The 249,535-nt window shown below is 32.5% G+C and overlaps 4 protein-coding genes across 9 annotated transcripts in view; 2 read left to right on the plus strand and 2 right to left on the minus strand.

Annotated features, from left to right (window-relative positions):
* Positions 1-4,177, plus strand: part of LOC114330673 (uncharacterized) — a 10,414-nt gene extending 6,237 nt beyond the window's left edge. The window contains exon 3 of the mRNA XM_028280080.2: positions 1,521-4,177. Within this exon, the coding sequence (XP_028135881.2) occupies positions 1,521-1,723 (203 nt within the window). The 3' untranslated portion in view covers positions 1,724-4,177. The remainder of the gene's footprint in view (positions 1-1,520) is intronic.
* A 10,822-nt stretch (positions 4,178-14,999) lies between these two features.
* On the minus strand, positions 15,000-44,581 carry LOC114330674 (structural maintenance of chromosomes protein 6). Of its 4 annotated transcripts, XM_050661676.1 has the most exons (5): positions 43,814-43,978; positions 28,298-29,856; positions 22,468-23,006; positions 17,832-18,703; positions 15,000-16,959 (listed from the first exon to the last, which is right to left on the minus strand). In XM_050661676.1, exons 1-5 carry the CDS (start codon positions 43,858-43,860, stop codon positions 16,707-16,709), a joined length of 3,270 nt encoding a protein of 1,089 aa, XP_050517633.1. In that variant the 5' UTR covers positions 43,861-43,978; the 3' UTR covers positions 15,000-16,706. The 4 variants fall into 4 exon arrangements, with proteins under 4 accessions (XP_050517633.1, XP_028135883.2, XP_028135884.2 ...); XM_028280082.2 differs by lacking the exons at positions 15,000-16,959; positions 43,814-43,978 and adding an exon at positions 44,377-44,581 and having other exon boundaries at positions 17,460-18,703; XM_028280083.2 differs by lacking the exons at positions 15,000-16,959; positions 43,814-43,978 and adding an exon at positions 44,050-44,192 and having other exon boundaries at positions 17,460-18,703.
* A 41,637-nt stretch (positions 44,582-86,218) lies between these two features.
* On the plus strand, positions 86,219-226,532 carry LOC114330675 (uncharacterized). 3 transcript variants are annotated; one of them, XM_028280085.2, is made up of 5 exons: positions 86,219-86,395; positions 191,716-191,854; positions 196,891-197,427; positions 201,722-202,074; positions 213,110-226,532. In XM_028280085.2, the coding sequence occupies exons 2-4, from the start codon at positions 191,733-191,735 to the stop codon at positions 202,023-202,025; spliced, it is 963 nt and encodes a 320-aa protein (XP_028135886.1). In that variant the 5' UTR covers positions 86,219-86,395; positions 191,716-191,732; the 3' UTR covers positions 202,026-202,074; positions 213,110-226,532. The 3 variants fall into 3 exon arrangements, with proteins under 3 accessions (XP_028135886.1, XP_050517635.1, XP_028135885.1); XM_050661678.1 differs by lacking the exon at positions 86,219-86,395 and adding an exon at positions 101,587-101,650; XM_028280084.2 differs by lacking the exon at positions 86,219-86,395 and adding an exon at positions 175,581-175,789.
* LOC126892195 (uncharacterized) lies at positions 96,288-99,626 on the minus strand. The gene is made up of 2 exons (XM_050661677.1): positions 99,385-99,626; positions 96,288-99,036 (listed from the first exon to the last, which is right to left on the minus strand). The coding sequence occupies exon 2, from the start codon at positions 99,028-99,030 to the stop codon at positions 96,358-96,360; it is 2,673 nt and encodes an 890-aa protein (XP_050517634.1). The 5' UTR covers positions 99,031-99,036; positions 99,385-99,626; the 3' UTR covers positions 96,288-96,357.
* Positions 226,533-249,535: the final 23,003 nt, after the last annotated feature.

Genomic DNA, 249,535 nt, shown 5'->3' on the forward strand with positions numbered 1-249,535 from the left:
CCGATCGAAGACAATTGTTTGGAGGAGGAGCGGGGCGACGACTCCAATTATTGTCTGAGATCGGTTACCCTTAACGTTCGACATGCTTATAACATTTTTTGCACGATTGATACCATTATAAATTATAAAATTAAACATTTTCGTCATATTGACTAGTTTCATTCATTTTATCAAGATAGATACTTTGGTTGTTAGGTAGTAACTAGAGTGCATAACAACAATGGAGAATTGAGTTTTTATTTAGTTTAGTACAATTTTGATTATTATAAATTAAAATATGAGCGAAAGTGAATTTGAAGAAATTGAACGGGCTTGGGAAGAAGGGTGTTCCGCAATTATTCCCGAAAAATCCAAAATCCGTTATCAAAATACCTACCAAAGTTTTAAAAAATGGTGCGAAGGCAAGAATTTAAGAATCGAAGAAAAGACTTTATTGGCATATTTCGTTCAAAGACATATGCAGTTGAAAGCTCCTGGAAGCCTCTGGGCAGAATATTCAATGATTAAATCCACCGTTTTTCTTTATGATGGCATTGATATTTCCAAGTTTTCAACAAACTTTGATCGCGTATTTGAAGAGAAAAATTAACAAATTGTACCATAAGTTTCAATATTAATAAATAATTCGTTAGTTTTCTTTATTCTTTCAAAAAATAAATTAAAATTAAGAGATTTTTTAACTCGACGGTAAGTGAATTACTTATCGTCGAGTTGGATTACTTACCGTCGAGTTGCTAGTAAATGTCACCTACTGACGTAAAATCTGTCACGGTAAACAGTCAAAAATGATCAATCGTGCAAAAATAAATTTTTAGCAATGTAAATATTCAAAACCGATAGAATTTGACTTGAACTTTCAAATGCGGTAAGCAGAATTGCTATTTTATTTTTTAATCAAAAGTTATTCGGGTTCAAAAATTGCAATTTTTCGATTTTTTGAAAGTTCAACCGCGTTTATCTCGTGAACTATGCTTCCTACGAAAAAAGTTGTAGGGACGCTTTTTGGTTAGAATGGCCCAACAAATACAAAAAAATGTTTTGTTTTGCGAGAAATCGCTGTTATGTAATTCCTCAACTTCTTTGTTTATAACAATCTTATCGACATCCGGATCAACTGTTACCCAAAAAATTCGTGTTCTACGGTCCAAGATACATAAAAAAAACTTGGGTAAGTCCATCTGAATAAAGGAGGCCGTTGTACCCCCCTGGCGACAGGACTAATATACGTCCGGCCATTTATGAAACTCTCCGAAAACAAAAATGTGTCATGAGCATGAATCACACTTGTTTCATTGGTAGGCGGACTTTGAGATTTGTTGTAGCAGTGTTTTATTGTCATGAAACATGTTTCATATTTCATGTTTCATGTTTTTCGTTTCATGTTTCTTTGGTGTGCGGCTTGCCTTATTGTTTCTCATCGTCAAGTTTTATCTCCGTTTCCTCGATTTCTATACATTAACACTATTTATTGAATAAAAACTTTAAACAAACAACCTTTGATCATTTACATTCTCTTTTAGGTAGAAGTTGTTCCGCCGGTGGCTATGATTCCTTTGCCAGAATGCCAGAGGTTCCCAAAACTTCAGAGAAGACCCTTTCTCCAAGTTCTGGAGCCGTACCCAAGAGGAAAATCAAACGAAGGTCGCGATCGAAGAGTAAATCGAAAAAAGGAGGAAAATCCAAGTCCCCCAAGAAGGGCGGCTCGAAATCGAAAAAGAAATAGTATGGTTCACGAGGAAAAATCCGAAAGAAAATGTTCCGAAGATTTGATTTAAGATAGTTGAAGAAAGCGAAATAATTATAGTATTTTTAATAGTCAAAACTTCAGATAACAGTATCAATAATGTAGAAAAATGCAAATCTCGACGATTTCTATATAATTATCTGGTACTATAATCTCTTCGCCGCTATCCTTTGGGCATACCCAATAAACTGCGTACATTTTACTACCATTTTTATCCCGTATTTTGATCTTCACTTCACACGAGGTGTTGGGTCCTATCTCTTTTTATCTTATTTTACGAGTTAGGGCCTAATAAAAATAATACTAAATAAACAAAAATGTTGTTGCTTAGTAAAAAATTCTTCTAATAATTTATTTAATCTGACTCATTTATATCGGCAATTCAGACACGTATTATACATTTTAAAGTAGACGACTTTAAAATGATATTGCCAATATTGATGAGTTTCGTTCCTAGGACGACTTTACTAAAAGATAGTTCATTCGATTACATGAAATCAATCCCAACTCACGAATATTCGCCACAAAAAATCATAGCATGTGATCTGTCTTTAAAAAGACAACCAAATGCAACGGTGGCAATGAAATTCTCGCGTTAGAGATTTTATTTATTTATTTTATTCCTTTTATCTTCTTGATTTTTATTCTTTGATTTGTTGAAATTTCGTGATAGAAGCAACTAATCAAAGACCTCTCTATTGTACCATACCTAATGATCTAAATTTCGAAGAATTCATTTTAGAAAACCGATACACAATCACAAAAAGGTCGAAGGCGCCGTTGCTCAGTCTGGATAGATTATGGACAGGGACTTTCTAGAGGTGACCAACAAAAAAAGGAAATAAGAAAGAAAACAACAACAAAAAACATAAATGGGATATTCACAAATCAAAGAGAAAAAATGAAAATATTATTAAATTAAAAGCTGGTGAAATTCCGAAAATTACAGATATTAGTTATTAACTGATGTATTTGTATTAATAATTGTTTACTCTTGATATTTTTCACCTTGTGTTCAGGGCCGCCGAGAGGGCGGTACAGCCGGTACATTTTACCGGGGCCCGGCAATAATGTAAGGGGCCCGGCGTCGACCAGACCAAAGACGTCATTTTTCCCGTTTTTTTTTGCTCTTCACTTTATGCCCATAATGTGTTTAATTAATACTCGGCTATATGACCTTTAATCGATTTTGTTTAAAATTTTCACAGCAATAAATCACAGGAGTCAAATACTAAAGTGCAGTCAGATAAAACTATGGTATGGATATGGAGATTAAAAATATATCAGGGCTCCTAGAAGATTTACAAAAAATCAGAAGAATCTAAATTAGTTACCAGCAATTATGGAATAAATCCAGAATTTACATGACTCTGACTCTATGTTAAGCTTCGTCCATAAAATTATATAATTTTCAGTGACAATAAAGCATATTTCTATTCTATTCTATTCTACATCAAATAAAGAAAAACGGCTCAAAGAGCTTGTGAGATTTTTGATGATTTTCCTGGGCCTAGTAGTGATGCGACTGATAATTTTGAGCCCGGCGCAATATTTCGCTGGGAAATATTTAATATTGTTATATAATAAGCAATTTAACCAGAAGATTTAATGAGGAAAATAAAATTCATTCGCTATTTAACATTTTATGGATATTCCGAGATGAAGATGACGACAATATTAAGAAAAGATTGATATATGTATGTATTGCGCAAGTTTTATAAAGAAGACATCAGTGAAGAATTGATAAATGAAATTTTTCATTTGAGAGCGATATACAAGGATAAGTAATATTGGTGATTCTCAACTTTCTCCAAAATATTTGCTTAATAAAATTAAAATATCTCAAATTTGAATCGTTATTGCGTTAAGAATATTTTGCACATTACCGGTGACAGTCACAGAGAAGCAGAAAGATCATTTAGTTTTCTTTTCCGCATAAAAAATTCTGTGAGGTAATGATCTACAATGAAACAGGATCGGTTAGCTGCCTATCAACTTTGTGAATTGAGAATGATTTGGCAAAAACATGCGATTTTTCAAAAATTAGAGACATTTTATTTTTGCCAATCAGAAAACTCAAAAAGCACCTTTAGTATAAATATTTTCACTATTATAAACAATAGATATAATAAAAATTTAATCAAATTTATATTTGAAATGTTTCTTATTATTTATTATTACTAATTTGATTTCTATAAAAATTAAACAATTTTTTTCGCTCTTTACTTTTTGCAAGGGGCCCGCCCTTCACTTTTTACCGGGGCCCGGTCATCCCTCTCGGTGGCCCTGCTTGTGTTAGGTAATGATACGTTTTATATTTTCAAAGTTTCTTTTGTATGCTATATGATATCATAAAACGACATTAAAAATACTATAGTTGATTAAAGACATATGATACATATTTGATACCTTTAATAAAAAAATAAACAAGTATTCTTGTTTTTTTTATTTACCAGTCCTCTTGTATGTGTTGTACCTAACTAGAAGCTTTTTTGTATGTGAGAGTGGAAATCTAAAAACCATGCTAGGTGAATCGTACCTGACGTGAGTTGAATTCAGAGTAGATGGAGTACTTCTTCTTTGAGTAACGTGTTCAAATTTTACGCGTGGATTTCGTTTTCGATCTTGCGCGGCATGTAACAATTCATCTACTGATAAGGGGTCCATTGACGAAGGTTTAGAGTCATATGAATATTTCATCCTACTATACTGTATGTTAACGAGTATTAACTGCAGTATAATCTACTACTTCTCATTATATATCCTAGATATTCAAGTTTTCTCTTTTTTACCATCTTCGTCAAGTCACCTTCGCGTTGACCTACGCTGTTTAAGACTTCTATGTTTGAAACAATATTTAGAGTGTCACCAATGTCAAAAGGGAAATCATCATCCAGCCTTAAAAGTCCACTGCTGAACATAATCCTCCGCCCCTCGTTTCCAACCCCATCTATCATGCGCCGCTCTCATCTAGTTTTTATTTAGCTTTCTTAAGTCGTTAGGCCATCTTGTAGACGGTCGACCGACGCTTCTCTTGTCTTCCATTCTAATAACCTCTTTGTCCATTGCCTATCTGTCATTCTGGCTATGTCTCCTGCCCATCTCCACTTCAACCTGGCTATACTTTCGTTGACGTCAGTGACCTTTGTTCTTCTCCTGATTTCTTCGTTTTTGATTTTGTCTCGCAGAGTTATTCCTAACATTGACCGCTCCATGCTTCTCTGCGTGACTCTTAGTTTGGTAGTCGAGGCTTTAGTTAAGGTAAGTGTTTCTGATCCGTACTTCAAGACTGGGAGGATGCACTGATCAAATACCTTTCTCTTTAGGCATGTGGGCAACTCACTTTTAAAAGTTCCTCTCAGTTTTCCAAATGCTGCCCACCCAAGACCGATTCTTCTCTTCAGTTCATGAGTCTGGTTATCCCTGCCAATCGTAGTTTCATGTCCCAGGTATTTATATCTACCTATCTACGAGTTCTATTTCTTTCCCACCAATACTGATGTTCTGATTGGGTGCCAAATTTGTCATTATTTTTGATTTCGAGATGTTTATATTTAAACTTACATTTTCTGTAGCCACTAGTTACTGCGTACCATCTCTCTTGCCATACCTAGATCCTCAGCTACTATATCAACGGCGAAACGTAAGTTGTTTAGGTATTCTCCATCTATTTTTATTCCCTTTGTCATCCAATCCAAACTCTTGAAAGCATGTTCTAAGACTGTATTAAAAAGTTTAGGTGACATTGGGTCTCTTTGTCTAACACCCCCGTTCCATTTTTATGCGATTACTGTTATTATATAATGTGACAGTGGTTGTTGTATGTAAGTATATTTTGTATAATAATTTTGTATACCTATAATCTAACCTGCATTCTTGAAGCGCCTGTACAATTTTGCTAAGCTCAACTGTGTCAAAGGCTTTGTGAAAAGCGATAAAAACCAGAACTAGAGGTTTATTGTATTCCACTACTTTCTCTATTAGGGTTTTTATACTTTGTAGATGGTCATTTGTTCCGTAACTTTTTCGGAATCCTGCCTGTTCTCTTGGTTGATAAGTCTCTAACTTTCTTTCCATTCTCTTAACTATTATTCGCGTAAATAACTTATACAGGGTGTAACAAAAATACAGGTCATAAATTAAATTACATATTCTGGGACCAAAAATAGTTCGAATGAATATAAATGGCTGAGGAGGCTAATCGGTCTGTAATTCTCTAAATTGGCTTTGTCTTCTGCTTTGTGTAAAAGAATCATAGTAGCGTTGTTCCAGTCTGTTGGAATATTGGCGTTGTGAAGGCAGATATTGAAAAGTACATAGTTTCATTTTTTCAATTACATAAACTTACGTGCATAGAAATCGGCCCACTTAAAAATTTGGTCATTTCTGAGGTCTCCTATTTCCTCTCATATAACCTTTTGGCCGATTTAAGTGATTTTTTTAACATGTTATAGCCTGATTCTTTAGCAATACCACTGCAATAATATTGTTGCTAAACAGGTAAATTTTCATTGTATACCGGGTGTCCCAATCAAACTGTGTTTTTTTCTCAAAGTTTGCATCACTCTCTGGAATATTCTAGCATTTATAAAATACTAAAATTAAAACCAACTATAGCATCAGGTTTTCTTAACATTCTGCTTTTTGATTCATTCGTTTATGTTGGATAATAAAAAAGTTAGATACTTCAACAACTAGACATCGCACCTCCGCTAAAAAAGAGTCACAACTCAAAAATCGCCATTATTGAGATGAACATGCTACAAGTATTAAAATAAGTCATACTTTCTTCCATAAAAGCGTCACTCTTATATTTGAACTATTTACCGCGAGATGGCGATGTGACACTTTTGTTTTTTACAGGTTAGCTCAGCATGCATTCCTGTACAGTGTCACCTTTGACTTTATAACAGTTGACACGTAGTGCTTAATCCTGAAAAGAGTCACATTTAGAATTGTGACAGTTTTTTTGTGAATTATTAGTTATATCTGATTATTGCAATAAGTAAAATACTGTTCTTTTCGAAGTTATAAACGAGGAAAGTACTTTTGGGTAGTGCGGAGTAGTGTTACATTTTGAGTTTAGCCAGTTTTTTTTTGAATATGTAAGTATATTTTTTGGAATATACTTATATTTAACTACTAATTTATACTACTATTTATAATAGTTAATTATATTAACTATTTTTTTATTTTTGGAATATTATTTGGATTTTTAAGATGATAATATCTTGTTCTAAAAAAGTGTCACAATATCGGCATGTTTCTATTTTTTCACTAAGAACTGCAAAAATTTAATTTTCTGAGAAAAATAATGCACCAATAACACTGAGCTAATATATTCCCATTTACAATAAAATAATATATGAGCTTGCATTTAGTCATGGAACTGACAAATAGATGTTCAACTGAACTAAAATCTTAAACATCGATTTTCTCAAAACAACGTTTTTTGAGTTGTAACTCTTTTTTAGCGGAGGTGCGACATGTTCTTCATCAATACACGGTGTTTTTAAATAAGTGCGACAAACTTAAGGGGTAATGCTGCATGAAAAAATAATGAGAGTTGGCTTTATAAACGTATGTCCGCAAATGTTTCGTTTCCGAGATGTTGAATTTTTTCTTACAAACTAACGATTTATTTATTGTTTTAAAACCATTCAACCAATTGAAATTTTGCTGGAAAATGTTGTTTGGTTTTAAGAGTTATTGCGGATTTTTGACATAAAATTAAGAATTTTATATTCACCATTAGCTTGCATACGGGTAATATGATCGGTCATATTACACACACGTATGCGCGCTAATGGTGAATATTAAATTCTTAATGGTATGTCAAAAGATGTGCAATAACTATGTCTTAAAACAAACCAAATAGCATTGGCATATCTTAACCGGTTTTAAAGCAATAAAATAAATCGTCAGTTTGTAAGAAAAAATTCAACATCCCGTATCTTGGAAACGAAACATTTGCGGACATACGTTTATAAAGCCAACTGTCATTATTTTTTCATACAGAATTATTCCTTAAAGTTTGTCGCACTTATTTAGAAACACCGTGTATTGATGAAGAACATGTCTAATTAAAGTATCTAACTTTTTTATTATCCAACATAAACGAACGATTAAAAAACAGAATATTAAGAAATATTAATTAAGCCTGAGGCTATAGTTTGGTTCTCAGTATTTTATAAATGTTAAATATTCCACAGGGTGATGCGAACTTTGAGAAAAAAACACAGTTTGATTGGTACACCCGGTATACAATGAAAATTTACCTGTTTAGCAACAATATTATTACAGTGGTATTGTTAAAGAATCACGCTATAACATGTTCAAAAAATCACTTAAATCGGCCAACAGGTTTAGGAAATATGAGACATCAAAAATGACCAAATTTTTAAGTGGGCCGATTTCTATGCACGAAAGTTTAGTACATATTCTCCAATTTTTAGTGCTTCTGATACTATTCCATCTTCGCCTGGGGTTCGAAGAATTTTCATTTTCTTCAGAGCCTCTTTGATCTCTGATTTTGTTATATCGAGCATTAAATCAGATCCTTGATTTAATACCCCAGTTTTTACTGTAATTGGAGGTTGCGTATTTGTTTGTTCAATATATTAATGCCAAAAGTGAAATAAAGACCAAAAATTTAAAAATAAATAACTTTATTTTTCTTAGTAATATATAGCGTTAACAATACAATACAATGTGTACAAGAATATAAATATTTAATAATGTTTTGGTATTTTATTTTGTTTTTCTTTTATAATTCTACCCATATTGACTTTTATTGGTAAATCCCAATCCACTATTAAATTTTCTGCATATTTTAGATTTTTGGTTGAACTAATCCAAATGCAAATGGTCGAAGCCAATTTTAACTAAATTGAGAAAGTTATAAACGAAACAAAATAATACCAACGTGAAAACAATAAAAAACAATGATAAAAATTGTTAATGCCGTATGTGCTGAATTTCAATAGTTGCTTAATTAAAATGCGGTATCTACAGAGGACTCAACTAAAAAGCGGTATGTGCTAGCGAGTACCATGTACTTGCCGCGTTTAATTGAGCACAGCGCATTTACCGCGTTTTTATCGAGACTCGTGTTGCGGCCTCGTATTTTGAACATTTATGACATGTAGATATTTTGCGTATATAATAAACAATTATAAGGTATTTATTTTTCTTTTTTGGTAACTATTATTCCTTGTAAAAATCCTATTTGTAAATAAAATGCAGATACGGCACTATTTCTGATGCAGTAATATATCCGCTGCTCAATTAAAACGCGGTATATTACTTTTTATTTACAGTTTTGATAAAAACATGATTTTTTAAGAATATATTTTTAAATAACGTTCAATTTTCATTAGAACATGTTTTGCGTTAAAAAGTTGTCAAAACATAAAGAGTCCTGAGAAAAAAATTTGAGAGCCGATTTCTCGGTTTTAAGTTGGCTGCACATACCGCGTTTTATTTGAGGACGGCAAAAATTACAAACCTTAAAATATATAGATTAAGAAAATTGGAAATCATATTATATACACACCTCAAATACAAAGGGAAGTATCAACAACATCCCAACATAGCTGAAAAGCTAACAAGTGGTATCATTCTTCTTATAAGGCTGTTACAGTTCCAGATCTACTTCATCAGATGTACTAATTCTGTCCAGAAGCAAGAAATAATTACCAAAGGCAGAGGAACATCTAGAGAAAGTAGCTCGAGAAAAAGGACTCTATATAAACGAAACTAAACCTAAAAACATGGAATGGACGGACGAGGAATTTGAACAGGGACAATTCTTAGTGTTAGCAAATGATGAAGGAAAAATAGTATATAACGGTAGCAGGTAGGAACTGCTTTTGGATAGTCCTATCAGGGAAATTGAATCAATCCCTGCCTTCTGCAGATTCCAGGTGTTTTCTGACCCGGGAATCTAGTGCCTGCTAAGGGTCCCCTGTCCAGGGTCACGGATGAAGCCCACAACGGCATCCAGGGCGGAGAAGAAGGTCTTTACAACGGTCTGGAGGACGGAGGTGGCAGCCCCCTGGTTTTAGGGCTTGTATAAAATCGAACCTGGAAATCGGCAGCTGGTTTTTCAGTATCTGTATTGAGCGGAAGTCATTTAGGCCAGAACGGTCAATACAGAATAGTACTCGGTGCGGTGGCAACCACTTAAACAGCGTGTACACAGCGGTGTAGAAAGCCAAGGGAATGACTACTACACTATTTTTCCCAGGTTAATCAATATGGCTGAGGAAATAAACGATGGCCCCGAGTACGGGCGCTTCTTAAATGGGGCAGGGGTGCGAAGAATCTCCCGCTTGGCCAAATTTGATATACAGAGAAGTTGTAGAATAGGCACATGGAAAGTGCGGAGTTTATATGAACCAGGAAAAACACACAATGCCATAAATGAGATGAAAAGGCTGCAAATATCAATTCTGGGTATCAGTGAAATGCGATGGCCCGGATCTGGCCAATGCCATGTGGATGATCATGAAGTATATTATGCAGGAGAAGAGAATAATTACCATCGTCATGGTGTAGGATTCATAGTCTCAAACGAGGTTAGCAAATGTGTTAGGGCGGTATGCCAGGTATCTGAACGAGTCATAATGATTCAGTTGAACGCGAAACCCAGAAACATAAATTTAATATAAGTGTATGCACCGACAGCGGAAAGTGAACTGGAAGAACTTGACAAGTTCTACGCCGATGTAAAAACTGTTACCGACCAACTCAAGACTAGAGATCTCACCATTCTGATGGGTGACCTTAATGCTAAGATAGGAAAAGGCAGACAAAGTAATATGATTGGCTGTTATGGACTGGGCGATAGAAATGAAAGGGGAGACTATTTCGCAAATTTTTGCAAAGAACATAATCTATGTATAATGAATACCTTTTTCAAATTACCTAAAAGGAGATTATATACGTGGAAATCTCCAGCAGATACCCCCAATAATATCGTAAGAAACCAAATTGACTACATAACCATCAGTGAGCGTTACAGAAATGCAGTAAAGTCTGTAAAAACCTATCCTGGCGCCGATGTGCCATCTGATCACAATCTATTGTTAGCCGAAATAAAATTAAAACTTAAACGGATAAAACAACCACGATCCTCTAACAAACTGGATACCGATTTTATTAGAAACAACAGTCAGGGGATTTCAAACAATTTAGAGAGCAATTTTGAGAATAGCGAACAACAAGAATCCATTGAGGATCATTGGAACCAAATCAAAAAATCAAAACGATTATAAGCAACTCAACTCCAAACTTCAAAGAGAAAAATCAAAATAGCAACAGTGGATGAACGATGAGATTTTGAATTTGATGGAAAAAAGACGCAAAGAATCAAAACATCGAAATGTATAAACGCATTAATAAAAAGATAAGGACTAAAATACGAGCGGCAAAAGAAACATACTTTGAAAAAAAATGTTTAGAAATTGAAGAGTTGCAGAGAAAACATGATTCATTTAATATGTATAAAAAAATAAAAGAACTCACCGGTCAGAACAAAAAACATGCAAATAACATCGTTGATAGAGACGGAAAACTGATTATCACTGATTTGGATAAAATAGACAGATGGAAAGAATACATTGAGGAACCGTTTAATGATGAAAGGCCCGAGCTTGAAATTAACGAAGTAGTTACAGGACCTGACATAACTATGGACGAAATTGAACAAGCAATAAGATTAGCAAAGACCAGAAAAGCGACGGGACCAGACGAAATACCGAATGAAATAATAAAGCTCTTCGAAAATTCAGGTAAAAGATCTCTCCTTCATCTTTTTAATAAAGTTTATCAAACTGGCTATATACCAACGGATTGGCTGCTGTCGACTTTTGTGACGATACCTAAAAAAGCAAACGCGAAAAGATGTAGTGACTACCGAACCATTAGCTTGATGAGTCATGTTTTAAAGATATTTCTACGAATTTTGCACTCTAGGATGTACCAAAAAATAGAAGAACAGCTTGGTGATACACAGTTTGGATTCCGCAATAACCTTGGGACCAGAGAAGCACTGTTTAGTATTCAGGTTATGGTACAGAGATGCAGAGATGTCGGACATCCGGTTTATATGTGTTTCATTGACTTTGAGAAGGCCTTTGATTGGGTAAAACATACGGAAATGATTGCTATTCTTCAGAAAGTGGGTATTGATGATAAAGACCTAGGCATTATCAAAAATCTTTACTGGCATCAACGTGCAAACATCAGGATTGGCTGGGACACGTCTGAAGAACTTCAAATACGAAGAGGAGTAAGGCAGGGCTGCATTTTGTCCCCACTAATATTTAACATCTATTCTGAGTTTGTTTTCAATAAAGCAGTGGATAATGCTCAATGTGGTATCAAAATGAATGGCGTCAATATTAATAATTTGAGATATGCGGATGACACGGTGTTAATTGCGAGCAATTATGAAGAACTTCAACATCTGATTAATAGGATTACCACAACGTGTGATGAATATGGACTCAAGCTAAACACCGCAAAGACCAAGGTGATGGTTGTCAGTAAGACGCCAATACAACCGGAAGTAGTAACAGCTTATGGTGAACAATTAGAGAGAACTAACAGTATCACCTACCTTGGTTGTAATCTAAATGAGAACTGGGACATGAGCAAAGAAATTAGAATACGTATAGAGAAGGCCAGAGCTGCATATTTTAAGATAAAGAAACTTTTATGTGGAAACAACATTACTTTCAATCTTAAAATTAGATTAGTGAGATGTTATGTGTTCTCTACTCTTTTGTACGGTGTCGAAGGTTGGACTTTAACAGATACTCTTCTCAAGAAATTGGAAGCCTTTGAAATTTGGGTATACCGAAGAATCCTACGAATAAGTTGGGTGGATAGAGTTCGTAACGAAGTTGTTTTGCACCGGATGGGAAAAGTCACAGAAGTCGTCAGAACAGTTAAAAATCGAAAACTTGAACATTTTGGCCATGTTATGCGACACCCAGAGATATAATATACTCCATTTAATAATACAAGGCAAGGTAGACGGAAGAAGAGGGCCAGGTCGAAGAAGAACGTCATGGCTTAAAAACCTGAGAGAATGGTATAACAGATCCTCTGCATCCCTTTTCCGAGCTGCCGTTAACAAAATGTCTATAGCCAATTTGATAGCCAACGTTCGATAATCGAGCACGGCACATGAGGAAGAAGAAGAAGGAAAAATGTATAAATTTTAACAGGTCGAGGAATTTGAATATTTAGGAACTACATTTTCGTGTAAACCAAGTACAGACTGTCAGGAAATCATTGCATGTATCCACTCTATAGAATCCTCAGAAGCAAGAAAAAATCCAAAGCAGCTAAATTAAGAATGTAGAAAACTGTAATAAGACCAATAGTTACGTATTCCTCATAAACTTGAACCAAGACAAAAACTGGGTGATCAATGTTAAAAGTATGGGAAAGAAAAATACTTTGAAGGGTATTTGGTGGAAAAATGATAAACAATCAGTGGACACGAAGAACAAACAAAGAGTTAGAAGAATTATACAGGGTGTTAATAAATAAGTATGAAAAACTTTAAGGGGTAATTCTACATAAAAAAATAATGACAGTGAAATTTTTATTTCAAACTACCAGTTTATTTATTGCTCTAAGACCGGTTCAGCGATGCAAATGAAATTTGGTGGGTTTTAAGAGGTAGTTATTGCGCATTTTTTGACATACAGTTAAGAATTTTGTATTCATCATTGGCGCGCATACGGGTAATAGTCTGAATTTTTAAAAGAAAAAAATAGTACGCCACTGAGATATTTCAAATTAACAATTATTTTTAAATTCCACGTTTAATTTTTGACAAAAAACCTTTTTTGCCTTTTTTTTTCATATGGTGCACCGTTTTTATGCAGAAAAATAAAACATTTTGATGCGTACTTTTCATTTCTTAATACATTATCAAGAACTATCTAATATAATAATAAACTAGAACAATAACAGAAAATATTACTAATACGATTTTAACTAGGTGCAAAGCTGCAAGAAATGTTTAAAATGATCTACTTTCCAGGTAACAGAAGAATTTTATATTCATCATTGGCGCGCGTACGGGTATTGGTCTGAATTTTTTTAAGAAAAAAATAGTACGCCTCTGAGATATGTCAAACCAAAAATCATTTCTGAATTCCTCGTTCAATTTACGACAAAAAATCTTTCCTGCCTTTTTTTCATACGAGGCGACGTTTTTATACAAAAAAATAAAACATCTTAACGCTTACAAATTATTCGAGGTAGATTCCATAATGGTAGGGGAGCCCAAGCGGGGATTTTTGCAGTTACTCGAGCGCTTCAGATTAGCATATGGGAGAAACCTGGTACCCTGCAGATGTACCTCTACCATATATTGGCTCTTAACACAGGGGTGTTCGTTAAGGGTGGCCCGAAAAAAAAATCTATCCTTAAAAATACTCGAAATTGTCAGATAAGATAAGGTAAGTTAAGTACATGCAAAAGAGTGTATATTTCAAAAATCTGACGATTTGGGCGGGGCGTAAGGAAATGGGTGAGTCACAAAGTTTCACAAGAAAAAAGCGAATATTTCGCGAAATAAATGACAGATCGAAAAACTAAAAAATAAGTGCTCAATATATTTTAAAAATCTATCGAATGATACCAAACACGACTTCCCACGGAGAGGGGTGGGGGGTAAATTTAATATTTTAAATACGAATCCCGCGATATTTCGCGAAATGAACATCAGATCGAAAAACTGTAAAATACACTTATTCGATACTTTTAAAAAATCTATCGAATGGAACCAAACACGACCCCCAAGGAGGTGGGGTGAGGGGATACTTTAAAATCTTAAATAGAAGGCCCCATTTTTTATTGCAGATTTGGATTCCTTACGTAAAAATAAGTAACTTTTATTCGAAACATTTTTTCGAATTATGGATAGATGGCGTTATAATCGGAAAAAACGATTATTGGAAATGGAAAATTAAATTAAAAAATGGCAAGCGCCCACTAAAATGGAAAATTTTACTTAATTTTTTTTTGGTTTTAGGACCAACTCTTCACAACCCAATAGGTCCCCATAACGCTAGAGTGACTGCACATTTAGCATACTTTGCTCCCCTACCATAATATGCATAGAAAATTTCAAATACTTTGTAAACGTTAAGATATTTTATTTTTTTGTACAAAAATGGCGCCTCATATGAAAAAAAGACCAAAACGATTTTTGTCGTAAATTGAACGAGGAATTCAAAAATGATTTTTAATTGGACATATCTCAGTGGCGTACTATTTTTTTCTTTAAAAAATTCCGGCCATTAACAGTACGCGCGTCAATGGTGAATATAAAATTACTCTGTCACCTTTAAAGGAGGTAATTTTGAACATTTGTTGTAGCCTTTCACATAGTTAAAATCTTTTTAGAAATATTTTCTGTTATTGTTCTAGTTTGGCATTATTATATTGGAGAGTTCTTGATAATGTATTACGAAATGAAAAATACGCGCGAAGGAGTTTTATTTTTTTGCATAAAAATGATGCACCATATGAAAAAAGACAAGAAAGGTTTTTATCATAAATTAAACGTGCAATACAAAAATAATTTTTAATTTGAAATATCTCAGTGGCGTACTATTTTTTTCATTAATAAAATTCAGACCATTACCCGTAGGCGCGCCAATGATGAATTGTTATTTGTTTGCCAAAAAATGCGCAATAACTATCTCTTAAACCCCACCAAATTTAATTTTCATAGCTTAAATTAAAAGGTGTTAGAGCAATAAAAGAATTCGCAGTTTGTAAGAAAAATTGCAACACCCCGTATCTTGGAAACGAAGCATTTGCGGACATACGTTTATCGAGCAAACTGTCATTATTTTTTCATGTAGAATTACCCCTTAAAGTTTTTCATACTTATTTACTAACACCCTGTATAAAGAGGCTAATATAATTGCAGTAGTAAGAACACAAAGATGGTTAGGATATGTCCAAGTTAGAATGCCAAAAATCTTGTTAGGCGCGCTACAATAGATAGTAAAAAGAGAAGACAAAGGCCTATGACAAGATGGAGTCATGAAGTTAATGGCGGCCTGAGATATCTCAATGTAAGCTACTGGAAAGTAGCCATGGAATGGTGAAATATTTGAAATTTGTTGAATAAAAAACTATTTGCCGAGTCTGAACTCTCCATTGAAAAACAATATCTTGGTGTAAGTGAAAGGTGGAAGAAATAGTATTTGTGCCGAATGTGCAAGAGGCCTGTACAGGATTTATATTAGCATTCAAAAATAACAGCAATTCATATCGATTTAATTTTTAAAGGTCTTAAACAAACATTATTGTTTATAGTAAAATAACTAGGTGACATTTATTTCACAATGTAGGCCAATCGGTTCGAGAACACCTCAGTCAGCGATTTTGATATTATGAGTATTTCACGGTCACAATCGTGTCGTCAAAATCATAACAAAACAATTACGAGTTTATTTATAGATACGGAAAAAGTATTGCACATATCATGATTTATTCATCATTCATTATTTAGACATGAAGTAGTTAGAATATAGACTTTGCCCACCAACTCGTTACTGGTATATTTAGTTGACAAATAAATACTTGTTTGGTAAATAGTGTTTTACAAATCAACGCCCTCGTCGGGGGTAACAACCCCAACCACCATATGGCGATGCTGCCAGGATCGATTCATATCGATTTAATTTTTAAATGCTAATATAAATCCTGTACAGGCCTGTCAAGAGGTGCAAAAGAAATAAATGTCGCATAAAGAAAGATAGCCAAGGAATGTATTATCATTATCATTGAAAAAATTTGTGTAAACATCTAAGTTGAATTATCAAAAATAAAAAAATCACAAGTGAATCAGAGTTTAAAACTATTTTTATCACTATGATCACTGGTACCAACCATAAATAATGACTATTGCTAATCAACATTAATTTTGAGAATCAAATCTTTCAGGATCTTCCAACCTCAAAATCGGCACCTCTTGGTTAACAAAAGAAACATCCTGCGGTGTCAAAAACACAAACTGCAGCTGAGTTTTGGATTTAGCGTGGTGTAGAAGAATGTCAATGACTTTGATACGGTTCAACTTATCCATATAAACGTCGAACTCGTCTAGAATATAAAAAGGTAGCTCCATGCATTGCCACAATGCGTAGAGGAAAGCAACCATGGAAAACGACCTCTCCCCACCAGACAAATTAGCTGTTGTTGTTTGTCCTTGAGAACCGTGTTGAGGAATGACTATATCCCGTTTTTTCTCTGCAATGTTGATCTCCAAAGTTCCTTTAATCTGATGATGTTTTAGTATCGTCTCGAAAGAGGATTTCATAAACGGAACAGCAAATATATTAACTTCATAAAACGGAAAGTTTAAATCAAAAGATAAAGGTGAATCGAAATAACTTAATAACTCGCATTGACCTGGGTAACAAGATTTTTATAATATTCTTGTAGGAATTTCAAATATATTCTAATGGACTCTACCTTTAACTCACATTTGGGTTGTTTTCAAAATACGGCTCGAAGGACCATGAAGGCTTTAGCCCAGTTGTATACTAGAACCTATCCCAGCTAGAACAGAGTACTTAACTACTTAGAAAGAGAGCCTTCTTTTTATTCTACATTCTTATTAGGCAATTCTGCTTGTTTGTGTTTCCTCGGATCATTGAAAAAAATTATATAAAAATATGTATAGGTTCAATTCTTAAAATTAAACAAAATCACAAGTGAATCAGAGTTTAAAACTACTTTTATCAATATGATCACTGGTACCAACTATAATTAATGGTCTATACAATATTAATTTTGAGAATCGAACCTTTCAGGATCTTCCAACCTCAAAATCGGCACCTCTTGGTTAACAAAAGACACATCCTGGGGCGTCAAAAACACAAACTGCAGCTGAGGTTTGGATTGAGCGTGGTGTAGAAGAATATCAATGACTTTGGTACGGTTCAACTTATCCATATAAACGTCGAACTCGTCTAGAATATAAAAAGGCAGCTCCATGCATTGCCACAAGGCGTAGAGGAAAGCAACCGTGGAAAACGACCTCTCCCCACCAGACAAATTAGCTGTTGTTGTTTGTCCTTGAGAACCGTGTTGAGGAATGACTATCAGATCCAGTTTCTTCTCTGCGATGTTGATTTCCAAAGTTCCTTTAAACTGTCGATGTTTTAGTATCTTCTCGAAAGAACATTTCATAAACGTAACAAAATAAGCTTCGGTTAGCTTGTAGTGCTTCTTTCTTCGGTCCACTGCTCGACTTAGTTCGTTCAAGTCGTCGTTGAGGCTCTCCATTATAGCTACGGACTTCTTGTACTTGTCTGAAAGTGTATTGTGTTTGTCCACAACGTCAGTTAGATTCTCGGCTTCGCTTTCAATGCTGGAAATCTTATTCTTCACGTCGTTAATTTCTTTTGCAATGGCCTGTACTCTTCTCAATTCCTCTAGACGATCTCCTATGGCTAATGCCTCTCCAGTACACTTCTCTAAATCGTTTTGCTTTTGCCTGATATCTGGCATTGCAGACTCTATTCTCGATTCGTAATCTTTGATCCTTTTTTTATCGAATTCTCCATTGGTCGACATATCTTTTTGTTTGCTTCGTATTTCTCGAATTTCATCGTTGACAGATCTTATTCTTGCCTCCAATTGTTTGACTGATTTGGTTAGATCGGAGGTCCTATTTCCTTCTTCGTTAATGTTTTGCTTGACGGCTCGGATTTCCTCATTGATTCGTTCTAATTCTGCCTGCTTTTGGTTGATCGTTCGTCGGCATTCGTCCATCTCTTGTTCCAGAAATTGAACGTTTTGTACTTCCGGTTCCACGCTGGAATTCAGCTCTTCGAGTTGTCTTCTTATTTGAGCTCTGGCTGTGTTCACATCTTTTACTTTCTTCTCCAACTCGTTCCTCCTAAGCATCTGCAAAAAAGTGTTCAATCAGCATAAGTTTTCAGAAATATCAGAAAATACAAGATCAGAGTGGGTTCCGTTCTGGCAGATCTCCTGTTGATAATATATTTCTGGACCTCGGAGGTAAACTGCCCTATGTCATTTCTTGTGTTTAGCGTGTGTTTGCAACAAAGTTTAGAGCACTTAGGATGTCAATAAAAATCTGATATATCCCATAATTGGTTGAAAGACAATATAACCATATTTTACTGAATATAAATGGTGATTCATTTGGAGGTACTTTTTTAAAAAAGAAAATACAATGAAAAAATTAATTTTATTTGAAAATCTTTATTATCGTAAAAAAGAACCATTCTTTACAATTACTTCTTAAAGATAATTTCTTTCAAATGTTGACCATGACTGCGGTTAAGACGGTTCATTCTGAAAGTCTAATTCTCGATGACGCGTTCGAGCTTTTCGATTGGTATTTGTCCAGTGATTCGAGTAATCCTGGCCTCCAATGCCTCAATCGTATCCGGTTTATTCATGTAGACTTTGGACTTGAGGTAGCCCCAGAGGAAAACGACTAGACGTGTGATGTCACAGGATACGGGCGGCCAAGTCACTGGTCCGAAGCGTATTGCTCACCTAACCGTTTTCTCAGTAAAACCATGCTTTCACGGGATGTATGGCAGTTGGCGCCATATTTTTGGAACCAAATGCCACTTAAACTACGAACTTCAATTTCTGGTACCAAATAATCAGTTATCATGGCGCGATAATGGTCTCCATTCACAGTAACATCCTGGCCGGTCCAATACATGGACCGACGATGACACCGGCCCATAAACCACACCAAACAGTGTTTTTTTCTGAATGTATTGGCAACTCTTGAACGTCTTTGGGTTGCTCATCAACCCAAATATGGGCATTTGGTTTATTCACGTCCTCATTAAGCCAAAAACAGGCCTCATCGGAAAACATTTTTTTTTGCTCTAAGCGCCCGAAACATTCCTCATTGAACGCCTATTTTCGTAATACAGCTAAATAATTTCTAGACGTTGTGCCGAGATAAGTCTTTCTAGGATGAAATGTCAAACAATACTGAATAAGAAAGCAACTTTAGGTGATACCATTCATACACGATATCCCAACAAATCCTCACCAAAAAAAGTACCTCTAAATGAATCACCCTTTATAATCAATTTGTATAATCCAACTAATAAAATAAGTGGATTAAAGTAACTTATTCAAAACAACACAATGTCGACATAATGTAGTTTACCTCCGAGGTCCAGATTTGTACTTCAACAAATTATAGAGAAAAGAACAGCCAGAAATTGACCGACTCTTTTAGTGTTCATTGACTTACAGAAAGCCCATGATAGAGTACCCTTAAAACGATTATTTGAAATATTTATGAACGCAGGCCTAAGTAATGCATACATCAACATATATCGAACATGTAGATAAATGCAAAAAGTGTCATTAAAATTTCCTGTCACAAAAGACTTGAGGCAAGGATGTTCTTTATCTCCAACTCTATTCAAAATCAAGGAGGATTAAACAACTGTATAATATCGGCAAAGCTGTAAGTGAAACAATAAATTAAAGATGAAACTTTATTTCTCTAACTACACACTCCACCCGGGAGGCCTTAAAATGCTACCGATTGACGGAGCCTTACTGCGACTGGTTTAACTGTTAAATTGATAATCATTGATGAGACTACATGTTGATTGTTTCAAGTGAATCGAAGGAATGCATTTAAAGGCACATCTTGACTGGTTGAATTGACTCGAATGAATAATTCTAATGTATACTCTTTCTTAGCGGCAAGATGCATTGGGTCATGGCCCACGCGACCAAAGAACAAAGGTTTTTATTTAGTCAGCAAAATTAGTGTGCCCTAGCCAAAAATATTGTTTATAATTTGCAATAATTAAACTAAATTAGCAGGTAGTACCTGTAATTATACAAAAACAATTGCGTTCATGTGATATACAGGGTGATAAAAAGATTGTTTAATATCGGATATGAAAATAGAATGTTTGAGATTAAACACAACTGAAGGAGAAAATGTACTGGGATGGGAACAAGTACATAACAAATCTTTTCTTCATACACGATCAAGGAATTATGGCAAACGATGAGGAAGACGTGGATTGTATGACTCGAAAGTTAACCAAAGAATACGAAAATTGGGGACTCACCATCAACATTAACCAAAACGGAATATCTTAAAATAAATGACGAATAAAGAGACCTACAACTCTCGATTAGAGATATAAAAAAATCGACGCATTTAAATACTTAGAGACAGTGATAGTGAAGGAAGGAACATCGAAACGGGACATTCAGCAGAAAATATAACAAGGTCGAAATGTGGTACAGATACTAAACTCATTACTTTGGTCTCCTAAAATTAATTTACAATCAAAAATGACAATCTACAAGTCGGTTGTAAAGTAATTTTGATGTACGGATATGAATGTTGGCAAATGACGATAAAAGAGAAGTGGAAGTGGTAGAAATGGACTATCCAAGAAGAGCATGTCGGATATCCAAACTAGATCACATCCGAAATGAAGAAATAAGGAGTCGCACAAAAAGGATTTACAATACCGTAGATACAATAGAATCAGAACAACTTTTATAAATAACTTAAGCTTAACAGCTGGCATTGACTTGGGTAACTCGAAGATTTTAATATTATTCTTGTTGGAATTTCACATAGATTCTAACGGATACTACCTTTAGCTCAAATTATATACTGTACTGTGTAAAAAATATACACTCACCGGCACAAAATTCCGCCACCCAAAATTTTTGATTAAGTTTGACAATTTATAACGTTATTATTTGTACTAAGATTTTTAAGATTCTTGTATCAGTTTGTAAGTACATGTTTTCATGTCGTTTGCTATTATTCCGGTAACAAAAATTTTTTGCTTAGATGGCATTATAAGGGGGTGAATGGAAGCGTTGTATTTTGTCCTAACTTTAAAAAATTGTGTGGAAAAATTGGAGGGCTGATTTTGTTACATGCTCCTTTTGTATTATCCTGGAGGTATCCCTAAGATTTTGTTTTTTGAATTATCCGAATATCTCTTTTCTTTTAATAGCTGTAAATAAAAACACTGCTTTAAAGGTTTACTTAATTAAAAATATTAAACGCACTAAAATTAAGAACACAAAACAAAATTAACAACAATTCAATTCAATAGCGGATATGTCCACCTCTCGCAGCAACGACTGCTCGCAATCTATTTGGCATCGAATAAAGATGTGTTATCCTTGCCTGGGGAATAGCCCGATATTCCTCTACCAGGGCCATAACTGTACCAAATTTTCTGGAGGCCTAGGAGACGGTGAATAGCTATTTTTAAGTCACCCATAAATTCTCAATAGGATTTAGATCTGGGCTGCATGCGGGCCATTATAATCTTATCAATCCAACCTCAATTTAAGATATTTATGTTTATGAGTAAATTAGTGTCTTTAGGATATCTATTAGGAATGTCTCCAGGATAATACACAAGAAGTATGTAAAAAAATCAGCCCTCCAATTTTTCTACAGAATTTTTTAAAGTTAGTAGAAAATACCATCTAACAAAAAATTTTTGTTACCGAAATCATACCAAACGACACCAAAACATGTACCTATAAACTGATGCAAGAATCTTGAAAATCAGAGTACAAATAATAAAGTTATAAATTGTCAAACTTAATCAAAAATTTTGTGTGGCGGAATTTTGTGCCGGTGAGTGTATATAGGTATATTAGCTTACCCGTTCTCTCATAGTAGCTCTATGTTCCTGCAATTCCTGAACTTTAGCGGCAAACTTATTCTCCAACTGCTTGATGTTTTGCTGCAACTGCTGGGTGGCTTCTTTGGTGTCGACTTGCAGAAATTTGGCCCGATGGTATGATGATGCGTATGATTTATAGTTCGGATCGGGATAATACTTATCACCTTTAATGGTAACCCCTTGATTGCAGTTTCTAGGTACGTTCCTTCTGTCAGACAGTAGCTCCTGAGCTCTGGTGTCAGAAGGTATCAGCAGAATATTCTCCGGACTGCTGTTGTCGACGATGGCGTTGGATACGACGGGGTCGTCGATCTCGATGGCGTTGTACAAACTCTTGCAATCGGAAGGCTCAACGACCAAGTGAGCGGAAACATTATGTTTCTTCGAAATAAATTTGGAAGTTATAATCTGAGGGTGGTTACTCTTTCCTAGCACCCTATTGAAGATTTCTCGAAGGCGCTGATTGTCTTCTTTATTATCGACCACAAAGGCACCAAGAAGGGAAGGTGTGAGATGTCCTAAAAAAATATTACAATATTGAGTTCTTTACCTACCAAGTAATAGTATAAGACAGACAGGGGATTTCCCTACATGTTGTGCACCCAAGTTAGAAAGAAGGAGGAACGCCAAGTAGAAAATGAAGGGAAAGAAGAAGAAATTAAGTTCAACATACATCTACAGCAAGAAGAATCTATAAATCACCTTCTCCAGATGAGGGTTGACCAGAAATTACGGAAGTTTGGTTTCAGCAAAGTTCGAGTATGTAAAATACAGCACTAGAAGGTTCAGAACTCGAGAAAAGAAATACTCAACACAAAGTAAAATAAACGAAGAAGCCAAGAAATGTATTGAAGAAAAGAAAATTCTATATATGAAAAGTAGGAACACCTAATCGCCAGAAGACATCATCATTAACATCATGGTATCTACATTCCTAGCACAGTATTTCTGTCCTCGTTGGACTCTTCCGATTCATTTGTCACAGGGAATCAGTCAGTATTAACATTTTGATTTTACAATTGGTTGTGTGACTTGGCGTCTTCTACAATATCTCTCCATTCTTTCCTTTTTTGCTTATGGTTATCCATTATCTAGCTCACATCTTCTTAAGGTCCTCAATTATCTGGTTATCCCATCTCCTTTCTGTCTTCCTGATATGATCTCCATTTGGTGATTTTCTTGATAACTGCTTCTGCATTTCTCCTTTCTATATGTCCCATTCATCTGAGTCCCTATGCCTTGATAAATATGACGATGTCTTCCCCTTTCAAAAGTTCTCTTACTTCGTAGTTCATCTGTTTTCTAAGTTCATTATTACCTTAGTTTAGTGGGCCTGCTATCCTCCGAATGATTTTTATCTCTGCGATCCTCAATATTCCCCTTTCTGTGTCAGACACATTACTTCAGCACCATGTGATTAATGGTCTAATTGCTTCAGTTTAGTATTCTGAGTAAGCTTCTTATCTTTGTGGAAGTTGTTGTATTTCCTATAGGTTCTGATCCCTCCCAGGTTTCTTTCATTGATTACTATGTTTCTATCATTAGTTCCATTAACTGAGACATCAAGATATTTAACGTGTTCTACCTTTTCAAACTCATAATTGCCATTTAATCTCGTCACATTAACTGTATTTTTTCCTGAGCATATTAGATATTTTGTTTTATTTTTATTATTGTCAAACCCCTTTTGGATGCTTCCTTGCACAACTTCGCAAAATATTAGGATCGAAAACTTCATCTTTTAATTGCCAGATGACGCTAGTCACCTAATATTTTCACTTCAGTTGCAATGGGTGGGAAAATCTCTCAGTGCTGATCAATTGGGGTATGGAGAACAAGCCTACGTTCTCTCCGATGAGGCTCCAATACGAGCCGAAAATCGTGATTCAGAGGACTGGACTGCACTCCGTATTCTAATTGAAAAGTAAGATTGTTTTGCCTTCGCATTGCAACTGAATTAAAAATAAAATTTTTATTTTATGTTTAGGTTTCTGCTAATCAATGCTATGTTGTTAGCGTACTCTACAAGATGTGACGTCGATTTTATAAATTGTACCTTTTATTTCGGTAGCTCTTATCGTTCCTTCTATAGCAACATTAAAAAATAGTGATGCTAAAAGAAACTCGCCCCGTCGTACTCCAGTTGCTATTTCATTGTCATTTTTAGCCCAGTAAAATGAACGGGAAATACGGCGATACCGTGTAATTTTAAGGGGCAGCACCGAATTGCATGAAAATTAGGATTTAGGCTCTACTGACCCTCCACTTCAAAGTTGAATTTGTGTCGTTGGTTGCTTTTTATTTTTTAGGGGAGGAAACAACCCCTATTATAAAAAAATCGTATAATTGTAAATTAAAGCGGGTAGTTGATCCAAATCATATTTTAATAAAATGAATGAATGTCAATTAACATGAAATAACATAGTTTAAGATTTTATCACAGTTTAACCCTTAAATTTCACCCCCTAGAATAGTTACAATTCAAACAAATAATGTAATTGAATACCATGTCGTTACTGATTTGCATTCAAATTTGGATTTAGGTTATACTTCCCTTTAATTTTAAAATTTGAATACTGCCGTTAGTTGATTTTTATTTTTTAGGGGTCAAAACTACCCCTATGATAAAAAAATCATATAATTGTAAATTCAAGCAATTTGGAATTATCTAATTATACGGTCACATTAAACTTAGATTCCTTTACTGATTAAATTTTTTGCCACATAATTTCTACCGTTATAAAAATTACCCCTTGCGAAGAAATTCGAATAGTTGCATTGTGTATACAGTGTTGGCCAAAGAAAACAGTCCACCTTGATATTTGGCAGTATTTATTAGATTTTAACGAAATGACGATACAGGTTGATTTTTGATCTAATGGGGACACATTTTTACGGTACATACATCTGTCATTTGTCAACCCCCTCCCTTCCACTTCCCCCACCCCTTATCTTTAAATAGGGAATAGGACTCGTGTGGTAGCGTATTTGAAAGGTTATTCAACTCTCCATTCAGTAATGTTAACATTAACATAATTACGGAGTTCAATTGCTTGAATTATAAATTATAAATTCGATGACTAAAATGATACTGCCAATATTTATGAGTTGCGTTGCTTCGACAACTTTATTGGAAGATAGTCCTTTCCTCTGTAAATCAACTTTAACTTTTGTAGTAAAAATTGTAGTATTTGATCAAAATTCTCGTGTTAGTAATCTCATAAGTCACGAGGGAAAAACCAGGAAAATAAACCTTATTATACTAACCCGGCATGGTAAGTATTTGGCCTTACATTTAGTTTACTCTCAAAATTCACTACAAACTCTGATTTTATATGTAAGTTATTTTAAAATATAAATGTATCCTCGATATGTTATGGACTTACAACGAAATGACAAAAACCATAGATAAATATCTTTTAAACTATCTCATATAATAGTACAAAATCCTTTATTTTAAGAGAAAAGACATCAAGGAGAATCCAAAAATGCAAAAATATACAGAGTATTTCATTTAAAAAAACATAGGTTTGTGTCACCCTGTCAATACGAGTGGCCCTGTATATTTGAAAATATATTTAGGGTATGGTCCTATCTGTGCCCCAACTTTATCTAAATAACTTTTTTCGTATCTCTTACTACAAACGAGTAATTGAACTTCCTCGCACTAATGCCCCATCCTGTATGTGGTTGGTTTTTTACTCATAACTAAGTTACTTTTTAAGCTATAAAGTGTTAAAAAAAACCAATTTGTAGGTTTTTCTAAGGGCAATAAGAATACTTAAATATATTTTTTTAATCCCTTTTTTTTTAAAGAGTTTGTGTTAAAAGGGCTTGAACGAGTTACTAATCACCAATGTATGCAAATTTTGAACAGCCATATCTTACCCAATTTTTATCTTACATAAAATTTAAAAAAAGGAGTGTTTATGCGAGTAAAAACTATATTTTTTTACTGTTTGAGTTTTTTCGTAACACTAATACTTTTGAAGTTATTTTGAAAAGAGTGTAATTTTTCCAAAATTAAAAAAAAAGTTTTTTTAATATAAAACCAAATTTTTCCAAAAATAAGCACTTCAAACCGGTCAAACTTACAGATCATATTAGCAATACATATATAAAGTAAATGGTAAAGCAGTAACGATTAATTTCATTTGGCATGTTAAATAGGGGGAGATTTTCACGACTTATTATATATAAAAAAAAACGGGCCAACTTTATTTTGAGCGTAACTCGCATAATTTTGACGCTACAAACTTTTATGAAAAAGAAAAATAAATATATTTTTAGACACTTTAAAAGAGTATTTATGAGTTTTCTGCGAAAAGTGCTTCATTTTTTGGTTACTTCAGCTTGAAACATTCGATTCGGAATTATACGAGTAAGAACGTATTTTTCATGATATACAACTTTGCTCCTTCTGGGTTTATAGTCCAAGTGAATACACCATTTTGTTCCTTTTTTTTACAGGCTATATTTTTTCTAAGAATATTTTTTTCGACAAAGTACTTACTTTTTTAGTTATTTGCGAAACACTGCCAGAAAACGTGTTTTTTTTTGTTGAAAAATGCACATTTTCACTCGCAAATAACTCGAAAAGTATTAAAGCAATTAAAAAACCTTATAGAACAAAAGTTGCTTAGAATTAGTCAATTTATCCATTTTCAGACTTATTTTAAACATATGTTTTTTCATCCCCGAGAAGAGGTAAATTTCAACCCCCCAAGTAAAAGCAACCAACGGCACAATTTCAACTTTGAAATATAGGGTAAGTAGAACCTAAATCCAAATTTTCAAGCAAATCCGTCTTGCCCCTGAAAATTACACGCCAAACCGGTCATTTACTGGGCTATTTCGTAAGCTTTGAGTTTTTTTGAGATATCTAGGTTTTTCATGTCGTCTACTAGGTCGGGTCTTATTAGGCTGTCAACCCCAGAAGACATCCAAAAGTAAAAAGAGCAAAATAGAGAAATAAAATTAAGAAGGGCAAAAGAAAAATACAGTACATCCTGCCACATCCGGACTGTTCTGCTCTCCGCATCTACCGAAATCTACTGAGGAAGGCATTTCGGCTGTTGGATAACGCACTCTCTCATCCCGACCCAAAAGAACTAAAAGATAGCGAAATAAAGTGTCTTTTTGCCCCCAAATGTGACATCCCTCTGTAAGTCTATAGATCAAGATAGTATAGAATCTATAAAACGCGTCTATCGATGAAAGTTATTGACGGCGTTGATTACTGGAATGTATGAAGGAGAAAAAGTTTTTAGAGACTATAAAAGAAGTAGTGGTCTTGATATCCGGATTTTTTCATATCCGGATCGGTCTGTCGCCACATTGATCCGGATATGGCAGGTTTTACTGTAAATAATATTTCTTACCGTATCGCTTTGCTTTGCTGTAATAATCAGGAGCATGAAAATCTAAATCGTGGAAAAAATTGAAACCCTAAAGGAAAAATACCAACGAAAAGTCTAAATAAAATAAGTATCAGAAGAAGAGTCGGAAGATTACTATAAAGAACAATGTTTTTTTGTTAATCCGGACCTGGATTTCTATTGTGATTAGTAATAAGTGGGTCGTTTGGGATTTGAATGAGGATGATTTTAATGAATAAATACAGTGTGATTCTAAAGTTATTGATTCAGAAAGACATGAGTAAAATCGATAAATACCCTGTATCTGAGTTATAAAAACTGTTAGAGCAAATAAATGTGATCTAGAACCGCTTATGCATTAAGTATCTCCGTTTACCACAGAAACACCCTGTATCTGAATCATATATAAAAAAAATCATGTAAATACTCACCCTCTACAGCAACCGTCCATCTTTTATCTTTTATTTTAATATAGGAACCTAGAGGACCCCTTGGTTCTTGCCGAAAATTCCTTATGTTCTGCTGTATCATCTTCTTGATGCCGGGCATATCTCTACCATACAACAACAACGTATTCCCAGACTCTGAACTTAACGCATTTAAATTTTCCTTTTCGTTATTCATATTTCTATCAATTTCACGAATTTCTTCTTTAATGGCTGTCTCTTCGTTTTCTTTATGAGAAAGGTCACCCCTGATCTGAAACAAATCGTTTTTGGCGGTTTCTAAGTGGTCGTCCATACCTTTCAATTTAGTTTGAAGACCGTCAAGGGTTTTTATTCTCTCCATCTTTCTTTTCTCAACTTTGGACATGTTTTCTTTAGACGCTGCGATATCTTTTTCTAAAGAAGCAATATCAGAATTTTTGTTTTGTATCGAAGTCGAAATTTGGTGTTTTGATCTCTTTTTAGCTGAAAGATCCCTTTGCATGTCATCTATTTTAGACTGAATGTCATTTAGTGGCTCTTTTAAAATATTTAACTGTGCCTCTAATTCCTTCTTCTCTGTTTCTTTTCCCTGTATGTTTTTTGTGAAACTATTCAACTCTGCTAATCTTTTCTCTGATGTATTTTGGAAATTTGCAAGTTTTTCATTTAGGGCATCAACATTCTTTTGTAGGTTTTCTAATTCATCTTCGATGTCTCTAACCTTTGCCCACATTAGTTCTCTATGTAGCAATTCCTTCTGATCTTTTAACGATAATATAGACTTGTGATTTTCTATTTTTCTTTTCAAACTCTTAATCTCTTCTTGAAGTTTACGAAATGCTTCAGTTTTCTCTCTCATTACCCTCTCAGACTCTTTCTTATTAGTTTGTATTTTTTTGTACTCTATTTCAAGCGTTTCTAATTTAGTAGCCTTCACGAATAGCGTATACTTATTTTTAGGGTTACTACTGCTTAGAAAATTCCTAGAGGTATCTTGGTTCAATATACATATAGGATTATCTACTTGAATGTTCAAATTTATTGTTATGTTGTGAACTTCGCTAGCTTGTGTAGATATTATTTCACCATTGGCGGAGCGTACCTTATAACTGCCTCCCCCATTGGCGTTTAAAGTTCGAATTACATGGATAGCATCACCATAGACGCTTTGCCTATAAGCCATAGGTCCTTCATTGCAAATTTCAATTTCTATGCTAGCCGAAGGTTTTCCTGCTTTGACGAACCCTTTAGCACTACTACCTCTATTAGTAAGCGTAGCTCTACCTCCAAGGCCTAGAACCAATGCTGTTAAGATAGCACTTTTTCCACTGCCGTTTCTACCAGTCACAAAAATTATATTCTCAAATTTAACTTCTAAATGAGAGTGGCACATGAAATTTTTTAGAATCATGCAGTTTATGGTTCCGGCACGTCTTTCGCATGTACGTTCGGCCACTTTGGACTTTTTGGTTGCCACAGCATTTTGGGTCTCGTCTCCAGAGAGCTGGCTGAATGGTTTTCTTTTCCTGGACGACATCCTTGTGAGATTCACTGTTAATATCCTGAAAGAAATAGGATCAAATATGAGACTGCACAGAAATAAGTTAAAAAAAGTTAGGAAAAGGTTAGGAAATAAAAAATTATAGTGGCTTCTGAAATTTTGTTAGAGTTTGAATTTTGCAATCTGACCTTACTAATAATCGAAACTAAGGATCTAGGTGTGATCCTTGACTCCGCCCTTAGCTATAAATCACACATTTCCAGTACAATACAGAAGTCTATGAAGATGCTTGGCTTTAGGCCCCAAGGGGCAATTGTTCGAAGATTTAAATTTAAACGAAATTTTCAAAACAGTGCAGCCGTATTGGAAAAGGACTAGTTAACACAAATGGAAAAAATATTGCTGTCAACGTAGGAAGTTTAGAAGTTCCTGAAAAACATAATAATATTTTAATTGGCGATAACTTGGTGAGTGTGTTCCATGTTAATGTTCAATGTTTAGCAAATAAAATAGAAATGATTGATTTATTTTTGTTGGAATTTAACTTTGACGTTGTCTGCTTCTCAGAGCACTGGCAGAGTGAAGCAAATCTCAGATACATAAATATCGATAGGTATTTACTTGCTAGCAGTTTCTGTAGGAAGAATAAAAAGAACGGTGGTACTGTAATCTATGTTAAAAACACTTTAAAATTTGAAGCTATAAACTGCGATAGTTTTAATATTGAACAAACATCTGAATTTTGTGGAATTTTTCTTCAAGATATTAACACTGTTGTATTGGTAGTGTATAGATCTAGTAAATGTAACGATTTTAAGTCTTTTTTCAAAAATTTTGAAAATATATTGGATCACATTATGAGGCCAAATTTGAATGTAGTAATTTTGGGAGATTTTAATATCAATTTTAAAGGAAAAACGCCAAACATTAGTGAATTGACTTCTATAACATCATCTTTTGGTATAAAACAAACAATTTATGACTATACTCGAGTTACTGCTACATCTGCCACTTGTATAGACAATATTATGACAAATTTTGAAGAAAATCAGTTTCAGACAAATGTCCTTGAACCTTCTTTTTCAGACCATCGCGGACAGTATATTAATTTAATCAAATCATCAAATAAATTAAAATCAAGTGTTTGCATTAGAGCCTTTACACTCGAAGGTATTTTAAAAATGAGAAACTTTTTATCAGAGTTGGACTGGAACATTTTTGATAGTGATTTTGATGTAGATTGCTTAGCAACGTTTTTTAATAGATAATTATAATTATGCAGTATCTCATTATTTTCCACTAAAAACATTGTTTATTAAAAATAAAAAAATGTCCTGTAAATTGGTTTAAGGCTATGGGTACATAATTCACAAATATTTTACGTGTATCCCTACTTTTTTTGTCTTTACACGGCAAATTAGGTGTAGTAAAATTCACACTAGGATTCCAGACCTGATCGTGTTACCAGCAACTGGTTTTATAAACAGCTCTGAAATAATATTAGTAAAAATCGTTAATTAACAAGTTAAAATTACTACTAAAGTGATAATAGTGATTATTTAAGTGCAGGAAATCATACGTGAGTAAAGAAAACTCTCATTTTGTTTGATTGCATGATAATAAACTGACCATTGTTCTGACTAACCTAACAATTCGGTTAGAATAAAAAGAGCAATTATCAAAATCTGGTTATTCGTCAACTTTTAAATAAAACAGGTCCGTACTCAGCCAAATTAATGAAACCGAAAAATCGAAAACGACCAAAATGAATAATAATAACAGCAATGGTATTATTGATACTGATAACTCACCAAACACTAAAAAATATTCTACAGCATTGACTCATTCACCAATAACTTATCCAAGCAAAGAACAGGGAATTATCTTTTCTGCAATAGAGGGCCTCAAACTACAAGATTACTTATTAGAACTCGACCAATTGTAGATCCAAAAAACATTATATTTTCATCCAAGATTTCAAACAACCGTGTTTGTGTATACTTATCAAGTAAATCAGTGGTAGACAAATTTTTAAAAGAACATAATTCTATTAAAATTAATAACACAGTAATACCAGTAAGAAAGCTAGTTACCCCATCACAAAGACTTGTTCTATCCAACGTAAGTCCCACAATTCCACATAATTTATTGGAAACCAAGTTAAAAACTATTGGATTACAGCTAATGTCACCTATCACATTCTTACGAATTGGAGCACCTGATCCAGCGTATAGTCACATACTTAGTTTTCGAAGGCAGGTGTACATATCTCCTCCAGAAGATAATTTCCAAATTCCCGAAGTATTAGAAATTTATCATGATGACTTAACATATCACATCTAATCCTACGACCTCTAAACGAAATGCAACATCTAGTCCAGAAGATACACCAGATATTACTAATTCCTCAGAAGCAAACTCTTACTTTACAAAACCTGTCCCAAAAGCTCCAAAGAAAAAGTTGAAGTCGGAAGGCAAACCCTCATTAGAATTTCGAGAACTGCCCCAAAACATAATCAATTTCATTGACAACCACAATCCTAAGTTCCCACTCGATAGTCAACAATTCACTGACCTATTAGAGAATACTCACGGTAGTAGTGATGCATTAAGCATTGCTAAAGACTATACCGAAAATATTCCATCTCTTATAGATATGATAAATGCAATACATTCGCAGACTGAAGATCGAAAAATGAAAATCAAATGTACTAGACTAACTAAAAAATTAACTAAAGAAGTGCTCCGACTTTCTGTTTCATCTGACTTCGACAGTGATGTATCTCAAAACTAATTATTTAAATAAAAATATAATTCATGTATAATAATATTTTACAGTGGAATTTAAACAGTTTTCACACCCGCCTACCCTTATTTCAGGTTTTAATTAGGAAATATTCTCCTGATATTATATGTCTTCAAGAAACTAATTTTAAAGACAACAATGTGTGTGACTTGAAGTCATATAATGTCTACTATCAAAATAGACAGACAAATCATGCCAGTGGTGGTGTTGCAATATATACTAAAACCGATTTACAAGTACACAGAATCACAATTAATACAAACTTAGAAGCAATAGCAGTAACAGTAACAACAGTTACTAATCAAAAAATGAACATATGTAATATTTATATTCCCCCGAACCATAATATCCAAGGAAATGAACTTTCCGACTTAATTATGCAAATTCCATCACCAAAATTAATTCTTGGTGACTTTAATAGCCATAATCTCCTATGGGGTTCCGAAAAAACTACTAAAAATGGAAAGTTATTAGCAAACATAATCAATAGCCTGAATTTAACAATAATGAACGATGGAGCTAAAACTCGTTTCGACGCAGCTTCTGGAAATTTTTCAGCAATTGACTTGTCTATTTCTGACCCATCGACGTTACTAAATCATACATGGCAAACCGTAGACGATTTATATGGAAGTGATCATTATCCAATAATAATAACAAAAATTTCCAACCCTACAACAAAAACCAATCCTTTTCAAAAGTGGAAAATTAAGCAAGCCAACTGGAACATTTTTAAAACAAAAATTACCGAAGAAATATCAAATATCCCTAGAAGTGAAGAAGACATAAACTTAACTTTAAAATTGTTTAATAACTTAATCACTGAAGCCGCCACAATTGCAATGGGAAAAACAAAGTACATAGCAAAAAACAAAGTTGTTCCCTGGTGGAATGAAGAGTGTGAATTGGCAATAAAGCAAAGTAAAAAAGCATTAAATACTTTCAAAAGACATAAAACTAATGAGAACTTGATAGAGCTAAGGAAAAAAAGGGCATATGCAAAATTAATTACTACCAGATCTAAAAAAGAGTCTTGGAAAAAATACGTTCAAAGTATTAACAGGAATACTAACATGTCATCCGCATGGAAAAAAGTAAAGAAAATAGCTGGCGTCAATACACAAAATGGAATAAAATACCTAGAACGAAATGGAAACCTAATTATTGAAAACAAAAAAATTGTAGAAGAATTAGCTGAAACATACAGACAAGAGTCTACAAATGAAAATTACAACAATATTTTTTTACGTTATCGGGAAGAAGAAGAAGCAAATCCAATAGAAGTTGTAGCTAGTAACGATGATATAAATACTCCAATTAATAAAACAGAACTGTTAGAAGCTGTCCAAATGTTAAAAAACACATCACCAGGCCCAGATGACATATCCGCAATATTCCTACAACAGTTACCTAACGAAGCTTTAGACTTCCTATTGAATCTTTTTAACATAATCTGGTGTAAACAAAAATTTCCCGACTTATGGAGACAAGCTATTGTCATCCCTATTCTAAAACCTAATAAGCCGGCAACAGCAGCAGAATCATATAGGCCAATATCACTTACATGTTCTACTTGCAAATTGCTAGAGAAAATAATAAATAATAGACTTATGTGGCATTTGGAACATCACAATTTACTCATACCGGAACAAGCTGGATTTCGTCCCTTAAGATCCACTACAGATAATGTTTTACATTTAGAAAGTCAAATTAATGAAGCCTTCTGTAACAAACAGAAATGCATAGCTGTTTACTTTGATATCAACAAAGCATTTGATTTGGCATGGCGATACAGAATATTAAAAAAGCTACAGACTTGGGGAATTCAAGGAAACATGTTAGCATTTTTGAATAACTTTCTACATCAACGCAAATTTTCAGTACGAAGTAATGGAGAACATTCTACTATTAAGTCTCAGGACAATGGAACACCACAAGGATCTGTAATTAGCCCTACACTTTTTTTAATTGCAATGAATGATGTTATAAAAAATCTCAAGAGACCTGCACAGGCTAGATTATATGCTGATGACATGATAATGTTCGTCAAAGGAAAAAATATTAATTCCATGGTCAAATTTTTACAAGAAGAACTAAACAAAATTGATAGTTGGTCTAATACGAGTGGATTCAATTTTTCAGCTGACAAGACACAATATATTATTTTTTCCAAAAAGCCTATTCACACTAACATACCTACATTAAAATTCGGCACACAGTTATTGAAACGATGTACAGAGATAAAATATTTAGGTTTAACATTCGACGAAACTTTAAGTTGGAAATCACATATTAAGCAATTGGCAATATCATGTCAAAATGGTATAAATCTTCTTAAATGTTTAGCCAACAAACAATGGGGTGCTGACGGAGATACATTACTACTGTTGTATAGAAGCCTAATCCGATCAAAATTGGACTACGGATGTATTGCATATTCTTCAGCGTCAAAGTCAAATTTAAAAATCTTAGACATTATACACAACAATGCATTACGCATAATATCTGGAGCTTACAGAACAACTCCTGTTGCAAGCCTCGAGTGGGAACTTGGAGAGCCATCATTACATGAACGACGAAAATTACTTAGTTTATCTTACGTTTCAAAACAATCATCATTACAACCTGACAACCCTTTTCTTATTCAGTCATCGTTATCTAATATCAACATAAGGACACATTTACCATTTCAATTAAGGATCAAAAACATTTTAAACTCTATTGAAATTTTTAACTTTCCCTCAACACATTCAGCAAATGTAAACACGGCACCTCCCTGGTTAATACCTTTGCCTACTTTAAATTTACAACTATTATCATACCATAAATCCGAAACCAATCCACAAATATTTATAAGCAATTATAATAGAATACTTTCTTCTTTCTCTGAATATATCCAAGTTTACACAGATGCATCTAAAACAACTTCTGGTGTAGGATCGTCATTTGTCATAAGAGACACAATAAAAAGCTTCAAATTGCCCACAGAATCCACTGTGATAACTGGAGAAATGTATGCAATATACAGAGCTCTAAACCATATACAAACAGTCAAATCAGAAAAATTCCTTATTATTACTGACTCAATTAATTCCCTCCATATACTATCAAAAATGTACACCTGCAACCCGATTGCTAAATTAATTAAAAACAAGATGCAGCAGCTGAAGAACAAAACATTAGTCTTCGTGTGGGTACCGTCACATATAGGCATTAAAGGAAACGAACTAGCTGATAAAAACGCTCGAGAAATAGCAAATTCTCCAAATATCAGACCGATAATGAAACCACTAGCAGAAGATCTCAAACCGTATTTCAAACAAAAGCTTATATGTAATTGGACTAAATTTTGGGAAGAAAAATCTTCAAAGTTGAAAGAAATAAAACCAAATTTTGGACGATGGAATAACAACACTCCTAGCCGTTTCTTTCAGGTAGTATTAACCAGGCTTCGATTAGGACACAGCAAACTTACACATGAATATCTAATGAAGAAGGAACCTCAACCAAAATGTACGAGTTGTGATGTGCCGTTAACAGTGAAACATGTATTAACAGAGTGTCCCAAATATAGTGCTGAAAGACTAACTTATAACATACCATCAGTTATAACGGAGATCTTTAGTGTCTGTACCAGTGAAAATATTGTGAAATTTTTAAGAGACAGTAACATATTGTACCACATATAATTATGTAATTTTTAGTCATTATTGTATACACTAAATCCATCCGCTAATAACCAATATGGTTGATGCGGCTTACTTTAAATAAAAAAAAAAAAAAAATTCACACTAGTATGGATATGTAAACATTACTAGAATGTCATTCCACTTGAAAATGTCATCATTAATTTAAAGAGATGGGTTTTGAATGTTCTTGGATAATTGTTATTTTTATAATTGCAAATTATTAATTCAGTTAATAAATGTGATAATTTTTTCACTAACTATGTATTCAGTGATTGTAATAATTTATTTGTACAACAAAGACTGATACTCAATCGAGAAAAGAGGAAAAGTGTTAAAGTGATTTTTTAATAATATATTTTTATGGAACGCTTACAATTTTGAACATCTTTAACAACAAAATACTTGGATCACAGAATATATTATCCTGATGTATTCTCTGCTTGGATCTTCCACAAATAATGCACAATAAATAACTTTTCATTAAGTTCACGTCCTAAATCAATTATTTATCAAATACACTATATATCAATAATATTTAATCAATAACTCAACATATTCCCGATGCAATGTCAAATATTTAAAATTGTCACTGATTGTCAGTGTCTGACCTGACTGACAATATAATATGCTGACAATATTATATTCGGCTGAGTGCGTTGTAAGACAAAGATAGATTTGGAAAATATTACCACGTCATTGTGTTCATTTTTTTCGAATCCTGAAAAAACCAATAAATATTTTTGAAAAATTTAAACGCAGAATGAAAGACTAAATTATTACCGAGGGCCGAAAGTCCCTTAGAATAAATAAAAAGTTTATTTTGAATGATATATTTGAAATTAAAAATCACACTAAATTTTCTCTTAGTTTTTCACCCCTGTAACTTATTAAAGTAAACATTATAGAAGTTCTCAAGGACTTTCGGCCCTCGCTAATAACGTAATCTTTCATTCTGCGTTTAAATTTTTCAAAAATACTTATTAGTTTTCTCAGGATTCGAAAAAAATGAATCCCCATTTGATTAGCATTGCAGCCGAAAATACGTAACGATCCTCTTAATGACAACTTAAAAAATATGAGAAATTATCTGCACTCTTATAAAATACGTGCTGATTCTAGTAAAAATCCAATACATTACAACGAATATAAAAAATACAAAAATCATTATAATTCCGAGTTGAAAAACGCGAAAAAGATGGCTTATGAGAAATTAATATTAACATCAAAGAATAGATCCAAGACGTGTTGGAAGATAATTAACTATGAGCGTAACAAAACAAATAGTTCACATAATATAACAACCAATTTATCTTGTGACACTTTCAATAACTTTTTTGTTGAAATTGCTGAGAACATTATAAAAACCCTTCCTAATACATCAGACAACATAATCTTGAACTATCAAAACTTCCCAGCTCCATCGAGTTCATTCTTTCTATCTCCAACTACTCAACAAGAAGTATCGGAGGTTATAAATTCACTAAAAAATTCAAATTGTTTGGATACAAATGAGCTAAATAAACCTTATATAAATATCTTTTATAAAAAAATACTTGTGAAATAATTACTGATCCTTTAAACACATCTCATTAATAACATTTTTTCAATCGGGATATTTCCAACTGGATTTAAATACTCCAAAATTGTTCCTGTATTTAAGAAGGGCGATCGTGATCTTGTAGACAATTATAGACCAATTTCTATCGTTTCCATATTCAGTAAAATAAAAGAAAAAATTCTGAAGCAACGCATAATATTGTACTTTGAAACCAATAACTTTCTTACCAGTTCACAATATGGGTTTAGAAAGGATCGTTCCACAACTCATGCACTCTTAGATGTGATGAGTGGCATAGTGGATGGCCTGGAGAAGCATAACCAAACTGCTGTAACGTTGTGTGATCTTTCAAAGGCCTTCGACTGTGTTTCTCATGAAATTTTACTAAAAAAACTGCACTTTTACGGCATCAGAGGTACTCCTCTAGAACTAATTAAATCTTATCTAAGTGATAGATACCAAGCAGTCAGATACGGAAATTGTCTCTCTGAATTTAAGCATGTTAAGCATGGAGTTCCACAAGGTTCTGTTTTGGGCCCTCTATTATTTATTATATATGTTAATGACTTGCCCAATTTTATGGCTCCATGTAAAACAGTACTATTTGCAGATGACACTACTTTTATTTTTTCTGACAGAAATCGTTCTCTTTTAGAAACCAATTCTAGGAACATAAATTCAAATGCTCAATCATGGTTCGCAGCAAATAAACTTAGACTAAGTGACACCAAAACTCAAAATTTATTCATTTCAACTAATCCATTCGATGCTCATGTGGAAAAAAATACTGTAAAATTGCTGGGCATGACAATTGACAACACACTGACTTGGTATAACCATATTGACCATCTCAAAGGCAAACTTTCCAGTACTTTATTTTTACTTAGACAACTAAAACTTGTTACAAGTGTTGATACCTTAAGAACAATTTATTTTTCTCTCTTCCATTCGTTTTTAAGCTATGGCGTTATTTTGTGGGGAAACTCTTGCAATGCACTAACAATATTTAAATTGCAAAAAAAAGCAATTAGAATAATTGCAAAAGTTGGTTACTTGGAATCTTGCAAACCATTATTTATTAAATATAAAATAATGCCGTTGCCAACACTATGGCTATACAATTTTCTCATGGAAACACACAAAACTGCACATACTTTAGTTAAACAGTCTGACTTGCATAATTACAGCACAAGAGGTGCAAATAATATCAGAACAGTCAAATATCGTTTGAGTAAATCACAAAAAAACTCAATTGATTTTAACATATACAGGGTGGTTCATCTCATTCGCCTCGGTCTCTATACGGAAAACCACTTGATATTTTAAAAAAATTTCTTCACAGAAATATACACGGCCTTTAATACTACAATCTAAAAATTATGTGAATTATACAGGGTGTTCCAAGAAAGAGTGGTATATCAAAGTTATATTTTTTCTTATGGAATGCCCTATATCTGACGACATTATTGAATTAACCTTAAAAAATAAGCTATACTTTCATAAGGGTTCCCTATACCTAAATACAGGGTGTTTTGTTTTATTTCGATTTTTATAAAAATGTAAGGTTTTAGAAAAAAATAAATATTTACGAATCTAAGAAGCAGTAACAAATTATTTTTTGGATCTTAATAACAGACTATTTAGCATACTTAAACAGATGCTTATTGCAACAAAATTTCTTACAGGGTGGTCAAAATATGAGATTGTTCTATTAACAAATTCAAGCGGTAATAACTTACTTATTTTAAATGGAACACCCTGTATCTTACTAGTCTATCGCGTAGAAAATTTACTTAGCTTTCAATTTGTATTAGGGTTTCCTATACCTATTTTTTACAGGGTGGTCAAAATATTAGATTGTTCTATTAACAAACTCAAGCTGTAATAACTTACTTATTTTAAATGGAACACCCTGTATCTTACTAGTCTATTGCGTATAAAATTTACTTAGCTTTCAATTCTTATTAGGGTTTCCTATACCTATCTCCCTTCATTTTTTAAATATTCAAAGATTTCCTAATTTGTAAGCTTTAAAAATTAGAATTAAATACCTATGTCGTGGTTATGTACAACACATCATCAACACCGCCAATATACTTAAATATCTTAGTCAAGATAGTTTCATTAATAAAATTCACATTATTATCATTTAATCACATAGTGTTCTTATTTAAATGACATACTCGATATTCTATTCTTTATAATCGAAGATATTTAAAATCTCTACAATTCCATGTAAATATTCTCAATACACATGTTATTCTGTAAATATAAATTCCATGTTATTCTGTAAATACCCATTTTTACATATTTTTTTACAATAGGCTCATTTTCGTCAAAGTAGCCATTGCATTTAATTGTTTGTAATTGCGATTCAAAGATTCAAATAAAAAGTGGTGTTCTTAAATTTACTTAATAACCGTTGAGTTAAGATATGGAAAATATTTATACGGAATGAAATATAATTTAAATATCTTCCAGAATACGGCATATAATATAGGGTATGCAGTTTAATATAAACATATTATTCAATGTCACATGTAGGCCAAAATCAACTAAAATAATACAACACTCTGTGTGATTACATGATAAGAATGAAAATTTTATTAATGACAGTATCTTGTCTAAGTATATTGCCGGTGTTGGTGATGTGTTGTACATAAACACGACATAGGTACTTAATTCTAATTTTTAAAGCTTACAAATTAGGAAATCTTTAAATATTTAAAAAATGAAGGGAGACAGGTATAGGAAACCCTAATAAAAATTGAAAGCTAAGTAAATTTTCTACGCGATAGACTAGTATGATACAGGGTGTTCCATTTAAAATAAGTAAGTTATTACAGCTTGAATTTGTTAATAGAAAAATCTAATATTTTGACCACCCTGTAAAAAGATAGGTATAGGAAACCCTAATAAGAATTGAAAGCTAAGTATATTTTCTGCGTGATAGACTAGTAAAATATAGGGTGTTCTATTTAAAATAAGTGAGTTATTACAGCTTGAATTTGTTAATAGGAAAATCTAATATTTTGACCACCCTGTAAAAAGATAGGTATAGGAAACCCTAATACAAATTGAAAGGTAATTAAATTTTCTACGCGATAGACTAGTAAGATACATGGTGTTCCATTTAAAATAAGTAAGTTATTACAGCTTGAATTTGTTAATAGAACAATCTCATATTTTGACCACCCTGTAAGAAATTTTGTTGCAATAAGCATCTGTTTAAGTATGCTAAATAGTCTATTATTAAGATCCAAGAAAGAATTTGTTACTGCTTCTTAGATTCGTAGATATTTATTTTTTTCTAAAACCTTACATTTTTATAAAAATCGAAATAAATCAAAACACCCTGTATTTAGGTATAGGGAACCCTTATGAAAGTATAGCTTATTTTTTAAGGTCAATTTAATAATGTCATCAGATATAGGGCATTCCATAAGAAAAAATATAACTTTGATATACCACTCTTTTTTGGAACACCCTGTATAATTCACATCATTTTTAGGTTGTAGTATTAAAGGTCCTGTATATTTCTGTGAAGAAATTTTTTCAAAATATCAAGTGGTTTTCCGTACAGAGACTGAGGCGAATAAGATGAAGCACCCTGTATAATGTCCTACCTATAGATTTTAAAAACCTTACAATCAATAAATTTAAAATCATTCTGAAAAAATATCTACTGAGATTTGCTTTTTACTCTGTTAGTGAATATTTCGATCATTTTAAAGCAGTATCATGGACATGAATATTACTCACTATGTTTTCCGATGTCATATTTTTTAAATGTGCGTGAAGGTATTTATATTTCTATATGTTATATTGTATATATGTACACATTATCTCATGTATTATATATATATATATATATATATATATATATATATATATATCAAATTGACTTCCTACAATTCAAAAAATTTTTTTTTTTGTAAATGTAGTCAATAAATTTTTGAATCTTTGAATCTTCGAATCTTTATAAAGAGAACCACGAGAGACTTTACTAACATCTCAGCTATTAAATCCCTTTATTTCTCCCTGGTTCAACGTATTGTACAAAGGACTCCTCCCCTACGCCGAACAAATAGTGGGAGGCTATCAGTGCGGTATCCGTCCTAATAAATCAACAACGGACCAGATATTTACAGTGAGGCAGATCCTTGAAAAAACCCTAGAGTTCGGCGTCGACACACCCACCACATATTTGTGGACTTCAAAGCCGCATACGACTCAGTTAATAGGGGCAAACTTCTACTTGCTACGGTAGAATTTAAAATACCGCTTCATCTTGTCCAATTAACTGAACTTACGCTCACAGGAGCAGAGAGTGTGGTAAAGATCCAGAACGATTTCTCAAGACCCTTCCATTGCAAAAATGGACTAAGACAGGGTGATGGACTATCGTGTCTCTTGTTTAACCTGGCCTTAGAAAAAATAATTCGAGAGTCCCAAATTAATACGAACGGTACTGTCTTTAACAAATCAGTACAAATTGTCAGATAAGCAGATGACATAGACATCATAGGAAGATCTAAAGAATCTCTGACTGAAGCATTTCGATCGTTAAGAGCATCTGCACAGAGAATGGGGCTAAATATAAATGTTCAAAAGACCAAATATATGTGTTGCACTAGGTCAAGCAACCCGATACCTACAAGAATAATAATTGACGACCTAGAACTGGAAGTTGTCGACACCTTCATATACTTAGGCTCGCTGCTAACTAAAGATAACAATGTCAGTGAAGAAATTAAAAGAAGAATAGTGCTCGCCAATAAGTGCTACTATGGCTTAAGAAAACAGATGGCCTCAAAAACACCTAGAAAAATTAAATTGACTGTCTACAAAACACTAATAAGACCAGTGCTAACATATGGCTCAGAAACTTGGTCACTTACTCAGAATGACCAAGAACTGCTCAAACGTTTTGAGCGAAAAATTCTAAGACAATTCTAAACAAGGTTTGTGGAGCAGGCGTTACAACTTTGAGTTGTATAGAAATTTTGGAGAACCTGACGTTGTACAATTCATTAAGGTAGCACGCCTTATTAAAAATATTTGCGCATTATGTACAGATGGCCTTAAGGAATTTCTTTTGATATAATGTTAACTGTTTCAGTGCCGCTGTTGCTTGTAAGTGTCAGATGATGAATTGCATAGGTGCTGCCATCGCTTATAAGCGATTTAGTCACATTGATAGTTTGTATGAGCCAGCTTGAACAGGATTACGCTAAGTGTATTTAAATTAGAGTGACATCCAATGTGTTAATATGTGTTATTTTTGATCTGGTGGTGTAAGAGTGAGTAACTGTAATTGGATTGTGTAATAATTTTATTCTGAATAATAAATAAAAAATAATGATAAATACATTTCCATATGGGTGAGCCCTGTCAAGCCTCGCACATATGGAAATACAATGTCATTTTATTTCGCCTGTACACTGGAGGGGTAAGAATTAAAATATTTTATTTTATACAAAAACAATGGGACATAAGTAGGATTAGATCACTAATTTTATAAAATGCACAAAAATTTAAGGCTAAGTACTCCCAGTCCCACTTTCTTATATTTTAGAAGCAGAGTAGTTGGATGACGAGGGACAGTGCAGTGGTGAAAGGGGATCACATGAGCACTCCTTGGTGTTACGGAACAAGAAGTAAAAAAGTAAATTTTTCCCGTCCCAGCATATACCAAAAAATTACATTTGAAGTGTGCTCGAATATGCATCTATATTTCTTGGTGAAAGTAGTCTAATATGAAAGCAATCTCAAAAAAATTAAAGGAACCATGATAATAGTAAAAATTAAATTCCAAACTTTGACACAGTGAAAAAGCGAAATTAGCAGACCACAAAATGCATGAAAAAACACATACAACAATAAGCAGAAAAATGAATGATTTAGCAGTTGAAAAAGACTGAAAACGTGAATGGAAGGAATCCAGCAGACAACCTTTACTTACTTCAGTTGCTGAACTTTAACCTTTTTTGAAGTAGGATCATCTTCCATGATGGCGATTTTATTAGAAAACTTAGAAACTGAAACCGAACTTTATCTATAGTTGTATAATAGTGAATAAATGACAAAAACCTGTGCATACATAAGATACAATACCTACATTTCTCAAACAACAATTTCTAAAATAACTGTGATTCACAGACAAAGCAGAGATATAAATCTGTGTTTTTGAGTACTTACTTATGATGATATCTCCATTGGCTTTTGTTCTAAGCATATATTTTGGGAAATTAATTTAAACCCGCCAAAATAATAAATGATTTGACAACAACTACAACAATGCACATAACCTGAATCAATATTGTCGTACCGTACGTAACATGTAATTAGGAAAAATTATAAGATTAGATAATTAGATGAGTCACTAAGAGAATATGTAAAACCCCACAATAATTATTATAAAAATAAAATACAAAAATGCTCTTCCTGAACCCGGAAAGAGTTACTACAAAAACATTCAAAACTTAAGAATGTAAGAATAAGTATTATACTAAAATTAATCGTTACCTGGTATACAATATAAACACAACACTTCCTATCCTAATAGTTTAATCGATAAACATAATAGTTATTTGTACAAAATAGATATTTTAGATAACATTTTAAATGTACGCGAATGAAATCATCATTTCACTTTCACAGATCACAATCACAGCACAGATCACAAAAACCTTGAAATGAAAACATTATTGACAGTGTTTTGTGGTTGCCTTTATACACTAGGATCTACATCTACAGCCATGGATGACAGATTCTGTGACTGAATTTTTGTAATGGACAGCCTAAGTCTGACGTCACAAATGTCACAAAATTGGGAGGAGCTTATATTGGCTCCAAACAATTTTGTTTGTAACCTTAAATGGTCATAAGGAATTTTTCATTTATGTGCTTTGTGTGGCAAAATAAGACTTCATTTAGGTATTTCGTTAAAGAAACGTGTTAATTAAGAGATTTTTATTCGTTTTTGCTCAGGTGGTTTTTATTCCTTAGTGATTGAAAATAAACATAACCTCAAAACTGTTTACATTCTAATCATTGCATTAAATTAACTCACCTGGGCAAAAACGAATAAAAATCTCTTAATTGGCACGTTTCTTTAACTAAATACCTAAATGAAAAGTCTTATTTTGTCACACAAACCACGTAAACAATAAATTAAAAATTCCTTATGAGTGTTTAACATTATAAACAGAATTGTTTGGAGCCAAATATAAGCTCCTCCCAATTTTGTGACGTCAAGACTTAGGCTGTCCATTCCTAAAACCCTGAGATTTATAAGGACATAAATTATATTGGATACATTATTAAGTTGGTTAATTAATTGGTAATTAACTGTAATATGTATAAACTAAAAAGTATTAAGTAAAAGCAGATTTTAAGCAATCACCCCTAGCAATTTGGCAACCATCATTACGCTAATTACAATTTTTGACTATTAGCTACAAATTGAAAATTTAATGAAGTATGAAGGAAGTTTAATAGAGTATGAAGGGAACCATTCTCGTTGGAACTTTACCGCGCTGAGCAGATGGGACGTGAATTGTAAATTGTAGAATTCCCTCATCTTCCTTAGTCTCAGCATCCGTATGGCTTGCAAATTGTAGAAGCCTCGGAGGTGTAACCAGAGAAGGTTCCCATTGTTTTCATTCTGGTGGGATGTAGAATAGCATTATGTTGTTTTTTATGCCATTATAGTGAAAACTTAGCATTTTTGAAAATTTAATGTTTATTGTTCAAATATAGCAATAATTGGGGAAAAAATGCCAAAAAATGGAGTTTCTTGGACAATGTAAACATAACTTAAAGCCTTCATATTCCGACCAGAAAACTCTATAATACGTTTGAAACGTGTGTTACATTTCGTTAAGATCGGTTAAAGAGTTTTCTGCATGATAATAATTTTGCAATTCAGGGTTAGGGTTCACAAAAAAGATTGCAAAATTGTGCCAATGGCGGCTTTTGGGGGTAGGCAGGATAGGCCGGGCCTACCCAATAATTTTAAGAGCTTTAAAATTGAAAAAGATATATTCAAAAATTATGTTGAAGCATGTAAATAACTTTTAAATGTACTAAATCACTCAATACATCAGCGTCCGTTAAGACAACTTTGTTATTATATTATCACAGAAAGCATTGAATCGTATTCAGGCATTTTAAATAGGTAATAGGCCCGCTCGCACCAGGCCGACATAGCTCACATAAGATCTCCGTACAAAAAGTGTTTGAAGTTAAGCAGCTTGCTGGACAATGATTGGTATATAGGCCCGAATCGAACTGGCCTTCGCCCAGCCTCGTTGCCACTTTAAACATAATTTTCTTTTAAATTTTGATATAAAAATATGTAACATAATCTAAAATTGTAACATACAATACAACTGTAAACAATTGCACGTTTGCGCAAATGAGTTCAAAAAAATTCTTAAAATTCGAAAAAAAAAAATTTGTTCGATTTTCACTGTTATTACTAGTGGTTTGGCCGATATCGGTTGATTGTTTAAAATTTTTCTTGGAATAGTGCGATAGTTTTATAATTGATACACATAACAATGAATTTTTCTGAGGCTTTACTAAATCTGTTAAAGTTACCTTCTAAGTATTTTTATACATAAAAATAAATTTATATTTGCATATTATGTATTACACATACTTATATGTAATTTGCTGGCTTGGTTTACCCAAAATTTTACCCCACCAGCCGCCACTGAATTGTGCTGGTTCCAAAATAAGCACTTTAAATAGTCTAAGGTTTTTTACATATAAAGAAAGGCTAAAGATTCAAAACGCATTTTGAAAAATTAAAATTGGTCAACTAGGAGAGCCTAGGGAATTTTTTAAAATTATGGTGTCGGGGGGTAGCGCTTCCGGGCCCCGAGCAAAAGGTGAATCGCCTTGGCGTGCAGTGAGGCGACCCCACCATCATAACTTCTGTGCTTTCTCCATAACTTTTTTATTTTCTGTTTTTTTTTTTTGTTTGTTGAAGGTTGAAGCAATATCTCTCGAGTTATAGGTGAAAAAACGGGCGTAAAAAGCAAAATTTGCGATTTGTTTCAGATTTTATTAAATAAAACATTAACCACAAGATTTGCGACTGGCGCTTATCGATGTTATTGATACAAGTTACGTCTGAAGTGATTTCAGCCAAAAAAAAAGAATGTGTGTGTACTTTGTACGCACGTAAGAAGTTATACTTCTACTACATATTATGTGATTTTTAAGACAATACCAAAAATTTAAAAAAATAAAAGAATAAAACGCACACAAACACATTGAAAAATGCCACAAAGAAAAAATGATTTCTGAACGATAATAATTGTTGGCAAAAATTTTAAATACGCATTTTCTGAAAAAAAAATTATATAACAAATATACTTACAATCATAAAATGCATAAAAAAATAAAAAAATAAAAACTTGCATCGGGAATCGAACCCGTGAATTTCGGGACGCTTTGATTCGTAATCGAAGCCTAGACTCACTCGTCCAATTCCACATTATTTGTCATGTGGAAAAATAGGGTAACTGAACGTTTTACTGTTTGACAGTTGTTTTGAATATAATTAAATTATGTAGTTTAAATTTTGTGGAAGAAAATATTAAAATATAACAAAACAGTAAGAAAACAATATATTAGATGAAGATTGGTAGAACTTTTGTTGGTAATCAAATTAAGTATGTAAATCAAAGCATTACATACCTACTAGATAAATAAATCTACGCCAAAAAATCATAATTTAAAGATAAAAATCGGACCTAATTTGGGATTTCTCTCTAAAATCCCCATTCTTGAGAAAATAAATGTACAGTAGAGCGTCGATTATCCGAACGTCGATCAACCGAACGACCGCTTATTCGAACTATCGACTCCCGCGTCCCGCACTCGAATACCGAGCAAGCGTTAGTAATTGACGCTTAAAATATCTTCAATTTTCTTCAATATTGTATCCAAAAATAATTATGTTGTTGCAAAGACTGCACTTTTTTGTTTAGTTGCTAGTTGTCATTATCAAGATATAAATAAATATGTAGGTATATAAATATGGCTTTTATTCACTTGTGGATAAATATGTATGACTATAAATATGTATCAATATATTGTAGTTCGATTATCCGAACAAATCGGTTTTCCGAACACCTATGTCCCCCAATTAGTTCGGATAATCGACGCTCTACTGTATTTCAACCTAATCCAAATGTATAATTACAATATGATTATAATAAAACTACTTACCAAATTAGAATGAGTTTTCTTTGTCCAAAAGTCCAAAAATATAGGTATATGAAAACTATTTAAAAAGGCAGTATAACTATTAACTAAATTTTGTTTGTTGTTTCTTTTCACACAAATTTTAAAACGCAACAACCATAAATAATCAAACTACAGCTCTGCCACAGCCGCGATATTGAATAATTTTTGACATGTCATTTGAACATCCAATCAGAACAAAGTTATAATGCGCATGCGCCGGGATCATAGGTTTTAACATATAAAAATTCACCCTCATATCGCCGGTAAAGAAGTATAACTTCAAAAATTAGACTCCTACGAAAAATGTCTATTATAGTTTGATTTTTCGACAGATCTCGCTTGGACTAATAATAAATTATTCAATAATGGCATAGATAGTGATGGATGAATATTTTTTTATTGCAGATTTAAAAATTAGTAATTTTATTGCTGAAAATTCGTGGTTCAAATGGGGTAGTGAAGCGCAATACAAGATGCTGTTTCCAGTTAGCATCTCTAGCCTCTCCTACTCAATTTCTATCCTCACCTCCACGAAGTGCGGCTTGGGCTGCACGGGTGAACCCTGGAGAACCTGAGCAACCTTACCGGAGATTGGGTAACCAACCACAGTGGAAAGTAGGGTCAGGGCTGACGAGGAAGGGAGAAATGGTCCTCCGAAAAGGGGGTTGGGCGATAGGCCAGTAACCTATTCTTGTAAAAAAGTACTACTACGAAACCTTCAGATAGGCCTCGGAATGGACGGATATCAAGACGACGACTTTGGCAACGGAATATGGAATTTATGCTGGGAACATGGAATGTCAGAACGCTAAATAGAGGCATCTCTTTACTTTGTTCGGGATACAAAATATTCACAAACATCCTTAATCGAAGACTTCAACCTCTCACGGAAAAAATCATCGGGGAATACCAAGCAGGGTTTAGGCAAAATAGATCTACCATTGACCAACTATTTACAGTTAAACAAATACTAGCCAAAGCATGGGAATATGACATGGACGTTTACAATCTCTTTGTAGATTTTAAACAAGCCTATGATTCAATAGATAGAACAATTCTACCTAATATATTGGAAGAATTTGGCATACCATCAAAATTAATACGACTAGTGCAAATGACAATGACAGAAACAGACGCACAAGTATGTATTCAAGGACAGATCATTGATGCGTTTACGATAACGCAAGGACTGAAACAAGGCGACGGACTGGCTCCAACGCTTTTTAATCTTGTTTTTGAATATGTAATTAGACGGTTGACGGTAAGCAGAAATAACATACTTACAAACAAATCTACCCAATTAGCAGCATACGCGGATGATATAAACATAATGAGCAGAACAATGAATGCAGCGGAAGAAACCTACGTTGAGTTGAAACAGAGTGCAGAAGCAGTAGGGCTAGCAATAAACACAAATAAAACAAAACTACTCATACAAACCAGATCAAATAGACCGGCGCAACAACACTTTATTGACGATATAGAACATGTGAATAGATTCACCTACCTAGGAATGGATCTGGTTGCAAGCAATGAAGAAGAACCGGAAATAAATAGAAGGCTTGTGCTGGCAAATAAAGCCTATTTCGCGATGGGCCACATATTCAAATCGCGAGACGTACACCGGAAAACAAAACTCCGGGTATATAAAACAATAATCAGGCCCATAGTAAGTTATGGCTGCGAAACATGGGTGGTGACACAGTAATCTGCCAATGCATTAGATGTGTTTGAAAGAAAAGTATTACGTAGGATACTGGGCCCAATAAGTGAAAATAACAACTGGCGAATTAGGTATAATAGAGAAATATACGAGCAATATAGCGAACCACCTCTAGCACAACACACTAAACTGCAGAGATTACGGTGGGCAGGGCACGTGGTCCGCATGCATGACAATAGAATCCCCAGAAAATTGCTGAATGCAAGAATGCAGGGAAGAAGACCTGTTGGAAGACCTAAAAAGAAATGGGAAGACGAAGTCGATGAGGATGCCAGGAACTTTCTGGGAACGCGTTCATGGAAAGAACAGCGGTAAATCGAAATGATTGGAGAAGCTTATTGAAGGAGGCCAAGGCTCGATTTGGGCTGTAGTGCCATTTAATGGATGGATGGATTGCTGAAAATTCACGTTTTTTTTGTTTTGACTCTTGCTGTGACTTAAACGGCCTACACAGGTAAGGATTTATCGCACTGCATGTAGTAGAACATTAGTCTAAACTTCTGTAGTAACGTATACTGGTAACGATAAATCGTGAATCATGACGTGCGGATGCTTCACAGTACGCAGTAGTTGAACCGTTCACAGTACAGAGCTTCTTTAAAATATCGTATCAACAGTCTTGTTTGAACTACTGCTTAAACGTAAGTTGGAATGTGTGTAGGGTAGCGAATACTGCAATTACGATTTTTTTAAGTCTTCTACTTTTGTTGTTCATTAAAAGGCAGAATAATATTATTATTTAATCGTGAATTATCCTGGACATTAAACATAAATCTTTCTGAGAAGAGTTAATTGAATTATATAGAGAAAACAAATGCCTATGCGATGTAAAATCAAAAGTTTCTCAATAAGCAGTACGATAAATCCTTATGTGTGTAGGCCGTTTTACATGTGGTGACTGCTCTAGCCCAAACTTACATCGGTCTGACTGATAGAACATATAACAAACCTATAGCAGAACACAAAAGTGCTTTCAATAATGGAAAAGCAGATTCTACGTACGCACTTCACCTTCTAAAGATCATTATCATTCTTTTAATGACCAATTTCAAATTCTCGATATCATCATCATTATCTTTGCCTTATCCCTATGCGGGGTCGGCTTCTCTAATTGCATTTCTCCACATAATTCTATCTTGGAATTCCCTTCTATTTTCCTTTCAACTTCATTGGAATTTTCCAGTCACACAGCACAAGTATTTTTTTTATATATTTTCTTCGTATCAAGACACTTAGAATTAGATATGTGGGGGATACCATATAAAATAGTTTCTAAAAAAATTAGATGTCCGACAATGCTTTCTACTTTAAAAAAAGAAGATGGAACATTTACAGAAAGTTGGGAAAAATCGGCCGAAACATTACTTAATGTATTATTACCTCCAGATAAATTAGAAGGAGAAACATTAGAACAAAGAAATATAAGAGAAGAAATGATACAAGAATACCAAATAGAAGAAGAAAGAGAAATAGAGGAATTCACAGAAGAAGAAGTATATAAAAGTATGAGAGAAATGAAAAGAAAGAAGGCACCTGGACCGGATAATATTCATGTTGAAATACTTCAAGCATTGTCGGAACAAATAATTCCAGTACTAACATCATTATATAATGAATGTCTTAGACAAAGAAGGTTTCCCAATAATTTTAAACAAGCAGAAGTTATAATAATACATAAAGGGGAAGATAAAGATCCTGCCTTACCGAAATCATATAGACCGGTATGTTTATTGAATACAATGGGAAAATTACAAGAAAAATTACTATGTAAAAAATTAAATCAAATAAGAACAGAAATTGGATTACATCCTGGTCAGTATGGTTTTAGGAAAGGTAGATCAACAGAAGATGCAATAAATAAAGTATTTGAAATAGTAAACGAAAGCATAAAAAAGTATGTTTTAATGATCTTTATAGACGTGTCTGGGGTTTTTGACAATCTTTGGTGGCCGTTATTCTTTGAAAGACTTCGAAGAATGAGATGTCCAAAGAATCTGTACGGAAGTCTCAGAAACTACTGTCAAGACCGATATGCAAGCCCAAGCTGTCCAACAGGAAAAAAGACAAAACATGTCACAAAAGGATGTCGACAAGGATCAGTTTGTGGACCTATGTTCTGGGATGTAATGCTAGAGGAACTGTTGGAACAATTGACTATAGATCCTGAAGTGCTTTGAAGCATAGCATATGCAGATGATTTGTTGTTGATCATAGATGCAAACTCAAGAAGAGAATTAGAAAATAAATCAAATGAAGTATTAATAAGAGTAAATGATTGGATGAATAAAGTAAAATTAACAATATCAAATTCAAAAACAACATATAGTTTAATAAAAGGAAATTTAGAAAGAGATCCAATTATAAAAATTAGAGGGAAAACAATAAAAACAAAAATGGAAACAAGATATTTAGGTATTATAATAGACGAACAAAAATTATTTACAAAACACATGAATTGTGTCTGTGAAAAGGCAACAAAGATCATGCATAGCATTGCTAGTCTGGCACAGAAGGAATATAGAATTTCGTTCCGACAGATGAGAATATACCTAAGTACAAGACTTGCATCAATTGTAGGGTACGGTTCAAGTGTATGGGCACATATATTAATAAATAAAAAAAATGCAGAAAAATTAAATAGAGCTCAGAGAGGATTTCTTGTAAGAATGACGGGAGCATTTGGAACAACTGCAACACAGGCACTCACAGTTTTAACTGGAGTAATGCCAATGCATTTAGAAACACAAAAAAGAGCATGTAATTATTGGCTAAAAAAAGAAAAATATGAAAAAATAATACAAATAATAGGATTAGATATAAGAAATAAAAGAGAATTAAAAGAAATAATAAATAGAAAAAGACAAAATGAATGGGAAAATTCAACAAAATCTAGACGTTTATACAATTTTATACCAATATTAGAAAACATTCCAAATTATTTTAATCCAAAACAAGGTTTAATACACTTTTTAACAGGACATGGACCGTACCCAACATATTTGGAAAGATTTAACTTAAAAGATGATGCATATTGTGAATGTGGAGAACTAGGTACACAAGAACATATTATAGTGTTACATTGTGAAAATACTATAGAAAATGAAGAACATAGAGAAATGAGAAGAAGATTAGAAAGAATTGAAATAAGAGATATATTACAAAATGAAGAATATTTTGAAATATTAAACAATCTCACACAAATAATATCTAAAAAACAACAAGAAATCTATAATAATAGAAGAAGACAACCAATAATCCAACCCCGATGAAGTTGAGTAAGATAAAGTTAAAATAAATAAAGTAAAATATAAATTCAAAAATAGATATTTACAATTATAATAATAATAATTCAATACATAATTCATGAAATTAAAAAGAAAAAAAAAACTACCAACTCTCTTCTGCAAATAGAGGGACTATCTTTATAACTTAGAAGGGAGTTGATAGTACCAAAAATATTTTAAATTGTTTATTTAAATTTGTTTGTTAAACGTAATTAATAGATTATGGCAAATTGTTAATTGTAAAAATAGATTTAATAGTAGAGTAAAAAATGTAAAAATATAAAAAAAAATCTGTAATCCCATCAGGAAAAAACGACCTGGATTAGTCACTAGAGGCCAGGTCATATGTATAAATAATAAATAAATAAAAAAAAAAGTCACACAGCACACCACTCGCTTCCTTCTACTTCATCCATCCAGCCCTAATTGTACTACATGCATATCCATCTATTTCTCCATTACTCTGTAATACCGATCCCAGGTTAATAAAACTATTGCTTTTTACAATCAGTTCACCATCCAAAGATACCATTTTATTTGCAGTAACTCGAGGGCCGCCGCTGAGATGTTGGCCGCTCGTGTGCAACTTAATATTTGCCGCCCCTTTCCAACACTTTAGAAATATGTACATACTAGTATTTAAAGACATATGCAGAAGATGCATAACAACAATAAGTCGTAAATAGATAAATACTTAGACAATTTGAGTAATATCCATGATCCAACGCCCATTATATGTATACTGTATATCCTAATTTAAACTTACAAATAATTAAAATAAACCGTGAATAATATAACATAAACTCATAAAGAAACTAAGAACAAACTTTTCTGGCTTTCGTTTCGGGAAAAATTTTGACAATGTCTTTGTTTTTAATATCCAATGTCGCACACACTTCATGTTCGATAGATAACATTGCTAAAGCAGAAAGTCTATCTTGCTTCATTGAAAATCGCAAATAATTTTTAATAATTTTAAGTTTTGAAACGACTACTCACCCTTAGCTACAGTAAAGGGTAGAGTTAGGAATATACGTACGATTATAGTTAAGTTTGGAAATGTTGATATAATATTATTTCGTAAATGTATTCAAGAATATTACCAGGACGTTTTTCTGCGGTAACATATGGTTGAATAGCTTTAATTTCTTCATATAAATCGGTTGCACTAATGTCAGTCTCCGAGCTGTTTATGTATGTAAGGGCTTTCTTTATACACTTTCTCACAATTGAATATATTTATCCATTGAATTAATTTCCAAATTCATATCCCTTTTGTTATCATTTTGCAATTCTTCTAAAGCATCATATATTTTACTTATCTGGGGTTTTAATGGTGCGATTACATCGATCAGACTCTCCCATCGCATGTCCAACAATGCTTTTAATGTCCACTTTGGAAGGTGCTTTAATAAAATTTTCCTTCAAATATTCGAAGAAGAAAAAATACATATAGTTCCTGTACCTACAGTATTAAAAAATTCCACCTAATTAAAACTTAATTTTACTGCATCATTCACTACCAGATTTAAACTATGTGCAGAAAAGGGAATAAAAAATGATCGAGGATATTTTTCTCGAGGATTTTCTGCAATCCAATGTGTCTACCACGCATATTGGCTCCATTATCGTAACCCTGTCCACGCATATTATCCATAATATTTATATTTAATTCTTCAAGTTTATTCTCTTTAAATTCAAAGAGACCTTGTCCAGTTACGTCAATTTCAGGAGAAAAAATATCCGAACTGGCGTTGAAATTGAAACACATCTTACTACAATAGGGCTTTTCATTCACAGTCATTTGTTTCGAGCTTCTGTCATGTGTCACATAATATTAATATATCTACGTCATACGTTATTGGTATATAACAATGATACAAACAAGAGACGTATGACGTAGATATATTAATATTATGTGACACATGACAGAAGCTCGAAACAAATGGCAATCGATGAAAAGCCCTATAAATTATTGTTATTTATTTGTTCTACATGCGTTATATCTGGGCTACAATCTAATATAATAGAGAAATATTTAGATTCGCGAAAAAAAGCACTATAAATGTTAAAGGAAGCGCATTTTAATATTATCAGGTAATAATAATAATAATTATTGTTTGGAATATTAGACTTTAGAATTAGAATTGTCTGAAATATTACTATTTAATTATTTGAACTTATTTGCGTTTTAAAAAAAGTAGTATCATCAGTGGCCTGCTTTTGGCCGCCCCTATTGTTGGCCGCCTGTGTGCGATGCACACTTTGCACACATGGTAGCGGCGGCCCTGAGTAACTCCATATTTAAATGAGTATTCCAAATACTTTGTCTTTGCCCTACTAAGTTTTAGACCTTTTTCCTCGAGAGCTTGTTTCCACTGTTCCAGTTTTTGTTCTAAGTCTCTTTCACTATTTCCTACTAACACAACATCATCAGCATACATTAAGCACCATGGAATGTTACCCTGTAGTTTCGCTGTTATCTGGTTCAAAACTAATGAGAATAAATACGGACTAAGCACCGAGCCTTGGTGCAATCCTACTTTCACATGAAATTTATCAGTCTCTCCCACACCTGTCCTAACACTACTCGTTACTCCCTCATACATATTCCTCACAATCTTTACATATTCACCAGGGACTTCTTTTTTATTGAGTGTCCACCACAGAATCTCTCGAGGAACTCTATCATATGCTTTCTCAAGATCAATGAATACCATATGAGCGTTTGTTTATTTACTCTTGTTAGTACGTTCTTTAACGGTAAAATATTGCAAAACCTCTAAATTTTAAAGAACCGCTTGGATTGACATGAAATTTGGCATACACATAGCTAATAAGTCAAAGAAAAAAAGTGATATTGTGCCGATGTGTGCTTTTGCCCTGGGGGTGACTTTCACCCCTTCTCGGGGGTGAAAAAATATATGTACAAAATAAGTTCGGCATTCGATAAACTGACTAATTCTAAGCAACCTTTGTTCTATAGAGTTTTTTCACCAAGTCAATACTTTTCGAGTTATTTGCGAGTGAATTTGTTCATTTTAAACAAAATAACCACGTTTTTAGACGGTTTTTCGCAAATAACTCAAAAAGTAAGTATTTTGTCGAAAAAAATATTCTTAATAAAAATATAGTTTATAAAAAATGAACAAAATGGTGCATATACTAAGTCTGTAGACCCAGTACAAGCAAAGTTTTAGTTAATGAAAAGTAGGTTCTTATTCGTCAAATTTCAAATCGAATATTTCATCGAGAAATAACCAAAAAACGGAACACTTTTCGAGGAACACTCATTTTAACTTTTCTTAAAGTGTTTAAAAAAAGATTTATTTTTGATTTTTAAAAAAACTTCTAGCCTTAAAAGTAAGTGAGTTATGCTCAAAATATTGTTGGTACCTTTTATTTTTTGGTAAAAAGAATCCCGAAAAGCACCCCCAAATGAGCATATCAAATAAAATTAATCGTACCCGCTTCACAGGTTACTTTGCTTGTTTATTCTTTATACGATCTGTAAGTCTCAGCGGTTCAAAGTGCTTATTTTTGAAAAGGCTCTAGTTAAAATGGCTTGAACGAGTCACTAATCCCGAGTGAACAGCCACAGCATAACCATTTTTTGTCTAACAGGAAAACAAAAAGTCCAAAATATTCAGAAAAGCAAAACGAAAACGTACATTTTATTACTTCTTGTCCAAGATACCTTTTTTTACAAAAATAAATTCAAAAGAAAAAGCACAAAGAAACCCAAAAGAAATAAGTTTTGCTTTTTGTCCCATAACTTTTGTCCTCGGGGATATAGGTATAGACATTGCTTCACGGAAAAAAAGCTTACATATTTTTTCTTTAAAATGATGTTTGGTAGAGGTCATTAGGATTTACAGTTTTCGAAATATGATTTTTCAAAATTCGCCACTCACAGCAATTTTGGGCAATTTTCCTTGTTATTTCGCAAATATTGTTCTGTAATTTTTTCTACGTAACTTTAGGCATATGCAATGGTGCATGTAAGAGGAATAGAAATCAATTATCTTTAAAATGTTCTACTGTATAATGTTGTACGACTTCTTTTAAAGAGGTTATCTTTTTCAAGATTTTATACTTTTAACGAGTTTTTATATTTTTTAAGATTATTATTTAAATTTCCCATTATAACTTTTTTTTTACATTTAGGTATAATAAAAAAGAAAGCTTATTCTGTTTACTTTAAAATGGTGTATTATAAAAAATTCTAGGATTATTTTTTAATAAGATATGCTTTTTCAAAATGTAATAAGTACTTACAACGATTTTTGATTTTAGGATTACTTTTTAAATTTCTCATTATAACTTTTTTATGTGATTGTGTGTTATGATTGAATCTTATTTTTTATAGGTACCTAATACTTTGGATCCACTTGACTCGGCCGGGCAAACTTCAAAATATGGAATAATTCCAATATTTACTGTCAAAGCTCCTGCACCAAAAGCTTTGCTTGAAAAAATAGCATGTAAATGTACCAAAGGATGTACCAAAAATCTGCGGTTGTAGGAAGATAGGAATTAGTTGTTGCAATATTCTACAAAGGGTGTATGTGCATGGGTACTAATTGTGGGATCTCTAAGACAACTGAGGTGTCAGAGGAAGATATTGAAGCTAATGCTAACGAAGAGATGGACTTTGATTTTGAAAAATTTTTAAATGTCAACGTTTAAGTAATTTTAACTAAAGTGATGTTTTCTAAGACTAAAGTTTATGTAATTTTTGTAAAAGAAATAATTTTAAATAATACAGGTAAAAAAATATCAAAGAATCACTCGGTTTCCAATATTTAAATATAGATTTTACACCATTTTAAAGAACAGAAAGTAAGCCCTCTTTATTGAGCAATATATAGTATATTCATGTACAAGAAAAAAAAGTTATATCGAGAAATTTAAAAAATAATCCTAAAATCAAAAATTGTTGCAAGTACTTATTACATTTTGAAAAATATTATCTTATTCAAAAATAATCCTATAATTTTTTGTAATAAACCATTTTAAAGTAAACAAAATAAGCTTTTTTATTATATAATATAATATATACCTAAATGTAGAAGAAAAAAAGTTATAATGAGAAATTTCAAAAATAATCGTAAAAAATGTAAAATAATATTTTTTTATATTACGTATTATATAATATATAATATAATATTATGTTATATATACTATATATAATATAATATTATATTATATATAATATATTATATAATAATATTATTTTATTTTTATATTAGATTATAAAAAATCGTTAAAAGTATAAAACCTTGAAAAACCATAATCTGTTTAAAAAAAAAGAATGTGTGTGTGTGTACTTTGTACGCACGTAAAGAGATATTCTTCTATTATATAATAGGTAATTTAAACGAAGTAAATATACTTAAAGCTTATTTGTACTTATTTTATTTAAAAATCAAAATAACTTTCTTATCTACCACTTTCAAAAAAGAAGAATATCTTCAAAAATTATATAATAATATGCTTACAATCATAAAATCTATAAAAAAAATAAAAAAATAATAACTTGCTTGGGGCTTGATCCCACTTCACGTCTACAGCGCCGTACGAAAGTTGACGCCATTTCAAACTGCACCAAACTCTCGTATACGTCATGTGGGAATATACACAAACTAAACGTTTACACTATAAATTTATATGAATTTAATGAAATTATTAGTTTGATTTTTGTCGAAATAAAATACAACAAAATATAGAGTAAGACAACGATATATGAGATGAAGATTGGTAGAAAGTTTGTTCGTAATCAGATTATGTAAATTAAAGCATTGCCTACTAATAGGTAACTACATTATTTTGTTTACATTTTCCAAATAGATAGGTATTGAAACTATTAGGTATTTCCAACTGAAACATTTCGAATTACGTACTTGCGGCTTTTCAAAACTATTTAAAAAGTCACTATAATTATAAATTTGATTTTATTTCTGTCCACACATCAATAAAAACTAATATTATACAATATTTTTGTTTACCGATAACCTCCATATTGAACAATTATTGACAGATCATTTCAAAATTTCAACACCCAATCAGAGCCCGTATAACAACTAATACTATACTGTCGGTGTGCGCATGCGCGCGGATCAATCAAATTTTACCCTCAATCGATTCGCCGCTAACGAAGAATATCTTCAAAAAAAGTCGTACAACGTTATACAGTAGACCTTTTGAAGGTAATTGATTTCTATTTATATTACGTGTACCATTGCATATACCTAAAGTTACGTAGAAAAAAGTTACAGAACAATATTTGCGAAATAACAAGGAAAATTACCCGTGTTGAGCTGCCCCCCCCCCCACTTGCAAAAATTAAAAAACAAATAGTCCTGATTTATGAGCTATTTATGAGCTCTCATATTCCGCAAACTAAAAATTTTGAGCTCGTTCCACTGAGCAGGAATTTAATACCCTAGTGGGGGGGGCTGAGTCAGCCCCCCACTACTTAAAAATAGGAATATTGAATCGGTTTTTGCGGCAGAATTACGAGCTATTTATGAGCTCTTGAAATTATATAGTTTTAATTTTTGAGCTCATCCCCTTCACCCCCAAACAACCCTTTAATTGATTTAACTTAAGAGAAAGATGCTGAGGAAACTTAAAATATATCGTATTACGGGTATAATTCCTGTAGCTTATATACTCTAAGAATAAACTATTAAATCAAGGGCATTTCGATTATTGAGCTACAACCCCTTCGCAAGAAAACCACCCTATCTTCCCGGCTTAAGAGAAAGTTGTACTTAAAATGCGTTAAACTAATTATTTGGCGACTACATATCATTTAATAATTTATAAGCTTCTAAATTACGTGCATTTAGATCAGTAAATTGCAATTTATTTTGTATAGTGCAGTCACTGAAGTTAAAAATCAACGATTACTTCAAGTTCGGTGAACCTTCATCGATTTTCACAAAAATTGGTCAGTGGTTAGAGGATACGTCAAGAACCAAAGGTGACATGGTACCACCTTGCGCCTTTACCCTGAGGGTGGATACCGCCCCTTCTCGGGGGTGAAAATTATTTTATAAAAAATAACTGCACAAATCAATAAAAGAACAAATTAAAAGCAAAATTTATTATATAAAGTTAATATAATAAGTCAATACTTTTTAAGTTATTAAAGATCAAAGATTTTAATTATTTGTGAAAAAAATGCATGTTTTAAAGAGGTTTTTTGTAAATCACTGAAAAACTGTAAGTTTTTACAAAAAAGTTAATAGTAGTTTAATTCGTATAGCTTATATTCTAAGAATAAACTCTTAAATCACGCACCTTTCGATTATATAGCTACAACCCCTTCGCAAGAAAACGACCCCATTTTCCCGGCTTAAGAGAGAGTTGTTCTTAAAATAATTTAAATTGATTATTTGGCGACTACATATCGTTTAATAATTTATTAGCTTGCAAAATATACGCATCTCAATTATTGAATTGCCATTTTCTTTCTATAGTGCAGTCACTGAAGGTAAAAATCAACTATTACCTTCGATTTCGGTAAATCTCCATTTATTTTCACGAATTGACAATAACAACTTGGGGTTTTAGCCTGGGGTATATGTCACCCCTTCTCGGGAGTGAAAATTACTTTATTAAAAATAACCCCACAAATCGAGAGAGGGACAAATTTTAAGCAAAATTTGTTATATAATGTGATTAAAATAAATCAATACTTTTTGAGTTATTAAAGATCAAATATTTTAATTTTTGGAAAGAAAATGCATGAGCAATTTTTCATAAATGACTCAAAAACTGTAAGTTTTTACAAAAAAGTTAATAGTAGTTGAATTCGTATAGCTTATATTCTAAGAATAAACTCTTAAATCACGCACCTTTCGATTATATAGCTACAACCCCTTCGCAAGAAAACGACCCCATTTTCCCGGCTTAAGAGAGAGTTGTTCTTAAAATAATTTAAATTGATTATTTGGCGACTACATATCGTTTAATAATTTATTAGCTTGCAAAATATACGCATCTCAATTATTAAATTGCCATTTTCTTTCTATAGTGCAGTCACTGAAGGTAAAAATCAACTATTACCTTCGATTTCGGTAAATCTCCATTTATTTTCACGAATTGACAATAACAACTTGGGTTTTAGCCTGGGGTATATGTCACCCCTTCTCGGGAGTGAAAATTACTTTATTAAAAATAACCCCACAAATCGAGAGAGGGACAAATTTTAAGCAAAATTTGTTATATAATGTGATTAAAATAAATCAATATTTTTGAGTTATTAAAGATCAAATATTTTAATCTTTGGAAAGAAAATGCATGAGCGATTTTTCATAAATGACTCAAAAACTGTAAGTTTTTACAAAAAGTTTTCATCACTAAAATTGAAGCTAATAAAAAATATAATAAATTGCTTACTTGAAAAACCTTTAATGTTAATTTAAAGTAAGTTATTGGTAATTAAATGTATATTTTTTTCCGCGACTGTTCAAATCTAAGGGTTCAAGCTTAAATAATGGGAAAAAGATGCATTTTATAACACTTAGGTACTAAATATTTGTCAAAGTACTTAGAAATACCCATCAAAAATAAGATCCAGAAAAAGTTGATAGTATCAAAATCCGCTCACGAATTTTCGTGAAAATGAATGGAGATTTACTGAAATCGAAGGTCATAGTTGATTTTTACCTTCAGTGACTGCACTATAGAAAGAAAATGGCAATTCAATAATTGAGATGCGTATATTTTGCGAGCTCATAAATTATTAAGCAATATATAGTCAACAAATAATTAATTTAAATTATTTTAAGTACAACCCTCTCTTAAGCCGGGAATATGGGATGGTTTTCTTGCGAAGGGGTTGTAGTTCAATAATCGAAAGGCGCGTGATTTTAGAGTTTATTCTTAGAATATAAGCTATACGAATTAAACTACTATTAACTTTTTTGTAAAAACTTACAGTTTTTCAGTGATTTACAAAAAACCTCTTCAAAACATGCATTTTTTTCACAAATAATTAAAATCTTTGATCTTTAATAACTTAAAAAGTATTGACTTATTTTATTAACTTTATATAATAAATTTTGCTTTTAATTTGTTCTTTTATTGATTTGTGCAATTATTTTTTATAAAATAATTTTCACCCCCGAGAAGGGGCGGTATCCACCCTCAGGGTAAAGGCGCAAGGTGGTACCATGTCACCTTTGTTTCTTGACGTATCCTCTAACCACTGACCAATTTTCGTGAAAATCGATGAAGGTTCACCGAAATTGAAGGTAATCGTTGATTTTTACCTTCAGTGACTGCACTATACAAAATAAATTGCAATTTACTGATCTAAGTGCGCGTAATTTGGAAGCTTATAAATTGTTAAATGATATGTAGTCGCCAAATAATTAGTTTAACGCATTTTAAGTACAACTTTCTCTTAAGCCGGGAAGATAGGGTGGTTTTCTTGCGAAGGGGTTGTAGCTCAATAATCGAAATGCCCTTGATTTAATAGTTTATTCTTAGAGTATATAAGCTATAGGAATTATATCCGCAATACGATATATTTTAAGTTTCCTCAGCATCTTTCTCTTAAGTTAAATCAATTAAAGGGTTGTTTGGGGGTGAAGGGGATGAGCTCAAAAATCAAAACTATATAATTTCAAGAGCTCATAAATAGCTCGTAATTCTGCCGCAAAAACCGATTCAATATTCCTATTTTTAAGTAGTGGGGGGGCTGACTCAGCCCCCCCCCCCTACTAGGGTATTAAATTCCTGCTCAGTGGAACGAGCTCAAAATTTTTAGTTTGCGGAATATGAGAGCTCATAAATAGCTCATAAATCAGGGCTATTTGTTTTTTAATTTTTGCAAGTGGGGGGGGCCAGCTCAACACGGGTAGGAAAATTGTCCAAAATTGCTGTGAGTGGCGAATTTTGAAAAATCATATTTCGAAAACTATAAATCCTAATTACCTCTTCTAAACAACATTTTAAAGAAGAAATATGTAGATTTTTTTTCTGTGAAGTAATGTCTATACCTATATCCTCGTGGACCAAAAGTTATGGGACAAAAAACAAAATTTGTTTCTTTTGGATTTCTTTGTGCTTTTTCTTTTGAATATATTTTTGTAAGAAAAAGTATCATTGACTTTAAAAAGTGATATTTAGATAGGAAATTTAACCAGGAACAATTTTTATGTAGGTATGTTTGTACCAAATGTGCATAGAACTCACCCTAATGTAACCTGTGCCCAGAGACTAATTCACCCATTTCTCAAAAACGCACCCCTTTAAATGTTAGCACTCCGCGGTTTTTTCATATATAGATGTCCATTGACCATATGAAATAATAAAACCCCGTTAACGTTGTAGTTCCTTTTAGCTATCGTATTTTGAATATAATCAATAGCCTATTTTTACAAGCTATAATTTTTCAAATAATGGGTTTTTCGATAAAATACTTACTTTTTGAATTATTTACGAAAAATTGTCCAAAAACGTTTTGCTGAAAAATGAACATATTCACTCGCAAACAACTCGAAAAGTATTGACTTAGTGAAAAAACTGTATAGAATAAAATTTGCTTAGAATTAGGCATTTTATCAATTTTGGACTTACTTGGAACGTATGTTTTTCACCCCCGAGAAGGGGTGAAACTCACCCCCAGGGCAAAAGCACACATCGGCACAATATCACTTTTTTCTTTGACATGTTGCCTATGCGTGTGCCAAATTTTATATCAATCCAAACGGTTCTTTAAAATTTACAGCAAAACCCGTCAAATAATGTACTATGTATTTTTTCATCAACTGCCTTATAATGAAAATTGCATCTGTTGTTGATCTGCCCTGCATAAAGCCAAATTGATTCTCGGATATTTCGGTCTCTTCACGCATCCGTCTATCAATTACTATTTCCCATATTTTCATGGTGTGGCTAAGCAGTTTTATAGCTCTTTAGTTTTTACATTGTTGTATATCTCCCTTGTTTTTGAAGACAGGTAGTAGTATACTGCCAGTGGCGTAACAAACTCCGTCGGGGCCCCCCGCAGAAATTGAAATGGGGCCCCTTTTAAACCGGGAGCAATCGCGCCGTTAGAAAAAATCCAACTTTTTATAATTTTCCGTGACAACTTAATGAAAAATTTTGCAACATAACTTTCCACTTGTAAGTGCCTCGAAGAAGATTGTAGTAATGCGTAGAATTTTTTTAAAATTTTTTGATTTCATTTTTATTTTTTTTTTTTGTGGAATTTATGGCTTTGGTGAGAACCAATTAGTTTTAAAATTGTTAGAAATAGATATTTTTAACATAACAAGCAAACAAAAAATATTATAAAATTGAACTTTGTTTTAAATTCGTATTGTTGTTAGATTTTGTTCTACGCGCGACTGCTTACGTGACAGAAGTGAGCGCGACTGCTCCCGCGTTAAACAATTACTAAATACGACTTATTTACCAAAAACTTTTTTGTGTTAGCGTTATCATTCACTGTTCATAACAACTTACATTTCTCATCTTTATTGGTATACAGACCCATTCCAAATAAACAACTTCTTTTGTTGTTTTCTGTACAACTTACCTACAATACATTTAATAACCAGCTTTAAAAATAGTAAATGTTAAAACAATTCTTTGTTGATTTCTTATACAGTGTGTTTGCGTAGCTTGCAACCTATGGGAAACTTTTTTTATTACATATCTATATTACGAAAAAAAGTTATTCTTCATAAAATGCTCTGCATGGTATAAAACTTTTAAAAGTTTCAATAATCAGATATTAAATTTTATTGATTTTATACGAGTTATATCAAAAAATATTAATTTCGCTCAATAGTACCTATACCACCTTTATATTTTACAACATTGAAAAATTTTATTATGAAAAGTTGTTCGCACTTAAAAACTATGTTTAAATATGCAATTACATCATTCCAGTTGAAATATTGTGAACTATAAAGGTACCTAACTCTTAGAGAGAAATTCATATTTTTCGACATACCTCGTATAAAGTTGGTAAAATGTAATATATTACGATTGAATCTTCGTTTTGAGATAATGCAGAGCTTTTTATAAAGAATCTGATAAGAATTTTATAAAGAATTTTTTCGTAAAATTAAAAAATGAATAATAAAATAGTTATTATAATTGTAATAAAATGATGTTGGTTATCGGTAATTTGAGAAATATTTGGAAAAATTAATTTTTTATTTACAAGGATGTAATTACATATTAAAATTAAAATCGTATATTGTTAAATATAAAAGTACTTTATCCTTGAGTTAAATTCCTATTTTTTGACTTACCTCGTATAAAATTGATAACCTTTGATATATGATGGTTTATCTGGCTTATTTTGTATCTCAGATTTAAGACCATTCAGAGCATTTCATGAAGAATAACTTTTTTCGTAAAATTGATAATAAAAATGTTTCCCATAGGGTTCGAAGCCACGCAGACATACTGTATAAGTGCTCAAAAAAATTTATTTTGAATTTTCAAATTGTAATGTCTGACAGGGCCGTAACTACCATTGGGGCAACCGGGGCAGTGCCTCGGGGCCCCCGGCAAAGGGGACCCCGCGATTGTAATCGCGTTATACTGCCTATAGGCAATATAACGCGATTAAAAACCTACATTATAGCCGAAGAATGTAAGTAACATTACATGTAGTATATTTTTTATGAAAACAGAAAAGAGAAAAGATGTTATATTGATGGTAAATATTTAGCTTAAAATAATGTGATTTCAAATTTTTTTTTGTGTTGGTCAACTAAAATATCAATATGCAGGTAGGTACAGGAAACTTCAGTCATGGAGTACATTAAATTGCGTTTTCAAGTGGTTAAATATCAATTTTCCCGGACTCCTTCTACTGGGTGATTAACCTCAGACCCCCCGGTATGGGGCCCCCAACATCGTACTTATGGCCCTAATTTAATGACATATTCGAATTCAGCATAATCAAAAAGCAAATAGAAACATTTTTGAACAAAGTAAAATGGTGAATTCACCGATATCTTTTAAAATTATTTAATATGAAACAGTTTTATTGTTTAAAGAATTAATAAACAATTAGAGGCATCTGTGAGTAGAACTTTTCACTTTAAGATAGGATATATAAACTAACAAAAAATGTTTTAGAAAAATATAAGCTTGTTTGATTTTTTCCGAAACCGAAACAATGGGTCGATTGAATAAAAAGAAGTATTTGCTTTTACTTACAAATATTTAAGTTTTTACTTAATAGTAATTGAATGAGGTCATTTCTTTAATGCTTTATTTAATTATTATTAAGTAAATACTTAAATACGAGGAAGTAAAAGCAAATACTTTTTTTTATTCAATGGACCGAATGAAAGATTTTTTACATTGACTTCCCTAAAGCGTAAGTGTTATAATAATTTCCTTATCTTACCGTTTATCTGTTGAGAGATTGTCCAATGATTACACAAGAAAAGTCGTCAATAATTGTTAAATAAATGCGTACCAAACTGATGCAACTATAACCGTAAAACAACACAAACATAAATAACATTCAATGCAAACAACCAATATGAAATTACTGGCGAAAATATTGTATCAAAATACTAAAAATAGGTGAAGAACAGAGAGAAAGAAAACCCATTTTTGGATTTAAAAATATTGTTCTTAAATTCGGGAAATTGCAATTCTAATATCTTTCAATACTCACGTACAAAGCATTATATAGTTTATTGTCGCTGCCATAAAATTTCGGTAGGCCGGAAGGGATTAAGTTTCTAATATATATTATGAGATGATTCACTTGGCAAATACGTCTAGTTAGAAATTTTTACGTTTTTAAATTTAAACAGACAACGTAAAAATAATATAACAATAACAGATTTTTACATATCAGATGACAAGATGGGGCCCTTAAGCGATTGGGGCCCCCCCGCAAGCTTCATGCTGCGGGGCCCTCTGTTACGCCCCTGTATACTGCTTCTCCATTCATCTGGCAATTTCAAGTTCTCGATATAATATTCAAAATAAAGGCCTTAATATATCCTTAACTTAATCAGTTAAAGATGCATAGTAAAACACATCAGTTGAGAAAGGCAATCTGGCGTAACAGTTGTATGGTGACATTAAAGGACACCGCACACATCTTATGGAAAATAAATAATGTCACTCAAATGAAATAAAATTTAAATGAATTTGATACCATTACGCCAACTCTGAATTTTGCTTAATTAGTGCTTTAATTTTAATTAAAGTTTATCGAAATCGCATTTTGAAGTCCATAAAACTGGCATTCATAAATAATATTAGTCTAACGGCTATTGACTACAGTCTATTCACCACTAGCTTAAGCCCATTAGAGGCAATACAACTAACCAAATTATACCTACTATATTATCAATAATAATAGGAAAAGATAAGAGTAAACCTCTGCCTTAATCCCTCGAGAAAGATTTATGGAGTAAGCGAATCACAAGATCTTTTTTCTCTCTTTGACACACGTACATTACTATTTTATTTTAGATTTATTTTTACCAATTTAGGCTCTTGTTAATCAAAATACAGAGTTGGCGCAATGGTATCAAATTATTGAAATTTCATGACGCATCTATTCGTGTAAATTTTATTTCGTTTGAGTGACATTATATTCTCCATAAGATGTGTGCGTTGTCCTTTGTAATGTTGTTCTGAAGCCATTTTCTTGTGGCATTTTTATAATCAAGTATATTCAAATGGGAAATAAGCCACAATTTTACCTAAAAATGATTTTATTAACGTTTCGACGCCCAAGTCGGGTGTCGTTGTCAAAATACAAAATAATATTAAATAAACAAAAATGTTGTTGCTTAGTAAAAAATTTTTCTAATAATTTATTTAATCTGACTCATTTATATCGGCAATTCAGACACGTATTATACATTTTAAAGTAGACGACTTTAAAAATGATATTGCCAATATTGATGAGTTGCGTTCCTGGGACGACTTTACTAAAAGATAGTTCATTCGATTACATGAAATCAATCCCAACTCAAGAATAGCCGCCACAAAAAATCATAGCATGTGATCTGTCTTTAAAAAGACAACCAAATGCAACGGTGGTACTGAAATTCTCGCGTTAGAGATTCCATAGTAAATCACGAGGGAAAACCAGGAAAAACCTCGTGATACTATCCCGACATCGTAAGTATTTGGGTTTACATTTAGTTTACTCTCAAAACTAATACCAAATTCTGACTTGATATTTTAAATTTTAAATAATACTAAAATACTAAATATGTACTAACTCGATATGTTACTGATTTACTAATTGTGGTATTTTCTTTCTATTGACTTCCTCCTTTAGTATGGGTAACCACATCCTACTGCATTCTACCGAGGAATTTGCGACACAATTGGTTTTATTTAGCATAATTAGAGCCGCTTCTTTGATTTTTCTCTTTTTACTATCTGCTTCTTTTAGGACTATACTTGAATATTTCCACTGAACTCTATGTTCATTATCCCATGCGTGTTGACATATTTGAGATCTATCAAATTCTCTATTTTTTATATAAGACTGATGTTCATTTACTCTAACGTCTAATGGTCTTGACGTTTCACCTATATAAAATTGTTCGCATTCACAAGGTATTTTATAAATACAATTCTTTGTTCTTTCTTGTTCACTGTTAGGTTTAGTTTTAGATAGAATAGATCTCAATGTGTTTGTTGTTTTGAATGTTGTTGATATGTTGAATTTATTTCCTATTGTTTTAAGTTTCTCGGATAGTCCTTTTACATATGGTATTGATATTTTCCTCGTATTATTTCTTGTGAATGTTGTAGGATCCCGTTCTAAGTTGTTCTGTTCCATTCGATCCAATCTTGACAATTCCTTATTTGTAAACGATATGGGATAATCATTTTTTAGTAAAACAGATGTTAACAATTGTTTTTCTTCTAAAAATGAATTTTCGTTAGAACAAGTAATTTTGGCTCTATCATATAAGGATTTAATGATTCCCTTTTTAACGTTGATGTTATGATTTGATTTGTAATTGAGATATCTGTTGGTGTGTGTTGGTTTTCTATACACTTGGGTCTCATATCCAGTATCCTTCTTTGAGACCAAAACATCGAGGAAAGGTAGGGTGTTATTGTATTCCTTTTCCATTGTAAACTTTATTGTCTCTTCTTGATCGTTTATAATATTCAGGAACGTATCCAACAATTCCGATCTATGAGGCCATATGGAAAACACATCATCTACATATCTCCACCATACTGTGGGTTTTAAATTTTGTAATACATTTACTGGATGTATTCATGTATTGAACACAAAAGTATTCAGTGTTCTATTGTTAGATAAAGTGAACTTTCATCAAGAACGGCAGTATCCATCACTTATTTAAAAAAAAAGTCCTGTTATTTTTATACGCACGTTCAAAACGACCTAAAGATTAAGGGGGATTCAAATTTCAAATTAATTTTTTAGTAGTTCCATTCAAATTTGATACATTATTACATAAAATTTAAGACTTAGCTCTGTCTCATTAAATTTCTTTTTATATGTAAATACGTAAATGTCTGCAATTGCAAAAAATTACCATTTTTGCTTCTCTTCTAAGTGCTAAACTATTTACGTAGTTTATATGGAGCTCAGAGGAGTCCGGTAGCAATGAACAGACAGTGTCTCTTTTGCAGTTTGTTTTGAAAATGTCAGTTATTACCCTGATCCTGCACCCTTCGCCCTAGAGTAACACAACCTTCAAATGCACACGCTGTCGTACTACGTATCGACCTGCCCTCGAGAAAGGTTTCCTGCCAACGTAAAATTTATAGTCCGGGAGGCGTTGAAGTGATAGCAGGAGTGTAGCAGGATTTATTTGTCTGGCATTACATAGATGTTCCTGCGTTTTCAACATTTTTATTGAAAGGATTATACGCAATCTGCAATGGTTCTTAATAAAAAGCAGCGCCAAATAAAGGGACGGGCAAGCCGGGCGCAAAATTTTGAGGGACGCCGATCTTCTTCTTCTTCACGTGCCATATCAGAACAATCCGACGTTGGCGATCACCATTGCGATTGTGAAGGCTTCTCGATCTTCTGCAATATGGAATAATTGTCCAGAATTTGGTATCTGAGTCCATTCACGAATGTTTTTTAACCAACAAACTTGTTTTCTTCCTACACCTATACGGCCCTCTATTTTGCCTTTAAGGATCAGTTGTAATATTTTATATCGGCTTCCTGTGACTATGTCCCAGATAAGACATTTTTCGATGTTTAACAGTATTTAGTAGTTCTCTATCGGGACACCGATATAAAAATAATTCACAAATGTTGTTCAGATGTAATAATACACTCTCTCCAAAATAAACCACAAATCAACTTATTAAAAAACACTACAAATTCAAAACATTTTGGATGCGTTTCGGCCCAATACGAGCCATCATCAGCAACAACAGGTAAAAACAAACTAAACAAGAAGGAGAAATAATCAGTCGGCTTATAAGACTGTTTTAGACTATACATTTTTTTTGTTAACAGAAAATGGTATAACAAAAATTTACATGAAATGATTATGTACATAGTAGGGGAGAGTTGGACAAAACCGGGTAGGTTGATAAAACCGGGTACCCCTTAATTATTCTAACTGTCTGCTGCTATCTATTAGACAATGTTAAAATTAGTGTCCCTTTACCACCAACAGTCGTGTGTATTCATTTCTACCTCATTTGAGTAATCTGTGCCGGAGCAGTAAGACCTCACCTGTTTTTTTATGCAGGAAACTCGATTTTTAAGGTAAGTTTCTAGCTGTTTTCTCCTCTAATGAATAACTAATGGCCATTTCAAAATTTAATACATGTAACCTAGTATATTACCTTTAATTTGGCCAAAAATTTTGAATATTTCATAACTTAAAAATTTAAATAACATTTAATGTTTTGTTTACGAGTTTGACAAAACCGGGTAGTCCGAAAATCGACAAAACCGGGTACCCGATTTTATCAGACCTGTTGTTACTTCCAGTTTCTGCAGTGGTTTTTTTGCTGTTAGTTAACTACAACATGTGGCTTCTTCTGTTGAAGAAGCTAGTAAGGAAGCTAGTAGGAAAAATAAAAAAATCTCCGTTCGTAAAACAATTAAAACTAAATGAACTGGACAAAAAAAAAGAAAATACGTGGTAAAAAGGGCTGCACCAATAACAACATTTTGGAGAGTTTGGAGGAAGAAGATAATAATCTTCTTCCTGTGTCTATATTACAATTAACTATTTTCAAATTATAATGCGACGGAAGGCTGGATAAAATGTATGTATTGCACCAAATGGGCTTATGACGCCTGTAGTGCCTATGATGATGTAGATGAAGTTTTTATTTATGACTTCTCTTCATAGATTTTCGATTTTTGTTCACATACTTTTAATAAATATTTTATTTTCTGCTCATTAGTCTTTTTACATGGTAATTAAGTTACTACCCGGTTTTATCATACCGGTTGGACAAAACCGGGAATTTTGCGATATTTTCATAAAAAAAAATAAAAATCTAAGAATATTTTTAAAAATTAGCCTATTAAACTTAAGTCATTTGAGAATATTTCAATCTGCAGCAAACATTTGCTACTCTCACATAGCAAAAGATACAGACGGCTTTTGGAGTGGTACCCGGTTTTGTCCAACTCTCCCCTACAATATTATTACAAACAGTTTTCTGTATTAGATTGTCACATTTTCCTATTAGAATATGTTATGCGATTCTGCGCATTATAGGTTAAAAAAGTATTTTTTTTTATTTTTATGGTGGTTTATGTACTGTTAACCTTAACGTTCTTCTTCTTTTTCTTTTAATAATGCATTAATCTCGTTTTTCTCAACATTTAACCTAGTTAGATATTGTATATTACACATATATAAATATTATATGATGGATAAGAAAACTCTATTGTTATCTGCTGCTTCCATTGCAACATTTCTTTAAAAAAAAGTTAACCTTAAAAAAACCAATGTGACAGTATAACGAAAATAACCTAACTGCGCTTGCATGTGTACTAATAATTGGTATCAAATTGTCTGTGAGTTTCGATGGTAGCGCTCTCTCGAGGTTTGAAACTTGTCCTTTTCTGATAAAATTGGTGTATGTGATATATTATACAAAACGAGAAAAATAGATATTTAGATATCTAGAAAAACACAAATTATGAACTGAAATATTATTGTAACCTGATTACTGAACGAATACACAGAATTAATAGTAAAAGTAATTATGTTTTTTTTTTTTATTTTATTCATTATAATTTTAATATTTAATATATCAATTCGTGCGACTGGATGACTACTTGCGCAAGATGCCATTGAGAAAAGGAAGAAGTTTATATGACATTTAGAGGTTACCGCTGTTTACCCGCTTTGGGATTCGTCGGTAGCGCTCTCTCGCGGTTTGAAACTTGTACTTTTCTGATAAAATTGTTCAAATTCAATACACGAAACTGCCGCTAACAGCGCTGACAAAAACTGTCAAATCACCTCTACTCCTCGGCTCACAGAGGATAGGACATGTCTGTTCTAATTTGTATAACATTGTCTGTTAACAGATTTTGTTTTCTATTTTACATTGTGATAAAATTTAGTATTCCATTTTCTTATATCATTTTATAGTACTTATAGTTTAAAACAGGCTTAGTCTAGTTAAAATACTCCACAAACATAAAAATTTAAAAATTACACTATTATGCTTTTTCTCATGAGCATCTTTCAGTGCATCACAGTTTTTCGATTTCATTCTAAAGCATTAAATTGTACGTGACAGAAAAAAACTGGCGCTATAATCGACAAAAAAATAATTTACGAATTATATAATATATCTACGAATATAATCTGTATAATTTATAAGACTACACAAATCAAAGAAAGTACCATTTTATAAATGCAATAAACACAATTGATTTGTTTTTATGCAAAATTGCAAATAAAATGTGACAACTGTCAGATTTAACTAAAATGTCATGTCACTAAAATGTATATTATCAAGGACTTACCTTTTTTTTATCATTTGTGACGCACTGAAAAATGCTCATGAAAAGAAGCATATATATAGATATAGTTGATTCGCTAATCTGAGACACAACTGTCTACACTACAATCACGATAAAAATGCACTAGGATAGAAATAAACAAACCAAGATACGTTGAATGTTCGAGGAGCACTCCCAAAAGCACTCCCAAATCATGATTTGGGAGTGCTCCTCGTCCTTGTTTATTTCTAGTGCATCTTTATTGTAATTGTAGTGTAGACAGTTGTGTCTCAGATTAGCGAATCGACATACTTCACATGTTGTGGTTCAAAATATATTTGATGGAAAAATTTACGACGGATATGCAAGGTGCTGAACAATATGAACTGAGTAAGAAACAGAAGAGTAGAATGGAACGACTACATTAACCGAATAACAACAAACAGAATAATAGAGAACTTGCACATTTTTTTTATTACATAATAATATTCAGTTTTGTATAAAAATGAGATTTACAAAATTTCACGCTTCAAAAACTCATAATAACTTAGAAGTACAAATTTAAAGTTTCCTTTATCTTAAAATAGTTTAAACGACCCGTGACGTCACAGAGTTTAACTATGTGGTTCCGTTTATGGTTATATTTACGTATATTTTTCTTCTTTTTCTTTAGTTTACTGGCCTCCACCTACTTGGGTATTTGGCAAGCTCGTCGTAGGGGAATAAAGGAAAAATATTTAGATTCTAATGACATTTATCGTATGTCGTTGTAATAATATATACCAGTTTGTTGAGATTGGAGTTTGATATAGTTTTTGAAGGAAAGGAAAGAAGGTTTACTATTGAAAATAAAACCATTTTGTAAAAGTACAAATTTTCTATGATTAGTTGAAACGATCAAAAACACTTTTAACGTCACATAACTGTATTTTTACTGACGTTTATAATGTCTAATTTAAAATTATATATTTAAATTCGAAAAAAATCGTATAAATCACAACAGAACATAATTTAGAACCTGTATCAAAGATAAAAAGTTTTGTTTGTCTTTCGTTTGGTCCCTGAAGACGACTAAAAATTCAACTTATACCATCCACCACAAAACGTGTTGTGACGTCACGGGGTTGTATGTTTACATTCTACACCAATTGTATATATAATTTTAAATTAGACATTATAAACGTCAGTAAAAAATACAGTTATGTGACGTTAAAAGTGTTTTTGGTCGTTTGAACTATTCATAGAAAATTTGTACTTTTACAAAATGGTTTTATTCTCAATAGTAAACCTTCTTTCCTTTCCTTCAAAAACTGTATCAAACTCCAATCTCAACAAACTGGTATAAATTATTACAACGACATACGATAAATGTCATTAGAATATAAATATTTTCCTTTATTCCCCGACGACGAGCTGGCCAAATACCCAAGTAGGTGGAGGCCAGTAAACTAAAGAAAAAGAAGAAAAATATACGTAAACATAACCATAAACGGAACCACATAGTTAAACTCTGTGACGTCACGGGTCGTTTGAACTATTTTAAGATAAAGAAGACTTTAAATTTGTACTTCTAAGTTATTATGAGCTTTTGAAGCGTGAAATTTTGTAAATCTCATTTTTATACAAAACTGAACATTATTATGTAATAAAAAATGTGCAAGTTCCCTATTGGTGTAGAATGTAAACATACAACCCCGTGACGTCACGACGCGTTTTGAGGTGGCTGGTATAAGTTGAATTTTTAGTCGTCTTTAGGAGCCAAACGAAAGACAAACAAAACTTTTTTATTTTTGATACAGGTTCTAAGTTATGTTCTGTTGTGATTTATACCATTTTTTTCGAATTTAAAATTGTAAGCAAGTTCCCTATTAAAGCGGCTAGAGATAGTTCCCCAATAGAAAGACGATCAGCGAGAAGACCAGAAAAACGACGGAACGACAATTTACTGGAAGAGCATACCGAAAAAACAGAGTGTCATGTCTACACAAAATGAAGAAGAAAACATATTTGTTTCTCCTAATGCAAGTTCCCCTTTCCATGAACGTTTTCGGGTTATAAACAATTTAAAACTGAAAAAAAAAACGAAAACTGACGATTTTCAAGCTCAAAAATACAAGTAAAAAATATATTTTTTGAAATTACGAAGTGCCTAAATTCAAGATCAAACCTTTGTGTCATGTCTTATTATAAAACATCGTTTTTTTTATTTGTTAATGAAGTGCTTATGAGATGGACGATTGTGCTACAGTAACAACTAAAAAACATTGTTTTAAAATGAAATAAGCACAAATTACTTATCGGAAGTTAATAAAATAAGACTTGAGTTTTAATTTAAGCACTTCGTAATTTCAAAAATAATATTTTTTACTTGTGTTTATGAGCCTTGAAAATCGTTATGTTTCGTTTTTATCAGTTTTAAATCGTTTATTTTAAAACTCGAAAACCATCAACTTTAGAGGAAAAATTACGAAAGACCCTTTTTGTTCTCAATGATCCAAAGAATAAGCCCGATCAAAAAACAATCTGACCCTGAAAAATAAAGGAAGGGTGAACATTTGGGAATTAGTACCTACGTCCTTTAAAGGTAAAATATTGCGAAACCTCGAAATTTTAAAGAACCGCTTGGATTGACATGAAATTTGGCATACACATAGCTAACAAGTCAAAGAAAAAAAGTGATATTGCGCCGATGTGTGCTTTTGCTCTAGTAGTGGTGAGTTTCACCCCCTTTTGGGGGTGAAAAATGTATGTTCGAAACAAGTTCGGAAATGGATAAAATGACTAATTCTAAGCAACTTTTGATCTATAAAGTTTTTTCATCAAGTTAATACTTTTGGAGTTATTTGCGAGTGAATATGTTAATTTTTCTACACAATAACCACGTTCTCAGACGGTTTTTCGCAAATAACTCAAAAAGTAAATATTTGGTCGAAAAAAAATTTGTTATCAAAAATATAGCACGTAAAAAAGTGAAAAATATGGTGTATATATTAGGTCACTATACCTAGTAGAAGCAGAGTTATAGCTAATGAAAAATAGGTTCATATTCGTCAAATTCCAAATCAAATATTTTAACGTGCCATAACCAAAAACGAAGCACGTTTTTGGGGAAAACTCATTTTAACTTTTTTAAAGTGTTTAAAAAATGCTTATTTTTGTTTTTAAAAAAAAAATTTTAGCATCAATAGTAAACAAGTTACGCTCAAAATAAAGTTGGTCCCTTTTTTCGTAAGAAATCCGGAAATTCATTCCCTAATTAGCATTTCAAATGAACTTAATTGTTACCACTTCACAAGTTTTTTACTCGCGTATGTATTGATCATACGATCTGTAAGTTTTACGGGTTCGAAGTCTTTATTTTTGAAAGGAGCTGTAGTTAAAAGGGCTTGAACGAGTCACTCATTACGAGTGTATGCAAATTTAGAAACACCGAATCTTAACCAAGGTTTGTCTTATAAAAAAAAAACAAAAAAATACAAAATATTCAGAAAAGTAAAACCGACTTTTTGTATTGTTTAAGATTTTTGGTATCTCTAACAATTTTTAAGTTATTTTGAAAAAAAGCATTTTTTTCAAAATTAAAAATTTTAAAAATTTTATTTTAAAACCAAATTTTTTCAAAAATAAGCACTTTGAATCGATGAAACTTACAGATCTTATAAACACAACATAAGTAAAGTAACTTGTGAAGCGGTAATGATTAATTTCATTTAAGTTGCTAATTGGGGGTGATATTCCGGATTTTTTTTTTTGCCAAAACAAAAGGGACCAACTTTATTTTGAGCGTAACTTGCTTACATTTGATGCTAGAAATTTTTTTATAAAAACAGAAATAAAGCTTTTTTTAAACAATTTAAAAAGTTGTAATGTGTTTTCCCCAAGAATGCTTCATTATTTATGTAGATATTTCACATTGAATTATTCTATTTAGAATTTTTCAATTATGAACATATTTTTCATTAGCTATAACTCTGCTTTTGCTAGGTATAGCGACCTAATATATACACCTTTTTTCACTTCTTTATAGGCTATAGTTTTACTGATAAAATTTTTTCGACAAAATGCTTAAGTTTTGAGTTATTTGCGAAAAACCGTCTAAAAACGTGGTTATTTTGTTGAAAAATGAACATATTCACTTGCAAATAACTCGAAAAGTATTGATTTGGTGAAAAAAACTCTATAGAACAAAAGTTGCTTAAGATTAGTCAGTTTATCCATTTCTTGACTTATCTTGGACATATATTTTTTCACCCCCGGCAAAAGCACACATCGGCACCATATCACGTTTTTTCTTTGACATGTTAGCTATGCGTATGCCAAATTTCATGTTAATCCAAGCGGTTCTTTAAAATTTACACCAAAAACCATGAAAGAATGTACTAAATAGGTAGATAAAATTGTCTATTATTATATAAGAAAAAGTTTACAATTCTACATCCCCTCTCGAAGGTGAAAAATATACATTCAGTCCGGAATTGAATAAAATGACTAATTCTAAGCAACTTTTGTTCTATGGAGTTTTTTCCCAAAGTCAACACTTTTCGAGTTATTTGCAAGTGAATATGTTCATTTTTAACATAAAAAACATGTTTTTGGACGGTTTTTCGGAGATGACTCAAAAAGTAAGTATTTCAGCGAAAAAAATATTTTTAGCAAAAATATAGCTTATAAAATACAGAAAAAATGGTGTATGCTTGAGGTCTGTAAACCTACTAGAAGCAGAGTTATAGCTAATTAATAGTAGGTTCTTCTTCATCAAATTCCAAATCGAATATTTCAATGTGAAATAACCCAAAAACGGAGCATTTTGCGGGGAAAATTTATTTCAACTTTTTTAAAGTGTTTAAAAAAAGGTTTATTTTTGATTTTTAAAAAAACTTGTAATATTATAAGTGAGTTACGCTCAAAATATTTTTGGTGCCTTTTATTTTTTGGTAAAAAAATCGCGAAAATCACCCCCTAATCACCCAGCATATTCTTATGTCTGAATTGCCGATATGAATGAGCCAGATTAAATTAAATTATATTAGAAGAATTTTTTTACTAAGCAAGAATATTTTTGTTTAATTTATTAATATTTGGTATTTTGGCAACGACGTTCGTGGTCAAAGTCGAAACGTTAATGGAATAATTTTTTTAAGTTAAATTGTGGCTTATTTCCAATTAGAATGGTGATTTAAAATAAATGGTACTCCGTTAAAAGGTAAAACATTTGATTGGGGGTGTTGTCGCCGAGGCTATTTTAGCAGGGGCTGTTTTAGCCGGGGATGTCTTGACCGGGGCTGTTTTGTGTGCGATCTATTTTGTCGGGGCTATTTTGTTTACGGGCTATTTTGTCGAGGCTATTTTGTAACCAGGCTATTTTGACGGGGCTTTTTTGACAGGGCTGTTTTGACCGGGCCATTTTGACGGGTCCCGGTATATCTTCTTTAATTTCTTCCAGTAGATCAAGGTTTGTTCTTTGTCTAAACTCATTTTCATTTATTTTTATTGGTCCTAATATTGCTCTTAGTATTTTTCTTTCTTGTATTCTAAGGTCTTCCTCTTGTTTGTTTGTCACGCTAATGGTTTAGGCTGCATACATCATTGTCGGTCGAATTATTGTTTTGTATAACTTCATTTTAGATTTCTTGCTCAATAATTTATTTTTAAGTATTTCTTTATTTTCATGATAGGTCTTATTTGCTGTAATTATCCTTTATTTGATTTCTCTTTCTTCATTGCTTGTTAATCATATTTCTAAATACTTAAATTCGACTTCTTCAAAAATGTATTTTACCACTCTAATTTTTTGGTTTCAAATTTTTTATCAAATCTCATTATTTTTGTTTATTTTTGGTTTATTTTTAGTCCCCTTACTTTTCCTTCTGTTACCATTTCGTTTAAAATTATTTCCATCGTTATTCTATTTTTTTATTATCACAATATTTGCCAGCCTAGGCTATTTTAGTCTAGGCGCCAAATAGAGGTCACCGTGTCCTTTTCAATTCTGATGGACAAACTCAACGGTTTCTTATGGATTTTTGGCTGCTGATTATGAATTTCGAGGGTGGAATTCGATCCGAGTGGTCAAAAAATTGTTATAAACAATTTAATTGTTTATAAATTGTTTATAAGGCTCTGGCTCATACACTAAAAGAGATAAAAAAGAATATTTTAAATAAAATTTGTTCGCTAATAAAAAACGAAGAAAAAAACGTTTACTAAACTTAAATCCAACAATTAGAACTCAAGATATTGTAAAATTAGTGCACAATGCAAAGTTCAAATTTCAAAATAAGTATTTTTCGAAGCTTTATCGATTGTAACTCGGCTTTTACACATGAAAATAAGCCTTAAAAGATCTCATTTTAAAGTTTGATAAATATACTTTTAGACAAAGTTTGCTATATTACTTTGTCTTCATTTGTTTTAAAGTTATATCCGATTGAAGTTAAAATTTTCTTAAAAAAATTGTACATTAATTTGTTTATAAGAGTTTCAAGCAAATTGGAGCTATTAACATTTATACTTTAATTAATAATAATGATAGAAGAACTCAAAAGGAACATTTTGAGCTTAAGAAAATGTTCGTCTGTTTATTTTTGGCCAAGATATCGATATTTTAAAAGCGCGCTCTGAGGCGCGAGATTGGCTCACCGCGTAAAGGTTCACGCTCTAACTTCTCGATGCAAATTATAATATCTATGTATATATACGTTATGTTCCTTTTTCATTTTTGAAGATTCTAATAAAATTTTATCATATAATTCTTATAGTTAAATCATTATACTGTAGCTTGTATCACCTTTCATTCTATTTACTTTGTCTTCAATTTTTTGTACTTAATGAGAAAAAAAAACATTAAAAACTAATATTTCATAAATATAACTAAAAAGTAAGTTGATATTATTTATTAATACTATTTTTACAAGCATTATCGTTCATGCATCTGCATCGAGATATACAGAGAATCTCAGCTTTTTTACTTCTGCATAAGTTCTTAGAGCAATTTTTACAGTTACATGGTGGTACTAAGTCTATTCTTATAGGCAGTAAAACTAAAACTTTCTGGGGCCTCAGAGTCTAATTATCGATATGATATCCATATAAAGTGGATCTAGTTCTTTTGCAACATCATCAAATCACGTCAATTGTGTGTATGCCGCCACAACATAAATGCTCGTCTTATATGCAATGATGATGCTGTAAAAGAACTCGATTCATTTTTATGTAGATATTACATATTGGCTCATTTGCATGCATAGAAGCCGTGTTGCGATCGATAAAGCGCCGAAAAATACTTGCATACTTGACTGTGAGCCGATTTTGCGCCTCATAGCGCGCCATTAAAATATCGATATCTTGACCAAAAATAAATTTACGAACATAAATTTACGAAAAAACTCAAAATATTCCTTTTGAGTTTTTCTATTATTATTGTTAATTAAAGTATAAATGTTTACAGCTCAAATTTACTTGAAACCCTTATAAACAAATTAATGTACAATTTTTTTAAGAAAATTATAACTTCAAACTGGTATAACTTTAAAACAAATGAAGATAAAGTAATTTAACAAACTTTGTTAGGAAGCCTATTAACAAAGCTTTAAAATAAGACCTACTAAGGCTTATTTGCGTGCGTAGAAACTGAGTTACGATCGATAAAGCTTCGAAAAATACTTATTTTGCAATTTGCAATTTGCATTTTTTTCTTCGTTTTTTATTAGCGAACAATTTTTATTTGAAATATTCTTTTTTATCTCTTTTAGTTTATGAGCCAGAGCCTTATAAACAATTTATAAACAATTAAATTGTTTATAACAATTTTTTGACCACTCAGATCGAAATCCAGCCTCGAAATTCGTAATCAGCAGCCAAAAATCCATAAGAAACCGTTGAGTTTGTCCATCAGAATTGAAAAGGACACGGTGACCCCTCTGGCGCCTAGACTAATTTTGTCCTTCTCTCGTTCTGAGGGTACCTTGGTCTATTTTCTTGACACTACGATTCTACAAAATCTCTATCTATCTATCAGCGAGGTTCCTACAGCCTCTGCCGCTTCTCGCATTTCGACCGCCATCGTTTTCTGTCCATCCATTCGTCTTCTTTGATGGCTCTATCTTTCATGATTGTGCCGTACATTTTCTTCCCAGGCAACTGAAGGTCTTCCCCTTCTTCTTCTTTGGTGTGGTATGTAATTTAAAGCTTTCTTTGGCCATCTATCTTCATTCATTCGTTTCACGTGACCATACCACACTAGTTGTCTAGTTTCAATTTTACCTACACTGGAATATACAGTATGTGTCCTTCTAATATCTTCATTCCTGATGTGATCTTTTTTAGATATACCACACGCTCTCCTTAGATAATCCATTTCTACTACTTCTATTCTTTTCCTATCTTTTTTTGTCATCTGCCAAACTTCTGCCCCATAAGTCATAATAGGCTCTACCAAGGTACGATAGATTGTCAATTTCGTTTCTTGCCTTATATCTTTAGACCACAGTAGAGAGCTCAGAATGTTTACCGCTTTTTTGCCCTGCTGCGTTCTCTTTTCGATGTCTCTTTTGGTAGTGCCTTCTTTAGATATTATAAATCCGAGATATTTATATTCATTACATCTTTTCGTGGTTCTAATTTCTAACTCTGGATCTTCTTCATCATCCCCTATTTTAAGATACTCTGTCTTTGACATATTCATATTGAGGCCCCATTTTTCATATTCTTTCTTTAGTTTTCTAAACATGTAGTCCATGTCTTCCTCATCATTCGCTACGACTACCTGATCATCTGCAAAAAATAAAGTTGTTAGACATTTACCACTGCCTATGTCTATTCCCATTCCGGATACTTGTTTCCTCCACTGCTCTAGCGATGATTGAATATTTATTTTAAATAAAGTCGGAGACAGACAACATCCTTGTTTAAGCCCCTTTGATATAGGGAATGATTCAGATATAAAGTTTCCTTCTTTAACGACACTTCTTGCATTTTTGTATATATTTGCGATAGCATCCACATACTCTCTACTGAGACCTACCTTCGTCAATGTTTGAAACAGTTTTTTCAAAGGTACCGTATCGTATGCCTTCTCCAAATCTACAAACAATAGGTGGGTAGATAGATTCCTTGCCTTCCGTTTTTCTATTACCTGCTGTAGAACGAATATATTATCAGTGCACGATCTTCCTGCACGAAATCCACTTTGTTCTTCCATGTCTTCGTATTCTGATTCTATTCTTTTCTTTATTATTCGACCGTACAACCTCCCTACTGAGCTGGTAACAGTTATTCCTCTATAATTAGAGCATATGCGTTTATCCCCTTTCTTGAATACTGAGCTGATGTATCCAACATTCCAATCATCAGGGATATTTTGTCCTTTTAAGCATTTATTAAATAGTTGAACCAACATCTCATGTAATATGTTTGGTCCGTACTTTACCAACTCAATTGGGATGTCACCAGGTCCTGCTGCTTTACCGTTTTTAGATCTTTTGAGGGCTTCGCTTAACTCTCCGGTTGTTATCTCAACTATTTGTGTATGTTCGGCTAATTCTTCTATTTCGATCTCTTGGAATTTACATCTATCTTCTGTCAGTAAAATCTCATAATGGTGTTTCCGCTGTTTAAGATCTATTAACTTTAGGTTAGATTTTTCCTTTCCTTCCCTCTGGAGAGACTTTATTACCTTCCACGCTTGCCCAACTCTTGTTCCACCCATATACCTATCCACTTCTGCGCATTTTCGGTCCCACATCTCATTTTTACTTTTCACTACTTCTCTTTTTACATCTCGATTTAATGCTGCATATCTCTTGTGATCTTCCTCCTTTCTTGTTGACATCAAATTTTCTTGTTTCTACAAAATCAAAAAAAATTATAAGATAAGGAATATTAAGTATGTAGCTAGCAAGCTAAACACTTGTCAAAGTACTTCGGAATACCTATCAAACGAGATCAAGAAGAAGTTAATAACATCAAAATTTAGCAAGTTGTGATGAAAAAAAAGAGAACCCTTTCGATTTTTTTTAGGAAAAAGTGAGAAATAAAACGTAAGTACGCCATTTCCACAAAAATTAAAATATATAGTAATCCTTACAAGAATTTCTTTATATTAGCATAAGTAAACATTTCAACTATTTTGACCGGTTTAGAGTGCATATTTTTGAAAAAAAAAGATATAATTTAAAAAAATCAGAATTTTAAAATTATCGTAATTTTTAACTTCTTTTGATAATAACTCCACCAAAAATACTAAATATACGTAAAAAATGATATATAACCAAATTTTAGTTTTTATATTTTACCTATTTTACTATTTTACAAAATATTTTACCTATTTTACTATTTCTGTAGGTTAAAGAATAGCCGAGATAGAAACGTTTAGGGCTTAAATTTTGCTGCGAGAACCATGTAACCGGGGTCATTTAACCCTTTGTTTTTAAAAAAGTAAGGGCTCTAAAATATTAAATTCAACGTGGTTTAATAGGCCTTGGAATTACCTTTCAAATGGTTTTTAGTTATACCTGATATCTTAAAAAATTTAAAAAAAGCAGTACTATTTTTTGGAAAAATTTTTAAAAGATAAATTTTGAAAAAATTTTTCAGGATAAATTATTGCTATCAACTTTATAGATATTTCTAAGTACTTTGACCAATATTTACCAAGTTTATGTTATAAAATGTATCATTTTCCCGTTATTTAAGCTTGAGTACTTAGATTTGGGTACTCGCCAAAAAAATATACATTCAAATACCTAAAACTCACTTTATTTAACACTAAAAAGTTTTTCTAATAAGTAGTTTATTTCATTTTTATCAGCTTTAATTTTGGTAATAATAACTTTTTTGTAAAAACTTATAGTTTTTGAGTTATTTATGAAAAATCAGTGAAAAACATGAATTTTTTTCACGAAAAAATTAAAATTTTTGATCTTTAATAACTCAAAAAGTTTTGATTTATTTTAATAACTTTATATAACAAATTTTGCTTAGAATCTGTTCCTCTATCGAATTATGGGGTTATCTCTAATAAAATAATTTTCACCCCCGGGAAGGGGTGGCATCCACCTCCAGGGTAAAAGCGCAAGTTGGCATCATGTCACCTTTGCTCCTTGAGATATTTTCTAACCACTCACCAATTTTCATGCAAATCGATGGAGGGTCAACGAAATCGGAGGTAATAGCTCGTATCCACCTTCAGTAACTGCCCTATTAAAGGACTCTAAAAAAATATACATTCAATTACCTATAACTCACTTTAGTTAACACTAAAAAGTTTTTCTAATAAGTAGTTTATTTCATTTTTATCAGCTTTAATTTTGGTAATAATAATTTTTTTGTAAAAACTTATAGTTTTTGAGTAATTTATGAAAAATCAGTGAAAAACATGAATTTTTCTCACGAAAAATTAAAATCTTTGATCTTTAATAACTCAAAAATTTTGATTTATTTTAATAACTTTATATAACAAATTTTGCTTAGAATCTGTCCCTCTATCGAATTATGGGTTATTTCTAATAAATTCCAATAAATGTTTTTCTTTAATAAATTCAAAAGTATTTTCAATTTTTAACTCAATATTTTTTTATTTGACTTTAATGTCATTCTAGATATCCTCATATTTTGAAATTAAAAAAATTCCCTATATTTTACGAATAAAAAATATATTCTGAAGTTGATGTTTAGTAAAATACCGTCTATAATGAGTAATTCCAAGTAGTTTTACGCTAATGACGTCGACTTTGCAAAGTAACAAGACACTTACTCAACATACACACTACACATGACACTAATACTCATGTTGTGACTGGCTGAATGACATAAAGTCCATGTCATAAAAAAACATGTCATTTTTGACATTTTTGACCTGGGGTCATTCCCCCCCCCCTTGGTCATCCGTGTAACAAAAAAAGGTTGGTCATCGGAAGGTTAAAGGACTAAAAAAATATACATTCAATTACCTATAACTCACTTTAGTTAACACTAAAAAGTTTTTCTAATAAGTAGTTTATTTCATTTTTATCAGCTTTAATTTTGGTAATAATAATTTTTTTGTAAAAACTTATAGTTTTTGAGTAATTTATAAAAAATCAGTGAAAAACATGAATTTTTCTCACGAAAAATTAAAATCTTTGATCTTTAATAACTCAAAAATTTTGATTTATTTTAATAACTTTATATAACAAATTTTGCTTAGAATCTGTCCCTCTATCGAATTATGGGTTATTTCTAATAAAATAATTTTCACCCCCGGGAAGGGGTGGCATCCACCTCCAGGGTAAAAGCGCAAGTTGGCATCATGTTACCTTTGTTCCTTGAGATATTCTCTAACCACTCACCAATTTTCATGCAAATCGATGGAGGTTCAACGAAATCGGAGGTAATAGCTCTTATCCACTTTCAGTGACTGCCCTATTAACCTTCGAATGACCAAGCGGGGGAAATTGTGACCCCAGCTATGTTTTTCTTTAATAAATTCAAAAGTATTTTCAATTTTTAACTCATTATTTTTTTATTTGACTTTAATATCATTCTAGATATCCTCATATTTTGAAATTAAAAAAATTCACTATATTATACGAATAAAAAATATATTCTGAAGTTGATGTTTAGTAAAATAACGTCTATAATGAGTAATTCCAAGTAGTTTTACGCTAATGACGTCGACTTTGCAAAGTAACAAGACACTTACTCAACATACACACTACACATGACACTAATACTCATGTTGTGACTGGCTGAATGACAGAAAGTCCATGCCATAAAAAAATATGTCATTTTTGACCTGGGGTCATTCCCCCCCCCCTTGGTCATCCGTGTAACAAAAAAAGGTTGGTAATCGGAAGGTTAAAGGATTCGTATTCATATAACATCAAGGAAAAAAAAGAAAAAACCTTTTTACATCAAAAATCTAGCTAATGATCAAATTTAATTTGAGTTTTACTGTTTTTGTCCGACTTTTAGTAAAATAAATAAGGCGTCGTTGGTAAGAAAATATTTTAAGAATTTTCCGCTTTTCCGGAAAAGCGATTCACGCCCCAGACTAACGCTTTTCCACGGCCTTGCCTTGTTACGGGACTACGTCACAGCGCTGGTGGATTCGCCATCGTAGAGTAACTATATATACTACGAGGCTGCTTCTGCGCTGAAAAAGTTCCTGAATCCTGGCGCAAGCCTGAACCGGGGCATACGCGATTCCAGTTCAACCATCAGGGTTCGTGGACGTCGAGACGGGTCAGTTAAATGTGGGAAAACAGTTTGGCCGTAGCCGAGTGAATTTTTTTTAATTTCCAGTGCCTTGGAGTACGAGACACTTTCTTTGTGGTTTGGGTGAGTGCAGTTTGTTGATGTTGTCTTATCTTATCGTTTTGCAGGAACTGACAAGCGCTAGGATTAGTTAAATAGGTCATGTTATTATTTGAACCCTTAAAATACAAAACAATGGGAAGTCTTACCGTTTGGTGCTTACTCATTAATGAAACAAATTTTTATTACAATTTAACAACGTTTTATCATACTCAAAAATATTATATTGTGTTTTCTTTTCTCTAACAAGTGTAGTATTTTTTATGGCTTTTGCTAGAGGTGAACGTCCCATAACAAGATAATCAAAATCAAATTTTCGTGTTTTTTTGTTGCTTTATTGTTTTACAATTTATTTACACAATGTTTCGACAATTTTTCATCTTCAGATATATGACAAGTCAACTATAATATTTTGCAAAAGTATATACCCCTACTTTGTTTATACCTTAGTTGTGATGATATATTTTTTAATGAAGCACAAAGACAATTATTTTATTGAAAGACTAAGTTTTCAATCCAATGGCATTTAAAACAATATAATGTTACTCTACATCCCACCAGACTGAAAACAATGGGAACCTTCTCTGGTTACACCTCCGAGGCTTCTACAATTTGCAAGCCATAACGGATGCTGAGACTAAGGAAGATGAGGAAATTTTACAATTTATAATTCACGTCCCATCTGCTCAGCGCGGTAAAGTTCCAACGAGAATGGTTCCCTTCGTACTCCAATCAGAGTAAACGTAAATCAAAAATTGAATCCGAAACATGTAAATCCGAAATTGAAAATGGTTATTCATTTTTGAATTATTTTATTGTTACGCACAACAGGTCGTTAAGACCTAGGGCGCTTTTTAAATACAGTCGTGAGATTCACTAGTTTCAATATATTTGAGATATTTTAAACAAAACAGAAACTATAGGGCCGGTTGTTCGAACGCTAATCAAGAAGTTGATTATAATTAAGTCCCCTTAACAACCATCAAATAACAACACCCCTCATTCGTACGTCAATCAGTTGATTGTAATCAATTATGTTAATTATTATTATGATAATTAACATAATTGATTGATTAATTAATTATTAATTAACATAACAATTATTAACATAATTGATTAATAAATCTCATAATTGTAATCAATTAGGTATGTTTTCAACCCAACCAAAGTTGACATTGACAGTTGGTGACAGTAATTAAATATTTGATAATGATCAGTTGATTCCATTTTTGATTAGCGTTCGAACAACCGGCCCTAAGTATTACATACAAAACATACATACAAAAGTCTTAACTACTCTGAAGGGCCTGATGAACAGTATTTCTCCATTCACTTCTGTTGTGTGCTTTTTGTCATTAATTCGTTGTGGGTTCTTTTCTTCCACCCGTCTTCTGTCTTCCTTCCTCCGAATACGCATCTCAATATTTTGCTTTCTCATCTTTACAGAGTATCCTCTACCTTTTTATTTAAGTCCTTGCCTCGCAGGCACATATTACTCTGGGTCTACTTACTGTTTTATATATTCGGAGTCTGCCTTGTCTAGAAACGTATTTTGATTTAAAAAAAAAACAGTAAATCCTGTATAAAAGGTATATTTAAAAAAAAACCCTCAAAAGAGCCACATCAAATTTGCATAACTAGTTTTCGACTGGTTTACCAGTCATCATCAGTGCTTACCTAAAATGAATATAACCTGATAAAAAAGGCAAAGATGTTGAAAGGCTATAGCGGGATAAGATGGTCAAAAATGCCCCCGTACCGATCAGCCCAGCTACTTATGTTTTCGATAAAGGATATAAAATTATGCCCTCATGCAAATTTTTAGCTTCCCAGAGGTCCTAAAACCTCTTAAATCGAGAAAAGAAGAATTTTTAGGTTTTATTTTTTGTGAACGCAATTTTAACTTAAAAAATCTGAAAAAATTCAAGTGGATGTATATTTTGAATGCAAAACAGCTTGATTTTTTTCAGATTTTTGTAACAAAAAATGAGCCCAAGAAAATTTTTTGAAATTTTCAAAAAATTTTTAGGTTATGTAAATATGATTTGGCCAACTTTTAAATAGTATTTTTTTGTGTATTTTTTATCGTTCTTTTGAATGGCAGAGGCAGAATTTTTAATATCTGAGCGGAAAGAACGAAAAAATTGAAAAAACTGTTTTTGGCTGTCTCGAGATGCATCTCGGGACAGCCAATTTTAGGATTTAGGATCCTGACTACAACTGAAAAAAACACTAAAAGTGTGAATTTTGTCATAAAATTTGGTATGTGGGCTTATAATAATATTTGGAACAGCTTTTCCAAATAACTTTTTTCGATATCTCTAACGCGAAGCAAATCGAATCGCATATCGAAAATTCACCCTGTTTGTGGATTCGCAGTAGACCGCGTTTAAAATTTAAATTTCAGTTGACTATTTTAAAAATTGTGAACCATCAACCTGTATGACTGTGCCAAATTTCAAATCTGTATATATTTTGATAGCCGAAATATAGGGGTTCTTTATCTTAAATGCGACACACTGTATATTAACAATTTGATAATTTATTGCAACTAATATAGTCGTATTTCTTATACCTAGATTCAAAATATACATTCGAAATACTGACTAATTCACTAATTTTATCATAAAAAGTTCAAATTGATTGCATTGAAGTATTGAACCATTTAATGCGTATTAATATAATATCATAGTAATTATAATATACAGAGTGAGTTTTATGTATAGAAACCCTCAATTATCTCGGAAACTTCTTGCACGATTTTTATAGGTTTTGGTGGGTAGGGGTTTTCTAATGCAGCCGATATTATAGTGATAATTACATTGTTGTCAGATCTTCCGTTTTTCTGGAAATCTAATGAACTTTCTTATTTCAAATGGAACACCCTGTATGTCTTTTGCATTTTGAAGTCCTTAAGAAATACTGATTATTTTTCATGTTATATTCCCTATACCTAAATGCCATAGTTTCGGAGTTATTGTTACATGTATTTAAAAAAAATTGAAACAAATTATAAAAATCAATTTTTTCGGCCCGTGTAGACATTATTTTACATTCTTTTGGTCATTGGGAAGAAAAAAGGTCTTTTGTAATTTTTCTCTAAAGTTAATGGTTTTCGAGCTCTAAACAATTTAAAACTGAAAAAAATCGAATACTGACGATTTTCAAGGTTCAAAAACACAAATAAAAATATTATTTTTGAAACTGCTGAGCACCCAAATTCAAGCTAAGCGCTTCTTCTAGGCGCTCGCTATAAACTTTTTTGGCCCGTTTTATTCTAAAACATTGCTTTTTAATAATTGTTAGTGAAGCGCATATTATGAGATGACGGGCGATCGGGCTGCATTAACAACTAAAAAACAATATTTTAGAATGAAACAAGCTTAAGTTACTTATTGGTAACTGATAAAATAAGGCTTGAACTTGAATTTGTATACTGGGTAGTAACAAAAATAATATTTTTGATTTGTGTTTTTGAACCTTGAAAATCGTCATTATTCGATTTTTTTTTTAGTTTTAAATTGTTAATAACTAAAAACGATTAACTTTAGAGAAAAATTACAAAAGAACTTTTTCGTTCCCAACGGTCTAAAGAACGTAAAATAATGTCTACCCGGGCCAAAAAATTTATTTTTATAATTTGTTTACATTTTTTTTAATCAATGTAGCAATAACTCCGAAATTATGGCCTTTAAGTATGGGGAATATAACATAAAAAATAATTAGTATTTTTTAAGGACTTTAAAACGCAAAAAATATAGAGTGTATTGCAATTGAAGTAAAAAATTTAATTAGATTTTTAGAAAAACGGAAGATCTGACAACAATGTAAATATCACTATAATATCGGCCGCATTAGAAAACCCCTACCCACCAAAATTTATAAAAATCGTGCAAACCGTTTTCGAGATAATTAAGGGTTTCCTTACATAAACCTCACTCTGTATATATTATTATTACACATTAATTGGTTCAATACTTCATTGCAATCAATTTGAACTTTTTATGATAGAATTAGTGAATTAGTCAGTATTTTAAATGTATATTTTGAATCTAGGTATAAAAAATACGACTATATCAGTTGCTATAAATTATCAAATTGATAATATTATATCCACAAACAGGGTGAATTTTCGATATGCGATTCATTATGCTGTTCCAAATATTATTATAAGCCCACATACCAAATTTTATGACAAAATTCACACTTTTAGCGTCTTTTCTGTCGTTGTAGTCAGGATCCTAAATCCTAAGATTGGCTGTCCCGAGATGCATCTCGAGACAGCCAAAAACGGTTTTTTCAATTTTTTCGTTCTTTCCGCTCAGATATTAACAATTCTGCCTCTGCCATTCAAAAGAACTACAAAAAACACACAAAAAAATACTATTTAAAAGTTGGCCAAATCATATTTACATAACAAAATTTTTTTTGAAAATTTCAAAAATTTTTCCTGGGCTCATTTTTTATTACAAAACTCTTTAAAAAATCAGGCTGTTTTGTATTCAAAATATACATCCTCTTGAATTTTTTCAGATTTTTTAAATTAAAATTGCGCTCACAAAAAAGAAAAACCTAAAAATTCTTCTTTTCTCGATTTAAGAGGTTTTAGGACCTCTGGGAAGATCAAAATTTGCATGAGGGCATAATTTTATATCCTTTATCGAAAACATAAGTAGCGGCGCTGATCGGAGCGGGGGCATTTTTGACCATCTTATCCCGCTCTAGCCTTTTGACTAGGGTTAAAAAATATTAGGTTATACTCACGTGCAATGTACATGCTAACCACCAAGATAGTATTATACAAAAATATGTGGGTCAAAGCCCAGTAAAAGTAGTCCGTCAAGGAAATATTGGTATAAAATGCTACCTTAAGCCTGAATGTTTAAAATATTATATAATTTCCCTAATTAATTATCTAATTTACAACTTTAAACTATACGAAATATACCAGGATCCAGATATCATAACATTCATTAAAATAGGACGGCTGCGTTGGATGGGACATGTAGAAAGAATGGAAGAAGGCGAAATACCAAACAAAATATTCAAACAGATGCCAGTAGGAAAAAGAACAAGAGGAAGACCGAAGCTGAGATATTTAGAACAAATAGAAAATGATATAAAAATCTTAAAAATAAAAAACTGGAGAAAAAAAGCACGAAACAGATCAGAGTGGAGAAGAATCCTGGAACAGGCCAAGACCCAGAAAGGGCTGTCGAGCCAATGATGATGATGAATTATCTAATTTATCTAATATTTTAAACATCCAGGCTTACGGTAGCATTTTATACCTGTTTCCTTGACGGACTACTTTTACTGGGCTTTGACCCACATATTTTTGTATAATACTATCTTGGTGGTTAGCATGTACATTGCACGTGAGTATAACCTAATATTTTTTAACCCTAGCAAAATTTCAACATCTTTGCCTTTTTTATCAGGTTATATTCATTTTAGGTAAGCACTGATGATGATTGGTAAACCAGTCGAAAACTAGTTAAGTGAATTTGACGTGGCCCTTTTGAGGGTTTTTTAAATATACCTTTTATACAGGATTTACTGTTTTTTGTATCACATGGTATACAGCCAACTACAGGAAAACTTTTTCCTTGTGGATTTTTATTTTGATTTAATTCGGGCTATTAAACTCAGTGCCGGTTTAACCTAACTTCAGGCCCTGGGCACTAGAGATTTAGGGGGCCCCTTCCATAGGCGCCCATACCCATGGGCAGGTGGGGGCCGTGGCCCCCCCCTAGCCTTTCGGGTGCTTTAAACTAGGTATATATTGTCATCCAAAGAATACAAAATTGTGTAACATCTTCACGTTTGGCCCCCCCCTGAAAATTTTTATATGGGCGCCCATGGCCCCTTCATTGCTATTCTTTGTCAATCTTTTTAACAAAAAAACACATGCATTAACCTGCAGTAACTATAAACGTTTATTGTAAAACCCATACGTTTTTAAAGCAAACCAGAAAAATAGCAAACGTAAAAATATTTCAAAAAATACATTTAAAAATTAAAAAGGGGTAGTTCCCTGGATTGGCTGTATACCTTATAGTTAAACAAACTGGAACATGAAGTAAAAACCACTTCTATGTAAAAGGTATATTTAATAAAAATTTTTAGAATCCCAATGGATTCAATAAAATGAGTTCATCAGAACGTTTTCAAACCTATCGGTCCATCATCAGTGATCTAAAATCAAATAAGTAATCCCACTATTAAAATTAAAAAGATGGTTGAAATTGTGAGAGTTAAAAAATGTGGTTATGATTACTTACTTGAATACTTGCAAAATAGCCCCAGAACCAAACAATGGTTGTGATTATAAATAAATCTACATTATGTTGAAATAAATTTAAAATGGCTAAACGCCGATGTTAAAGGATTAAACCTCTGGGAACATGGTGAAACTCTACCCGAGGACCCAATCAACCATCTTCGGTCAACGATGACTACTAAGTGTCAAAGCTATGTAAGGAAATGCTTGATGTGACATTGACAGTTAAGGAAGAAGGTAGTCGATTTTCTAGGAATTTTAAAAACAAAGTCATGATCCAGAAGAAGATATGTTAAAGCTTTTAATATCTGAAATTGTCTGTTAATTAAATCTATTGTTGTTTAAAATTAAAAGATAATGTGTTTTACAAAATAAAATTATTTTAACTGTAGGTAACTACAAATTGACTGTATCAAATAAAATTAACCTGATCAAAAAATTACAATATGATAAAGTGAGCTGATTAGTAGTAATAACAGAAATAAAATTAAATAAGTGGTGTTATAGAAGAAGTTTTAAATTTTGAAAAGGGATATTATTATATCAAGAAATTTATTTGTCCACAGCATGTGTATTGATGGTTGTATAGGTAGTAGGGAAATTATTGTTTGGATGTAGGTGAAAATTAATTTTCCCCCCAAAAACTTAAACTTAAGCTTCTACTGAACCCCCCTACACATTAAAAAAATAAAATTGACTCCTCTAAGAAATGCACACTAAATGTAACATTTCAATGAACTAACCTGTAAATAGACAAATGGATAAATGGTCTCTCTGTTACAAGCCTTTTGTAACCGTAAATTGATCTAAAATGTGAACTTGACAAGCATTTTCAGAGGTAAAGTTATTTTTTCTACGGCCGTGCCTAAACAGCCACTTTCCCGCACGCATTTTGTTTCCTAAAGTTGCACTTTCCCGCACTAGTGCGGGAAAGTAGAATACCTTGTAATATGGCATTATAATATATTATAATATATGCAATAAACTAATATTTAGATATTATTTACTAATTTATTTCAAATTTATCTTATTGTGTTCATGTTTTAATGAAACTAAGGCGAAAATTCTTTGAAATAGAATTATTTTTAATGTTGTTCTGAAGCTATTTTTGACAACGGCACCCGATTTGGGCGTCGAAACGTTAATAAAAAATCATTTTTTAATAATATTGTGGCTTATTTCCCATTCTAAGTGGTTAGAATTATTTTGACATAATATTTATAAGTCAAATCAGTGGACAATCACAATGGTTTTGAATATCGTCGTCATTGAAACCATTATCGTCGTCATAGTAACCAATTTTATTGAAAGTTTGATTTTGACAACCTTGTCAAACAACATATGTATTTGTGTGTTTTCGCTGCAATTTTTAAAAAATTACATGGATTCATCGGAGGAAGAGATCCCGGAAGCTGTCTTGATAGCCGCCGCGGAAGCGAATTTAAATTTGTTGCCTGCCAAATCCAAAGAGAGGTATCAAAAACAATTTGTCCATTTTGTGAACTGGTGCGAATCCATGAAAGTAAGGAGCTATAAAGAGGAAGAATTTTTGGCATACTTTTTAGAATTGAGCAAAGTGCTTAAATCAAACACACTTTGGTCACGCTATTCCTTGATTAAAAGTTTGATGAAAATAAAGCACAATATTGATATAAGTAAGTTTTATAAAATAACAACTTAAAAAAAAAACAAAATATTGCTTTTCGAACACAAAAAGCAAAATTTTTTAGTAAAGAAGATATAGCCAAATTTATTTTAGACGCATCAAACGAGATATATCTTATGATAAAAGTAGTTACCATTTTTGGTTTATCTGGGGCTTATGGTCTGTGGTAGAGCCGAACTTACGAAAATCACTCTCGACGATATTGAAGACAAAAGGAATCTAATAATCGTCAAAATTACGGACTCGAAAAACAACTCTGCGAGATCATTTGTTGTCTCAGAAGAAATAAACAGTGGAATGTTTTTGAAGCTATACAGAGAATACGTCAGTTTACGACCTTCAACCACAACTCATCGGCGTTTGTTTATAACATTTCAGAAAGGAAAATGTACAGTGCAATGTGTAGGAATTAATACATTTGGAAAAATCCCCTCCGAAATCGCAGCCTTTTTGCATCTACCCAATCCTGAACGTTACACAGGACACAGCTACAGCCGCTCATCAGCAACCTTCCTAGCCGATTCTGGAGAAACCATAAACCATTACAAACATAAAACGTCTAGGAGGTTGGAAACAACTTCTGTAGCCGAAGGTTACCTAGAAGACTCTGAAAAGCAAAAAAGAGATGCGTGTAACGTGTGTGTCTACGTCGAGTGATCACAGCGAGCACAGGTCGAGGGAGAATACACAATGCTAATTCAAGGATCAGCTTGCATCCGTTATAAATTTGCAGAATGCTGCGAATTGCTCATTTATATTTAATATTACAAAACAATAAATAGACGTTCTTCTTTTTCCACAAATATTTTGTTGTATTTACTAGTAAATAAAAATTGATATAACTCTATTTGTTGTGACTTTTTTCCAAACATACGGCCGTAGAAAAAATATTGTTCCTAACTCATGCGGAAAGTGTCTTTCCCGCACTCGACTGCTTGCCCGAATTCCGCTATCGCGTCGTTCGCGTCAACGGCAGTCGCGTGCGGGAAAGTATCACTTTCCGCACTAGTTAGGAAAATAACTATAGTGTCATTTTTACTAGTCTGATAATTTTTTTAGTATACCCAAATATACATATTCCATTGCTCGGTACATTTTGATTCTATCGACTGTATCATATTATGCGTGTTTAAAATCCTCAAACAAAACCTGCAGAGGAATTTTACCTTCGTAACAAGTTTTCTGTTATCTCCTTTGAGGAGAAGATTTGGTCTACAGTAGATCTGTCCTTTCTGCATCCGTCCTGGTACTTTTGTATGATTCTTTCCGTATAGCAATTTAGTCTTGTTCTCAATATTCTTATAATCCTCTTATCTTCTTATAAATAAACTTAGACATCAAAGTGCTTGGCAAATAACAAAAATTGCCGGAGAGCCAAATTTTGGTGGAGAGCTAGGGTATACCATAACAAATAAAGTTTAAAAAGTCCCCATCGATCCCATCTGTGCGTCAAAAGTTATTCGGGGTCAAAGGTCAAAATTTGAGGTTTTTTGGATTTTTTTCGAAAACGGTAAGTTTTATCAAAAAAAAACCTCAAACCAAAGTTGTAGATCTTAACATTCTCTAGAAAAATTGTCCTTACAATTTTTTTCCTAAGAGTTACCATTCCTGAGATATCGCGATTTTAAAAGTTACTTTATACATTATATGCACATATAAGCCACGTATATACATATCGATGCTTAAGATGTGATACCGCGTATCTGCAAAAACCCCTTTTTACAGGAGACGCAAAAAACGTTCTGTTGTGTGAGAATTAAATATTTTAATACTATTTTATATATTTTTCATCATCATATATAATTTCTTTTAATATTTTGTATATCATTTCTTTTAATATAATCTCATTAACAAAAAGCTGCAGATACGTAGAATCACTATTGTTTAATTGTTGGTTAGAGGAGGATTACGTGTAATCACTACCAAATGTAAATATTGCAATTTGTTATTTGTGTGGGAGAAAGAAATTTATTGACTTAAAATATTTATTTAAAAAATGCAGAAAACACAAAAATCAATAAAACAACAAATACGTTGTTAATTCTTCTGTTTACTCTCGTGAGGCAAGGTGTCGTAGAAACCATGGCAGTCTTTAGGAATTACACTTTTAAGTTGCTGTAAGTGATTATATTTTGTGTTGGTTATTTTGATAGGAGCGTTACGTAATGGTTTAAACTGGCCTAGTTGTGAAACATTGGTTTTTGCACTTCTAGGTTTTCTTGTAGGTAGATCTATAAACTCACCACAATAATCTAATTTTACTTGGATGATTCCATCAGGCGTATACTTGATGACTTTAATATCAGTTACGGTTGGATCGTTCACTTTTCGACCTGGTCTAATGGAAGGGTATACTAAAGTTTCGGAAAAATTTTTGATAAAGTCATAAGTGACCTCTTTTGTCTGGTATGGTGTTTGTTTCCTCGACTCCTTTGTGAGTCTGATATAATCACTTGGAAGATAAATAGACTTATATTTTACTGTCTTTTCTATTTGAGCGTGAACGGAATCGGCCTCCATTTGTGTGTGGCCACGCTCAAGATACTTTTGGTAGGTAATAACATTGTTTTCGACACTAAAAGATAGAAGCGCATTTGACAATGTAGCATTCCTATTCTGATAGGTGCAACCATCGCTCCAAATAATAATAGGAATATTTACAGGACAGAGGTCTAACAAGTAATCAGTGATACAAGTTGCAAAGGTATTGGCGGATAGGTCAGCTTCTGTTTCTCTAAACCAGTAGCATCTTACATGATGAGTATTAACATTAAATATGGTAAAGTTGTGACAGCAAAGTTTTGTTTTATAGTATAAAGCCGATGCATTTAACATGGGACATACTTTTACTGCCTGAAGATCTTGTGTTAGGACAATGCATTGTTTTACATGCCCTGCCTGTTTGTCGTTCTCCTTTTCTTGCCTTGCTTTTTCTTTGTTGTTAATGTGCTTCTTATAGACATTCTCATCTAGATTATTTGTTTCATAACTGCAGCATGTATCACAACGATCTTTTTTTGGTATGTGGAAGGAAATATGTTTTTCTTTTACTATTAAATCAAAAGTGTATCTTGAAACTGGTTTCAATTCCTTATTTTGTTCACGGCACATTCTGGAATATTCCTGGTATACTTTGCTCATATTGTCTCCAAAAATAGGCTCAATATATAATTTACTTGTAGATTTGCGACAATAGTGAGCAGGGAGTTTCGGAAGAGAATCTAAAAAATTACGCAATACATCTTTGGCGCTGTTACTGGACTTATTGCATTGAGTTTCTTTTTGGATCTCTGCTATTTTTCTCTTCTCTCTTCTTCTCTCATTATTTACCTCTGTTGCTGCTATCATTCCATGCTTTGTTTCTGATGTCAAACAGTTAAATACATAATGTTCTGTAAGAGCAAACGTTGACAAAAATAACTTTTTGCAAACAGTCAAAATCTTGCCATCTAATGTTTTAAGTGTGTAGGTTAATGTATTTTTCCTCCTTGATTCTTCAGTCTCTTTCTTTGTATTTCTGTTTTTTTCTTTTTTGCAAACCAGAGAAGCGATATAGATTTTTTTCTGGTCCCATGTGAGATTGTTCCAAAAGTTGTTGAAAAGTTCTTTTCGGTCCTCTTCATTTAAATCTTGACACTGCCTTACTGTGGATTTTTTACATACGGAGGATAAGCAGACTGGTCCCATTTGTTTTTCATTTCTAGGTGTTCCTCTTTTCGCTGTCTTTCCAATCCTTGTCCAGCCAATATATTTTTTTCCGTGTTGTCTTAGTCTTTTATTTTTAATATCGTGCCATTCGTTGATATCTGCTATTTTTTTTCGAGCTTTTTTATTTTCGTTGTTACCGTCATTATCGGCTCTTGCTACTGGTTCTTCCCCTTCTTGTTGTTTGCCTTCTTCCGAACTAGTTGAGTAATCTGACTTATTTTCGTTTTCTGGCAACCACGATTCATCAATCTGATCAGCAATTACAGACGATGAGCTCGACATCACTTCATTTAAAATACCTTCGTGGTTTAGTGCAACGTCATTTCTTAATTCTTCTAGATGTGTTTTGTCCCTGGAGAGCTCATTTGTCGAAATTTCATTGGAAACCGTTTCTAATATTGCTTCACAATCTAAATCTTCCCCTTCTTGTTGTTTGCCTTCTTCCGAACTAGTTGAGTAATCTGACTTATTTTCGTTTTCTGGCAACCACGATTCATCAATCTGATCAGCAATTACAGACGATGAGCTCGACATCACTTCATTTAAAATACCTTCGTGGTTTAGTGCAACGTCATTTCTTAATTCTTCTAGATGTGTTTTGTCCCTGGAGAGCTCATTTGTCGAAATTTCATTGGAAACCGTTTCTAATATTGCGTCACAATCTAAACGTTCATTGTCAATATTCCTTAGCCAGTTACTCACTTTTTCAAAATCAGATTCCTTTGGCAATCCATCAGTAACATTGTTTATGTCTGTCGAAAACGTTTCGTTTGTTACTGCAGACTCCCCCAATAAAAGCAGATTGGCTGCGGCAACCTCTTGTTCCAAAGATAATAATGTAGGTCCCAGCTCATCCGCATCGGTATTTTCCAATACTGTGGCTTCTTCATTGTTTGTTTTTATGGCACACTTAATGGTGTCCTTGATATTATTGTTTAAAACGTGAACTATTACGTCATTTCTTGCATTTGTTACCATTTGACGACCTCTAGAGGTACTCATTTTAATCTGGAACAAAACAGTAATCTAAAATATTTAATCGAATTATAATGAAATAAATTTAAAATAAACAGAAGTCTTTGGACAATAATTTACTATTTATAAAAAATATTATACTCGTATATTGCTTTAGTGATTTCAGGTATCTGAAGGTATACCTATTTATCAAAAAAGTGGTTACTGTGATATCGCGTATCTGTTTTCCTGTTCTAACGCCGAAGTTTATTGATTTATGATGCAAATAACAAAGGTTTTTAAATAATACCACAATTCGACAACATCTGTCTGCAACTTTGAACATATTTTATGATGCTTTTTGTTTCTTTATAAATAAATTATGGTTTTGTAAGTACATACCTTTATCAACACAATGTTACCACAGCACGTTACTATGTCAACTAATTCAGATACGCGCTGTCACATTAAAAGATATTCAGGTTACCTATACCAGATGTCACTACTAATCACGTTACTCATTCAAACTGTATAGGTCAAATTAGCGCTTTCACCACAATATGACAGAGTATTTTTTACATGCAATAAGCAATAAATCTCATTTTGTCAAAAATTGCAGATACGCGGTATCACATCTTAAGCATCGATATGTGGCCCTTAAGACAAGTATAAATGCCTATTTGTGTCTCTTTTATATAGTATATTATACTATCCTGAAAATATTTCTTCAAAAGGTAATCATTCCCAAACTGAATTTCCTCTATCCACGTGGCCTTGAAAAACATTTGGCTATACCATTGTTTAAAAAAGAACAGATTGTCTATTATAGGCAATGGCTACAGTATTGTCCGTAGGTCTGGTTCATAATATTATCTGTTTCTTTTAGTGCTAAAGGTTTAGTTCAAGTGAATATAAGTACTTATTACAAGCGTCTACCATTTAGTACCGTTACCGTTATTTGTACAATTTTATAATTTTAAAAATGTCTCAGTTTTGCTTTATTTGCAATAAACTTTTACATATTGAATATTGAAGTGAAACAAGCTAAAAATGACGCAGATGTCCTTATAATTGAGACAGCAATTGAAAAATTTAAGGCAACAAACACAACAATTGTAGTTGGTGAAGATGTTGATTTGTTGGTACTGATTACTGCAAGGACTCCAGTAGATAAAGTTATTTATTTTCTGAAACCTGGAAGGGCTCAACAGTGAACAGAGATATATTCTTCGAATAGTTTATTGGCTTATCCCAAATGCCAAAAGTACATTTTATTTTTACATGCGATAACCGGCTGCGACACTACGTCCGCAATGTACAAAAGGGGCAAAACGTCAGTACTTAAATTATTCGAAAAAAAAGATTTGACTGACTGCTGTAAAGTTTTTACAGAACTTGATTCTACACCGCAAACAATAATTACGGAAGGAATTCGCTTTCTTCTTGCTGTTTATGGAGCTCCAAAAAAATTATTTGTCTTGATAAATACCGATACTTAACTTTTGTAAAAAATATGCGAAACAAGAAGCAAGTACAACTATCATGTCTTCTTCCAACATCAGCATCTGCTTTTCAACATTTGTATCGAGTATATTATCAAGTTCAAACATGGCTAGGCAATGAACTGAATCCAGAAGACTGGGGTTGGAAATTAATAGATAATACTCTGGAACCCATTAAAACCTTACTCCCACCTGCTCCAGAAAACTCCGTAACACTATTTTTTGCAATTGCAAAAAAGGTTGTAGTGCCAAATGTGGATGTAAAAAGGTCGGGTTGCTGTGTTCTCTAATATGTACCAACTGCCAAGGTCAGTCTTGCTCAAATGTCCAGTTTAGTACAACAGAGGAAGACTCATGTGATTTTAATGAAGAGACCAATGACTCAGTCACATTTGAACAATTTTTGAACATCCAGCAAGAGGAAGAGGAAGAAGATGAAATCGAAGAAGACTTGACTGTTGAAGTAGACTTTCAAGAATATGAATCTGATTAAAATATCTAAAGAAATCAAAACAATAGTTAACCTAATAATCAATAGCAATATCAATAATCAATATCAATAATAAGGTAATATCTAGAACTTGACCGGTATTGTTTCCTTAAATTATCCTAAAATTGTCAAAACAGTTAGTGGAGTAGGCCTACAGGGGAAACCACGGTAAAAAAAAACGCGCCGAGTACACTACCTCACAGGTGGTGTGGAAACGTGTGCATATCATGTATAATGTGACTCTTTGAATCGCGATATCTCAGGAATGGCAACTCTTAGGAAAAAAATAGTAAGGACTATTTTTGTAGAGAATTTTAAGATCTACAACTTTGGTTTAAGGTTTTTTTTTTGATAAAACTTACCGTTTTCGAAAAAAATCCAAAAAATCTCAAATTTTGACCTTTGACCCCGAATAACTTTTGACGCACACATGGGATCGATCGGGACTTTTTAAACTTTATTTGTTATGGTATACCCTAGCTCTCCACCAAAATTTGGCTCTCCGGCAATTTTTGTTATTTGAAATGTCTATATAGACCGGGTTATTAGTTCAACCATCAGGGTTGGTGGACGAGACGGGTCAGTTAAATATGGGAAAACAGTTTGGCCGTGGCCGAGTGATTTTTTTTTTAATTTCCAATGCCTTGGATTACGAGACACTTTCTTTGTGGTTTGGGTGAGTGTCGTTTGTTAATGTCGTGTTATCTTATCGGTTTGCAGGAACTGACAAGCGCTAGGATTAGATGTATAGGTCATGTTGTTATTTGAACCCTTAAAATACAAAACAACGGAAATCTTACCAACGAAAGCTTTTTTGCAGAAAACGAGGATTAAAAAAACTTCCGAATTGAAAATCACAACACCTAATATAATAATTAAAAGTTAAAACAGTTATTTCTATCGGAAACATTACAGGCCTTATTTTTGTTTTTGTGAAGTCATATCCACCACTGATTCCCCGGAAAAGAAATAGAAACCGACCTGAGTTGATTTTTTTATTAAAATTAATAGACGCTAATATACGATAAACACGTATGCTAATATTTTCTCATTTTTTGTCATATATTCGATAAAAGTCTGTTTAGCAACTAACAATAATTGTTTGGATGTTTAAAACAAATAATTGTATTCAAATGAATAAAAAAAAAGTAAACACAACACACTAAATGTTAAGGAAGTAAAAAAAATAGTAATTTAGATTTTAATAAAATATATTTAAAATTGTATCCTTTTCTAGTGTATTATACTTCCGGTATGTTAAAGTCAACGGTCCATCTTCTTTATCATTGATTAAGTAATACATAAAATAGGTAGCCTTGTCATCTGCAAGTAAATCAAGAGTAACCCAAAGATAAATGGAAATAGCAACCCTGCGGATAATAAGAAGAGACATGATACCAAAGAGGATAGTAAGAGAAAGGACTAAAACAATAGATGTCATAGAAAATATTGAAAAAGCCAAATGGAAATGGGCCGGCCATACTGCACCTTTACATGATAATAGTGGACCAAAAGACTCAAAGAATATAGACTTGGAGAAAATAAGAGACACCGATGTAGACCAATAACAAGATAGATAGACAAGACGACTTACGACTAGACTACTTATTCAAAAATATCAGAAAATTGAATGCAGAGAAAGCACAGAATAGAAAACAGTGGACGGGAATGGAGAAGACCTTGTACAACAGTGAATGCAAAAGGTTGACAGCTGAGGATGATGATTATCCGACGGGTGTAATTTCCTCACCAAAATAATCTTTTGCCTGCGTTTAGAAGGGTATGTCATAATCCCACAGGTATTTTCCTCACCAAGACCGAAATGGTTATTTTAGTTATTTCAGGTAGATTTTATTAAAATTCATTCAATTGAATTATTTATCTACTATTAAATTACAGTAGGTACCTATAATAATTAATTAATTAATTATAGTATTTTATTTTTAGTCACAATTGGAATTTTGACAAAAATGGCATGTTTAATAGAAAGTGATCGCGGTATTGGTATTTGAAAATTTTATTTTTTATAAAGGGAAAGTTTTAAAATGTAAATAAGTGTTCTGGAGGATAAAACAACTTGTAGTGCGAAATTTTTTACTATTGGTGGAACTTTTACAATATCTAGAGGTAGCCTACAACATAATATAATCATGAACCAGAATGTCAGAAGTTAGATCGAAAAATTATTTCTGAAGAGAATATTATTGAAAAACCAGCAAAAATTATACGCCAAGCGCTTGCAGCTAATTTGTTGTCTGAAACAATTACTACGATTGTTGTCAGTTACATAAGAAAAAATATATAATTATCGACGAAAAATTATTCCTGGTCGACTTCCTTCCAATGTTGATGAGGTTCAAGAATTATTTGTGAAGAGGTGTACTCAAAACCAACCAAGAGGGAAAATTTTCCCTTTATAAACTTTGTCAAAAGTAGGATAATTGTATTTAGTTGTGAAACAAATATAAGACTTTTAGCCACATTGAATTTTATTATATGGATGGCACATTTTCTTACTGTACCAAATATTATTTGCAATTATCCACTATTCATGGGCTAATTAATATTTCTGTATTATACTGTTTACAGCAAAACAAAAAAACAGAAATTTACAACAATATTTTTTATTTGTTAACCTTCCGATGACCAACCTTTTTTTGTTACACGGATGACCAAGGGGGGGGGGGGAAATGACCCCAGGTCAAAAATGTCAAAAGTGACAATTAACAAAAAAATTTAGTTTTTTTTTTTATTTTTTTTGTTATTTTTTTTATGGCATGGACTTTATGTCATTCAGCCAGTCACAACATGAGTATTAGTGTCATGTGTAGTGTGTATGTTGAGTAAGTGTCTTGATACTTTGCAAAGTCGACATCATTACCGTAAAACTACTTGGAATTACACATAATGGACGGTATTTTATTAACATCAACTTCATAATATATTTTTTATTCGTAAAATGTAGAGATTTTTTTTATTTCAAAATATGAGGATATCTAGAATGATATTAAAGTCAAATAAAAAAATAATGAGTTAAAAATTTAAAATACTTTTGAATTTATTAAAGAAAAGCATACGCTGGGGTAAAATTTCCCCCGCTTGGTCATCCGAAGTTTAAAATCAGAAATTTTTAAAGCTCTCAAAATTGAGTTTAATGCTAGTAAAATTTTTGAAGATTTTGAAAAGGCTATACATAATGCAATCATTGAAATGTGTCCGAACACTGAAATACATGGTTGTAAATTTCACTTACACCAAGCTTAGTATAGAAATGTCTTGGTCTCTTGATTTAATATCAGAATAAAAAATCATTCTGAAGGAGGCAAGTGGCTCAAACATACTTTTGGCCTTACATATAAAACCAGAAGACGTATCAGATTGTTTTGTGTTTGATTTAATGCCATTCAAACTAGAAAATGAAATTTAAGATAGCTATGTTGATTATTTAGTTGAAGCGAAAGTCCGTTTAGAAAGTTTAGACGAAAATTCCATATTTTCCCTATATTTCTGGACAGAGGCAAATTCTTCTGTTATTCGTATTGAGAATGCTGAATGCTTGCGAATCTTTTCATTCGCATTTTAATTTATCGTTTTGTAATACGCATCCATCCATATATATTTTCTTTGAAAAAATTAAAGAATTTCAGGTAGATACGTATGTTAAAATTTAAAGTTTGCATATTGCAAAACCTATCAAAGAATAAACAAGTTAAACTGAAATTGAAAAATGTAGAAAATGTATTAATGAGATATCAGTCTAATCAAATGACTAGAATGGATTTTGTAAAGTGTCTGTCTTAATATAGTAAATATTAAATAATAATTTATATGTCTTGCATATTATCTACATTATAAACTATTATTATAATGTAAGGAAATTAATGTCTTGTATTCGGATTTCGGATGCTTTCATAATAGACATTCTTAAATTAAATATATATTTTTATTTTATTACCTGAGTGAGTTGGTAAGGAAAATACCTGCCGGATTAATAGGAACCCTTAAATTTGGTGAGGAAAATACCTGTCGGATTATATGCTTTTAATGGTTGGTGAGGAATTTACCTCCGCCCTGATTATCAGCCTGGAGAAATACTTCGAAGGTGTTGAAATTTACATACTCTCCTAAGATATTGTGCAATCACGGATGTTGTTTCTTTCAGATCATTTCTACTTCTACCATGAACCTTTAAATTTGCAGACCAGATATGATATGATTCTCTTTATTTTGAAATATTCAAAAGTTGTTTTTCAATATGTCCTCTTCTCAATACTTCTGGGCTAATATGCTCCGTCCATTAGATTTCAAGATAACTTAGAATTAACTCTGTATGTATTAATGATTTTTAATATTCTTACCGTTAATATTGTTCTGAAGCTACATATTTTCTTGTGGTTTTTACCACCACATCAAATTTACTATTTTTATTGGAAGTAAACCACAATTTTATTTTAAAATTAGTTTATTCTGACGTGTCGATTTCCGGTTCAGAAATCAACATACAAAACAAAATACAAAACATTGAATTACAAAACAATAAAAATACAACATTATTAAACTAATAATACAAGAAATAGTCAAGGATAAATGGAAACAAGGCAAAAGAAGAACCCCATGGCTTAAAAGTCTTAGGAAATAAACCAAAATGATATCTAAAGTCGTGTTTACCAACGATTAACGAGATTATTAAATTTGGACTAAAATTAAGAAATTCCTAAATTTCTTCATGTATGTTTCGTGGCAGCATTAGTTTCCTTACAAGTTTGGCAAACGTTGTCGACATGGTGTAGTGTCTAGTGAAAAAATTCTATAAAACAGCCATAATACCAGTTATGATGTACGGAACTCAATGTGAATATTCGGCAGTCAAAAAAAGACGAATAACGAATTCATGTGAAGGAAATGAAAATGCTTGTATGAATAAGGGTGAGTGAAAAAAAAAGCAAAAAATTAAAAATGCGCACATTGAGGTTAACAAATTAATGCCAAAATGAGAGAGCGTAGGGTTAAATGGTTTGCTCATGTTCAATGTAGAGACGTTAATCACCTAATATGAAGAAACGTCTCCCTCCAGAAGACCTAGAGGAGGCACTTGGAGATCGATATTGGTAAAATCCAAGAGAGAAACTTATGGAGAAATTCAATTAGGGAAGCCGACCCCGCCTAGGAATAAAGGCAAAGAGAGTTATGGTGATTCCTAATTGACAGCATAACAATCCTCTCAGATATGCTTTACTAGTAGATTGTTCCATTAGGCTAAAAGCATTCCGGGAGAATACTAAACCGGCTTTAGGGCTAAGAGATAAACAATATATTCATACTGGGTCTGTTTCTATAGAAAGTATGGTCATATAATACACCAATTGGCGGACCGCGGTCCGCATCCGGACCGTGGGCTAGTTTTGTGCGGACCGCCATGAAATTCAGAATATACCTTGTGTTTGGCAATTTTGAAAATGTTTGGCCATGAAATTGTGTACCTACTATGTTTGGCTCAACTTATGTGTGCGAAGCCGCTTTATCAAGAATAAACTTTATTAAAAATTGGTACAGATCTCAGCTTACAGATAAATATCTCAACTCCCTAATGAGAATCAGTTGCACTAAACTCACTCCAAACTTCAGACAGGTTATACATAACAAAAATGTCATTTTTCTCTGTGATAATTTAAGAGGAAATGCGCAAAATGTCGCCTGTCAAAATTTTCAATGTGTTTTAAATGTATTCATTTTTTTCGAATCCTTGAGAAAACTAATAAGTACCTATTGTTTAATTTAAACGCAGAATGAAAGATTACGTTATTACCTAGGACCGAAAGTCCCTTACAATAAGTAAAAAGTTTCCTTTGAATGAAATATTTGCAATTAAAAATCACACTAAATTTTCTCTTTTATTTTCACCGCTGTAACTTACTAAAATAAACATTATATAAGTTTTCGGGGACTTTCGGCCCTCGGTAATAAAGTAATCTTTCATTCTGCGTTTAAATTTTTAAAAAATACTTAATAGTTTTCTCAGGATTCGAAAAAAAAAATGAATACATTTAAAACACATTGAACATTTTTACAGGCAACATTTTGCGCCTTTCCCCTTAATTTTGTAAAGAGTTTTTCCCTTATTGTTATACTTACTATGATCATTAATTTTGAATTTAAGTAAACTGTAATATAAAATTGTCATGTGCGTTTTTCTTTTTATATCATTTTCTACCTACTTCATGTTAAGTGGGAGTACTTTTCAGCTGTGCATTTAATTAAAATAATTTTCAGATTGAATAAGTTAGCAACAAACATTGAAAATAATGTAGAAAGGATAACATGTTAATTACCATTTTTACTATAATTATTTATTTTAAATTCCTCAGTTGTCTTTCTACAAAACTGAAGATGTCTAAAAACTTCATTAGCATTCAAAATATAAACTCCTAACTTTTAAAATATTCTCAGTAACAATTTACAATACTGGTATGTTACAATATACTGATAATAACATCAACACAATAATACACCATGAATTTATATTTTATTTACTGTACCAGGAAAGCTTTAAGTCTACAGTGACCAAAAAAACGTGAGATATTATTAGTTTTCCTTTCCATATTAGTCCATCCATGTGTGAGGCCACTTTCGTATGAAAAATGTTTCTGACTCGATTTCTTTGCGGATTCCTGTTCAAAAATGTCCCCTTTAAACAAATCAGAAGGGTGCCGGGCGAAATAATTTTTTTAAACAAATTCAAAATTACCTTTTGGCCCGAAAAATGCATTTTAGGTTTCTTGGTTGATTCTAAACAAAAAAGGTCTCTTGTCATATTTCTGAAAAGTTGATAGTTTTCAAGTTATAAGCGATTTAAAATCTGAAAAATGCGAAAATATGTATTTTCGATGCCTGAAAACTCAAGTTTCGATAAAACGACCTTTCGAAGATCTTTTTTGATCTTTTAAACGACGAAGATCTTTTTTGTTTAAGATGACCCAAAAATGCTAAAAACATATTTTCGGGGGCAAAAAAGTTTATTATTATTATTATTATTATTAACATTCAATAAGAATAGAGGATTAGAATCCTATTATACTCTAAAAGCTAAACAAATTTTGGTACTTAGCTGTTTTACACTTATGCTGACTTACATATAATTAAATTAAAAATACAATCAATTATTATCGAGTCTATTCTTAAAACTATTTGTACTAGGAGCCATAGCGACATAAGCCGGTAATGAATTCCAAGCATAAACAACCCTATTTGATAATAGCTATTTGTATAACAAGGGAGGAAAGTGCTAGTTTTCCTCCCGAGAATGAAGTTTACTGCCCGACGCGTAGCGGAGGGCAGTAATCATTCAAGGGAGGAAAAGGCACTTTACTCCCATGTTATACATATGGTTTTTCCACCTTCCTCAAATAACAAGTCATTTTTTGCATTTTTACTTAATTTATTTATGTAACTAACCAACAAAATTTATTAGAACTAAAACAAACAAGTAGGTACAATATAACTGTCAACTGTCAAATATAAGTCAAATTATTAATGTAAACATTGTTAAATCAGAATAAAAATTTACTGTTTTTTACCATTCTGCAAAATACAGAGTGTTTTTAAATAAACGTTAAAATGTATAGATACTTACGTAATAAAAAATAGATATTGTACAGGGCGTCAATAAGTTATATTTCATGAATGAAATACCATGACGTCACTTTTACTTTTCCTCCCTAGGGAGGAAAAATATTTTCCTCCCTAGGGAGGAAAAGTACAACTTTGCTCCCTACAATCAGGTCCGGAAAAGTATACTTTCGGTAGAGGTAGGTGGAAAAAAGTTTAACCTGATGTTGGTTCTGCAGAGTTCTCTTCTTAGCTTTCTGGGATGGCCTTTTAACCGCTCATCTGTATTTATTGTAAAGAAATTTCTGAGTGAAGAAGTTTCGTAATGAAATGAATTGAATGTTGTAATTAAGTTGCCTCTAAGTCTGCGGGCGGATAATGGAACTAAATCCATGATCCTTAAACGATCTTCATATGAGGGACGCACCAATGAATACGGGATCCGTGTTACTCGTCGCTGTACATTTTCCAGCATATTTACATCACGCTGAAGAACCGGGCACCACACTGAATTAGCAAATTCTAATATAGGTCTCACATAAGTTTTATACAATTTTGCTAAGGTTCGACTGTCACAGGACGAAAAAACTTTACCAATAAGGTATACCATGCGATTGGCTTTATTACACTGTTGCAACGTTTGAGGAGTCCAGGACAATTGTGAGTCTATTAACACGCCGAGATCAGAGTGACAATCGGTCTTTTTTAAAACGGTGCCGTTAATAAAATAATTTAACCGAGGGTAATTCTTGCCGAGATGAAGAACGACACATTTTTCTATATTAAGCGGTAGCAACCAGTCAGTACACCATCGAGAAATGCTGTCCAAGTCTTTTTGCAAACACTGAGAGTTTATTTTAGGATTGTTGTACAGCTTTGTGTCATCCGCATAAACCGAAAACTTTGATGAAATGATGCATTTTAGCTCCGATGTAAATATATTAAACAGTAGTGGCCCTAAAACAGATCCTTGGGGGACTCCACTTATCACGTCATATAGGGGGTTACTTGAAGACTGTATTCTTACTGAAAATTTTCTTTCACTTAAGAAGGCTGAAATCCAGTTTAACAGTTGCCCGCGAATTCCAATCCTGTTTAATTTTTTCAAAAGCCTTTACCTTGGAACTTTATCGAAAGCCTTGCTAAAATCTAAGTAGATAATATCAATATCCTGTCCCATATCTACTTCGGCAGTCCAGTCATTTAGGCAACATAACAAATTGGTAACAACCGATCTTCCACTGGTAAAGCCAAGTTGTTCGTTCGGGATTATTTGATGCTGGTTCAAAAATATGTGTAAATTATCCACAATAATTGATTCCATAACTTTGGATATAACGGGAGTGAGACTAACAGGCCTATAATTTTTGGGGTCGAGTTTATCTCCTTTCTTAAAGATTGGTTTCACCCGTGCTTCTTTCCAAATAAGTGGCAGAGTAGCAGAGTGGAATGATTGTTCCATAAGCAAAAGTTGATGTTTTGAATTTGTTAAAACAAAATTGTTAAACAATTTCTGCCCAAAAGTTTCGCCCGACAGGCAGCATTAAAGCCGGACCCCGGAAGTGTCATAGGTTTTCGAAATGGACCCCCCAGGGAAACTAATTGGTGACCCCTGATATAATAGAATGGTATGGTATGGTATCGTTAATAAAATATTCATTTTTGAATATTTTCCTTGAACTGATAAAATTTTAATACTTAACCTTGCTTTTGTTGTTGAAAATCGAAAATTAGTAGTGTATTATTCTAATATAGTCTAATAATATAATAAATGACTTCTAATTAATATAATCATAAACGGAGAAAAACTTAGCCATTTGAGATTTTCAGATGACAGATATTGTATCTACTAATAGCTGATAGAATAGATGAGGCCAAAGAACTTTTAAATCAGCTCTACCTTTCCTCGCTAGAAGGTGGGTTGAAAATAAATATATCTAAAAACCAGATGATGACAAATTGTAGTCAGCGAAGATATATGCATGTAGGAACAAGATCCATAGACAAGATAATGGCCTATACAGGGTGTCCCAGACTAATTTACCCACGCTATATCTCTTAAACGAATAGAGCTTTTCGAATGGGACAAAAGCTGATATATTCTACTTGTAATACACTTTAATATGGCGTACAAAAAAATCATCCCCTAAATAATCATCCCTTAGTTACAACCCCTAACTTTAATTTTTTTAATAGCACCCCATATATTTTTTTATAGTTTTGGATGTGGTTTTCTATCGTATATTCAACACATTTTTTGAAAATAAAATCGGTTCGTAAATAACCAAGAAAATATCAGTTTAGTTTTGTTAATTATGTGTCCCAGACTAATTTTTCAAGGCTATATTTCATAAACGAATAGAGATTTTCGAATGGGACAAAAACTGATCTATTACATTTGTAATACACTTTAATATGGCGTAGAAAGAAATATCCCCTAAATATTCATCCCTTAGTTACAACCCCTAACTTTATTTTTTTTTAATAGCACCCTGTAAGTTAGGGATGAATATTTAGGGGATGAATTTTTTCTACGCCATATGAAAGTGTATTACAAATGGAATAGATCAGTTTTTGTGCCATTCGAAAATCTCTAATCGTTTAAGAAATATAGCCTGGAAAAATTAGTCTGGTACACAAAATTTAACAAAAATAAACTGGTAGTTTCTAGGTTATTTACGAACTGATTTTATTTTAAAAAAATGTGTTGAACAGACGATAAAAGACCACATCCAAAACTGTAAAAAAATATACAGGGTGCTATTAAAAAAATTAAAGTTAGGGGTTGTAACTAAGGGATGATTATTTAGGGGATGATTTTTTTGTACGCCATATTAAAGTGTATTACAAGTAGAATATATCACCTTTTTTCCCATTAGAAAATCAATATTCGTTTAAGAGATAATATAGCGTGGGTAAATTAGTCTGGGACACCCTGTATACAGGGTGTTTCATTGGGAAAGTAACATACGTTAACTGTAGAAAGAGGACACTTAGACGGTCTCAAAAATACCATACTTAATGGGTCTTACTTCACTAATTACAAAGATACTGGGTGTTTTATCTATTTTGCCATTTTCTTATTTGGTTCATAACTTTTTAACCACAATGTATATTTATTTTATATTTGGCACGCAAATATCCTTTAAGGTGTACAATAAATTAATGTATTTACAATTGTAAAAAATCCAGGTCTGGATTAAAAAATATTGGAAAAATATTCCGACTCAAAAACAACACCCTGTATATTAAATCTTTTTTAAATGAATTTTTCAGTTGAAAAGAGGATGAAAAACAAAATTTAGTGGTATACTTTGAATTTTCGGCAAAATGATTTTTCTGGTCAAATTTTGAGTTTGAATTCTGAAATTATGTGAATTGCGAGAGCTCTAAGTAGAAAAAAATTTAAATACAACTTACAACTTGTTAACCGCACAGTATATTTATTTTATATTTAACACGCGAATAGTCTTTTAGGTGTCCAATCAATTAATTTATTTACAATTATAAAAAATGCAGGTCCGAATTAAAAAATATATTATATAGGTACCCTATATATTAATTTTTTTTAAATGGATTTTTCATTTGAAAAGAGGACGAAAAACTAAATTTAGTGGTGTACTTTGAATTTTCGGCAAAATAAGTTTTCTGGTCAAATTTTAAATTTGAATTCTGAAATTATGTGAATAGCGAGAGCTCTAAATAAAGAAATTAATATGCCATTTAATTTTAATTAATACCATTATTTAATCTAAACTGGTAAAATGTTAACATTTCAGTGTTTTTTTTTATTATGTGTAACAAATAGTTTATAATGAATATTCATCTTTAAATAATGAATAAATAATAAAGAATAAAGAATACATCACTTTAATCAACAAAGTATCTAAAAATTATAACAAAACAGCGAAAATTTGCAGCATAATAACTATTCAAAACTAAAGTAGATACGTATTCAAAATTACCACCATCAAAAATTGTTGTTAGGTATGTGTCAAAATGTTAATATTTTACCAATTTAGATTAAATAATGGTATTAATTAAAATTAAGTCATATTTTATGTTTTTTACTTTGAGCTTCGCAATTCACATAATTTCAGAATTCAAATTCAAAATTTCACCAGAAAAATTATTTTGCCGAAGATTCAAAGTATACCAATAAATTTACTGTTTCATCCTCTTTTCAAGTTAAAAATCTATTTTAAAAAAAAATATTAAACAGGGTGTTTTTTGCGTCGGAATATTTATACAATATTTTTTAATCCGGACCTGGATTTTTTATAATTGTAAATAAATTAATTGGTTGGACACCTAAAAGAATATTCACGTATTATATTACACGTATTTATATTACATATAAAATAAATATACAGTGCGGTTGACAAGTTGTAAGCTGTATTTCAATTTTTTTCTTAGAGCTCTCGCAATTCACATAATTTCATAATTCAAATTCAAAATTTTACCAGAAAAATCATTTTGCCGAAAATTCAAAGTATACCACTAAATTTAGTTTTTCATCCTATTTTCAACTGAAGAATCCATTTTAAAAAAAATTAATGTACAGGGTGTTGTTTTTGGGTCGGAATATTTTTCCAATATTTTTTAATCCGGTCCTGGATTTTTCACAATTGTAAATAAATTAGTTTATTGTACACCTGAAATGATATTTGCGTGCCAAATATAAAATAAATATACACTGTGGTTATAAAGTTACGAACCAATTAAGAAAATGGCAAAATAGATAAAACACCCAGTATCTTTGTTATTAATGGAGTAAGACCCATTAAGTATGGTATTTTTAAGTTCGAATAAGTGTCCTCTTTCTACAGTTAACGTATGTTACTTTCCCAATGAAACATCCTGTATATCTAGGTTAAAAAATTTGCATAGGAAAAGATAACCAAACCGTTGAGCTTCTCCGTCGTATAAGACTGACTTGGACAGCCTTTAGCAAGGTGAAACATATACCGTCTGACATACCAATATGCCTTAGAAAAACCTTTAATCAGTGTGTTTTGCCAGTGTTGACTTAAGGAGCGGAAACGTTGACCATGACAAGGAGAACGGTGCACATGATATGATCCGTGTGTCTCAACGGGCGATGGAGCGTTCTATGTTAGACGTTTCACTATGAGACAAAATCCCCAATCGCCAGCTACGACAAAGATCAGGAGTGGCTGATGCAGTAGAGAGAACAGCAACACTGAAGTGGAATTGGGCAGGTCATGTGGCCGGAATGACAGATAACAGATGGACAAAGCGGATACTGGAATGGAGACCAAGATATAATGCCTACTGAAGCAAAGGTAGTCCACCAACACGTTGGACTGATGATCCAAAACGTTGTCATAGCATAGGAATTGGATTCAATAGGCACAAGGAGATCCATGTCCAGCAGTGGACAAGAGAAGATTAAATAATGAATTGCTAATAGTGAATTCTTTCAACATTATTTAATCAATGAAATAACTTCTTCGTATCCTTCTATTACAGTCTCGTGTATTTTCAGTGTGTTCAACAGAAAGAGGCCCATAATATAAACTTCTTTTCTTATAAAAGAAAACTATTTTCGTTTATGAGTTTTATGGAATTTTTAGAGTCCGGTGGGGATTTGCTATTACATCTATCTGATAATTGACTAGACTTTTCTATCACATCATTGTTACTTATTTTAAAAAATTATGCAATACTTTTACTGCCAAATGTTACGCTTAATATATCTTTACAATATTTGTTTATAACTATATATTTGCATGGTCGGTATAATAGTATTGTAATTTCTCTGATAATTTTTGACCCAGATCAACCAATTATGCATACTTATTATAATCATCGTGTATTTTGCTGTATTAATAGGCATATTTTGTTAAGCTATCGCTAGTCGTTAAACATGTTTAGTACTAAATAAAACTATTAATAGTACCACAAAGAATCAATTAACAGCTGAAAAACTAAAAGTTTCTGTCTTGGAACCTCTATTATGTTTCTTTGTATAATTTGTTTAATAATTATTTTTTTCTTGATATATTATAAAAGGTGGTAAGAATAAGAATCACCAGACTTCCCGACAAAAAACAAAATGGACCATGCAATCTATTGAAAGTAAGAGCATGTGGAGGTACTAATATAGACTCTGACCACTACCTTGTATCAGCATAACTGAGAGCATGCATCATCATATCATCATCCATACTTAAAAATCCACTGCTGAACATAGACTTATTCCTCGTGTTTCCAACCGTGTCTATCTTGCTCCACTCTCATCCAGTTCTTGTAGTTTGAGAGCATACCTATATATCTAATGCTAAAAACGCCATGGCATAAAATCTACCAAATTTAGTACTGAGATGTTAGATCCTAAAACATCTAGAGATAGTTTCGTGCAAATTTTAATCGAAAAGTTTTCAAAAATTCAAGAAATCGGCTAAAGGCGTTTCAAAATCTAACAAAGCCAGAAGAAAAGAAGCAAAAGGTTTTAAAGCATATAAGAGACTCCAGCAGCGCAGAACTAGATTAACTCTGGAAGATTATGAAAACCGTCCACAAAAAGGGAGACAAGATGGTGTGTGTCAATTATAATGGCCTCACTCTACTCAACATAGCATATAAAGTACTGTCCAACATACTGTACAAAAGAATGCTCCCTACGCCGAGTTAATAGTGGGAGGATATGAGAGCCTAAACTGATAAATCAACAACGGAAAAAATCCAAGAATTAGGCGTATCTAACATGATTTGACCTTTTCCTTTTTTCTTGTTGCTTGGAAAGCACACATGTGCATCAGTCAGTTCCGTGAGCGGCCGTGGAGTAACGGCATATTCGCTGGCCTCATACGCCAGTACACGTGGGTTCGAGCCCTGCCAAAGACAAACCATTTTCATTTCCAATAATGACACGAGCCGTCTCACCGTGCCTCGGAAAGCACGTTAAGCCCTCGGTCCCCCTGGGCTAGTGCACATCGGCACTAGTTACTTGAAACAGGGTTAAAGATGTAAATGGCGCCGGAACTGTCCGAAAGGATCTCCCCGGCAAAAATGCCATACGATACTATTATTATTAGTTCCATAGTGAGTTTCTGTTCCCGTGTGTACACCAATTTGACGTTCTTAGTGGTTATCCATCCTTTTTTTTATTAATGCGTTGTCCGGTTACTTGCATTGGTCATCTTCGGCGGATCCGTCCTATTTATTCAAGACACATCCTTAATTCTGTGAGCACAGCTGTAAATCTGGTCTGAAAAATCCCTCCTCCTCTATCCAGGCTTGGGATCGGTGGTTACAGTTCATCAGCAGTAACCATCGATCCCAATCCACCAAAACCCAATCCTCCCACCACCAACACCAATCCACCAAACTGCCCCAGGCGGTCAAAAATCAGTCAAAAATCAGTAAGAGGGTCTCCTACAAATTATAACTACACAAATTAAAATATTTTGGACCATAATTAAAAGACCGTTGACATAAATCTTTGGAGCTATACATAAATCGCATCAAGACGACCACTGCAATTCATCCAGGGGGTCAAGACTGAAATACGAGAGAGAGACAATGAATTGCATTTTAACTAAACTATAATGTAAATATGTATACTTTTATCAATTGTTACCAGCAAACACAAATATAAAACGCATTTTTCGTGTTACTTTTGCGGTTTCTTGATATTGTAAACATCCTCTAAAGAACGTTGCACCAAAACAATACTGTGGTCACGAATGTTTCATGGTCCAAAACAAATTTATATTATTTTAAGAACGTATCTTCAACGACATAGTCGCCTATGAATATGACCAATTTTTACAGGAAGGAAGTAAATCCCAATAAAATAAAAAATTTTATATAATTTTACATAACATTTATGTAGACTGGACCAAGGAATTTCTTGTTAGTTGTTGTTGTTGTTAATTAATTATGCCAAGTTTCCCTTTCGTCTTCTTTCTCTTTTTATCGGCTTGCATATTTGTGCATGCAGCAGTACATTTGGAAGCTTTGCATTTCGTCTTGCTCTAAGCAATGCAGCAATACTATAAAAACCTAAAAAAACTGCACCACTACCTTCAAAAACCAGACAAACTGGTTTTGAGAGTTTTTGGCATCGTTGATCAAGAACACTCCATCAGAACCGACCCTCAGAACAACCGGTGCTAAAAATTACAGTTAAGATACGTCATCTTCTAAAGTTTTGAGGGCGTTCGGCACTAAATCGATGTAACCAGATTATTGGGGGGTTTTTGTTATTTTTTATAGCACTTGTTACTCTGTTTGCATCAATTTAGTGTCAGAAAGACTCGAGATTTCAGAGGAAGACGTGTATAGTAATGCCTAGACACTAGGTACTCCGAGAGTAGGTTCTGATGTCATATTTATGTTCAGCAACCCCAAGAACCCTAGAGTAGTCTGTTTGCATTAGTTTAGTGCCAAAAACCTTTGAAACTCCATAAGGTGACGTGCCTCAGCAGTGAGCTTGGGAACCAGCTGCTCCACGGATCGGATTTGATGACCTGTTCGTGTTCAGCGATTCCAAAAACCTCCGAGTAATCTGTTTGCTACAATTTAGTGCCAAAAATCTCTTGAAACTCCAGATAACGTGCCTTAGTACTAACTCTTGGCATAAAGTATTCCGGGGATCCATTCTCTTGGCCGGAATATTCTAGCTGAAACTAGAAACCAAATAGTAGAAATTAAGGCCGTTATTATATTAGGCAACTGGTGACGCCACCAAGTTGCTCCACCAGTGACTCATAACGTCACGGGGCATTTAAGTAAATGAGACCTATTAGACTACGGCAACTGGTTGCGCCACCAGAAATTGTTGTCGATCTGGTGGCCGAACCAGTCTACCAGCCGGGTAACCGGGTCTGGTGGCGCCACCAAGCCGGGGCATTATGTTATATGGATCCTATTAGACTAAGCAACTGGTGTCGGCCACCACTAGTTCATTTGTATTGTAATCGAGTGCTTCGTATTTCTTTTCTATTAACTTCTATATTTTCTATTAACAAGCGTATATTTTTCTAAAACCTTTTTTGTTGATTTATAAATATGCTATAATAAAAAGTTCTTCTTGCAGATTTAGCCGTTAATTATTTATTCATTGTTTAAACAATAAAAGCTCTTTTTATATTTTAGAAATATCGGTGAATTCATCACTTTACCTTGATCAAAAATGTTTCTATTTTGTTTTTGATTATGCTGAATCCGAATGTGACGTTAATTGGAAAATTTTAAAAAAAAATTGAGCTTTTATATATAAGTACAGTATGTCTGCGTAACTTGGAACCATATGGGAAACTTTTTTCTTATCAATTTTACGAAAAAAAAATATTCTTTATAAAATGCTCTGCATAGTCTATGTTATACGAGGCATGTCAAAAAAATTGTATGTAAAGTACCATTAGATTTCACAACATCGAAAATTGTTATTATGAAAAGTTGTTAAGAATTAAAAAAACTATGTTTTGGGGCGCATTAATTTTATTACATCATTCTAATTGAAAAAAAAATGCAATTTTTTTTTAATTACGGATACCCAACATCATTTTATTACAAATATCTGTAAGTATTTTATTATTAATTTTACGAAAAAAGTTATTTTTTACAAAAAGCTTTATATGGTCTAAAATCTAAGATGCAATCATAATATATATACTTTTATCAATTCTATAAGAGGTATGTTAAAAAATATGAATTTCGTCCAAGAGTAAAGTACCTTTACAGTTCACAATATTTCAATTAGAAGAATGTAATTGCATATTCAAACATAGCTTTTAATTCCGAACAACTTTTTATAAAACATTTCTCGATATTGTTTAATATAAGGATACTTTACTGTTGAGCGAAATTCATCTTTTTTGACATACCTCGTATAAAATTCAAAAAATTTGAATCTGATGGTTGCATCTTATATTTTATACTATTAAGAGCATTTTATGAAAAATAACTTTTTTTCGTAAAATTGATAAACAAGTTTCCAATTGCATTTGATTATTTTTCCAATTCCAATTCATTTTATTATTTTTGCTGGTGGCTATTCTCGGCCACCAGTTGCCCGTGCTCACAATGTGGTGGGCCCACTAGTTGCGCCACTAGTTGCGCCACCAGTTACCTAGACTAATAGAGCCCTAAGGACACGCATCGAAAAAATTTACCCTTGTAGAAAACAAATGCGTGAAGCCTGGAATGAAGAAAAATGTTGTCATTATTATAACTAAAACCATACTATGTATTTCATTTCTATTTCGAAATAAAACATCTAATAGTTGTTTTATTTTTTTTATGAGAACGATTTCTAAGGTGGGAATCGAAACTTAAAATAAGTGTTGTTAATTCATATTTATTTTTTTTTCAATTTTGTTCAAATTTTTTCAAAATTTATTTCTATTAAAAATATAATAGTTAATGAAAATATGCTAGATAACAGTTTTTAAATCATAAATTTCTAAATATTTGGGCCGTATATAATTCCACTAAGCGTCAAAATTATCGCATCACCTTAAAAATGGGACATTTTTAATGTCTCATATTTCCTAAACCTGTTGTTCGATTTTAGTGATTTTTTTAATATGTTATAGCTTTATTCTTCAAGAATATAGATGTAGTAATATTGTTGCTAAACAGATAAGTGTCGTTGTATACCGGGTGTAAAAATTATAATGTGTTTTTCCTCCATGTTTGGAACACCCTGTGGAATATTCTAGCGTATATAAAATATTGAAATTAGAACTCAACTGTAACCTTAGGCCATCTAAACATTTTGCTTTTTGATTCATTCGCTTATGTTGGATAATAAAAAAGTAAGGTACTTTAACAACCAGCAACGTTCTTCATCAATACAGGGTGTTTCTAAATAAATCCAACAAACTTTAAGGGGTAATTTTACATGAAAAAATAATGACCGTTTACTTTATAAACATGTTTCCGAAAATGCTTCGTTTCCGAGATAAGGGATGTTGAATTTTTTCTTACAAGCTGACGATTTATTTATTGCTCTAAAAACGGTTGAGATATGCAAATGAAATTTGGTAGGTTTTAAGAGGTAGTCATTGCGCATTTTTTGACGTACAATTAAGAATTTTATATTCACTATTGGCGTGCAGACGGGTCATATTACCCGGTAATATTACTCGTATGCACGCAAATAATGGTGAATATAAAATTCTTAATTGTATACCAAAAAATGCGCAAGAACTACCTCTTAAAACCTACCAAATTTCATTTGCATATCTCAACCGGTTTTAGAGCCATAAATAAATCGTCAGTTTGTAAGAAAAAATTCAACATCCCTTATCTCGGAAACGAAGCATTTGCGGACATATGTGTATAAAGCAAACTGTCATTATTTTATCATGCAGAATTAACCCTTAATGTTTGTCGCACTCATTTAGAAACACCCTGTATTGATGAAGAACATGTCTAGTTGTTAAAGTACCTAAATTTTTTATTATACAACATAAGCGAATGAATCAAAAAGCAAAATGTTCAGATGGCCTAAGGTTACAGTTGAGTTTTAATTTAAATATTTTAAATACGCTAGAATATTCCACAGGGTGTTCCAAACTTTGAGGAAAAAAGACAATATCATCGTTACACCCGGTATACAATGACACTTATCTGTTTAGCAACAATATTATTACTATTACATCGATATTCTTGAAGAATCAAGGTCTTCTTCTTCTTGTAGTGCCTATCCGTTTCGGATGTTGGCGACCATCATGGCAATCTGCACTTTGCACACTGCTGCTCTGAAAAGATTTGTAGTGGTTGTGTTGAACCACGTTCGTAGATTTCTCAGCCAGGAAATCCTTCGCCTTCCTGGTCCTCGCTTTCCCTCTACTTTTCCCTGCAAGACCAGTTGCAGCAGTCCATATCTCTCACTGTTCCTCATGATGTGACCGAGGTATTTGATTTTGGCTGTTTTTATTTTGATTAACAGCTCTTTTTCTTTTTTCATTCTCAGCAAAACACCCTCATTAGTAATGTGGTCGGTATAAGATATCTTCAGGATTCGACGATAAAGCCACATCTCAAAAGCCTCAATTTTCTTGCAGGTGGCGTCTGTGAGAGTCCACGACTCAACTCCGTACAACAGTATAGGAAATATATAACATCGTAGTAATCTGACGTTTATGGGTATCGACAAATCATGACATTTGAACAACTTTGCCATTTTTTGAAATGTAGATTTTGCTTTCTCTATCCTACATTTGATTTCTATAGAGTGGTCCCAATTTTCATTGACGTTCGTACCAAGGTAGGTGTATGTTTTTACTCTTTCTATTTGTTGACCATTCACACTGATTCGTCCAAATTGCTGTTCATTCTTAGAGACCATCATACATTTGGTTTTCTTAGTGTTTAGTGAAAGTCCTTATCTCTGACTGACTTCTGCGATTCTGCTCATTAACTCCTGTAGGGCTTCAGAACTGTCAGCGAATACCACAGTGTCGTCTGCGTATCTTATGTTATTGATACATTCTCCGTTAATTCTAATTCCGGCTTCAACATCATCCAATGCTTCTTGAAAGATTTCCTCAGAGTAGATGTTAAACAGCAGTGGGGATAGTATACATCCCTGACGGACCCCCGTTTGATTTTGAAATCGTCGGATTCTCCTGCCTCTGTCCGGATAGATGATGTTTGATTCCAGTACAGATTGCTGATAATCCTTAAATCACAGGTGTTTATTCCAATATTGGTTAATATCTCCATCAGCTTGTCGTGCTTTACTGTATCGAACGCTTTATGGTAATCAATGAAACATGCATAAATATCGCAATTCACGTCTCTACATCGTTGAAATAGCACTTGTATACTAAATAGAGCCTCTCTTGTACCCACTGCATTTCGAAAACCAAACTGTGTTCGGCTGATTTTTTCTTCGCACAGTCTATATATCCTTTGATGTATAATTTTTAGAAATAGCTTTAAAATATGGCTCATTAAGCTGATGGTTCGGAAATCACTGCAGGATACGGACTCTGTTTTCTTTGGTAAAACAACAAACGTCGACTTCAACCATGCTTTTGGTATTACTCCGCTTAAATATATGTCGTTAAATATTTTGGTTAGGCGTTGAGTACCGTCGGTGTCATATAGTTTTATGAGTTCAGCATATGCATTGTCAGGTCCAGGAGCTTTGCCATCTTTTAGTTGTGATATTGCTCTTTCCACTTCACCTGATGTGATTGGTAAGTGGTCATCACATATGTAGGATAGAGGTTGTTCGGATCTAGTATCATCAAAAAGTTCCTGTATGTATTTTGTCCATATGCAGATTTCTTGATTTCTGTCTGTGATGATATTCCCGTGTTGGTCTCGCAATTTGCTAGCTGTGTTGGATTTCTGAAGACCAGCAGCTTGTTTCACCTTTTTATGCATGTTAAACGTATCATGTTTTTGCTCTAACGACTCTATCTCTTCACACTGTGATTTTAACCAATTTTCTTTGGCCTTTCTTATTTCAGTTCTTATTTGTCTCTGAATCGTGTTGTACATTATTTTGTTGTTTTTTGATTTTTTTCCTTCTTCCATAAGTTGTAGTATATTGTCGTTCATCCAACTTTTTCTCATCTCTTTCTTTTCTATTAGATGTTCTTCTCTGATGTTGTTAAAGGTTTCACATATATTTTGGAGTGATTCTTCGGCATTATATGTTTGCTCCATATTAATTAGCTTCTCTGAAAGAATCTGTGCGACTGTCTCTTTTGTTTTCTTATCTTTTAGTATTCTCATATCGCACTTTTTGTTGCTGTTCTTTTTTGCAACCTTCTTGAATCTAAACCTAAATTTACCAACAACAGGAACATGATCTGATGATACGTCAGCACCGGGGTAACCCTTAACCGGTAGGCATCCATTACGGAATATCTTGTTCACCATTATGTAGTCAATTTGATTCCGTATTACGTTCCTGGTTGATCTTGCGGGGAGACCCAGGTGTACAAGCGTCTTGGTGGTAGTTTGAACAATGTGTTTAGTATTGTAAATTCTTCTTCTTCTACAAACAGTTTTAATCTGTCTCCCCTTTCATTTCTCTGTCCTAGACCAAAATCACCTATGAATTCACCGCTTCTCCCTTTACCAATTTTCGCATTGAAGTCACCTATACTGATTGTTATATCTTCTTTTTTAAGTCGTTTAATTGACTTTATCAACAACTCATAGAATTGCTCTAGATCTTCTTCTGGTTTATCGCTCGTGGGGGCATACACTTGTAATATATTTAATTTGACGGGGCTAGTATTCAGTTGGATTATTATTAATCTTTCAGAAATAGGTATAACATTTGTAACATATTGACGTAATTGGGGAGACACGATTATTACAACCCCATATATATGTTGACCATCGTCATTTCCTGAGTAGTATACCATATGGTTGTCAACAATACAAGCACCACTATTTGGCCACCTCATTTCGCTTATGCTCATTATACCGATTCCGAATCTGGTCATTTCTTGAATGGTATTATGAATTTTTCCAGCCTGATACATTGTCTTCACATTCCAGGTACATATTTTAATAATCAACTTTGCTGTTCTTAGAGACACTTTTCCAGTTCTGTCACAGAGGTTTCGCTGGGTTACGACCTGGGAGGCCCTGTGGTCTAAAGGTGGATCACCTCCCCTGCCGAATCTTGGCTTCCGCATTCCATGATTAGTAACTATTTCCACTTTAGTTGGATTTGCCATGATAGCTTTTCTAGAGATGTCATCAGGGACCTTTAATGCAGTGGTTTCTCGTTGCCTTCTGCATTCTGATGCCGTTGACCACTTTCTTGGTTCTTCCGCCTTTGAGACCAGTTTTCCAGTCTCAGGACAACAGAGTGCCCTTTCATTTACCAGCTCGTCCGCCCGAAGCCGTTGGCCAGTAAATGGTGGATTTCTTATCCCGGCAAACACTCGGACGTCAGAGCCTCGTTAGTTGTCTAGCAGGATGTACCAGATGACCATGATCTAGATCACCATACGAGCAGGTGAGGTTGACATTTGAACAGGAGAGGCTATATCTTACGCATCACTATCCCTTAACATCGCAATCAAGGTCTAAAATATAAAAAAGATCACTAAAATCGAACAACAGGTTTAGGAAATATGAGACATTAAAAATGTCCCATTTTTAAGGTGATGCGATACTTTTTTGGCGGAGTGTATTTAGAAACTAATTTATATATTTTTTGTAACCACTTTCAAAAGTTTCGGTAATACCCTACTCAAGACGATGATAGATGATAGAACCTCAATAGGGATTCTGAAATAAACAGAAAAAATCATTAAAATTTAATTCTAAAATTTCTTTTGAATAAAACAGTAATCTAGACATTTTATAGACCATCTCACTTACTGGACTATTTATTTTATATTATTACGATTATTATTTACAATTTCCAACACAGAAAATAAAATTTATCAATTCAATTTTAATTAAATTATACGATAATAAATAAATACCATGACTGAAAATAAATCATTCTAGGAAATTCCTGGTTTTCTGATTCATAGCAAAAGTTCAGCATGCATTACTCACGTCGTAAGTAAGGAAATGGTGTTTAGTGTTATTTGGAGAAAAACTGTTGGCACCATCGTCGAATAACTATACTCCAGGGAAATAAGCAAAAAAAGACCACGTTCGGGACTTTAAAATAATCCAGGGATGTGACAAATTTTTTAATTATTGTAAACCTATAGGAAAACAACCTACCTGTTTCCTGCCATGAGTTCTGAGTCGTTTTCTTATGATTGACAATTTAGAGCAAAAAATGCAAATTTTTGGTTTTTTCGCTCTTGTTAAAAAGCTAAATAGTTGACACAAAATTTCAAAATTTGATTTTTAAGAACATTGAAAAAGCTTCAAAATGGCGATTTTTGAAAATTAAAAGTTAATTTGTTGCTTCGCAAACTAACAAATAAAGCAAAATTGTTAATTGTTACTAACTATTATTAACATTAATTTAGAACTTTGGTAAGTATTTCACTTTAAGTTGGATTTTGGGATAATTAACATCCATAAAAATTTCATAACAATTCATCAATTTGGTAAAAAGTTATTCTATTTTTATTTATCCTAGGGGCCTTTTTTGTTATAACATAAGACAGAATTTAATAAATATATGACAATTCTTCGGGTGCCAAATGAAAGTAGAAGAGTTAAACTATCAATATGTGTCAAACAAAGTTAAAAAATATCATTTTTTTTATAACTAAAAATCGGTTTGCAAAATAATTGTTTTTTTTTTAATACGTACCTACCTATAAACAATTACAATAACTTATTTACGAAATATTTTTCGAAATTTAAAAAGCTGACAATTTTACACGAATTTAAACATGAAACAAAGTTATTCTAGAACTATTAGGTAAAAAATAGGGATAAGATTAAACTTAGACAACATTGTCTCTGACTTCTAAAAATTAGGCTGAAATGAAAATTTGTTGAACCACGTTTTAGGTCCAGGGGAACTAAAAATTCGAGCGCTCAAAAATGATAATAAACTTCAAAATACTATATTTCTTTTTATAGTTATATTTCGTCTTTTAGATATATTTTAATTTTTTTTAATTTGTGTGAACTTTTTGCCTACATTAAGAATATGCAATGTTTTAATAATAATATTAATTAACAAACAGTGTAATTTGTTTAAACAGTTTAAAAACTATATTCTTCCCGGAATTAAAAGAATAATTCCTACTTTTTACCTAATCGTCCCAGAATCACTATTTATTTCTTTCAAATGTGTGGAAAATTATCCGCTTTTCGAATATTTAAGAATAATTTTTCTAATGATAATATTTTTAAAGTTATTCTAAAAGTTTATAAACTAAAAATTTCAATAATTTTGCATTAGGATTTTCGACTAGTTATAGTAACTAATTTTTTTTAATATACAGGGTGTTTCAGAAAAAGGTAAAAAAAAATAATTAAGGTTTGCCTAGTAAAAAATTTTTGGAACGCCATTTTTTGGCGATTTTTTACGATTTTGGCGAAACTACTGGCAACATTGTAATGAAATTTGGTGAATTTTAAGACATAATTATTGTGCATTTTTTAATATACAATTAAGATTTTTATATTCATCATTGATGCGCATACGGGTAATGGTCTGAATTAAAAAAATAGTACCCCACTAATGTACTTCAAGCTAAAAATAATTTTTGAATTTCTCCTTCAAAAACTATATATTATACACCCTGTATATATTGATAGTTTAGTTTTTTACTTTCATTTGGCACCCTCAGAATTGCCCTATCTTATCTATATTATTTTCTGTCTTATACTATTGCAAAAAGGTATCTGCAATAAACAAATAGAATAACTTTTAAATACCAAATAATATAAAATGAAGTAAAGAAACACAGACTTACTCACAATCATTTAATAATACTTTGACGACCGGTTTCGATCTCTACACTATTCAGATCACCTTCAGGTGGGCGTTACAAGTAGTTAAATGATGCCGTTACAAGGGATGCGTTGCAAGTTCATCGATAACATGTTTAAACGTCCAACTTATGCTAATAGGATAGCTAGGTGAAGGACAGGCAAGCGGACATGCTTCGTAGGTCAAAACATAATGAAATTTGAATGGATCCTGAAGGAAGATGTGTGTTGAGAAACAGAGAATGTTGTGTTAGTAATGAGAAAGACAACGTTCGAGTGGGAATGTTATTAATGTAGCTAAGTAGGAAAAAACTTCACTGTAGACACTTGTACTAATGTGATAGTCTTTGCTCGTAGATGTTTTGAGATATGGGCAGAGGTCAAAGTTAGGAAAATGACAAATAGGAAAAATAGGAAAAAATTTTTTAAATATGTATTGTTCCCAGCCAAAGGACTAAGGGATGTCATATATTTAATATAATTGTAGGTGCCTGACACTTTGAAATCTATGAAATGTAGAGGATTATAAGAAAACTAATTAGATAAAAAGATAGATAAAAAAGATTGTCAAAATAATATTGGTTGAAAAAACTGTAAAAATTAAAGGTGATCTGAAAAGGAAGGGGTTTTGTTTGAGCTATTGTATGATAGAGTATGTTCAGAAAGGAAGGGAAGGACAGCTCAAACAAAACCCCTTCCTTTTCAGATCATCTTTAATTTTAACAGTTTTTTCAACCAATATTATTTGACAATCTTTTTTATCTATCTTTGTATCTAATTAGTTTTCTTATAATCCTCTACATTTCATAGATTTCAAAGTGTCAGGCACCTACAATTATATTAAATATATGACATTCCTTAGTCCTTTGACTGGGAACAATACATACTTAAAAATTTTTTTCCTATTTGTCATTTTCCTCTGCCCATATCTCAAAACATCTACGAGCAAAGACCATCACATTAGTACAAGTGTCTACAATGAAGTTTTTTCGTACTTTCTACATTAATAACATTCCCACTCGAATGTTGTTTTATTCACTATGTTTTGACCTACGAAGCATGTCCGCTTGCCTGTCCCTCACCTAGCTATCCTATTAGCATAAGTTGGACGTTTAAACCATGTTATCGATGAACTTGCAACGCATCCCTTGTAACGGCATTATTTAACTACTTGTAACGCCGACCTGAAGATGATCTGAATAGTGTAGAGATCGAAACCGGTCGTCAAAGTATTATTAAATGATTGTGAGTAAGTCTGTGTTTCTTTATTTCGTTTAATATGGACTCACATATGCAACCCATTCAATATTTTAATAACCAAATAATATATAATATTAATAATAACATAAAATAACAAATAGAATAACTCATTCATCGGTTTCAAATTTTGAGGGTTTGTTAAGTATGTACCTCAATATCCAAATTTGGGTGAAATAATAAAGTTCGAGATTAATTTTAATATGTAGTTATTAAGAAATAACCAATTTGCCTTATTTTGCACTTTGTGAAGCAACAAATTGACTTTTAACTTTCAAAAATTAGCATTTTGAAGATTTTTCAATTTTATAAAATATCAAATTTTATAATGTATGTCAACGATTGAGCTTATCAATGGGTGCAAAGAATTGAAAAAATCGTATTTTTGCATTAAATTGTTAATAATTAAAAAACGGACGCGAACTCTTGGCAGGAAGCAGTTAGTTGTTCTTTCTATAGGTCTACAATACCCAAAAAAAGTTGTCAAATACCTTGGTTATTCAAAGTCCTGAGAAAAATGTTACTTCCCTGGACTATAAGGAAATGGTGATATTTGGAAAAAAGCTCTTGGCTCGGCCATCGAATACCTTTATTCACACTCTATTTATACGCAGCTACTTCAGCAATCCACTTCGGATGAAGAAAGATTGTGAAATATTTGAAAAGTATCAACAACATCGGCTAATTTTAGCTGTTATTTCACTTATATCCGAAGCTTAACCGTGCTGTTTTCAAAGCAGTGCTTTATAAAAATAGACTGTGTATACAATCTTTTCCGCATAAATACAAAACATGGCATTCCAAAAGGTGCACACGAATCGTTGCACAGCGGTCAAGTGAAACTAACATAAACTAAAAAATCAAAATATTTTTCCGATACTCTTTTCTTATGGCATGATTTTCACTGAATACTTTATACACAGAAAGTTAGACGTTTTAGAGAAACTTGACAACCTATACTCCGTCTAATATACTTACCGTTACACTTCATACGCGTCATAGCACGTGACGTCACATGATACCAACACGAAATATTTAGGCGGTAGGTGTGTTCTTTTTTAGAATCATTTTGCCGAGTACAATGCAATTACAGCCACTAGACATATTTTATTATACAGGGTGTTTCATTAATAATTGTCCATATAGTAACTGGAGAAACCTTAGCACAAAATACGAAGATTTAACCTAAAACTGTTAAATATAATGTGGTTCCTTACTGAGTTACAGTGAGTTACAGGGTGTTTTATCTAAAAATTTAAAAACTATTTTTGCACAGCATTTTAAAACTATTCGACGTATCCTTTTCATACTTGGCAAAAAGTATAGGTACTGTACAAACTACGAAATTATGTTAAACCAACGTTTCTGGCTATGACCAGAGGCGTACGACGGGGGAAAGTGAATGGTTGACCCCTTCCAAATTCTACGCCACTGGCAGAATTGCTATTTTAGTTCAATTATTGGATTCTTCAATACTTTCTATAAAAATAATATACTCTTCATTCGTAACGATAAAGTCATTAGTTTTCGAGATCTTTGAAGTTCAAAATGACCCCCCCCCCCCCCACTACTTAAAAAAGGAATATTGAATCGATTTTTGCGGCAGAATTACGAGCTATTTATGAGCTCTTGAAATTATATAGTTTCGATTTTTGAGCTCATCCCCTTTACCCCCAAACAACCCTTTAATTGATTTAACTTAAGAGAAAAATGCTGAGAAAACTTAAAATATATTGTATTGCGGATATAATTCCTATAGCTTATATACTCTAAGAATAAACTATTAAATCACGTGCATTTCGATTATTGAGCTACAACCCCTTCGCAAGAAAACCACCCTATCTTCCCGGCTGAAGAGAAAGTTGTACTTAAAATGCATTAAATTAATTATTTGGCGTCTACATATCATTTAATAATTTATAAACTCCCAAATAACGCGCATTCAGATCAGTAAATAGCAATTTATTTTGTATAGTGCAGTCACTGAAGGTAAAAATCAATGAAAACCTTCAATTTCGGTTAACCTTCATCGATTTTCACGAAAATTGGTCAGTGGTTAGAGGATACCTCAAGAAACAAAGGTGACATGGTACCACCTTGCGCCTTTACCCTGAGGGTGGATACTGCCCATTCTCGGGGGTGAAAATTATTTTATAAAAAATAACTGCACAAATCAATAAAAGAACAAATTATAAGCAAAATTTATTATATAAAGTTATTAAAATAAGTCAATACTTTTTAAGTTATTAAAGATCAAAGATTTTAATTATCCGTGAAAAAAATGCATGTTTTGAAGCGGTTTTTCGTAAATAACTGAAAAACTGTAAGTTTTTACAAAAAAGTTAGTAGTAGTTTAATTCGTATAGTTTATATTCTAAGAATAAACTCTTAAATCGCGCAACTTTCGATTATTGAGCTAAAACCCCTTCGCAAGAAAACCATCCCATATTCCCGGCTTAAGAGAGAGTTTTACTTAAAATAATTTCAATTAATTATTTGGCGACTACATATCGTTTAATAATTTATGAGCTCGCAAAATATACGCATCTTAATTATTGAATTGCCATTTTCTTTCTATAGTGCATTCACTTAAGGTAAAAATCAACTATGACCTTCGATTTCGGTAAATCTCCATTGATTTTCACGAATTGACAATAACAATTTGCGGTTTTAGCCTGGGGAATATGTCACCCCTTCTCGGGGGTGAAAATTAGTTTATTAAAAATAACCCCACAAATCGAGAGAGGGACAAATTCTAAGCAAAATTTGTTATATGGCTGTTATTAAAGATCAAATATTTTAATTTTTGTTAAAGAAAATGCATGCTTTAAAGCGATTTTTCATAAATAACTCAAAAACTGTAAACTTTTACAAAAAAGTTTTCATCACTAAAATTGAAGCTAATAAAAAATATAAGAAATTGCTTACTTGAAAAACCCTTAAATGTTAATTTAAAGTAAGGTATTGGTAATTAAATATATATTTTTTTCTGCGACTGTTCAAATCTAAGGATTCAAGCTTAAATAACGGGAAAGAGATGCATTTTATAACACTTAGGTACTAAATACTTGTCAAAGTACTTAGAAATACCTATCAAAAATGAGCTCCAGAAAAAGTTGATAGCATCAAAATTTATAATTATAAAGTATATAGCTATAAATCTGGATTACATTTAATCTTTCAAATACTTTATTTTTTTAGATCATATTTAAAATAATAACTCCAACAATACTCGATTGACGTAAAAAATGATAGATAACGAAATTTGAGTTTTTTTATTAGCAAAGATTTTACTTGTCTTTTGATTTATCTATGAATCAAAATAACGAAGATAGAAACGTTTAAGCCTAAAGTTTACTACGAGAACAATGTAACTGGAGCCCTTTAACCTATTATCCTAAAAAATAAAGTATAATTTGAAAGATTAAGCCGGTACTTTATGTCTCGGTTGACAGCCTGTTAGTTAACCGGAGTTTAATCGGGATGTCTTTAGGGTCTCTTGCGTTGTAATAAATGCAATTACAAGTATTATTATGATTATAAATAAGAATAATAATAATAATTATAATTGCATTTATTACAACGCAATAGACCCTAAAAAGGTCACGATTACACCCCGGTGAACTAACCGGCTGTTACCTTTCAAATAGTTGGAAGTGCCTAGCCTGATATCATAAAAATTAACAGAGTGATTAAAAAAAATTCATTTTTTTTGTAAAAATTTTTGGAGTATAAATTTTGATGCTATCAACTTTTTCTGGAGCTCATTTGATAGGTATTTCTAAGTACTTTGACAAGTATTTAGTAAGTGTTATAAAATGCATCTCTTTCCCGTTATTTAAGCTTGAATCCTTATATTTGAATAGTCGCAGAAAAAACTATACATTTAATTACCTATAACTTACTTTAAATATACATTAAAGGGTTTTTCAAGTTTATTATATTTTTTATTAGCTTCAATTTTAGTGATAAAAACATTTTTATAAAAACTTACAGTTTTTAAGTTATTAAATCGCTTTAAAGCATGCATTTTCTTTCACAAGAATTAAAATATTTGATCTTTAATAACTCAAAAAGTATTGATTTATTTTTAGAACATTATATCAAAAATTTTGCTTAGAATTTGTCCCTCTCTTGATTTGTGTGGTTATTTTTAATAAAGTAATTTTCACCCCCGAGAAGGGGTAACATATACCCCCGGCTAAGTTGTTATTGTTAATTTTGTTTCTTGAGGTATCCTCTATCCGCTCAACAATTTTCGTGAAAATGGAGATTTACCGAAATCGAAGGTCATAGTTGATTTTTACCTTCAGTGACTGCACTATAGAAAGAAAATGGCAATTCAATAATTGAGATGCGTATATTTTGCGAGCTTATAAATTATTAAACGAGATGTAGTCGCCAAATAATTAATTTAAATTATTTTAAGTACAACTCTCTCTTAAGCCGGGAATATGGGATGGTTTTCTTGCGAAGGGGTTGTAGCTCAATAATCGAAAGGCGCGTGATTTAAGAGTTTATTCTTAGAATATAAGCTACACGAATTAAACTACTATTAACTTTTTTGTAAAAACTTAGAGTTTTTCAGTGATTTACGAAAAACTGCTTCAAAACATGCATTTTTTTCACGAATAATTAAAATCTTTGATCTTTAATAACTTAAAAAGTACTGACTTATTTTAATAACTTTATATAATAAATTTTGCTTATAATTTGTTCTTTTATTGATTTGTGCAGTTATTTTTTATAAAATAATTTTCACCCGCGAGAAGGGGCGGTATCCACCCTCAGGGTAAAGGCGCAAGGTGGTACCATGTCACCTTTGTTTCTTGAGGTATCCTCTAACCACTGACCAATTTTCGTGAAAATCGATGAAGGTTCACCGAAATTGAAGGTAATCGTTGATTTTTACCTTCAGTGACTGCACTATACAAAATAAATTGCAATTTACTGATCTAAATGCGCGTAATTTGGGAGCTTATAAATTATTAAATGATATGTAGTCGCCAAATAATTAATTTAATCCATTTTAAGTACAACTTTCTCTTAAGTCGGGAAGATAGGGTGGTTTTCTTGCGAAGGGGTTGTAGCTTAATAATCGAAATGCACGTGATTTAATAGTTTATTCTTAGAGTATATAAGCTATAGGAACTATATCCGCAATACGATATATTTTAAGTTTTCTCAGCATTTTTCTCTTAAGTTAAATCAAATAAAGGGTTGTTTGGGGGTGAACGGGATGAGCTCAAAAATCTAAACTATATAATTTCAAGAGCTCATAAATAGCTCGTAATTCTGAAGCAAAAATCGATTTAATATTCCTATTTTTAAATAGTGGGGGGCTGACTCAGCCCCTCCCCCACTAAAATATTAAATTCCTGCTCAGTGGAACGAGCTCAAAATTTTTAGTTTGCGGAATATGAAAGCTCATAAATAGCTCATAAATCAGGGCTATTTGTTTTTTAATTTTTTCAAGTGGGGGGGGGCAGCTCAACACGGGTGAAATACACAATAATATGTTTCATTTAATTTGTATAAATGGATTATAAAGCGTTTTTATGAAGCACATTTGTTCGGAATACACTGTAACTATAATCGAACGAAGGTGATATTTTGGCATAAATTGGTAACAGTTATTTGAGAGTTGCGGTATTGACACTTTAGATTTGTTTTTATTCTTTACTCCAAGTATTTGTTTTATTATATTTATTGTTTTTATTATTTACTTTAAGGTAAGAATATAAGTTAATTCTTGTTTTCTATTTCTAATGTTTTTATTTACATATTTACATTGAATATTAATTTGTTTTGTTGTATAATCCACGTTTGCAATAATTATGTGATCTATTTGACTTAAAATGGATGCAGGATTTTTTTATACTTTGGCAACTATGTCCACTTAGATCTCTAACGTAGATAATGACGTGCAACGGTAAGTATATTAGACGGACTGTATATACAGTTGAGTCCACGAGTCTTTACCCGTGCGTCATCATTTAAAACATACGAAATAAATCGATGATAAGTCGGAAATTGAAATTTTTAGTAAACGCAACAGCAAGTGACAGTAAGTAGCTACTGCTCCTATTACGGGTTAAAATTTGAGTTATCAAATATGTGATTTATCTCGCCAGGTATTCATGACGCACGGGTAAAAAATCGTGGACTCAACTATATAAAGGCCTATCACGTCTGGGCAGGATTATAAGCCGCCCATTCTTATGAGCTTTTTGTGATCCTTTTTTTTTGGCGGGGATAACTCCGCCTTTTCTTTGTTTTTTTTTGTCTGTTTCCTTCCGTCACAAGTTGTTGTATGATTTCGCCCGCTTGGTGATTGAGCTCCACTCCATTCTATTTTCTATTTCTGTTCTCCAGTTAGGTACCTTCATTCTGTTGATATCTTCTCAGACCCTATCTTCCCATCTGCAATTTCCTTCTTTCTTTGCGAGCCATTTCAACTTTTGAACTTTTATACCTAGGCTTGAGCCTTTCCCTCTTACCTATTACCTCGGTTTATATCTGAATCTTCTACATTTATCTGATTATTATCTCGTTGTTAAATAATCGTCTAAACTCTCTATCTTGGATTTGATTGGACCAAGAATTCTTCTAAGGATCTTCCTGTCTATTGTTCTTAGCTTCTATTCGTCGCTATTAGTCAGGCATATTGTCTCGGCTGAGTAAGATATGACAAGACTGATAGCTGTTATATATTTTCATTTTTGTGTTTTGCTATGCCTAACTTTTAGTAGTTCTTGGTATTTCCAATATGCTTTATTGCCCGCTTTTACTCTTTCAGTTATCTTTGCGTTTTTGTCGTTTAAGCTGTCTATTGTTACACCTAGATACTTAAATCTATCTACTTTTTGAAATGTACATTGTTCATTATTTATATTATCTACGTGACATAGCATATACTTCGTCTATTCTTCATTTATTTTAAGTCCTCTAACTTTCGCTCCTATCAGAGTCATCAGCGAGCATTCTAAGTTTTTTTTATCTCTTGCGACTATTACTATGTCGTCAGCATAGCCTATAATTTGAGTAGATCTTTGCATGATCATCTTATTGTTTCCAGTTTTTTTAATCGCTCCATTTAGTGCTACGTTAAAAAGGTTTGTGGAGAGGCTGTTACCTTGTCGAACTCCTATTTCTATATTGATAGTTTCTGTATTCCCCTTGTCTGCCATTTTTTCTGCTGCATAGTTGTCATTGTCATTTTCGCTAATCTAATCAGTTTTGCTGGTATATTAATGTGTTGCATTTCTAGTAAGAGTTGGTGCCTGAGTCGAAAGCTTGCTGGACTTTTATAAATAGTAGGTGTAAATTTATTTCATATCCGTACAACTTTTCAATTAGTTGTGTTAGTAGGTGAATGGCATCTAGAGTTTATTTTACTTTTCTGAAGCGTCGTGGTGTACCTGTTTATCTATTCTGTTTTACAAAATGCTTGTCAGTATTTTGTATGTGGTGTTCAGTAGCATAATTCCTCTACAGTTACTGCTTTCCCTTGAATCTTTTTTTTGTATGTCGTTATTATATGGCCCTTTGTCCATTCCATTAGCATATTTTCTGAGTTCCATATATTTTTTATTAGTTTATGAATCAAGTGCATCGGTTCCTTTCCTCCATTTTTTATTAATTCTTTGTTAATTTCATCTGGTCCTGCTGCTTTTCCTGATTTCAACCTTTTCACTGTTTCAACAATTTCATTGCATTTGGAAGCGTTTTCTTCTTCGTCTCTTTCATCCCTTATCTCTATTTCCTCAATATTACAGCGTTTTTTGATTTTGTATAAGTTAGAGAAATGCTTTTCCCAGCTTTCTCTAAGAATTTTAGGTCTTACTGTTGCTTTACTGTTTATAGATACTTTGTTTTTTTAACATATTCGGACAGTTTTTTGTTGTCTTTGTTATCTTGACAAACTAAAACCATAAAAAAACAGTCCACAAAACAGATGATTGCATACAAAATTATGACAACTTATATGGTTTGAATAAGAAGAAGAATTTAATTTATCCAAAATTGTTACTTAAACGATAAACTAAAATATTAGTAGGTATAATATCGTCGCCTTAATACTATAACTTGATAACTCGAAATTAGTGGTTTTGAGATAAACGAGTTTAAAGATTTTAAGGATATTTGTGCTGCTACCATGATGTTGGTAAATACGGAATTGACTCTGCGGCTCTAAAATACTGTTCCTTAACTTTTTGGCAACTGATCTATTTAGAAATATGGTGTAAATTTGTTTTCCAATATGGAAAAAAACATGAAAAATTAAAGTTATCAACTTTTAGCACTACCATAATGTTAACATTTGGTAATGTCGCATGTTGTGCTAAGTCGCATATAAGTGAACTTTTTAATACAACTAATATTTTAAACATTATTTTGTTGAAAATTAGCCCTCTGCCATGGAGGTTGCCAGATCTGCTAACAATTCTCGAATTTTTGCATTAAAATGAACCGAATAAACACATAGCAATTATGTGGTAAGTTCAATGGTTTCAGAGAAACCCGTGCTAAAACTAGATAACTCGAGTTATCTAGTTATAGCATTCAGTGTATGTCGTATTCACGATTATTTCGATTAAATAATAGCTTGATAACTTATCTTGTCAAGTTTTAGCACTGAATATTAGTGGCATTTCAGTTTTATCAACTTTCGTCAATCATAAATAAATACCTAACCAGTTTGAAGTGAGCTATCAAGTTTTTACACAATATGGAGGCAAATAAAATATATCGTGTAAACTAGTTATCTCAAAAACGTCAATTTTGGAGTTATCAAGTTATAGTACTAAGGCGACGATATAATATATAGCTTAATGTAAAGGTGGAGCTAAATAGCCTAATAAAATAAAAAAAAAAGTCAATATGTAAATTCGTACAAGTTAAAACAAATTTTATATCAAAGTTTAGGTGGGTACAAAAGATATTTTCAAGAAAGTATCCAAATAATACAAGGGGATCATTGTTTAGATAATTAAAAAGGGGTAATTTTTGCAAAAAAATTACTTTTTTAACTGCTGAGGTCATTCAATTACCAACGAAGGTCTATAGGATTTTTTTCTGCAAAGTTGAAGAGTAGATATTTCTCATAAGACTTACTAAATTAAATTTGACCACCTATTTATTTAAATAATTATATATAAAACTTTAAAAACAAATTTAAAAAAATTATTTTTAGCGTTTTAAATAAGCACTATAAAATATCTTGTTTTACAGACTAAGTTGCACTATGTTACCAGTATCAAGCAAAAAAAATTGGTCGAAAAATATTTAATATTTTTTGAAATATTGAATTTGTTTATTAAACGTAACTATATTTTCAATTGCAAAAACGCGGTTGTTACCAAAGAAATATTCACCTGAATAAGATCTCAGTATTTTTATTTTTATGTATGTTTTCGATCAATGTATTGATAAATTCAAATTTCAGTTAAACTCCCCCCTAAAATAGCATTTGAAAATTATTCAAATTTCTTCATAATTTGTTTTTTTAATAACGTCGCGGGGATTAAATATTTTGAAATGCCGTTTCGATCATTGGGTTCCTGGGATTTTTTTACTAATTAACAAAATTTTTTTGTCGTTTTTCTTCTTCTTTTTCTTCTTGGAGTTATATTACTACGGACCCTTTTAGGGTTAATTTTATTAAGAATTTCGAATCTCTGAGTTGTAGATTCTAGACCTAAAAATATTAAGATTTAACTAAAATCTTTTAAATAAAATGTGGCTACTTACTGAGTTACAGGGTGTTTTATTTAAAAATTTAAAAATTATTGTTACCGAGTACTTTAAAACTATTTGACGTATCCTTATCATACTTGGCAGAAAGTGTGGCTATTATACACTCTATTAAATTGTGATTAATAAACGTTTATAGCTAGTGCCAGAAACGTACGACAGGGGATAGTGAATAATTGACCCTTCCCAAATTGTACGCCACTGAGTGAATTACTATTGTAGCGAAATTTTTCGATTCTCCAATACTTTGTATGTAAATAACTTTATTGGTATTGATAAAGTCATCAGTTTGAGAGATATTGGAAGTTTAAAATAAATGAATGAATGAATCAAAATAACTACATATGCCGTTTCATTTTTAACGTCCAATATCTCGAAAACTAATGACTTAATCATTACCAGTAAAGAGTATATTACTTACATAGAAAGTATTGGAGAATCTAAAAATTTCGCTAAAATAGTAATTCCCTCAGTGGCGTAGAATTTGGGAAGGGTCAACCATTAACTGGCCCCTGTCGTACGCCTCTGGTGGTAGCTAGAAACTTTTATTTATCACAATTTATAGACTGTATAGTACCCACACTTTCTGTAAAGTATGATAAGGATACGTCAAATAGTTTGAAAGTACTTGGTGAAAATAATTTTTAAATTTTTAAATAAAACACCCTGTAACTCAGTAAGTAGCCACATTTTATTTAAGTGATTTTAGACCAATCTTGATATTTTTAGGTCTAGAATCTACAATTTAGCGATTCGACATTCTTAATGAAACTTAACCCAAAAAGGGCCCGTAGTAATACAATGCCAAGAAAAAAAAAGAAGAGGAAAAAAGGACAAACAAATTTGTTAATTAGTGAAAAATTCCCAGGAACCCAATTATCGAAACGGCATTTTAAAATATTTAATCACCGCGACGTTATTAAAACAAAAACTTATAAACAAATTTGAATTATTTTCAAATGCAATTTTAGGGGGCAGTTTAATTGAAATTTGAATTTATCAATACATTTATCGAAAATATACATAAAAGTAAAAATAATAAAATTTAATACAGGTGAATATTTCTTTGGCAACAACCGCGTTTTTGCAATTGAAAATATAGTAACATTTAATAAGCAAATTCAATATCTCAAAAAATATTAAATATTTTTCGACCAATTTTTTTTTGCTTAATACTGATAACATAGCACAACTTATCCTGTAAAATAAAATATCTTATAGTGCTTATTTAAAACGCTAAAAATAATTTTTTTCAAATTTGTTTTTAAAGTTTTATGTATAATTATTTAAATAAATAGGGGGTCAAATTTAATTTAGTAAGACTTATGTGAAAGATTTACCCTTCAACTTTACAGAAAACAATCCTATAGACCTTTATTAGTAATTGAATGACCTCAGCAGTTAAAAAAGTAAATTTTTTGCAAAGATGACCTCTTTTTAATTATTTAAACAATGATCCTCTTGTATTATTTGGATACTTTCTTGAAAATATCTTTTGTACCCACCTAAACTTTGATATAAAATTTGTTTCAACCTGTACGAATTTACATTTTGATTTACATGTAGTGTAATTTTATTTTACTAGACTAAAATAGAAAGCATATAACAAAGGTATACAATGATTTTTAACAGTTTCTCTTTAAAATACCAGAGGTAAATATCAGAGTACGTAAAATGAAAATATCCCACAGAGATTGTGGAGGAATTGTAATTCAATTCAAAGAAGAAATGGGTATGCGAATGTTTAGTTAGTAAATAATAATTTACATTGTTTCTACTGTATTTATTTGCTTTTGATATAAAAGTTGTTTTATTCAATGAACCACTTCATCAGATAGAGTGCTTGGAGAATGATTATTCATGTTTAAATAACTGAGTTTTCAGATCGAGATTATTTTAGTATATTCCGGTGTTTCGGTGACCAAAACTTTTAATAGTAGGGGAGCCTTGGGTGTTTTGAAGTTACTAAAGCTTCATGGAACCTACTGAGTTGTGATTATTAGGTCCTAAAACCAAAAAAAGCTAAGTTTTTCATTTTAGTGGGAATTTTCCATTTTTTAATTTAATTTTCCATTTTTACAAATTTTTTTTCCGATTCTAACGCCATCTATTTATAATTCGAAAAAATGTCTCGAATAAAAGTTACTTATTTTTACGTAAGGGATCTAAATCTACAATAAAAAATGGAGGTTCCTATTCACCATTGGCGTGCATACGGATAATGTGACCCGTGTGGGCGCCAATGGAGGATATAAAATTCTTAATTGTATGTCAACAAATAAGCAATAACTATCTCTTAAAACCTACCAAATTTTATTTGCATATCTCAATCGGTTTTAGAGCAAAAAATAAATTATCAGTTTGTAAGAAAAAATTCAACATACCGTATCTCGAAAACGAAGCATTTGCGGACATATGTTTATAAAGAAAACTGTCATAAGTTTTTCATGCAAAATTATCTCTTAAAGTTTGTCGCACTTACTTAGAAACACCCTGTATTGATTAAGAACTTGAATAGTTGTTAAAGTTCCTTACTTTTTTATTATCCAACATAAGCAAATTAATCAAAAAACAGAATGTTAAGAAAACCTGAGGCTATAGTTGGGTTTTAATTTCAGTATTTTATAAATGCTAGAATATTACACAGGGTGTGGTCAACTTTGTGAAAAAAAACACAGTTTGATTTGTACACCCGGTATACAGTGACAATTTACTTGTCTAGCAACAATTTTATTACAACGATATTGTTAAGGGCTAAAGCTATTCGCGGTGTGCAAGTACTTGGAGGGGATACGAGAAACGATCGTGCGCGAATAGCGGAAATATGTTGCAACTTTCTTAAATAATTCATATTGTCAATTGAAATTGTCAAATTGACGTATATTTCATATGTACTGTCATTGAAGAAGAAAAATTATATGTTGCTCCACAATATTGATATGATATGCAAATATTATATAAAATTAAATTTAATTAATTGTACTTTGCTTGCAGTACTGCATTAATAATAATTAATGTTATTTACTACATCCAATTGCTTACCTTTTAATAACATAACCTCAGTCTTAATTTTCCTTCTTTTAACTTTTTTTGGGCTGTGGCCTTGACAATTATCCAGCAACCAGGACGAATGCAATTGGCCAATACAATTAAAAGTGCGAAAAAAGTTGCTGAGCTATGAAACCAGGTGTCGCTTTTCCGAACTTGCACGGTCCCAATACGCAGTGAGCTCGTACGTAGGGGGGACATTTAAAAGTTCGTGAGCGCCAGTATTGACAAGTCAGTGAACTTTTTCTGGTAATTTGACATAAATGTCAAAGTGAATAATTTAAAACATTGAAATTAAAAACATTAATAAAAAAAATATTAGTTGGTCAAAGCTGTGGTATATATATTTTTACCGTAAATATACTTACGTGTTAAATACTGAATTTAAGTTTTTTTAATATTCCGAAATGTGTAATTATAAATAAATCTATTAATCTAAGCGCCATCTACACGATAATTGTGAAAGTATCCGAAGTAAGAAACTATTATTTCATCAGTAGAACGTCAAAATGATTAGCAAAATCTTAAAAAAATCGATTACGATTTAATTACATTTTGGCGTTGTAAATATTACGCGATAAAAATTAAATAATAAATTTAAAAATTTTCGGCGAAACCAGCGAAGCTCAATGTGTATAACATATTAAAAAAAATGTGTGTACTTTGTACGCACGTAAGAAGTTATACTTCTATTATATGATTTCAACGAAATCAATATACTTTAAACAATTCCTCTACTACTTTCCAAAAATTTTTATTAAAACAATACCAAAAATTAAAAAATAAAAGAATAAAACACACAAAAACACATTGAAAAATGCCACATATGATTTCTGAACAATAATTGTTGCCAAAAATTTTAATTAACTACGTATTTTCTGAAAAAAATTATATAATAATATACTTCCAATCATAAAATCTATAAAAAAAATTAAAAAATAATAACTTGCTTGGGGCTTGAAACCCAATTCCCATCTATCCCGCCGTATGAAAGTCGAAGTGATTTTACACTGCGCCACCTTCGCGTATATGTTATGTGGGAATATACACAAACTGAACGTTTACACCATGAACTTTTTGACATTTTGTTTATTTATATGAATTTAATCAAATTATTAGTTTGATTTTTGTCGAATTAAAATACAACAAAATATAGAGTAAGAAAACGATATATTAGATGAAGATTTGTAAAAAATTTGTTCGTAATCAGATTATGTAAATTAAAGCATTGCCTACTAATAGGTAAGTACATTATTTTTTTTACATTTTCCAAATAGGTATGAAGATCATTTTTTATTGGAATACAACTGAAACATTTAGAATTACGTATCTGTGGCTTTTCAGAACTATTTAAAAAGTCACTATAATTATTATAAATTTGATTTTATTTCTGTCCTCACAACAATAAAAACTAATATATACAACATTTTTGTTTACCGATAACCTCCATATTGAACAATAGGGCTTTTCATTCACGGTCATTTGTTTCGAGCTTCTGTCATGTGTCACATAATATTAATATATCTACGTCATACGTTATTGCTATATACTGTATACAATAATACAAACCAAAGACGTATGACGTAGATATATTAATATTATGTGACACATGACAGAAGCTTGAAACAAATGACAATCGATGAAAAGCCCTATTATTGACAGATCATTTCAACACCCAATCAGAGCCCGTATAACAACTAATACCATACTGTCAGTGTGCGCAAGCGCCCAGAAAAGTAAAAATTCACTCCCAATCGCGCCTAAAGAAGTATAACTTCAAAAATCACTTTCGAGAAATTCGAGATATCAAAAATGATACATTTTTAAGGTGGTGTGTTAAATTCTTGGTGTAGTGTATATTTACGCTAGAAAGTTTCAAATTATATTATTAGTCTGGGCTGATTATCGGAGAATAGGCCATTTTTGGGAAAAGTTATTTACCAGCAATTTTATTGCTGGAATCGAATCTTATGATTGTATATATTAATAATATAAGTATGCAAAGTCCACAGATAGTGTGCTACTTTTTTTATAAACAAAATGGCGCCCGAAAATCGTCTTTTTTTCAATTTTTGCTCTATAACTCCAAAGATTTTAACATTACACCAAAAATACTCAAATAAAAATTCACCGCAATTAAATTCTCCATAGAGACGTGTTTTTTCCGATTTACTTCGATGAAAACTTTCCCCGGAAAAAGCGGGTTTTTCCAACAAAATCTTTAATTTTCAACTAAACTTTTAGATAAGTAATTGTTAATCAATAATTAAATAACTTGGTAATGTAAAAACCCTTTTCGTATAGATTATAATTTCAGAAGCCGATCGAAATTGAACGAACAGTTTAGAAACAATTGAATTGTTAATTAAAAATTTACGGTCGCTATAATAACGACAATAATTATGATGCATAAGAATAACTATTATTTTTTCATAAAAAGACACTATACCTATCTAATTTAATTTACGGAATTGAAATTGGACTATTTAAGCGGCCTCAGGATTATTTTAAAATTATAAAGAATTTTTTGGCTTATAAACAAATAGAATATCTCGGGAAATAAGAAACTAAATTAAATTATAAAAACGGTATTCGAAAAATAGTGGCAGGACACTTCTTTTAAAAGAAAAAACGTTTAATTATGATGAGTAGTTCCTGAGATACAACCGGTCAAAGTTGACCGGAATTTACGGAAAAATATAAACAATAGGATCATAATTTTCAAACCAACACCTTTTTATTTTTGTCATCTTTCTCCACACCATTTTTCATATTCTCAAAATACTCATAACATATATTATTATAATAAAAACTATCGATAATACGTGTGAAAATTGCCAAAAATAGCAAAATTTCAATCAAAAATTAGGTTGGAGAAAATGTAACCCTCAAAGTTCAAAATCGGTATAAGTTAAAAAAATGCATTTTCTCGGCTTCTCATGGAGCAATTTCCTTCATTCTTTTTTTGTTCCGAAGAAATTCGAGTAGAGCCATCGAACTAACGCATTATTAAATGTCAAACTTGCTTTTGTTTTGTTATAATAAATTTATTTATTTATTATAACACAAAATTTTAATTTGTTTAAATAAAAATTGTTTAAATAATTATACAGCTTTCAAATGAGAATATTTATGTTTCTAACTTTAAAAGGTACACTTGTAGTAAGTTTATCTAAAAAAAAGCCTGCAATTGGAAAAAATATGTAGTTTTCTGTTCTTATAAATAAATTAATCTATTATAACAAAACAAAAGCAAGTTTGACATTTAATAATGCGTTAGTTCGATGGCTCTACTCGAGTTATTAGGGAACAAAAAAAGAATGAAGGATATTGCTCCATGGGAAGCCGAGAAAATGCATTTTTTTAACGTATACCGATTTTGAACTTTGAGGGTTACATTTTCTCCAACCTAATTTTTGATTGGAATTTTGCTATTTTTGGCAATTTTCACACGTATTATCGATAGTTTTTATTATAATAATATATGTTATGAGTATTTTAAAGATATGAAAATTGGTGTGGAGAAAGAGGACAAAAATAAAAAGGTGATGGTTTGAAAATTATGATCCTATTGTTTATATCCTTGCCGTAAATTCCGGTCAAATTTGACCGATTGTATCTCAGGAACCACTCATCATAATTAAATGTTTTTTCTTTTAAAAGAAGCGTCCTGCCACTGTCTTTCGAATACCGTTTTCACAATTTAATTTAGTTTAATATTTTCCGAGATATTCTATTTGTTTATAAGCCAGAAAATTGTTTATAATTTTAAAATATTCCTGAGGTCGCTTAAATAGTCCAATTTCAATTCTGTATAGTACATTAGATGGGTATAGTGTGTTTTTATGAAAAAAATCATAGTTATTCTTATGCATCATAATTATTGTCGTTATTATAGCGACCGTAAATTTTTAATTAGCAATTCAGTTGTTGCTAAACTGTTCATTCAATTTCCATGTGCTTCTGGAATTATAATCTATACGAAAAGTGCTTTTACATTACCAAGTTATTTAAATATTGATTAACAATTACTTATCTAAAATTTTAGTTGAAAATGAAAGATTTTGTTGGAAAAACCCGCTTTTTCCGGGGAAAGTTTTCGTCGAATTGAATCGGGAAGAACACGTCTCTGTGCAGAATTTAATTGCGGTCAATTTTTATTTGAGTGTTTTTGGTGTAAAGTTAAAATCTTTGGAGTTATTGAGCAATAATTGAAAAAAACACGGTTTTCGGGCGCCATTTTGTTTATAAAAAAAGTAGCACACTATCTGCGGACTTTGCATACCTATATTATTAATACATACAATAATAAGATTCGATTCCAGCAATAAAATTGCTGGTAAATAACTTTTCCTTGTATTTTGCTAATTAGCCCAGAGTATATACAGAAACTTTGCTTAACATACGAAACAAGCAAATTAAAATGAATTTATGTTTACTGTAGTTGAAATATGTCAGTATACTTATCTAATTGGTTATTTCCCTTTTTAATATATTCGACAAATTAGAAATTAAGTTTAAAACTTTAAAGGTCATGTTTTTATAACGAAATTTAAACAAAGTTATGTTTATTTATGTTGAATTAATTTTATGAGTAGGTATTAGAGAAAATATTTGCTTGAAATGAAACTTTTAAAACCTTCAAAAAATAACAAAGTTAATAAAACATTTACAACTAAATCCCTTAAAGTTATTTTGCTAAAAAACCTCTTGTCCTCAGGATATGACAAATTTGCAATTTAAAATAAACTTAAAGAAAACTGCTTTGCTGTTATTAAAACTTTTAAAAAGGGATCATTCCGACATTTTGTATTTAATTTGGGTAATTGAGGATAAGATCTAGAAAGTACGAGGAATAAAAGAGATTTTATGAGCTTTTAAAAAGAATGAAATGGCGAAATGGGCAATTTAAAAAATAAGTTAAATTCAAGTAAGACTTTTGATTTATTATTGCAAATAAAAAGAATATACCAAGAAATATTTATAATACTCTGAGGGATAAATTTATGGAATAAATAAAAATTTTCGGGAATGGGCAACTTTAGAGGGAAATCACGAAAAAGGTCAATTTTTATTTTTACATTATGATTTTTGACATATACAGTAGAGCGTCGATTATCCGAACTAATTGGGGGACATGGGTGTTCGGAAAACCGATTTGTTCGGGTAATCGAACTATATTGAGATTGTCATAAATATTTATCCACAAGTGAATAAAAACCATATTTATATAACTGTATATATTTGTTTATACCTTGATAAAGACAAATAGCAATTAAACAAAAAAGGGCAGTCTTTGCAACAACATATTTTTGGATACACAATTGAAGAAAATTGAAGATATTTTAAGCGTTAATTACTAACGCTTGCTCAGTACTCGAGTGCGGGGCGCGGCAGTCGGGAGTTCGGATAACCGGTCGTTCGGTTGATCGACGTTCGGATAATCGACGCTCTACTGTACTTTAGACTTTAAACTTTTGAGTGCAACCTTGGTCAATAAATTTATTATGGTACAGAATATTCAAAAAAAAAAATTGAGATAAAAAGTAGGCAATGAGATTCTCCACGATTGGATAATATGCCTAATTCTACATATTCGTCAAATTAACGAAAAATTTCAAGAGTTTAACACATAAACATATTTGAAAGATGGAAGGAAGGAAGCAGGGAAACATGTTTAGGCTTTGTTGGCACGTTTATTCCCGTATATAAAAAAGATTCACTAACAGATTGCAGTAATTACCGTACAGTAGCAATATTCCATGCGAGCAAATTACTTCTAATAAAAATAATAGTCTCCCGTTTTATACCGCTCACGTGGCTTTGGGAGTATAGCAGGGTAGTCTGCTATATCTAGGGCCTACGGTATACAAGAAAGGTAACAGGGCCAGTGCTACGCTTCAACCGCCTATTATTACCCCTGGTTTTACCCAAGGTACTCATTTTATTCAGGCTGAGTCGACCTGGGGCCTATAAACATTTTAAAAATGTGTAGTTGTTCTTGCCGGCGGTAGGATTTGAACTCCAGAGCACCGGCACGCTAGCCTAGCACACTACCACTCGGCTACGCCGGCCCTACAAATTACTTCTAACCATCATCAATAAAAGATTAAAAACAATTACTCTTACCACAAATTCCCCAAGAGCAATGCGGATTCGTCCCAGGTAAAGGAACAAGAGAACATATTCTTAATATTCGTCAAATTATCGAAAAATCTTGAAAGTTTAACATAGAAACATATTTGGGCAGCACATCAGAAACATTGAGTGGATCTACTATACAGGGTGTAACAAAAATACAGGTCATAAATTTAATCACATATTCTGGGACCAAAAATAGTTCGATTGAACCTAACTTACCTTTGTACAAATGTGCACATAAAAAAAGTTACAGCCCTTTGATTTCGATTTTTTCCAATATATCGAAAATTATTGGAGATTTTTTATTGAAGATGAACATATGGCATTCTTATGGTAGTAGTATCTTAAGAAAAAATTATAGTGAAATTTAGAAACCCCATAAAAATTTTATGGGGGTTTTGTTCCATTAAATCCCCCCAAACTTTTGTGTACGTTCCAATTTAATTATTATTATAGTACCATTAGTTAAACACAATGTTTTAAAAAAATTTTTGCCTCTTAGTACTTTTTCGAAAAGTCAGTTTTTATCGAGATATTTTGCATATTTGTCAAATCCACCACATATTTGTATATGGCCAAATACGATTATGGAGACTTGATCATAATAAGAAAATTTATTTATGATTTACATTTTTAGGTATATTTTGAACCATATTAAAAAAGAAGCCACATGTCGATAAAAGGTGCCTTATCGAAAAAATACAAAGAACCAAAAAATTTTAAAAACACTGTTTAACTAATGGTATCGCAGTAATAGTTTAATTGAAACGTACACAACCATTTGGAGGGTTTAAAGGAACAAAACCCCCATAAAATTTTTATGTAAACATATTAGAAAAGAAGCCGCAACTCAATAAAAACTGCCTTGTCGAAAAAATACTAAGAGCCAAAAAAGTTTTAAAAATATTGAATTTAACTAATGCTGTCACAATAATAATTTAATTGGAACGTACACAAAAGTTTGGGGGGTTTAAGGGAACAAAACCGCCATAAAATTTATATGGGGTGCACAAATTTCACTATAATTTTTCTTTAAGATATTCCTGCCATAAAAATGCCACATATCCATTTTCAATAAAAATCTCTAATAGTTTTCGATATATTCGAAAAAATCGATTTTCATTTTGTAACTGCAAAGGGCTGTAACTATTTTATGTGCATATTTGTACTAAGGTAAGTTAGGTTCATTCCAACTATTTTTGGTCCCAGAATAGGTGATTTAATTTATGACCTGTATTTTTGTTACACCCTGTATATTTATATTATAGGAGCAATAAAAATCAAAAACCTACGTTATGCTGATAACACTTGTTATATTGGCGTCTTCGCCAGAAGAACTGGAACCAAAATGAATAGGCTGGTAATGGTGAGTACGAAATATGTTTTGAAAATAAACATACAGAGAACTAAAGTAATGATCATCAATAAAGTCAGAAACAACCATACAGAGATAATACAAATGGCAGGTTACGAAGTGGTCAGACAATTTAATTATTTATATAGGTTCCGTTATTACTAACAGTAGAGGATGCGAAGACGAGATCCGTCAACATATCGCAATGGCCAGATCGACAATAGCCATACTGACAAAAATATGGAAGAACACTTACGTTACAAAAAACACAAACTTACATCTTGTTTGAGCATAATATTCCTATCACCACCTACGCTACAGAAACTTGGGATAGCTTGTCTCTTAGTGCACCCTATGTAACCTACAGCTGAATCTTATGTTTATGCGTCACAGTGTTGCCATACTTTTTTTCTTTATTTCTGTCATAATTTTAATCAATGTTAAATGTCCCTACAAGGATAATAGAATAATTTTATAAGAACGTTTAAATTGAACCCAATTTTGAAAAAATGTGAAAACTTGAAATCTGAAAACTGTGAACACTAAATTATTCACGTCCGTCTGTCCGTCCGTCCGTCTGCCTGTCTGTTTGTGAACTTAACTCCTCCGTCATTATATCAGGTAGAATGACAAATGAGGTGTCAAATGAAAGCTTATAATCCAAGGATGGTACTAAAGGTGATAAATTTGACCTAGGCTGTCTATCCGTCTAACCGTCTAATTTAACTCTTCCATCATTATACCAGGTAGAATGACAAATAAGGTGTGAAATAAAAGCTTATAATCCAAGGATGGTAATAAAGGTGAGAAATTTGACCTAGGCTGTCTGTGCGTCTGTTCGTCCAACCGCGAATATAACTCCTTCGTCATTATACCAGGCAGAAAGACAAATGAAGTGTTAAATGAAAGCTTATAATTCAAGGATGGTACTGTAGGTGATAAATTTGATCTAGGCTGTCTATCCGTCAGTCTGTCTAGTAACTAGTATGTACCGTAGAATGTTGCGCGTACCATGGACAGCACATTGCACAAATACTTCAATACCAGAATAACTAAACATAAAAACTATACTCACCACAACTATCAACCAAAATATATTGAGATATTTTGGACATATATCTAGAAGAAGAAAAAGCATAGAATGAATGATATGAAGGCAACGTAACGGCTAAAAGATCCAGAGAAAGATCTCCAAAAATACCAAGTTTTTTGTAAAAGGTATATATTAAAATACCCTAAATAAGGGTCACAATACAAAACGTTTTCGGATTAAGGAATCCATCATCAGTGTTTAAAAGCCCTAAAATTAAGTATAACCTAATTAAATGAGATAAAATTTAAAATTGACAGGGGTTTTCAACATACTTACAGAAAGTTAAGAGGCCATACTTACAAAATTTGCATGCCTGAGCCACCAAAATGTATTGGGCAAAAACCCTTTCAATGTAAACGATTATGTTGTTTTACATATTTATATAAAATTCATCGGATGTTATAGATAAACCTGGATGTTACCCAGGGCAACACAGGACTCTCCCCACGTGGTTGGAACTTTTTTTGGGGAAAACTTCACATATTGGATTTCAATGGCCAACTGACAAGTGAATTCAAGAGCAACCCAAAATGACATCAAGAACTGTCAAAGATCTCCATCTCCCGTACGGTGGTCAGTTCAAATAAAGGACTTGACTGGGTACTCATTCCTTCACTCAAGCAAAACAACACGCACAGGAGTGAGATAATTGAAGAGAAATAATCAAACAAATTACATGACGTCTTACGAAGGAAAAAGATAGAGAAAGAGGATGAAAATCTATATTTTAATTGCATATTTTTCTTGCTGATTCAAATAAAGGGGCAATGTATTAATGAAAAACTAAATTAGCCTTTTTAGGCTATTGATTATGTTCAAAATAAGAGAGCTAAAAGGAACTACAACGTTAACGGGATTTTATTGTCTTGTATGATCAATGGATCTCTAAATTATAAAAAACCGCGGAGTGCTACCGTTTAAATGGGTGCGTTTTTGAGAAAGGGGTGAATTAGTCCCTAGGCACAGGGTGAATTAGGGTGAGTTCTATGCAATTTTAGTACAAACACGTCTACAGGAAAATTGTTCCAGGTTAAAATTACAATCGAAATATTATATTTTAATGTCAAAAATAGTTTCTCTTACAAAAATATATTCAAAAGAAAAGCAAGAAAAAAACACGAAAGAAAGCAATTTTGTTTTTTGCCCCATAACTTTTTTCCACAGGAATATAGGTATAGGCATTGCTTTAGCAGAAAATAACTTCCATCCATCCTCTTTAAAATGAAGTTTGGTAAGATTCTCTAAGATTTATAATTTTCGAAATAGGATTTTTTAAAGTTTTCCGCTCACAGCATTTTTGTGTAATTTTTCCCATTATTTCGCAAACATTGTTCTGTAACTTTTTCCTACGCATTTCTAGGTATATGCAATGGCACATTTAGTAGAAAGAGAAGTCAATTACCTTTAAACTGGTCTACTGTATAAGGTTATAAGGCTCTTTTTAAGCAAGTTATGCTTTTTCAAGGTTTCATACTTTTAATGATTTTTTATATTTTTAATGATTATTTTTTAAATTTATCATTATGACTTTTTTTCTTGTATATTTAGGCATATACATTGTGGAATAAAAAAAGCTTATTTTCTTTACTTTAAAATGGTGTATTGCAAAAAATTCTAGGACAATTTTTATACACGATATCCAGAGGATATCCAAGAGTATCCGTAATTTGAGAAAAATTTTAATTTTTTTTTATTGTTTTCAATTAGAAAAATATGATTGCATATTATAACATAATTTTTAATTCCAAATAACTTTTCTTAATAACACTTTTCGATATTATGAAATATAAAGGTACTTTACTCTTAAGCGAAATTCATATTTTTTGACATACCTCGTACACTATTGATAAAAATTTATATCTGATGATTGCATCTTAGGTATTAGACTATGTAGAGCATTTTATAACGAATAATTTTTTTTTATAAAGTTAATAATAAAAAAGTTTTCCATATGGTTCCACTTTAGGGGGACCTATTGCATGTGTATAATATGTCACATTTTGATATCTTATTTAAAAATAGTCCCAGAATTTTTTACGATACACCATTTTAAAGTAAATAAAATAAGCTTTCTTTTTTATTAGACAATGTATATACCTATATATACAATAAAAAAAGTTATAATGAGAAATTTAAAAACAATCGTAAAATATATCAAAAATCATTACAAGTATAAAATTTTGAACAACCATATCTTGCTTAAAAATAGTCATACAGCCTCTTACGATAGATCGTTTTAAAGGTAATTGACTTTTATTCCTATTAAATGTAAATTGTATATACCTAAAACTACGTAGAAAAAAGTTACAGAACAATGTTTGAGAAGCAACAAGAAAAATGGGCCAAAATCGCTGTGAGTTGCGAAATTTGAAAAATCCTGTTTTGGAAACCATAAATCATAGAGACTTCTTCTAAACGTCATTTTAAAGAATAAGGACGGAAGTTTTTTTCCTGTGAAGAAATGTCTATACCTATATCCTCGTGGAAAAAAGTTATGGCCAAAAAGCAAAATTGCTATATTTTGTGTTTTTTTCTTGTTTTTCTTTTGAATATATTTTTGTAAAAAGAAATATTTTTGACTTTAAAATGTGATGTTTGGATAGTAAATTTAACCTGGAACAATTTTGCTGTAGATGTGTTTGTACCAAAAGTGCATAGAACTCACCCTAATTCGCCTTGTGCCTAGGGACTAATTCACCCCTTTCTCAAAAGCGCGCCCCTTTAAATGGTAGCACTCCGCGGTTTTTTAATATTTAGAGGTCCATTGACTATATGAAACAATAAAACCCCATTAACGTTGTAGTTCCTTTCTAAAATACATATTCAATAGCAACAGCAATAAAATACGGCAAACAAAAATAGCGTATTTAGGATTAATTAGGTATAAAATATAGAACAAACAATTAAAATAATTAAGCTGGCAAGATGCGTTCGCATATATCAGTTAAATGATAAATATTTACCAACAAAATTAACGACAGAGTCATAAACGGTGTAATGAGTTCGGTGTATACACTTAAACCTTAAAAGCTTTGTGTCGTGTGCGAATTAGGTCTGGATCCCGCGTATGAAAAAAAAGTTGATTAATAGCAAGCTGAAAATTTGATAATAGCTTAAGGGTGTCTAGTCGGATAAACTTTGATATATGGGAACACTGTAACAGGGGCAGTTTTAATTGTGGAACAGGTTAAAAATTTGGAACGGTCAGAACACGAAAATGGCACATTTATTTTGTCCGACAGAACAGACATAAACTCTCCGAACAGAGATTAAACTCTCATGCAAAAATCAGACTGCTATTTATCACCTGTCATAATTCCTGTCATTTGCATTTTCTACATGTTCCACTCATTAAAATGCCAATTTGGTGATAAATAGCAGTCTGATTTTTGCATGAGAGTTTAATCTCTGTTCGGAGAGTTTAAGTCTGTTCTGTCGGACAAAATACATGTGCCGTTTTCGTGGTCTGACCGTTCCAAATTTTTAACCTGTTCCACAGTTAAAACTTCCCCTGTTCCAGTGTTCCCATATATTAATGTTTGTCCGACTAGACACCCTTAAGCTAATAACAAATTTTCAGCTTGCTATTAATCAACTTTTTTTTCATACGCGGGATCCAGACCTAAATGACAGTGTAAAAAATGTTCATTCCTTGCGTCGACTCTTTTCTGGAAGTCTATCCAAATTTGGTTAATGCTTCTTCGTGCCAAATATATGAAATTTACGATGGTAAACTTCTTCTTTGGTAACTAAGAGAAGGTTTTATACATTGGACTGCAAATTAACCGCAAACCCAGATTTTTTCTAAAAACTGGCGCTGAAAAATGTTTGTGATATTTCTAATTGCGTAAATAATAATAAAAAACGATATGTAGTAGAGTATTACCTCACCGAGTTCTAATTACGTCCCAGTGGTGTGCGGTGACTTTTTCGAAAGGGGAAGCGATTCAATAAGGATATAAAAATATTTTCTTAAGGGCCGAGGGTCGAGAAACTTTCCACCTGATAACACTCTGATGCGCAGGAGCTCTCTATCAGCAAAGTGCTTATGTGAGACGTCCTGGGTACAAGGACTCACACACTAAATCCTACCCCGATCAATGCGTGAGGCACTCTATTTCCGCTATTTCTAGTGACTAGTGACCTATCAATCATTGATCTGTATTGCTAGCTCGGGCCTTGAGTCCTCGCGCCAAGCTTAGTTTCCTAAAGAAGAATTCTATTTAAAAAAAAATTATATTCCGAGGCATTTTCCACAACACACAACTTTCAATAATATGACACTTATTTATACTTGAGGTCTATTCTCCTATCAAATTCTGATAATTGTTTAATGCAGTCTTTTTCAATGGATAATAGGGCTAACTTTCAAAGTCTGTCTTCGCTTGTTGAATTTCTTTTAAACTCTTAATTTGAAACTTTTAATGCATCTTAATACTGAAAAACTTCGTTCAACTGATGCACGTGTGGCTGGGATAGTTAGTACTAATTCACACAACTTGACCACTTCACACAGTGACTTGTTTAAACCAGTAGTTATAATTATCACTAATGTCAGTTGTTTCATAAACGACACTTAACTGAGAATGCAAAGCTGGGATATCAAAAAAATTTCATTATTTAATCGTATAGTGAAATAAATTCCTCTGTGGGAAATTTTGATGAATTATAATTAGAAATATTAAGATTATATATTATAATTCTACAAATTTTAAATCGTTAAAATTTTGAAAGCTAGAATTCATTTGTTGTAGAATATTATCAAAAGGCCTCTCTGTTTCCTCTGTTCTCTCTGTCTCCGACATTATCAATCTTCATCATTTTTCTTTCATGTTCAAACCCCATATTTTCAGTTTTATCCCAAATATTTTTAAACTGCTCTCGTTTTTTTAATTATTGTATTAATAAAGTCATCAATGTGTCTTATACAAAATGCAATGTCATTTGACTTCTGTAAAATGTCAAATAAAAGATCAGTAAAAGGAAAAATCTCTGCAAAAAATTTAAATCGAAATATTCTTTAAGCGAATGTATGTTGACCTAAGCACCCCTTAACAGTCGGAGCATCTCACTTTTGGAAGGCGATAGGACGAGCTCTTCCAGAGGGTACCAAAATTCGCGCGACTAGTGGGTGCGGTCATTTAACCCTGACCAATTTTTAAACGAGACAACTGCATGACAAGCGGCGATTTTGAGATGCGCTTCTGTCAGGAGTGGACCGAATAGTTGAATTGTGTGCATATTGAGTTCGTTCGTACGCGATTAATTTTTAATATTTTTCAATGCCTAAAGCCTAGGTAATATGTAGATTACTTGGATTAGGGAAAAAATTTTGATTATTAAATATTAATTAATAATATATTTTCTTATATCGAAGTATAAATAGGGAAGCGGTGCTTCCCCCGCTTCCATGGACCGCACGCCTCTGTTACGTCAAAAATGAATAACCATTCAATTTGGTTGCAACACGAAACTACAGCAGCATTATATTCTAGTTCAATCAGAGAGTGCAGCAAGCACCTCTACCGGTTTCGAAATTTATTAGTCTCTCATCAGGAGGCACATATGCTGCTCTCTGATCCAACCAAAACAAACCCCGGCGTGCAGTTACGGATTGCATCGAACGAAATGGCAAGGATGGCCTAGCGGTAACTGCTAGCAAAAGACTAAGTTTTCAATCTAATAGCACATAAAACAACAAACAAAAATATTACTATACGTCAGGGGTGGGCAAATACTTTTGAAAATACTTTTGAGCACGGGCAGAATGAAATTTTCAAAATGTCTCCCGGGTCGGAATACTATACCCTGTACGTATGCTGTGCACAAGTGAATGTGTTTGGTGAGATTTTTTCCTGCCAAAAAACATTTTTGACAAAAATACTATAAGTATCATTTTAAAGCATTTGGACAAAGAAATTTGACTGTTAATAATAAATTGTCTCACTTGGGTGTACATGCGAAGAATTTGTTCCCAGTAAAATATGTCACGTAATTTTTAAAGAAATGCGGTCCATTATACTAAGTCATAACAAGGATCTAGATAAAAAATGAAGATATTGAACAAGTGTACAAAATGAAATACTTGGGAGTCTGGATTACGAAAGATCTAAATTCGAAATCAGAAATTCAAGGATAAGGCAATCAAGAGCCGCCGTTTTGAAGATGAGGAAATTTCTGAGTAACCAAAGACTCAATCGTCAAATCCGATATCGGATGATGAAATGTTATATCCACTCTACTTTTCTTCACTGGTAATTGTATCTTTGATTGGATGCATACTAAGATGTTCCTCGCTAATTTCACATTTCATCTCAATGCCCCGAATAAATACTAATAATTGACTTGTGTCAGAGACTCACCTAAAAGTCAGAGAACAACATGTAAAATCAGCAATTTTTTCTTAGCTAAGATGGTCAAATAAATTTCCTGAAATATTTTCGATCCGTGAGGCTTACATTTTCAAAAATATGTTTCTTTTCATGTTAACATATCTCCGACCAGATATATATTTGGGACGGATAATAAAAATAAATAAGGAAAACCAAACAGCGGAGGTAAAAAGAAGGGTCAGTGGGAAATTATAATGGGTCCTAAAGAATAAAAAATACAACAATACTTAAAAACAAGAGTGTTTGACCAGTGCATACTCCCAATTCTCACATACGCATGCCAAACATGGACCTTAAGCAAGGCAAACATGGATAAAATAATGAAGACACAACGAGCCATGGAGAGAGCAATGTTAGGAGTAAAATTAACAGACAAAAACCAAAACAACTGGGTAAGAAATAGAACAAAAGTCAAAGACGCAGGACAACATATAGCTAGGCTAAAATGGAGCTTCGCAGGTCATAACACTAGACAATCGGACAATAGGTGGAATATCACGATACAACAATGGAGACCATGGACAGGAAAGAGAGTAAGAGGACGACCCCAGATGAGATGGGGAGATGACCTTAAAAAGATAGGAGGAACGCACTGGAAACAGAAAGCACTAAACAGAAGCGAATGGAAGAAACTGGGGAAGCTTATGTTCAAAATTGGACGAATTAAAGGGCAAAAGAAGAAAGAAGAATATCTCCGACACTTGTACCATGCATAGTTTGACAAATTCTGCTTTATTAAATGGTTTACAGTTTGTTGCTTTTGTGGTAGATTTCTCGATATTACTTTGTTTGGTAAAAATATTTTGTTGTTTATTCAAGTTTCTGCTGCATTTTTAAGTTCTTTTAATGAAAATGTTGCATATTTTTAATGTTTTGATAACATATTATGAGAATATGAACACTACGCCCACTAATACTGCTCCTTTCAACAAAATCCCAGAAACTAGATTACCAAAATTAGTTGCGTGATTTTTTAACGGGCCAGATAAAATAAGTAAATAGGCCGGGTCCGGCCTGCGGGCCGGCTTTTGCCCACTCCTGCTCTACATCCTACCAGATTGAAAACAATGGGAACCTTCTCTGGTAACACCTCCGAGACTTCTCGGAGAAGATGAGGAAATTTTACAATTTATAATTCACGTCCCATCTGCTCAGCGCGGTAAAGTTCCAACGAGAATGGTTCCCTTCGTACTCCAGTCAGAGTAAATCAACGAAATTGAAATTTTCGTGTTGCAACGAAATTGAAAATGGTTATTCATTTTTTATTTACATGTTTACTCTGATTGGAGTTCGAAGGGAACCATTCTCGTTGGAACTTTATCGCGCTGAGCAGATGGGACGTGAATCATAAATTGTAAAATTCCCTCATCTTCTTTAGTCTCAGCATCCGTTATGGCTTGCAAATTTTAGAAGCCTCGGAGGTGTAACCAGATAATTTTCCCATTGTTTTCAATCTGGTGGGATGTAGGGTAATATTTTTAGTATTATTTTATGCGCTATTAGATTGAAAACTTAGTCTTCCTGAAAGATTTGCTCCCATTCGTCATAAACTGCTTGCTCCAGATTGTTAATAATTTAAAATGTAACATGGTTACGTCGGAAACTATACTCTAGTAATATTCTATTGGATAATAATACTCTATTGGATTTAAGTCTGGACCTCTTGGGGGCCATGGCCATAAAGCAATTCCAATAAATGGGGCAAATGGTACTAAATGATTTTCCAAACATTGTTCAATGTTTGGAATTCACCGTTTAAATTGCCCCCTCGAATTGTAACAAGTTCTGTATGGGCCTCTAGGGAAATGCCTGCTCATGCCATTAAACCAACTCCACCAAATTAAACTCTGGGAATAAAATAAATCCAACTCAAAAGCCAAAGCTTCGGACTATGAATCAATCTGTATTTCATTCAGCTCTAGGTCTTAACGACATTCGTCATCTATCAGTGAAATGATTTTACTACTATTTATACTGTCAGACCCAGAGGGTAGTCTAATCACCCATGGGAGTAACGCTGAGTTAAAAGAAGAAATTATTATTAAAAAATACCACAATTATTAAAAAACAAATCAAACAATAACATCCAACATTATAATTTGATGCTAATATTGAGAAAGAAATGAAACAAGTACTTTTGACGTCGAGATAATATCATGAGGTTTCTTCTGGTTTTTCGTCATGATTTACAATGGAATTACTATTAAGATAATTTTACTATCATGACTATTTATGATTCTATTTTTAAATTCAAATAACATGCTATCATTTTTTGTGACAGGTATTATCAAACTAAAATTTATTCATCTGGTCACCTCCAATAAAGTCGTTCCAGAAATGAACCTCAATATTTACAGTCAAACAGATCTTGAGCAAATCATGGGAACACGATGTTGATATTCACAACGTGTTTGTACACTTCAAACAGGCATATGACTCAGTCAAAAGGAACAAACTATACTATATATTGGCTGAATTGGCAATACCACACAAGCTGATAAGACTCATTAAAGCCACAATGGATGAAACTCAGGCATGTGTACGAATACAAAACCACCGGACAGACTTTTTCAAAATTTCGCAGGGACTAAAGCAGGGAGGTGGGCTGGCCCCAACATTGTTTAACCTGGAACTGGAGTATGCGGTTAGGCAAATGCAAACTGGACGAGGAAACCTACTGACCAACCGAACGGTTCAACTGGCCTCTTATGCCGATGATATTAATATTATGAGGAGAACATCAACAGGAGCACAGGAAACATACGGAGAGTTAAAAACACAATCAAAAATAGGTCTGGATCCCGCCTATGAAAAAAAAGTTGATTAATAGCAATCTGAAAATTTGTTAATAGCTTAAGGGTGTCTAGTTGGATAAACTTTGATATATGGGAACACTGGAACAGGGACAGTTTTAATTGTGGAACAGGTTAAAAATTTGGAACGGTCACACCACGAAAACGGCACATTTATTTTGTCCGACAGGACAGACTTAAACTCTCCGAACAGAAATTAAACTCTAATGCAAAAATCAGACTGCTATTTATCAGCTGTCAGAATTCCTGTCATTTGACATATTCTACATGTTCCACTCATTAAAACGCCCGTTTGGTGATAAATAGCAGTCTGATTTTTGCATGAGAGTTTAATCTCTGTTCGGAGAGTTTAAGTCTGTTCTGTCGGACAAAATAAATGTGCCGTTTTCGTGGTGTGACCGTTCCAAATTTTTAGCCTGTTCCACAATTAAAACTGCCCCTGTTTCAGTGTTCCCATATATCAAAGTTTGTCCGACTAGACACCGGTAAGCTATTAACAAATTTTCAGCTTGCTATTAATCAACTTTTTTTCATACGCGGGATCCAGACCTAAAATGCTAGGTCTGGAAATTAACACAGAAAACACAAAAATAATGACTCAGACGAGAAGAAATATACTCCCACAAAACATTATACATGAAGCTGACATTGAAACGGCGGGAAAGTTTACATACCTGGGAGTAGAAATATATGCCGACAGATCAGAAGATGGAGAAATACGGAAGAGAATAACGCAGGCAAACAGAGCTTATTTTGCTCTCTCCTATATATTTCAGTCTAAAAGTGGCCACCGAAATACAAAGATGAGAATCTATAAAACTGTAATTCGACCAATAATATGCTATGGCAGTGAAACCTGGGTCCTGAAAGAAACATCCAAAAACAGACTCGACACCTTCGAAAGGGAAGTACTGAAAAGAATACTAGGACCTATGAGGGAAAACGGAATCTTCAGAAATCGATACAACAACGAACTTTATCAACTTTATAAGGAAGCACCCCTGTCAGACTTCATTAGAATACAAAGATTGCAATGGGCCGGACATGTGATAAGAATGGGAAAGGATAGGTTACCAAAAAGAGCACTGAATGCTAGAATGCAGTAAAAGAGACCGGTTGGAAAGCTAAGAAAGCGCTGGGAAGACACAGTCAACAGCGACGCACAAGCCCTTTTAAGAGTCCGTCCGGAGAAGGGCAGCCACAGACAAGCAAAGGTGAAGGCAAAAAATAAAAGAGGCCAAGACTCGATTTTGGGCTGTAGTGCAGTAGGAGAAGAAAAAGAAATGCACCTCGAAAATAGTAGTAATTTCATTTTAATATCATCTATTTGAAAATGTATAAGATATTGCATTGTTAATCTTATTTATTTTGAACAACTTAAATCCTATATTTCCACCTAACCGGTCACATAATATATGGCTCTGTCATTTGCTAAAATAATATCTTTATCTCAGCAGGTTTTTCATGTTTGTGCATGTTAGTACTCTGACTACTCTGAACGGTACCACAGTAACTGGTATTGGCCTCCTAGTATCCCCATCTTCTTACGTTGCTAGTACAACGTGAGACACTGATTCTTAGTCTGTTAAGTCTTCTTCATGTAGTGTAATGTCTTTTGTATCCCGTTCCCATGAAGGGGCCAAATGTGTTGTGGCAGCCGACGCTTGCCATAGGTTTATTCGGTGCATTCGTGGTGCTTCGGGGACAAATTTTGATTTTTTCAGAAAGATTTTCCATGATTTTTTTTATTTTTCCTGGTTTTAAGAGGGCCACCACTCAATACTTCTTTCAGATTTTAGGAATTTTTGATGTACGGATGCAGCAATTCTTCATTCGTGCAAGCCACTTTACGATTGTTGGTCCTAAGTTCTTTACTTGTTCTTTCGTATTTCGTCAAGGCCAGCCGCTTATTATCTTTCATTCAGTGATGGTTCGTGTCTCTCATCTTCTCCAGATGAGGAGAAGGGGGCACGCACTAATGAGGAATGTCATGCATGTCGAAGAGTAATACCCAGACTATGATTTATTGCGTGAATGGTATAGTTGTAGTTCAAGTGAACTCTTTGGAAGATCAATAGAGTTATAGTAGGCATTATAAGATCCAGTTACTGAGATTCATATGACACAGCGATCGCCTTTAGAAACCTTTTGGAACGAGATGAGTGGCAACAATACTGAATAGACGTCAGAGTATGAAAAAAATGGATACAGTGAGGTATGCTGGACAGGATACGTTTGAATAAACGTATCTGTGAAAATCAAAAATGAATAACCATTTTCAATGTATCTGTGAAACTTTGAAATAACAAATATTTGAAGACTTAACTTCCGAAGTAAATACTACAAATAAATATCAACTTCGAAGATTGGAAAAAAATATCGACGTAACAAATTATTGTTTTAGACTAATCCTACTAATACTAATCGATCAGTCGACCATAAAAGAAAGACAGGTTTATTGCTTTAATACAATTAATAATACATTCCTTTTCTATAGATAAAAAATTTATTGTTTTGAAGACGAATTATGTTTTAACGTATTTGTGTTTTGACCTATTTAGAATAGGTATTGAAAAAGCTAGAACCGCCTTCTATAAACTCAATATAAACTAAAGAAAATTCTTATTAATGGAGATATTGCATTTAATCTTAAAATCAAATAAATACGCTGCTACACATTCTCTAGATCAGAGGTTCTCAAAGTGGGTGACGCGGCACCCTGGGGTGCCTCAAGCATTTGCCAAGGGTGACATGGAACATTTAGGAAAAGTCGAACAACTGGCCGCTGCACCACTGTCCAATGGAAACATGTTGATTTTTTACTTTCTCTCGATTACAGGAATTTGACAAATGAAATCAATCCTTAAGCGAACTTCTTTGAAATTGTTATTGCTCATTTGCAAGATTTGGAAGAAAGTATTGTAAACTATTTCCTTACATTGACTCAGATGACTTATATAGCTGGATGATGGACCCGTTTTCGTGTGATCCAAAAAATAAACCTGTCGGAATGACAAATGAAGTTTTTCAAAATCTACTTGAGATCAGCGAAGATAGCAGTTTAAAACTCAAATACTGTGAAGGAAGCCAAGAAGAGTTCTGGATGCAGGTATATTCAGAAAATAATGTTGTTGGCAAGGTTGCAGTGAAAAAACTTGTGTGTTTCACATCGACTTATTTCTGTGAGTCTTCTTTCTCCGCATATGCTTACATTAAAAACAAAAAATACAGGAGCAAACTTCAAGCATCAAGGGATTTGAGGGTCAAACTTACAAAGACTCCCATACTTATAAAGGATATAATGAAAACATCATCAACAGTTTCATTCATCACATTCATCATCATCAGGGCTTTTCATTCCGAGTGGAATGTTTGCCACCCTTACTTAGAGCTCTCCGATTCGCTTATTGCGGTGAATCACTCCGCATTCCACTTGTATGTTGTCAAAGTTGGTTGTATGACTTGGCTTTCATTACAATTTTCTTCCACTCATTTCGATATGTGCATAGTTCCCTCCAGTTTCTCACTTCCAGAATTTTGATATCTCTCATGACCTGGTCCTCCCATCTCTCTCTGGGTCTTCCCCTTGGCCTTTCAGTTTCTTGTTTCCCTCTGGTGATCTTCTTAATCAGTAAGTCGTTTTTCCTTCTCTCTGTGTGTCCCAGCCATCTCAGCCTCTGCGCTTTAATAAATCTAACTATATCTTCTCCCTTCATTGTGTCTTTTAGTTCATGGTTCATTCTTCTTCTCATTTCTCCGTTGTCCATTCTTATCGGGCCCATAATCCGTCTGAGGATTTTTCTTTCGAATATTCTCAATTTTTCTTCAGCTTTTTCTGTGAGGCACATTGGGTGGAATGCATAAAACGTAGTACCTGCTAATGCTTCAAGTATGTAATACATTTTTGAAGAGTTTACTACACTTAAGCATTAAATGTTTTGTAAGTGTAGTAAAATACTTACAAAGCATTTGTAAGTGTAGTAATGCTTTGTAAATGTAGTAATATCTTCAAAAATGTAGTACATACTTGAAGCATTAGCAGCTACAGTCAAACCCCCTTATTAGAATCCCTGTTATAGGAATATCCCGCTTTAAGGAATAGAATTTTGAGGTCCCGAAACGTTTCCACTAGGCACCGATGACCGGTTATTTGAATATTCTGGTTATAGGAATACTTTTGCTTGGCACGAAGGCTATTCCAATAAACGAGTTCGACTGTACTACGTTTTATGCATCCTACCCATTGTCTCAGCTGCGTACGTAACTACTGGTCCGATTGCAACTCTGTATATTTTCAGTTTTGTATTTCTGGATAAGTTCTTGTCCTTCATAAGCCTATGATATATCCAGTGTGTTTTGTTGCCTGCTACTATTCGTTTCGTTACTTCTTCACTTCTCTTGTTTTCGCCATTCACTGTTACTCCCAAATATTTAAATTGTTGGACTCTTTCAAAAGATTTTTGGTATACAGCCAGTACAGGAAGTTTTCCTTGTGATATCTTTCAAAAGTGTAGTTTTATATTTTGATTTCTCTCGTCCTGTTATCTTCTCTTCTAGAGCAAAGTAGATATTTTGTTTTTCCTTCGTTAATTTCTAGACCTCTTTTCCGTGCTTCTTTTGCCAGGATTGTTACTGCTTCTTTTAATTTTGAGTTCATTCATTATATTAAGGATATTTTAATATCAAATGTACTGTATTTCATTGATCTGAAATAAAGTTTACATTGAAATAAAATGAGCATTAGAATTGTATTTTTTTTCATTTTTGTCGTTTTCCAAATCGCTTCAAGTGTTGGTGTGTCTCGAAATATTGTTAGCCCTACAAGGCTGCCGCGACTAAAAAAGTTTGAGAACCGCTGCTCTAGATTGCTGTATGGAATCGTTGATTGATGTACTGAGGGCCCATATTATTGTGTTGCCCATATTAATATTTCAATCAACAATGGAATGGAGAGCTGGACTCAGACACTAATAAAAAAATTGGAGGTCTTTGAGAGTGGATCCATCGACGAATATTGAGGATAATTTGGGTTGATCGAATAAGAAATGAAATAGTTTTGCATCGAATGAATAAGAGCACCGAAATAACAAAAACAATAAAAATTTGAAATTTACAATAATTATTCGGCTATGTAATGAGACATCCAGGGGGTTAGAAACTTCTACACCTCATAATACGGAGAAAAATCGCCGGAAGAAGATGTTAAGGCTGAAGACGAACATACTGGGTCCAAAATCTTCAAGAGTGGTATCAAAAAACCACCGCTAATCGGTACCCCGTCAAAATAGCCCCGTCAAAAAAGCTTCGACAAAATAGCCCCGACATGATATCCCGCACACAAAATAGCTCCGACAAAATAGCCTGCAGACAAAATAGCCGCGGAATAATAGCACGCCGACAAAATAGCCCCGACAAAATAGCCCCGACAAAAAGCTCCCTTCAGAATTCATCATGAAATAATTCCCTAAAAATACATTTTTTTGGAAATGGTAATTATCCTCTATTCAGATGTTTATCTTAACCACATTAAATAAAAATGGTCTTTTCAGAGAACTCGAGTCCTGTCTTCCCTGCCTCTTGGAAGTTTGAACATTTAATTAAGTTAAGCGAAAATCAATGTTTATTTATGATATAAACATTTTTTTCTGTTTTCGGGCAACAGCAAAATGCATTTTAAATTAAATAAGTTAAATACATTCTTCCTTTTTGTTAAATAATTTAAATTAAAAAAAAGTTTTTGGACACCTTGTATAAATAATTATGTAATTGTTTATAAGAGGCTGTTTTAGCCGGGGCTATTTTGTGTGCGATCTATTTTGTCGGGGTTATTTTGTTTGCGGGCTATTTTGTCGAGGCTATTTTGTGTTCGGGCTATTTTGACGGGGCTTTTTTGACGGGGCTGTTTTGACCGGGCTATTTTGACGGGTCACGCCGCTAATCTGTTTACAGCTGCCGTAAACAAAGTTACTATTGCCAGTATGATCACCAATGTTCGATAACACAGGTTTACAAAAAAAAAGAATGTGTGTGTACTTTGTACGCACGTAAGAAGTTATACTTCTATTATATGATTTCAACAGAATAAATATATGTACTTTAAACAGTTTGTTTTAATTTTTTTTAAACACCAAACTAATTTTGTGCTTACCGCTTAAAAAAAAAATAAAAAAAAAAGTATAGGATTGCACTGGATTCGAACTCACGACCTCTCGATCTCTGGTCGAATTAGTCGAGGCATTGAAGCACAAAAAAAGGTCTTACTCTCGATTTTTGGCGCAGTAAGACGGATTTTAATGCAGTTTGGTGCGTTGGATTCGTGAGAATATCAGGAAATTTTGTGAACTATTGTAATGAATAAGAAATCTGAAATTGCATTTGTGCATAAGAAAAATTCATTTCAAAAGTGCATTTTGAAATAGGCAACTATTATAAATTTGCAACTCGGTAAATAGTTGGGCAGCAGCCCGATTAATTATTTTAATTATTTTTAATCATTTTTAAGTTCATATAATAATAGTCTAAGATGTCAATAACCATTAATAATAAACAAAAAATTTTTCCTTATGGGGAATCGAACCAAGTACTAACACGTCCGTAACTAGATACACATACCGCTAGCCTACGCAGACACTTGCTAGACACGGGCGATATTAGGTATAAACAAAAACAAATAGGTAAGTAAAAATTGTAAAGAAAATTACTACATACTTAAATGTATTATAAAATTAATATATTCCTAAATTTTAGAAGAAACATTCGTAAATAGGTACATTTACACAAAACATTCGAAAAATCGACACTTCAATCCTTCAATGCCTCGACTAAATGCTATACCAAAGATAAGGTGAATAAATATACAATAAAATGTTTTAATAATACTCATCTTACTCCTGAGGAAGACAAAGCCAAAGACACAAAAATTAAAATAAATATATTTACTAAAAACACTAATATATTCTTTTCACACCTTTTCTTGCACTGATATATTTATACATAACTAGAAAGATTTAGCAACTAAACGCCATCTTGTCTGTGTGCGCATGCGCGCAGTATTATGAAATTTTACTCTCAATCGCGCCTAAAGAAGTATAACTTTAAAAATAAATTTTGGACTATTTGACGAAACCATATGACTAGGGGATTTTTGGGGTTGCTGATCACGAATCCGGGGTGCGCTGACCTCTCTAACGACTAGCTCAACGTCTTTTCCAGGTCAAATCAAGATAAATCGACATACTCGCTCTGAAACAGTATATTAGGTGGTTTTTGGGGTCGCCGATCACAAAACTGGGGTCTGTTGAGCTCCACCACGTCAGGTAAAAGTCATTTCAAGGTCAAATCAGGACAAGTCCACAAAACTAATTTGACCTTGAAATGACCTTTACCTGAGGTGGTGGAGCCCAACGGACCCTAGTTTTGTGATCAGCGACTCCAAGAACACTTTAATATACTTTTTCAGGGCGATCGTGTCAATGTTGACCTTGCAATAAACTTGATCTAGATGTGAAAGGGGTCAGAGGACCCCAGGTACGTGATCAAAGACCCCAAAACCCCCTAATATACTTTTTCACAGCGATTGTCGATTTATCTTGATTTGAGCTTGAAATGACCCTTACCTGACGTTATAGAGGTCAGCGGAACCCGGATTCGTGATCAGCCACCCCAAAAACCCCTAGTCATATAGTTTCGTCAAATAGTCCAAAATTGATTTTTTTTTGTAAACCTGTGTAATCGGACGAGGTACTGAAAGAAGAAGAATTATTTTGTGATTTATATCGTAAATGTAATTTTTCCTTTAAAAGTCCACAGATTATTTAAATTAGTTTATTTTAGGTTTATAGTAGGCAATCAAATTTAATTAGAGCGATGGTATTATCTGCAAATAAACACAACAGCATCTTGACGATTTTATTATCGATTGACACCATCTACTGAGATAAAGTTCGTATGCGGTTAATTTCGCAAACAAGGATTACCTGATAAAAATATTTGTTTCTGAATTAAAGAGTTCTTATTTCATGTCGTAACTCAATCTATAAGTTATGGTTCGCAAGATTATGTATACAAATATTTTGAGAACGATTTCTGAGTTGGAAATCTGATCTGTCACTGACCTATTAATACTAAAACCGGTCTGATAAAATAAATACTCACCTAGTTTATATGCAGCACCGTTGAGTCTTCCTCTTAGCAAAACTTTCATAATATGCTGCCCGATCAAGACATAATATGGGTATTCTTAATTCATGTGTTTGTTTGGTTATCTCTGTAAATTCTAATTTTATGTCCTAGATATTTTTATATGCATCTTAGCCTAATAAAATAAAAAAAGTCAAAATGTAAATTCGTACAGATTAAAACAAATTTTATATCAAAGTTTAGGTGGGTACAAAAGATATTTTCAAGAAAGTATTCAAATCATACAAGGGGATCGTTGTTTAAATAATTAAAAAGGGGTCATTTTTGCAAAAAAAATACTTTTTTAACTGCTGAGATAATCCACTTATTAATGAAGGTCTATGGGATTTTTTTCTACAAAGTTGAAGGGTAAATCTTTCACATAAGACTTACTAAATTAAATTTGAACCCCTATTTATTTAAATAATTGTGTATAAAGCTTTAAAAACAAACTTGTAATAAATTATTTTTAGCGTTTTAAATAAGCACTATAAAATATCTTATTTTACAAACTAAATTGCGCTATATTACCAGTATTAAGCAAAAAAAATTGGTCGAAAAATATTTAATGTTTTTTGAGATATTGAATTTGTTTTTTAAATGTTACTATATTTTCAATTGCAAAAATGCGGTTGTTGCCAAAGAAATATTCACCTGCTTAAGATCTCATTATCCTTATTTTTATATATATTTTTGATAAATGTATTGATAAATTCAAATTTCAATTAAACTCCCCCTAAAATGGCATTTGAAATTTATTCAAATTTGTTTATAATTTTTTTTTAATAACGTCGCGGGGATTAAGTATTTTGAAAAACCGTTTCAATAATTGGGTTCCTGTGAATTTTTTACTAATTAACAAAATTTTTTTGTCGTTTTTTCTTCTTCTTTTTTTCTTTGAGGTATATTACTACGGGCCCTTTTAGGGTTAAATTTTATTAAGAATGTCGAATCTCTGAGTTGTAGATTCTGGACCTAAAAATATTAAGATTTAACTTAAATCTCTTAAATAAAATTCTACTTACTTCTTATACTTAAAATGCTACTTACTGAGTTACAGGGTGTTTTATTTAAAAATTTAAAAATTATTGTTACCAAGTACTTTAAATTATTTGACGTATCCTTACCATACTTGGCAGATAGTGTGGCTATTATACACCCTACTAAATTGTGATTACGTAGTGCCAGAGGCGTACGACAGGGGATAGTGAATGATTGACCTTTCCCAAATTCTACGCCACTGAGTGAATTACTATTTCAGCGAAATTTTTCGATTGTCCAACACTTTGTATGTAGATAACTTTATTGGTATCGATAGAGTCATCAGTTTGAGAGATATTGGAAGTTTAAAATGAATGAATGAATGAATCAAAATATCTATGCCGTTTCATTTTTAACGTCCAATATCTCGAAAACTATTGACTTAATCGTTACCAGTAAAGAGTATATTATTTACATAGAAAGTATTGGAGAATCGAAAAATTTCGCTAAAATAGTAATTCCCTCAGTGGCGTAGAATTTGGGAAGGGTCAACCATTAACTATCCCCTGTCGTACGCCTCTGGTAGTAGCTAGAAACCGTTATTTATCACAATTTAGTAGACTGTATAGTACCCACACTTTCTGCCAAGTATGATAAGGATACGTCAAATAGTTTGAAAGTACTTGGTAAAAATAATTTCTAAATTTTTAAATAAAACACCCTGTAACTCAGTAAGTAGCCACATTTTATTTAAGTGATTTTTGACCAATCTTAGTATTTTTATGTCTAGAATCTACAACTTAGGGATTCGACATTCTTAATGAAACTTAACCCTAAAAGGGCCCGTAGTAATATAACTCCTAGAAAAAAAAAGAAGAGAAAAAAAGACAAAAAAATTTGCTCCTTAGTGAAAAATTCCCAGAAACCCAATTATCGAAACAACATTTCAAAATATTTAATCCCCGCGACGTTATTAAAAAAACAAATTATAAACAAATTTGAATAATTTTCAAATGCCATTTTAGGGGGAAGTTTAATTGAAATTTGAATTTATCAATACATTTATCGAAAATATACATAAAAATAAAAAGATGTAATACAGGTGAATATTTCTTTGGCAACAACCGCGTTTTTGCAATTGAAAATAGAGTAACATTTAATAAACAAATTCAATATCTCAAAAAATATTAAATATTTTTGGACCAATTTTTTTGGTTAATACTGATAACACAGCGCAACTTCTCCTGTAAAATAAGATATTTTATAGTGATAATTTAAAACGCTAAAAATAATTTTTTGCAAATTTGTTTTTAAAGGTTTATGCATAATTATTTAAATAAATAGGGGTCAAATTTAATTTAGTAAGTCTTATGTGAAAGATTGACCCTTCAACTTTGCAGAAGACAATCCTATATACGTTCATTAGTAATCGAATGACCTCAGCAGTTAAAAAAGTAATTTTTTTTTGCAAAAATGACCCTTTTTTAATTATTTAAACAATGACCCCCTTGTATGATTTGGATACTTTCTTAAAAATATCTTTTGTACCCACCTAAACTTTGATATAAAGTTTGTTTCAACCTGTACGAGTTTACATTTTGATTTATATGTAGTGAAAATTTATTTTACTAGACTATCTAGCAAGTTCTATTTTTTTATACTAAATTTTTCATAATTTTAGTGTCAGATACGTAAATATTTAGATAAATTTTTTCGGTTGTTGCAATTTGCAATACTGCCCATGAATTATTATCATCGGTATTTTTCCACCTTTTGATTTTCAATTTAAATTAAAAGCTTGGTCGAAGACCATAATTAAAAACCATAGACGAAGACCATAGGGACATAGGTGGAAGACCATAATGTTAGGTGATATTGGATCTTCTTGTTTGACTTTTCAATTAAATCTATATATTGTTATGATCTGCTTTCTATTACTTTTATATTAATTATTATTTATTTGATCAATTATTTAATTAACGCAAATCATACATAAAAATATAAAAAAAAATCTCAGGGTGCCTTTTGTCAAAAAAAATTTAATTAAATTCTCTTAGGTTATACTTATCCTTTCTCCTGGCTTCAGTATCTCTTAGTTGATCCTTATCGGGATAAAATAGGAAAAGGAAATAAATAGAAAAATCATAAATAAACACATACAAATACCTTTATTATCAAAAGCAATGCTCTATAAATTCATCAATTAAATCCTGTGGGCATAACTGTCCAAAAGAAACTTTTACCATATAAATTAATCTAATTCAAACAAATATTTATCGCTTTGTTCTTGATACCCTTAATAAAAAACAAGCTAAACAAACAAATTTGGTATTCGCAAATTACTTATACTTCCTATTAAATTTTTGAAATGTTGGAATCTTAAATGCATATGCTTTTACATAAAAAAATTTAACTTCTGATTATAAAGAAAATCTATCACATAGGTTATTGACTGACCTTTTTGAAGTTATACTTCTTTACCGGCGATAGAGGGTGATTTTCTTATATGTTAAAACCTATCAGCCCGGCGCATGCGCATTATAACTTTGTTCTGATTGGATGTTCAAATGACATGTCAAAAATTATCCGATATGGCAGCTGTGGTTTGGAGGTAAAGGTAAAGGTAAACAAATGTATAATATATTAGTTTTATTGTTGTGAGGACAGAAACAAAAAAGTTTATAATATTGTAGTGACTTTTAAATAGTTTTTAAAAGCAACAGGTACGTAATAATTGTTAATGTATCATGGGTATAAACCTACGTATTTGATCTGCCAAAATACATAGTATGTAATACTTTTATTTATATAATTTGATTACCATCAAAATTTCTATCAATATTCACCTAATATATTGTTTTTTTACTCTATGTTTTGTTGTATTTTTTCAATTCTAAATCATTTCAATTCAAAATTAAAATAATTTGATCAATTTTCAAAATATCAAAATATCACAAGTTTAATCCGTTTAGTTAGTCGATCTTCGTAAATAATGACACATAGTGTCCGTGGCTAAGCGGAGAAGGCGAATGAATTCCAATACCAACCGCTCTTATCAGCGCTGATTCGAGTCCCAATAGAAACTTTCTTTTTTGTTTTTTTTTAGTACATTTTATGATTGTAAGTATATTTATTATATAATTGTATTTTCAGAAAATACGTATTTAGTTAAAAAAAATTTCGACAATTAATGTTCAGACATCATTTGTGGCTTGTTTAATGTGTTTGTGTGTGTTTTATTCTTTTATTATTTTAATTTTTGGCACTGTTCTAATAAAAATGTTTGAGAAGTAGTAAGTATAAATTAGTTTAATATTTAAACAAAATATAAATAAAAAGTATATTAATTTCGTTTAAATCATATAATAGAAGTATAACTTCTTACGTGCGTACAAAGTACACACACATTCTTTTTTTATTCACACACAATGATGTCTCCTCTTGACCCAAACTGCTCCTCCTTGTTGATTATGTTAGACTACCAATCAAAGCCCTCTCCGTTCTCAGCAAAAAATCCAGCAGGATACCAGCAACTATTTTTCCAAAACACAAACCAGGCCTCTTTTTGCCAGTACTCGTTCAATAAACTCCAAATCTCTCTCCTCTCTTTCTCTCAACAATAATCTCCTGAGACCCAAGTATCTTTTTTACTTGGTGTCACAAATAATTTTAATAATGATAATTCTTGTAACTTACTCTCTTGGACTTTACAGAATCAAAGAGGTATTTCTTCTCGATTTGATTTGTCTCTCGTTCCACTTTTCAGCTACTCTCACTATCAAAACAAAACACTAGTACTTGCTTCTGAACTACTCACGAAAACTTTTGACTGCTCCTTTCGGATGCCGGTAACACAATAATCCCTCTTTCCAAAATTATCTGAAAATTCAACCTTCTCTCCTTCCCATTCCAAATTGCCAAACCAATCAGAGACATTTCTTCTTCCCCATTCTTTTTTTCATTCGAAACACTCACTCATACTTTCAAAAATATTCCTACCATCATAATAATTACTTTCGGGATATTCTACAAAATTTACTCGGGGTTAAACAAAAAGAGATTAAAATTCCAAACTTTCTTTACCTTAATTTTCTAAGAACTAATTACCTATGGCTTCTACCTTTCCCGTAATATACAATCGGTTTAAAATAATAATCCTAAATAACTTTCACTTCACTTTTATTTACAAATGTTTTTAATATTCTTCATGGAAAAATTCATTAAGGAGAAACCACCTTGCGTGAAAGCTAACTTCTAATAAATATTTACAAATCAATATACAGGGTGTATCAAATTTATGTGCCCGCGTTATATTAAAAAAAATAAAAAATTTTATTATATCTTTGATTGATAAATTGAAACACAATAATATGTATGTATAGTAGTTGTATTAGGGGTATATCCCCTTCCTTAAGTGACTGTAATAGCTTTGTTAAAATTGTTTGCATTTATCGTTTCTTCCTTCAGTTCCAAAGAGTTCCCTAGTTTTGTTTCTGATGGGTTTCCTTTTATTCTTATTAATTCCTGTTATTAATTCCTCGTCATTGTGCTGCGTTGTGGGATCGTAAACCTGTATTAACCTCAAGGGGCAAGGAGCAAAATGCAAAATTTTGACGCATGTCAAAATTTTTAATGTTTTTTAAATGTATTCATTTTTTTCGAATCATGAGAAAACTAATAAGTATTTTGGAAAAATTTAAACGCAGAATGAAAGACTACTTTATTATCGAGGCCCGAAAGTCCCTTAGAATAAATAAAAAGTTTCTTTTGAATGAAATATTTGCAATTAAAAATCACACTAAATTTTCTCTTTCATTTTCACCCCTATAACTTATTAAAATAGACGTTGTGGAAGTTTTCAGGGACTTTCAGCCCTCGGTAATAATGTAATCTTTCATTTTGCGTTTAAATTTTTCAAAAATACTTATTAGTTTTTTCAGGATTCAAAAAAATGAATACATTTAAAAAACATTGAAAATTTTAACATGCGTCCAAATTTTGCATTTTGCTCCGTTCCCCTTAAAATGTATCTATAGCTTAATTTTTTGTTTAAGTAGGTTATTCTGTTTAGGAATTGATTTATTGATAAGATATTGTTGGCCATTCGTTTGTGAATTAACGAATATCTCTCATATTTGGTATCTCTTGTCTTTATAATATTGCAATTGACCTGATTGGAGTGTAGTTAGCTTTTCTCCCGTTTTCGTTACTTAACTGATACCTAGGTAGAATATCGCATTTAATCTTTAATAATATACTATCTCGATTTCCTCTAATCTTTCTTCGGAGGCTACTTAGTGATGGAGCTTTAAATGAAACAATTGTGAGATCTCTGAGGACTCTGACGCGTTTTAAGTGACGTAAGTTTAAGGATAGGGTTGTGGCATTTTTAACATTGCTTTTGCCTTGTTTGTTAGTAGGTATATTAATCAACTCTAGAAAATAATGGTAATTTGACTGGTACGAACATGTACCTAATGGATCACTTAAGAATACATAACAGTACTATTATTATCTTATTGAATAGGAAATTTTGTATTAGTTACCTATACTCATGTTACACTTATAATAATTTATACATTCTCCCTATAGAACTAAATATTTTTCTTTATTAAGTAGGATGAGGGCTGCTTCTTAGATCTTTCTCCTTTCGTGTCTGTGACTTTCATGATGAAAGCTCGGATTTATAGACAACAAAAATTGAAGAAAAAGGCGCCTATATAGGCAAAGATTTTTATTAAAAAAGGCAGGAATATTAACATTTAGGCAAAATATAGTCAATAAAGGAATACAACTTATTATTTATAACCACTTAAAATTTTATCATTAATAGAAACAACTAAATGTTTTTCAATATTTTCGGTCTTAAAACTATGTCTTCGATCACTTAAAATTAATTTTTACATTGAAAACGAAAGTTCGATATCGACAGATGTACTTGGAGCATATTTCAGAGCGGATAATAAATCTGGCATAATTTGTAATTCCTCGGAAAATGTCCAATTCAAAACTTTAGCAACATTAGATAAAAACGAAAAACCTTCATTCTTGTCGAAAACATATTTTATTTTTTTTTTAAATTAATTGACCGTTACTTCCAGGTGCCGATTTAATTTTCGTCTTTAAATTATCTATTAATTTTACTGACTCACATAAATTTATCTCTTGTTTTTCTAATAAGGTAATTGTGGTAACTATTAATTTATAATTGTCATTGATATAAGCGAGTTCCTGTTTCAATTTGGGATTTTTTAATATTTTTTTGCTTCTCGAATGGCTTCGGAAATATCATCATCAAATTCTGACATAACTAATTATATTTCATTGCAGTGTTCAAAATAAAAAAAATTCTTCGAGCCAGGTTCCCCACCTTGTAATTACTAGTTTAGGTGGCAAAGAGACACCGGGAAGTCTTTCTTTATATATTTGCACCCTCAACGGAGCCTTTACAAAACTTTTTTCATAAAATTTATAAAATTATTTACCAACGGAAACAGATTTCTTATTTCTTCAGCAATTCTGTTTACCCCGTGGGCTACACAAGTGCAATGAATTAAATTAGGATAAAAAATCTTTAAATTAACAGCAGCTTTTAACGTTTATGCCGCAGCATCTGAAAGCATTAAAACTATTTTATTCACTGGTATAGGGTTGGGTAAAAAGAAGTTTGTTATACTATCTTGTATAAATCTACTTATTGTTAAATTGTTTGTTTTTTCCAATTCTTTAACGGCAAATAAATAAGATTTTCTCGCAAAGTTTTCGTTCAAAATTCCAATCATTAAATTGGCTATATACCTGCCGCATACATCTGTCGTTTCATCCACGATAATATACAAAAAATTGCCATCTAACTCCCGCTTAATTTTTGAAATACATTCCACATAACATTTGTCCACAGTATGTTTTCTCAATGTACTCTTGTCCGGTAAGGATTTATTAAGATATTTTTCGAAAAAGCATTTAAAACTAGGGTTATTAACTTTATATAGAGAAATGTTGGCTGCAATCATCATCTGGCATAAATCAAATTTAAATGCGTCTTCCTCCTTTTTTTTTGAACTGCTTAAACTATCCCGCAGAGATATTTGGGCTAACTTAGAGGAATTTAATTTTTCAAAATTACGTTTATGAAGTGAGGTTCTACAATGCTGGTCAATAAAGTACTTTTTTCTACTTGACATCTGAGAATTAAAAAAAAAATAATTAGAATTCTAAAACCGCTTTAGAATTTAGTTATGTTGTGGGACGAGAAAAAAAGAGAAAAAATAAAACTTACCGATTTGCCGCATGGTTTACAAAATGCTCCATCTCCTTCTAGAGAAAGTTCCGAATAAGGTGCGATCCATAGCTTTAATTTAGATGTCATCTTTTCACACAAATGTCTAAAACGTTTTAAAACGTGTTCTTTGCTTTTCGGTATACGCAACAAAACTAAACTAGGATATAGCAATTTGTGACTAAACTCTGATACAGTAACCGACTGTACAACTGATAATAAACTAATAAAGCTTAGGGATTTCCAAATAGTTAACCCTCAAATCTCGATCAGGTACATTTTCCTAGAAATCTGTTATATAAACAAACCATTGATATTTTATTATTGACCCAAAATTTTATTATAGAATGGTTTAGTAATAGAATAATATCATGGGTAGTACCATGAAATTTAAAAAAAGGCACAAATAGGCGGAATTCACGAAAAAAGGCAAAAAGTGCAAAGAACAATTATAATAGGCAAAATAAGCAAAAAAAAGGCATTTTGCCTGTAATCCGAGCTTTATTCATGATTATTGATGCATCTCTTCACTGTGGTCTGTCTTCATTATCCCAAGCATGTTTGCATATCTTCGATTTATGGAAGTCTCTATTATTGATGTATGTTTTGTGCTCGTCTATCTTGACAGTTAGTAGACTTACGGTTTTTCCCACATAGAAATGTTTACCTTCACACAATTTTATACATAGATGGAATTATTTAATCTCTCTTGTTTGTTGTTAGCTTTGGTTTTGGATAGGATATATCTCAGTGTATTGGTTGTTTTGAATGTTGTTTTGATGCACTTATTTCCCATCCTTTTTAATTTGTTTGATAAGCCCTTTACATCTGGTATTGTTGTCATATTTGCTTTTTATAAGTGTTTCTGGATTGCTTGCAGTATTCAGTTGTTTCCTTTCTCTTCAGAATCTTCAGAAATTCTTTGTTTGTATCATGACAATGGGTAATCCATATCTGTTAAAACTTTTGTTAGCAGATTTTTGTTCCTCATAAGCGTTTTTATTAGAACGGGTATTTTGGGCCATATATTATGATTTAATCGTTTTTGATATGTACGTTGTAGTTTAAGTAGTAATTTAAATATCTGTTGGCAAGGGTTGGTACACATTAAAAAGGAAGAAAAGGAAACAAAACCTCTCTTTTATTTATATGAGACATCACATTTCTACATGCATTTGTTTGTAGATTATTCACCCGCAAATCTAAACTATAAATAACTATAAGTGCAACACAAATATTTATCTACTCTCCTTGAATCACCATTTGTGGAATAAGATTCACAGTGAGCAATATTTGAGTTTTTACAACCAACTCCAACGCATGGTATTATATATCTCACCATCTCAGTTTCATTACCAAAATACTCAAGAGCGCACAGTATCTTATCTTCTTAATGAAAAGCAAATATTTGAAATTATTATTTGATCGTATTGGCAGAGTAAAATATCGCTAATTTCTAGTGGTTTGATAAATATTAGTCTAATACTTGCCGTGTTTGTGTGTTTATTGTCGCCAAAGATTAGGTTGTAACCATGTGTAAACTAGGTATGTATCTATTTTATTGTTATGCCCATTTAAAGGATTTTATATTTACTTTTAGTAAAAATTTTAAATTTTGCGTTTATTTTATGTTTATTACGTGTTCTCGACTTTGTTGTATGGAATGGAAAGCTGGACACTAAAAGTAGACAATATAGAGAATTTGGAAGCATTTGAGATGTGGTGCTATAGAAGGATTTTGAAGATACCATGGGTCCAACGAGTTACAAATGCAGAAGTGCTACGAAGGCTACAAAAGGATTGTGAGGTGATAAATAACATCAAAACAAGAAAGCTGGAATATTTAGGTCACATTATCAGTGGTACGAAATATGAGATATTAAAGCTCCTAATGCAAGGTAACATTAGGGTAAAAGATCCATAGATAAAAGAAGAATTTCCTGGCTGAGAAACTTAAGAGAGTGGTATCGTTGCAGCTCAGTAGATCTTTTGATCTACTGAGATCTAAGACTTTTGATTAAAATGCATCTTTCTGTTTTAGTCCATTGTTTATTTCGAATGTCTCCGAGTATTGTTTTCCAACTCTTACCTTACATTGTAACCGTTACATACACATCCGTATCAAATTGACTAGATTTTTTGGAAAGCCAAGTTCCTGCATCGTTGTCCACAGTCTAATTCTGGATACTTTATTAAATGCCTGTTTAAAATCTCTGAATATCTGATGAAGTTCACGATCAAACTCCAAGCATTTTTCCATTATCTGTTGTATTGAGTAATAGTAGAATTACGAATTAGAGTTGAAGGGTTATTATATTTACTTTGAGTAAAACATTTTGGATGTTACTTTTATTTTTATTATTATTTTAATTTTTGTAAATAATTGATGGATTCGACCGTTACTTGATGGAAGTTCATTTTATCTATTTTCTTAATAATAAAACACTGAAAACGTTTGTTTTCTATACTTCCACAGAATTTATTATAACTAAGTGACTACAGCTGTTTCGGCAGAGTGCCTTTCTCAAGTGATATAGTTTACTACTACTACTACATTGTTTGATTTGCTTGTCTGGATAATGTTCAGAAGAAATGCGTTCAATGTGCTTCCCCGTTTAGGATTTTGTCCTCTTCAGGGTTTGAGGTGAATGTTTAGTGTTGGCAGCAAAAGCAAACAGTCCGAAAAACACACTGGGGCAAGCGCCGTGTCCTGGTGTTCTTGGATCCTGGGTTTTGCCGGACGGTGGTGTCCAGAAGGCTAAGAAGTCAACAGAGAAGAAAGTTTGATGGATTGTTGTTGGTTCCATAGACATTTACGTGTACTGTCCGTGCTTTGCTCTCGACCAGTCTCCCTAGAAACCATTGTACAACGACAGGCGAACCTGCGTCCCTCGTCGGCGGTCAGGAGGTGGCTTTGAGCGCAGCGTGGACAGTGTGTGTTCGAGTGGAGAAAATAGTTGCGGCTATTTTCTTGGGACGAACAGGTATAATTGTGCAATGAAGTTGGGAAACCGCAAAAAACCAACTTCTCCCTGTTCGGGGTAGGGAAGAGGAAATGTTAGAGGTGGGTACGGTAGGCTAACGGGGTAGCCTCAAGGATGTTTTCGTACTCCACCGGGAGTTCGTCAATGCATGTTTGCATTAGAGCGGACGGTACATGAATCTTTTTGCGTTTGGGCTTTCGGTGGAGTACGTGGCCGGAAGATGAACAGGAACATTTGAGAGATTCTTGTGTGTCGGAAGGGGGGCCGTTGATTACTTTGATTGTGAAGTTCCTGTTCAGAGAGTTTATTCTCTCGGTGATTTTGATATAGTTTACAAAGTGTTCGCCTTTTTAAGTCTTCAACTAAAGAGGTTGAGGAGTGGGGAGCTGTTTGTCTCGAGTCGGTCATTCAGAATTATATCTGTATTTTTCAGTTTATTAATTTCCATAGATTCTAAAAAAAGATAGCTTAAGGCCTTTATTTTGAATATGCAGAATTTGAAACTCTTCATTGAAAGAATGATTATGATCTAGAAGGTGAAGTGCGTATGTAGAAGTGTCTGTTTTTCTATTGTTGAATGCCCTTATTGAATGCAGCCGAAACAGCTGTAGTCACTTAGTTATAATAAATTCTGTGGAAGTATAGAAAACAAACGTTTTCAGTGTTTTATTATTAGATTTAATTTTTGTATTGTGTAAATCAGAGAAGTAACCAAAGTGAAAGACGTTAATGAACAGGTGGCAAAACTCAAATGGAAATTTGCAGGTCACACCATCCTACAAGCAGATGAAAGATGGAACAAGCAAATAATCTACTGGCGACCAAGGGAGCACAAAAGAGGAAGAGGAAGGCCTCATATGAGATGGATGACGACCTCAAAAAACATACCGGATCCAGATGGATGATCAAAGCGCTGGATAGAAATCAATGCAAAGGAGAAGGGGAGGCCTATGTCCAAAGAAGGATAGATTAAGGCTCGAAGATAGTTAGATGGAGAGAGAGAGAGAGAGAAAGAGAAAATTTATTGTTTCTAAAAATGAGTTTACATTTATAAAACAGAACGTGGTATAGTACAAACACAGTACAAGATACATTAAAATACTAACTATAAAATTTCCATAATAAAAAAAATAAAAAAGCCATCAATTAGCGTAACTGTCCTCAAAAAATTCCTCGATACTATAATAACATTTAGATAATAAAAACTTCTTGATTGCTCTTCGGAATACAAAAATATTGCTTGAGGATCTTATATTGAGTGGTAGGTGATTAAGCACTTTCTTTCCAGTGTAAATAAATGATTTTTTAATTAGTGTAGAAGAGGGAATTGGAAGTGGAATAACGTAAGTTAGACGAGTGTTATTAAGGGAATCTGTCCCAATATCCTCTTTATGTTTTTTAAAAATTAAGCACACTAATTCAACGATATATATGCAGGGAAGCGTCAAGATACCATGATTCCGGAACAGAGGCCTGCATGATGTACCAAACTTGGCCTTGCATAAATATCTAACTGCTCTCTTTTGTAGCATAAAGATTCTACTAAAATGATGAAGAGAACAGCTACCCCAAAAGGCAATACCGTATCTTAAATTAGATTCAATCAGGGCCACATAAACACTTTTTGCAATCTTGAAATCCAAATGGTGTGCAACTGATTTGACAGCAAAGCAACCCGATGATATCTTTTTGCTTAAATATACAGTGTGTTGCTCAAACTTAAGTTTATTGTCAATATAGAGACCTAAAAATTTGTTAACAGTGTCAGAACAAATGCCTTCATTACCCAGAGTAATGTTGTTTAGATCATTCTTAAAAGAAATTAATTTGGTTTTTGAAAAATTAAATGTCAAATAATTAGCTTTGCACCACTCTAAGATTTTTAGCATATCACTACTAATAGTCTTGTTCAGTACCTTAGAGTCCTTGTTTTGCCATAAAATTGTGGTATCATCTGCAAATATAGTAAACTGGCCATTAATATCGAGGTTAATTATGTCATTAAAATATATCAAGAAAAAGATAGGACCCAAGACAGAGCCTTGAGGTACGCAACAATTAATAAAGATATTACTAGAATAGCGCTCATTGATTGATACAGACTGGCATCTGTCTTCCAAATATGAACTGAACCACTTTAGAGTAGTGCCTCTAAAACCATATCTTTCCAGTTTATTAAGAAGTATTTTGTGATTGACACAGTCAAAGGCTTTAGATAGATCACAGAAAACTGCAGCAGCAACATAATCGTTATTTAAGTCTAAGTATAGTTTTTCAAATTTTTTTTTATTTTCTGGCACTTTTTATTGAGGTGATTTTTATAGTGCTTTTTAATTTCTTCCATTGGATGTTTGCATTGTTATCAATTATAGCTGACAGTAGTTCTTGATATATCCATTTTTCAACGCTAAACTGTGTTTCCCTGTTTCTCATTGTGGAAAGATCTATGTTATGTCTATATTGGTTCTGTTTATATTTTTTAGATTCAATCTGAATTGTTGATAATCTTGTTACGTCGCACAGTGGGACAGGAGAGCTAAAAAGTTGGCATAAAATGAAAATACTAAATGCAGTATTTTCTGTCGCATTCATTTTAATTAAATAGTTCACAATCCTGCGTATGATTTGGCATCATTTTTTTTCCCATTAAATCCCCCTCCACCAGTTGCGACGCGTCGCAAAGGGCACATGGTCCCGTGTTAACAATGCATAGGCCGCGATAACGTGATTCGACTTACGTTTGATCCACTTATTTCAAGTCAAAAGTTAATTTACTAGTAAAATTGGCTACGGATATTTGATCTTCAGGAAAGTGACAATATTATTACAGATGTGATATAATAATTAAGTAAATATAGTCTCTTATAATATGTTGTTTAAAATTACCTGTACAAAATATCAAAATATGCATTTTTCAAAAAGAGCAAGTGATTTGTTAGTGTTCCCAGACCGATCCAACTTTAATTTTGTTTTATTTTGAAAGCTTGAGTATTATTCTTTAAATAGTCATTTTAACTTTTTGCTCATATTTGCTCCTTTTTTGATAATTTTATTTTTTGTGAGGTTATGTTGACCTAATTAAATTGAAAAACACTCTATTCTAATTTTTCGTTATTTGCATAATTCAAGCATAATAATTCAAGAAAGTGTAGTAGATCCAAAACAAATTAAGATGTATTCCACTTTTTGTTGATTAGTAGTGATCCACTGATCACAAGCAAAAGAAACATAAAAAGAAAGAAATTAGAACACCTGCCAGTGGAAGCACTGCATATTAGTGCATAATATATATATATATATATATATATATATATATATATATATATATATATATATATATATATTTAAAAACATGAGATGTAGATCCTTGAAACACACTCAGTGATCAAAAGATCCAAGGTTAATGGTTTGACGACCACTCGTACGAAATCAAACAGATGAAATAGAGAATGTGGAAAAATCCCCTTACGAACAATTCACACATCCACCATTTCGGGTTGGGAAAAATTTTTTGAATAGAATCAAAGATCCAAACACCAGTTCTTAGAAATGTGTTTCGCCCTCTTCAACCTCTCTGGGCTTATCAATAAAGATGAGAGGTTGAATATCTTTAGACACATTCCAATCAAAAAACAACATTCGAGACCTAGACATAGAAGGTGCGTAAATCTACGGCAAGTCCGACAATGACAGTCTCAAGTTTTAATTCCCTAATTACTTAAAGTAAGTAAAATATATGTTTAAAAACATGAGATGTAGATCCTTGAAACACACTCAGTGATCAAAAGATCCAAGGTTAATGGTTTGACGACCACTCGTACGAAATCAAACAGATGAAATAGAGAATGTGGAAAAATCCCCTTACGAACAATTCACACATCCACCATTTCGGGTTGGGAAAAATTTTTTGAATAGAATCAAAGATCCAAACACCAGTTCTTAGAAATGTGTTTCGCCCTCTTCAACCTCTCTGGGCTTATCAATAAAGATGAGAGGTTGAATATCTTTAGACACATTCCAATCAAAAAACAACATTCGAGACCTAGACATAGAAGGTGCGTAAATCTACGGCAAGTCCGACAATGACAGTCTCAAGTTTTAATTCCCTAATTACTTAAAGTAAGTAAAATATATGTTTAAAAACATGAGATGTAGATCCTTGAAACACACTCAGTGATCAAAAGATCCAAGGTTAATGGTTTGACGACCACTCGTACGAAATCAAACAGATGAAATAGAGAATGTGGAAAAATCCCCTTACGAACAATTCACACATCCACCATTTCGGGTTGGGAAAAATTTTTTGAATAGAATCAAAGATCCAAACACCAGTTCTTAGAAATGTGTTTCGCCCTCTTCAACCTCTCTGGGCTTATCAATAAAGATGAGAGGTTGAATATCTTTAGACACATTCCAATCAAAAAACAACATTCGAGACCTAGACATAGAAGGTGCGTAAATCTACGGCAAGTCCGACAATGACAGTCTCAAGTTTTAATTCCCTAATTACTTAAAGTAAGTAAAATATATGTTTAAAAACATGAGATGTAGATCCTTGAAACACACTCAGTGATCAAAAGATCCAAGGTTAATGGTTTGACGACCACTCGTACGAAATCAAACAGATGAAATAGAGAATGTGGAAAAATCCCCTTACGAACAATTCACACATCCACCATTTCGGGTTGGGAAAAATTTTTTGAATAGAATCAAAGATCCAAACACCAGTTCTTAGAAATGTGTTTCGCCCTCTTCAACCTCTCTGGGCTTATCAATAAAGATGAGAGGTTGAATATCTTTAGACACATTCCAATCAAAAAACAACATTCGAGACCTAGACATAGAAGGTGCGTAAATCTACGGCAAGTCCGACAATGACAGTCTCAAGTTTTAATTCCCTAATTACTTAAAGTAAGTAAAATATATGTTTAAAAACATGAGATTTACGCACCTTCTATGTCTAGGTCTCGAATGTTGTTTTTTGATTGGAATGTGTCTAAAGATATTCAACCTCTCATCTTTATTGATAAGCCCAGAGAGGTTGAAGAGGGCGAAACACATTTCTAAGAACTGGTGTTTGGATCTTTGATTCTATTCAAAAAATTTTTCCCAACCCGAAATGGTGGATGTGTGAATTGTTCGTAAGGGGATTTTTCCACATTCTCTATTTCATCTGTTTGATTTCGTACGAGTGGTCGTCAAACCATTAACCTTGGATCTTTTGATCACTGAGTGTGTTTCAAGGATCTACATCTCATGTTTTTAAACATATATTTTACTTACTTTAAGTAATTAGGGAATTAAAACTTGAGACTGTCATTGTCGGACTTGCCGTAGATTTACGCACCTTCTATGTCTAGGTCTCGAATGTTGTTTTTTGATTGGAATGTGTCTAAAGATATTCAACCTCTCATCTTTATTGATAAGCCCAGAGAGGTTGAAGAGGGCGAAACACATTTCTAAGAACTGGTGTTTGGATCTTTGATTCTATTCAAAAAATTTTTCCCAACCCGAAATGGTGGATGTGTGAATTGTTCGTAAGGGGATTTTTCCACATTCTCTATTTCATCTGTTTGATATATATATATATATATATATATATATATATATATATATATATATATATATATATATATATATATATATATATATATATATATATATATATATATATATATATATTGATGTGATCTTGATTATTGATATGAGATAATATTCTTATATGTTACTTAATTTAATCAATGTATTAATACTAATCTAATTAATTAACCAGATCACATATCAATATGTTTTCAATCTCAGGGCGAATTATAAATCAATTACTTACTTCCGTGGCTTCTAAATATTTCTTAATGGTTCCTAATCGGGATAGAAAAGAAAAGAGTAAAAAAAATACACATATGGGTTACAATTATAATCAAAATATTTTTTATTTTATTTAAAAGGCAATCAATGCTTAATATTTGCTATTTCTTATTATTCTTAAACATAACATTTACAAATGGGAATCTTATTTCCTTTTGGTTTTCAATTGAAAGTTTTTATTAACATTTAACTATTAGGAGTTATTAGGAACAACTCTATTTAAGTTTGATGAAGCTTTTCTGATATTATTGATTATGTTATTCAATTTTTTATGTGGAATTTAATACGAAAAACCCATACATTCATGTCCAAACAAATGAGACTGACCTTTTCCTGGTGAACTGAAAATGTCCTCACACAAGACCCTTTCCTGCTATCCTTGGCTGCGATCAAACCTCGTCCTGGCTTCCAGTGATGTTCTCCTTTGAAAAACTAGCTCGAATAGCTCTCGTTCCTGCTTTTGTCGTGATGCTGTGTTCTACCTTTTTCGAAACTGCTATCAGCTACCGGGACACTCTGGGCTCAAGGAGGTTCTTTTACTCTCGACCTGGCCTACTTCTCGTTCCACGATAGATACTCCACACTCACGGAACTACACCGGCGTTCTCACTCCTCGAACACTACCGTCTACTACTCGACTTCACTTCTCGACAGCTCAAAACATTCTGCTCTCACTTTGTCATCCATTCCCCTACTTTCTAAATATCCCTTCCAGATTCACAAATCAATCTTCCACCACCAACTCTCATTCGTAATATTCCTCAAAACCAATTTTTAATCTTTCTAAATATGCTTAATGGATTTCAAAAGAAAATATTTAATTCCCATTCTAAAATACTTTCTAACTATTTACAAATTTTAATGACCTATTCTCTCTTTCAAATGAGTCTTATTTAGCATAGGCTAATGATCGAAACCTTCCGCGAAAAACGATAATGAACTATCATCTATTTCACTGAGTTTTATTTAGCATAGGCTAATGATCGACCTTCCGAGAAGAACGATAATGGTACGCGTCATTCACTTTGTTTATCTAAGCACATTGTTCCGAGTTTCGTACGCTTATTCTAATCACTTCTTAAAATTAAATATAACAATTTGTTGTATACAGGTTGTTCTAAATTTATATGCCCGAGGTTGAGAAAATTAAAAATATTTTATATTAAAGTGAATTTTGTTTATAATTATCAAATTTTAATTTTTATATCAAATAGAAATATAACAAATCCCCGCCTTGTATTCGATAAAATTTATCTGCATTTTTAAATAAATTTTCTCGAGGCAAAACCAACTCCCTGTATATTTCCTTACTTTAATCTACGTCTTATACCCCTTCTTCTTGTATTACTCTAATTAGTCCCACCTGTAGAGTAATTGTTTCCTTATTTTCAGTGTCCTCATCATGTGTTAGAGTGTCGGCTATTATGTTGTCTTTCCCTTTTTCCCATATTAATCTTCTGTCTTTTTCCTCAGATTTTTCACATACTTTTATCGTGTATTCTGTATCCTCGTTTTCATATGCCTCCTCTTCAAATGCCACTGTTTCGATCATATCTTTTTCGCTTTCATTTTTTTGCTTTATTTCTTCTTCTCCTGAGCTCGTCTCTTCTTTTGAGGAATCCCAGGTTTCCTTTGTTTCTGATACTCTCAAATTTTCTTCTTCTGGGCTCAACTCTTCTTTTGAGGAGCCACAGGTTTCATTTTCTTTTGTCTTTTTCTGACTTTTTCTCCCTTTTCTTCTTTGTCCTTGCTTCGTTGCCAAATTCATTTCCACTGTTTGTTCTTTACCTGATTCGTCCGTATTTTGTTTCTCCTGTTCCTTGTCCTGTTCTTCTTCTTTTTCTTCTGTTAGATTCATCGTATTATTTTTAAAATCTATCACTACATGATTTTCTGCCAATTCGTCAACTCCTACTATCATGTCATGTGACATGTTTGGCATTATTACACATTGTAGTGCATACATCTTCTTACCCAGTCGTACCATTACTCGTATGCCTTCATTTATAGTTGCCAATGTCCGTTTGTTTGCGCCCACTAAATTTACCCTAGGTATTTTGTAAATTAAATTTGTTAAGTTAACTTCTTCTATTAGTTTTCTGTTGACCAATGTTATTTCAGATCCAGTGTCTATCATAATTTTAATTGGTTTCTCGTTGATAAATCCATCCACAAATTTTAAATTAACTCCATTTTTCTTTTCGTTGTTTCTTGCCAATTTAATAAACTCCTTGGGGTTACAAAAGATTCCTGTTTGATTTTTGGTTTTTAGTGAGCGCCGTCGTGAAAAAACGCCGGTTGCTCATCGTTGTTTATATTTTCGTCATAATGTCTCTCTCCGTCATATCCATCTGTCTGGGTATTATTTACTTCTCTTCTATTTTCTCTTGGTCTGTCGGATCTGTTTCGGTTTTCTTGATATCCCTGTTCATTTTGTCTACCATTATTTCTGTTTTCTTGATTTGAGCGTGTGGTGTTTCTATTCTGGTATTCTCGATTTCTGTCCTCATTCCATTGCCTATTTCTTTGTTCATAATTTCCTCTTCCGTTGTCTCTATTTTCGTTTTCCCTTCTGGGATTAAAATCTCGTCTTGTATAGTCCCTCCTATTTTGATTTCTATCTCTGTAATCCTGTGTTTCTCGGGGCCTGTAATCTTCTCGCGACCTTCTTGATTTTGTTTCTCTTACACGTAATTCTCTTATTTGTAGGAATTGGCATAAACTATCTATGTCTTTGTAGTTTTGCAATGTGATATGGTCTTCCAGCGTTTCTTCGAAATGTCTTGCAATCAGTTCGACTAATTGTTCCGATGAGTAATTATATTGTAAATGTTTTGCGTTATAGTAAATTTGTAATGCATATGTCCTTTCTGATATACCCATCCTATCATTGTATTTCCCATTTTGCAATTCCTTGTTAATTTCCAATTGTTGGACTTTTCCCCAGAAATAATTCAAAAATTTTTGTTCAAATTGTTGCCAACTGTCAAATTCTTCTTCTTTGCAATCGAACCATAGGCTTGCTTCATATTTTAGATGGTTTCTGATAGTTTCTTTTGCTGTTTCGAAATTTCCGATGTGTTGTATTTTCTTTTTCAGGCTATTTATGAACGGCACTGGGTGTAATCTTCTTACATCCCCGCCAAACCTTATCTTCACGTCATCTGTGCTATGTATAACCATTTCTCTTCTTTCTCCGACATTTTGTTGCGTCCGGTTTTCGGTGACTTGTTTTTCTATTTCTGTGATTCTTTTTTCCACTTCTTCTCTGTCTACTTGAATAGCATTTTCCAACTTATTTTCCAAATTTTCTAGTTCCTTTTTCTGGCCATTCATTAACTCCTTTATTTTATCTTGAATTTTCATATCATACTTTTCTATGCGTTCCTCCATTTTCTTGTTGTTCTCTTCTATGGCTTGTTTTGTTTCCTTCTGATTTTCTTGCATTATTCTTTTTGTTTCATCCATTTTTTGATCCAATTTTTGTTGTGTTTCATCCATTTTTCGTTGTGTTTCTTCCTGATTTTTATCCATTGTCCTTTTTGCTTCATCCATTGCTTGTTTTGTTTCTCTTTGATTGTCATCCAGTTTTTGTGACTGGAGTTGCATCAGTTGTAATAGTTTATCTATTCCTGATAATTCTTGCTGTTCTGATGCCATGATTGTCGTGTCTAAAATATCTTCTTGGTCTGAATGTTCTTTTTGTTTTTTGTTGTCCTTGCTTTGGCTTCTTGTCACAGACATTTGTTTTCAAGAAGTATTATCCCCGCCAAATATGAAATTTTACTAGTATGTTACCAAGACGACTTTTTTTTACCCAAATATTATAAATTGTCAATAAATATATCAAATGTAAATATCGTAAAAATAAAATATTAAATCAGTTATGTAAAATTTGTACCTAAAGAGATCTAAAATTTTATGTTATCAAATGTAAGTATCTCACTTTTTACCACAGGCATATAAATTTTCAAATACCGGCTTTACTCTTTCTATCCTTCAAATTTGCCACTAGAAATACTTTACAATGCTTTCCACGTTGGACGACAGTTGATGTGATCTTGATTATTGATATGAGATAATATTCTTATATGTTACTTAATTTAATCAATGTATTAATACTAATCTAATTAATTAACCAGATCACATATCAATATGTTTTCAATCTCAGGGCGAATTATAAATTAATTACTTACTTCCGTGGCTTCTAAATATTTCTTAATGGTTCCTAATCGGGATAGAAAAGAAAAGAGTAAAAAAAATACACATATGGGTTACAATTATAATCAAAATATTTTTTATTTTATTTAAAAGGCAATCAATGCTTAATATTTGCTATTTCTTATTATTCTTAAACATAACATTTACAAATGGGAATCTTATTTCCTTTTGGTTTTCAATTGAAAGTTTTTATTAACATTTAACTATTAGGAGTTATTAGGAACAACTCTATTTAAGTTTGATGAAGCTTTTCTGATATTATTGATTATGTTATTCAATTTTTTATGTGGAATTTAATACGAAAAACCCATACATTCATGTCCAAACAAATGAGACTGACCTTTTCCTGGTGAACTGAAAATGTCCTCACACAAGACCCTTTCCTGCTATCCTTGGCTGCGATCAAACCTCGTCCTGGCTTCCAGTGATGTTCTCCTTTGAAAAACTAGCTCGAATAGCTCTCGTTCCTGCTTTTGTCGTGATGCTGTGTTCTACCTTTTTCGAAACTGCTATCAGCTACCGGGACACTCTGGGCTCAAGGAGGTTCTTTTACTCTCGACCTGGCCTACTTCTCGTTCCACGATAGATACTCCACACTCACGGAACTACACCGGCTTTCTCACTCCTCGAACACTACCGTCTACTACTCGACTTCACTTCTCGACAGCTCAAAACATTCTGCTCTCACTTTGTCATCCATTCCCCTACTTTCTAAATATCCCTTCCAGATTCACAAATCAATCTTCCACCACCAACTCTCATTCGTAATATTCCTCAAAACCAATTTTTAATCTTTCTAAATATGCTTAATGGATTTCAAAAGAAAATATTTAATTCCCATTCTAAAATACTTTCTAACTATTTACAAATTTTAATGACCTATTCTCTCTTTCAAATGAGTCTTATTTAGCATAGGCTAATGATCGAAACCTTCCGCGAAAAACGATAATGAACTATCATCTATTTCACTGAGTTTTATTTAGCATAGGCTAATGATCGACCTTCCGAGAAGAACGATAATGGTACGCGTCATTCACTTTGTTTATCTAAGCACATTGTTCCGAGTTTCGTACGCTTATTCTAATCACTTCTTAAAATTAAATATAACAATTTGTTGTATACAGGTTGTTCTAAATTTATATGCCCGAGGTTGAGAAAATTAAAAATATTTTATATTAAAGTGAATTTTGTTTATAATTATCAAATTTTAATTTTTATATCAAATATAAATATAACAATATATATATATATATATATATATATATATATATATATATATATATATATATATATATATATATATATATATATATATATATAGTTTGAGTTTAATTCTTGAACCTTGATATATTTTTTTACCAATGTTTCTTGGGTTTAGGTTTTAGGTTTTAATTGTGACGTCTATTTGTGTACTTGTTTCAAAACTAAATTTACGATTGCATGGTAAGTCGATTTTCTTTTAAATTGTATTGTAGCTTTCAATAAATGTTGTTTTAGTCAATCCTTGAAAAAGGCATGGATTTCCTGCCGAAACGTCGGATAATATATCAATAAATATGGTCATAACATCATAGACAAGCTTTTTTTATGAACCTAAACCCAAGAAACATTGGTAAAAATATATATATATATATATATATATATATATATATATATATATATATATATATATATATATATGTTCAAATCTCCGAATGTGCAAGATGTTGACGTCACATCTGATGATTCTGATGATGATCTGTAGTTTAAATTTTTAATATTTTACCTACAAAATTTTATGTTATTCTTATAAATATGCGGTAAATGGTTTTAAAGAACAATTTGGTTAAGCAATTTTTCAAAAATAATGTTAACACAATTGTTTTGAGATATAAATAATAATAGATAATAACTACATAAAATAATAACATACATGACTAAACTTCAAATATCATTTAAATCAATATCGGTAGTAACTAGGGACATGCAGCTTTGAAAATTTTGAGCAAAACATTTTTTGAACAAGCCATCCTTCAAGGAAAAATATTTGTAAAGCGTGGCCCAGGAAGAAGAAGAACATTCTGGTTAAAGAACTTCGGAACCTGCTTTAACACAACATCTGTGCAGCTTTTCCGCGCTGCTGCAAATAAAATAAAGATTGCCATGATGATCGAAAACATTCGTCACGGATAGGCACATAGAGAAGAAGAAGAAAACATTGAAAAAACATCGTTTTTCTTTATGTACACACAACTTATAATATTTGAAAAAAAAATTGGCCATAATATATCGACAATGATTTAATGCCAACTTATGTTGTCTCTTGCCCCACTGTGCGTCGTTGCGAATGTGATAGAGTTTCTGTATCTTCTTCCTATCATAATATAGTCTCTCTGGTTTCTTACGATTTTACCCTCGGTATCCTGAAGTACCAAGTTCCCTCTGTACAACCTCTGTATCCTCTGTATCCTGGCTGCGTAACTTTAGGCAATGGACAGGTTGAACGGTCGATGAATTGTTTTAGACCAGGGCACATCTGTAAAAATATTAGTACATTTGGATTTTGAGAGGTGACTCATATTTTTTTGCAAAAATTGCTTGAAAATAACTGATATAATAATAATTGAGTTATCCACCCACACAAATAGGTCCGGAACATTGTATAAATAATCAACAAGTAAAAAAGTTAAGGAAAAAATCGATTTTTTTCTTCGTTTTTTGATTACAACTTTAAAAGTATTAATTTCCGAGAAAAGTTGTACTGACATAAAAGTTGAGTAATTAAGTTTCCTATAATACAGGATTGGTTAAAAATTTTAAAAATTTTCACCCTTGTTGCAAAATAGCAATAATTGCGAAAAAAACATAAAAAAACAAGTATTTGCATTATACGTTTTCAACCATTTATGCTACACCTAGGACTTTCATACTTCACCCAAAAAAACATTATGGTATAATGAAACAATGTTGTAACTTTCATTAAGATCAGTTTAATAGATTTTACAAAATAAACTTTGCAATCCAGCTTTCGCAAAAAAAATTCAATTTTTTAAAAGGTCTCAGCACTGAAAATAAAGCAGACAGCAAGTTGAATATTTTTTTACATGTAGAAGAATACTGTACCTTCCATCTGCAATTTACAAAATTAAAATTGGTTAACTACCACGTCGCGACGTCAAGAATTTTTTTAAATAAACATTAATTTTTGGTGCTACGCGCAGGACAGCGGATAAGTTTGATCTGATTGGGCATTCCAATGACCTTTGATAATGATTGATAAATTTTAATTTTTATTAAATTTTGATATAAATAAATAAATTTGTTTATTGCAAAATAAAAACCCATACTCTGTCTTTTGAAATAACACTTTTTTTAGCAAAAACTTTCTTTGTTCATATATTTTAACTTAGAGAATAAAAGTTTATTATTTTTAAATACAAGCAATTGTTTAAACAATATTTCACAAACAATAATCAAATTAGTTTGATTTTTGTGGAATTAAAATATTAAAATACAACAAAATATAGAGCAAGAAAATAATATATTAGATAAAGATTGGAAGAAATTTTGGTGGAAATCAGCTATTTAAAAAAATTTCTGACGCCGTGGTAGATAACCGATCTTAATTTTGCAAGTTGCCAATGAAAGGTACAGTATTCTTCTATATGTAAAAAAAGTTCAACTTCAGCTTTATTTTTAGTCTGGATTTCAAAATTTATTTTGCAAAATCTATTTAACCGATCTTAATGAAATTTACAGCATTGTTTTATTATATCATAAAGTTTTTCTGGTTAAAATATGAAGGTCCTAAGTGTAGCATAAATGGTTGGAAAATGTAAAATGCGAATTTTTGTTTATTTATGGTTTTTTCGCAATTATTGCTATTTTGCAACAAGGGTGACAATGAGAAACCGTTTCATTTCATCAGCTTGATAATAAGATGATAGCCAACGCTTGAAAACAAGCACGGCACACAAAGAATAAAGAAGAAGATCCTGAGGTGACTTCCAGGTATGGGTATACCTAATCTTCTAGCTAAATAAAATCTTGTATAACGTATTTTTGATCAATATAACTAGATTGAAAACTAAATAAATATGGGATTATAATCCCCTGATAATTTTTTGAATTTTTTTTACAAAAATCTAATTGTTTTCGTCTGTAAAGGTTTTAAACAATTACACACGATTGTAAATGAAGTGTGAATGAATAATCCAATTGTTAGGTGATGATGACTAACCCAACTATATCAAACAATGCAATATTACATCACAAAATATTTACCAAAATAATATAGTATTGTCTATTAGATAAAAATTATATTGTTTAACAAAATTCTAATCACTTATATCTTTTATCAATCTCAAATTGACTCCAAGATATCGGGATACAATGGCATACTAAAGGCACTCTTTGTTTCAGTTTCTATATACTACAAGATGGTTCTCAAAGTCGAAACAGAACCTCCCGAGGAAACCAAACCCATTTTGGAATCCAACGCTTCAAGCGAATCAGACTACAGTGAAGCAAAGCTACAAGAAGCGTACAGACATCTTTCCCTGTAAGTATCTCTGTTTTATAAAAAGGTAATACATCAGACGTATAATATTTGTAGCTCCCACTTATTCCTTCATATTTCCAAAATGTAAATTTTACCTTGCTGATCAAAACTTTGGACCCTAATACAGAATCTAATGTCACCCATATACCATGCTGATTTCATAAAGATGTGAATTGTGAATTTTGGACAAGGTAGATGCTACTGAGATATTATGTTGGCGAAGAATGTTACGAATTCCGTGGACCGACCGCAGGACAAATAACTCAATTTTAAATGAGCTGAAAGTCAGCAAAAGACTCAACAGCAAAGTCCATCTCCAACAATTAAAATACTTTGGACATGTTATGAGAGTAGGCACAGAAAATATGGAAAGTCTTTAAAGACTCTAGGACTGAGGGAAGACAGGCCAGGACTGAAGGAAGAGAAAGATCATGCTGCGAAAAGTAATATTTTACTTACTAGTTATTTTTCTAAAAAGTTGTAGTTATTATATAAAAAGTTTCTATAACGTTGTTTTATATGTTCTGTCATTACAGTACATTGGTCACACCAATGGTTCTCATCAGTAAAAATAATTAATATTTGTACAATGATATAATAAATAAAGTAATAAAAGAAGTAACATTCAGATGGAATGTTTAAAATATTATGTCATCATCATCTTCAGTGGCATCCTAGCTTATAAGACAAAGCCTTCTTCAGAATAATCCGTCATTCGCCCCTGTCCCTGGCAACTTTTCTCTATGCTCTAACTCCGACAGAATCGTCCTCTAAGTTGTCTGGATACCTAAGTCGTCTCGGTCTTCCTCTGGCTCGTTGACCCATTGGCGGTCTTCGGTCAAAAACTTCCTCTCGTCTGATTGCTGTTACATTAATGAATTTTACGTCAGGTTTCCTAAAGTTTTGATACAGTTCAAAGTTGTAACGCCTGGCCACAAACCTTGCTCGTTTGTTCCTCCATATATTCTTTTTAAGATTTTTCTTAATCACTTTAAATTTTCTGGGTAGCTTTAAGGACCGTTGTCTTCTCAAGATATAGTAACACTTATTGGCAAGCACTAGTCTTCTTTTAATTTCTTTGCTGATGTTTAATCACCAGCGAGCATATATGAAGCTTGAAGCGTTTTAAATGTCTGCTCAGATGGGGTCACGGATAAAACTAACTACATTAATACTGGGGGGGGGTCGAAATGGTGCTAAAGTAGAAGGAGCAGACACTCAAACCTTCTTTTGCTAACGACAGCTCAGTGGTTGTTCGGTGGCGGCCCATGGAATTCTTAGGGAGATGAGAGGGTTTTAAGAAGACTAACTACCATTACCAAATAAGCAAAGAATACGTACACAGACTGGAGGACTTTCCTACTATTTAAAGAAATTTGGACGCCGTTTGAAAAATCCTTACATTTACTACTGGGTACTTACTGGACACATATCTTTACTTACGGGTACCAATTGGGGTGACATTCATGTGAGATTCCTCTTTTGGGTCTAATCGGGCAACTTTTAACTTCATTCTTGGCTTCTATGCCATTTACCTATTCACTAAAACTCAATTTCAGTTGTATTAGAAATCTGGTTAATAATTTTCCAAAAGGCTGCAGAAATAAAAATAAGTACATTGCTATAATGTTTATTTAAACCTCAAAATTTATTTTTCATTATTTAGAAAAAATATATTCTCAAAAAAATACAGATTTTACCGTTAGGAACGACAATAAAACAAATAAAACAAAAAAACTACAACTTCTATATGACTTTTACCAATATACAAAACTTTAAAGTTTATTGGGCAGTGTATTTTAAAATAACATTTGACCTACATATTTTAAAGTCATGCAGCTGTCAAATGTCACTACCATTCTATTTGATTTACATCGGTTATTAGGGCTTTATTTTTAAACAAATAATACTTAGGACAGCTAGAATAACAACACAGAAAATATTCAGATATTAAACGTTTTACAATTATTCACTTTAAAACCATATTGAAAGCATTCTCTATAAAAATATCAAAAAGATATTCCCAACTTCAAATTTTAATATTTACTTGGAATTTAATCACCTTTTAAAAACAAAATCGTACAGTACCTTTTTTATATAGAAACATCTCCTTGTCATATTACACAAAACAAAAACTTCCATCTTGTGTCAATCAACAGGGGGCGGGGCTTCTTATGACAAAAACAGGCTCCTTAGAAGATGGGAATAGGACAAAAGCTGGAAAACCAGACATCTCATCGAGAACTTCATATATTATTAAAACTGGACCATATTTGACTACACAGGGCTTCAAAAAAGGGACAGAAACTTCCACCACCTACCGGTAACAACTGCGTCACACAATACTGCGTATCTGATTTTTTACCTTAAAAATCCAAAATTATGGAATGAACTTCTTCAAGCATATTCTTCTATAGCGATACGCTTTAATTACTATTTTTGCTAATTTTAATTTTAATATTTTTTCTCAAAAACGAAACAACGTTAGTCATTCGAAATGCACATTCAAATACAAATGTTAAGAGACATGGCTTTACCCTGTCACATCTGTTTTTCGTCTGTGCGGTGCAACAAGCTGCACCCTCATTAATTAAGTACTTTATCAGACAATTATTGTGTCAACAACTCACTTAATGCATTCGAAATTGTTTTTCTTAAAACTGCAAAAGTAGACGCCAGACCTAGTGATTTATTTGCTCATCTGGTCAGGGAAAAAGGAACACAAACATTATTATCGTTTGTGGTTTTTTTTCTTCAGTCACTACACAGCATGTGAACGATTCACACACACACCGACTCGACCCTCTCCGAGAGACCTAAACGAAACACATTTTCGTTACAACAATAAAATTACCGTTCGTTTTATTATATTCATTTTTAATTAAATTCCGGCAACTCACCCATAGGAATACTTCTATCGACACAGAATCAATTGTACACCATTCAATCGACTTCACATAGCGACAACAGCCAATATATGACGGTAGGGTGTGGTTTCCTGTGAGTTCGACGGGAACCACCTGTGGACGGCTCAAAAATCCATTTCGAACTAATTTCTCCTTTCACATTCTTCTTGCGCGTCAAGCCGATGACTTTCCTCGGCTGAAGGTGTTGACCAATCGGCTGAGACAACCAAGGGATCTTTCAAAATCTACTCCAATAGTAGCATGGAATTCTTCGCGCTCAAAAGAAGAGAAAATATGCGTAGACTGTTTCAAGGACTGTCAACGAATTATTTAAGTAGTTAACAAATACTTACACAGATGAACATAAAATTTCATAAGGTTTCTAAATATTGCGTAAAAATTTGAAATATTTCCAACAGGGGCGGTTTAAGATATTTTATTGAATGATATTACCAACTCAAAATACAAGGAAAAATTATTTATTAGGCGGGTTTAAAACAAAACATTGTAGCGGATTTTTTACTGCTACAAGCTATCCACATATTCTAGTTCTAAACCGTCAATGATTATTCTTCAAGGTATCTGCTTGCTTGTCCTAGTTACCTAGTAAACACATATATGTATGTATATTTGAAGTTTTTCAATAGTTTGCTTATTGGTAGTTTTAGGATCACTTCTGATCAAACCTAAGTTGACCAGTCAATTCCTGCTTTACATCATTTAGCATATTGAAATGGCATAGTCTATGTAAGGCAGTCTCTTCTTCCATTTCTGCACCGTGGTTCAATCATCTTACCTAGTTTGTATAGGTGGTTTCTTAAACGGCAATATCCAGTCACCATTTCAGTGACCATTTTGATCTGTAGCTTAGTGAGGTTCATCAAATTGTTCGAGAGTTTTTTATCAATATTCTTGAATATTTTTTTGGCTCTGCATTTCTTTTGATGATTCCTTATCAGCCGTTTCTGAACCTCGTTTTTCGTAGCATTTTTAATGATGCCACAGATAGGTTCTGGAAGTTCAAAAGTTTCTCTTTTACGGCCATAACATATAGCGGCCCTTACACGATCAGTATTATTGACAGTATTTGCAAGTAACGACAGTATTATTGAGCGTTATGCGACAAATGAAACAGTGAAAAATACTGACGCGACATTGAAGAAATATCTAGATATACTGATATTCGCTATCAGCATTTTAATAGTGGAGGGGATACTGACAGTATTACTAATCATCAGTAATATTGATCATGTAAGGGCCGCATATCTGCTCGTTCATTCCCATGCACCCCTTCATGACCCGAAACCCATATTAAAGACACTTCATCGGCTTTTGCCAGGCTGTTGGAGATATCTTTACAGTTCCTCATCAGTTTTGAGTTAGTCAATAGGTTCTTTACTGCCAGATTCACGAGTAAGATTTATTATAGTTGCATGTTTGTCCAAAGATTCCTGATCAAGTACCACGGGCGGATTTAGATACATCCGTGAATTATATTCCCCCCCCCCCCAAGAAGTCCCCATTAATATTTTGCCCTTTTTGTTTTAGATGGTATAATTGTGTTATTATGATTGTGTAATCTTTTCAGTGAAGATTAGTTCTGATGTTGTTATATCTGAGTTCATCGTAACGATGGATCCCTAAGTAGAGCCCCAGTAGTAGCAATGACTTTATTTATTGTGTTATCCATTATTTGCTTTTAAGGGATGTATCGCCCTGCAGTTGTCGTTGCATGATGTTCTTCAGGACATTCTCTAGCTCTCTCTATCTACTAGTCCCAGAAGTAACAATGACCTTATTTTTTGTGTTATCCATTCTTTGCTTTTAAGGGATATATCGCCCTTTAGTTGTTGTCGAATGACATTCCTCAGGATCTTCTCTATCTCTCTCCATTTTCATGTAGCGTTAAGTAGTTATTCTTGTCGTTCGACTTTCTGGACTCCTTTGTACACTGATACCCTCCCACTAATTGTTGGGGGAAGGGGAGCATTCTTTTGTACAATACGTTGGACTGTGCTCTATATGCTGTATTGACTAGATTATTGATTGATTATATTATTGATGATTGATTTGGTTTGTAGTTGTCTTAAGTGTTTTAGAGCAATTCATTAATACATGAATATTTTTTAGGTCAATGAAAGCTGGCCCACTGTCGATAGACAAACCCATCATAGCCCTAAACCTCTTCTCGACTGCAGTCAAAGTACAGAACGTGCCATTAGCAAAGCAATGCATAGAAATCCTCAACAATCATCTCAACAACTCAAACGTCTTGCTCATCCTACGCCATATGACTAAATGCATCTCAGAATACAAAAACATAACTGTCGATCCCTTCGATTTAGAACCTTCAGCGCCACCTATCGTAGAAGAAGAATACGAAGGCAGCGGGGACTGGGTGCAAGATCTCGTCGATAACCTAAGGAACAACTGTCTTCTGGAGATCGATAAGAACGCGGACTTGGTCATGAAGCAAAAAGAAATTCTAAACCTTACCTACTGTGATATTTTAACTATAACCACCAGGGACTCATTGCAGGTCTCTAGTGAAATTCTGGTGTACAGCACAATCATGAAGTGGTGCATTGAGGAATGTAAGAGAAGGACTCTGGAAACCCATCCAATCAATTTAAAGGCTGTGCTCAGGCAACTCATATATGCTCCACGGTAAGGTTTATATTATTTAGAATTACAATCTAAACAAAGATAGCATCCATATTTTTCTTAGGGTAAGAACAGAACAAGTGGGTCGAGGTGAAGGTGTAGGTCGCGGTGGATGCTACTAGTTAGGTCGCGGTCAATGTCGACAGCACATAGCAAGGAGGTCACCTGCGCTGTCAGTCGAGCTAGAACCACTATCAAGTGAAGTAGTTTAATGAAATTTCTTCTTCTTCTTCTTCTTGACTGGCTTTACAACTCGGGGTGAGTCTTCGCCGCATCCACTATGGCCCTCCATCGTCTGCGATCTTGCGCTTCGATTTGCCATTGTTGTACCCCAATCCTAGATAGATCGGTTTCAACATCATCCTTCCATCTTTTTCTGGGACGGCCCACTGATCTTCTACCGTCTGGTCTCTCGAAGAACACTGTCTTTAGCACTCTGTCTTCCTCTGATCTTACTACATGACCTGCCCATCTTATCCGATTAGCTTTTTTATGTCTGACGATGTTTTCAGTACCATATAGAGTCACCAATTCAGCATTGCGGCGCCTTCTCCACTCTCCTGTCAACTCATCTATTTGAGGACCAAATATCATTCTGAGGACTTTCCTTTCAAATATCAGCAATTTATTTATTTCTCGCTGATGTAGAGTCCATGTTTCACTCCCATATGTAACAACTGGGCGAATAATTGACATGTACAGTCTTAATTTAGATTGTCTTTTCAGAAGCTTAGATCTTAATAATGATGATAGGGAGTATAATGCTCTATTTCCCGCAGCTATTCTTGCTGAGACCTCTTTTTCTATGTGATTGTCCTCTGTGATTACTGCTCCCAGATATTTAAACTCTTTCACTACTTCAAAGTTGTGGTCATTAATAGTTACGTTCTGCCTAACTCTTGGTCTTGGATTTTTGGTCACCAGCATATATTTCGTCTTCTCTTCATTTATTCGAAGGCCCAGGTTACCTGTTTCCTCCTCGAGCTGTGAAAACACCTCTCTTACGTCTCTTGTAGAATGAGCGACTGCATCTAGATCATCCACAAAGGCCAACAATAGTTTTGATCCTCGATTTGCGAATCCCCCTGTTAGTTCAGACGATATTTTACTTATTGCGTATTCTAAAGCCAAATTGAATAGCAGTGGTGATAAAGGGTCTCCTTGTCTAAGCCCTGATGTTATACTAAATGGCATCGATGTTCTGTTTCCTATCTTTACCTGTGCATATGAGTCTGCCACGCACATTTGAGTGAGCTGCACTAATTTTCTTGGTATTCCCATTTCTAGCATTGCTAGCCATAGTCTGCTTCTTTTTATCGAGTCATATGCTTGCTGGAAATCTACGAAGATTTGGTGTACATCTCGGTTGAATTCCCAGTTTTTTTCTACTATTTGTCGGATGGTAAATATTTGATCTATTGTTGACCTTCCACTTCGAAAGCCGCATTGGTAGTCGCCTAGAATATCTTCCGAATACGGAGTGAGTCTCTTTAGTAAGATAATTGATAGAATCTTATACGCTGTACTAATAAGCGATATGCCTCTGTAGTTTCGGAATTGCTCTTTATTTCCCTTCTTATATATGGGTATTATAACGCTTCCATTCCATTCTCTAGGCATTTTCTGCTGTTGCCATACTCTGAGAATAATGTCATACAATTTTTGATGTAAAACGTTTCCTCCTTTTTTTATCAATTCTCCATTTATACCATCATTTCCTGGTGCTTTGTGATCTTTAAGAGATGCTATTGCATTCTTTACTTCTTGGAGTGTTGGTGGTGGTATTACTGTGCTACTACTAGCACAGCGACGCCATACGCGAATACGAAGGAGGTTGTACCCTCTCCGTATCCACAGTTTATGACCCTGTCGTATGCCAGGTTCCATATCAATGTACCCAAGAGAGCCTCGTGGGGAATTCATGCTGTCACATCTATCATGCTTTTTTTCACTATAATCCTTCTCTCACACACATACTTCGCCACTAAATTCATCAGGTAACCCGGACATTCTATCTCTTTCATTGCCTTCATTACCTCATTTCACTGAGCGTAATAAATGTATTTCTAACATCTAACAACAGCAGGACAGGCCAGCGGTGTTCATCCCCTCTATTGTACATCAAATATTGTACATCGTACTTTTCCCTTTTTTTTTTTTTTTTTTTTTTTTTTTTTTCCTGGAAGCCGTCTGTTGTGAACCGGTTGTACTGCAGCCACTTGGCTTATTGTACATCTTCCATTGTTTATGAAACCCATTCCAGAATTCTGGAACCCTGTACCAGCTTGTACAGGTCTAGTGGGTGGGTGCCATATAATTTTGGAGTCATTTCGATGTCTCCGAAAAGTGTTTGCCGCCTCCGATCCAATGCCTCACAGTCATGCAAAATATGGTTGACTGTTTCAGGTTCTCTGTTACAGAGTCTGCAGCTCAAGTCTCCATGAAACAGCCCCATTGTATGCAGGTGACCCTTAACTGGCGCATGTCCAGTGAGGAAACCTGTTATGACTCTGAGCTGATTCCTGCTTGTTTTCAGCAGTAACTCAGCTCTACTAGCACATGTCCGTCCGATATACATCTTGCCATGTGTTTGACCGGGTACACTCTCCCAGTGTGAGTTGTGTTGGCTTCGGATCCAGGCTTTTTTTCGTTCGCGGACAGTGCTTTTTGGCACTCCCACGGCCGGCTCTGGACCCAGGTATTTTGTAGCTGATGCTCTCTTGGCAAGTGCATCAGCTCTTTCATTGCCGTATATGCCCCGATGACCTGGAACCCATACCAGTATAACACTGTTATGTTGTGCCAGTCTATCAAGTTCTTGTCGACATTCCCACACCAGCCTAGAGTTCACCTTAGGGCTTATAAGAGCCCCAATGGCTGCTTGGCTATCTGTGCATATGTTAACCCGCTGCAGTTCGAATGCCCTCAGGTTGTTTTCTCTTGCACACTGCAAGATTGCAAAAATCTCTGTCTGAAATACGGAGGTACCTAACCTAACTTTTCCCTTATCAAAAACCAAATTGCCTCGGGGATAAATCTCCTGATCTCTCAATCACTTGATCGATTCATCATCGCAGTATCCTTTCATACAGCTTACCGATGTACGAAAGGAGGCAGAGCTGCTAGTTCAATCGAAAATATATACCACAATAATGCAAAAGCTAGTATTGCTGTATATTCGTTGGTATTTCTTTAAAATTCAAAACTAACCATAGGGCTATTAGACCTGGATCCCGCGTACCAAAAAAAATTGATTAATAGCAAGCTGAAAATTTGTTAACAGCTTACCGGTGTCTAGTCGGAAAAACTTTGATATACGGGAACACTGGAACAGGGGAAGTTTTAATTGTGGAACAGTTTAAAAATTTGGAACGTCACTATTAATCAACTTTTTTTTGGTACACGGGACCCAGGTCTATATGGTTTTATATTTACAATTTAAATTTTTTTCGGATACAGGCTACAAAAGTTGGGTTTAAATTTAAAAAAAATTAATGTACAAACATGCATTAAGCTTTCTTAATAATTATCCTAACTGGCGCGTTTATTGGGTTTTATTTGTCTGTCTGCGGTTTAAATATCGTATCTGCCAATAAATTTCTATGTTTATTGAAATTTGTCAAAAAAAATTTTTTGACCTTGTTGGGAGAGGGGAAATTAACCCCTACGCCTCCCTCCTCCTCTCGTTGATCCGCCACTGAACAAATAAAGGCGTAGGCGGTCTCATTCAAAACTGAAAATAAACACGTTGCGTAATATTCAAACTTTTCAAACTGTTTGAAGATGTCTGAATTCAAGTCAAACCTAAAGATATCGAAATCAAGTCAAGTTTGTTGAGTAAAATCAAACTAGTTTGACTTTATGCATCTCTAGTCCAGAAGCCATACAGACTCAGCCATTCCTATGAGCTTCACTGCCCCAGGTGGTATTTGATACAAGCCGGGGGACTTGCGCGTCTTTAATGGTACCAATACCTCGACTAGTTAATCCATGGTAACAACTATGGCTCGTTCAGCTCCCTATACCTACTCCTCCACACTCCATGCCATCTGCTGGCCAGGAAGAGGACTCGTGTTTTCTCGAGCTTCTTGCCTATTTCCTACCTACCTTCTATACTATGCTAACAATTCTATGCTAACAATTCTTAATTTTGTAATTTTTGTTGCAATAATGCTCTTTTTATCTTTTATTAATTGTTGAGGGTCTGAGTCCACGTAAAAAATAAAAGAACACTTTTAGGTACCTATATTTATTTCTCATGTATATCATTGCCAACACTAATTTATTTTTTTCGCAGATACGGACTTATGACGAAAAAAGAATTTCTCTGCCGGACGATAGACGGTGTCAAAGGCCCTGACCGTAGCGGGATGCTAGACGAAGCGGAAACCGAAAGGATACTGGAATACATAAGAAAAAAAGGTAAAAACAAACCCTTGGATGAACTGCCGCACAAAGGAGGAACACCCAGAAAAGCCGGACACGAGAAACCTTGGAAGTTTCAATCTGCGAGTAGTAAAGATAGCAATTGCTCGACTAAGTCTAGTTGCGACAAGTTCATCATCAATTTCCTCACATGCTGGACTGCTGTATTCGACTGAACTCTTTTCTATCATTCACTAGTTTTGAGATGTTAGATTTACACTATTCGTAAGTAACATTATTGAGTGATGCTGACATTTATATTAAATGTTATATATTTTCTAATCATTTTGAACTCTTGGAAGGACTTTTTTACTTAATTTTTGTTAGACTCTCTTTTTAATTTATTTACAGACACACTTTACTAAAAAAATATATTTATAAATATTTAATTTCAATGAACTCGTCTTTTCTCGATGACTCTATGGCAGGGAAGAAGGGCTCGCGTTACACTATCTTTAAAAAATGATTGATCATACATTTTTTTAAATACTAATCATCTTTAATTTGGACTGTCTAAGCTGAAGATTACGTTTATTAAAAACAACAGTTTAACTCCATCGGAAAGATCAATTAAAAATTCCAATTGAAAATATTGAGGAATATACCGGGTGTCCCAATAAGAATGGCTTTCGGCCATATCTCAGGAACCGTTTATAGTACAGCTTTGAGAAAAAAATTATAACCAAATTTGCCTCGGGAAAAGCCTGGAAATGATTTTCATAATTGTGGGTCCACCGCTAGAGGGCGTAATTGAATATAAAAATTAAAAAATCTAAATTTTACAAAATTTCCTAATGAAGGGGCACTGGAAATTCGATCATCGTATTCTTCATAAAATTCTGTGCATATTTGATTGCACAAGTTTAAGTCTACCTTTGCTAATTAACGGTGGTGGTGAGTGGGACATTGTTATGAAAAAATTGCTGCAAGGCCGGTTCTGCTTAATCAAATTTTGCAATCTTGATCTTGTTGAAAACAGATCTTTTTCATCAATGTAAGAGTTATAATTTCGAACCAGCCTAATAAGTAATATGCCAGCTAGGAGGCGTTATTTAATTTTTTCAGAAAATATGAAGTTTTCTAGTTTTCTGTGGAAAATATGAGATACAATTATCCATTTTTATTCTTGTATTATAAAATTATATTAAATTAGCAATACAATAGCGAAAACCGCATGTCGATACCTTTTTTCTATCTCGAAATATTTTCAGAAACGTGTAAATTTTAAATATAACTGTTACTATCACCGGTAAACTAAGTTAAGGAAAAGTAGTGTGCTATGGAAAAACAAAGAAATATTTTCCAGATGTCAACATATATAAATATAAGTATTTAAAACAACAATAAGACAACACTAAAAAATATAACAAAGAAATAAAAACAACGATTTAGTAACGACCTAAATGTTCAAATTGTTGCCCATCATTTTCGATGCAATCATTTACTACACTACTAGTACACTACTCGAGAAAACATGATCCAGAGAATAAGAAACGTCATTCAAAGCATTTCGAGAGGAGAAATTGAGACTGCTGTTCCATCTACTCTTGAAAGAGTGAATGGTTGCATCGAAAATGATAGGCAACAATTTGAACATTTAGGTCGTCACTAAATAGTTGTTTTTTGTCTCTTTGTTATATTTTATAGTGTTGTTTGTCTTATTGTTGTTTCAATTAATAGGTCTTTTCAACGCTTCTCATTTGTTTCGAGCCTCTGTTTTGTGTCGTATAATCCGAGTATAATATTAATATACGAGATATGACCGAGGCTCGAAACAAATGAGAAGCGTTGAAAAGCCCGTTTATAAACATTGACATCTGGAAAATGTTTCTTTGTTTTTTCCATAGCACACTACTACTTTTCCTTAACTTCGTTTACCGGTAACAGTAACAGTTATGTTTTTAAATTTACACGTTTCTGAAGATATCTCGAAATAGAAATAATTACACTTTTATAAAAAAGAACTTTTTTATAATAAAACCTTTTTATTATTTACAGGAAAGAATATAAAATTATTTAACGATAAACGATTTAACGATAAAATGCTTAAAATTCCAAAAATTAAACTCTAATAAAAATAGTTATTTTATGAAACAGTTCGTTAAGTATGCTTTTTGCGAACGCACGCGATATTTAGAGTACGAGCGACAACGGAGTGAGTGCTATAAATCGCGTAAGTTCGCAAAAAGTACTTCACGTACAGTTTCATACAATATTTTATCTACGATAAACAAATATAAAAACTGTAATTCTTCGTCACTGGAATTCATTTCTATTCTACAATTTTTAGAACTTTGACATTTAAAAATTCTAACTACTTTCAAACCACAAAACTGTCAAAACTTTTGTTGTAATTCATTGGTCATACTGTCATCACCATGACAACGCGAAAGATAAGGATTGCGACCACGACAACGCGAAAGTTAAAAACAGTGCGAAAAAGTAAATCCCATTTAAAATACATTGTTACTTCACGCACACTTTAAATCCTTCACGCACTGCTATCTACAATATAATGACAGTTTTCACAAACTAAAAACTTATACATAATATGACATAGAGTAGAAAAAGTACTTTTTATAATATCACGGTTTTGTTATTGTACATGTACATATTTATGTAGGGCACAACATATTTGAAAAGAATAATTAACATATAAAAGATAAATGTTTAGTAGATGTATTAACTGTTATTTATAATTATGATTCCAAAAATTACACTAGTATAAAATAGTATTTTTTAAAATACCAAATACCACTGTTGTTTAAAACGGTATATATAATTTTAAGTATATAAAGTTTTAATTATTTATTAAAACAAGTAAAAAAAGATACGCAACAGCCGGGTTCCAACTGGGGACCTCTCGATCTGCAGTCTAATGCCACTTAGGCACCATCAATTTGTAGATATCGATTTATTAACGTACTTTAAAATATCATTGCAGTAGTCACATTTTTAAAATAGTTCGAAATTAAAAAAAAATATTTATCCATACAGCATGATTGGTCAGTAAAACTTTGTAGATCCATTATAAGTAATAGATAGTAATAAAAGTTAATAACAAAAATTGTAGCCAACTTTGATTACATATTGATAATCAATATTCGTAAATTGTAAGTTTTAGACAATTATTCAGTCATGGCTTACTTAAAATTTGGAAAGATTTAGACCCGTAATTATTAATAATTTTGCTGTGAAAAATGAAAATATCTCGAAAACTAATAAATTTACACATAGGGAATGTTATACAAAAATTATAGTATGGTAACGGTACTTTTCGATAATGATATAAAATACAGGGTATTCTATTTAAAATTACTGAGAAAATAATGTACTTGCGTTTTCTCTCACCCTGTATTCAATATAAACAAAATTAGCAAAACAAACATTGACGAAAATTTTGACAATAAATAAAAAAATATGACGTCAATAAACCATTGACCTTGTGCTTGCTTTTATTTATACAGGTAGTTAAACTTGTTACGATTTTCATATAAAATTGGTTATAACTTTATAAATACCCCGTATAACATACCAAACCTTTATATTTTTGTAATCGAAAAGTTATGAGGATTTCGAATATAAAATAAAATACAGGGTGTTCTATTTAAAAAAAAACATAAGTTTGGTCTGCCAGTATTTTATCGAACACCCTGTAACATTCTAGCTAATTTTGTAATGTGAAGCTCAAAGTTCGCTACAATTTTTGTTATTAAGTATTATCGCTATCTATTACTATAACGGATCTACGGAGCTTCACCCCACTAATAATTAATCACCCTGTATAATAGCAGTTAAATATTGCATTTTTAGCTAGTTCTAAGCTGTCCTGAAAATTTCAGGTGTCTAGGTAGCCTAGAACTATTTTTAAAATGGATTACAAAATTTGCGGAGTCCGTGACGCCAACCAAAGTATATAAAAAGATTTTAAAAAGGTATCGACATGCGGTTTTCGCTATTCTATTGCTAATTTAATCTAATTTTATAATACAGGATTAAAAATGCATAGTTATATTTAATATTTTCCAAAGAAAACTAGATTTCGGAAAAAAATTAAATTACGCCTCCTAGCTGGCATATTACTTATTAGGCTGGTTCGAAATTATAACTCTTACATTGATAAAAAAGATCTGTATTCAATAAGACCAAGTCTGCAAAATTCGATTTAGCAGAACCGGGTTTGCAGCTATTTTTTCATAACAAGGTTCCCACTCACCCCCACCTCTTATTTGCAAAGGTAGACTTAAACTTGTGACATCAAATATGCGCAGAACTTTTTGAAGAATACGATGATCGGATTTCCAGTGCCCCTTCATTAGCAAAATTTTGTAAAATTTAGATTTTTTAATTTTTGATATTCAATTACGCCCTCTAGCGGTGGACCCACAATTATGAAAATAATTTTTTCAGGCTTTTCCCGATACAACTTTTGTTATAAAATGTTTTTCTCAAAGCTGTACTATAAACGGTTCTTGAGATATGGCCGAGAGCCATTCTTATTGGGACACCCGGTACATAATAATAACAAAATACTTCTACTTTTCCTTTTTATAATAGGTTTTTTGACCGAAAAATATTGACTGTTTCAATGAAAAAAAAATCCTACAAATTGTAACATGAACATTAAAATTTTTAATACCGGGGAAACAAAATGCTTGATTGTTTATTATTTTTCTTTTAGTCGATGTTTTTATTTCTTAAAGTAAACTTCGTAATTTAAAGAGCTTAATAACAATTAATATAACAGTCAGTGCTCATTCTAACCTCCAACTCTTTTTATACTCAAAAATCTTCACGTTAACTTTTTGACACTGTTAAAAATATTTCCAAGAACACAAATTTTCGCTAATAACAATAAAGGTTTCAATTTTCACAGTCGAATATTTTATATCGTATTTTTTTGTGCAACTTTATACCGAATTAGAAACCGAGTAGTAGTTGAGATGTAAAAGATATTTGCTTATTCTTAGTTAAAAAATAGTTGAAAAAAAAGGACTTTTGGGTTTGTTGCTAAATACAAATTAGGGTAAGAAATATTGTTTTCAATTTTTTTTATCGATTTATTAGGCAGTTTTTGAATCCTTGCACACTAAAAATGCCGTAATGATTACTATACAAGGTATTTTATGTGAAGACGTACATAGAGTAGAAATGCACAAATATTATACATTTTTATAAACAAGTACATGGTGATTTGCCGTATTGAACTCAGTATAATTTCTTGTAACGTTTATATCTTAAATTATTGCCTATATAACACATTTTTAAAGAAAAATTCCAATAAAGTAAGTATAAAACTAGAAGAAACTTCTTCAACAACTAGGGGAGCTCCTCTTCCAACTCAAAAGTGTTATCTTTTTAGTCTTCAAACAGTTTTTCTAGGTATTTTATTTACGTTATTATCTTAATCAGTTTTTTTACTGAGATTAAGTTTCCATTAGAATCAGTTAGCTTTTTCTTTCTGCCTAAGCCTTAGTCCACCTGTGAGTTCTTTAACTTTCTTGTGCACATTATAACCATCATGTGGAGTTACAATGTGGAGTTGGAGTCTACTAACTGTCTCAGTTGCTTTGCATTTTTCTATTCCTTCATTTCCTTTCACTTCTCTGATTTTCCTTATTGATATATTTGTCGCTTTATATCTGTCCGGCTCATATTTGGCTTTTCCTTTTTCGTCCATTAACTTCAGAATCAAATCTGTCATCCATGATATTTCTGAATAACTGTTCTGCCTTTAGATGTTTGTCCTTTGCATTTTGAACTATTTCTGTAATAGGTACGATATTTTATCCTTTATCTGTTTTATCCTTGATGGCAATTACTTGCTCGTTTGGCTTGTATCGTTATTTTCATAATAAGGTCGTTCAGCATACGTATATCGTATGCTGTAATTTCCTTTTCTGTATTTTTTTAGTTGTTTTAATCGAAATATTGCCACAAGTGAAACTTGGTCTGTCTCCATGTCTGTTCCCTGATAAGTCATAACAAATGTGAAGTTGTTTCTGAATCTGAGAGAGACCGAATCCCAAACGAAAAAATACGCCTTAGAAAAAACAACAGACGTTGGGAACGTCGTCAGATTGTCAGACAACCGATAGACAAAACGTATTGTCCAGTGAAGGCCACGAGAAGAAGCACTACGGAGCAGAGGACGCCCACCAACCAGATAAGCCGATGATCAGAAGCATGTTATCGGTAACTGGATGCAAGCCGCACAAAACAGAGACAGATGAAAAGAGCTGAGGGAGACCTATGTCCAGCAGTGGACGCGTACGGGTTGATGATGAATTCTTGAGGGCACCTCCGGCTGTACAGCTTTCGAGATGGTAATTGGAAGAATGTGTTAGTGACATCTAGCTCTGAGTCTTCTGCGAATTTTTTGAGAAGGTCTCCTCTCTTGTTTCCAACTCCAACCAACGTACTTCTACGTACTGTGTCTTACCTCCAGCTCCAAACATGGCATCAAATATCCCATAATGATCCCATTCCTGTCAATGTACGATTAGTTGATTGAATACTTGCCCAGAGTACATCCGATTGCACTGGTCTATATGACTCTGCTATGTGACTAAAGCCCAAGGCTCTAAATTAACAGAAACAAACAAAAGTTTATTTTAACAAGTAATATAAAAATTCTTGTATTTTTTCGAATAGTATATCATTGTGTATCTTGTTTATAATATTATGTATTATACTTATTTAAAACAATTTTTCATCTTTCTTTATCTACCCCTAACACATTTGTATTTCACATACAAACACCAACATCACATTTTAGTAGCCCCTAATTCATATTATTTAGTTATTAGAACATTTTAATTTCGTAATAGTAATAGTAATTTCGTAATAGTAATAATTTTAATTTCATCTATGAAACAAAGAAGCAAGTAAATCTATATCATGTAGCACTAATATACGTAACGCAGCAATATATCTGTATTGATGCATAAAATTCACGCTTTTAAGTTTTCAATAACATTGTCTGATAATAATATAAAATAAGAATTATGTATAGCTTTGTAAGTTTCCCAATTGAATCAGTTTACATAACTTTTAAGAAGCTAAGTAGAAATATGGAGACGTGCAAGAAGTGCTTCAAATCTTGAATAATTTGGAAGTTAGTCAACCCTTATTATTAACTCTTAGTTCTGACTCTATCTCACTCATATATAAATACAGACATTCTTGAACACTGCAAACGGAAAACCCTCTCTATCGTTTTGACTCTCGAGGAGAACACACGTTTCTCTACTCTCTCAATAAACCACTAGCTGACATGTGAAAATACCGCAAAACTCTCTCTGCGGTCTTCTCTCTGAGTGAATAGACGCTTTTTTCGCTCTCTCTTACCTATGTGTTCCCGTAAAGAACACAAGTCCTCTCTCAATGATAACGACCAATCGTGTGATACACACGCAAACTTTAAGTACGCGGGTTTAAGAACTAACACAGACGGGGCGGCTTAGATCGACTTAACCCTCGCTGAGATGTCGAAAGCGACGCATCCCATTACTATACTTTGATGCAGTGACACACACCAGGCGCTCTTAAAATTTTCGTTGCAGCGGCGTTCGTGCGACCCATCCTAGAAACCATATGTCGCCCAAGCGGTTTTACGACTTCGACGGCATATCATATATGCGTGTATCGTGGTACAACACAGACGTCTGAGCTGTTTTCTAGCGAATTTTGTTGTGAGTGTTGCCAAATCTTGCTTAATGATGGAAATTACAGACTCGAACTATATTTTTATTTGAATTTTTTACTCCCATATCAAATTATTTTTATATGGGACTCATTGTATTTTTAATTTTTATCTTATAGCTTAAAGGGCAACTTAATTAGATACATTTCTATCTGCAGAAAAAGTAATCTACAATAAATTATTTTTCAAACTCTTTGAAACTAATTTCACAAACAGTCAAACAGAATTCTCAAATCTGTAACCATTGACCAGTTTGACTTTGAGTTATTTGTCAGAAGGATTGACTTTAATAAAAATAAAATTATTGACTCCATAAAAATAAAGATAAAAATCAGTTATCTTACCTTATTTATTATTTTATTTATTATGCTCTACAGGCCTTGTATTTACAATTTTACATAATACAGTTTACATTAATAACTTATAAATATAATTTTATTTAATGTCTATTATGTAAATATTGCTGAACTATGGTTCTCCACTATATCTTATTTTTCGCCTTCTCTTTCCAGTGTATAATTTCCATCGATACTATATTATATTCCTGAAACATTCTTGCAGTCTTTTTCTTGGTATACCGCGTCTCCTAGTCCCAATTGGTCTTCGTAGTAGTACCATCTTTGGAATTCTTTCCCTATCCATCCCCTCGACATGACCTGCCCACCTGATTCTTTATGACTTTGTGTATCTTGTTATACTTCCTTGTAAAGCATCCTTAATTCTTGATTGGTGCTTCTATGTCAGCCGTCTTCTGTATCTGTATTCTTTCCCCTGAAAATAGCTCTCATTACGTTCCGTTCTCAACTCTCTATCATTTCTTCTTCTGTTTTATTTAGCGCCCATGCCTCACATCCGTAGGTGACTGTTGCTCTTATTACGGTTTTGTATATTCTGGTTTTCGTCTTTCTCGATACGTACTTTGACTTTATTTTGAATAATTTTTTTGTTAATATTAATTTGTAACATCACTATTTCCCAATTAATAGGGTATAATAAAGGGGAATTAATTTAACACATGTATTTGCTCAATGGCGTACCATAGAATGGACAGCCTCTTAGCATTGTAAATAGTTTTTCTTAGGTGATATGCTTTCCCTCATAACGGTGTTAGTTCTTGAACATGGCTCTTTAATACTAACTACTAACTCCTGAAAAGATTTTTTCGACATTCTTGTAAAATTAAAAAACTTCTCTGGGCCTTTATTATATTAATTTCGTTATATAATGTGTAAACAATTCCTTATACTTTCGTTCGTTTATGATAGAATGTATCCAATATCTGCGTTTCTTTTTTTCTTTAATCTAAGGTAAAGTAAACTTGCATTTATTACAAAAGACAAATCGTCATAACTTTCAGACATCGTATCGTACAGCAGCCAACACACGACTAAATTTGGCAACAACGAAATACAAATACTTTAAATTGTAGCATAGCTGCCGCTGTTACACCGCGCCAAGTGTCTTAAGCTGCCTCGACGTCGACTGGACGCGCGCCGCCTGGTGTGTCCTTGCTCGCGGACTTACTCGGCTCGCCGTCGGTGATACACGGCAGACTTACTCATAACTCATTGCGATGTCGTGGAGAGAAGATGCTTTGTGCTATTTAGGAATTTTATCGTATTATATATTTTTAATACTAATAAAAAAAAGACGAAATCGAAAAGTGTGGGTAACAAACAAAATATCATAGATAAGAGGGCAATATTTTCATCAGGAGGATAAAACAGCCTATAAATAATTAGGTTTACTCAAAAACAAATAATCAAAAAAGCTTAAAATAGTGTTTTACGGTTTTCTCAAAACTTATAAAATGTAACTTGTCTCCTTTCAACAATAAACGATTGAATTATTTCTAGGCAATTTGCTTACTTAGTGAAAATATAAGTGTAACTTTAAACGCAATAACATGATGGCTCGAGGCTCGAGGCTCGCGGCTCGTGGCAGTGATACACGTACGGGTTACGAGTAAGATTTCAAACTTGTTGTATCGACGGCGTACTTACTCGGCGGACTTAGAGTACGCGTACTTGCTGTATTACACGCGCGAAAAAGGTCGTCGAGCCATAAGTTCGCGTATCATTTTTCAAACAAACGCTCTCCACTTGTGACCTAGTTTAAAAGGCAAAAAGTAACGTGTACATGTGTATCCGCAAAATATAGATATACTAGATATCCCGATTTTTTCGGGATGTCTAGACATTTAATATTTAATTTAATAGTTTGTGAAGTTGCAGCAATAGTTAAACATCAAGTTTAAACAATAGTTTAATAAAGACTATACATATTTCTCGGGAAATATGAGGCACATCTGCACAAATTAGGAATAATTAATTCATCAGTATGTTTTTGTATTAATGTTTCGATTAGAGATTTAAACCATATTTTCTTGGAATGCAAAATTAACGAGAGATATATAAATCAATTATATTACAATTTACGACAAACACAAGTTCATTTTCCAATTAGTATAGAATATCTACTAAGTTGCCATAAAATGGAAATATTTAAATTACTCATAAACTACTTGAAAGAAACAAATATAATCATTAAGTGAAATACGTATAAATATAACAAAACTAATAAATTGAGGTAAAAATAAAATAAAAATCTGTGGCTAACGGACTCGCATCCAAGCCATTTTTTCACTCACACACACACACTATACATATTTCTACTTTACTCTTGTTAAAAGCGTTATAAACGTCTTAAATTTGGGAAGAAATAAAAACGTACATACCAAAAATCTCGCCAATTATGAATGTGATCTACATAGACATCTTTTCCTACTCAAGTGTTTCGTGATGTGTTCTCATTACTCTCTCAGAGTCTAAAGCACTGTTACCACGTTTATATCAATAATCCATGTATATAAACATTATATGTATACAATCATATAAATAAGAGTACTGATCTGCTGTAACTAAGCCATCACAGTCAAATATTTATTGAGTTCTAGTCAGTAATTTTAGCCCAATATTATTTTTAGAAAGTCCACGAAGAAAAATTTTCCTGTAGCTATATAGCTGTATACCATTAATCACAAACAAATTATTAAAATCCTTTATAAAAGGTATATTTATTAAAATACCTTAAAGGGCTACATCCAAAATACACAACGTTTTCGATCTGAAAAGATCACCATCAGTGCTGATACAAGTTTACCTCATGTTGAGCCACCAAAATGGGTGATTAATATTTCTTTAAATGTTTTAAGATTATGATAGATTTACATTCTTATGTATAATTTAAAACGATGGGTGAACTTGTCTCCCTACACGACACGTGGAAGGATGTGGTTTAGCATGTGATAAATCTGAAGGATGTGGTTCAGCATGTGATAAATCTATATCAGCACTGATGATGACCTTTTCAGATCGAGAAAGTTCTGTGCTGTTGATGTAGCTTTTAATAAATGTATACATTTTATCTTCTTCTTTAGATGCCGTCTTCTTAGCGAAGGTTGGCGATGACTTCTGCAAAGTCTTCTCTACTTTGGGCTTTTCTTATTAAAGTAAACCTTTTATAAACGATTTTAATAAATTTTATTATTTTTAGGTGATTTTATAAGCTGTAGTAGAGAGAGGTAGAGAATATTATTGGAGACTCCGGTGCTTTCCCTGAATAATGTCAAAGATCGACTCAAGGGATTTCTCAAAGGAGTCAGAAAATATACGAAATTATGCAATGGTATTGTTTGCCAGAATTTTTGATATGAGGACAGGCTGAGGAAGCTAAATATATGGGACATGAAATGAGGATTATAAAGTATTTTCATATTTATTTATTTCTAAAGTTTTTCCTTATATTTTATAATGTAAATGAATTATCAATTGGAACGGTTGCCTCTTATATTGCATGGTCTTCTATGGCTTTAATTTTTAAATATTTTTACAATTAATATCACCCCCTAATGCTATCTTCCAAGTATCTCTGATCCATGAAGTTGCTCTACAGAGTTAATACTATTTTCTTGTGTTTTTCTTTAAGACAACTTTTTTCTTTCCTAGTTGTTACGTAAATATGATCCACGTTTGATATACGCTATTTCATTTCTACTTTTATTTCACCAGTATATATACGATGCATTTCTCTTGCATGTTCTACCAGAACTTGCTAGATGAGCTCTTGCTCTTACCACTCTCGTCCATGTGTTTCGAGGTTTCACCTCTCGTCAGGAAGACTTGTAGTAGCTCGAATTGAAATAATATAGTTTATTTAGACTACCAGACCTGCTGTTTATTTAGACTTAAGATATAGGTGGAATAAATATCACCGTTATTATTGGATCTACACTATATACGTGCACTAAAAACTACAATTTAAAACAGAAGATTTAAAGTATTTATGTCTTTTATTATATTTTAGCATGTCCCGTTATTCAGCCTCTTCTTTTTAATTAACAACTAACTACAAGACAAAAATGTGATAGAATATCGGAAATAAAATACTGAAGTAAAAAAAATAACAATATTAATATTTTCGTTTGTAATCTTGGATATCTATGATATAGATGATAATCATTTAATCTCTATGATTCGTAATAAGCAAAAATCTATTTAGTCGATGGCTTATTTACAAAATAAATAATTATTATTATATATTATACAGTTACAAATATTTCTAGTCTGATTTGGCAACTACGGAATTTACGAGTTCATTTTTGAAATTATAATAGAGGAGGATTACTAGAATAAAAGAATTCATAACTATGTATATTATATGAAATAAATGATACAAATTTCTAGGTTGACGTATGAGAAGAAGATTTGTGAAAAAACGTATCCTTAATTTCTAGGCTGATTTGTGGTAAATAGATAAGAACTCAATATCCAGTCCTAACATTTTTTCAAAATCTATATCCCAGACATTACTCTAGTTTTTTTAGTTTTTATAGTTTTTTTGTAAGCATTATATTAACCATAGAAATGAAGAAGAAGTGATTTCTTGCTTACATGTAGTTATGAATCATCTTTAAAAACGATTTAAAATGGTAAATTCTCCTCCATTGTTTAAAATTGTACATAATAAAAGGCAGAAATAAAAAATATTACTAAAAAGTCTGTAGGTGCCAAATCTACCATAACCGTAGGTTACGATATTTTGAGTAACCTTAAACCGTTGTTACTTCTCGGGTTTGTAAAACCGTACTCCTCTCAAAGTGTGTTCCAAATATATGTTAATATTATTCAATAATACAGTCTAATCTAATTTGGAATTAGTACCACTTTTTCGCCTCATTCCTTTAGAAGTACAGACCTTCTTAGGCATTGCAAACCGAAAATTTTCTCCCTTGACTGTTGACCGCTACAAGCAACAGAAGTGCAATGATAACTCTCTTTTGTTCTGACCCTCTGACGCTCTGTTCTATCATCTGTTGTATTCCCCAAAAAGTACCGCGAAACGCTCTCTGTTGTGCTGACCTCCATATGCAACAGACGTGCAATAAATCTCTCCGAGATACCGGTTCCCGTATAGTACAACCCGAAAATACCGCGAATCTCGTTGCTTTATCTTAACGGTTTTTACTAGTTTTGTCCAAAGACACCTGATCTATAACGCTGGGCAGTGTTAGATCCATCAGTGAACCATACTAAGTCCCCATTAATATTTGAGACTTTTTGATGGTATAATTGTGTTGATCTTCTCAGTGAAGATTAGTTCTGGTGGCATATCAGAGTGTATCATAATAAATATGGATTCCTCAAGTATAATCCCAATAGTATTTGCGAGGCTATTCAATACATTCTTCGAAATTAGGTATTGTTTGCTTTAAATCTCAGTATGTTCTTAAGGGCTACCGCCGAAATAATATTTAATTCCAGGGGAGAATACCTGTGATAGGCTCTAAAGATATCGTTTCTGAACTATTTAAGGTTCTTGTTTCCTTATGCATCACCATAACTAACTATCGGTCGTATCACTGATGTGTATAACCAACAGATTTCCTTTAGAAGAAACGTTTAGCACTATTGATTTTATTGTTAATATTGAGTACTCCAATTGAGTTTTGAATCCACGATTATCCCTAGTTACTTGACATCATTGGTTCTTTTTAGTTCCTCCCCAGATAATCTCACTCTTAATCCAGTAAGCTTCTTCTTCTTAGTGAAGGCTGCTAATTTAGTTTTGGAAGGGTCTGGAGAGAGCTTCTCCAGAAGGGCTGGTAATGAAGGGTATATCGCATCTGATCCGCGATTTTTTCCCTAGTCACTTTTGCAATATTGTCTGCCAAAATCTGGACCCAGCTATTCAGCCAATCGCTTCCACTGCTGCACATAGACCTCCCTCAGTTTCTTCCAATATTCTCTATACAGGGTCTGTTGTACGTATGATATTTGTTTAATGGCGTTATAAAGAGAAATAGAGAGAAAACGAAAAAATCTGAAAGAGAGAAAGTGGTACAATTTTCAGATTAGACTAAACTAATATTAAAATCAATTCAGATTGTCCCATATTGTTCTATTTATACTTAAGGTATCGATATTAATGTTGTTTGGTTGGTAACAAGAGAATTCGGTCTATAGAATATAATAAAATACAGGATTTGAGATGTAATCCACGCCTGTAGTAAAAAAATTAATCATATTATATAAAGTATTGGTAAAAACAATAATTATACTATATTTTATATTGGAATCGAATTTAAGGCCAGATGTAGTGGATAAAACGTATAATGTAGCAGCTGTTTCTTAGTTAACAAATGCAAAATGTATATTTAGGGCAAAATATGAACTTTATATAATAATAGCACCTTTTTAATAGAATCTGTGATCTAAATGACAGCTGGTACATCTATATTTGAGTAAAACTTGTCATTTTTAAGACACAGATACTTTATGCTGCTCTGTCTATAATAGTTCTATTAGAGTGAGAGAGTTTCATAAATTTAGGAAGGTCTTAGGAGGTTATATTTAAAAATCTATATTTTCAAGACATTTATACAGTGATATGTATTATGATTCAAAATATTTACATACAATATCTCAATAAGCTCAGAGGAATAAGAAGCTCAGAAGCCTGGAAAATTGTGAAATCATTACGAACAAACTGGAAAGAGAAAACTTTTATACAATACATACAGGGCATACGAGTGGGAGAACCACTATAAAAATTTACTGATAGAAACCAAAAACCAGAATCCAGAATTGATGGAGATGAGAAAAAAACAATGATCCCAAAGGTGAAAAAAATAGTCATAACCGACAAAGAGATGGAACAAGCAATAAATTCCATGAAGAACAATAAAGCTGGAGGACCAGGAGGAATTGTGGCGGAGCTAATGAAATATGGAATAGAGAAATTAAGAAGAATGATAAGGCGAATCTTGGAAAGAGCAATAATGTAGAGGACATTTTTAAACAATGACAGGAAATCTATATAACATCGATATATAAGAAATAAAATAAAAAACTGCGAGAATTACAGGGGAGTAAGCGTCATCGCTACAATGGGAAGACTATATGGCAGGGTCCTCAGCAACAACATAGAGAAAAGTATAGAAGGTAAAATAGATCAAGAGCAAGCATGATTCATAGCAGGAAAATCTTTTCAAGATGCTATCTATATAATACAATAAACAATAGGGAAGAAAATAGCTAAAACAGAGATGTGCACATGGCGTTTGTACACCTTAGAAAGGAATACGACACCGTGCCAAGGAAAGAACTATATAAAGCAATGGTACAAAAATTAGGGATACCAGCTTACCTAACACAAACAATCAAGAACATATACAGGGGAAATGAAGTACATATAAAAATCGAAAACAGGATACTTGCCAACTACAAAACAACAAAAGGGCTACTACAGGGATGCCCAACGTCATTAACTCTAATTAAAATATTTTTAGAACACTCACTAACAGCTTGTAAGTCAAAATGTATGAGTATCGGAATACCGATAAGGGACGATTATCTCTACACATTGTGCTTCGCAGACAACCAGTTACAATTACATGGTCAGAAAGCTAAAAGAGAAGTACAGAAAGGTAGACCTGGAAATACATATGAAGAAAACGAAATATTTAGCAATATCGGAAGAAGAAGTCAAAAATTGGGAAATGAAGATCGCGTAGAAGTAAAAATAAGAAAAAATTGAAATATTTGATTTTTATAATGTCGAAAAATGCAAGAACTGAAGAAGAGATATAAAATAGATATACATCTCAAATTTGTCACTGTTTTATGTAGATTTCTATTCGAAACTTGAAGAAGTAAAATGGTACTAATGGCCTTCTTTATTAATTTCCAAAAAATGTATTAATTGAAAATGAAAATACCATACATAAAAAGTGACTATATTTTTTAGTGAGATTTTTAGTATTTTATTGATTATTTATCTGTCTTAAGAATGACATAGTTTACTAAAAAATATTTATCATATTTTTTTAAATATGTAATCTATCTATCATAAAATGTATAATACAATTTTTCTATTTAGAAGCAAAAAAATGTTTTAGTAAAATTTTATACAAGGTATTTTATAATTCTAGTATGTTTAGATGCCGAAGAGAAGTACTTTAGAACAACACTAAAAGATACTGTACTGTTATTTTTTTATTTACACTTATTTTAATTTATTTACAGTCTCCTAACACGAAGAGTAAAAACATCATTCTTCTTCTTCTTCTTCTTCTTCTTCTTCTTCTTCTTCTTCTTATATTAGGCCTCTTGGCCTGTTCTTAACCGATTTTGAGCTTGTATTCGTAGCTGTGATGTTGACTGCCAGCTATCTCGCCACCTTTTAAAGAGCCTTCCTATTGGTCTCTTGCCTGTTGGCTTCGAATCTCTGGCTATACTATACGGGCTATCCTCTCGCTGTCCATTCTCGTCACATGCTGATTCCACTCTCGTCGTCTCTGTCTTCCCCACCGTACTATATCTTGTATGTTACAGAGATCTCTTATTCTGTCGTTGGGTATTCTGTATCTCAGTGTTTTCCCAGTTATTGACCTCAACGTTCTTATTTCTGATGTTCTCAGTATCCTCTTGGTTTCTGCTGTGTCACATCTTGTTTCTATCGCGTGCGTCATGATCGGTCTTACACATGATTTATATATGCGTACTTTAACTTCCAGCCTCATATCTTTATTTCTCCAGATGACATCCCTCACACATCCTGACACGTAATTGGCTTTATGGGCAGTGGCGTAGCTAGCCCCACAGGGGCCCCATATCAAAGTTTGTCGCGGGGCCCTTTTCCACCACTGATATGGCATAGCACTAACAAATTTTTTTAACAAAACTAGCAAAAACGCTTGTATAGAATAGAATAGAAATATGCTTTATTAGTCCTGTCGCCAGGGGGGGTACAACGGCCTCCTGTATTCAGATGGACTTACCCAAGTTTTTTTTATGTATTTTGACCTGTAGAACACGAATTTTTTGGGTAACAGTTGATCCGGATGTCGATAACATTGTTATAAACCAAGAAGTTGAGGAATCACATAACAGCGATTTCTCGCAAAACAAAACAGTTTTTTGTATTTTTTGGGCCATTCTAACCAAAAAATGTTCCTACAAATTTTTTCGTAGGATGCACAGTTTTCGAGATAAACGCGGTTAAACTTTCAAAAAATCGAAAAATTGCAATTTTTGAACCCGAATAACTTTTGATTAAAAAATAAAATAGCAATTCTGCTTACCGCATTTGAAAGTTCAAGTCAAATTATATCGGTTTTAATTATTTGTATTGCTAAAAATTTATTATTTTATTGTTAAAAAAGCTATAAACACCTAGTGCTTGAGTGATGTTTTTAATGATTTCTCATTTAAAATCGAACGAGTAGGTAGAAGAGGTAAAAGTGCAAGCGAGGCTATTTCTACGTAGCATGCATTAAAACGCATGTATTAGGCACGGGAAACACTATGCGTTTATAGCTTTTTTTAACAATCAAAAAATAAATTTTTAACAATGCAAATATTCAAAACAGATATAATTTGACTCAAACTTTTAAAGGCGGTAAGCAGAATTGCTATTTTATTTCTTATTCAAAGGTTATTCGGGTTCAAAAATTTCAATTTTTCGATTTTTTGAAAGTTCAACCGCGTTTATCTCGAAAACTATGCATCCTACGAAAAAACTTGTAGGAACATTTTTGGGTTAGAATGACCCAAAAAATACAAAAAAATGTTTTGTTTTGCGAGAAATCGCTGTTATGGAATTCCTCAACTTCTTTGTTTATAACAATCTTATCGACATCCGGATCAACTGTTACCCAAAAAATTCGTGTTCTACGGGCCAAAATACGTAAAAAAAACTTGGGTAAGTCCATCTGAATTAAGAAGGCCGTTGTACCCCCCCTGGCGACAGGACTATATTGTCACTGAAAGTTTTACAATTTTATGGACAAAGCTAGAAAGATTAGGAAAAAACAATAACAAATACAGTTACTGAAATTACAAAAATCGTCAATATTATTAAAAAATAAAAGATAATGAAATAAAACAAAACAATACAGGGTGTTTCATTAATAATTAGAAATGTTTTAACTGTAGATTCCTGGGCTCAAAATATTAAGGATTAACCCAAATCACCTACTCCGAAAATGTAAATGTCTGACTTCTAAGGGAGCTGGAGTTCTTTGAAGATGGTGACTTTCAATCAGTTTTTTAAATACCTTTAGAACACTTCTATTTAGAAAAACGAAAACTGGTACGTCTATTTATCTTCCAGAGATAAATCGATTTCATAAATTGTGAATTTCTAGTACCGGTCATATGCGTCCTCTTTGGGTAGGGCAACGATTATTTTATCGCATAACTTTTTTGTCCTGACTTTTAAGCATTTTTGACGCTGGATTATTAAATCGTGAGGTATTCTAGTACTAAAAGTTACTCTTACTTTTAGTCGGTCGGATACACCGTCTTCTATAAACATCGATTTGAAAATGATTCGTTTTTTGAATTTGAACAAAATTTGAAAAAAATTTCAAAAAAACGGTGTATTTTACCAACCTAAAGCAAGAGAAACTTTTAGTACTAGAATACCTCATAATTTACTAATCTAGTGTCAAAAATGCTTCAAAATTAAACACACAAAAAATAATGCGATAAAATAACAGTTAACCTACCCAAAACGGACGAATAATATGATCGGTACTAGAAATTCGCAATTGATGAAATCGATTCATCTCTGGAATAAACGTACCAATTTTCGTTTTTTGTTTTTGGGTTAAATCTTAATATTTGGGCCCAGGAATCTACAGTTAAATTATTTCCAATTCTTAATGAAACACTCTGTATATTGCAAAATTTAAATAAATTACAAATAGCATAATCTTAGAAACTAATAAGTTCTGCGTATAAAAGCCAAATATAGATAATAATAATAAACCTAATAAACTCTAATAAACCAAAGTCGAAAAATAGATTTGAATTTTCGAGACTCGTTTTAAAAACAGATTCGGTTTTTGTCAAGCCAAGGGTAAATGGACATAGAAAATGAACGTATAGTAAACAAAAAAGCTCTTTACTTTAAGAGGATCGGTACGTATCTACGGCTGCAATGCAATTCAAATGGGGATTCATTTTTTTCGAATCCTGAGAAAACTAATAAGTATTTTTGAAAAATTTAAACGCAGAATGAAAGATCACGTTATTAGCGAGGGCCGAAAGTCCCTGAGAACTTCTATAATGTTTATTTTAATAAGTTACAGGGGTGAAAAACTAAGAGAAAATTTAGTGTGATTTTTAATTTCAAATATATCATTCAAAATAAACTTTTTATTTATTCTAAGGGACTTTCGGCCCTCGGTAATAATTTAGTCTTTCATTCTACGTTTAAATTTTTCAAAAATATTTATTGGTTTTTTTAGGATTCGAAAAAAATAAACACAATGCCGTGGTAATATTTTCCAAATCTATCTTTGTCTTACAACGCACTCAGCCGAATATAATATTGTCAGCATATATTGTCAGTCAGACACTGACAATCAGTGACAATTTTAAATATTTGACATTGCATCGGGAATATGTTGAGTTATTGATTAAATTTTATTGAAATATAGTGTATTTGATAAATAATTGATTTAAGACGTGAACTTAATAAAAAGTTATTTATTGTGTATATTCTTTGTGGAAGATCCAAGCAGAGAATACATCGGGATAATATATTCTGTGATCCAAGTATTTTGTTGTTAAAGATGTTCAAAATTGTAAGCGTTCCATAACAATATCTTATTAAAAAATCATTTTAACACTTTTCCTCTTTTCTCGATTGAGTATTAGTCTTTGTTGTACAAACAAATTATTACAATCACTGAATACATAGTTAGTGAAAAAATTATCACATTTATTAACTGAATTAATAATTTCCAATTATAAAAATAACAGTTATCCAAGAACATTCAAAACCCATCTCTTGAAATTAATAATGACATTTTCAAGTAGAATGACATTCTAGTAATGTTTACATGTCCATACCAGTGTGAATTTTACTACGCGTAATTTGCCGTGTAAAGACAGAAAAAGTAGGGATACACGTAAAATATTTGCGAATTATGTACCCATAGCCTTAACGGCAAACACTTAGATATACCTAAATACAATTTATAGATAAAGAACAGATTACACGAAAATATACGCATAATACACAGTGTTTCAATGTTTCAAATATTCAAAGGTAAAGTGATTACAAATATTCCAATGTGGCATTATACACTATAAAATGTTTCACATACAACCAACGCAACGGTGAATAGACAATAAAAAGTAGCTTGAAAACAAAAAAGCTCTGTAGTTATAGAAAGGCGAGAGGCAGAAAATAGATAGGTACCTGTACCTACATAAATATAGTTTGTATACCTAAATATATAGTTTATATATAAAGTATCCATTTCAAACAATATAACACTGTTCAAAGCGTTTTAATAGTGAAATAATTATTGTAGAATATTTTGTTCAATTTTCTGAATGGAATTTTGTGTCAACTTGCCACGCTGGGGCCCCTGAATGTCAGGGGCCCCGTATAATTGATACGGCTGATACGGCGGTAGCTACGCCTCTGTTTATGGGCTTGCTTTCGGACGCTCTCTTTAACATCTCCATAACTACATATTTCGACTCCCAGAGATTAGAATCTCGGGACTTGTTCAATTAGTTCGTCGTTAGTTACTAATTTGCATCAAATGGGTTCCCTTGACACTACCAGGGATTTTGTCTTAGCTGCTGATATTTTCATGCTGTAGTTCTTCGCCACTGTATTGAAAGTTTGTGCCATTCGCTGTAGGTTATCCTCGTTGTCGGAGATTAAGATTGCGTCGTCAGCGTAACAGAGGATTTTTATTTGTTTTTCTGCCATATTATATCCTTTTCCAGTACTTTTAATGTTTTCTATGATTTTGTCCTTTACTAAATTAAAAGGCAATGGGCTCAAGCTATCCCCTTGTCGAATTTCCGAGTTAATTTCTACTTCCGATGTTAGTTCATTCTTGACTTTTATTCTGGTTTTGTTCTTCGTATTGATGTCTTTAATTATCCATATCCTCTTGTTGGGCTGATTTTTCTCCTTTAGCAATCTTAGCACATCTTCTAACCTTACACAATCGAAGGCTTTAGTCAGATCTATAAAGCACATAAATGCAGGTTAATTATATTCCAGTGCTTTCTCAGCAATTTGTCTGGCTATGAATATGGCGTCTATTGTAGACCTATTTTTCCGAAATTATTTTCTAAAATCCTAAACACAAAATTAATTTATAGTAATATTTATTACTTAACGGTACAAATTTATTTTTTAGACTAACTCTCTACAATTTCATTTTTCTTGTTAATACCTAGTGCCGATGCTTCTATAGATCTCTGGACCCTGGTGAACGTTACTTCGCACGCTTTTCCATCAACATAGCTGTCTGGCTAGCACTATTCATATTAGTATTTGCCCTATAATATCCCCTTATATTTGCATAGTGTTTCAAATAGCAATAATTTTTTTTAGTAAACCCATTTTTTATTATAATTTTAATTTTTTTGTGTTTTTGTACTTAAAAAATGTTTAATCTCTTGTGTTTTGAGGTACTCCTCTTTGGTTTTGATGTGAATTGAAAAGTAAGATGTACTTATTTGATGGTTCGGTAAAGGTAGTGTAATAGAAACGCTAGCACAAGTATCTTATTTGTACCTTTATTAATTTCGATATATTTACTACCTATTGCCCGTCAGATTGGTTAGTTCCTATGGAGCTTGTCATTTTATTATACTGCGTATATGTAGCTAATTTTTTTACTAATTTTAACGACTTATATTTACAAGTTTTGTAATTACTAATCGTGACAAGACATCCCGTAACGCGACAGTTCGTAACACTACAATTCAAAACTATAACTATTAGTAACGGTATTTACGAACTGTCCGTTACGAATTTGTGGGGTTACGAACTGTCGCGTTACGAGATGTCTTGGAACCATTACTAACATATCGTTTTTCTTAGCAAGCTAATTTAGAAATTGTTTAAAAAGAGATATATTTTTAGTCTAGATAAATCTAAAATTTATAAATTTGTTGTTGCAAAAGCTTGTAAGGAAAAACTTGATTTTGTGTTCTTGTTGGTAGTATTGTCCACTTTTGTTATGTTTCTAGTCACTATATTTTAGATTTTATTATTTTAGAATTAATTGACAAAAAAGGCATTTACTTAAAAATATTGCTCAAATGGCACCAAAAATGAGACAATACTGGAACCTTGCAGAGCATTTTACAACATTCATTACTTTATCATATAATCCCAGTTATAGAAATTAGTAAACGAAGAGACTAAGAATATTTTAACCAGTCAGGCTGATTACAGAAGAAGAAAAGAATAAATAAGAAAACAAACATAAGTAAAAATCATCGAAGTAAGCAAATGGTAATGTTAAAGAGATATAGGAACCATAAAACAACAAAAGCTGAGAAATTGCAAAAAAGATTACAAACGAAGTAAAAACACTGATTATAAAGAACTGTTTGATGGTGAATGCAAAAAAGTATACAGGAACAACAAAGGCACAGAAAAATTATAATCAACGAAACTTAACTTCAATAAAGAAGTAAAAAATGTGTCCAGGAGGGCTCAAGAAAGAAGATACAAGACAATGAGTGATAAAGCATACAGTTTTAGTAATTGAACTTAAACAATGGATAAATCAGAACAAGATTGGGAAGGACAGAGAAGAAACCATTGCAAAACTAAAGGACCGAATATTTTGGTAGTTAATCAATAGTAGAAGGGCATATCCAAACCAAAACAAAAACTGATTTACGAATAAACACCAAACATCTAAGCGTTCGCCCTATACATGGTTTTTGTCGATTTCGATCGTGCCTATGACAGTTTTTCTCATGCCACTAGATTGAAAATTGTAGAGCTCTACAAAAAATAATTTCCATTATAAAGTCACTGTAAGCTGAGGTGAAATGCAGCGTGACACACAATAGGATAAACAGTGACGAATTTAATGTACTTATTGGAGTCAGACAGGTATGCGTGCTTTCTCCGTTTCTTTTTAACATAACGGTGGATTATTTTCTCTCTAAATTATACTCCGACACAAGAGGGATACAACGGACGTTAACCACATGCCTAAGCGATCTAGAATACGCCGACGATATCTGCCTATTAGGTCAAATGTGCCAAGATGTGGCTGACTTGTTAGAAACACTCGCCTCTTAAGACAATAAAATAGGTTTGAAAATCAATATTAATAAAACCAAATCCATGAGAATAAATTCAATGAACATACTATTTACTATTAACAACATTCGAATTGAAAATGTAGAAAATTTGATGTATCTTGGGAGTATCATAAGAGAAAGTGGAGATACAAAAGATGATTTTAACTATTTACAATGGGAAATAAGCCACAATATTATTAAAAAATGATTTTTATTAACGTTTCGACGCCCAAATCGGGTCCAAATACTATTGTATTTTGTATTTTGGCAACGGCACCCGATTTGGGCGTGGAAACGTTAATAAAAATCATTTTTTAATAATATTGTGGCTTATTTCCCATTGTAAATAGTTAAAATTGTAAAAAATGCCACAAGAAAATAGCTTCAGAATAACAAAAGATGATAATCGTATGAGGATACGTATGAGCTTAACAAGCATTTAGCAACCTTAACCCTGTTTGGAGGTCGGGCCAGTATCCTACAAAGACAAAGATCCGAATGTTCCAATCAAATGTCATATCTGTTCTATTCTACGGATGTGAAATCTGGAAAGTGACAAAAACGCTAACAGACAAACTGCAGGTCTTTGCTAATAAATGACTACGAAGACCTGTTCGTATTTTCTGGAATAACATCATCAGAAACGAAGGTCTGCTACACCTGACCGAACAAAAGAAAGAAGAAAATGAAATTAAGTCCAGAAAGTGGGGCGGATCTATCACACACTCCGAAAAAATAGCTCCAGCATTCAAAGACTACCCTCTAGAGTGGAATCTTCAAGGAAAAAGAAAACGAGGTCGTCAAGCACAAACTTGGAGAAGATCTATCATGGACGATGTAAGCGGTAAAGGAAAGTCTTGGAATGAGGTGAAGGCCTTAGAGCATATTAGAACTTGATGGCGCGTTTTCACTGAAACTCTATGCTCTACTTAGGAGTTCAACAACCTCATTAAACATCGTACCAAATAAATGTCTTATATTATTTAAGAACTTTCTTTATATTTTTGTACTCGAAAAGTGGACAAGACTCCATTATTAATAATCTGTGATGTTTAGTTGTATTAACAATAATTTTTGTTCTCATTGGTGTGATACACTTGTTAGGCATTGTTGAGATGGACCTATAAATGTTGATAATACGGAATTTATATTGTTGTTGAAAATATTATGTATACTAATATCGGTTTAGAGAAATTTATGGAAATTTATAGGCAAAGGATATATAACGGATGGATATGAAATATCACGATATGTATTAAGAAAGCAGAATGTCATTGTACAGTTTTTTTAGGCTGTGTTAGTCGAATAAATATAAATAAAAATATAAATTTGTTTTGTTTTATTTAATGATCACCATTTTTTATTTAGACCTTTACAAGGCCAACGTCTTCATTTAGATTTCAGCATACTTTGTTTCTATTTTCTTTTAGTTCCATAATGATTATACAGGGTCTCCCGAAAAGATTGGTCATAAATTATACCACAGATTATGGGGTCAAAAATAGGTTGATTGAACCTCATTTACCTACATACAATAGTGCACACAAAAAAAGTTACAGCCCTTTGAAGTTACAAAATAAAAATCGATTTTTTTCATATATATTCCATAAAAATTTTATTTGGATTTTGTTTGTTTAACGCTCCCCCCCCCCCAACTTTTGTGTACGTTCCAATTAAATTATTATTGTGGCACCATTAGTTAAACACAATGTTTTAAAACTTTTTTGCCTCTTATTACTTTTTTGATAGCCAGTGTTTATTGAGATATTTTGAATACTTTCTTGTCGAATCCACCAAATATTTGTATATGGTTAAGTATGATTATAGACACCTGTTAATAATCTGAAAGTTTATTTATAACTTACATTTTTAGATATATTTTGAAAAAGAAGCCACATCTAGATAATAGGTGACTTATCAAAAAGAGACTAACAGGCAAAAAAGTTTTAAAAACACTGTGTTTAACTAATAGTACCACAATAATAGTTTAATTGGAACATACACAAACACTTGGGGGTTTAAAGGAACAAAACCCCCATAAAATTGTTATGTAAATGTATTAAAAAAGAAACCACATCTCGATAAGAACTGGATTATCGAAAAAATACTAAGAAGCAAAAAGTTTTAGAAACGTTGTGTTTAACTAATGGTACCACAATAATGAATTAATTGGAAGGTACACAAAAGTTTGGGGGTTTAAGGGAACAAAAACCCCCATAACATTTTATGAGGTGGACAAATTTTACTATAATTTTGTTTTAAGACGTTCCTGCCATAAGAATGATACATGTCAATTTTTAATAAAAAATCTCTAATAGTTTTCGATATATTGAAAAAAATCGATTTTCATTTTGTAACTTCAAAGAGCTCTAACTTTTTTATGAGCAGATTTGTACTAAGGTAAGTTAGATTCAATCGAACTATTTTTGACCCCAGAATGTGGTATAATTTATGACCAATCTTTTCGGGACACCCTGTATATCTTTGTATATCACTCTGGCCATCATATTTGCCATATGGCCATATATGGCTTTATTCACAACAGCTTTAAATAGGTACTGATGTATTCGACTTTTAATACCACTGTCTAAGATCGGACCAAGATTTTATGTCATGATGTTCTTTTTTGCCGGGACTATCAGATACAAAAGTTCTTGTCTCTTTGATGGTAACCCATGAATCACACGTAGTATTATGCAAGTCTTCTATGCCATCTAAATCATTGGTATCGGTTTTTCGAGCTACTAAATCTATAGTTTCTTTATCAGATAATGTTACAGTAGTCATAACTCCATCATCACATGTAACAAAGTCCTTAAAGGATATTACTGATTCAGACACCACTGTGTTCGATTCTGCAGGAGTTGAGATAGAAATATATTTGGTTTCAGCTTCTTTTGTTGATGATAATGGAAAACCACAGTATTTATAACAGTTTTTATACTAGTCCCGGTTACATTTAGCCAAGGGTAATCCATATTAGCCAACATGTTCCTCACAACCCCTTTTCGACATAATGACTTGAAGTTTTTAATGATACTTTAATCCAATACAAAGGTTGTAATTTTGATGTGGTATTAGCTAGGGCAGTCAATAAGTAGGGAATAGCCCAAGAAACAAAGTCTACCCTATGCCGATGTGTGCTTTTGTCTTGGGGGCGGTTCCCACCCCTTCTCGGGGTGGAAAACTTTTTGCTTAAATAACTACGGAAGTTGCTAGAGAACCTAATACTAAGCAGAAACTGTTCTATAATTTTTCTTCGAAAACTCCATACTTTTTGAGTTATTCCTAGTTGAAAATTGGCTATTTTCATTGAAACATAACACCTTTTCAAACGGTTTTTTGCGAATACCTTAAAAACTATGCATCTAACTAAAAGAACTGTATGAAACAGTTTTGTAGCTTATAAAATAACAAAGAGATTCTTTCCTTTATGAATCTTCTAGTTATAACACAAAAAGAGATATGGTAAGCGAAAAAAACTTGTTTTCTTGGTGCATGGTCAAATCAGTGTATTTAACTTGAAATAACAAAGAAACGGTCGATTTTAGGTGTATAATGCTCCCAATAACTTTTGTTGTGCTTGAAAAGACCTTTAAAAAAAGCAATATTAAATGTCGATTACATTCAAACTATGCGAGATAAACTGTAAAAAATTTGATGACTAACGTATTTTAAGAAAAAAATGAGAAGTATATTTAACCCCTCATCCACAAGAATTCAAATGCATCGTTTTTCTTCTACAATACATTTTACTATAGTGTTCTTTTTATGTTCAAAAAGTTGGGCGGGTTTAAAATGAATGGTTTTTGAAAAAAATAAGATCAAATTATTGAGCAGCGCATTTTTAAATTTTCTTAAATATCTTCCTATTGCTCCATGTAACTCGAAAATGATAAGAGATACCAAAAAAAGATGCCATACAAAAATGTAGGTTTCTTCTAGATAAACATTTTGATTTTGTTTTTTATAAGAGTATCTCTTATCATTTTCAAGTTACATGGAGAAAAAGAGGATTTTTAAGGAAATTTAAATATGCGCTCTATAATTTCATCTTATTTTTTTCAAAAACCATTCATTTTAAACCCGCTCAACTTTTTGAACATAAAAATAACACTGTAGTAAAATGTATTGTAGAAGGAAAACGATGCATTTAAATTCTTGTGGATGAGGGGTTAAATATACTTCTCAATTTTTTTCTTAAAATTCGTTAGTCATCAATTTTTTGCATCATATCTCGCTTAGTTTGAATGTAATCGACATTTAATATTGCATATTTGAAAGGACTTTTCAAGCACAATAAAAGGTATTGGTAGCATTATACACCTAAAATCGACCGTTTCTCTGTAATTTCAAGTTGAATACACTGATTTGAGCATGCACCAAAAAAACAAACTCTTTGTACCTATCATATCTCTTTTTGTGTTATAACTAGAAGATTGAAGAATGAACGACCCTCTTTGTTTTTTATAAGCTACAAAAATGTTTTTATAGTTTTTTTAGTTAGATGCATTGTTTTTAAGGTATTCGCAAAAAACCGTTTGAAAAGGTGTTATATTTCAATGAAAATGGCCAATTTTCAACCACGAATATCTCAAAAATATTGAGGTTTCGAAAAAAAATTATGGAACAATTTTTGCTTAGAATTAGGTTCTCTAGCAACTTCCGTAGTTGTTTAACCAAAAAATTTTCCACCCCCCAGAAGGGGTGGGAACCACCCCAAGACAAAAGCACACATCGGCATAGGGTAGACTTTGAATAAGGAGATATTTTCAGGGTATACCTAAAATTTCATTAAAATCCATGCAGTAGGATAGAATTCGGAGGTAATGACCTGTCCTTGCTCTCATTGACTGCCCTAATATTGGATTTTAATTTATTTCATTTGTGAAATATTATCATGGGCTGTACTATTATCAAAAAATAGCAACATTTTTATTTTTTCTTTAGTCATTTTCTAATCAATATTAATAAGTCAGTTTTTGAAAATTGCAGAAGTCATCCATGTTTTTGTCTTTGTTTCATATTTAGCAAGTATTACATCTTGAAAAACAACGAGGTTTTTTTGATTTACCGATGACTAATGGTTATGATTCTTCTGTAGCCGACATGTTTGCTGATAGCAGAATAGTCAAACGTTCCTTACTATTCTTCTCACCATGGCATTTATCATTTTTAAAGGTAGAGTATTATCACTAATATATTAAAAAAAACTTCTCCATTTGTTACAGATTTCAATGTTGACATTTGCACTTTTCCACAAACTTTTTTAAAAGCTAGTTCATGTCTTCGTTTGAACTTTTCTAGCCATCCATCACTGCCTCTGAATTAGCTATAACTAATGATTTAGAGTATATTTAAGTTTTTTCTTCTATCAGTGGTCCACTATCACTAATATTTTAGCTCCAACACTGCTCAAACCATTTAATTAAGCACTTCTTTAAACCCCGAAATTCTGCAATTCGTCGTCTTTTGCATGACAAAAATTTTGATCGGTTAGAGTCTCCTTCATGATGTCTGATTAATTTTTTATTATCGTTAACAGGGTCCTCATTGGTACAGCTAAGTGTTCAGCAATATTTTTCTTGTTGACCAACAAAGTTGACTTATGTTACTGATAAGTTATCATATTTATTACATTTTATTCATAGTCCTGTCGCCAGGGGGGGTACAACGGCCTCGTTAATTCAGATGGACTTACTCAAGTTTTTTTTATGTATTTTGACCCGTAGAACACGAATTTTTTGGGTAACAGTTGATCCGGATGTCGATAAGATTGTTATAGACCAAGAACTTGAGGAATCAAATAACAGCGATTTTTGGCAAAACAAAACAATATTTTGTATTTTTTGGGCCATTTTAAGTAAAAAATATTTCTACAAGTTTTTTCGTAGGATGCACAGTTTTCGAGATAAACGCGGTTGAACTTTAAAAAAATCGAAAAATTGCAATTTTTGAACCCGAATAACTTTTGATTAAAAAATAAAATAGCAAGTCTGCTTACCGCATTTGAAAGTTTAAGTCAAATTATATCGGTTTTGATTATTTGCGTTGGTAAAAATTTATTTTTTTATTGTTTAACAAAGCTATAAACACGTAGGGTTTCCCGTGCTTTTACATGCGTTTTAACGCATGTAACGTAGAAATAGTCTTGATTGCACTAGTACCTATTCTACCTACTCGTTCGATTTTAAATGAGAAATCATAGAAACATCACTCACGCACTAGTTGTTTGTAGCTTTGTTTAACAATAACACAATAAATTTTTAGCAATGCAAATAATCAAAACCGACATAATTTGACTTGAACTTTCAAAGGCGCTAAGCAGAATTGCTATTTTATTTTTTAATCAAAAGTTATTCGGGTTTAAAAATTGCAGTTTTTCGATTTTTTGAAAGTTCAACCGCGTTTATCTCGAAAACTGTGCATCCTACTAAAAAACTTGTAGAAATATTTTTTGCTTAAAATGACCCAAAAAATACAAAATATTGTTTTGTTTTGCCAAAAATCGCTGTTATTTGATTCCTCAAGTTCTTGGTCTATAACAATCTTATCGACATCCGGATCAACTGTTACCCAAAAAATTCGGGTTCTACGGGTCAAAATACATAAAAAAAACTTGGGTAAGTCCATCTGAATTAACGAGGCCGTTGTACCCCCCCTGGCGACAGGACTATCAGTTATTATTGCAGTTTTTTTTTATTTAATGGCATAGACATTAGTCATTCAGCCAGTTGCAATAAAGTGCATTATTGCAGTTATAGTCTAGTCGCAACATAGGGGGTCCCGTGGGCAATTCTAGCTCGCCGTGATTTGGTGGTGGTATTATAGGTTTTTTGGGTCGCTGAATCCAATTGAAGTGGTCTGGAAGCCCAAATGTAGTGCGTTTAATTGTTATTAACATATTATGGTAAAATTTGGTATTTTTCAGGAATAATTAGAAGCTCTGTAAATAAATTGATGGTGTTAAGGTCTTCTCTGGTGTACTTTTGGTCACTGAATCGAATACAACTAGTCGCGATTACTCAAAATATATAATTCTTATTTTGTTAATAACAAAATAATTGTTTATTCGCCGAAAAGCTCGAAATAATGCGCTATCTACAGCAAGTTTGTAGTCTTTTCATACTATTTTTATACGCTAAATCGATTGTCACTACTGGTGATAGCTTAAACCAGGTTATGACTTTGTTATTAATAAATTATTGCAAAAATAACGGTTTATAGTACGCGTACTCACGATTTTTGCTCTAGATTTTAAAAAACCGCTTGGATTGACATAAAATTTGGCATACACGTAGTCAACATGTCAAACAAAACAAGTGATATTGTACTGATGTGTGCTTTGGCCATGGAGGTGACTTTCACCCCTTTTCGGGGGTGAAAAATAAACCTTTAAGATAAGTCCGGAAATGGATAAACTGATTAATTCTAAGCAACTTTCGCTCTATACAGTTTTTTCACTAAGTCGATACTTTTTGAGTTATTTGCGAGTAAATATGTTCATCTTTCAACAAAAAATCCACGTTTTTGGTGGTTTTATAAGCACTTTCGAAACGATGAAACTTACAGATCATATAAATACGACATAAGTAAAGCAACTTGTGAAGCGGCAACGATTAATTTCATTTGAGATGCTAATTAGGGGGTGATTTTCCCGTTTTTTTTTTTACAAAAACTAAAAGGACCAACTTTGTTTTGAGCGTAACTTACTTATTTTTGATACTAAATACTTTTTCAAAAAACAAGAATAAAGTTTTTTTACAAACTTTAAAAAAGTTGTAATGAGTTTTCCTCAAAAATGCTTCATTTTTTTTATTTTATGTTAAAATATTCGATTAGCAATTTGACAAATATGAACCTGTTCATTAGCTACAACTCCGCTTCTACTGGGTCTACGGTCTACTATTCTTTTCACTTTTTTATAGTCTATATATTTGCTAAGAAATTTTTTTTGAAAACATGAAACAACTTGGGTTTTTTGTTGAAAAATAAACATATTCAATCGCAAATAACTCAAAACGTATTGACTTAGTGAAAAAACTGTATAGAAAAAAAGTTGCTTAGAATTAATCACTTTATCTACTTCGGGACTTATTTTAAAGGTTTTCTTTTTTCACCCACGAAAAGCGGTGAAACTAACCCCCATGGTAAAAGCACAGATCAGTACAATATCACTTGTTTTGTTTGACATGTTAGCTACTTGTATGCCAAATTTCATGTCAATCCAAGTGGTTTTTTAAAATTTAGAGCAAAAACCGTGAGTAAACGTACTATAAACCGTTATTTTTGCAACAATTTATTAATAAAACGTCCATGTTAATAACAAAGTCAGAACGTGGTTTAACCTATTACAAGTAGTGGCAATCGATTTAGCGTATAAAAATACTATGAAAAAGACTACAAACTTGCTGTAGATAGAGCATTATTTGGAGCTTTTCGGCGAATACGCAATTATTTTGTTATTAACAAAATAAGAACATATTTTGAGTAATCGCGACTAGTCGTACTCGATTCAGCGACCAAAAATACACTAGAGAAGACCTTAACACCATCAATTTATTTAAAGGGCTTCTAATAATTCCCGAAAAATACCTAATTTTACCATAATTTGTTAATAACAATTAAATGCACCACATTTGGGATTCCACAGCACATCCATTGGATTCAACGACCCAAAAAACCTATAATACCACCATCGAATCACCCCGAGCTAGAATTGCCCACGGGACCCCCTATGTTGCGACTAGACTATTAGCCAGAACTAAGGGATCGTCATTATTTAGATTATTTACATTCAACGCTAAATCCTTTTCGGAAAGGCTTTTTAAGGCGTTGGATAATTCATTAATATTTTTTCTATGATTTGTCGTAGTCGTGCTAATTGTACTAGGGGTACCCTCCGAATCTTTAATGCAGTGATTCCCTATTGTCTTCTCTATCTTAATGCCGTTGACCGTTGTTAATAGGTTTTTTCGCCTTCAAGACTCATTTATAAATGTTAGGACAAAAGGTGCCCATGCACTTATCAGCTCATCCGCTTGGAACCGTTGGCCAATAACTGAAGAGATTACTTATAACGGCAATTAGGTACTCGGTGAACTTTTGACCAGCTACCCTCACTAAGTTTACCCTGCAGATTAATGCAGTTGCTCGGAGCGGCGGGTGTATTTTCCTCACCAAAATAATTTTTTACCTGCGTTTGGAAGGGTATATCATAATCCCACAGGTATTTTCCTCACCAAAACCGAAATGGTTCTTTCAGGTAGATTTTACTAAAAGGCATTCAGGGAATTATTTATCTACTATAAAATTACAGTAGGTACCCATAATATTAATTAGTTAATTGATTATAGTATTTTATTTTGAGTCACAATTGTAATTTTGACAAAAATGACATGTTTGATAGAAAGTAATTGCGGTAAACCTTTACTTGTGTTTGAAAATTTTATTTTTTATAAAATGAAAGTTTTAAGAAGTGAAGAAGTGTTCTGGAGGTGTAATAAAACAACTTGTAGTGCGAAATTGTTTACTATTGGTGCAAATTTTACAATATCTCGAAGTAGCCTACAACATAATCATGAACCAGATCGTCAGAAGATATATCTAAAAATTGTTTCTAACTCTTGTAAACGTAAATCCGAAGAGAATCTAACTGAAAAACCAGCAAAAATTATACGCCAAGAGCTTGCAGGTAATTTGACTGAAACAATTACCACGATTGATGTCAGTTACATAAGAAAATATATTTATCGACGAAAAATGATGCCTGGTCAACCTCCTTCCAATATTGATAAGGTTCAAGAATTTGTGAAGAGCTGTGCTCAAAAAACAACCAAGGGGGAAAATGTTCTCTTTATAAACTGTGTCAAAAGTAAGATAATTGTATTTAGTTGTGAAACAAATATAAGATTTTTAGCCACATTGAATTTTATACAGAGAGGGTAAAAATTATGGAATAAATTCATTTTCTCTAAAAGGACGATTTTGGAAAAAAATTCCGAAACAGGTCGATTTTTATTTTTAAATTAAAATTTTGTGACATATATTTCATACTAGTCACGTTTGGTAGCTCATTTGAAAGGTAAAATAATTCTCTATTCAATAATATAAACATTAACATCATTATTTATACAGGGTGACCAAAAAAATAATTTTTGAATTGAATTAATTGACGCAGAAAGAAGAATGTAGGTATGATTTGCTTGAAAATTTGAAAATAAGTAGTAGATAGACCAAGGATCAAAATCTATATGATGCCGACAGGCGCTTTTACCATGGGGGTGGTTGTCATCACGGGGGTGGAAATTTTTAATTACATTTTGACCGCAAAAGTTGATAAAAACATTCATTCTAAGCAAAAAATGTTCTATACATTTTTTTGATAAAATTAACAGTTTTCGATTTATTTGCCATCGAAAATGTTAGTTTTATATCGAAAAAATCAATGTTTTGATAGGTATACTCATTTACGATTCACTCAATTTTTGCCGTACAAAAAATTTCTCACCATTTTCTCATTTCAAACCAAGTTCTTGAGAATTGAATAACCTACAATTTTATATTGAAACATATTTTCGTATCTCTGATGCTAATCTTTATATTCTGAAGAAAATGGCATTTTTTACCAAGCTACAAAAATTCGTTATTCGCTTTTAACTCCTGTTTTTAAAAACTAATCACTCTAAGCCAGTCAAACATCTAGAATCTATTAATAATACATAAATAAATAAGAATGAATAAGGCCATTGACTAAAAACACCGCTAACTTACATTATTATGCTTCCAATTGGATTTCTCCTTTTTTTTTCAAAAAAATATATTGATTTTTTAACCCTAACATTTTAAATTTTGATCCTAGAAGTTTGGTAAAAAAGAATTTTGTAGGTTTTTATAAGGTCTATAAGGGTATTAATACTAATTATTGTTAAAATCCTCAGTCGTAAGAAGAGGTGACTTTAAAAGGGTTGGTAAAGGTGGTTTTTGCATGTCATTACAATTTTTAATAATGGTCGATAGCTCACTCAATTTTTGCCGTAAAAAAAATTTTTGCAAACCAGGTTTTTGAAAATTAAATCGGCTACAATTTCATATTTGAACATTTTTTCGTATCTCCGATGCTAATCTTGCTATTCTGAAGAAAAAGCAATTTTTTCCAAACTTCAAAAATTCGTTATTTGCTTTTAACTCCATTTTTTAAAAACTGTTCATTCTAAGCCGGTCAAACTTCTAGAACCTATTAATAATACATAAATAAAAAAGACCAAATAAGGTCATTGACTAATTTTAATTAGGGTGGTTAAAAACTTTTGTGATTAAAATATAATAAAAAATTTCCACCTCTGAGATGGGGTGGAAACCACCCCCATGGTAAAAGCGCCTTTCAGCATGATATAGATTTTAATCCTTGGACTATCCACTACTTATTCTCAATTTTTCAAGCAAATCGATTTATTCTGTAAAAATTGCGTTTTGTCCTATTTTAAGCTTCATTACTTGGACTATAATAACTCAAAATGCATTGTACTGCTGTCAGAGTAGCAAGTAGAAAAAAATGTTTATTTTACAAATAAACATTTCGTTTCACTTAAATTAAATCTCAAACAGCCTCTCACCTTCCTCTTGGCAATTCGAACATTTAATTTAAGCGAAAAGCAATGTTCATTTGCCAAATAAACATTTTTTTCTATTCTCTGGCAGCAATATAATGTATTTTGAGTCAAATAAATTAAATACATTCTTCTTTTTGTGTCAATTAATTTAATCCAAGAATTATTTTTTTGGCCACCCTGTACAAATAAATATGTTAATGTTTATATTACTGAATAGAGAATTAAACACCCTTTCAAATAAGCTACCACACGATCCCTATTGCCATTTAAAAAAATTATCGACTACGTGATCACGTTCAGATGGATGAAGTCACTAGTATGAAATATAGGCCAAAAAATTGTAATTTAAAAATAAAAATCGACCTGTTTCGGCATTTTTCTCCAAAATCTTCCATTTTAGAGAAAATGAATTTATTTCATAATTTTGCCCCTCTCGTATGTATGGTACATTTCTTACTGTACCACATATTATTTGCAATTATTCACTAGTCTTGGGTTAAGTAATGGGCATTATAATGGGCATTATGTAAATGGGCATTATATCTTTATTAGATATACTGTTTACTGCCAAACAATAAACAGAAACTTACAACAATTTGTTTATTTATTAAAATCAGAAATTTTTAAAGCTCTCAAAATTGAGTTTGGGGGAGTTCAAGTTTTACGTAACGCAATTTTTGAAAATTTTTTACCCCGCCCTCCCTCCTATGTAACGAACCGTAATGGGGCTTTCACGTATTACGTAACGCAATTTTTGAAGATTTTTGATCGCCCCTCCCCCCAATCAATCCTAGTAAAATTTTTGTAGCTTTTGAAAAGGCTGTACATAATGCAATCATTCAAATGTGTCCGAAAACTGAAATACATGGTTGTAGATTTCATCTACACCAAGCTTGGTATAGAAAAATCCAGTCTCTTGATTTAACATCAGAATATACAAAATGATTCTGAAGTAGGTAAGTGGCTCAAACAGACTTTTGGCCTTACATATTATATATAAAACCAGAAGACGTATCAGATTGTTTTGTGTTTGATTTAATGTCATGCAAACCAGAAATTGAAATTTTAGACAATATTATGTTGATTATTTAGTTGAAACTTATGTAGAGGAAAATACCATATTCTCCCCATATTTGTGAGCAGAGGCAAATTCTTCTGTTATTCGTACTACGAATGCTTGCGAATCTTTTCAGTCGCATTTTAGTTCATCGTTTTATAATACGCATCCATCCATATATATCTTCTTAGAATAAATTAAAGAATTTCAGATATATACGTATGTTAAAATTTAAAGTTTGCATATTGCTAAACCTATCAAAGATAAAGGAGTTAAACTGAAATTGAAAAATAAATGTAGAAAATGTATTAATATCAGTCTAATCAAATGAAATGGATTTTGTAAAGTGTGTCTCTTAGTATAATAGTAAATATTAAATAATAATTTATACATTTTGCTTATTATCTATATTATAAACTATTATTATAATGTAAGGAATTTAATGTTTTTTATTCGGATTTTGGATGCTTTCATAATAATCATTCTTAAATTACATCTACATTTTTATTTTATTACCTAAGTGATTTGGTGAGGAAAATACCTACCGGATTAATAGGAACCCTTAAATTTGGTGAGGAAAATACCTGTCGGATTATATGTTTTTACTGTTGGTGAGGAATTTACCTCCGCCCGCTCGGAGTGTGGCAGTGGAACTATAAGCTATAAGTGAGAGTTAGGTGTTTTATGTAGAATGAGTTTTATGTAGAACAACAAGAACCATATCCCGTCTATAACGCTGCATCTGGTGGTTCCGATAAAAAGTGCTACCTCTATAACAACCTTACACCCCATGTTTGCTCCTGAATATTATATTTTTAATAAAAATTGGCAGGAAATGAGCTAAGCGCGGAAAACAACCAAACATTTTCCATAACTATCGTCAATGTTTACTTACGAAAGCCCAATAATGGCATTCATTGCATTAATTAACAAGGACATTATTGAGTATTAAAAGCTAAGGAAAAAACATATGTAGGTACTTAAATTTTAATTTCATTTTAGTTTTAAAACACTGAAAATTAGCCCTTTACTAGGGAGTAATTAGTTAAAAAAAACGTTTAGAATAATTGCTCTATTTATTTTGAATATACTTTTTACCTTATCGAGTCATGCAAAAACATAAATATTGCAGTTGAATTGACAATATTGTGATATCGCATAAAGTGGTAAAAAAATGAATATACCTATTGTTTTTCTTAGTAATTTTTTTAAATCATTTAATAAATATCTATCCATTTTCCGTTGGGGAAGAAAAAGTAGAAGAATATACACGAGAATACGGTCTGAGCAATAAAAACGAAAAGGATGACAGGCCTATCGAATTTTTCGAAAACAATAATTTTGTTATAGCTAATTCATCAGTGGCGGCTTGTCAGGGTCGGCATGGTCGGCAGTGCCGACCCACACATTTATAGACACATTATAATTTTTTTTAAATATTTACTTTTATCAGAGTTGATGATATTCGTTTCTGTAAAATAAAAAATATCTGTGAGATAATACAGACTAAATTTTATTCATTGTTTTTAAAAGAATTCGATCGATCCGATACGTTAAGTGATCCCTGTGCGCTGTGCGTAAGAGACTTTTCAAATTAATGATCCTACAGCCATGCACCCGATTGCGATTTTGTGAATAAAATTCTTATTATAAAGTCCGGCTCGGCAAGCCGTCCCCAGATTGACGATTTGCTTGTAATAAGAAGCTATGGAATATTAGCCGATAGGCAACCAATTATACATTCCCCTTATTCATTTGAATGGCAAGTCCGGCAGATACCAATCTGCCAATCGGTGATCTGCAAACGGCAGCAAGGCACGTAATACCTAACCACGTACCTTGCTATCACGCCCGGGATGAAATTATGAAATAAGTAGTTTTACGTCGTTTAATTATTGATATTGTAATTTTTTTAAGTTGTCCAGGAATTACCATGAATCGGAGCATTCGTTAAATCAAGTTAATTATAGAGAACAAATAAAATTATTTATCAAATGCGATCTGGAATTTTCTAATTTAATTTCTGACTCGAAGACATTTAGCGGCGTACCTAAAACAGCACAGAATGAACGAATCAATTAGTAGTTACATTTTATATTTTGATCCTTTTCGGTAGAAGTAGACGAATCTACTGTTAGAGGTAACATGTCATTCACAATTATCAATTGTTCCTCGATACGCGTTACGTCTAATATTTATGAGAGGTTTTTAGGTTTTCAGACGTGAGTAGAAGCCATAAGACAGAATATATTTTTGGTGTTTTAAAGGACAGATTAAAATTTTTTGATATCAAAAATAAATTGGTAAGGAAACTTATGACGGCGCTGCCTTCATGTCCGGTGAGTTGTATGGTCTCCAGGCAAAAGTTAAAACTATTGCACCCCCGCTTTATTTACTCACTATCATAATCATAAGTCATTGACCTCTTTGACGATTCAAAATTTAAAAGTTACGCCAAAGAATTTTCAAAATATCTATTAGACAAGTTCATTAAAAATTATTCATCATTCTTTAATAAAATAAATTAAGAAAATGAGTTAACAGTTTTATATGTTGATCCAAATATTTTCGGAAGGTGGGATAAGTTACAAAATATGTATAATTTTATATACTGCAATTCATTAGGTACAACAAACTGTTCCCGAAGTTAATAAATAATTATTGTGCTCAAATGTGGGCAAATTCTGAATCAAATGAACGGAATTTCTTTTGTTTCAAAAGAGTCAAAACGTATTGTCGAAACACCATGAAACAAGAGAGAATGTCAAGCTTGTCTCACATGTCAATAGAACAAATCTTTTAAAATCTCTCCAAAGCAATAATACATTTTACAATGACGTTATAACCCATTTTGCTGCTTCGAAACAACATAGATTAGAGTTAATTTATAAACAGGTTTCGGTTCTAAATTTATAGAAAAAACAAAAAGAAACAAAAAAAATAAAAAAAAACAAAAACATAAAAACTCCTATGAAATTGAAGCCTTTTAATTAGATGGCATACCTATCTGAGGAGACAAAACCTTGCCGACACCCTGTCCCTAAAGCCACGAACCGCCACTGTAATTCATTGTTCAAAATTTCAAAAAGAAGACTATACATGTGGAAGTCACCATCAGACCAAGAAGAGAGAATTGTAAGAAACCAAATAGACTATATTTATTAGACAAAGATACGGGAACGCAATTGAGGCGCTCAGAGCAACAGTGCAACAATAAAAGCGGCAACATTAAATATTTCTATTAACAACGGCCTACACAACCTACCACTATATTTGGCTAAATGGCGCTACATAATTTAATTAAGAAGCGCCATCCCATAAGCACAATGTAAATTCGAATGCAAAGATTGCATTTATCTCAAAACTTCGTTTTTGGGATTAGGCCACTGTTGCCCTGAGCGCCTCAATTATATCTGTAAAAGCATATCCAAGTTTCAACATGGGATAAGATTACAAACCAGTAGTTACCAAAATTAGGCTCAAAATGGAAATAATAAAACGAAGAACAACAGATGCACAAAAACGAAGACACAAGCAAATTCGGGAACCCACTCATAAAACAACGCCTGAAAGATGAAATCAATACCTACATATAATAGGCTAATAAATATTGTCATCATCATCATTCTCTTTGCCTTATCCCTATGTGGGGTTGGCTTCCCTAATTTCATTTCTCCACACAATTCTATCTTGGGCCATATCAATGTTAATCCCCTTTACCAACATATCCTACCTTATCGTCTCCCCCAGGTCTTCTTTGGTATTCCTCTCCTACTCCTTCCTTCCTCCTGCACTTTAGCTATTCTTCGTATTGGGTGATTAACGTCTCGACGTTGAACATGACCAAACCATCTTAACCTATGCTCTCTCATTTTGGCATCAATTGGTGCCACACCTAGACTTCCCCTAATATACTCATTTCTAATTTTATCCTTCTTTGTCACTCCACTCATCCATCTAAGCATTCTCATTTCCGCCACATGCATTCGTTGTTCCTCTTTCTTTTTCACTGCCCAACATTCAGTTCCGTACATCATAGCCGGTCTTATGGCTGTTTTATAGAATTTTCTTTTCAGCTTTATTGGAATCTTTCTGTCACACAACACACCACTCGCTTATTTTCACTTCGTCCATCCAGCACTAATTCTACTGCATGCATCTCCATTTATTTCTCTATTACTCTGTAATACCGATCCTAGGCACTTAAAACTATTGCTTTTCACAATCATTTCACCATCCAAAGATACCATTTTATTTGTAGTAACTTCATCTTTAAATATTGGTTAATAAATATTGTATAGGTGAATAAATATTGTAACGACGAAATTCATCCTGCAGAAATAAAGGAAAATAGAATTTGATAAGATGTTGATATTCTTTTTCTCATAAACATCTTTCAGTGCGTCACAGGTTTTCGATTTCTTTCTTACGCATTAAATTGTATGTGACAGAAAAAAGGCACGTCTGTGATTACATACATTTATAACATTTATTCTAGTTGTCGATAGATGGCGCTATAATCGAAAAAAAAATTATTTACGAATTATATAATATATCTACGAATATAATCTGTACAATTTATAAGACTATACAAATCAAAGAAAATACCATTTTATAAATGCAATAAACACAATTGATTTGTTTTTATGCCAAATTGCAAATAAAATGTGACAACTGTCAGATATAACTAAAATGTCATGTTAGAATAAATGTTATAAATATTATCACGGACTTACCTTTTTTTCTATCATTTGTGACGCACTGAAAAATGCTCATAAAAAGAAGCATATATCATATAAGGGGATGTTAACGTGTTACACAATTTGAAGAACATGTCCTCGGTTGCTCAGTACGGAAGAGATATGGGGGTGGTTCTTAACGGGGCGTTATTAATATTCTCTTATTAGCTTAGAAATAAAAAAATAGAAAAATCAAATAAGAATATCAAATAAAAAGAAATAAAATAATGGGCGCCACTGGTTTACTTGTGGGAACCAAACATATACTAAAATAGAAACATTAAAGAAAAGATAGCTCAAATCCAATAATTAACAAAAACATAGTCAATACAAAATATTATAAAATACTTAAAATATAAATTTCGTCAACTAAAAAACATCATAGACTTAAAACATAAAATAATACTTTACCACGCATTTGTCGAAAGTCATATAACCTATGGATTACTAGTATGGGGATCAATGCCAGACACCATAGATATACAGTGCTAGTCAAAAGTCCGTACCCCCCCTCTTATCTTTTGAACGGTTATACGTACGAAAGTAAAATTTGGAGGGAGGAAATAAACGGACATAAGCTCCTTAACTAGTCATGACAGGTGACGTAATAGTGACAGATGACGTTACAGAGCCACTGTGACCGATAATTTTAAATGGGACCTTATGGCAAGTGATACCTCGTTTGAAAGGTATTTAAAATACCTATTCAGCCATACTAATTTTTTTGGGTGTAGGTGGATTTTTATTTTGATGAATAAATTAAATAAATATAATATTGTAGTTTCTCATTTAATTAACAAAAATTCAAATGTCCGCCTATGGTTTCTTTGTCAAAAAATTTGACGTTTTTCAATTTTCTAGTAGTTTTTACGTAAACTTCAACCCTTTTGACAAGTAATCATAGGCAGAATTTTGAATTTTTATTAATTAAATGCGAAACTACAATTTTATATTTATTTCATTTTTTCATCAAAATTAGCTTAAACTCAAACAAAATTAGTATAAATGAATAGGTATTTTCAATACCTTTCAAACGAGGTATCACTTGCCATAAGGTCCCATTTAAAATTATCTGTCACAGTGGCGCTGTAAAGTCATCTGTCACTATTACGTAATCTGTCATGACTAGTTAAGAAGCTTACGTCCGTTTATTTCCTCCCTCCAAATTTCACTATTATAGGTATAACCGTTCAAAAGATACGAGGGGGGGTACGGACTTTTGACTAGCACTGTATAATACTCCCAGACACTTATCTTAAACCCCTTGAGGTAATGATTAAACGAATTCTAAAGTGTATACTCTCCAGAAGTAATAGATATCCTAGTAATATGTTATATCAGGAAGCCCAAGTAATGACTATTCAACAACTTTACTGTAAAAATTCTAACATAATGCAATACAAAAATAATAAACAACTAACCTCACACAATCATAAATACAGCACCTGAAATGCGAACCAGTATGAAGTCCCACGAGCTCGTCGAACTATCGGACAAAGGGCACACTCTTATTTAAGCCCTAGGCTTTACAACAGCCTTCCAAATATAATCAAGGAAAGTCCTTCGTTATATATATTTTTTTTTTTTTTTTATTAACCCCACATTTATTACAATCTATCTATACAATCTAAACCTAAATGTTTAGGTAGATAACAGACAATAAGTAATAGGACTGACAATAATTAGGAATGACATGTAGGGAGGCATCCAGTGATGCACCCCTTTTTTAAAACTTAGCCTACAACACTGACTATTTCTGACATAAACTTATACACATTAATTTAGTACCTATTGTTCACTTAACTCTAACGGAACTTTTCGTTTTAACCTACGAACAGTACACGGTTTATTCACTAAATTTTTTGCTAACACGTTTGGATGCACTTTAAGTTTTTCTGTATGTTTTTTCGCGCACTTTTTGATGTCATCTTTGACGTATGGTAGTCCGGCGTCCCGATGGATGGCTTCATTGGTTATGAACCATGGAACTCCTAGTATTGATCTCAATATTTTGGACTGAAATCTTTGTATGATTTCAATGTTGGAATGTGCGGCGGTTCCCCATAATTCTATCCCATAAGTCCACACTGGTTTTAGGATGGATTTGTAGATTAATATTTTATTTTCAGTTGATAGTTTTGATTTTTTGCCCAACAGCCAATATATGGTTCTTAACTTATGACCCAGTTGTTTTCGCTTAGTAAATATATGCTTCCTCCAGTTTAATCTTCTGTCCAAGTACATACCTAGATATTTGACTTCATCCCCTTGTGGGATTCCTTTACCGTTTAAGTATACAGCCGGACATGTTTCCCTACGCGTGGTAAATGTTAGGTGTAGCGATTTGTTTTCATTAATTTTGACTCTCCATTTTGTCATCCATTGTTGAATTTTATTTAGATTATTTTGTAAGATTTCTGAGGCTATTTTGGGATTTTTGTTCGATGATAGTATTGCCGTATCATCCGCAAATGTGGCTGTAGTGATATGTGTATCTGTCGGTAAGTCAGCAGTGAATATAAGGTATAATATAGGTCCTAGTACACTTCCTTGGGGCACCCCAGCGAGAATTTGTTGTATGTTTGTGTATTCATTCTCATACTTTACCTGGAAGTTTCTGTTGGTGATATATGACTTTAAGAGTATATAGTAATTTGTAGGTAAATTCTGTTTTAGTTTACATAATAGGCCTTTATGCCAGACTTTATCAAATGCCTGACTTACGTCCAGAAATACCGCCGAGCAGTACCTATTATTTTCAAAGTCCTCGTTGATTCTCTCTACAATTCTATGTACCTGTTGTATTGTTGAATGTTGTTTTATAAACCCAAATTGGTGTGGTGGTATTAGTTTTTTGTTTTCTATTATAGGCATTAGCTTAGTAAGTGTCAGCTTTTCAAAAACTTTGGATACCACTGGAAGAAGACTAATAGGACGGTAGGACTGTACATTTTCTGGTTCTTTTCCTGGCTTTAGTATCATTGTTATTTGTGCTAGTTTCCACTGTGATGGGAAATGACCTAGTCTCATTATAGAGTTAAATAACTGTGTCAGAAATTGGAAGCCTTTCTCTGGGAGTTGCTGAAGAGTTTTTCCTGTAATCAGGTCGTATCCTGGAGCTTTTTTTGGATCGATGTTGTGTTGTATAATATTTTTTACCTCATTTTTTGTGAATCTTTTTTCAGGAAGTTCTAGTTGATAAGGTTTTGTGAGTATCGAAATAATTTCTTCTTCAGTTTGTAGTGAGTAATTTCCCTCATTTGGTGTAAAGACTTTTTTAAGGTGTGTCGCAAATGTTTCGGCCTTTTCTAGAGGACTTCTCGCCCATTGTCCTGTTTGTGTTCTTAGTGGTGGGACTGTATAGTTCTGCCTTCGTAGAGTCCTTGTGGCCTTCCATAACGAGTAGTCAGTAGCTTGAGTTGCATCTAGTTTTTGTAGGTATTCCTCAAAGCTTGCATTTTTTTCTGCTATTATCAATTTTTTTAGGTCTTTTTGTGCTTTATTGAGGTTTGTTTTACTTTGAGGTGATCTTGATAATTGCCATTGTTTTCTGAGTTTTCTTTTCTCAATTATTTTTTCATGTATTGTATTGGAACAGTGTTTGTTCATATGTCGATTTGTAGGTAATGGTGTTGAGTTCCATGCTGCTTCCTGTAAAACTGTGTTAAAATGTTCTACTGCTTGTTCGATTTGTTTATCGGTCTTTAGTGGGATGTCTAAATTGATTTGATTATTTACTTGATATCTAAAATAACTCCAATTTGTTTTGTTGTTGTGTAATATACAGCTCCTTTCTATTTTTGTTATGTTTTTGCTTACAGTTATGATAACAGGTGAATGGTCAGAGGATAAATCGTAACAAGACTTTGGTTTAAAATATTTTTCATTTATTCCTCTCACTATAGCAAAATCGAGGAGATCTGGAATTTTCGCAGGGTCTGTAGGCCAGTATGTTGGCCCCCTTGTGGTTACTATGTTCAGATTATCTATTAGTATTTCTTTTTGTAGTTCACGGCCTTTGGTATTAATAAGTCTAGATCCCCACATTAGATGTTTTGAATTGTAGTCTCCGCCACAAATAAACCTAGGTCCAAGTGTATCAAAAAAGGTTTTAAATTCTGGTTGTTTAATTGAATGTTTTGGTGGACAATATATAGCTGAAAAAGTTATAGGTCCTGTCCAGTCTTCTACAACTACATTTGTGGCCTGAATATGTGCTTTTTGATAGAGAGTTGTCTGGTAATGTTTGATGTTGTTTCTTATAATGATTGCTGTCCCACCATGTGCAGTTCCATCTGGATGTGTTGTGTGATATATTTTATAGTTGTGAAATCTTATGAAACTTTTTTTCGTGAAGTGTGTTTCTGAAATCAGTATTATGTCTAATTGGTGATTAACTATAAATGCATACAACTCATGTTTGTGTTGTGTCAAGCCATTAGCATTCCATATGGCAAATTTTAGTGTATTAGCCATTAGCTCATTTTTGAGACAAGTGTTGTTAATAAGTTTAGCATGGTGCTCATTTGTTCCATAAGCCCTTTCATCATATTCTTTAACTCCTGCATGTCATTTGCCTGAGTGACCATTGTAATATCTTGTTGGTTGGTATTTACCATTTGAGCATATGTAGGTCTTTGTGTTGTACTTATATTTGTTGTAGCCACTGGTAGCTGTTGGTTTTGTAGTTGATTCGGTGACTCTTTCTTTCTTAAGGTTGGAAATCTTGCTTCTTGCAGTTGTTTATGTACACTGCATCCTCTGTAATTCGCTGGGTGGTTATTACCGCAAAGTACACACTTTACTAGATCAGATCTAATTTTGTTAGGGCAATCAGCTGTTTTGTGATTTAGAGCACATTTTACACACCTGTATTGATGATAGCAGAAATTTTTTGTGTGACCATATCTTTGACATCTGGTACATTGTACTAATTCTCTTTTTAGCCTTGGGGCTTCGACATCAATTTTTGCGTTGAGTAAATATTCCATCTTATAAATTTCTTTATTATTATCTTGCATTTTTAAGTCCACAAAAAATAGTGGTAGGGGTTTTTTTGTAATTCTTTGTAGTATATTCGTTATTTGTAGAACTATATGTCCTTGGCTCTCTATTTCTTTTTTGATTTCTTGTATATTCACTGTAGGATGAAGATGGCGAATCACTACTCTAAAGGGTTTATCTTGCTTCTTACGATATGTATGATATTCGGTTTTTTTCTCATCAAGTGCTTTTATTATACTGTCGTATATTTCAATTGTTTGGGCCTGTACCTTGACTTGTTCTTCATTCAACACTCTGATTAAATGTTTATCTTTGGCTATAGTGTTTAGTAGTTCGTTTAATGGTTGGATGTTTTTAACACCGGCAATAAATATTGGTGGAGGCTTCTCTTCCTGTTTTTTTTCCTCTTCAGTATCTGCTTCTTGTGTCTCTTCATTAATTAATACATTAAATTTATTTGCTGTTGGTGTGTTGAGCCAGTAGTTATCTATTTTGGTTTGTTTAAGTTTGGAATGTTGTTCCGGACTGGTTCTCCCACGTTTTTTATTTGGAACTATTTGCCATTCTTCATCATTTGCTTTGGATGTGGATGGGGGTTGATATTGTGGTAATGTACTTTGGACTGAATACTGGTATTGAGGTTGATATAACTGCATTGGCTGGTTTGGCTGGCTTGGAGCGAAATTTTGCTGAATTTGTGATGCAGGATGTGGTCCCATTTGCATTTGTTATGGAAAATATCCTAGTTGTTGAACTGTTAAGTTTTGGTCGCTGAGGTTCATTTGGCTAGATGTTGGACATTGAGAGTATGGAAATGGATACTGATTATATCCGTTCGACATTTTGATTTAAATATTAATATTAGTAAGAGGTGTTACCTTGATTGGTGGATTCCAAAAATAAAATTCACAACACATTTTTGACACAATCGCCAGCACTAATATTAATATACTTTATTTTTTATTATTTAATTTGTTTTGAAATAATTAATTTGGTTGATTTAAATATATAAAATCTGTTTTGTATCACTACACCAGAATTATTTTTAATATTTTAAGTCCATTAAGGTATAATTAGCTTTAAATGGTAAATTGATAACAGTAATTGTTTTATCTACAACCGTCCTCGATCAAGTTTGGACGACTATATATTTTTAAGAAAAGATTAATAAAACATATTAAAAATCATCCACTTGAGTAAAAAAAAGAAGTTAATTACAGCGGTTCATTAAGTTAAATTGAATTTTTTTTTAATTTGATGTAGTATGGGTACATAAGAAATTGTAAATAAGTAGGTCTAGTTGAATGTTTAAATATATTTATTATATGTTTTTCTTTTTATGCAAAGTTTTAATTACAGTTTTTACCTATTGCTGTTAATGTTTTTTTTTCTCATAGGTTTACTATATTGTTAAGTAGATTTGATCAGATTACTACTAGTTACCTAATATTAGTGTCATTGGTGTAATTATAACTATTTAAATATTTACATTAAGTATTAATAATATTCCATAAAGTATATTGTACTTCCACATACAAGCAACTTCAGTGCTTGCACTGGTGTTACTTCTGTGGAAATTTCTGTTTATTAGTTAAGATTTGTGGCTTAAAAATATTTTGTATTCATAAAAGATACTTTGTATTCATGAAAGCTAATAAACTTATTAAAAATTATACTTTTAAATGGATGCAAATATGGCGTGACTTACCTTATCTACGTCTTTACTAATCCAAACCTTTGTTGTACTTACGAAACAAGAGAAAGGCAAAAGACAATAATAAAATAGTATTTTGCCATGAATCAAACAATATTTATTGAAACAAATTAAAATAAAATTAAAAAGACTGTGATCTCTAGCGGTTTTACAAAAATAAGAAATCATGTTTACCAAAAAGAATTAGCAGTTTACAAAAAAAATA

Source organism: Diabrotica virgifera, chromosome 9 (assembly GCF_917563875.1).
Source record: "Diabrotica virgifera virgifera chromosome 9, PGI_DIABVI_V3a".
Classification (NCBI taxonomy): Eukaryota; Metazoa; Arthropoda; class Insecta; order Coleoptera; family Chrysomelidae; genus Diabrotica; species Diabrotica virgifera.

Coding starts and splice junctions, on each gene's coding strand:
- LOC114330674 (XM_050661676.1), bottom strand. CDS start 43,860: ATGGAAGATGATCCTACTTCAAAAAAGGTTAAAGTTCAGCAACTGAA. Junction 18,704..22,467: donor GAGCTACTATGAGAGAACGG/GTAAGCTAATAT, acceptor ACTTTTTTGCAG/ATGCTTAGGAGGAACGAGTT. Junction 16,960..17,831: donor AATTTGTCTGGTGGGGAGAG/GTCGTTTTCCAC, acceptor TGGTGGGGAGAG/GTCGTTTTCCATGGTTGCTT.
- LOC126892195 (XM_050661677.1), bottom strand. CDS start 99,030: ATGAGTACCTCTAGAGGTCGTCAAATGGTAACAAATGCAAGAAATGAC.
- LOC114330675 (XM_050661678.1), top strand. CDS start 101,614: ATGCCTTGGATTACGAGACACTTTCTTTGTGGTTTGG. Junction 101,651..191,715: donor ACACTTTCTTTGTGGTTTGG/GTGAGTGTCGTT, acceptor TCTTTGTTTCAG/TTTCTATATACTACAAGATG. Junction 197,428..201,721: donor CAACTCATATATGCTCCACG/GTAAGGTTTATA, acceptor TTTTTTTCGCAG/ATACGGACTTATGACGAAAA.